Source organism: Schistocerca nitens, chromosome 12, assembly GCF_023898315.1.
Source record: "Schistocerca nitens isolate TAMUIC-IGC-003100 chromosome 12, iqSchNite1.1, whole genome shotgun sequence".
Taxonomy (NCBI): Eukaryota; Metazoa; Arthropoda; class Insecta; order Orthoptera; family Acrididae; genus Schistocerca; species Schistocerca nitens.
Genome location: NC_064625.1, coordinates 110,466,195 through 110,709,987, shown reverse-complemented (window position 1 = coordinate 110,709,987; position 243,793 = coordinate 110,466,195). Strand labels below are relative to the sequence as shown.

Genomic DNA, 243,793 nt, shown 5'->3' with positions numbered 1-243,793 from the left:
GGCCTTCCTTGAAACATGCTTAAGTTTGCTTCTTTCAAAGTTTCCTTGTGGCTTTAAAAATGTAATTACAACAGCTCGGCTCCACCATCTGTGTGTGCAGAGGATGACGGAGAGCTGTCACCCAAATCCTCAAGTCAGTAGGTATAATACTATGGAAACAATGTTCTGGCGCATAATAAGGTGCGTAAGTAGATTCAGAAATTTAAAAATTACTGATTAAGTCTTAATATTGGAGGGAGGCTGCATAGTAAAATGAGTTATGTATGGAACACCTGTTCTTTTTCACAATATATTTAAAAAAGAAAATGCATATAAATTATTGATTTGTCCTTGTAAAGTATTTGACTTGGTGTGACAAAAAAATAAAGAAAGATGATACACACATATATGTAACATACAGTTAGTTTATTTTTGTATTTATAATAAAAAAGACACTGATTTATCTCACTCTTTTAGAAGTTTACAGCACTCTGAATGAAACACTAAAAAATAGTTTTTAATTATAAAAACATTAATGACAACTTTCTTTTTCCAAAATTATTGCAGTGTTTCATTCTTCAGGTATAAACAATTAGGGAACCCACACATCACTCATTTGGCACTCAACATACTCACAAACATAACTCTGCATTTTTCATTCAAAAAACAAAAAGGATGAGTATTCAGGTTTCTCCATCAGTTAAACAACATTTTCAAACTCTCCCCAAAACAATGAACAGCAAGATATTTACACAGGAAGCTGCTCTGCTTTTATTTAACAAAAGCTGTATTGAAATATACAAATATATAAATTATTTAAAACATCTAATATAGTTATTTACAAGCATGTGTTCACCTCTGTTTTGAAGGAAATAATGAATAGTATGTGGCACGTACTAATATGTCATCATACTGAGAACTGCTATAGGGTAAGATAATTAAGTTATGTACTGCTATTGTGGTGACAGTTCAAGACCTTACATTCAGGAAACAAGGCTTCTCTTTCATAATCTGATAGTCAACTATAATAGTAAAAATAAACGTCACAACCATAAATGAGAAGCAACACACTTCTTAAGTGAAATTTTTAAGATACGTTCATCTTGTGTGTGTTACAAACACTGAAGATGGTAGTGTCTAAGTTACATTTGATGAGCACAACATATCTGACAGTTTATAATCATCCCATTAGACAAGTGATGCACAGTTACGTTGTTGTCATTTAATTCCTTGGGTGTAGAGCCTTAAAAAAAATAAGTCATATGCACAGCAGTCACAAAATAATTCTATCACCAGTTTTTCTGCTGTTGTGTATTTTGATATGGCTTTTATGTAGATGCTAGCAGTGTTCTATATTTGATAAAAATGACCTCAGGAATCTAAGAAGCTATCTTGTTTCTTAGCAGGCGGCAAACTACCCCAAGAACATGCAGTGGCAGATTAAAGGAAGTCCTGAAAGCATGATGACACTTTAGTCTTACGAAATCTACTGTGACTATGGCACAGTACAACGTATTTAAAATAAATGTCTACATAAAACTGCTCCTTCAGTGGGCACACAGAGAGCTTGAACATAATGTTGTTCAAATTATGGATATACATTTAGTTACTCCAAGTTAACATAACAGTATTCAGTCCTTCACTATATTAAATACGATAACACACTTATTATGTCCCTGAAATGCAGCCTGTAACAGTCACATTCTTTTCACAATTTCCTTCGTTTCAAGTCGACACACAATGGCTCCGTTTGGAAGTGTCGGATCTTCACTCTCGAAAGCCTCGCAGTGCAAGTGATGTAACAACCTTCTGCAGTTGCACTGAAGGCTTCTCTCACAGTGAGTCAAAATTTGAAATGTCACTTCCCTGCAAGCAATTAAAACATATTTCTTGAGTACCTCAATGAGAATTTTTATCACAAGAGTTTTATCCCTGATGTTATATTCTAAAAGTTAATGAAAGGAGGACTAGTAAAAATGAATAGTGAAATCCAAAAACAGGGCACCATTACCATTTTGAATTAAATACCAGTAAGGTACAAATATTCTAAATTAAAAGTAACCTTCCATTTTCTTATCTAGTTACATTTCTGTCTGCCAGAAGGTTTAAGACAGTCTGCTGGACGTAAAATGATACAGTGCGTTATACCTGAGTTAGTGATAAAGCTTGGAGGCACTGTACACTGTAGTAGGGAACACTCCCAAAGACCACAGACTGTTTGCACTGCTTAATGTGTACAGTTTCATAATGTAATGTAGTATTTTATTATATTCTTGGGAGATTCTACACATAGCTCAGACATTCCCCTCATCCAGAAGAAGAAGAAGACGACGACGTCAACAGACCGCTAAGCTGAATCTGGGGTAAGTGCCAGAGCACATTTTGGATAACTAAGCCAGAAAAATAGCATTTTAGAGGAAGTTTCGAATTAAACTACTATAGCACCACATTTAAGATATATTTTTTTATGGTATAAAATGTTATTGTTGAACTTAAGATTTAATAAATTTAAATATAAAAAAAAAGAACGAATCATTACAGTACTCAAAATGATTTATTAATATCAACAACCTGACACCTGCAAAAATGCGTTTAGTGCTTCTCTGACATTTGCACTACACAATAAAATTGATAATGCTGGACACGGACACACCCATTTCTGCAAAATTTCTCAGCTGCTGAACTCTTACAATCTTGCCCTATTTTCTTTGGATTAATTTTGACAGAAAATGTGCTAATGATGATGGTGCACTGTGTACAATTATGTGCCTTCTGCTAGAGAGCCTGATGTCATATACAATATTCAGCAACCTGGCTCGCTTTTCTGTTTCGGCCGCTCAGTCGGCATCAAATGCTGGGTGATCTGAAGAGGGAGTGAACTTACCCTGTCCGGTGTGTACAAGTGCGACTGTGGCATCACAAAAGTAGAGCCGATGTCCCTCTCTGCCATTGTGTGCCCCTCCTGTCAACATAAGGCAATCAAAATAGTAATATTCCACATACTATTACCTTGTAACCATTAAGACTTCCAATTTTATACAGATGCTAAAACAAAGACAGCCATGCAAACTTAATTTAGAACCCATAACCTTTCACCAGACTACGTTAATAAATTTGTTCACATATGGTTTTGTGACAGACAACTACATCATATGCAGACTTCGAGGCTATGCTCAGTGTTATCTACTAATATATTCAGATTGGTACCACATCAATGATTATTAACAAAATTACTGTTAAATCAGGTACTGAACAAAATTTCTTATAAGATTAAGGATTTGTGATAGGCATGACACAGAAAACTATCTTGTATGGAGAGTCAGTATTGAAAGAAATAGAATAACTTCAGGCATGTCCCAAGGGAGTCTGTTGGGACCATTGTTGGTGATAATATAACAGTGGCTCGGCTGATAATAGTAATAGTAATCTCAGACTTTTTCAGGTGATGTCATTATCTGTAATGAAGTAATATTTGAAAAAAGTCACACAGATATCCAGTCAGATCTTTTTAACATTTCAGAGTGGTAAAATGTCGACAACTTGCTTTAATTGTTTAGATATGTACAGTTGTGCACTTCACAAAGCACAGAAATTAAAATCCTATGTCTAAAATATAAACAAGTCACAACCGGAATCAGCTGACTTGTACAAATACGTATATGGGTTTGACAAAAATATTGAAACACCATGAGACATGCGTGTTTGAATGTAAATGCATATACTCTGCAGTGTCCTCAATATGTAGCAAGTGACAGTCGTGTTCAGAAAAGTGTTCCATGTAGTTGTGAGTGCATTGTGTCAGAGTTAAGTGAATTCAGATGTGGGAAAATTGTTGGTACTCATATGGTGGGTGCTCCATAACTATGGTAGCTACAAGTCTTGGGTGTTTCAGGAGGCACTATATTGAAGTTTTATAATGCGTGCAGGGAAATTGTGTAAACAACATCCTTTAAGTCACAAGTGAACATGACAGATTGTCACTGAAGAGGATCGTAATGAAAAATAAGATGACGACAGCTGCAAAACTCACTGCAGAACCGAATATCTCATGTGCGAACCTTGTCACCACCAGGACAAGATGAAGGGAGCTCTCCAGAAGCAAGGAATGTCAGGGTGAGGTGCAATTCGAAAACCACAAATAAGTGATGAAAATGTCACTAAAAGGGACATACGGTGCCGATACCATAAAACCTGGACTGTGGACCAACGTAAGAATGTCATTTTGTTGGACGAGTCTCGTTTCACGCTGTTTCCAACTTCCAGCTGAATTTACGTCTCGAGACTGAAACACGATGGGGGTTTTGTGATGATTTGGGCAACCATACTGGGGTATTCTATTGGTGCCATGGCTACTTTGCAAAGTTACATTATTGCCAAGGATTATGATAACATTTTGGCTGATCCACTGTTTGTTTCCCAATGGTGATGCTGTGTTCCAAGATGACAGGGCTCCTGTTTACACAATCTGCATCATCCAGGAGTGGTTTTGTGAGCACAAGGGTGGACTGCCCCATCTCCAGTGGCTGTCACAGTCTACAGATCTCAATATTTGTGGCTTACATTGGAGAGAAGGATATGTGATCACTATCCACCTCCAATCATTGTTACCTAAACTTGCCACTATTTTGTAGGAAGAATGGTGTAAGATTCCGCTTAAAACCATACAGGACTTGTATTTATGCATTCAGAGAAGACTGTAAGCTGTTTTGAATGTCAAGTGTTACCCTAAAATGTATTAGGCACGGTAATGTGTTGTGTATGTGGTGTTTCCATATCCCCGTCCACCTGCTGTAAGTGTAACAATTTGTAGGTATTTGAAATCCAATGACGACATAGGCTCAGTCGTAGTAAAGTAGATGTCATACTTCAGTTCATTGGCAGCGTACTGGAAAAATGCTGCCAGTCTACAAAAAAGCCTTCTTACAAAATGCTTGTGTGTTCTGTGATGAAGGGCAGCACAAATGGTGACAGATGTGGTTGATGGAATGGAAGACCCTTGAACACAAATGAGAATTATCCTGCTAGAAAATTTTCAAGAACCAGTATTAAGTGAAGAATTGTTTCAGTGCAGGAGTCCTGTTACAAATATGTCTGAAAAGGCTGCACACAGAATCACATTTTGGTGCTCAGGTCCCATTTGAGCTAGGAACAGGAGGGGAAAGTCTTTTGTTTATCCTAGGCCAGCAGCGTTTTGTACAGCCATTCGAACATCTGTCTTACTGTAGCTATGTAGCAGATTTGAAAGACAAACTGGAGCTGGCACCCAGGCAAATTATGTGAATCAATTAATTCCTTTTGCAAAAGATGTTAACTGGGCTGCAATTAATACTCAAGCTAATGACACCATTTGTAAGTGCACTATTCAGATTTTATGTGCAGAAACAGCCACCCTTAAATAACTCCAGACTGGAGTGAGACTGATGGTCAAATTTGGTCCACAGGTTTATCAGACCTTGATTGAAGACTACTTTTAACAGTCTAGAAAAAAGAACTTGTTTCATTTGGATTTTATGTGTAAAAAACAAATTTTTCTTGATGGTTTTCGAAGTGCACCACTTCTATACTTTAAACTTCTATGAATCAGTTCAAACTTTGCACAGAGGTGATAAATAGTTAAAGTCAAAACAAAATTTGTTTCATCCAATTATCTTTATTCATTGTTGAAATATGATAGTTTAAAGTTGAGGTGCATGTAGCACGTAAAATTAGATCTTATCTGAAGTCAATGTACAAATATTGTTTAGTGGAAAAAAAGTAAATAAAAATGCATTCTTGCAATAAAATTGGAAAGTTTGCTTTCAAAAATCTACCTCCATTCAGATTTTGCACGCAAAAAAGGTTTCTTTCATGTGCCTTTTCTATGTTTCAAGCTTGTGCTAATCTGGTAGGACTTTCTAAGAAGGTAGGCAAATACAAGTAATTAATGCTCATCCTGTTGTTTTCAGAAAGCTTTATTTGTTGTATGCTACAGGCAACATGGTTCAAAGGACAATAAAAACCCCATACTACAGGATGGTTTGTTGCCCGAGTCAACCAATATCTGCACCAGTTGCCAAGCTATGGCGGTCTACTGTCAAAATTATTGTAGAATAAAAGTTGTGAACCAGAATGAAAAATGCTCGTATTGTAGCACAAAAAAGGTGAACCTGGGCATCTTAGGGATGTGGAAGAAGGGAGCTAGCTTTCCAGCTAACCTAACAGCTTCAGCAACATTTAAATCAAGACATCTTGACATGTAAGCACTTTTTTCAGCTCAGTGGGCTTTCTTAGACCCGCACCTTATTTCGTGTGTGGTGATGAGTGAAAGAGTGTGGTGTGGATACATGTATAATACAGGGTATCCCAGAGTGGGGATGCATGCATTTAAATTTTAGTGACATGTTGTGTCATATTGCACGACAAGACAAAAGCCACATTGGATGACATGATAGCATGTGTCATGTTGCATTACTTGACATGATGCATTGTATTACATGACATGGCTACTGACACTAACAAGTAAAAAAATGTGAATATGTCAGGACGTTTTGCTTTAAATGTCTTTGAAGCTCCCATATAAGTTAGAAAGCTAGTTCCCTTCTTTTATATCCCTTCTTCTACCCATGACTCTTTTGTGCTACAATAGGAGGATTTATCATTTTGGGCCAGAAATATTCTTCATCCGCCTTTGTATCATCCCCTTAGCAACTGCTAAGGCAGCATTACACTAATTACAACTCATACAGAGGAATTGAAGCAGTCATTCTTCTCACACTTAATACATGTCTGGAATCGGAAGAAATCCTAATGTGTACCTTCTGCCATGCACTTTACAGTGATCTGCAGAATATGCATTTAGATATAGAATAGCAGCAGCTCTGTGACTGTATCTTCCAGCACACTTCAGTGGATGATCAGGCTGTGGGCACTCACCAGAAAAGTCTTTAAGCTGGTGAAGATATTCTTTGCAGATCTAAGGACTTCAAAAAGTGCAGATAACATCAAATCCTATGACAACTGAAGTTAGTTGCTTTCATTTTACCAATAGAATGGCCAATGTCCACCTAATGTCACCTCTAATGGTCAAGTCCTCCACCAACAAGACTCCCCGAAACATTTTGGAGTAACTCTCCACAGAAACGTATCCTACAAAAAACATGCAAAAAATGCTGCAGTAAAGCTGAGACAGTGAAAATAACATTGCACAGAAGCTGAGTGATACTTCACGGGTCACAAGAGCTACAACACTATAATTTTCTTCCATAGGTCATCTAATCTGGTAATTCCTAATTCCCCTGTACTGTACTCCAGTGTGGCTTAACAGTTCACATGTGAGAAAAGTAAAAATTGAGCTAAAAGCAGCAATGAGGACAATAAAAGGTTGCAGCACATCTGCTCCTCTTCACTATTTACCACCTGTAAGCCACATTGTGCCACCAGGTCTTTAAAGACAGGATTCCCCTCTCAAAGAATAGAAAATGTGAATTGAAATTCCCCAGCAGCTGAAGTGCCTGCACTTAGAATAAGCTGATTAAAATCCAGGCAGAAATGCTGTAAGCAGTGGATTTAAGCATGAAAAGGAATTGGCTGGAAATGAGGACTAGCATTGCCATGAGGAATGTCAAACCCACGTAAGACCTGGTATGAGGTACGAGACTAGATGGCACCAAGTTAGTGAAACATGCTTAGAGACAATTAAGAGAATCCCTACAGGCCACACCGTATGTGTGAAAAGCCCCCACTGATGGAGACAGGCTCTCTTCTCAGTGTTAGTGTGGCAGTGAACATCAAACACGTTGTAACAACATCAGATGCATTCACAGTTACAAATACAAACAACCGTCAGCTATACAATGAAATGACGACAATGACAATTTGTGCCAGACTGGGACTCGAACCTCGATTTCCTGCTGTATGTGAGTGGTCGCCTTAACTGCTTTGGCTATCCATGCATGACTCAGGGCCAGACAGGAATTACATATAATGTGTGTACCAGTACAGGCTGTGGTGCAGGAATGATGACATCTGTCCGTGAGTCGTGCATGAGCCAAAGCAGTTACGGCAACTGCTCGCATAAAGTGGGCAATCCAGGTTAGAGTCCCAGTCCACAAATCTCGATTGTCATCATTCCCTTAAACAGCTGATGGTTATTTTTATTTGCAAATGTGAATACATTTCATGTATTTCATAATGGCTGTAATTGCTGCATTGGCCGTTCTGTGCATGCATGTCTCAAGAAACATTGCATCGCTCTTCTTAACTACACAGGCAGTGCAATATTGTATCAGATTGTAAAAAGTTGTAGCAGATAAGCGACCCTGGAAATTTAGAATATTTCTTTGAAGTGACAGAGATAGCCTTTAAATTGATTAGAAACTTGGATATTAATCTGTAGATTTAGTGTTTTAGTTTTATGTATTTTGTGGAGTTCATGTGTGTTAGCTACACTTCAGTATATTGGTATATGGTAAATAAATAACTGTGATAATATTTATATACAGGGTTATTACAAATGATTGAAGTGATTTCACAGCTCTACAATAACTTTATTATTTGAGATATTTTCACAATGCTTTGCACACACATACAAAAACTCAAAAAGTTTTTTTAGGCATTCACAAATGTTTGATATGTGCCCCTTTAGTGATTCGGCAGACATCAAGCCGATAATCAAATTCCTCCCACACTCGGCGCAGCATGTCCCCATCAATGAGTTCGAAAGCATCGTTGATGCGAGCTCGCAGTTCTGGCACGTTTCTTGGTAGAGGAGGTTTAAACACTGAATCTTTCACATAACCCCACAGAAAGAAATCACATGGGGTTAAGTCGGGAGAGCGTGGAGGCCATGACATGAATTGCTTATCATGATCTCCACCACAACTGATCCATCAGTTTTCCAATCTCCTGTTTAAGAAATGCCAAACATCATGATGGAAGTGCAGTGGAGCACCATCCTGTTGAAAGATGAAGTCGGCGCTGTCGGTCTCCAGTTGTGGCATGAGCCAATTTTCCAGCATGTCCAGATACACGTGTCCTGTAATGTTTTTTTGCAGAAGAAAAAGGGGCCATAAACTTTAAACCGTGAGATTGCACAAAACACATTAACTTTTGGTGAATTGCGAATTTGCTGCACGAATGCATGAGGATTCTCTACCGCCCAGATTCGCACATTGTGTCTGTTCACTTCACCATTAAGAAAAAATGTTGCTTCATCACTGAAAACAAGTTTCGCACTGAACGCATCCTCTTCCATGAGCTGTTGCAACCGCGCCGAAAATTCAAAGCGTTTGACTTTGTCATCGGGTGTCAGGGATTGTAGCAATTGTAAACAGTAAGGCTTCTGCTTTAGCCTTTTCCGTAAGATTTTCCAAACAGTCGGCTGTGGTATGTTTAGCTCCCTGCTTGCTTTATTCGTCGACTTCCGCGGGCTACGCGTGAAACTTGCCTGCACGCGTTCAACCGTTTCTTCACTCACTGCAGGCCGACCCATTGATTTCCCCTTACATAGGCATCCAGAAGCTTTAAACTGTGCATACCATCACCGAATGGAGTTAGCAGTTGGTGGATATTTGTTTAACTTCGTCCTGAAGTGTCGTTTCACTGTTATGACTGACTGATGTCAGTGCATTTCAAGCACGACATACGCTTTCTCGGCTCCTGTCGCCATTTTGTCTCACTGTGTTCTCGAGCACTCTCGCGGCAGAAACCTGAAGTGCGGCTTCAGCCGAACAAAACTTTGAGTTTTTCTACGTATCGGTAGTGTGTCATGACCATATGTCAATGATTGGAACTACAGTGAATTTATGAAATCACTTCAATCATTTGTAATAGCTATATATATATATATATATATATATAAGATGATGTGACTTACCAAATGAAAGTCCTGGCAGGTCGACAGACACACAAACAAACACAAACATACACACAAAATTCAAGCTTTCGCAACAAACTGTTGCCTCATCAGGAAAGAGGGAAGGAGAGGGAAAGATGAAAGGATGTGGGTTTTAAGGGAGAGGGTAAGGAGTCATTCCAATCCCGGGAGCGGAAAGACTTACCTTAGGGGGAAAAGGACGGGTATACACTCGCGCACACACACACATATCCATCCACACATATACAGACACAAGCAGACACATTTAAAGACAAAGAGTTTGGGCAGAGATGTCAGTCGAGGCAGAAGTGCAGAGGCAAAGATGTTGTTGAATGATGGGTGAGGTGTGAGTGGCGGCAACTTGAAATTAGCGGAGATTGAGGCCTGGTGGATAACGGGAAGAGAGGATATATTGAAGAGCAAGTTCCCATCTCCGGAGTTCAGATAGGTTGGTGTTAGTGGGAAGTATCCAGATAACTCGGACGGTGTAACACTGTGCCAAGATGTGCTGGCCGTGCACCAAGGCATGTTTAGCCACAGCATGATCCTCATTACCAACAAACACTGTCTGCCTGTGTCCATTCATGCGAATGGACAGTTTGTTGCTGGTCATTCCCATATAGAATGCGTCACAGTGTAGGCAGGTCAGTTGGTAGATCACGTGGGTGCTTTCACACGTGGCTCTGCCTTCCCGTTATCCACCAGGCCTCAATCTCCGCTAATTTCAAGTTGCCGCCACTCACACCTCACCCGTCATTCAACAACATCTTTGCCTCTGCACTTCTGCCTCGACTGACATCTCTGCCCAGACTCTTTGTCTTTAAATGTGTCTGCTTGTGTCTGTATATGTGTGGATGGATATGCACACACACACACACACACACACACACACACACACACACACACACACACACACACACACACACAGAGAGAGAGAGAGAGAGAGAGAGAGAGAGAGAGAGAGAGAGAGAGAGAGAGAGAGAGACACACAAACAACACAAAATTCAAGCTTTCGCAACAAACTGTTGCCTCATCAGGAAAGAGGGAAGGAGAGGGAAAGACGAAAGGATGTGGGTTTTAAGGGAGAGGGTAAGGAGTCATTCCAATCCCGGGAGCGGAAAGACTTACCTTATACACAAATATTCCGCACGTCCAGGGCCTCGCTGCGATGGAGCACTTCCTTTCACGCCAATCACCTGCCACCCTACCTAAAACCTCTTTCCTCATTACCTTAGCCAGCTTCATCCTGACCCACAACTTCTTCACTTTTGAAGGCCAGACATACCAACAATTAAAGGGAACAGCCATGGGTACCAGGATGGCCCCTTCGTGGGTCGCTTAGAGGAAGCCTTCTTGGTTACCCAGGCCTGCCAACCCGAAGTTTGGTACAGATTTATTGATGACATCTTCATGATCTGGACTCACAGTGAAGAAGAACTCCAGAATTTCCTCTCCAACCTCAACTCCTTTGGTTCCATCAGATTCACCTGGTCCTACTCCAAATCCCATGATGTTGACCTCCACCTGTCCAATGGCCAGCTTCACACGTCCATCCACATCAAACCCACCAACAAGCAACAGTACCTCCATTACGACAGCTGCCACCCATTCCACATCAAACGGTCCCTTCCCTACAGCCTAGATCTTCGTGGCAAACGAATCTGCTCCAGTCCGGAATCCCTGAAGCATTACACCAACAACCTGACAACAGCTTTCACATCCCGCAACTACCCTCCCGACCTGGTAGAGAAACAAATAACCAGAGCCACTTCCTCATCCTCTCAAACCCAGAACTTCCCACAGAAGAACCACAAAAGTGCCCCACTTGTGACAGGATACTTTCCGGGACTGGATCAGATTCTGAATGTGGCTCTCCAGCAGGGATACGACTTCCTCAAATCCTGCCCTGAAATGAGATCCATCCTTCATGAAATCCTCCCCACTCCACCAAGAGTGTCTTTCCGCCGTCCACCTAACCTTCGTAACCTCTTAGTTCATCCCTATGAAATCCCCAAACCACCTTCCCTACCCTCTGGCTCCTACCCTTGTAACCGCCCCCAGTGTAAAACCTGTCCCATGCACCCTCCCACCACCACCTACTCCAGTCCTGTAACCCGGAAGGTGTACACGATCAAAGGCAGAGCCACGTGTGAAAGCACCCACGTGATCTACCAGCTGACCTGCCTACACTGTGACGCATTCTATGTGGGAATGACCAGCAACAAACTGTCCATTCGCATGAATGGACACAGGCAGACAGTGTTTGTTGGTAATGAGGATCACCCTGTGGCTAAACATGCCTTGGTGCACGGCCAGCACATCTTGGCACAGTGTTACACCGTCCGGGTTATCTGGATACTTCCCACTAACACCAACCTATCCGAACTCCGGAGATGGGAACTTGCTCTTCAATATATCCTCTCTTCCCGTTATCCACCAGGCCTCACTCTCCGCTAATTTCAAGTTGCCGCCACTCACACCTCACCTGTCATTCAACAACATCTTTGCCTCTGCACTTCTGCCTCGACTGACATCTCTGCCCAAACTCTTTGTCTTTAAATATGTCTGCTTGTGTCTGTATATGTGTGGATGGATATGTGTGTGTGTGCGAGTGTATACCCGTCCTTTTCCCCCTAAGGTAAGTCTTTCCGCTCCCGGGATTGGAATGACTCCTTACCCTCTCCCTTAAAACCCACATCCTTTCGTCTTTCCCTCTCCTTCCCTCTTTCCTGATGAGGCAACAGTTTGCTGTGAAAGCTTGAATTTTGTGTGTATGTTTGTGTTTGTTTGTGTGTCTGTCGACCTGCCAGCACTTTCATTTGGTAAGTCACATCATCTATGTTTTTAGATATATTTTTCCTACGTGGAATGTATATATATATATGACACACACACACACACACAAGAAAAAGGCAGTGACAGAAGAATTTAGAGAAAATGGTTTTTTTTTCTTTTGAGGGGGAGGGGGGGGGGGGGGGGGGAGAGTGTGAATCAAAGTATTTTATACAAATTGTAAACAAATTTGAAGACGAAGGTGGGAAGCTATAGCAAATAAGAATAGTAACACTCATGAGAAAGAATCGGTGAACTTAATAACAAAATGTATAGGGGGAAGTGAATGAAAATGAAAGAAAGTTTAAAAGTCTTTGAACAAGCATTTTCCAAAACTGTCAGCAGATGCTGTAGTATAAAGAACAATTGAGATTCCAGGTAGGGTGTCAGAGAGGCATGTGTCAAATACTCACAATATGTTGGCTTCCCAGTTGGTTCAAAAACAATCTGTTCAGCAGCACTTTGTTTTAGATTTGTCTGTTCTTAAGCTTCATTTTTAAAAAGGCGGGCAATAAGTTATGTGTTCTGTGACACTTCTGCTTTGCACAGTAATACTCACATCATTGTTGAGGTTGTTCGACGAGTGTTTTGAGCTGTAATTGCTGTGGAGTGACTTCGTCGGTGGATGTATCGTCGTCTCGTCACAGGATCGAGCTTCAGACACGGTCCTGTATGAGAAATTTCTGTAGCAGATTTCAGGTACTTATAGTATCATTAGAAGCACATGCAAAATATAAACACCAGCGTTAGAAATTGACTTAATGGTATTTATGTCAAGAGGACTATATGACAAAACCTTGCTATTGTAAACATACTAATTTATATTCAGAAATCTTATTTAAATCAGACATCGCTTTCATCTGGATTCTAACTTTCACTTATGAGTAATCAAACACAAATGCTGGGTGTACACAATAAATGTGTTCAATACACTGTAAACAGTAAGTAAATTATTTTCTAAAAGACTGCAAACAACCAACACACACTTTGAATAAGTTATTGCAAAGCAGAATAGTACGGTAACCTTGTTAATACTGGTTTCACAAACAAAATGGTTATTGGCTCACATTTGTCAGAAGATTTCTGTGGTGGTTTTAGGAGAGATGTAATACTGATGTTGAATTGAGTGCTCTAGGTTTCTTTGAATTGTGAAGCTGTTTAGAGGGAAAAACACTTTCATTTTTTAGATGACCTGATTTTTCTGCATCTGGTGATGCGGATCTTGGTAAAATTTTAAAACACATCTTTCCTTCACTCCATCTCAGGCGATTGTCTTAAAACAATGCCATTTCAGAATCTATATTTTGGAAAGCCTCTGCCATTGTCTTTATCAGCTACCTTGCAGGTTTGAATTCCCAATTTTGGTTGCTTCCTTCTTATTACTCTCTGTGATAACCATCAGGTCTTCATTACTAAGGATGAGAGTTCAAAACCTCATACTCAATCTCTCCATCACTATCAGTGAAACTCTTTTCAGTTGCATCATTCATACATTCAGCACTGACATCATTCATGCCAATTTAATTGTATAAATAACCATCTTAATGCTAATCTGTCACCAGAACATCTTAACAGTGAGCTTATCATGTGAGTCACGTTTGTCAGCAAACTTCAGCAAAGTTCAGTGCAGGCTGCACACCTTAAATGTGGCAATAACCCCTGGTCCCTGGAATGCAGTGTGCAATGTGATGTTACATAATTTAACATAACATTAGGGTTTTTGCTTGATTTAATAATGCAAGGTTTGTGGCCAAGAACATTGTCAAATAAGATAATTCCGACAGCAATCTGTTGTTTTCTCACAGCTTGTGTTCAACTGACTGCTCTGTTTCTTGGTAAAAAAAGCCACTGAAAATGGAAAGGTCATCTAATGTGCTTCATTCCACCTCTGCTGAACAAGCAACTTATTTTTATCAAACACTTCCAGTGGCTTCTGACTTAATAGTTGTGACAACATATTATAAACTTAAACTTCTGAAGCATTTCCTCAAAAAAGGAGAGTACATTAATCAGAATTTGTGGTACATTGAAACAACAACAAAATGAGTGCAAAGTTGTTACATGAAAAATGTAATTAAAAGAAGAGAAAAGTTAAAACAGAAGCATACATCATTTTTCTATGTTTATTAGCACTGACTTCTCCTTTTTGATTTTCATCTAACCTACTACTTTGTGCCAATTATGTTGTTATTTTAATGTGACACAGATTCTGATGGAGAACACAATGCAATGCATATAATGAGTTTTAAAATATAATGTCATTAGATTCCTGTATAAACAACGAGCACAACAAAAGTACATACACAAAGGTTTGCCTGTATCACATTTCCGGAAGTTTTAACAAATACTACATCTTGTGCATATAAATGATTTAAAAAAGCCACTCATTCTGTGATACCTCGATGCTGAAAAGATTTCATACACAATATGTACTCTCAGGAAGATGAATAAATTTAAGATTAAGCTTATCTCTTTGGGAATTGTATTCAAACAACTAGAGTCAAAACTATACAAATCCATGTCCATAAATGTTACTGCTCATGAGTGTATAAGTTTCATGGAATTTGGTGGTTGAAATTTACATTCTGAATCATGTCATGTTCTTATCAATAAAATTTTGTGCCACAGTCATTAATTTCATTGTCTTTTTAAAATTCAATTTTTCTTCCTGTGCATACTTACCAGGTCATCCACAGTTCTCTTTTAAGTAAAATCAGTCACTAACTTCAACCACAATGAACATCAACTGACAGTTGCATAAACCAAAACTAGACAGAGAATTACTGACTTTGAGTACTTTTAAGCTGGTTCTCCACCAGCAAGAAGGGAACTACAGGAAACAGTACAAAGGAAAAGAATGAGTATAGTTTAAGGTGTACTGTGTCAGAATAGAAATAAACATCAATACAAGCAATGTTCAGTTACAGAATCATACACAGGAGAAGCTGCACAAAAGGTTTTATGACAGATAAGACTCTAAGAACAACCCTTCCAGGTTATTTTACTCTTGTTTCATCAGTTGGTAAGTGGACGTTTCTCTTCCATCTCACATACTGTTACTCCTCAGATAAATCTTAGTGATATGGAGTCAACCAGTTTACATTCACATCACACATTCATTTGTAAATATGTCTACATGTTGATCATTTACAAATTCTTTTTATTTTTTATATATACAGGAGTGAATTAGTAATTCCTGCCCACCACCTTTTACATATTACCGAAATAGAAAGTCTACTATGGAATAGAAGACTGTTTAAAATGGTGTACAGAAAGCCATGCACTCATTGAACTTTTCAAAACTTCGTTTATATTTTTAAACTGCTGTAATTCCTCAATAATTTCACGGTACATGCAAGATTTTTCTCTAGTTACATCAAATTTTATTATTTATTATGAACTTATTTGTTATTATCTTCACTCTTTTGCTTTGCTTTAAAGACGGAATGAATTAACAATTTAGCAATTTTCGATGTTGTGAAACTTCTTGTCGTCTTCAGTCATCCTCTGTTACTAAATACGAGACTTTTTGGAAGTATCACATTTCACATGAAGAGTAAAATATTTTTATTTGATTGATTTTATGAAGTACTTAAACACTTCAAACTGTACCAGATATTTGCTGATAAGATGTGACTAAAATTACAGGGGGTTTCACAGTACATGTACAGGGTGTTTCAAAAATGACTGGTATATTTGAAACGTCAATAAAAACTAAACGAGCAGCGATAGAAATACACCGTTTGTTGCAATATGCTTGGGACAACAGTACATTTTCAGGCAGACAAACTTTCGAAATTACAGTAGTTACAATTTTCAACAACAGATGGCGCTGCGGTCTGGGAAACTCTATAGTACGATATTTTCCACATATCCACCATGCGTAGCAATAATATGGCGTAGTCTCTGAATGAAATTACCCGAAACCTTTGACAACGTGTCTGGCGGAATGGCTTCACATGCAGATGAGATGTACTGCTTCAGCTGTTCAATTGTTTCTGGATTCTGGCGGTACACCTGGTCTTTCAAGTGTCCCCACAGAAAGAAGTCACAGGGGTTCATGTCTGGCGAATAGGAAGGCCAATCCACGCCACCTCCTGTATGTTTCGGATAGCCCAAAGCAATCACACGATCATCGAAATATTCATTCAGGAAATTAAAGACGTCGGCCGTGCGATGTGGCCGGGCACCATCTTGCATAAACCACGAGGTGTTCGCAGTGTCGTCTAAGGCAGTTTGTACCGCCACAAATTCACGAAGAATGTCCAGATAGCGTGATGCAGTAATCGTTTCGGATCTGAAAAATGGGTCAATGATTCCTTTGGAAGAAATGGCGGCCCAGACCAGTACTTTTTGAGGATGCAGGGACGATGGGACTGCAACATGGGGCTTTTCGGTTCCCCATATGCGCCAGTTCTGTTTATTGACGAAGCCGTCAAGGTAAAAATAAACTTCGTCAGTAAACCAAATGCTGCCCACATGCATATCGCCGTCATCAATCCTGTGCACTATATCGTTAGCGAATGTCTCTCGTGCAGCAATGGTAGCGGCGCTGAGGGGTTGCCGCATTTGAATTTTGTATGGATAGAGGTGTAAACTCTGGCGCATGAGACGATACGTGGACGTTGGCGTCATTTAGACCGCAGCTGCAACACGGCGAACGGAAACCCGAGGCCGCTGTTGGATCACCTGCTGCACTAGCTGCGCGTTGCCCTCTGTGGTTGCCGTACGCGGTCGCCCTACCTTTCCAGCACGTTCATCCGTCACGTTCCCAGTCCGTTGAAATTTTTCAAACAGATCCTTTATTGTATCGCTTTTCGGTCCTTTGGTTACATTAAACCTCCATTGAAAACTTCGTCTTGTTGCAACAACACTGTGTTCTAGGCGGTGGAATTCCAACACCAGAAAAATCCTCTGTTCTAAGGAATAAACCATGTTGTCTACAGCACACTTGCACGTTGTGAACAGCACACGCTTACAGCAGAAAGACGACGTACAGAATGGCGCACCCACAGACTGCGTTGTCTTCTATATCTTTCACATCACTTGCAGCACCATCTGTTGTTGAAAATTGTAACTACTGTAATTTCGAAAGTTTGTCCGCCTGAAAATGTACTGTTGTCCCAAGCATATTGCAACAAATGGTGTATTTCTATCACTGCTCGTTTAGTTTTTATTGCCGTTTCAAATATACCGGTCATTTTTGAAACACCCTGTAGGTACATAGCATAAATTGGAAAGAAACCTTACAGGACTAGTATGTCAGTCATGCAGAGATCCACAGATGCAAAAACTGTACATGCATGCACAAAGCTGTACTGAGAAGCGAGGGAACAGTGTGAGGAAACAGTAACTGTCATTCAGTGAAAAATGATGCATACGTTTCTTACAGCAGAACTCCGTTAAGTAAAAGTTATGAATTGGTCATTTGCTAAACAGGACAGTTAGGTATACTGTTTATTCATTACTGCCTCAGAATAAGTAAATGAAGGAATCTCAAATAGAGTGATAAAACGTCCGGGATGATATGAATAGGAAGTGCCTCTCATGGACATTGCATTTCCAGCACAAATGACCTGTCTAACAATATGCTGTAAATGTTTCCGAAGCCTCCACAGTCACTACCATCCATCACATGCCAGGAATATAGTTCCCACATCTGCTTTCCATCTTTACCAACACTCACTGAACATCTGATAACCGCCTGAAAACTTCCACAATACTGCCGACGGCTGGAACAACAACACTGCATTTTCTTACAGGGATCTGACTACCTTTCACTGTGCCTTTCCACTGCTCCTAATGCCTTATTCTACAAACTACATAATTTCTATAATATCCTTATCTGTCACTATGCCACTTCTGCTCTCAGCACCCACACCTCTACCCAATGGTATATCTTGTGACATAATTATGCACATCTATATTAAATTATGTACATGTCAGTTACCAAATCTTTGTGGTGTCAAAATTTATGTACATCTCACAGTACACAGGTCGTCATGCATAAATATTACAGCTGCCCAACACACGACAACCTGTTTACTGTGGGATCCACACCAATTTTGACATCACAGAGATTTTATAATTGTCACATACATTTTTTGATATAGACGTACATAATATATGCCACTAACAATGGGCTTTATATCTCGATACCAATGTGATAACTAAATATTTTACATACATCTCATGGTGTACAGCAAGATGACTTTTACAAATACTTGCAAGCTGTGAAGCTCCAAACACTCAAGATTTTCATCACAAACTTGACTGCAACCACAGTTCTCCAGTACACTTCTATATCTTCTTCACAAGGTCACACTGATGAGGAATACCTGCCCACTTAACTTTTCTCTTCTATGCCCTTCCAAGAATTGCCTTTAATGACAAGGCACCATCTGCTTGCTACTGACATGCTAACCATAAACGTACAAAAAAGGGATGAAGCTTAAATCTAATGACCGCTGTACTCAAACTGTTATCATTTGCTACCATACAGTGAAGACATGTGAACAATTGGGAGATGTCAGCTGTTATATACATATTTAGAATCTCTTAAATATGTGCACTTGCTTTTCTCTGTATATGGCCTGCCTCCTATGTGCGGAATGAGGAACTTGCTTTCTTAATGACTTTTAATTGTAAAAAGAAATGGGTCAATACCAGAAATCTAAAGTGTTGTACCTCTTTAAAAAAATACATGCATCATTGTTCCCTCAGTTTCTGGTACATCATTTAGTGTTTATCAGAAATTGTTAGAAACCTAGAAGGGTGTTAGAAGAAAGCTTACTGAAGAAATGATGTGAAGACAGAACAGAATAAGATGGACAGGACATGAAGAATGCTTACAGCGTTTCCACAGCAGACCCTGCTTTTACCGACGGCTCCGACATCTCTTCGACGGTGATTTGTACACTGCAAATAATAATTTATTCAAGAAATTTCTGACTACGTTGAGTCATGTTATACTATTATCTAAAATGCCAGAAACTAATATGAAGAGATAGTTCTCTTCCTAATACCTACAAAATGCACATAAGATAATGTCTGTCTTAATAATCCTTTTGTACTTGTACCTGTATATTTAAGACTTTTACTTTGGTTTTAAAAATATTTACTGTTTTCTTTTTTCGTTGATATACCTGCATATTTTTGATAAAATTTTCTCACTGATAAAAATTTTTCAGTCCTCATGAGGAACCAAGGATTCTGATGACTTCAGTTGCTGTTATTGGGGGCACAAAAATGACTGCCAGTCTGTACATAGGTAGATGACAGGTGGCTGACAGTTTTTTTCTGTAGACACAGACACAGAAAGATGCAACAGAGCCCTGTGTGGGAGTATATTTAGTGGGCTAATAGTAATAAGGGCACAATCCTCCATATGACCATTCCTGTCTTTATTTGTTGCTTATTTAGCCTGACAAGATTATGTCCCTAAGGCCCTCTTACATCTGACCAAGAACAATACATGAAAAATATATTACATAACAATCACAATAATAATAATTTGCATTATTATTAAAAATAATAATTTGTAATAATTCCGACAGTTGACTTTTGTCACAAGTTGTCATTCTGTGACCTGTCTCTACATCTTCATACATCTTCCCTGTTCTCTCTACTGCACTGCAGAAACTTCCTATCTTCCAGCTGTGTGTAAAGAATGGCAAAACAGTCCTGATAGTCTGACAGGAATTTAATTTCAGTTGATATTTTGTGTTCTGCCTCAGGAAGTCAACTTTGTAAACCATGAAATATTGCTTGAAAAACTGGTTTTTATGGAAGTAGTATTTTATCACATAGCAGACCCACTTCATACTTAACAAAAATGAAAGACAGCAAATTCTGGTTAATAACTCAATTAAAGGAGCTGAGGACAGTTTTGTCAGTGGAGAAACTGATACAGGTAATAGGTTTCTACAAGGCTTCATCTTAGATTCATTACTGCTCTGATGTTCTGCTTCATGTGCTACAAGCAGAACTGGCCCTCTTTGCATGTGGAATAAGTATTATAATAACTGAAAGTGTATGGTTTTAAAATTATTATTAAGCATTTTTCTTCCACTGCTCACTTCCTTAAGTTTTTGACTACATTATTAACTCAGTTTGATTCATCATTGGGCACAAGAGCAGTCATATTGGAAAAACATGTTGTGGCACTTATTTCAAGAATGTGGAAGATCTGCAGAACAGTGCCACAATAGCATTAATCATGAAGAGAAGATGGTCACACGATCAAAACTAATTGGCTGTGAATAAATATTCATCACAGCAGCTGTAGGTGGTTCCATGCTGCCACTCTATAATTACATCTGTTATCTATCAAAATCTTGTTGAATGTCTCTCAAGCCCAGAAAATGCTGACTAGTAGGGAAAAGGACAACTGTTCAGCATTTCCTTCTCTCATCAGTTAAAACCACTTACTCCCATACTTTATCTTTTATGTTTAATAACAAACTACTGTCTATTTGCTACATGCAACAGAAATCCACATGTAAATATCTATGCTTGGCAAACACTGTACTATTTACAAGTTGTGTATCATGCAAGTAGCCGCCCAAAAGTAAATAAATGAAAAGAAGAAAAATTGAAAGTAAAAGAAAAGAGAAATTCCCTTACATTTGGACCCAATACTAGTGTGTTTCAACATTGAATGATTGTGACAAAACTGAACATGTGTGCCATACATTTTTTTGAGACTAATTAGAGTTAAGTCTAAAATTCTGTGTTGTGAAATAGCTGTAATGAATATTCACAACTGTAATTTCAAGGCAAGAATTATAAAAGAAATTATTTATTTCATGGCACATCTTGAAAGTTTTTACATGTACTTACTGATAATGGAAACCATACATCTACATTTAATTCCATAGATCTAAGAAAACTCTGCTGTCAGTGAAGTGCAAAATTTGAATTGTAAATGAAAATGACATAACACAACCAGTCTGGCTGCAGGTTGGATGGTGGCACATACAAGGACTTAACAACTCAAAAAATCTCTCTCTCTCTCTCTCTCTCTCTCTCTCTCTCTCTCTCTGTGCAAGAAGTGACTGAGAGGCTCCTCAGGCTAATGGGTAAGGGGTGAGATAACTGTGAGACTTGTAGATTGAAGGAGTGGCAAGAAGGGGTGGGGAAGCATTAGGTGGCAAGAGTTGGACAGACAGATGGTGCCCTTTGGTGGCAGCAAAATGAAGTTTGGGTAAGCACAAAACTTGGGGCAGAGACAAGAGGCGTGTGATTACTCTAGGAAAGCTCAGAAGCTAGTACAAATTTGTGATCTGCTAAGTATGTGCTACCAGCCAACCAGCTGCAGGTGAATAACTGCATTTGTACATTTTTAAAGGATTTTCCATTATCAAAAAGTTTAAATTTTAGTGGTCAAAAGGCAAACATTGTTTCAAACTATGTTATCACTTCTCTCTGGAAGTTAGTAGTAACTATACTTGACTCAGTACACTATGTAATAGAGTAAAGGGATATCTAGGAAACATGCAACAGCTGTTGCTGAATTAATACAGTAATTATTTTGCTTACAAATGTTGCCTCACCTGCCACATATGAAGAAAGGTATAAAATAAAAATCTACAGGTTATTGAAGTGTAAGTGGAAGAAGAAAAAACACACTGTACTGTGAAAAAAAATCTGTAAGTGATGTCAATGTGCAGCCGACCTGTCTGTCGTCCTCAGTGTGGAGCCATTGTGGACGACTGCCGACGCCTCCGTGTCGGAATCCGGCTGAGGCTTGCCGACTGTTGCCGATACCTCAAAGCCTGCTGACACGAGGGCTCCGGGCGCTGGAGGTGGAATGTTTCCTGCAAAGAAAGCCAACTGTGTCACGTGTGTCGCACTTTGCACTGCATTTTGTCGACATAGATGTTGACTTGTCAATACCGAGCAATGGTTGTCCCCAATCCCATTAGCAACTGACAGCAATACAGCCAGTAAAACAGCTCATACTTCCTGGAGTGTGGAACCATATTCATTTGAACAATTAAATTTTGAGTGGACATGTGTAAGTAGACAACTTGTTGACAATAAAGGTTAGGTTTTTAGCTGACATTTTTCGTATTGAGACAGCTTTCCTGGAAGTGAAAGTAATTTTAAGTACCAGAAAAATCTTCTTATTACAAGTACTGAAATTAGTTTTTGTTATTTATGCAGCTTACTGAACAGTTAAGATTTTTTTCGTAGCTGGAATTTTACAGGGTTTGATACCATCACCTCTAGTCGCCTAGTACCCCCTGCCAGGTAAGGGCAACCTTTGGTGACCTGTTAGTCTGATTCACATACTTAAGTTTGTGGGACACCTTGTCACATGATGTGAGAGCAGCAATGCCTTAAAACATGAATTTTATAGAGTACATTCATTTTACGTTCACCCCATCTTTAGATGTTTACATTTATTTACCTGTAGTGAAAATTGTTTATTTACTTCTGGCATTTCATAGTAGCTCTCCTAACAACTTCCACTGCAAAATTCTACAATGCCCCGTGTAAAGAAACAATGTTCACGTCATATAAATAAATGTAAACATACGAAGATGGGATGCCAAGTGTCTTGAAATCCCACAGAAAAATTAATGCATTTTCAAGAGTTACAGTGTCCTAATATGTCCACAAAGGCCAAGAATTATTTGGTAATTTTAATATGAGAAACAAAATAGAGCAATGAGATAGGCAATCCCAGTCAACAAGCAATTAGGAGTAACTTTGCTATTTTGGGCCACAAGCAGGTCATTCGAGTTTCTGAAATTTAATATCCGAATATCCACAAACACTATTAACAAGTTTTAAAATATCTGTCCAAAAATACCTTTGATGACTGATCACATAGCCATGTGTTGTTACTGCAACACTAAATAAATTAAGCCACCATTTCTTTATTCCTTTTAAAAACTTGAAAAGTTTAGATCACATGACCTTAGCATATGTTTGCTGTAATGTGCAGTAGCCAAACTGGAGAAATGTGAATAACAGAAAGGCGAACTGTCAAGCTGACAATATTCAGCCTCACAAGTTCAGTACTGATTGGTAATACTGAGTGAGAATATTTTGGTCACCATCATTACTGTTCCTCAATATTTCCAGTATTGACAGTGAGACAATACTCACCCTTAGTCAGTCATTATAGTGATGTATTGACAATAATACTGAACATATGAGGGCCCTGGAAGTAACTGGAAATACATAAAGGGTGGAGTACAATGCAAGTGCCATGTTCTTTCTCCTATGAATGCCTTCTGCTGGCCAATTTCAAACCAATCGCAGGATGGACCTGACCTGTGAACTACTGGTTGCCCACTGATGCACTATGTTATACATTTGCATGAAATCAAATCTGCCTTCCATTTGAACAACAAAATGGCCAACAGAGAACTACAAGTCTATCTAGACGGGAAATTACTAAATCACAACAAACACCCAAAGTACCTTGGGGTTACCCTAGATAGGACACTAACATTCAAAGAACACCTGACGAGAACTGCAGCGAAACTTAAAACACGCAACAACATATTGCAGAAGCTCTGTGGCACCACTTGGGGCTCCACAGCATCTACCTTAAGAACATCCGCACTTGGCTTGGTGTATCCAGTGGCAGAATACTGTGCCCCAGTGTGGCTCAACAGCAAACACACATACATGGTAGATAGCCAACTTAATGCAACAATGCGTATTATATCAGGCACAATCAGGCCAACTCCTACAGTGTGGCTGCCCGTTCTCAGTAACATAGCCCCTCCTAACCTGCGCCATGAACACGTTCTGGTTAGAGAATTTCAAAAAATCATGGCCAACCCTCAATTACAAATCCATGAAGATACTCACGACATCCGAGGAAACCGACTCTGATCTAGGCATCCTCCACTAAAGACCGCACAGGCTCTGCACCAAACCAACTTTAAAATAAATGACCGATGGAAAGAGGAATGGGAGAGCAGCACAGCAGTAAACTGCCACAGTATGCCATGCATCTTTACTAAACCAAAAGGATTTGATTGCCTTCGCAAAGTTTGGTCAACTCTTAATCGCATCAGAACCAACTGTGGGAGATGCGCCAACTCCTTACACAGATGGGGTAAACTTCCTTCAGCTGCTTGCGACTGTGGCACTGAGAGACAGACGGTCAAACACATCGTGCAGGAATGCCCACTAAGGGCATACGAGGGTGACCCACAGGATTTCCTAATGGCGACCCAAGAGGCAATCCACTATTTATTATCTAAGCTGGACGTCTGCTTCTGATTGCTCTTCTGTGAGTGTAAATTTACAATTGGCGGTGTCCTTATGTACAAACTGTTATTTATTGCTCTGTTTATACATATGTGATTTTTTTTTAAATAGTGTTGTTTCTGTAATTTTTACTGTGATGTTATGAGCCATATACTAAATAAATAAATTAAATCATTCAACACAAATATTCATTGTGGCGGACACTGTATGATGGTATTTGTGTTCCAAATGAAAACAAACAATATTCTAATTCTGTGTTCTATTAAGTATGTCCTTGTGCCACACAAAAGTCTGCTGTAGGCGAGTGGTTGCCTTTCGATTATTTTATGTCATATTCTAATGGTGATTCTTGAGTACACTTAGATAATAATGTAAATTTTACTTTTAAAACAGCAGTCTAGATATTTTTACCAGTTGAGGGTTTCCTCGGAGATGAATTCTTCCTCGGAGTGGATGACTCCGTCGCTTGGCTTGATGTGTTGCTAGGCTTTTGTTTTGACGTCTGCTGCTGGTGTTGATGTTGATGCTGATGATGCTGCTGCTGATGATGGTGATGTTGCTGACCATCCTAAAACAATCATTCCTACATTAGCAGTATTCAAAGACTCCAAATTTAGAATGGACAGGTGAATATACTGGACTTTTATGGGACTGTTGAGACTGTCAACTCAGGATAGAAAATTTAAGCAGTGGATGGTGATGATGTCTGCAGTAATGTGGAATGTTGTAATTCTCATGATCAGCTCATGGTTATGTTGATAGGCAGATATATGGCTGCTTGGCATGGGATGTTATGTGGGTAAAGAAGTATCAGGAGCTTTACGGGAATTGTACCGGACAGTTTATGAGAAAATGTGTTGTGAACCTTATGGGAACTAGACTTTTTTTTAAAATTTGGGTGTAATGGAACAAAAATAAAATGTCATGTGACAAGGGCCTCCCATCGGGTAGACTGTTCACCGGGTGCAAGTTTTTTGATTTGACGCCACTTCAGTGACTTGCACGTAGGGGGATGAAATGACGATGATTAGGACAACACAACACCCAGTCCCTGAGCAGAGAAAATCTCCGACCCAGCCGGGAATTGAACCCAGGCCATTAGGATTGACATGCTGTCATGCTGAACACAGCTACTGTGGATGGGCATAATGGAACTGTGGTTTTAGAAAATATGATTTGGCCCCAACATCCAAACAACTATGATGTCATAGGAGACAGAACATACGGGTAGTGAGGAAATTAAGAGCATTATATTCAAAGGAAGCACACCAGCATTCACTTTAAGTAATAGAGAGATAATACAGAAATTGTAAATTTGGGTAGTTGGCTATTCAGTCATCCTGAATGTGAGTGCAGTGCCTTAACCACTGACCTCTGTAGTTTTGTTTGATTTCCTTAGGGGACAGGAAGGGAATGGGCTACAGCTGGTAAGAAGGAGAAATTGGAGCATAATTTTCTGGATGAGGAAGTTGAAATAGGCTGGACTCGGTTGGGCCCAGTGGTGGTGTGTACAAAGCTGAAGGTGAGAAGGTGTACAAGGCTGAAGATGAGAAGGTATAGAAACTTGGCAATGGACAATGTATGGTCAAGAGTGGGGACTGAGGACATAGTGGCATTTGGCTGCTCAAGTGAGCAAGACAGTGTTAAATCAGGTACACAATGTCAGATGGATGTAAAACTGTAAGTTATTTAAAAAAGTCCATTGAGGAATGTATTAAATTCCTGAAGAGATTGATGTATAGCCTTACTTACCTTCAGGTGGTGCAGCCTCTAGGACTTCTGGCAAATTTTTCTTCAAAATTATTAATTGATTTTCTGTGAATAGCAAGTTGCTGAACTAGGTAAAATACACTATATGCAATTCTGTACCACAGGAGGTCTGACTAGACCACTAGCTATAATAGAATATTGTAAATTCTTAGATATTTAGACTGAAAGCATACTGAACTGGAAATTACATGTGACACATGAAGAGCTCTACAATACTCCCTATAACCAGATAACTTGTCAGAACATAACATTCACTGTTCTCAAGTTATTTCATTCCAAAGGTAGAGCCCTTTGTAAAACACATTGTAGAAGAAAATATATGTCAATAAGCATGTTGTGTGTTTTGGAAGCATAGCCGCACATATTTATAATTATTTTTTGAGTGGTGGTGGTGGCTACTGACCTGCTTGGAGGCGCCCTCTAGCAACGCGAGCAGCTTGCTCTCGTGTGCGATGGCACGTTTCTCTGCGTCACCGAATGTCGACATGGAGACCAGAGTGGGCAGTGGTTGGTGGGGTGGCACCATGGGTGACGGACGGTACTTCGCCCGAGGAATCATTACCGTCAGCGAACGGTCACGCTGCTCCGGGGGTGGTGGCGGCTGCAGCGGGGGTGGTACAGGTGTGGGCACCGGAGCGAAGCCGGCAGGGGGCGGGGGCACTACTGCCACCACCGTCGCCATCGGTGCCGGTGCCGGACGCACCTTCTTGCCGAACACCGCTGCTGGGGTCTGCAAGAAATGTGAATACACTTCATGAGAGAGACTGTGCAGGTAGTAAACTGATGTTGAACACTTTGGTTAAGAAGAGAGGGATTACAGTTGCAACATCAATGAGTACCGAGGTAGATTAGAAGTACTGAATGATGAGGACAGTCTAAATGCATTTGTAGAGAGAGAAGTGAAGATGATAAACTAGGACGAGGGAGAATAAGATGAACGGAGACAAAACTGAAGATAATAATTGACAACGGGTAAAAAAAAAAAAAAAAAAAAAAAAAAGAAGGCTGGAAGATCTCCAAAGGGGCAAAACTGATTGGCAAAGGCATAGATTAGACAATTTATAGGGATGTGATTCTTGAGTTTCTCCCGGCGTATTTGATAATCAAAATATCCACGGGTATGCTGCCGGTCTATAGTGTCCAACGGGCACAATATTTCGGCGATCATACATGTCGCCATCATCAGGTGAACTGACGGACTGAGCTCAGTCCGTCAGTTCACCTGATGATGGCGACATGTATGATCGCCGAAATATTGTGCCCGTTGGACACTATAGACCGGCAGCATACCCGTGGATATTTTGATAATTTATAGGGATGATGATAATGAAACAGAGGTGCAAGAGGAAGAGCAAATGTGTGGAAGGTAAGAATGAAAGTAAGGGAAGAAAGAAAGGAGGGATATGAAGGAAGAGAACACAGAAACAAGGGTGGAATCTAGGAAAATTGGGGTAGGGAAAAAAGGAGCAAGGAAGGAAGGCAAGAGAAAAGAGAGAGAATGAATGAAAGGAAGGAAAGCATGCAGAGGAACTGAAGAGAGAAATAAAAGAAGATGGAAAAGGGAGAAAGAGAAGAAATAAATAAATGAAGGAAGCTAGGATAAGGCAAGGGTAGTAAGAAGGAAGTGAGGAAAAGGGAGGAAGGGACCAAAGGAAGGAGGCAACTAGGAAAGAAAGAAATAGACAGAAAGCAAAGAATGGAAAGGAAAGGGTGGAAGAAATATAAGTATGGGAAAAAGAAGGAAATAACAAAGTCCAAGAAGAGAGTTAAGAGGCAGTGAAAAAGTGTACAAGTCAACAGATTGAAATAGTATTCAAAGACCAAAAACAAGACTGGGGAAATGTTAGCTAGAATGCTATAGGTGGAAACACGGATAAATTCAGTGGAGAGTAGAACATTTTTGTGAAGTGAGTACTGGAGAAATCCAAAAGTAATGACTGTAGTGCAAGACAGAATAGGTCATAAGGTGTATTATTTAAAAGCAACTGCAATCAGTGAATAAGAAAAGATGAAAAGACTCGAGAGGCAAAGAAGAAATTTGCCGGCCGAAGTGGCCGTGCGGTTAAAGGCGCTGCAGTCTGGAACCGCAAGACCGCTACGGTCGCAGGTTCGAATCCTGCCTAGGGCATGGATGTTTGTGATGTCCTTAGGTTAGTTAGGTTTAACTAGTTCTAAGTTCTAGGGGACTAATGACCTCAGCAGTTGAGTCCCATAGTGCTCAGAGCCATTTGAACCAAAGAAGAAATTTGTTGACCATACCAACCAGGTAGCCAGACTCATAGTGAGAGACTCCAAAGAGCCCCACTATGTCAGGTGAAAATTCTTTCGTAGATGTGATGACAAAGAAGAAAGTGGAAACAGAATTGGACACGAAAAGAAAAAATGTTGGGGAATACAGGAGACAGTTGGGGGTCGGAGTGCTCGTATGGTGAGAGTCGAGAGGAGAGGCTGTTGTTTGTCTACAACCAGTATACACACCTGGCTCCTGGGCAGCGTCTGGTCCCCACTGGCCTCGCTGGCCGAGTCGTGGATCATGGCGCGACGCTCCAGAGGTCCCTCGCGGCGGGCCCGACCGCAGCCGCGTCCGCCCCCACTGCTCCCACGTGCGCAGGTCATCAGGACGCACACCAGCAGCAGTGCCACCAGCACGCAGCCGATTGTCACCAGTGCGATGAGCAGCGCTGCGACACAGATGCAAACTGCCCTCAGCGACACACCCGCACTTCGTTCGATGACAAATAACTGTGCTAGCGCTACTACAGGAACAGAGTTCCAGCCACCACACCAAATGAACCGGCTCGACACGCCACGTGACTGTGACATCACCCGTCTTAGTGACCGGTCAGAGTGACAGTTGTAGACAAGGAGCCTACCTGACTTTGTGGTCACCACTGTCAAATGAACAGTTCAAAATTTGTTCGTGGCATTTGACGGTTGTTACACACGAGGTTATTTTGAGTGATTGAAATGATTTCATAAATTCATTGTAGCTACATTAGTTGACGTATTGTTATAAAGCTCAACCCACATATAGAAAATCTCAAAAAGTTTTGTACTCTAGCAACCGCACTTTAGATTTCCGCCACAAAAATAGAGCAGTGAGTAGTTAGGCAAGATGGTTACACACTCCAAGAAAGCATATGTTGTGATCGAAATGCATTCATGTCGGTCTACTGTTAACAGGGCGATAACAGTTTAGAACAAAGGTCGACAAAGGCCCACCGACAGCCAACTCTATTCGGTGGTGGTATACGCAGTTTAAAGCTTCAGGATGTGTCTGCAAGGGGAAATTAGTGAGTCAGCCTGGAGTGAGTGAAGAAACGGTTGACCATTGCAGGACATGTGTATCTGGACGTGCTGGAAAATTAGCTCGTGCAACAATTGGAGACTGATAGTGTGGACTTCATCTACGAACAAAATGGTGCTCCACCCCAGTGCCATCACGACGTTCGTGAATTCTTGTACAGAAAATTGAGAAATTGATGGATCAGATTTGGTAGGACTAATGAGCAGTAATTTGTGTCACGACCTCCACGCTCTCCCAACCTAACCGTATATGATTTTCTTGTGTGGAGTTATGTGAAAGATTCTGTGTTCAAGCCTCCTCTACCAACAGAATTGTGAGTTCACAGTTGGAAAGAACTCTGTTATCAACTTGATATCTGCAAGATCAGTAGGGAGGCACATGTGGAGCACTTGTAATATGTATATAAACTTTTAGAGTTTTTCTATGTGTGTGCAAAGGCCTGTGACAATGTGTCACATAATATACCTACAGCAGAACTGTGAAATCACTTGAATTATTTATAATAACCTTGTACTTATGAGGATGACAAGGCCACATCCATTGGTGCACCTGAGAATGGGCACTGGCCAGCAGTGCTTAATAAGGTAATCATTTAACTAATAGCCTTGTAGGAATGATTCCGTTCCTTGACTTTCAAGAAAGGTGGTCATGTGACGCGAACACTGACTGAGAAAAAAGTAAGAAAGAGAATGTCACGATCATTCAATAACAGCTGTATGCCCTCGGAGAAAAAACAACAGACATATCTTCCCAATCGCTTTCAGCTGTTCGCAGTACCAGCACGGCAAGGCCGTGTTGACTACTGTTACAAAGCCACATCAGTCAATTATGCAGGCTGTTGCCCCTGTATCAACTGAAAAGGCTGCTGTCCCTTTTCAGGAACCACAGATTAGTCTGGTCTCTCCACAAATACCGCTCCACTGTTGTGTCTACGGTACGACTATCTGTAGGATCGAGTCACCACACCTTGACAAGGCCTGTGCTCTGTGACATTTTTGCATCATCCAGAAATCATTACATTTAGTTAAAATGAAAAATAAAATTTTATGTGGACATTGTTGCATTAATAATAGATGAAAAATAAAGTTGCGTTTACAATTTAATCAAATTTTTGTGTAACTGAAACTTTATGTAACTATTTTGTTTTTCCCCCTCTATGTTAATTTAAGTTTCACTTGTGCATATACAATTGTAAATTCAACTTTATTTTTCATCTGTTGTTAAATGTTGTAATATCCACTTATGTAAAGATTTCTGTGTAATATAACAAAAGTAATACTTTTCTTTGTAATCATTCTGCTTCTCATTCCTGTATGTATCACCTGCATAAGTAGTATCTGTGTAAGTCTTACGTCACTTTATCTACATTTGTAACATTCAGTTGTCATCTCACAAAGGCATAAGACACCAAAAGCAAAAGTGACCAAACAAATATTTTGCAGAACATCAGGAATGTGTGTTCTATTTAAAATAGTATTTTTTCATTCATGGTTCCTGCAAACAGGTCACTCATTTACTTAAGCAAAAATATCTCTGTTGCTTTGTCATTGATGGAAAAAAAAAAGAAAAAAAAATGTTATTCATCACTCTGTCTTATTGTGCAGACCCAACTCTGGAGTGTGCTCACATTCTTACATGAGTTTGCCAAAAATAAATGTAAGTACACAGAGAAGACAGATGTAACAAAATAAAACTTCATTCAGCTAACTGAATGATAGGCCTCTCATCTGGTGCCTAATGTAAACACAGCAGTCACCCGGGATTCCAACCCCAGCTGATGCTGGAATTTTCAGAGTATCCAGCCCTAGCCTCTACCTTTGCTTCTGCCCTGGCATGTGGAGCATGCCAAACACTCCCATGGGGTCTGTGCTGCAGATCCCACAAGGAGCCTACTCTCTCACAACACAATATTACATCTCTAGGATTACAGAAATGAAACAAAACTTTCTAAAAAGGTGGTTTTTAGTGTTCTGAATCTAAATTGATAAAAAATATCATTTATAGCATTTTTACAGTTAATGCTAATATAAAAAAAGAAATGAATTTCTCAGCGATTTTACTATCCAGCTTATATATTTCATATACTCATTTGGTCTGATTACTAAATTCCATAAATACTACGACAAGCTCTTGAGATGTTGTGGATCCAGAAAAAACTATATGACCACCTCTGCATTTTTTAAGTTGGGTGTTGCAAAACTATTTGTGAAAGCCTTACCCAAAGATGGAGAATGTTTCAAGTACCTCTGCTAGAATTTGCTAATCTACAGGGTGTACATAAAGTCCAGGAACACTTTCAATTATCTATTGCACAGTAACCAAACAGTGTACAGATATCATACGTATGTCACTTTGAAGAGAAACCCTGAAAGTTTTTTTTCATGTATACCGCCACAGCGTAGTTTGGTAATTTGCCGATAGTCAGGGCTAGTTGCAAACATGGCCATCCTTCTTCGCCGAGAGCACTGTCACTGGATATTCCTACTTGGGCATGTTGCAGCAATGGCTGATGCCTCAAATGCGATCAGACTCTCTGTTCATCTTTCAGCAGGATGGGGCTCCACCCCATTTTCATTGTGAAGTTCATGGGTACCTCAACACGGAGCTCCCACATCGATGGATTGGCTGCGCTACAGAAGGGGACAGCTGTTTCATGAGAGGCCTCCCCAATCACCAGATCTCACTCCGTGTGACTTTTTTTCTGTGGGGACACATTAAGAGCTGATGTATGTACCACCTCTACCACTTGATGTAGCAGAGCTCCGGGACAGAATACGGGAAGCAACTGCCACAGTCGACAATGTCATGCTGGGACGGGTATGGCAAGAATTCGATTACCGTATTGACATCCGCTGGGTCACTCATGGTTCGCATATCAAATGTTTGTAAAAAAAACTTTCAGAGTTTCTCTTCAAATTGTGATATGTATGATATCTGTACAATGTTTAGTTCTTGTGCAATAAATAACTGAAAGTGTTCCCAGACTATGTACACCCTGTATAATAAGTGAAACTGACAACTTAGAAATAGGAATGATGGAAGTCTATATTGCTATTTACCATTCTCTTTGCTGTTTAAAATTTTGGAACCCACAATAAAGTGCAGTTATTTTGATACTGTATTATGTACAAATAATCCCTTCCACTCCCCCCACCTCCCAACTGTGCAGATGAAACTGAACTAACACTTGTATATCTGGAATGAGAAGAAACTTCTGCTTTTAAATTCAGTAGTATACTTCCACTTAAAAGTGTGTATAAATTATTTTATTTCTATTAATTTACCTGAAAGCAATGTTAAATGTAACATTCTATATGCAATACGGCCACTAGGGAAATGGTTTGCATTAAATCTCGTGATAATAGAATTACTTGTCACATGTAAAGTACACAAAAATTTGGTAATTGACAAACGGAGCAATGATGGCGCAGTTTGTTTTGTAATAATTGTATAAATTAAGTTACTCAATTTTTTGCAGCCATACTGTTGTTCAACACACTGTTAGTAGTGATCTTTACTAGTCCCTCTCTAGTCAGTCAGCCATCTACAGTATAGGAAATTAAGTTGTGAGGGTGTGATTCAGACCTGGATAACTCAGCTGGTTGAGACTGAGTCAATGAGTAATGGAGGTTCCATGTTACTGGTCCCCCACACAGTTTTAATGTGCCAGGAAATTTCAAAGGCTTTCTTTACTGGTAACACTGTAATGCTATCAAAGATGGTGACAGACTTGGAAGATTAGCAGCTGAAGGGAATCAATAAGCCTTGAAGCAGTGTAAGTCAACAATTGGGCAGCCATCTTTGCACTAACACAGCTTCCTCTCCTGTGATGCAACAACTGGCCATTTGTCAAAAAATAAGGAACAAGGATAACTCTTGCAAATTGCCAAATTGATAGTACAACTTTAAGCTCTTTTATTTCACTTTTGAGGTATTCACTTCACCCTTATAGGTACTGGTAGTTACGGAGGGAGTTAGTCAGCAGAGCTCGAGACCTCAAGGTGCAAGTGGCGTGGCATACTTACCCTTGAGGTTGATGTGGCAAGTGTCCCCAGCGTACCACTGGAAGCATTCGCACTGCACCTGGTCGTCCCCACGTGCGTGGCACGTGCCGTGGAAGTGACACCGCTCACAACCGATCAGCTCAGCTGTAACACAAGCCAAACACCTCAGCTCACTGTAACAAGCATTTAATGTTGTTATTGTTGTTGACTCTATAGTAAGCCTCTATATCTCTGCATAGCTACTGCAACTGACAGCCACTTGGAACTCCTTGCTTTATTAATCCCCTGGTTCCCCAATAAAATTTTTGACCCATACATTTTTCTCCATTACCTAATTGATGATTCCTTGATGCTTCAGGATGTGGCTTACCAACAAATCCCTTTGTTCAGTTAAGTTGTGCCGTAAATTTCTCTTTCCCAACTCAGGTCAGTACCACCTCATTAATTATTCACTTTACCCCTCTTATCTTCAGCATTATTCTGTAGCACCACATTTCCAAAGCTTCTATCTCTCTTCTTGTCTGAACTGCTTATTGTCCACATTTCACTTCTGTACAAAGCTACACTCCAGACAAATACCTTTAGAAAAGATTTCCTAACACTTAAATTGATATTAGATGTTAACAAATTCCTCTTATCAAGAATTTTTGTTTGTTTGCCATTGTCAGTGTATATTTTATATCCTCTGTACTTTGATCGTAATCAGTTACTTTACTGCCCAAAGAGCAAAACCCAGCTACTAATATGTGTCTCATTTCCAAATCTAATTCTCCCAGCATTACCTGATTTTATTCAACTTCATTCCATTAGTCTTGTTTTACTTCTGTTGATTTTCATTTTATAGTCTCTTTTCTGACCATTATCCATTACTGTTCAACTGCTCATTCAAGTACTTTGGCATCTGTGACAGAATTAAACTGTTGTTGTCCAACCTCACAGTTTTTATTTGTTTTGAATTCTTCTGTAAATGCAATACAATGTGGCACTGTTGAAGAAAACGTTAGGAGTGTATCCATGCAATCGTTACTTAGTGTATGGCAGACTCGGATACAGAATTCAATTCTGTCAAGAGGACAGAGCACAGTTTCTCAGAGAATTCCTGCACCTCCCCCCCCACCACCACCACCCCACCCTCCTTCCCCCCCTCCCACCCCACAAAATTTAATTTGCCTTCTCCCACACATTTAACATACCACAGATTTTAATAATAAACTGCCCCTTCTCCACTCGCCTATCCATCTCCCCTTTCATCTGCAACCACTTTATGGGCTGCTGTGAGTGGAGATGGTGGGAATGGAGGGATGGGGAGAGATGTAAGGAAAAATAGCCCTGCCTCTTTCTTACAGTGCAAGCACCACACTGTAATCAACTCTGCATTCATTATGCCTAATGCTGTGCTCTGTTGTATTGTATTATTTAATTTTTAAGTCACATTCTATACTGGCCTGAGGTCATACAAGTTCCAACAACTCCTTCACTCCCAGGAAAATACCAAGTTCATTGTGCATCCAGTATAGATTTAAACTCTTACTGACCTGAACAGAGCCTGCCCGGGAACAGCGGGTTCTCGGAGAGGTCGGCAAAGCCCTCACGGCAGCTGCACGTGTACGTGCCCCGCAGGTTGAAGCAGTGTGCATTCTCCGAGCAGTCGTGGTACTGCCGGCTCGTGCACTCGTCGAAATCTGAAAACATCCACTTGGGTCATTTGATGTACAGCACCAGAACAGCCTACACACAAGATAGAACTCTTCCTTGCTATGACTATAATCTAATAATAGTCTTAGATTTCATATAGGAGTAGACGATATACAATGATTAGTGATTTACTTGATACATTCTATCTTATTGTACATTTGTGATTGTGTTTATTCCTTTCACATTTATTAATCATTAACTAACACTGTTCGGAATAACAGAATGCCCTCTAAATAATGAAGGTGGATGTATTTCATTTGCAAGATTATACAACTGGATAATTTGTGTATACACATCTGCATTCTGTTGACACTGTAATTTCAAATCCAGATAGATAATAATTTACTCCTGTAATACAGTTTTTCTGTGAAAGATACAAAAATTACCAAATAGAAAGTTCCAGAAAGACACTGCATAAAACTGAAATCAATTATTAAAAGTGTTTGTACATTAGTAGTTAAAAACTTTTAACATAATTTACAAGATTCATATCAAATGAAGTACCTTTAGCACTGAAACCTCTGTAAGCATTAGTAATCAGAACAACTAAGGACCTTGGCAGGAACTTGCATATTTCAAAGGCAACTGTTCAAAATTTTATGAAATTCTGTGCAAAAAAGAAACTGTGTAAGAAAATCAACAGTGTTAAACATTTACTTCATTACTATAAAACTTACTGTTACACTTAAGTTTTTGTGAACATATAATTTTTCATTATAACTTTTCAAAAGTATTAATACAAATAATGAACTGATCATGACTGACTGTTACTTTCCCAATACAAGGACAGAATGCCAAGTACTTAGCTGGCATGTCAGTTGTTAAAGTATAAAGTATAGGGTACACAAGTTGTTGTAATGTTTCAAACAAAGGAATGTACAAATTATTTAACCAGTCTGTGGAAAGTGAATGAATATTTCTTTGAAGACTGGGACAATAAAAGATAACATTGACTAAAAGGCAGTGTTTCATTCTGTGGTTTGAAAATATGACATGGACCTCTCACTAAAAATAGACATTAAGCCAATTTCAACAATTATGTATGCTTTAAAATTAAACATTTATCTCTTGTCATAGCATAATATCATTACTTCAGTTACCCTGCAGCACTGTTGCAGTTAAGTATGTGACTGTAGGCAGGAGGAGCTATATTTGATCAGTTAGAAGAGAAACAAAAAGTGGTATATCCACCACAATAGAGGAATACTTAAATGTGAAGGATGTAAACTGCAACTTGTAAATATATCTTTTGAAGTATCAACCACATAAAATGTAGTGTAAGCTCATAATTTAACATAGCACAGGAGGGCATATTTATTTGTATCAAGAATATAGTCAGTAACTGGTATCGTTCAAAAAGCAGGAATATAAGCGTGGCAACTAGCTGTGTGCTCCAGGAACAGTTCTGACCCAACTTCATTCTGACTGCTATTCAGGCTCTTTTGCCGACCGTTGTCACAGTCTGACACATGTTTGGTTTAATGCTTTAATTTCTCTCTGTAGTATGTTTAATATGATACTCATAAGAAAGTTGCTTTGCTTTTAAATAGTTCTTAAGCACCTCTTAAGTTGCACAAGGATATGAAACTATGTAATGAAAAGTGTTACTAAAAATTGCAAATGTTATTGTATCACTGTGTTTCTATTCTTAATCAACTTTTGAGTCCTTAATATCTAACTGATAAATACTAGAAGTCCTCTTGCTGTGACACCTTCTAAAATCAGTCTACATATTATAAAGGAAAAGGTATGTATTTTATGTATGTACGTATAGATGTATTAAACCGGGGACCTAGAAATGATGGACAGGCTTCGTCCCACCCAGCCCTCAGTGGTTCACAACCCCACAGTAGGTCACAGCAGTCCACCACCCACCCCACCGCCACTCTGAACCCAGGGTTATTGTGTGGTTCGGACCCCAGTAGACCCCCCAGGAACATCTAATACCAGACGAGTGTAACCCCAAATGTTTGCACGGTAGAATAATTATAGTGTATGCATACATGGAAACGGTGTTTGCGCAGCAATTGCCGACACAGTAAGGGAAAAGGTTGTGTTACAATATTAACAACATAAAATGCCAAACTCTCCATACAATAGAGTACTTTGCTCGGAAATAAAACTTACCTTCTGCCTCAATGTGCTGTATGCGCTCCTTGTCAGCATAGACGTCGGTGCCTCCCAGGCTGTAGTTGGTGGCCCTTAGCGACTTGCGGAACACCTCCTTCAGTCGCTCCTCGTCAGTATTGTCTGACAGCTGCAACACAATGAACACCACTAGTATCCCACTTCACATATGTGAGTGACATACATTCTGTTACACTGGTACCTGCAGAGCAATCACTTATCTCTGGAGTCCTAACATTTTTTTACCCCAGTGGTCATGTAAAAATAGGCTGTATGACCATCCCTGAAAATCACTGTGCGTACCTGGAGGAAACTAACACTTAAGCATGCCCCAGTTTTAATTATATTGTGTCTGTGGGTCATACAGAGCATCATATACAGTAGGTTCAATATATTCCGTGACTACCTCAAAATAAAATACAAAATAATTTACTTTTCCACACCTTGGCTGCATTGATTGTATAGGCTCTGGAATACCTTGGCACAGCTGTTCAGAATCATCCTCACATGCCGATTAATGTGTTCAGCATCCACAGTATGCTTCCACTTCAGAGTATATGAGTCCAGGGAAGAGCATGAACTCCACTGGGACCAAGCGAGGTATTCGAGGACTCTTACCCCTTGTTTTTGGCCAAATGCTAATGCAGAAGTACGCTATTGTGCGCTGGAAAACGAAGTCACAGAACGAATCCACCCCATTGCAAGATTCGTGCACTTGAAACACATTGGCAAATAAATAAATTAATTAATTTTCCTACCCTTGTGCAATAGTTGACAGAAGAGACAACTTTTCACAAGTGTAGTGTTATCAGCATGCAGCTTCAGCTGACTGCCTTTAGTGACCTCTAGCAGCACTCCTGAGATCAGTTATATAGCATACAAGGGATGCTGGTGAGTTTATGTTAGTTAAATATGTGGCCAATAGTAACTGGAAATGGAAACTGCCACAGGTGTACAAGCACAATACTGCCACAAGCCAGTACCCAGTATCATACTGTGGATACACATGACATGTTTCAAGTAAAATTTTTTCCTCTACAACTTACAAATTAATAAGAGAAAGGAATATTTATTTAGAGGTAAATGTATGAAACATTACTATTTGTGTGAAGTTATGAACACAGTTTATTTAGTTATTTACCAGGGAGCTACAGCAATGAGTTACAGTTTTTTAAATGCAAGATTTTCTTCCATAGTGCACAACACAGTGTGCCTTCCAAAAACCTGCAGATGACATGTAAAGTTGCTGAGATTCACAGAGTGACAAGTTCCTCAGTGTGCTGTTTGAAGTCATTTGGGATTGTTCACTCCCTGGCACCTGCACGGGTCTTTAGATCACCTGCAAAAAGAAATCTGCTGTTATAGGTTTCATGTGGACTATCCCTGAGGACCACAGTATCCACACCATCTTTCAGGAAACCTGTTGCTCCGTTCTAGCACATCATCGCACACAGAATGTACGTCTGAACACCTCACTTAAATAACCATTCCTCCATCTGAACATCCATCTCAATACAACCAATCGTGTGCAGTATGTTCCATCCACCCCTAAAACTTTGAATATTGTTAGCTCAGTAGCTAAAATTGACAGATGTTTGATTTAAATTGATTTGTACACGGCTACAGGCTAGGAAATAATAATGCTCTAGTTTAAAAAATATCACTCATAGCTTTAAATATCTGGAAAATAACTAAATAAACAATGGTCATAACCCCACAAAAGAAGTAATCTTTCTTATGTTTATCTATCTAATTAAATATTCCTTTCACATTTTATTCTGTAAGTCACAGAGGAAAAAAGACTTATTTGGAACTCCTTGTATATCTTCAGCATGAACCGTCTAAATACTGACTGATTGGTTGCTTTATTAATATGTGAAACAATTGATCTTGTATGAATTTTCTCGTGTAAAACAATGAATTTTTATGGCTTAAAATTAATTTCTTACACAGTAATGATTTTTTAAAAATCTAATTACATTTATTTTCTATAGTCTTAGCTACTTATTACTTCTATAAAGACACACCATAAACTTTACTTCATATAATGGATAATGTTTTAATTTAGGTACTCCATTACCACATAAAAACTTTTATTTTCTAAATAATCTTTCAGTTTTGTTGGGAAAGAGTAGATAGTCTCTGTGTCTTTTATATGCTGTGGTAATTTGTTATGTAATATGATGGCATAGTATAATAAACTCTGCTGAGTTCTAACTTTATTGTTTTTATCCAGATGCGAATTGTATCAATTTCTGGTTTTATAATCATGTACAAAACAATTTTCAGCATAGTGGTCAGTATTCTTTTAACATACAGATGAGCCTGAAAAGGCTCAAAAACTAGTTTATGAAAAATACATGTATTTCAAAAAGTTACTAGAAACAGATATCAGTACCTGCATTAAATTAATATAGAGTCACACATCCTACAATATCCATAATGGACAATATTAATTCATCACATCTTTGGAGGCGTAAATTTTAATTTTTGTCTGCTGTAAGACTGGATGGTGGCTGTAGTGTAGGTGACATGTACTAACTGATCAGGTGGACGGAACATAGCTCACCCTGACTTGGAAGGTGACGATGATGCCAGCGCCTGCACTCTCGTCGGGTGGCAGGAAGGCTTCCACGGAGACACCGTGGAAGACGTCACGCAGGTCGGACTGCATGACCAGCCGGTCGAGACCCTCAGCGGCGGCACGAGATGTTTCGGCAAAGGTGTCGCTGCCCGTGTCTCCCAGGCCGGGCGAGAAGGTGAGCGGACGGTCACCGCGCCGGGCCAGCACCAGCCGCAGCGTGTAAGTATATGTTGCTGCAGGAAGGGAGGCCACTCTTTGGTATCACATCACACACCATGTATTGCAACTAGTCTTTCAGCCCCCCCCCCCTCTTCCACCCACTCTCTCTCTCTCTCTCTCTCTCTCTCTCTCTCTCTCTCTCCCCCCCCCCTCCCTCTCTCCAACCTACACTCCCCCCACCCCTCCTCCCGCAGACGCGCGCGCGCCCCCCCCCCCCCCCACACACACACACACACACACAGAGAGAGAGAGAGAGAGAGAGAGAGAGAGAGAGAGAGAGAGAGAGAGAGAGAGAGAGAGAGAGGGAGGGAGGGAGGGAGGGGGGGGAGGGGGCAGTGAAAGAAAAGAATGAGAGATGCACAAACAGACAAAGATCATGCTACAATCCTTTTCTGAGTGTGGGTATCTATCATATATTTAGTGAAACAACTTGCCCAAGTGACATAAGGCAGTATTGGCTTAGCCTAAAAGCACATCATCATTTATACACCACTCACTAATAAAATGTATGATCATTCAAGCAAACTCCAGGCATTTCTGTGGGTAATTCTGTTGCTAGCACTCTACAGTGTTAATATCCAAACGCACTCCCTACTTTATAGAGCAGTGCATGATGGCTATGAACCAGACTGCTGGATGTGCTCAGTTACTGAAATGGAGTACTTGGCCTCAACATTTTCCATAACTGGTTTCAGTGCATTACTTTGCTCGTTATGCTCACATCACTCCCTGGAGTCATGTTAGATAGTGGCTGCTGTTTGTAGTAGTGTTGGACAATCTAAGAATTATTAACTGAAAAATCGATTCAAACAAATCCTCGAGAGCTGATGTCGAGTATTTGAGTACCAAATCTCAGAATGAGACATCCCGTTTTACGTAGTGATTCAGCTCTTGTCAGCAGCATGTGAGGCCAGAACAAGAACACTGTAATATTGTTGGCTAAATGGTACCTACATAGAAACTTGTCGAATCTGAAGCATGATGTAGGTGTTTTGGAAGACAGTCTTTTCAGATAAATATTGTTGTATGTGGAAACTGTAATGTCATGCATTATGGGAGAAACTCAGCTGGACAGTAACTAGTTGTGAGTCTAATTATGTTTTGCTTCAATTATGAATGATTAGTATTCAAAGTAAGTGTATTGTCTTGCCTAAAAAAATATCTTAATACCCACTGACAACAGCTAAACATCCTATTAATCATTTGTAGTGATCCCCATTGTAGTCCAGGTGAACTGCTATCAATGGAGCTACAACTGTGCAATATCTTCTGTGTGAGGGGCTCAGTTGTAGAGGTGACGAGGTGAGTGAAAGAACATTCATGAGGTGTGGCAGAAGAGTATATGTCCACCTGCAATACACATGTGAAATGTCTGGCTGTTATGAACAGCACACATACTCATGTTTTCCACAGTGCCATGAGGTATGAATATGGTGTGGGTGTGTGTTTCTTTTGTACTCTAGCTTGACAAAGGATTTATTCTGGAAGCCAGCAAATTTTCTCTCTCCTTTGTGTGTGCATGTTGACGACTCAATGCTTCTGCTATTTGGGAAGAAGTGTCCTTTGTTCCTAAATTATTTAAATCAAAAGATATATTTAAGAAATCAATTTTGGAATATGCATATTTTATAATTCTGTTTATACAACCCTGTATATTTTTTTACCAAATAATTTTCTTAAAACAGAATAAGAAATATTGCCTAGCAAAGAATATACACTAATCCAAAAATGTGTTTTTTATGCAAAATGTAAGATTTGTTTGAGAAACTAACTTCAGAAAGTGGACGTATTTTCCTTCAGTTAGATGAAATTGTTTTCTTTGGAGGTGCATGATACAACATGAAATCCTACATTTCTGATGAAAACATACTAGATAAACATTCAAGAATGGAGGACTTTACAACTGCAGCCACCTATATGGTTTGAATCCTTTCCATTCTCGGAAACAGATGTGATTTAATTCTGTTTAACTCACTGATGTTTTCATGTATCTGAGATCAATCATGACCACTAGATCTATTCCTAATCAAATGTTTTGGATGATAATTCCTTCATAAAGTATAACATAAACTTTGGTTCTCATAACAGACGCTTTTGGCCACTACATAAAACTGCTGGAAATGATCTTCCGATTTCCGTATTCTTTCAGTAATTATCCCTAGCTTTATTAACATGTATTGGAAATCAGAACCATCCATATCTACATGGATACTATGCAAATCACATTTAAGTGCCTGGCAGAGGGTTCATTGAACCAGTTTCACAATTCTCTATTATTCCAATGTCGTATAGTGTGTGGAAAGAACGAATACCTATATATTTCCATACGAGCTCTGGTTTCCCTTATTTTATCATAGTGACCGTTTCTCCCTATGTAGGTCGGTGTCAAGAAAATATTTTCACATTTGGAGGAGAAAGTTGATAATTGGAATTTCGTGAGAAGATTCCATCGCAACGAAAAATGCCTTTCTTTTAATGATGTTCAGCCCAAATTCTGTATCATTTCTGTGACACTCTCTCCCATATTTCACGATAATACAAAATGTGCTGCCCTTCTTTGAACTTTTTTGATGTACTCCGTCAGTCCTACCTGGTAAGGATCCCACACCACGCAGTAGTATTCTAAAAGAGGACGTACAAGCGTAGTGCAGGCAGTCTCCTTAGTAGATCTGTTACATTTTCTAAGTGTCCTGCCAATAAAATGCAGTCTTTGGTTAGCCTTCCCAACAACATTTTTGATGTGTTCCTTCCAATTTAAGTTGTTTGTGATTGTAATACCTAGGTATTTAGTTGAATTTACAGCTTTTAGATTAGACTGATTTATCATGTAACCACAGTATAATTAATTTCTTTTAGCACTCATGTGGATGACCTCACACTTTTCGTTATTTAGGGTCAACTGCCAATTTTCACTCCATTCGGATATCTTTTCTAAATCGTTTTGCATTCACAGTGTCATAACAGGTTTTACAGGGGATATCTTTCATGAAATAACTGAGCAAAAACTGCCATGAGAGAACTGGTAATATTAACTTTGACACTTTCTTTAGAAAGGCAGTTTGAAGCAATTGAGGGATTTCATACAAAGCACGAGGTCAAAATAGCTCATTTCCAATAACCAAGTTACTTAAAAGATGATGTTTTAATTACAATTAACTAATTATCAATAAAGATATGTTGATAACTCATGTAATAATTTGCCTGGACAAAATCCAATTTCAGACTTCCAATCATACAATCATTTGCTATACACTGATCAGCCAGAACATTACGACCACCGGCCTACTATAGGTCTGAGTTTGACTGAGGGCAGATTGTGATGGCCTGGAAGCTCAGCACGAGCATTTTGGAAACTGCATGATTTGTCAGGTATTCAAAGAGTGCTGTAGCGAGTGTGTTCAACACAGTGTGAAACCACCTCCTGGCATCATGGGGTTGGGCAGCCACCCATCATTACAGATATTGGATGTCGTAGGCTGGACGTACTGGTAAAACAGGACAGACAGGGAACCGTGGCGGAACTAACATCAGACTCACTGGGCAGAGTACAAGTGTGCCTGAACACCCAATGCACCAAACACTCATAAAAATGGGCCTCCACAGTTGACAACTTACGCATGTGGCGATGTTAACACCACAAAATTGGCAATGAAGACTGAAATAACTGTCGGCATTGGACTTTGGCCCTTCATGATACTGATGGGAGGGCACAAATCCATCATCTTCCAGGCAAACACCTCCTTGATATCAGTACTACAGGATAGAGACAAGCTAGAAGTGGCTCCATTATGTTCTGGGGAAGACTCGCTTGGGTACCCATGAGTCCAGTGGACCTCTCGCAAGGCAACATGATGGCCAAGGAGTATGGTACACTAGTTGCAGACCGTGTACACCCCTTCATGATGATAATGTTTCCCAGTGGCAGTGGCATTTTTCAACAATATAATGCACTGTGTCACACGGAGTGTGATGGAGTGGTCCAAGGAACACAGTGGTGAGTTCCAATTGATGTACTGGCCCCACTCCTATTTGCCAGAGATAAACCCAAATGAACACATCTGGGATGTGATTGAATATGATGTCAGAGCTCATCACCCTCGTCACCAGAATTTATGGGAATTAGGTGACTCGTGTGTGCAGATGTGGTGTCAACTCCCTCCAGTGACCTACCCAAAGCCTCATTGTTCCCCTGGCATGATGGATCACTACTGTTATCCGTGCCAAAGGTGGAGATACCAGGTCTTAGCTAGAAGGTCATAATGTTCTGGCTGATCAGTGTACATCACAATGTTGTTGTTGTTGTGGTCTTCAGTCGTGAGACTGGTTTGATGCAGCTCTCCATGCTACCCTATCGTGTGCAAGTTTCTTCATCTCCCAGTACCTACTGCAACCTACATCCTTCTGAATCTGCTTAGTGTATTCATCTCTTGGTCTCCCTCTACGATTTTTACCTTCCACGCTGCCCTCCAATACTAAATTGGTGATCCCTTGATGCCTCAGAACATGTCCTACCAACCGATCCCTTCTTCTAGTCAAGTTGTGCCACAAACTTCTCTTCTCCCCAATCCTATTCAATACCTCCTCATTAGTTGTGTGATCTACCCATCTAATCTTCAGCATTCTTCTGTAGCACCACATTTCAAAAGCTCCTATTCTGTTCTTATCCAAACTATTTATCATCCATGTTTCACTTCCATAAATGTCTACACTCCATACAAATACTTTCAGAAACGACTTCCTGAAGCTTAAATCCATACTCGATGTTAACAAATTTCTCTTCTTCAGAAACGCTTTCCTTGCCATTGCCAGTCTACATTTTATATCCTCTCTACATCGACCATCATCAGTTATTTTGCTTCCCAAATAGCAAAACTCCTTTACTATTTTAAGTGTCTCATTTCCTAATCTAATTCCCTCAGCATCACCTGACTTAATTCGACTACATTCCATTATCCTCGTTTTGCTTTTGTTGATGTTCATCTCATATCCTCCTTTCAAGACATTGTCCATTCCACTCAACTGCTCTTCCAAGTCCTTTGCTGTCTCTGACAGAATTACAATGTCATCGGCGAACCTCAAAGTTTTTATTTCTTCTCCATGGATTTTAATACCTACTCCGAACTTTTCTTTTGTTTCCTTTACTGCTTGCTCACTACACAGATTGAATAACATTGGGGAGAGGCTACAACCCTGTCTCACTCCCTTCCCAACCACTGCTTCCCTTTCATGTCCCTCGACTCTTATAACTGCCATCTGGTTTGTGTACAAATTGTAAATAGCCTTTCGCTCCCTGTATTTTACCCCTGCCACCTTCAGAATTTGAAAGAGAGTATTCCAGTCAACATTGTCAAAAGCTTTCTCTAAGTCTACAAATGCTAGAAACGTAGGTTTGCCTTTTCTTAATCTCTCTTCTAAGATAAGCCGTAAGGTCAGTATTGCCTCACATGTTCCAATATTTCTATGGAATCCAAACTGATCTTCCCCGAGGTCGGCTTCTACCAGTTTTTCCATTCGTCTGTAAAGAATTCGTGTTAGTATTTTGCATCACAATAACATTCAGTTTAATTTTTAATTCGGAATTTTTGTATTGGTGTTTGTTTTTGTATGTTTCTAGCTCTGTCAGCCCCATTTTAACTTGGCTCAATTCATAAATTATGAACAACTTGCACGCAAGCAGGCCTGAAATCTGAGGGACTCCAAATGTCATCTGGTCATTACCATAACTTAAAAGTATACGAAACTTGATTTTATTTGTAAGACATGACATAATTCTAATATAGGGCTTGTCTGATGTCATTAAAATGATATCACAAACCACCAAAATAAAAAGAGTTGCATCAGCTGAAGGGGGACAGTTGTCAAGAGTCTTGGGAGAATATCAATGGGGTGTAGCAAGCAGGAGCTCTGACAGTTAAGGTGTGCATGTTTTTCAAGACGGCACTGCACTGTTCTTGCCAAGTGTTAGTGTGGCAACGATAATGCAATGACATATTTTGGTGCATTTCACTTATGTTTTTTTTTACCATTCAATAATCAACAAACATTGCTCAAAGTTTTGTAAAGTTAAGACTGTGTCAAACAAAAAATTGACAAGTGGTCCGCCGAGTCTGGGCACCTAATGACCTCGGGATAAGATATTCCACAGGAGCTGTGCATTTGGGATTCTGAATTATTAGTGGGAGCTCATACTAATGTAATTTGAAATAAACACAGTTGGATCTCACATAGTCCTCCTCAAAGCTCTCGGTGCTAGCCATCTCTAGTCAGTGGTACTCACGCTTGCAGGGTCGGTCCGGGAAGATCCTGGCGAACCCGGGCCGGCAGAGGCAGCGTGGGCGGCCATCTGCAGCCCTCTGGCACACCTCGTTGCGTGCCGCACTGCACTCGGGCCGGCAAGACGAGGACGTCGAAGTGCTGCCACCGCCCACACCAGCCGTTAGCAGCACGTTGCCGCTCGCACCGTCTGCATCCTGCCGCGAGCCCTGCTCGTCCTCCTTGTCCACCTGTCCGTATCCACACATTGGAGTTGTACATCACCCAAGGTGATCACAAGTCAGCTTGAAAGTCACCAAACAGTAGGTCAGAAGTTGGTATGATAGGCAGTTTCCATCCTGTCGAAGTCTGATATTACAGTGTAGCCTTTGCAGAGTCTGAGAAATTGTGCTTTGGATTGAATTTCTCTATCTGAAAGTATTTCTTAATTTGCTAGAAATAGTCACTATCAGCATTTATAATGTGCGCCTAGTGATGTCTGCTGCCAATGGATGGACAGCAAAAGAAATATACAGAGAAATGAAAGTTGCACTGAGTGCACATAGTAAGTAAAAAAGTTTTTAAAATGAAGGATTTCGATTTGTGGCAGAGAGACATGGTCTTTAACAAAAGAAAATTTGAAAATTAAGGGTTGTGTTGCAACCTGTGGAGAGATACATGTTGGAAATTATTAAGAGAAATGGGAAAACTAATGCATCAGGTAAAGACTGGAATGGAAGACATAGTTATGATTGAAAAAAAAGTAGATGGTCACAGGAATTTCTTGGCAGGTTTCCAAGAACCTACTGGAAGCTGAGTAAATGACGCTAGAAAATGTGGAAGACTAGCGTGAATGCATTTAGCTGCAGACTGCAATGCACATTGTAGTTTAGACAAGGTCTTCGGCCAGTATGGGGTGTCAAAAAGCTGATTGTGATGATGGTGACCTATCAAATATTGGAGTCTACTGACAGTGTGATGATAGTGCTTAATCTCAGTCAGGGTGACAGCCTACAATCATCACAACCAAAGGCTTCACTGACCACTGTGAGAGGGTGTAAGGAGCCATGAGATGGGAGGAACCCCAGACATCATGAAGCTACTTGGCTATCAATCAGCATTCTATATGTAATTGTTTCTGACACTTTTTTTGGTAGTGCTTGGACTCTAGCATGACTTCTTTGGTAGATCTTCTGGCTGGTCATACATATCTTTTACAATGTCAAGGCCCTGATTATCTTTGGACGCTCGCTCTTACCATATTTTGCTGTTGTGCAAAGAAGTGAAATAAATCACTTCTGTTTCAACTTCCAGTTGTTATACATATAAATTGTTATTTTAAAATAATTTATATGTTATACATATAAATTACTATTTTAAAATAATTTATATGTTGATTAATTGCAACAGAGCCCCTTTTATTTCTACTCCTCAGGAGTAATTACTGCCACATTGGGAATCACTACGCTGTGGCGACATGAACAGCAGGGACCAACAGCTACCTACACATCAGTGGCAGTACTGTGGCCCGTGCACCAACAGACCAGAAACTGCAGTAACTCAAACAGGTGAGCTGCACAGTCAGACCGACAGCACACTGAGACACACGCCCAGCTATGATTGGCATGCGCAGACCAGAAATTGACTGGAGCTAATCACATGTGGGTTATCACACCACGGGGCTGTTATTTAGCCTCACACTCCAGCTCCAGAAGTCACTTCCGGTGCAACAAGCAACCTTTGAATGACTCTTGCCATGACATCACTCACTACAATGGGATGCCTCTCCCCTCTGCAGGTTGCCCAGGGACCAGACGTAGTCCACTTAATGGTGCCGTGCTGGGATGCCTCGGTATACTCTACTTCACTACTTCTTCACCACTCTGACAGTGCCAGACATAGTACTGGTAGTATTTCTACAAATTTAGAAAATTCATACAGTTCTGTCCTCAGGACTTCATCAGCAAAGTACGAACCAGAGAAATTCCGAGGGTGGCGATTCTGTTACAAGTTTCTGTACTTTAACATCTGCCTGAGACTCCAGACTTTAACTTTTGCTTGCTATTTCAGAACTTAACTTGTTCAAATAACTGGGAAACTTTATGTTACACTCCAGAATTTAATTTGGTCAAACGTATGAACTTTCAAGTTTGTGGAACTCTTTAAGTTATTTTTGTTGTGGATCACTCACTTCAAGAAACCCAAATTCGTTTGTGTGACATTTCTGTTGCAATGGGACATACTATACCACTACAGTGAGTATCTATTTTTATGTGCCACATGAATCATTTATGTGCTGCATTCTCCTTTTGGGACAGGATGTAAGACTTACTGCTAACAATGCTTTTTCTCTTGTCATTTTGAGGGACTTAATAGTGATGAGCCAAAACGTGATAAGCACTGCCCACCGTGAGAGTGAATGCTGCCCCTTGGCATTGCAGCCAAGTAATGGAGTAAAGCCAAAGACGAATGCAGAATCATTGCAGTAATGATATGAGCCAAAAATGTGAAATATACTGACAGAAGTGATTTTGACAAAGGGCAAATTGTTATGGCTCAGCGCCTGGAAAAAGAGCATCTCTGAAGGGCAGAGCTGGTCAGCTGTCGGTGTGCTACTGTCATGAATATCTACGGGAAGTGGTCGAAGGATGGTGAAACCACCAGTAGGCACTAAGGTGTCTAACATCCTCCCTCCATCACAGAATGAGGAGGTCACAGGCTTGCCCACTCTGCAACACAGAATGGGGACGATCTGCAGATCTGATGATAGAGTGCAAGTGTTTCATTGCACACCATTCTGTGCACATTGTTGAACATGCTGCTATGCAGCAGATGACCCCTACGTATTCCACTGTCGAACTAGTGACATTGTCACTTACAACACTAGTGGGCAAGGGATCATAGAAACTGAGCCACAGACCAGTGGAAATGTGTAGCTTTGCCAAGTGAATCGAGATTCTCGTTAAACCAGATCAACAGTGATGTCCAGGTACGCTGTCATCCAGCTAACAGCTGCTCGAAATGTGCACTGTGCCACAGATGCAGACTGGTGGGGGACATTTACGTAGGCTTCCACGAGATCCATGGTGGTAATCAAAGGCACTGTGACAGATGTGGCCTGTATGATCACTATTGTGGAACACCTGCATCCCTTTACGTTTGATACCTTCCCTGAAGGCAAATTTGGTACTGACGTCTGCACCACCAAAACTGCCCAATCTGAACCCAATGGAACACATCAGGGGATGCTGTCAGGCACTAGCTCTGTGTCCACAACCCAGTATCGTGTACAGTGAAACCCCACTTTTACACTTTACAAGGGACTTAAAAAAAAATTGGTGTAAACCGCGGGAAAATGTGGGAAATAATGCTTTAAGCCGTAAAAGTTGCATATAGGATACCCTCTTGCACTTTATGTACGATATATGTACGTAACAGGCATCAACAGACTTCTCAGGGACTTTTTTCTGTCTAACAAAGGTTTATTACCTAATAAAAATTGCTGATGTAATTGGAACTGATAACTGTCTGGTAAGTACGAACGTTTGACTCAATTTCATGTCATAATCGATGTTTTTGAAAGCCTGCAGATGTCATTCATTATTTAAATAATGAAATACTGCACTAGTTACGTATGTTTTCATGCTTACCATGACATGTTTCGAGCATTTTTTCTCATTGTCAAGTGTAAATATGTATTTTGTATGGTGTTTGAATATGTGTTACTCTGTGTCTCTTGCACTGTAGTCGTCTTTTTGAGGTTACCAGGTACTGTCCCTCATCGGTTATGTAGAAAAACACACACACACAAAAACATTTGAGTTTTGAGCAACGCAAAGCAAATGAAGGTGTCAACTAGCGCTCAATGTGGTCATACGCCAAAACATGCTAAATATGGTTCGACAAAGCTGTCACGATGATCACAACAATTACGAAGCTGCATTTGCACAGTAGAGACGGTTTGGAAACAATTGTGATTGGTCACGACATCTTCATTCGAAGTTTCGAACAAACCTAGTTACTCCCATCAGCCACCACACCATAGAGCTTGGCAGTGGCAGGAGATACGGCACGAATTGTTACAACTTTTACTCGTTTATCGGTTAAAATCAGCTGAGTAGAGTGCCCTGGTGTCAAAGAAACTTAACCACTTAATATTTGTAAATACTACTGGGCGGCCAACATCATGCCAGCATCATATTTTATCCACAAACATTTTTTTGTAATGCATAAATTGCGGGAAAATTATAAATATGTTGACACAAAATCAGGTGCAAATTAACATTGTGGGCATAGGAAATTTGACGGGACCGATAAAAAATGTCGTAAACGGTGGGAAAACGTTAATTCCGGGAACATAAAAGCGGGGTTACACTGTAATTTACAAGAATTACGTGACCTGTGCATAGACATATACCTCAAGAAGACTACAGAGAACTTATCTGCTGCCCAGAATCGCTGCTGTATTGCATTTCATAGATAGACCAACTGGTTGTAAAGCAGTTGCTCATAAAATTTTGGCTCGTCAATTTATGTTATACTTATGCTTAACATTGTGGAATGGAAAGTGCCTTAATACAGTGTCTACACAGCAGGCAGCCTTACCTCATACTCAATGATGCCAGGTGGCAGTGGGGCTCCACTGGGAGGAGGCAGCTTGTGGTGCGGATCGGTCACCACCACGAAGAAGGTGTCTCCCGTGCCCTCCGTGCGATCCCCGGGCCTGTCCCCGGCCCCCGCCAGTGGTGGGGGCGGTGAGCCCGCGGTGGTCACTGGTGTCGTCACCGTGGAGACGGCACTGGTGCTGGACACTCCCACTGGGAAGGGCTGCGTAGCACTCACCTGGGTAAACACACGGCCACTCCGTAAGCTTTGATCTCACACACACTCTTCTCTCATACACTATGCTTGCGTGGGGCTCTTGAACCTGGTTTTCACAATACCACCTTTAGCTGGCTGTATAAGTGCCCTAATACAAAATTTGTAGATTTGGTTCTAGCTGCCATATATCCCCTTTTATAGTCAATAGTTCTGTACTGTTTCCTAATGAATCAAATACGAGTGTACAGAATATAGGACCATCTTTGTGACTGGACTGAAGAGCTGCTGTCAAATAGGACCAGTATGTCATTCTTAACAGGGAGAAATCATGTCATAAAAGTCGCTTCAGGTGCACTGCAAGAGAGTGTCATAGGGTAATTACTTTTCACAGTACTTACATATAACCCAGTGGATAAAGTCGGAAGCTCCGTGAGACTGTCAGCTTCTGACTTTGTACACTGGGTTATATGTAAGTATTGTGAAAAATATTACGCTATCACTCTCTTGCAGTACACCTGAAGCAACTTTAATGACTGAAGATTTTTCTCTGTTACGAATGACGTACTGGTTTTATCTGATAGCAGCTCTTGAGTTCAGTCACAAAGGTGGTCCAACATTTCATACACTTGTATTTGGTTCACTAGAAAACAGTATAGAACCATTGATTGTAGAAGAGGAAATATGGCAGATAGAACCAAATTTGGTCATTGGGAATCGAGGTGTGCCCACAAAACTGCAGGTACCTGATCTTATAATTATCCTCAGTCATTGTCACCTACTTAGCATCCCATTCCTTTCCAGTTACTGGATACCAGAGTGTTGTTTAAATAGAGGAAAGAAAAGTATTAAAAGCCTATCACCATCAGTTTTGTTTGTTTGCTAAAATAACTGAAATTAATTAACACCAAAGCCTCAATAAGTTAAGTGTTCTTCAATAATATTTAGAGGGAAAGTCAGTCTTGTAAATTGATTGCAGACAAAGTAAAATAAAGTAACTGAAATTAAAGTCATTCTACTAATCTCAAATCAAAGAGAAAAATAAATTAAGTTCACACATTTCATATCTGTTTCTATTGTAATAATGCTATTGTGTACTGGCATGGTTTGTATTTTGGCATCGTAAATCTGTTGGAAGCCAATAGCTGCTTATTTAAGCCAGTAAATGTTAATAGTAACTACAGTATAAATATCTTTCCCAAATTAACATATCTGAGTATTACTGAGATAAGACAATTGCTTTTGCAATTCACCTTGTGTTGTGAGAAACATGTCAACTTTCTGTTGCCACACTTAGAGCCAAACTGTTAGGTATTCTTTGCTGTCCATATTATCGATCAGATATTGGACAAACAGTGCCCAATTGGGCTGGTAACTGTATTGATTAATTTCTGTATTATTTCCATTACTTTTGTCATGGACTCTTTGAGTCATACGGTACCATTCTTTTTTTTTTCATGTGAGTGATGGCATTTTTTAAGAACCAAACAAAATTCAAATAAATAGAAACTGCGGAGCAGAATAGGTTACTATTTAGAATGACTTGTACATTTCCCTCCACAGACCAGTCAGATTTTCTTTGGAGGCAATAGCCTCATCCAAAATCAAGCACATTAGGTAAATATGATCACAATCATATTGTTGCATTAATTAATGAGTAATGGGGGAGATTACAATGGAAAGGCATCTGGACATGATGAGATGCCAAAGTACCTGCCTCCAAATCATCTAATGTAGTCCCCTGCAATGTTCACTTGTAAGCTGGTTGAGATGAAGCTGCATTCACTGGCAGCAGCAATTCCAACTGGTTTTGAAACTGACTGTCATTGATGAGATATGACGCTCATCTGCAGACCCTGTAAGTTAGGGTCTCTTCATGACCACTGAACTAACTCTGTATTACATGGCTGTGAGCGATACACCATTCCTTACGGACACATTATACAGTCCACATTCAGGCACCAACAAATCAGGTAAGTTAATTCACATAATGGGCACATCCAAACACAATATCTCCTTTTTGTCGTATCTCTATGTTGACCATATTAGTGCAATGATTCAATGTAACACATGTGACTTTCAAATTTTCTTTTCATCTTGTTGATACACATGTTCCTGACATATGTTTGCACTTTCTGCTGCTTTAAATATTTACTTTATTGTTGACAGCCAAAAAGGTTATATGTGTTTTGAAGTGCTCAGCAAGTTTTTGATTCTGAATGCAGCAAAGAATTTGCATAAATATTTCCTGAAAAGTGGAATAAAGTGCAGCATCACATTCAGCATGTTGACTGTGGCTTTTGGGGAACCTACTATAAGTAACATTAGAGTTTACGAGTGGTAAAAATGTCCAGAAGACATTGAAAACAGTGACCACTTTGGAGAGCCAAGTACAGCAGTTACTGACATCTGTGTAAAACAAGTAAAGAAAATGCTTTAGGGAGGTTGCTGATGATGTCACCATATGCTGTGGCTCATGCCAAGCAATTTTTTCAGGTGTTTTGGGCGGGAAATGTGTAGCAGCAAAGTTTGTTCCAAATTTGTTGAATTTCGACCAAAAACAACTTGCTAATAGACATTGCTCAGTAATGGCTGAATGAAGTTGACAATGATCCAGAACTTCTGAAGAAGGTTATAACAGATGAGAAAACATGAGTATATGGGTGTGATGTTGAAACAAAGGCCCAATCATCCCAATGGAAACTGCCTGAAGAGCCAAGACCAAAACAAAAATTGACAAGTTCCAACATACATGACGGTTCTTCTTACTGTTGTCTTTGATCATAATGGGCAGTGCATCATGAGTTTCTGCCTCTCAGTCATATGGTCAATAAGCAATACTACCTGGGAGTTATGCACCATTTGCATGAAGCAGTCCAAAGAAAATGTCCAGAATTGTGACAAAACCACTGCATCACGATAATGCTGTGGCTTACATCTCAATGCTTCTTCATGATTTTTTTTGGCAAAAAAAATAGTTATGTTACCTCAGCCACCGTATTCAATGGACATGGCCACTGTGACTTCTTTCTATTCCCGAGGCTGAAGAGAACCGTGAAAGGATGTCATTTTGCCACCACTGATGGGATGAAACGGAATTGCTGAAGGAGCTGAACACCCTAACTAGGCATAACATGGGGACAAATGTATTACATCTGAGGGGGATTACTTTGAAGTGGACAAAGTTGATGCTAATAAATAAATAAAGATTCTTTAATTAAACCAGAAATTCCCATTACTTTTTGATCACATCTCATACAACCCACTTCACTGCCTTGACTTACATCACTGGTAGAATGTCAGAAGGCCACCTGCTAACAGTTCTGTACTATTTATAGCACTCCAAAACAACCAGCACACTCTTTAAAGGAGACTGACTAATATTTTGCACGGTGAGCTTATTACATTTCGAGCCTGACCTGTATAGCTGCATCGACAAATGTTGTGTATTACAGCCCACTGTACACTGAAGACCTGCAAAGTCCACATCTCTATACATTACTCCTGTTTGTACACGAACCAACTGATTGGCTATTAAGTTCAGAACCGAGACCCCTGAGAAAGACACAGTGAACGCGAAGGAACAATTAGCAAAGGGTCGGCGAAGGTGGTGGAGTCCCTTACCGTGGTGGTGACGGTGGCGAAGACGCTGGTCGGCCGGAGCAGCGTCTGGGTCTCGGTGACCGTGTCCACGACAGTCGACGTCTGCGTCTTGGTGAGCACGACGGTGCGCGTCACTGGCGGCCGTCCTGCCGTGCTCACCACCTGTGTCTCCGTAGTTGTCACCTGCGGAGCATCATCGAATCACTGTCAGCCTCAGCCTCATTACTTCTTCCTGGCTCTGTTGTCTCTATCATTTACAAGCAAAGGGTGTCCCAAACATCTGGGGCCAGACGCTAGAGAACCTTAAGTTTTGTTTGCATTCCTATGTTATTCTAGTGGCTGAGAGGCATAACTGGAGATACTATTTTTAAAGCACATTGTAACAATTTTTCTAAAGGATAGAAGCTGAAGAAATGAATTAAAATTTGTGCCAAGGCTGGGACTTGAACCCAGGTGTCCTGCTTACTAGGCAGATGTGCTATACATTACACCACCCTGGCACTGTGGCGAACACAGCTGCATAGATTACCCTAGTCTGACTCCCTCCCTAATGGGAAATTCAATTCACGCCTCAGCCCATCTTGATTTTCCCCTTCTTAAATCATCAGTATTGGCCAGCAGACAGATCACAGTCCTGGAACACCTGCCATATTCACTGGATTTGGTCCCAGCCAAATTCTGGTTGTTCACCAAATTGCAGTTGGCAATGAACGGACACTGTTATGACGCAAAAAGTACATCCGAGAAAACTGTACTGCAGTACTAAATGCAGTTCCAAAAATGGACTACAGTGACTTTTTCAAAACACTTTTATAATGATTTCACCTGTATATTTATTCAGGGGAATACTGTTTTGAATAAATACAGTGATTTTGTGAACATAATCCATGCCTTTTATCTTTCATACTGGACAATCCTAACAGCACTGAGACACATTGTGTATCTCTTAACACTTTACAGAGTGAGCAGTGGAACACTCAGATCCAAAACTGCCTGGAGATACTACAATGTACACCTATGCCTGGATAATTTGGATCAGTGGGGGAGAGTATTTTGCACACCGACCTTAGAGCACTGATCTCACACCTAATGGCTGCCTCCTCTTTTACACCCCAGGAAATAAATGGTTTTCAAATTATACATTTTCCAATTTTCATTACTGGAGTGACTGGATAATGGTACGAAGAGAGTATGAAGATGCTTACTACGCAGTACCATAGTTAGTATGTAGAAAAATGATCCTACTTTTTGTGGTGTACACTGGCCAAGGGCTCTGAACTTGAGATGCATCTGGTGGCAGGAAGCTAAGCACTACAACCCCAAACTTGTAGCTACAGATTCTTACCGTGAGTGTGTGCGTGTGGGTGACAAAGAGGGTAGACGCGGGTGATGAGCCGAGCACGACCTTCTCCTGGTTGGAGCTGGCCACGCCCAGGTCCACTTTGCCACGTGACCCACCGGTCTCGCCCGTCTCCACTTCCTCCTCGTCATCCTCATCGGCGATGTCATCGAAGTCGTCAAACAGCCCTCCAGTCCCAGTTGTAGGTCTGGGTCTGGGTCTGGGTCTCGGTCTCGGCACGGGTCGCGGTGTCGGAGTTGCTTTAGTCGTCTGCGGTGTCGTCGGCAGCCGGGCAGCTGTCGGCTTGACGAACAACACCGTCTTGGAGCCCGATGTCACCACCACAGACTGCAATAAGACAGCCTGCATTGGTATGCTGGTGACACTAGTCTAGATCCTTCAGATGAAAAAGTGGTGGGGAGGGGGGTGAGGAGCAAGAGATTGGCACTAGGCTACACAGTGACACCACATCAGCTACAAGTGAGAGAGCTATAGTGGGAGTTCGATGGTGTTCCACTGCGTGCCCATCACTGGACACACTTGCTACACTTATTACTTGGGTAATTGTTGATGTGTTTGCATAACAGTTTTTTATGTTGACATAAATGTTTGCTGGCTGTAGAATTGTGTTCTTTTGTAAAATACCTGCCACTGTATGACAGTTCATTTAGTAAGCCCATGACTGAGTGGTGTGTATGAACTCAGTAAATGTAATGGAATGGTTGAAGTCTGTTGAGGGAATCTGGTATCGATGGCACTGTGTCTCACCCACGAGTTGAAGAACATCTCCAAGGTAATGATCCCCAGTGAAAAAGAATGACCAGCATATTGTTCAGTAATTTGGAGAGGCCGGAAAGTACATTTACCTAAGCATTCAAGTACAATAGAATAGGGAACTCCAGACACAGAAAAGTTAACAGACACAATAATGTTCATTACAATGCTTCTGTAGTACTGGGAGTAGTTATGGAGCTGTAGTGACTGGGGACTCAAATTAGGCTATTAGCGGTGCTGAAAAGTATTACTTTTCTTTTGAAAAGAAATATTTATGGTTCTGGATGTTAGGTGAATCAAGAGAGTCATCTGGAAGACCTACCACAGCTCCAGGATAGAAGGAAGTCATGTAGCTGAGTTTGTTGTTATTATTGTTTACAAGATAGCCATTTAAAAGACTAAGAAAATAGAAATTGGCTGTCAGGGTACAGGACTATGTTGGGGACCCTGGCAGTCGGTGTTAGGTTGGGATGCATATGGGGAATACGGAGTATGAGCAACAGATTATAGAGGCAGTGCTTAAGCAAGAAGAAGGAATAGGCTGGCAATTCTATGTGGAGCAGCCAAAAAGATGACTGACACAGACAACACAGCTTAAAATAAACTGCCAAAGGGAGCACACTGTAATTAGTTCATGAGTGGGGTGAAGGTATTTTGTCAGAAGAAGACTGAAGAACACAAAGTTTTCTTTTACTGAGACTAGAGGCTAGAAGTTACTAGGTGTGCTACTGAGACTTAGATAAGCCTTACACAACAATGTGAGTGAAGGTACAGAGTCAGGAATTGGATTCAGTAATAAACATATTAAGTTGTTGCTACAGATTAATTGAAGGGGCTCTCATTTGAATTAGATTGGCATTTCCTTTTTAGTAGTTATTCTTTTCCTTTTTTAATGTGTTCTCGTGGCAATGTGTGTTGTTACTGTGGTCCAGTGTTGACAGTTATCTCTGTGCTGCAAGCTTAATAGAACTGAAGAGATCAAATTTTCTACTCCATGTTTCCATGTTGGCTAATAACCACACTAGTTTTACTGTCAGCCTTACACACTGTCAGTATCCTTGTAGCTTGCAAATCCTAGGGGAGAGAGAGAGAGAGAGAGAGAGAGAGAGAGAGAGAGAGAGAGAGAGAGAGAGAGAGAGAGAGGAAGAGAAAAAAAATAGCGTCTGAAGGGTCTTGATGATCTTTCAATGAGCATTTTATAATCAGGCTGGCAATTGTATTCATCTCAGTTAGCTGTATTGGTTGGTGGCAACTGAATGTGAATACCTTGTTTACATGATGAAAAATACATCACCACTAACATCATACCATGACCAATACATCCACCAAACTGTCCACTTTGGGACTCTACAGTAAGTAGTGGCGTGGATGACTCACAGCAACTTTGCTGGTGCTCGTTGTGACTGAGGAGTCTGTGGAGGAGGGGATGACGGCAGGTGTCGCGGCAGGCCGGCGTCGGTCCGGGAGGTGCGTCTGCGACCCCTCCAGGTCCACCGCCATTGTCGTCCACGTGCGGTCCAGCGTCGTGGGCGGTGTTGCCACAGCCGCAGATGGTGGAGGCGTCTTCACCTGTGCAGGAGGAAAGCTCCAGATGTAACACACGCTCTATCGTCCCATCGGTGAGCACACACTTACCGTCTGTCAGTTACGTGTCTGATGGCACAGTACCCAGCTGTGTGAGCTCAGAGGAGAGGCACACCAAGTATACAGGTCTGATTGGAAGAATGATGAAAGGGGAGTACCGATCAAAATATACTTTGGGTGGTGGGCATAGCTTACACTGTAACAAGGAACAAATATTACACTAACATATTGCACATATTGCAGTGTTACACCCCAAGGAAGTAACTGTATGGCAAAAATTCAACGGCAGTAGTTTAAGTTGGTGTGTACCATTCAGGGGTCAATTTTTTTACTTTTAAGTCATCAGTCTTCTGACTGCTTTGGTGTGGGGCTCCATGACTCCCTTTCCTGTCCCAACCTCTTCACCCCAGACTACCAATAATGACAGTATAATCAAGAGGATAGTTTCTTCTCATCACGTAACAAAGATGCTGAGTTGCAGATGAGCAAAGTTTTTGACCAATCAGGCCTTTGTCAGAATAGACAACATACGTGAGTTGCATTTGTGTGTGTGTGTGTGTGTGTGTGTGTGTGTGTGTGTGTGTGTGTGTGTGCGCGCGCGCGTGCGCATGCATGTGTGTTGTCTATTCTTATGAACGCCTATTCGGCAAATAGCTTTCTTAGACAATTTTTTATTGTGCCTCTCTGCGACCCAGCATCTCTGCTGATCTTCAATTCTTTGTCAGATATAGTTCAGTCTTTGTCTTCCTTCATAAGTTTTGTCATGTACAGCTCCCTCTAGTGGCATGCAAGTTATTCTCTGATGATGTCTTAACCCATATTTGTCATCTTGTCCCTTCTTCTTGTTGATTCTTTTTCCCATCATTCCTTTCCCTGCCAATTCTGTGGAACATCTCTGGGCTTTCTTCCTCGTCATTCCACATAATTTTCAATTTTCTCCTATATCACCACATCTCAAATACTTTGATTCTCTCCTGTTCTGTTTTTCCAACAGACAACAATTCACTTCTATAGAATACTGTACTTCTAATTTACATTCTCATAAATCTCTTCTTCAAATTTAGGTGTCTACTTTATTGTAGCATCCATTCCAAGTTTACAAACAGCGCCATAATTGCCATTGCTTCTTTGCATAAAGGGCTGAAGTGTAGGGGCAAAACTAACATTCTTATCTTACACTTTCTCTAACCCAAGCTCTTCATTCTTGGTCTTTCATTCTTATTTCTTGCTCCTCGATCTTGTGCATACTGTATATTACCTGTCTTCCCCTATTGCTTATACCTACTTGTCTGAGGATTTCAAATATCTTGCACCATTTTACTTTGTCAAATGCTCTTTCTGAGTCAATGAATCATATGAAGGGGTGTTGATTTCTTTTATGTCTTGCCTCCATTATTATAAGGGGAGGGGTAGAGGGAGAGGGAGAGGGAGACAGAAGGGTGGGGGGGTTGGAAGGAGAGATGTAGTGGGAAGGGCAATTTGATCATATTATGGTAATTACGGAAGTATTTTTGGATGATTTTAATTCTGATGTTGCATCTTCTCTTTTACAATTATTAATTTTCACTGAGATGATAATGCCTTTCTATACTGAAAACATTTACGCAGAATCCAAGATATCACTACATATCTCTGTGAAGTAGTCCAGATTGTAGCCCGTGATAAGCACTTTCAGCAACTTATTGCACTCCAGATCTTGATATGTTTTGATCTTGTTTTATTTTTTAAATTTTGGTTCATGATATTAAACTCAAGTTTCATCACAAGTTAAAATTTTGTTGAGGAAGTGCTCACCTTCTCTTTCATAATGTTCCTTTAGCTCTGTGCACACTCTCAACCTTTTTTCCTTGTGTAGTCGCATCAACTCCTTTGGGACCCATCTCGCACATGTTTTGCGGTACTTCAGCTTGTTACAGATAATGTTATGAACTGTACCAGTAATAACTTGAACGTCATCAACTATTATTTCCACAGTCACATAATATTGTCATCAATTCAACTTTCAAGTGAGGGAGTTGGAAATGCAACTGTTTGGCCAGAACAGTGTTTGTCAGTCACTGAGTCGTGACCATTTTTGAACGGCTCTACCCAAGTGTAAAAAATTTGCACAATTCATACAACCTTCACCATAAACTTAACGACATTCTACAGTATATATTCACTGGTTCCTCACCTTCAGCAAGTAAAAAACGAATAACAGAACGTTCTTCAACTAATGTGGACGTTTCAAGCTGACTCGCCATCTTGTAACATATTTTTGTGCTTATAAACAAAACAATGTTGATATATCAGCTGATCAGGGCTCATCCCAGTGATGCCAACTTAAAGCCATAAAAGTCCCAAACTTGCCCTACAAACAGTTTTTTTCCCAGACCAATTTGTCTCTTTAATGTTTGAATGACCCTTGTACAATGAATTTAGCATACACCCCTTGATTGCACAACCTCTTTAGTCCACCTGGAATATGTTACTGTGACAGATGGCATCCCATTTCAGATGTGGAGCAAACAGCAATGAGGCCCCTTTTTCAGACCCTTATTCAAAAAGGGATGCAACTTATAGAAAAATGTTTACTTTTTGTTGCAAGTATGATCCTTATTTTGTTGAGGAAGAAATTGATTCCACATTACACAAAAGAGTGTTAATTATCACCTGTTACATCAGATGTGTGACGAATACTGAGACTCTTCCTTAGCAAACATGTCTTGCAATAAGAGGCTGAGCCAATAACATGAGATAAGTTGACAGAAATGCAAGGTGCATATTCTCTGAGTCCCAAGAAGATGGTGAAATGCATACTGAATCTGCCTGGTCACTCCATTGGTAGTGCCCTCACAGAATTGTGCAAGTGTTTAAAGACACATCCTTATAGAATTCATGCTATTCACGAATTGGTAGTGGAATACAATGAAAAATGTGTAGCTGTCCGTCAGTGATTCAAGTCATTTGTAACAACATGAAAGGTAGGAACGAAGATTGGATTTAACATCCCATCGACATCAGGGTCATTAGAGATGGAGCACGAGCTCGGATGATGTCATGGGTGGGGAAGGAAATGAGCCGTCAAAGGAACCATACTGGTGTTTTCTTGGAGCATCTTAAGGAAATCACAGAAAACCAAATTTTGGTTGGCCAGATGCAGATTTGAATCGTCATCCTCCTGGATGTGATTGTAACAACAGGTGGGCAGGAATGCTACAGTTGTTGGCTTTGGTCCTACTAGGCATGATTCCACATTGGTGGATATGTAAATACACAAATTTCACACATTTGAGCTACAGAAAATTAACATAAGCTCTGAAAGTCCTTTCTGCAGGCACAATGAGTGAGTGTTTGGTGTGCAATGTCTTGTTTGCTAATCTTCATCGTATTGTTTCATAGTGTACCGAACACTGAGTCCTATGCACAAAAGGTGCAACTGTTTGTAAACACTATACCTGAATAAGGTAAAAGTATGGTTTCAAGGGGACAATGCTATGGCCCATGGAACCAAGAACAGAGTGACTTTCCTACATCTACATCTACATGGTTACTCTGCAATTCACACTTAAGTGCCTGGCAGAGGGTCCACCGAGCTATTTTCATACTACTTCTCCTCCATTCCAATCTTTAATGGTGCGTGGGAAAAAGGAACACCTAAATCTTTCCGTTCGAGCTCTGATTTCTGCTATTTTATTATGATGATCATTTCTCCCTATGTAGGTGGGAGTCAACAAAATATTTTCGCATTCGGAAGAGAAAGTTGGTGATTGAAATTTCGTAAATAGATCTCGCCGCAAAGAAAACCGCCTTTGTTTCACTGACTGCCACCCCAACTGGCATATCATATCAGGACACTGTCACCCCTATTGTGCTATAAAACTAAATCAGCTGCCCTTCTTTGCACTTTTTTGATGTTCTCCGTCAATCCCACCTGGTAAGGATCCCACACCGCGCAGCAATACTTCAGCAGACGATGGACAAGCGTAATGTAGGCTGTCTCTTTAGTGGGTTTGTCGCATCTTCTAAGTGTTCTGCCAACAAAGCGCAGTCTTTGTTTCGCCTTCCCCACAATATTATCTATGCAGCCTTTCGAATTTAAGTTGCTTGTAATTGTAATTCCTAGGCATTTAGTCGGATTGACAGCCCTTAGATTTGTGTGATTTTTCACATACCCAAAATTTATCGGATTTCTTTTAGATCAGTGTCTTTATGGGTGAGTGGTTGCAAGTAACTGTTGCCTCCTAAGTCTGCTAATTTATATGCACCTGACTTTTACTTGTGGGAGTACCTTATCAACGCTGCTTAAAAAGCTCACCCTCATGTTATCCTCGAACTGCAGAATGAAACAGAATGACTTATTGCTAGAATTCATCTAGAAACATAACAACATGTGTTTAAGGACATGCAACAGTGTATTCAATTATGTGAACTCCATAATGGAGGCCACTTCCAACAAATTTTATAGCTTAATCATTTCCCCATAAAGTTGTGTCACTATTTGAACATCCCAAATTGAAAGTTCCCAATCCTGTTAATTGCACTCAAAAATGCAGTGATGGAAAAAAAGTCTCAGTACCAAGAAGGAGTTGTGCAAGATAAACGTAAGTTGAGGGCTTGTTTCTACATCTGAAGGATGACATCTATTCAGATTTTGCACCAGTCCCATACAACTGGTACTGGTAGTGTCACCATGAGGATGCAAATCAGGTTTGCTTTAAATACGTGCTATGATGGTCATGAACATTCGTTACACTATGTGATCAAAAGTATCTTTCATATTAGGTGCATTGTGCTGCCACCTGCCGCCAGGTACTCCACATCAGCGACCTCAGTAGTCATTAGACATTATGAGAGAGCAGAATGGGACACTCCGTGGAACTCATGAACTTTGAACTTGGTCAGGTGATTGGGTGTCACTTGTGTCGTATGTCCGTACATGACATTTCCACACTCCTAAACATCCCTAGATCTACTGTTCCGGATATGATAGTGAACTGGAAATGTGAAGGGACACGTACAGCACAAAAGCATACACACCAACCTCATCTGTTGACTGACAGAGACCACCGACAGCTGAAGAGGGTTGTAATGTGTAATAGGCAGAAATCTGTCCAGACCATCATACAGGGATCCCAAACTGCATCAGGACTGCAAGTACTTGACAGTTAGGCGGGAGGTGAGAAAACTTGGATTTCATGGTCGAGCGGCTGCTCATAAGCCACACATCGTGTCGGTAAATGCCAAACGACACCTTGCTTGGTGTAAGGAGTGTAAACATTGGACGATTGAACAGTGGAAAAACATTGTGTGGAGTGATGAATCACGGTACATAATACGGCAGTACGATGGCAGGGTGTGGGAATAGCAAATGGCTGGTGAACGTCATCTGCTAGTGTCCGTAGTGCCAACAGTAAAATTTGGAGGCAGTGGCGTTATGGTGCGGTCATTTTTTTCATGGAGGGGCTTGCACTCTTTGTTGTTTTGCATGGCACTATCACAGCACAGGCCTACATTGATGTTTTAAGCACCTTCTTGCTTCCCACTGTTGAAGAGCAATTCAGGGATTGCAATTGCATCTTTGGACACGATCGAGCACTTGTATATAACCTGTGGTGGGCTGGTTACCCGACAATAACACCCCTATAAGGGACTGGCCTGCACAGAATGTTGACCTGAATCCTATAGCTGACATCAATCTCTCTCCTCAGTGCAGCATTCCATGAAGAATGGGCTGCCTTTCCCCAAGAAACCTTCCAGCACCTGACTAAATGTATACCTGCGAGAGTGGAAGCAATCATCAAGGGTAGGGGTGGGCCAACACCAAATTGAATTCCAGCATTACCGGTGGAAGGCACCACAAACTTTTAAGTCATTTTTAGCCAGGTGTCCAGATACTTTTGATCATATAATGTACCTTTTAGATTGGACATGCTGAGGCAGACATCATTGTCAGCATCTCACTGAGTTTGAATGAGGTTGTGTAATAGAGCTACAAGAAGCTGGATGTTCCTTCTGTGATGTTGCAAGAAGACTTGGCAGGAATGTAGTCATTATACATACTTGCTGGTAGAATGTATGGTCACAAGAGGACCAGCTCTGGACAGACACGTGACACTACCATACGTGGCGTATGGCTCTGGCACATCATACTGTATCTGCAGCAGCAATATGAACAGTTGATACAGAGACACAAAGAGCTGTTACAAATCGGTTACTGACAGGTCCAAGCCAGACTTCCTTTAGTGTGCATTCTACTGACCTCAAACCACCACCATTGGTGACTTCAGTGTTGTCAGGTGAGAGCTCCTTGGAGCGCAGAGTGGAGATGTGTTGTATTTTCTGAATGAAACTGGTTTTGCCGCCAGTGACAGTGATGGCAGTGTGTTTGTTAGGACAGATGAGGGCCTGGTCTAGAGTGTAATTTTGTATGACAGCAGGAACACTGTTATTGTTATCCCATGCACCCTGACTGCAAATCTGTATGTCCGTCTCGTGATTCAACCTGGTATGCTACCATGTGTGAATGGTATTCTGGGGAGGGGAGAGGGGGATGTTTTCCTACAGTGTATCGCTTGCCCACATACCGTTGTTGTAATTTAATATGTTGTACAGAGTGTCGACATATTCCCTTGTCCTGCTCGATCTCCAGATATGTCTCCCAATCGAGCACATACGGGATATCATCAGACGACAAGTCTAGCATCATCCTCAAGCAGCATTAATCGTCGCTGTATTGACTGACCAAGAGCAACAGGATGGAACTCCATTCTTCAAACTGGCATCTGGCACCTGTGCAACACAATGTGTGCACGTTTGCATGCTCGCATTCAACATTCTCGCAGTTAGACCAATTACTAATGTACCAGCATATCACATTTGCAATAGCTTATCTTGTGCTTAAATTAACCTGTGATCTTGAAATGTTAATCACATAAATATGTTACCTAATCAAATGTATTCCCAAAATTTCATTACTCTACATTAATTATTTTTTGGTATTGCTATTTTTTTCTGCCAGTGTAGCTTTGACAATGATATTCTATTTCAAGATTTGAATTCCCCCACTATAAATTTGCTTAGAATCACTCTAATTCTTACCAGAAATGGGACTAGTATAAAACATTGTTGTCAATGCTGAATGGATCTATGATCTCACCTTGGTGGAGACTGGTTCCCTGACAGGAGTTGGGGCCACTGGAGGTGGCGACGCCTCAGGAGGCGGAGGCAGGGGCGGCAGGGGTGGCAGCGGCTGTGACACTGGCCGGCCCACGCTCACCGTCTCCAGCATGTCCGCCTCCACACGACTGGGATTGACCCCGTCTGGCGGCCTCCTGTAGGCAAGTGCCAAGTCAGTTCCTTTCGTGTGAAGTAGCCACATCACCTGGGTCTTTGTATGGTCTCTTGCTGTCTCAACACCCACGTTAGCAGCATGATATATTACTTTATCTAAACACTTGTAGAGGCCATTAACATTGTAAGAAAAAGATAATAATTATAGCATAAAGAACCAGAACTCTTCACTTCTAGGACCTTTAACCTAAAAACTACAAAAGGGGAATTCATTAAACTAAAACACCAGAATAACTATGACAAACCTACTGTCAGAAACTGTGGAATCCTGTCTAAAAGAAAGCCAAAGTGACTACCAAATCTACTTACTGGCTAATCGAGATGATTAAATACTGTAGCACTTCACTAGAAATATAAAACTCAGCTTCAACACTATAAATGTTGCACAAACCTCTACTCCTCCCACATATTAGAACTACCTCCAACTCCTTGATGCAAAGACATTCACGCCTCCAAAATTTTTAACTCCCTCTAAATCCTAAATTCACAAACCTGCACTCCTCCCATTTTTTTTAAATCCCTCCAAATCTTTGATGCAAAAACACACATCCCGCAAATTTTTATCACTGTCCAATCCATTGATGCACAAACTTCCATCCCTTCCAGATTTTATCACCATCTCTAAATCCTTGCACTCCCTCCAAATTCTCTATTCACAGACCTGAACTATTCCTAAATTTTTTAATCCCTCCAATTCCTTCATGCAAAAACATCCACTCCTTCTGCATTTCTAACTCCTTCCTATCCCTTGATGCACAAATCTTCACTCCTCCAAAATTTTATCAACAACTGCAAAGCCTTGATGTGAACAAACCTCCCCCCCCCCCCCCCCAAATTTTATAACTTCCTCCAATTCTGTGATGCATAATTCTCCCCTTCTCCCAACTTTTATCACTCCCTCAAAACCCTTGCTCCTCAAACCCCCAAAAATTAATCCCCTTCAAATTCTTGATGCACAAACCTTAACCTGTCCCAATGTTTACTACTATTCCCTTGAAATTCTCAACATGCACTTCTCCATAATTAAAGTGTCTGATACTACCATTCCTGTCACTCTGTATCATTTTCCACTTTATAAAATATCATTCATCTTTTCAAACCTAAAACACCTTTGTCTGTTCTAACTTCCTCATAAATGTGTAACTCCCCATTATCTACTCCATCCTTGAGAATCTCATACATATATCAACAAACTTTTCCTCACAATATTGCAGTGTTTCTGTTCTGTGATGACACTACTTCCACCTCCACATGCAGCGCAGTGGTTGGGGGATCTCACCTGGTGGTATCCAGAGGCCGGACTGGCCTCGGTCGCTGTGTGGTGTAGACGGGTGGTCTGTACGTCACATCCACCACCTCTGGAGTCCCTCCCAACGTCACTGAGGGTGAGAGCGGTGATAGTGGAGGTGGAGGTGGTTTATTGCCGGAGGATGTCTCTGCCAGCTCCTGATCCTCATCTGGAAAGAAAAACTTCTGTCACCAATGTATCAGTGTGGTCATCCACATACTGACATGCCAACAAGTACATCTCATCTGTAGATTAGATATCACCTTACTGTATTTACTCGAATCTAAGCCGCACTTTTTTTCCGGTTTTTGTAATCCAAAAAACCGCCTGCGGCTTAGAATCGAGTGCAAAGTAAGCGGAAGTTCTGAAAAATGTTGGTAGGTGCCGCCACAACTAACTTCTGTCGTCGAATATATGTAGCGCTACGCAGACATTCTTCACAGGCACAAAGCCAAATACTGGCACCAAAACCTCTGCGTCAGTAAATAAATAAAAAAAAGGTGGAAGACGAGCTTTTTTTCCTCCGCCCCGAGTTTCGACCACTGCATTTTCATACATTATCCAACGAAGTAAATACAAATTCCGTATTGTTCCTCTTCAAACGTAGCAGCATTTCAATGTACTATGAAAATCCGACTGGCAAGACTGTTTGGGATATTTGTCAATATGGCCAACTCTGCTTTCTGAATTTTTTCCTAACTGTGAGAAGAAATGGTTGCTAATAGGAACTTTTATGAATTGTGAATCACATGCAGTATTCTCTTCACCATAAGAATAATACGAATATAAACATTTTGCCATGTATTCTTTCATGTTTGCTGCTATCTCATTTAAATCCTGTCTGCCTAATAAACTACGAAACTAGAGTGAGACAACAGCAGACGCGGAAGAATATACATACCATGTCATGTTTATATTCGTATTATTCTTATGCCTAATAGTGATACAGTCAGAAATGAAGCATGGCAATTGACTAGATTTTTAAATCTAAGATGACTCTAATTTCTGTGCATAATGTAATGTACTAAAGAGGCGTCTGCAAAGATTTTCAAACGGAAAAAATTTTCGCTAAATTCTCGTTCAGAACATCTTCTATCATACGCAGTCTATTATTTGGTTCTTGTTGATGATTATAAAAGAAAGCAGCAGTGTAAGTAGCAACGAACAGCAGTCTCTTGCCATTGTTTTGCTAATGAGACGATTTCTCACTTTGTTTTTTTTTTTTAATTGTAAGTGGCAGTAGCGTGCACAAAAGCAAGCCATGCCGCAAGCGGCGACAGGCCATAAACCCTCATTTTCAGAATGCAACAAACAATGCATGACACAGTACAGTAATGCATTTTCAGCTTTGAGTGACAGAAACACCTATAACAAAGAGAACTGCACTTGTCAGATCAAAGAAAAATAAGCAATCAATTCAAACCAGACGAAGCATGTGAAAAAGGAAGGGTACCTGTATAAATACGGACGGAGCGCCTGACGCATAACAACGGCTACCTGGTAAAGCTTAACTGCTAAGCTTACGACTCGAACCAAACTACTACAGCTGTATCGTCATTCATTCAACCTAAATTGTGTCTCATATTGCAATGGACCAACTTTGTTTCGATTTGGAAGTGCGGCCTAAAACTTTTCTCTCCCCATGAATTTCGAGTCTCAGATTTCAGGTGCGGCTTAGATTCAGGAAAATTTTTTTTCCTCGATTTCGAGTCTCATTTTTCAGGTGCGGCTTAGATTCGAGTGCAGCTTAAATTCGAGTAAATACAGTAAATACCAAGTCAAAAACTACCTTTCCCTCTATCCTACATAAAGATACATTTCATTTATGGGTGAAGTTAGGGAAGAGACTTTTGGTTCACCTCCAAGTGGTGAGCTACTTACTAATCTGATTTCATCTTCAGGGGAACAATACTTACGAGATTTAAAATTATTTGGTGCTCTGTCCGCAATATCGGTTCATGGAATTTTCTAAGTGGGTTTCTTTGAGATTTCGGGTGTCAATATTTCATTGTGCTAACTCAGGTTGTCCGGCATTTATTTTACATTCCCTCATGTGACAATTTGCACTACTACTCACGCATCAAAACCCATAGATGAATCATACATATACATGTCATGTTTAGTGGTCTAGCACTAAAGGTCATGTCTGGAAACTGCAAGGTTGAGGGGTCGGACCTCTGTTGTACCACGGATTTTTCAGTCTTCATTTTAACCTAGCCTTCATATCTCAACAATGGCTGAAAACTCAGTAAGAGCACCTACTATCTCATAACCATCCAAGAACATTATGACATTTTGTAATTTTAGTGTGTCTGGTGACTGCATCGTAATAATGTCACCCAATCATTCATCAGTCCAGTACCAACCCACTATACCCACCTGCAAATAAGGCGCTAAAATATGAAATTCTTCCCAGAAAATTAATAAGCCAAATTTAAATGTAGGCTGGAGAAATGACTGTTGAGTGCCTGCCACTATGTGGCAGAAAAGAAATGATCAATAAGGAACAAGGAAACCTACCTTCCAGTTTGTCGTCAGCATCATCGCTGGAGGAGGTACTTGAAGGCTTTGGTTTGGTTGTGGGGGCAGGGCTGTAGGCAGGGGTGGGAGGTGTCACCACGAAGGGTGGGCGCCTGGGGGTGGTCGGTGCCGGTGGTGGCGGACGCTCGAACTCGGACGGTGGGGGTGGCAGTGTCTGTAGGGGTGGCTTCCTGTAACAATGAAAAAAACAAAGCCAGTAGAGAGCCTTCAAGTACCATGTAGTTAAAGTACAGCTTAGCTATACATTTTAAATAATTGTGCTGCACCTTTCTCATTTCTGAATATTAGGTACCTGTACCCTGGTTTTGTAAATAATACATAAAAAATTGTAGAAATTGATCATAATGACTATTTCTGCCAGTAGACACACTTGTGCAAACAACAGATACACTTAAAGGGAAGGTGATTACCTTGATTAGTAAGTAGGTGGCATAGTGTGTACATAAATTATTAAAAGTAGTGTTATGGTAGTGATAAGGGAATTAAACGGGAAAATATTGTTCTATCAAAACAGGTATTAATTAAAGCTATATAATAATATTTATTATAAATAATTTTAAAACAATTCTCGACACTACAGCTAACTGTTTTCTCACCAATAAAAAAATGAGATGCCTAATGCACTTTCAGTGAAGGGCGATTACAAATTAGTGGACAGTTCCCTAATATTACATTTTTTCTAATAAAATCTACCTTCTCTTATTATAATAATGGGGTTGCTACACAATTTTTGAGATACATAGAAATGATTTAGTGGTCACTACAGTCACCTGACCTCGCACCACTGAACTACTACTATGAAGTTTGGTAAAGAACCAGGTATATTGAATCAAAGTTAAAGACCTAAAGGACTAGAAGACATGCATTCGTAACATATTTAAACATGTTGCTGTGGAGTTCCTGGAGCAAACATGAAGAAGGACTGAATATAGACTAGACATTATTTGTGCCACTAGAAGTGGACACACATTGACATGTTGATTGTAGGTTGGGTGTCGACATTTGCATTGCTATCAACAACCTGTGTTGTTGACAATTTTTGGTCATGTGACTCCATTATGTGTACCACCCTGATACTTGGGCATGATGGCACATTTTATATGTAATAAGTCGCCAACTATACTGAAAGAAAGTTTCTCAATTACAGGTGCTGTGTTCTGTGTTGACCACCATTTCTGATGTATAAGAGCCAGGGCCTTCCACAACGCAGACTCTACAGCACCTGCAGGGCAAATGGACAGAAACGTGTGAGAAAGTGTAGTGACATCTGTCGTGGGATCAAGTTCTCTTCCAGAACTTGGATAAGATGTGTGTTTGCAAGACTGTGCACAAGAAGAAAATGCGTGCAATGGTTGTGGTAACTAGAGACATAGAAACACAATATGATAATGATTTAGTTAAAGGCCTTTTACAAAATTTATCTTTCAAATAAAGTTTACATGTAATATATTCTATGGGTAAAAATGATAAAATTATACCTGTTATTTTAGCCCAATGATAGGCTCGAATGGCAAGAGTATGGTAAGAAAGAAAAAAATATTTATAAACACGCTAACTGAAGTGTTATTTTTGTGTGCAGAAATTTCATTCCTAAATACCTCCCTGAATAACATCCTTCTGCTGGAAACACAAAAATATGACAATTGTAACCAAAACTTTGATAACAGTAAAATGTAAGGCATCTTCTCCCAATCCACTCTTCCAAAGAGGCAACAAAAGTTTATGAGTTATCTTATCACACACTGAAAATCATTTGTTGTTATACAGTATAGTTTTAAAAGTATTAAGATGGAAGGTTGTAGACTTAAAAACTTAAACAGCCAAGATCATTAATTATAATTTTATTTCTGATAACTGGTTTTGACAAATCTAAGTTGCCATAATCAGATCTTATGCAAATACATCTCAATACATCTCCATTATATGTACAATATACCACATCAAGTTGTGGCATGTCATTCCAGGAACACTAAGAAAGTGATACCTCGGCATGTCAGTAATAAATCAAGATTTACATAAAATATCATGCATATTGTTCTGACAGCATAAGCTCATATGCACACAACAGATGAAAGGTGAGTTTTCTGTCTCCTTTCATCTGTTGTGTGAGTATGAGGTTGTGCAGTAAATGCAACATGCAAGTTATTTTATGTAATCTTTCTTTATTGTTGACAAATTGATGTATCACTTTCTTCACATTCCTGGAATGACATGTCATAAACTTGACATGATATATTATACCCTAATTCAGTAGTTAACCTTTCCTCCAAACCTCTCTCCCAATCCGAAACCTCTGTCCTATCCAAAGGCCTCACCTTCAGCCCCACTCCCAGATTCAACCAAACAGCCCTCGTCAAAGATTTACTGTCCTACACTTGTACTCTGTGCTGGAAGTATCACTTTGCCACGAAGAAAAATGATCCTAATCCTACCCCTAATGATCCAACTCCCCAAGACACTATCCAAATTGAACCCTGCCTGGAACAGTTCCGTCCTCCGTCACAGCGGGACCCACCTCCTCTTCCTCAAAATCACCCTCTCCAAACCTTCCAGGAATTTCTGACTTCCAGCCTTGCCTCTCAATCCTTCTTAAAAAACCTTAATCCTACTCCCAACATCACCACTGCTGAAGCCCAGGCTATCTGTGATCTGAAGGCTGACCGGTCCATCGTCATTCTTCTGGCGGACAAGGGTTCCACGACCGTGGTACTTGATCGTCGGGAGTATGTGGCTGAGGGACTGCGTCAGCTTTCAGACAACACCACATACGAAGTTTACCAAGGTAATCCCATTCGTGATGTCCAGATGGAGCTTCAAGGAATCCTCAGAACCTTAGGCCCCCTACAAAACCTTTCACCTGACTCCATCAACCTCCTGACCCCACCAACACCCCACACCCCTACCTTCTACCTTCTTCCTAAAATTCACAAACCCAATCATCCCGGCCGCCCCATTGTAGCTGGTTACCAAGCCCCCACAGAACGTATCTCTGCCTACGTAGATCAACACCTTCAACCCATTACTTGCAGTCTCCCATCCTTCATCAAAGACACCAACCACTTTCTCGAACGCCTGCAATCCTTACCCAATCCATTACCCCCAGAAACCATCCTTGTAACCATTGATGCCACTTCCTTATACACAAATATCCCGCACATCCAGGGCCTCGCTGCGATGGAGCACTTCCTTTCACGCCGATCACCTGCCACCCTACCTAAAACCGCTTTCTTCATTACCTTAGCCAGCTTCATCCTGACCCACAACTTCTTCACTTTTGAAGACCAGACATACCAACAATTAAAGGGAACAACCATGGGTACCAGGATGGCCCCTTCATACGCCAACCTATTCATGGGTCGCTTAGAGGAAGCCTTCTTGGTTACCCAGGCCTGCCAACCCAAAGTTTGGTACAGATTTATTGATGACATCTTCATGATCTGGACTCACAGTGAAGAAGAACTGCAGATTTCCTCTCCAACCTCAACTCCTCTGGTTCCATCAGATTCACCTGGTCCTACTCCAAATCCCATGCCACTTTCCTTGATGTTGACCTCCACCTGTCCAATGGCCAGCTTCACACGTCCGTCCACATCAAACCCACCAACAAGCAACAGTACCTCCATTACGACAGCTGCCACCCATTCCACATCAAACGGTCCCTTCCCTACAGCCTAGGTCTTCGTGGCAAACGAATCTGCTCCAGTCCGGAATCCCTGAAGCATTACACCAACAACCTGACAACAGCTTTCGCATGCCGCAACTACCCTCCCGACCTGGTACAGAAGCAAATAACCAGAGCCACTTCCTCATCCTCTCAAACCCAGAACCTCCCACAGAAGAACCACAAAAGTGCCCCACTTGTGACACGATACTTTCCGGGACTGGATCAGATTCTGAATGTGGTTCTCCAGCAGGGATACGACTTCCTCAAATCCTGCCCTGAAATGAGATCCATCCTTCATGAAATCCTCCCCACTCCACCAAGAGTGTCTTTCCGCCATCCACCTAACCTTCGTAACCTCTTAGTTCATCCCTATGAAATCCCCAAACCACGTTCCCTACCCTCTGGCTCCTACCCTTGTAATCGCCCCCGGTGTAAAACCTGTCCCATGCACCCTCCCACCACCACCTACTCCAGTCCTGTAACCAGGAAGGTGTACACGATCAAAGGCAGAGCCACGTGTGAAAGCACCCACGTGATCTACCAACTGACCTGCCTACACTGTGACGCATTCTATGTGGGAATGACCAGCAACAAACTGTCCATTCACATGAATGGACACAGGCAGACAGTGTTTGTTGGTAATGAGGATCACCCTGTGGCTAAACATGCCTTGGTGCACGGCCAGCACATCTTGGCACAGTGTTACACCGTCCGGGTTATCTGGATACTTCCCACTAACACCAACCTATCCGAACTCCAGAGATGGGAACTCGCTCTTCAATATATCCTCTCTTCCCGTTATCCACCAGGCCTCAATCTCCGCTAATTTCAAGTTGCCACCACTCATACCTCACCTGTCATTCAACATCTTTGCCTCTGCACTTCTGCCTCGACTGACATCTCTGCCCAAACTCTTTGTCTTTAAATATGTCTGCTTGTGTCTGTATATGTGTGGATGGATATGTGTGTGCGTGCGAGTGTATACCCGTCATTTTTTCCCCCTAAGGTAAGTCTTTCCGCTCCCGGGATTGGAATGACTCCTTACCCTCTCCCTTAAAACCCACATCCTTTCGTCTTTCCCTCTCCTTCCCTCTTTCCTGATGAGGCAACAGTTTGTTGCAAAAGCTTGAATTCTGTGTGTATGTTTGTGTTTGTTTGTGTGTCTGTCGACCTGCCAGCACTTTCATTTGGTAAGTCACATCATCTTTGTTTTTAGATATATTATACATATTTAGACGTATTTGCATAAGATCTTCTGATAGCACCTTAGATTAGCGAAAACTGGCCATGGAAAATAAAATTATATTTAGCGATCATGGCTGTTGAAGTTTTTACTTCTATATTTCATATTATTTTAGATTGGCCCCATACTTCAGTGATGTCAAGCATATGTAGTTGTAAAGATGTTTAATGGGCACCCTGTACTTCTACAGTTACAGGACAGTGTTGCATTAAAGAGTTCCCTATTCAGTCTATTCCTAACGTATGGATGGGTTTCACGATAAAGTTGTATCTGATCAACGTTGTAGGAGCAGAGGCACTCACCTGCCACCTCCGATGAGGACTGGTCGGTGTGTGGAATCCCCTTCTTGTGGGGGCGGTCTGCCCCCAGCACCCACCACGGTCACCCTGGGTGGGGGCGGAGCCAGCCCCACCACCGAGTCGTCTGCCGGTCTCAGCTTGAAGGGCCGTGCGGTGCTCGCTGCTGCCTCCAGGTCCGAGCCGGCTGGGTGAGGTGGCGGGGGTGGCTTGTCCACCTCCGTCATGTCCACCGGCAGCTGCCCATCTCCCAGCAGACTGGGTCTGGGTCTGCCCTCCTCTGTTGCTCCCGGCCTCTGGAGACACAAGCATTCGTTGCAAAATGACAGTACAACTCTCGATAACTGATCACCGGCCAATGATTCATTATGAGCATGTGCAACAAAAGAAGTGTTACCCCAAGATACATTTTGCTAATACAGTGTAAAGGTCTCAAATCAGTTAGAAAGAGAACCAACAAGTTTCTTGAGATATGCGGTATCCAGATGGATCCACCCATTTTTGGGATTTGACTGTATGAATCGCAATAGTCTCCTAGCTAAAGACAACTTTTGTGGAAGTACCCCATAGACAATGTCATAAGCAAAAAAGAAAAAAAAAAAAAATGCAGAAAGTTGTATTTAATAAGTTATGCAATGTAACCATGGGGAGATTGTCTTGATTAGGTAGAAATCATTTATAGGGCTCAACAAGGCTAAACCTTAGGTCCATTATTGATTCTCATATACGTAAATGATCTTTGGCCCAATATGCCACAAACAGAAGCAGTTCTTTTTTTAAATTTTTAGCTGACTGTAGTATTGTAATCAATCCAAATATACATACCGTAACATAATAAATGGTAAAAACTGTTCTCAGAAGTATTATTGAGTGGTTGTCTGCAAACAGACTCACTCTCAATTTCAAAAAGACACAACATGTTCAGTTCTGCACATCTAGAGGTACTACACCGGTGATGAAGGTCACATGGTGATGGTACACATGAGGGTGAAAACTTCAAAATTCTTAGGGTTCCCTGTTAATGAGAATTTTAAAAAATCGTTTTTGAACTCCTATAACAACTCTATTTGGCCACATTGCACTTTGCATCACTACAAACTGTTAGCAGAGGTAAATCTGTAAGTTAACATAATATGCGGCTTTAGTTTCAGAAATATAATATGGAATGATGTACTGGGGTAACTAATTTTTAGGAAATAAAGTTTTCTAAAGTTTTGAAAACTTAGTTTTAACAGTCCCCCTGCAGGCGAAGCTTGCTCCTGCTAAGAAAGGATTCATGTTTCAAAAATGTGCTGTAAGGATAATACGGGGTGCACAACCACTACATCTGTTTAAGGATTTAGGAATTTTGACTATTGCTTCACAGTGTATTTATTCCCTCAGGTAGTTTATTGTAGATGACCCGCTACAGTTTTCAGAAGGACCAATGATGTACACAATTATTATACCCAAACAAAAATTGACATTCATTATTCCACATTAAGGTCATCATCAACAGGAAAAGAGATGCACAATGCTGTCGCCAAACTATTTGATTACTTACCCAATGATATAAAATGACTGATAGGCAGCAAACTTGAAAACAAACTGAAATCGATTTCTCAAAAACTCCTTATATTCTGTAGAGTAATTTCTATATATGTAATATCTCAAAGTGGCAGACAGGAATTACTAATTCACATCTGTATTTTAAAAAAATCCTTGCAAATGATCAGCATGTCGTTATATTTATGTATGAATGTGCGATATGAATATAAAGTGACTCAATCCACATCACTGCGATTAATCATACAAATGATACATGCAAAACATGTACCTGGATTGAGGACTTCTTGGTGGGAAGGACTGCTGCCAATGTACAGTTCAGATAAGGAGCATGAAGCCAAGATATGAGAAATCAGGGATCATTCAGAGGCACACAGACAGTCATTTTTGTCTTGCTCTGTCTGTGAGTGGAACAGGAAAGGAAATGACTAATTGTGATACAGGATACTCTGCATTACACAATGTAAGATCGCTTGGAAAGTATGTATGTAGATGTAGTTGTAGGCATCAAAGGGTACAGCAGTGTATGACTGACAACACTTCCCTCTGGTTGTTGTTCAGGCAGTGGTTACGCATAACAGCACAACTCGCAGCATGTGAAGAAGATGGCTGCATCACTCATCCAAATATTATGCACAAAATGGAATCAACGACTCTGCTGAACATGCAGATGCATACCATTCATCATCAACATTGGCTTACATAATCCCTGCATCCTTTTGCCTGGATATGCAGCTTTGAAACTGATACAAAACTGGTAAACCACAAATATACACTCCTGGAAATTGAAATAAGAACACCGTGAATTCATTGTCCCAGGAAGGGGAAACTTTATTGACACATTCCTGGGGTCAGATACATCACATGATCACACTGACAGAACCACAGGCACATAGACACAGGCAACAGAGCATGCACAATGTCGGCACTAGTACAGTGTATATCCACCTTTCGCAGCAATGCAGGCTGCTATTCTCCCATGGAGACGATCGTAGAGATGCTGGATGTAGTCCTGTGGAACGGCTTGCCATGCCATTTCCACCTGGCGCCTCAGTTGGACCAGCATTCGTGCTGGACGTGCAGACCGCGTGAGACGATGCTGCATCCAGTCCCAAACATGCTCAATGGGGGACAGATCCGGAGATCTTGCTGGCCAGGGTAGTTGACTTACACCTTCTAGAGCACGTTGGGTGGCACGGGATACATGCGGACGTGCATTGTCCTGTTGGAACAGCAAGTTCCCTTGCCGGTCTAGGAATGGTAGAACGATGGGTTCGATGACGGTTTGGATGTACCGTGCACTATTCAGTGTCCCCTCGACGATCACCAGTGGTGTACGGCCAGTGTAGGAGATCGCTCCCCACACCATGATGCCGGGTGTTGGCCCTGTGTGCCTCGGTCGTATGCAGTCCTGATTGTGGCGCTCACCTGCACGGTGCCAAACACGCATACGACCATCATTGGCACCAAGGCAGAAGCGACTCTCATCGCTGAAGACGACACGTCTCCATTCGTCCCTCCATTCACGCCTGTCGCGACACCACTGGAGGCGGGCTGCACGATGTTGGGGCGTGAGCGGAAGACGGCCTAACTGTGTGCGGGACCGTAGCCCAGCTTCATGGAGACGGTTGCGAATGGTCCTCGCCGATACCCCAGGAGCAACAGTGTCCCTAATTTGCTGGGAAGTGGCGGTGCGGTCCCCTACGGCACTGCGTAGGATCCTACGGTCTTGGCGTGCATCCGTGCGTTGCTGGTGGTCCGGTCCCAGGTCGACGGGCACGTGCACCTTCCGCCGACCACTGGCGACAACATCGATGTACTGTGGAGACCTCACGCCCCACGTGTTGAGCAATTCGGCGGTACGGCCACCCGGCCTCCCACATGCCCACTATACGCCCTCGCTCAAAGTCCGTCAACTGCACATACGGTTCACGTCCACGCTGTCGCGGCATGCTACCAGTGTTAAAGACTGCGATGGAGCTCCGTATGCCACGGCAAACTGGCTGACACTGACGGCGGCGGTGCACAAATGCTGCGCAGCTAGCGCCATTCGACGGCCAACACCGCGGTTCCTGGTGTGTCCGCTGTGCCGTGCGTGTGATCATTGCTTGTACAGCCCTCTCGCAGTGTCCGGAGCAAGTATGGTGGGTCTGACACACCGGTGTCAATGTGTTCTTTTTTCATTTCCAGGAGTGTAGTTTTATGCAGATAAAGGAATAGAAGTGAAGAGGGGAACAAAAAGTATTTATTTTCTTCCATGAAGCATAAGGGTTGGCTACAATGGTGGCCCTGGTGCCAACAGTACAAAAAACACACATCTTTTGTCAATTTGATGCTGTCACATCTGCATCTACTGGGTGGCTATAATCATAGAGCAGCTACTCACAGAGGTCCAATGTGATCTGTAATTATCATATGGTAGTGAAACTTGGCAGATATTCTAATGTGTTAATGCAGAACTGATATATGCTGGAAATCCAATTCCAATTTTGTACACCAAGTGCAAATCTGGCACTGTGAATGCAAGAGAGATGTATATAAATGTTTCCATTTACAACTGATTGGGAATGGAACATGGGCAGAAAAGGACAAACAAGTCAGAAAGGCATAATTTGATTTTATTATAAACAGCCACTCATACAGACTGTTCAATATGAGCACCAGAGACATCTGTGAGATGCTGTACAGCACCACTTTTGCACCTGGTGACCAAAATTGGATCTAATTTTTTTCCTGTGTAAATTGGTTCTGCATTAATGCATTATCTTATCTACCAAGTTTCACCATGTGATAATTACTGCCCACTGGACCTCCGTGAGTATCTGAACTTTTAATTAAAACCACCTGCTACATCCTTATACCGCAAACCACTGGGAGAGGGTACTTAGCATTGTACAACATGTTAGGTTTTCTTCCTGTTCCATTAACATATGGAATGTGACAAGAACAACTACTTAAAGTCCTCAGTGCTTGCTTTAATTAGTCGAACCTTGTTTTCAAGGTCCCCATGGGAGTGACACATAGGGGCTGAAAAGTACCTTAAGATTATTCACGTAATACTGGTTATTTTGCATGTTACCTTCAAGAGACGGTGAATTCAAGTTCTTCAGCATTTCTGTAATGCTCTCTCATGAGTCAAACAAACATGTGAGCATTTGTAGTGCCCTTCTTTATATTCATTCAAAATCCCCTGGTTAGTCCTCTTTGGAATGGGTCTCATGCAGTTGAGCAATATTCTAAGATGGGTCACACAAGTGGTTTGGAAGCAGTCCGATTTGTAGACTGACTGCATTGTCCCAGTATCCTGAGAGTGAAGAAAACTCTGCCACTTGCTTTACGTACGACCAAGCCTATGTGATCGTTCCATTTTGTATCCCTACAGTGTGGGACCCCTCTATTTGTATGAGTTGAAAGATTTCAGTTGTGTGTTACTGATATTGTAGTCATAGTATACTATGTTTTTTGTTTCATTTTGTGAAGTGCACAATTTTCCATTTCTGAACATTTAAAGCAAGTGGGCAGTATTTGCACCACTTTGAAATCTTATCACGATCATACTGAATATTTGTCCAGCGTTTTCAGAAAGTACTTCACTAAAAAGAGGTGCATCACTGGCGAAAAATCTGAGGTGGTTATTAATATTGTCTGCAAGGCCATTAATGTACAACATAGACAGCAAGGGTCCCAACATACTTCCTTGTGACATACCTGAAGTTGCTCCTATTTCTGTCAATGGCTCCCCATTCGACATAACATGCTGGATGCTCCATACCAAAATCTCTTCAATACAATCGCAATTTTCACTCCATATACCATAGGCTATGCTTTTGATAATAAGCATAGATGTGGTATGGAGCCAAATGCTTTTTAGAAGTCAAGAAATATAGCATGCACCTTACTCATTTGAAATACAGTTTGGGAAAGCTGTGAGAGAAAATTACAACTTGCATTTCAAATTATGGATGTTTTTGGGAAACGTGCCAGTTAGCAAAGAGGAGGTCGTTCTGTCAGAGACGTTACACGGCAGATGCTTTAAGTGAACACTAACCTGTGTCGGCCGACGGGTGACGACATCGCCCGGGAACTCGGCCGGTCGGCCCAGAACGATGACAGGTGGCCGGTGGGGTTTGTTGTTGTGCTGGTGGTCTGTGAGCACCGTCACCCTCGGGGGTGGCGGGGGCGGAGGAGGTGGCGGCTGCGTGGGGCGGACTGCGGTCGCCGGCGGCAGGTTCAGCGACGGCGGTTTCAGTACCGAGTCCACCACGGAAGACACGTCCTCACCCATAGCCTTGAACGGAGGCACCTCCTGTACGAAGTCTCCCTCTCCGGTGCCCTCGAAGCCCGGCGGCTGCCGGTTGCCGACGACAGGAGTCTCAGCCGGTGGCCTCAGGGTGTCACCGGGCCAGTGTGGTCTCGCACCCTCCAGTGTCCCGCCGGAAGAGATGTGAGGTCGCCCGTAGTGGATGTCCGACTCGTCTCCGGGCGGGTGGTCCCGGCCCGGACCACTCTCGTCGCCGGAAGATACTACCAGGTGGCCCGATCCTCCGGTGTGCCAACCCGGAGGGCGATATCCGGCTGCCTGGTACGGTGGACCGACACTGGGCACCACAACCTCACCATCGGGACCGTCACTGCCAGTCCCGTGGTGAACATTGGGATGATTTTCCTGGGAACCGACAATCTGCCAGCCAGAGCTTCCTACGTGTGGATGTGAAGGCCTCTCTTCTCTGACTCCCAGTACAGGTATCTCATTTCGAGACGGTTTCTCGTCCCGGTGGTCCGATTCCAGTGTCTCAGTGCCAGTGTGGCTATCGTCACGGTAACCGGGTTCGTTATCTGGCGACACTATCACCAGTGGCCGTTCAGTCTGGGTTCCACCATGCAGATTGCCGTCCGGTTCAACTTCGTCTCCATCTGAGCCGTCTGCTGGTGGATCTGGGCTCCCATCGGTGCCAGACGCTGCTCCAGTGCTGTCTGGATCGCTATTAGAAACAGATAAATGACATTTCTCTCACCGTGTTGATACACACTTTTTATCAGAAACAGAATTTATGAATATTAATACTATTACAAAAATTAACAAACATTCTTTTTGTAACATCACTAAAGTATTCTATAATAACAAATGAACAATGAATGAAACAGGCAACAAGTTTTAAATATTTGTTGATGGAAAGAGACTTGTATGATTCTAATGTAAGTTATGTGAGGTTGCCAATAGTGCAGCCATTTCCAGAAATTTCTGGGTTGCTTTGTAGCACAGAACTTATAGCTGACAAGCAGATGGAACAAGAACTGAGAAGTAAAAATCTTGGAATAAATAAGATAGGAACAGACATACACAGCTGATGACCAATGAGCAATTTTGTCATCCATATCATCCCAAATACTCTTGGAGAGAGAGGGGAGTGGGGCAGGGGAGGGGGTGAGAGCAGACTGGGAAGGAGGTCGATTAATGGAAACAAAATCCATTCTAGTTCATTGACCAATACTGCCAATACTGGAGGAAAGTGCAGACTGCAGTGGGCCTAATAATATTCAAATTTGTCTATGGTGGCATTAAATTGTTCTCTTGTAGGTCAAACCAGTGACAGATACTGACAGTCATTTAAACTGGACATTTGGACATAACCAGCTTAGAATATCCATTTGTCTGCAGGGAACAATGCCTGTCAATTGAACCTAGCCTGGAAGGTGAGGAATCTCTTTATGAGTGGTGGCATGTAGATTGGAGGCACCTGCCACAATGCCAAGTCTTCCAACATTCTGCTGCTGATCACAATGAATGAAACCACATTCCCACCAAAGTATGGCCACAGCACAGTATAGAGGAGAGCAGCTATCAGTGGCTGTCAATACTCATGACTGTATCCCTAAATGTGATTATTTCTCATTGGTTGGAGACAGTGTTGGGTATGGGGCAGATCCATAGAACAGTGAGTCACCTTCTAATGTCTCACATATTGTAGCCATTGGTATAAAGGAAACAACCTGCCCGTGTGACACACCTTTTCTCGTCCAGTGCAGCATCCTCTCCCACATCGAAGTGGTCAGCAGCACCGGGGAAATGTATTCCACCCTGTGGAGGCCGTCCGTCTGGACGGACACTGACATTCGGCCCACTGTCTGTGCTGGAGACCTCACCAGCTGTGTGGTGATGATGGTGCTCACGGTGATGCACGGTTCCCGAAGGCTCGTCCACCTCGTTTGCAGGCTCACCCACGGTGACTATGTGTGGCCGCAAGTCCTCCGGAGGCACGGGGCTGTGCAGCTCGTTGAAGTGTGGCACGTGTCCGACAATGATGTTGTTGTCAGCATCCGTCACGGGCGGTGGCCGCTGCTGGTGGGGCTGGCCGTGGAAGTCCAGAGGTGGTTTGGGATGGCCACTCAGGGAACCTGGAACTGAAGATTATTTCCTAATCAGCTGATTCATTTGACAACATTAATCATTCTAGTATCATGTGAGTAGCAACTGGTTCAACTCTAAAGCAGTTAGATGTGATGTGCTAAAGGTAGAAATCTGATGGATGTTACAGTGGCTTTCAGTTTACGTTTTTACTCGGTACATTGCAAATGTACTGCCCTTCTTTGAATACATTGTCATGAATATGTTCAAGTAACAACTGCAGGTTATTCTTATTTGGAGTCATCCACATTATCTCTGAGTTTGGTAGAGGGTACTTTATGGAGCTTCCACTATGTATCCACTTGGCAGTGGCACCAATGAAAATGATTCTTGTGACATACAGCCCCAGTGAAACTTCTCAAACGCACTGCCAATACATGTGGTGCCCTACCATCATGCCCTAATTCTAGATCTTCATTTCTCTTAGTTGACTCATTCTTCCACAAAACATGGGGTACACAATTATGAGTTATAATGCTAATGAGCAAGGTGTGTGCAGATACTGTAGATCCATGACATTTTCCCTTCACATTTTCTCACATTTCTTACCTGTAGCAGAGAGTAAAAGTAGCTGCCAATGGTTATGTTAAACATATTTCATATGATCTGTGCATATAAAAATTTCTTTCCAGGGTCTCAGAATAGTGCTGCTGCCATCAGCAAGTGCACACTTGCACCTGGACAGACTATACACACCATCAGATATGTAACCTTACCACACCCAACTGCAAAATGTTGCAGAGATCACCATTTGTTTATCTGAATCTTAGAAGCCTGCATTCCAATTCATTCTTCTAATATGTTGACGGCACCACCTTTAGTGCTATCCATCCCCCACCCACTATCCATTCATCAAAATGATCCCTTCAGCTCCACGTAAACAATTTCACCACTACGTAATGGAGCCTCTCCATCAACATGACAAAATCCCAGGCAGCAAACACAAGAAAAATGTCTGTCCTTGTAACTGATGGTACCTCTCCACTAACCTGCCAAATCCTGGAAATAATTATAGGGAAAAACCACCTAAGCAGTCTGTTCCAGAAACATTTACATCACAATTCACAAATATCCAAACCACATAACTAAAACATGAAATATCTCAGACTAACACTTGGTCAAAAAGTAAGTTGGAGACTCCATCTACTGTCCACAACGTATTAAAACTTGTAACCTCCTGAACACGTTGATCACACCCCTTGATAATCATTCATACATACAATATCCGCCCCCCCCCCCCCCCCAAAATCGCCCTATTCCACGGCTCCTCATCTTCACCTCTCCAAATGTTGTATGAACATGTATTTCTACATCTGTTTATCCTCCCTTATTCATTTCCTCTATCAGCTATTAAACTTTTCTCACCTCCTCAAGCACCTGAAACATCTCTCCTAATGCTCTCCTAAATTTGCATCACAATCTATCTTTTCCTACAATGTTGATCTACCTATCCTATTAATTGTAACCTACCTCACCAAGACCAACCCATATTAAGGCTCGAACCCTCCCTCTTCCTGCCTCCCTGAACTCTACTGTCTCCCAACTACTGATTCCTTCCTCCATATACATCAGACTTTTTTTAAAATACATATAACTTGCTCCTCCATTATTACCATCACAGAGATGAAAAATGCCCATCACTAACATCAAATTATGCATATCCTCACTGTTTTTAGCATTTTAAATTTTACTTTTGACCACTATCTTATAAGGTCACTTTCTTGTTTGTCTGTCTGTTCAGTACAAGTTTGCAGTTGATTTTAAACTAACTTTCTGCTGGAACAGACTTGACTTTCTTCACTAGTGTATGTTGGAGGGTACTTTGTTTACTGCTGTCATTTGCAGATGACCTAGATACTTGAAACTTTTAGCATTCCTTAGAAGTGGATAACAATTCAACATTAGCTCACTTTCTTGTCTGGTGTGTAGAGAAGAGTATTTTGTCTACCACTGGTTTGCGGGGAGTACAATTGCTGGTAAGCATCCACATGAGCTCGAATCTCAATAATTTTTACCTTTACAGTCTTTTTTCATATATTCATAGAAGGAATCGAAATATTGGTTGAATAAGGTGAAGGTATACTGAAATAAACATGAAATTTACTGCACATCTCTGTTGAAACCCCATCACAATGTTTGAAATCGGTTGAAATATTCCACACAGATGAGACTGAATAGCAAAAGCCAATTATTTAAATAAAAATCAACTTTTAATATACCACATTTCTAAATCAGATGAAAAAGTATGATATAATTTCTCTTAGTCCCACACAGACAGTCCTGAAAATTGTGAGTGTGAATTTTTAATAACTATGAAGATTTGTATGGAGTGTAGCCGTGTATGGAAGTGAAACATGGACGATAAATAGTTTGGACAAGAAGCTTTCAAAATGTGGTGCTACAGAAGAATGCTGAAAATTAGATGGGTAGATCACATAACTAATGATGAAGTATTGAATAGAATTGGGGAGGAGTTTGTGGCACAACTTGACAAAAAGAAGGGTCCGGTTAGTAGGACATGTTCTGAGGCATCAAGGGATCACAAATTTAGCATTGGAGGGCAGCGTGGAGGGTAAAAATCGTAGAGGGAGACCAAGAGATGAATACACTAAGCAGATTCAGAAGGATGTAGGTTGCAGTAAGTACTGGGAGATGAAGAAGCTTGCACAGGATAGGGTAGCATGGAGAGCTGCATCAAACCAGTCTCAGGACTGAAGACCACAACAACAACAACAACAACATGAAAATACTTGTAAAATTTAAAGCTAAAAATGTGGGGTACATGTAATACATAATGGATGCATGAATAGTTCACTTCCTTACTATTATCTATTGCATGCAGCCTGTGTTTTTCATTGTGAATCTTAACAAGCATGTTCACAGCTATATAAATTCATACTCACAAAGTTTATGGATTATCTGTATGGGTTTAGGAATCTGAAGGGGCAAGGAGAAATTATTTTATACTTTTTTGTCCGGTTTAAAAATTTAGGGTATTAAAATTGATTTTTATTTCAGTAATTTGATTTTCCTCTCAAGCATAAACAAATACTGAAGAGAAGTTCCTTGACTGCTGACAGCACTTGCCTAATAAGGGGAAACCAAATATTGTAATAGCGGGATGGGGGTAAGGAGCGTGCCTACGATCATATCTAGAACCCTTCAGGCACATACTAGTTAATGCTCCCACAGTGGCCCATAGCTTACCTGTTGGTGTGTCTCTGATGCCGGGCACCAGGTGCACCTCGTGGAAGCCGTGCTGCAGCGGCGGCTGCTGAGGCAGACCGTCTCCGGGTCGAGGCCTGGCCCCCAGCTGTGGGGGCGGAAGCCTGGATCCCTGCTGTGGGGGTGGAGGCCTGGCTCCCTGCTGTGGGGGCGGAGGCCACGCTCCCTGCTGTGGGGGCGGAGGCCACGCTCCCTGCTGTGGGGGCGGAGGCCTGGATCCCTGCTGTGGGGGCGGAGGCCTGGATCCCTGCTGTGGGGGTGGAGGCCTGGCTCCCTGCTGTGGGGGTGGAGGCCAGGTTCCCTGCTGTGGCCGGCTGCTGTTGTACCTGTGGGGGCAGCACAGTCTCTTGTAAACTCAGTCCTCTTACAACATAGTCTGAGAACAAATAAAAAACTTTCAATATGCCACACATTTCTCCATTCTGCAGCTACTTCAACATCTACATCTGTAATCCTCCAGTGTGTGACAGCGGATACTTATCATAGAATTGAATGGGGCTCTGATCATCAAAATGACAGAGAAAATGATGACCTTATCTTGTCTCTCTGGTAACTACTTGAGAATGGTTAAAGTTGACTGAAGAGAATGAGCAGCCTCTGAATAAGAATCCTTCCAATGTTTATTGATCTTTGATAGCTCACAACATATAAAAATGCACATGTTATAGTTTTAGGCCTAAAATAGCAACCAAAAAGAACTTTGTATTATATTTATTATATTTCTATATAAATAACTCTACACCAACAGAAGATGACGTGTGAGTAAAGAAAGGAAACAGAAAATACCTTGTGCTTTGCAGAAGGCAGAGTTTAAAAACACAGTTTTAATTCAGAAATGTTAACAAGAGCTCCGAATAGCAAGATGATTGTATATTCACTAATGTCCTTTGTCACTACTAATACTGCTCTATTCTCAAAATATAAGGTAAAGAACAAATATAACAACAGTACCAATCTCTACAAATATATCGAAGGATTGGCACTATTACAAAAAGGAATCAGATACCTGGATGCATATGTATTCCACAACCTGCCAGACCACATAAAATGTTGTATAGATAATATGATGGGGTTTAAGACTGAACTGAAGAACTTCTTGTCGAGCAACTCTTTTTTTATTCCTCTGAAGAGTTTCTTCACAGAAACTCTTGAAATTAATATTGTAGGTTATTTTACTACTAAACCTAGTGCTGTAATATAGTACACCTTTGTATTGCTAAGTCTAAGTCTACATCTGTATATGGATCTACACTTCACAAGCCACATTAAGGTGTTTTGCAGAGAGTATCCACTACCACTATCTGATCCCTTCTTCGCTGTTCCTTTCACATATGACATATGGAGCGTTACCAATGGTCACTTTTCCCATGTGACATCTAAATTCTCTAATTTTCTAGACACAAAGGAAATAAAGACATTAGCTGCCAGTGGGCATTGATTTATATCAATGGAGAAATTTGAAAATTTGTGCTGACTGGGGTTTGAACCCAGATCTTCTGCTCACACTGCAGACTACTACCACTGAAGACTACAGACTACTACATAATCTGGGCACAGTGGTCAACAAAACTGAACGGACCACCTGAGCACGTCTCCCATCAGACCCAAATTCTCAAATGACCCACACTCCTGATGTCGTGCCCTTCCTCATTATCAGCAGCATTCACATAAGGATTTGTGCTTGGTGTGCATCTGTAATGGAGGGATCATTGGTTGTTATCACTTTAATTAATTACGTATGTAGTGTCTGTTCTTTCAGTACATTCAAATGAACAGACACTATTTTGGTCCTGCAGCTGCTATGAATCAAGACACCAAGGAATTAAAGACATTAGATGCTAGTGGGCATTGATTTACATCAAAGGAAGGCTGAAAGTATGTGCCTGATGGCTTTGTGGTCGGTGCATCTGCCTAATGAGCAGAGGACCTGGGTTCGAATCCTGGTCTGGCACAAAGTCGTCTCAGAGTTTGACAAATTCTAAATGAGTGAAATGACATACAAGGCAGAAGTTCAACAATTTCAAAATCCAAAATTTAAGAGAGAGGGAGAGAGAGAGAGAGAGAGAGAGAGAGAGAGAGAGAGAGAGAGAGAGAGAGAGAGAGAGAGAGAGAGGTGGGGGGGGGGGGGGTAGAGAGAGAGAGAGAGAGGTGGGGGTGGGGGGGAAGAAGAAGAGGAGACATAAGACAGTGGTAACTCTTGCACGATAAGAGGACTATGAGCTTCAATGAAAGCTGTGAATATTTTGAAATCTGTGTGGGAGGTTGTGTAGAGTGTGAATGTAGCTGAATTAATCAGCTGACACAGTCGATGTCTGGTGGTGGTCTGCAGAATACAGACCTGTGTGTGTCTTTTTTCAATCAGATCAGAACCAAAAGTGAAAGCCGCATCGCAGGTTGCATCAGAGAAGTGCCGTGGGAACGTAAACATATAAATGAGACAGTAATTAATGGTGGTAGATTCTCAAAGGACCATGCAATTTGCTACAGGGTATTGATTATTAGAAAATCGATACAGAATACATAAAGACATGCAGTATATCAACACTTTGTGCAATGACAGAATACATAAAGACATGCAGTATATCAGCACTTTGTGCAATGACTTCCAGCTGATCTTCCACGTAGACAAATGTATTACAATGTACATAAGTAGGCAAATTAGTGTAATGTCATTTCCTTATCATCTGGTCAAGCAACCAAAGAAATAATTCACTATGGGAAACTACACGAGAATGTCTGTCTGGAGTGCTTTAATGTGGGAACGTTCCGGAGAAACACATGCATTAGAATGTAATAAATAAAGGGGTAAAAAATGTACTCACTGTTTGTAATTTAATAATTGCAAAACAAAGTGAGTTAAGAGTTACTAATCTCATGTGGAAGTGTGGTGTGGCTACAAGGTTGGTCACTGGTAGACCAGACTGACAAATTGTGATACGGATGAGCAGGTGCTGAGAGCTTCAAGATGAGTCAGTACAGTGAAAGACAGTCAGATAGCGACAGTGGCCGAGGTGAAGCAGAAGACTGTACTGGGCTGATATCAGAAGTCTGAGGACATTCACGAGCTACACTGCCAGTGGCAGATTAAGATTAGGAACACAATATGTCAAACAGTTACCAATGAAATGAAATGTCACGTGGCTACGGCCTCCCATCAGATAGACCGATCACCTGGTGCAAGTCTTCTTAGTCGACAACACTTCAGCGATTCGTGTGTTGACGAGAATCGTACAGTGACAGAGATGACAGGACATCCAGTCCCCTAGCAGAGAAAATCTCCGACCCAACCGGGAATTGAACCAGGCCTGAAGAAGAGGAATTTTCAGCAAAACTCTTATGGTCTGAAGAGGCGCAATTTGAGCTCGGTGTTAGTATGAACCACCACAATTACATCTACTGGTTTCAGTTCAAAGACTGGATCGATACAGCTCTTCACATTAGTCTAATTTGTGCAAGCCTCTTAATCTCTGCATAACTACTGAACCTGCTTACTGTATTCATCCTTTGGTCTCCTCCCGCAATTTTTACCCACTACACTTTCCTCCAATACCACACTGACAATTCTTTGACACCTGAGAATGTGTCTTGTCAACCAGTCATGCTTTTTCTTTTTCTCCTCATCTTGATTCAGTACCTCCTCATTAGTTACGTGATCTACCCATGTAACTGTCAGCACTCTTCTACAGCACAACACTTCAGAAGATTCTGTTCTCTTCTTGTTTAAACTGTTTATCATCCATGTTTCACTTCTATACAAAGCTACACTCCAGACAAATGACTTCAGAAGAAGACTTCCAGAAACTTAAATTTGTATTAGATGATAATAAATTCCTCTTTTTCAGAAATGCTTTCTTTCAAAGCCAGTCTGCATTTTATTCCCTCTACATTGGCCATTATCAGTTATTCTGCTGCCCAAATAGCAAAGCTCATCTACAACTTTAAGTGCCTCATTTCCTGACCTAATGTCCTCAGCAGCATCTCATTTAATTTAACTACATTCCATTACCCTTGTTTCACTTTCTTTTATGCTTAAGCTCTAGCCTCTTTTCAAGACAGTATCCATTCCATTCAATGGGTCTTCGATAAAGGATAACATTTACACAGAGAAACCATCTACAATAAATAATTTATAGCAAAAGTCATGACCCCAGTGTAACTACATCCACCTAACAAAAGTACCCCCAATGAAGGTACTGTTGTTTGCAATGAGGCCTCACCTGTTGCCCGGCCAGATGGCAAAAAGGTTGGTCGTCGGTGGCCTTCTCGAGGGCTTCGGCGAAAGTGACGGTGGCCGTGGCAGCGGTCTGGAGGAACCGGCAACACCTAGGTCGTCCTTGGCTGCTACGAGCTCACCGTCAGGCTTGACAAACACGTCGACGGGCCCGGGGCCGGGTCGGACGACGATGCCACTGCCACCAGTTCTCACCGGTTGCAGCCTCGTCGTATGGTCGTGCTCCGGCTCGAGGCCGTGAACGTGAAGTTCGTGGTCGTTGCCGTGGATATGGAGGTCGTGGTCGTGATCGTGTTCGTGGAGGAAATGGTCGTGCCCGGGAGGCGGGGGCAGTCCAGCCTCGGGCCTGAGTGGAATGACTAGTGGCCCGCCTTGCTGGTGGTGATGGTGGTGCTGGTGCACGTGGTGCACACCTCCAGGGGTCGGAGGCGGCGCCGGTGGTCGTGACGGCAGGTGAGGAGGTGGTGGGGGTGGCGTCATGAAGTCTGACGGTCGCAGTGGATGTACTGGTGCTGGAAACCTGTAGATAGAGCGTGCAGAGGTCAGACTGGTCTTGAAACTCTAGAAAATGTACCTGGTTTCCATTAAGTGGCTCTCCTGGCTGACCTCATGATAAGGAATTCTAGAGAACAGACACTCTACTTACCTTTCCAAACGTAATTAACTGATACACAACATATCTCACAAAAATAATACAGAAACATGTGCCAAATACAAGGGCATGTGGAAAGTAATGTTTCGGAGTTTTTTATGAATAAATTCTTAAAGCTTTTTAAATAAAACAAACTTTATTAAATATCTACATCTTTATTCTTCATTTCTACATAGTCACCCTGGTGACAAACACATTTCTCCCAATGAGGGCCTAGTTTCTTTATACCAACACTGTAGAATGTTTGACTTTTTTGACAGAGCCACACCACCGCCACCTCTGTTTGCACAGCTTCATCACTATCAAAGTGAAGCCCTTGAAGATGTACTTTATGTTTTGGAAACAGATAAAAATTTAGTGGGGTCTAGTCGTGACTGTATTCAATGACAGTGAACCCAAGGTGCCGGGTTGTTGCTGGTATAATGGCACTTATGTGTGGTGTGGCATTGTCAAGCAGAAGGAGAGAGGGATCTAAGTGTCAAAGAAATCTTTGAATTTACACTTTCAGGTTTTCTGAAGGGTTTCTCATGCAGCAGCATAGTTATGTTACACCTTACAATTCAGAGCCCTCTAACAACAGAGGGTTGCAACTTGCATCAGTGATGTGGAAAAGTTGACTGACTAATACTGAGAAAAGAGTAAAAAATTTGGAGGCACTACTTTCCAGCACATCCTCATAGCACAACGAACTGTGACTGAAGTGACATTTATGACTCTGGAGGAAATCATTTATGCCATTCCACAAGGTTTGATATTAGCATCACTACTTTTCCCATTGTACTTGTATATGAATGTGTTTTCGTTTTTGAAACTCGTGAGAAATAAATCATCACGAATAGTGTTTCATGCTTTGAGTATACTATTCATGTGTTTGTGATTGAACCAACCGTGGATAATACATCAATATTATACTGTTGACATATCAACTATGTTGATACAATTTTCTGACAAATCAGAGATTCAAAGTTCAATTTTCCATACAAATTTCTATACTTTTGTTATGATGTATACATAGATTAATTGTAATTAATTAGCTCTACAAATTTTATTTAATTGTTTTTATCAAAGTTAAACAAATTTCTTGACAAACATGTTTGAAAATTGACAATGATACTTGTGTCACAGAACTGACCATTTAGAACTTAACGACTTTTTCAAATATAACTGTTTCTGACAATATTATAAAATCCGAAAAATAGAAAATGTTGACATTTTATGTCCAGTGTATAACCAGCAATATGACACATGTGGTTTTTCAAAGAGACAGTGCATCAAAACTGGATAAAATTTTGCCACATCTATGTATACAGCATGTCCCATAGTGGCAAGATTTTCATATTAAAAAATATGACGTTTATGGTGACAGCCAATGCTTGTAGTGTGTGTGTTAACTCATGTGGTAACCACTGGCTAGTCAATTTCAGTTGCAGCACAGTGAAATGTCTTTGTGATGGTGTCACAGAAAAACAGAAGTGGTTTAAGCATTAGTGTTTGTAATGGTACTTGAATTATGTAACCATTACGGCACCTCACCTCAACCTCTCGATACCAGCAATATTCTACTGTGTTTCTGTAAAATAATTAACATATTTCTGTGACAACACTCATATTTGATTTCATTAATGTAGAGGTACTTTGATACATCGATATGTATATATTGCAATGATATTATTCTTATGTGTATTCTTTCTTTTGTCACTATGATCACTGACGTACTTGTAACTCTGATTTTTGAGCGCGTAAGCAGTTATTAGAGAGTCAAGCTTTGGTCGTCATGTTAAAAAGATGAAAATTGTAGTCAGTTTATAAAATGTGAACTTCAACAGTGAGGAAGATATTTTCAAGTATGTTTTATATTGTGAAGTGATGTTTTGGAACGAGTTACGTGATATTGCAACAAAATTAATAAAAAAGAAGTGTAACTTAAATTCAGAGTGCTGATTACTTTTTTACATCACCATTGTCCTAACTTGCAAAAGTTTAATCTTCAAGAATGGTTTATGAAACACATCTATAAAACTTTTGAATATCACAGAATAACACCTAGGCCTCTTTGCTTCCGAGTTTGGAATCGTCACCACCTAGATTTTCTGCGATTGAGCCATGAGTTCACAATGAGACCAGCGTGGGAAACACGAAAAGATGAGTGCCTAGTTTATCCATTATTTAAAGAAATGACTTTATTAACTGCCCTCTAATGACACCTGCCACATAATATAACTTTGTTGTTGCCCAAGAATGCCATATTTAGCAGCGTGAGCAACACTACAATAATAATTTTTGACCTTTGTTGTGGTAGGGTTGTTAGTTGTTGTATGCCCAGAATAAATTTTTACTTTATAGCAGACTCCAGACTGACTTCAAACTTTCTGGCAGAAAACAACTGTGTGGCAGACTAGGACTCAAACTGGAATCTTTTGCTATTTGCAGGAAAATGCTCCACCAACTGAGCTATCCAGATATGACATACAACTTGCCTTCAAGCCTTAATTAAGCTAGTACGTCTTTTTACTTTCATACTTCACAGACGTTCTCCTGCTTACGTGTGACAGTGACGGGTTGATGAAAAGTGTCCACGGATGAGTGTGTGATGTGACTGGGGCCTGGGGATGTCCAGCACTCGTGGAAGAAATGATATTGTGGAGAAATGCCTTATACACGGACTGTGAAAATGGCTTATTTGTCGCGACAGATAAATCGGTCGGTAGAGCAGTTGTTCACGAAAAGCAAAGATTCTAGGTGTGAATCCCAGTCCGCCACACAGGTTCACTCAGCTAGGTGGTTTGGTATCACAGAGTTTGGTGCATTTGGCAGTGCAGACTTAGGTACGAGGTCAGGGTTAGCGAGGAGGTAGTGGAGACAGTGGTTACCTGTACTGGTGTGGCCTGCCACCTGCCACAGAGCCGCCCGTCCCAGTGGAGGGACGGTACAGAGTGACGGGTGGCCTCCTCAAGGGAGACGGCTGCGACGACGGTGCAGGCGGTGGGGGCGGAGGCGGCGGTGGTGGGTGGATCAGAGGAGACTCCGGGTGAGCGTGGTGGTGCGGCTGTGGCCTGGGGGCGTCCAGCACGACTCCACTCGGCTGAATGCGGTGTGTCTCCTTGCCACCCCCGGGGGCGGATTCCGGCCTGGTGTGCACCGTCGACCCACCGGGGCCCACGTCCACGCTGATGCCCTGTGTGGGAATGAAGTCCATATACTGTATTCAAACATTACGAATCACCTCGAAGGGAACGATCTATTGATACGTAATCAGCACGGTTTCAGAAAACATCGTTCTTGTGCAACGCAGCTAGCTCTTTATTCGCACGAAGTAATGGCCGCTATCGACAGGGGATCTCAAGTTGATTCCGTATTTTTAGATTTCCGGAAAGCTTTTGACACCATTCCTCACAAGCGACTTCTAATCAAGCGTCTCAGTTGTGTGAGTGGATTTGTGATTTCCTGTCAGGAAGGTCGCAGTTCGTAGTAATAAATGGCAAATCATCGAGTAAAACTGAAGTGATATCAGGTGTTCCCCAGGGAAGCGTCCTGGGGCCTCTGCTGTTCCTGATCTATATAAATGACCTGGGTGACAATCTGAGCAGTTCTCTTAGGCTGTTCGCAGATGATGCTGTAATTTACCGTCTAGTAAGGTCATCCGAAGACCAGTATGAGTTGCAAAGCGATTTAGAAAAGATTGCTGAATGGTGTGGCATGTGGCAGTTGACGCTAAATAACGAAAAGTGTGAGGTGATTCACATGAGTTCCAAAAGAAATCCGTTGGAAATCGATTACTCGATAAATAGTACAATTCTCAAGGCTGTCTATTCAACTAAGTACCTCGGTGTTAAAATTACGAACAACTTCAGTTGGAAAGACCGCATAGATAATATTGTGGAGAAAGTGAGCCAAAGGTTGCATTTCATTGGCAGGACACTTAGAAGATGCAACAAGTCCACTAAAGAGACAGCTTACACTACACTCGTTTGTCCTCTGTTAGAATATTGCTGCGCGGTGTGGGATCCTTACCAGGTGGGATTGACGGAGGACATCGAAAGGGTGCAAAAACAGGCAGCTCGTTTTGTATTATCACATAATAGGGGAGAGAGTGTGGCAGATATGATACGTGAGTTGGGATGGAAGTCATTAAAGCAAAGACGTTTTTCGTCACCACGAGATCTATTTACGAAATTTCAGTCACCAACTTTCTCTTCCGAATGCGAAAATATTTTGTTGAGCCCAACCTACATAGCTAGGAATGATCATCAAAATAAAATAAGAGAAATCAGAGCTCGAACAGAAAGGTTTAAGTGTTCGTTTTTCCTGCGCACTGTTCGGGAGTGGAATGGTAGAGAGATAGTATGATTGTGGTTCGATGAACCCTCTGCCAAGCACTTAAATGTGGATTGCAGAGTAGTCATGTGGATGTAGATGTAGACCTGTCTGCTGCCTAAACTACAGCAGTGCCACTGACAGTCTGCAAAGAATACCCATAGTTCATTAGTTCAGTGTGTTTGCCAACTGCCAGACAGAGTTGTAGGGAATCGAGGAAGTGAGCCCAGCCACCAGATACTCTCTTGAGGTGTGGATATACATTTGGGGAAAAAGCTTTGCAAGCTTCCCATAGTGCAAGCACTTAACCTGCAATTCACTTCTGCAGTAGCAGACATCACACACACAGGTAAAAATTTCTTAAATGTTGTTCCTAATCCGACCTGAAATCATCTTACCTATTGATATGACAGAGAAGTACAAGACAGTAACAAAGCTGACAGCAATGACTACCTCACACAATTCTGTTAGCTAGGCAATGTTGGTTACAACCATAAACAAATGACTGCCAACCAAAACCTCCGGACTTCTACTGATTCGAGACTAGGGAGCTGACTGGCTAGTTTATAGTTAACACACTGTACTGAGTTCTAGAATTACAAATGGACCAGTTAGTGAGTATACTGTAATGTGATTCAAACTGGCTACATAATTACCAAATAGACACACCAAAGAAGTGGTATTTGATATGGAGACAATCACTGTGAGTATCATGTGATTGGACACTGTCATAGGGAATATGTCAGTAATATGGATGGTAACATGTTGTCCTTTTGTTTTTGAGGCCTGTCTTCCACATTTCGTGTGACAGTAACAAAAGTCATCTGAGCCAACAAGTGGCATCACTGTGGTAAAAAATTTATATCCTGGGGTTGAAGAATACATGGAAATAATGTAGGAGCCAAAAAACTGACCACTGCAGAAGGTTTAAACAAAGAAAAATACATCTGTTCATATAAGATTTTCCTATAGTTGCACAAAACTGGAATAAGTCTGATACTGCTTAAGTATGGTTGCCTTTTGTGTTGTTGGAGTTTATGAATAAGATGTTTGGGTGTTATCTTGTTGGAATATGTCTGGATAGGAATTTTATTGCTGGCTGGGTCACTTTGGATCCTCATCCTGTGGCACTAAATCTTCTTGCACAGTGAAACCCTCGCACTTCATAAGTATCATGACGAATACCTCAATTCAACTTTTGTTTATCTTTTTCCAGTAGAGGACACACTGCCAGGAAAGCAGACTCAATAGTTGATGAGACAAAGAGCAATCTCAGACGTACCTGTCCTGGAGCAATGTCGACGTTGATGTCGCTGCCTGGCGACCCAGCCACAATGCCGCCTGTCTCTGCAGGGGAGTCCCCGGGATGGACCTCGATGACGGTGCCCACCCCGTGCTCCAGCTGCGGTGCCGAGTCCAGTCCCACAAAGTCCGCAGATACCTATGGACAATCAGATTCAGTCAACTAGTTGCCCAAGTTTAGGAAAGGTAAAGGCACCAGAGAGACAGTTACGATTTTGTGCTCGATAATGGAGGTGAGACTTGAGAAAAATCGAAGCACCTTCAAAGGACTTGATGATCTAAAATGATCGTCCAACAATGTCAAATAGTGCAAGGTGTTTCAAAATCCTGAGGAAAATAGGTGTAAGCTATAGGGAAAGATGTGTAATGTACAATATGTACAAAAAATGAGAGGGGAAATATAATAATTGAGGACCAACAATGAAGTGTTCAGATGAGAAAGGGTATCAGGCAAGGATGGAGTTATCCTCTACTGTCAACCTCTACAACAAGAGGCAACAATTGAAATAAAACATAGGTTCAAGAGCGGGATAAATTAAGGGTAAAGAATACCAGAAATGTATATATTTGAGTGATGTCTGCTATGTCTGACATGTCCAATAGAACATACAGTGCTCATGATGATGTGGCTGGTGCAGGCAAGTATATGAAATAGAGAATGGGGGAAGAAAGGGGAGGGATGGATGGGAATCTGTCACTTCCAGCTGCACAGGGCATTGTGATAATGCAATGGTGAAGTTCAAAAATTGTGCTGAACTGGGCTTTGAATCTGGATTTACAGCTTCACAAAAGCAGTTGGCTTAACAACTTCAGCTGTCCAAACACGGTCCCTGACTGACTGAAATTTCACTTTGTAGTAAGTTGAAAATTTGAGTCAGTCCACATTACTGTGATGCCCTGCACAGTTGGAAGTCACAGATTCCCACCCGTTCCCTTTCTTTCCCCATTATGTATTTCATACACGTAAAAGATATTAACAATAAGAGTCACTGACGATGTTGCTAGCCTCTGTGAAAATGAGGAAGAACTGCAGAATGGTATGAATGGAATGGGCAGCCTATTGCACACAAACACTATGAATAAACTGAAGAAAGATGAAAGTAAAAAGCAATGGCAGAAACTAGATTAGTGATGAACTTAACATCAAAGTTGAGGGTGACAAAGTAGATCAAGTGAAATGAGTCTGCTACCTCAGATGCAAAATGATGTGTGGCAGGTGAAGTGGATAGAAGAAGCACACTAGTGCAGGCAAAGGGGGCATTGCTTGATAAAGTGTCTGTCAGTATCAGATATAGAATGATAATAATTACGAAAAGAAAGAATGAACTGTGCAGGTGGTAAGTTCGGCACACTGTACGGTACCTCCGGGACGGGGAAGGGCGAGTTGTCCCGGAAGACGTCGTCGGCGACGAGTGGCGAGGGCGCGGGTGCGCTGAAGACGTGTGCGGTGTGGCTGCCCCTGGGGATGAGCACGTTTGCCACCTGCGAGGGCCGGATGTCCACCAGCAGTGAGGCAGCCTCAGCCGGCACCAGTGCGTGGCGGTGTGGCACCGGAGAGCCGTGAACCACCTCACCGGCGCCACCCTCTGCCACCAGCACAGCCTGTGAGCCCGTCACTACGGACTCCAACTGCAACAGACAACACTCACTAATGGAGCTGTCCTCTGCCACCAGCAACACCTCTGCTAGCCAATCACCATAGACAACAGCTGCTACAACATACAGCACTCATTACAGGAACAGTGCACTGCCTCATAGGCACCGTCCTGTCATCAGTATCACCAGCTAGCCTGTCACTGCAGACTGAGACAATTAACAACACTCACGGCTGGAGGAATACACCTCCACACTAGTCCTGCCCTTTACCCTCTCCCACTAGCTACAGCCTCTTCTCCTACGTCCGTCAGGCCATTTATAATGTGCACTGTACCCCGGAGTTCAATTGAAACAAACTAACTAACTAACTATCTCTCTCTCTCTCTCTCTCTCTCTCTCTCTCTCTCTTACACACACACACACACACACACACACACACACACACACACACTCACACACAGATATATAATATCAAAAGATATTTATTAGTTGAATTTCAAAAACATTCATTTCCATTTGTCCAAGAAAATAGCTTTGAAATTATGAAAGAAATATGCATAATGTAAAAAGTGCATAAGTACAGCTGCTTCAAGTACTTATAATGTGATTTTGTAAATGTCTCTATGGCAACACACTTCATAGCTATACAGGTGGGTATTTTTTCACCTACCACTCTTTGTGCTTCACAGTTGAAAGCTGTCAAAAGAGCTACCACATGTCAAGGATTTCCTTAACATGACTTGATGGCAGGAGTCTCTTAATAGGATAAATGTATCAAAACTTCAGGCATGATGCGGCATTTTTTCATGCATCTCAGTGTTTATGAGGTCATATCTCTTGAACTATATGTCATACAATGGTGTATTTGTGTAGGTATGTTCAGTGACATATGTGCATACTGCCTGAAAAATAATATGCAAATAGACTTAATAGCAAAGAAGTAATGAATTTAAGTGGCATGCACAGGGCAGCAGTTTTCGAACATCTCAGTGTTTATGATGTCGTATCTCCTGAACAATAGGTAAGTGGTTCTTCCCCAACATCAATTGTTGCTGGGTAGCAAGAGATATGTGTACCAAGTACCCCCCCCCCCCCCCAACACACACACATTTTATATATATATATTTTTTATATACAGAGTCCACCAGAAATATGTATACATTCTTTGTCAGGCTCTATTGAGATACTGATATTGTAGTTCAATTTGAGCTACAAGTGTGTTGCATTGTGGTTTTTGGCTCAAATGATGTTAGTACTTTCATCTCGGTATTGAAAAAACAATATGAATGGAGCACACTTGACATTTGAGCAGCGAAAATGTATTGTGAAGTGGTTTTTCATGTTTGATAATGCCATTGACGTGCAGTGTCAGTGGAGGTGGGAATTTGAAATAGAACTGTCAACCCGCCTAACAATTAACCCTTTAACTTCTCTGGACGTGTTAATGCGTGCACCTTTGTACCTGTCCCTGTGTGCTCTGAACGTGTTTATGCGCATCACCAGTCCTTCTACCTGGTACTCTGAAAGTGTCTACACATAGACACGTTCAGAGTACCAGGTAGAAGGACTGGTGGTGTGCGTAAACACGTTCAGAGCACACAGGGACAGGTACAAAGGTGCACGCATTAACACGTCCAGAGAAGTTAAAGGGTTAAATGCATCACTGACAAGTTTGAATTGCATGGAACGGTTTGTGACATTCACAAAGGAAGGCAGTGTACAGCTAGAAGCCCTGCTTTGTCGGCTCTCGTGTTGAAAACGTTTGTTAATTCTCCACAGAAGTCTGTTACGCAGTGTGCATCTGAAGTGGGGGTTAGCAGTACAAGTATATGAAGACTTCTGAAAGCCGCAAAGTGAAAAGTTTACCCTTCACAATTACTGCACGCAATTAATGATCACGATGCCGATTGCCGAATACAGTTGTGCGAATGGTACCAGCAAATGGTAACTGATGATGAACATTTTTGTGACGAAGGTAGTGTGGAGTGACAAGGCACAATTTAAGTTTAATGCAACTGAATCGGCATAACAGTGTGTACTGTGTATAAAGCGGTCAATCTACAAGGGGTTCATGTGAGGTGCGGACTATCATCTAGGGGCTTAGTAGGATCCTTTTTCTTTGATGCTACTGTCACTGGAGAAGTGTACCTGGAAATGTTTTACACATCAATTTTGCCAGTTATATGTGCACTTTATGAAGCTGATGAAGAGGTCTTCTACCAACAGGACAGGGTGCCACCACACTATCACCAGCTTTCCTGGATGACAATTTGCCAAGGCATCAGATCAGACAAAGATGGTCCATTGAGTTCCCTCCACATTTGACACATCTAACACCTATGGACTTTTACTTGTGGGGAACTGTGAAAGATAAAGTCTATTGACGTAAGCCACGCACACTGGAGGAACTCCGCCAGGAGATTCCAGTGACACATGCAGCAATCTCCACTGGAACAGTGACTGACGTCGTTGCGGTGACCGCTCATCATTCTGTCATGTGCATAGCCAACAATGGTGAACATTTCGAACATTTAAAGTAACCATGTGCTAAACTGAAGGTTGCACAAAATATGTGATCAATTATTAAATGTAAAATAAACACGTAAGTAATAAAACTTCCTGGCAGATTAAAACTGTGTGCCCGACCGAGACTCGAACTCGGGACCTTTGCCTTTCGCGGGCAAGTGCTCTACCATCTGAGCTACCGAAGCACGACTCACGCCCGGTCCTCACAGCTTTACTTCTGCCAGTATCTCGTCTCCTACCTTCCAAACTTAACAGAAGCTCTCCTGCGAACCTTGCAGAACTAGCACTCCTGAAAGAAAGGATATTGCGGAGACGTGCTTCGGTGCTTCGGTAGCTCAGATGGTAGAGCACTTGCCCGCAAAAGGCAAAGGTCCCGAGTTCGAGTCTCGGTCGGGCACACAGTTTTAATCTGCCAGGAAGTTTCATATCAGCGCACACTCCGCTGCAGAGTGAAAATCTCATTCTGGAAACATCCCCCAGGCTGTGGCTAAGCCAGGTCTCCGCAATATCCTTTCTTTCAGGAGTGCTAGTTCTGCAAGGTTCACAGGAGAGCTTCTGTTAAGTTTGGAAGGTAGGAGACGAGATACTGGCAGAAGTAAAGCTGTGAGGACCGGGCGTGAGTTGTGCTTCGGTAGCTCAGATGGTAGAGCACTTGCCCGCGAAAGGCAAAGGTCCCGAGTTCGAGTCTCGGTCGGGCACACAGTTTTAATCTGCCAGGAAGTTTCATATCAGCGCACACTCCGCTGCAGAGTGAAAATCTCATTCTGGAAACATCCCCCAGGCTGTGGCTAAGCCAGGTCTCCGCAATATCCTTTCTTTCAGGAGTGCTAGTTCTGCAAGGTTCGCAGGAGAGCTTCTGTTAAGTTTGGAAGGTAGGAGACGAGATACTGGCAGAAGTAAAGCTGTGAGGACCGGGCGTGAGTCGTGCTTCGGTAGCTCAGATGGTAGAGCACTTGCCCGCGAAAGGCAAAGGTCCCGAGTTCCAGTCTCGGTCGGGCACACAGTTTTAATCTGCCAGGAAGTTTCATATCAGCGCACACTCCGCTGCAGAGTGAAAATCTCATTCTGGAAACGTAAGTAATACTTTTCAGTCCTTAAAGTGTATATACATTTTTCTGGCGGACTCTGTACATTGACGAGCCACAATATTATGACAACTCCACACTGCGAGAATGAATTCTGCCCGGTGATGTTACAGGCATATGATGTGGTAAAGAAAGAAGAGCAATGGTATGGGTCACAAATTCAGATATCCACTGATGTAAGCCACTTTGACAAAGTGTAAATTGTTATGGCCTGATGCCTGAGAATGAGCATCTCAGAAAAAACAAAAATGGTGTGCTGTCAGGTTGCTAGTGCTGTGAGTGTCCACAGAAAGTAATCAATGAATGGTGAAACTACACATAGGTGACAAAGTGTCAGATGCCTATGTCTCACCACAGAATATGCAAGTCAGAGGCTCACCCCGTCTTGCCAGGGTAGGTGGAGATCTGTGGCATATATGATGCTGGTGCAGCCACAACTGTTTTGGAGCACAGTGTTCAGTGCACATTGTCAAACACGGCACTCTGCAGCAGATGAGCTCCACGAGTTGCCATGATGACCGAATACTATCTTCGGTTACAGCTGCAGTGGGTGTGGCATCTAAATTTGACAGTGCATCAATTGAATGATGTTGCCCAGTCAAATGAATCATGTTTCGTTTTACATCAGATGGATGGTCTTGTGCAAATATGCTGTTATCCAGGTGAATGGCTTCTCAAAACATGCACTCCGCCTTGGACACAGGCCGATATTAGCTGTATTATGCTATGGGGACATTCACCTGGTGGTAATCAAAGGCAGCACAAGAGCTGTGGACTGTGTGTCATGCTTGATGTCTTCTTCTCCTAAGATGACATCTTCTGACAGGGAAACTGTCCATTTCACCTAATCTGTACGTGATGGAACATATGTGGAACACTATTGAGTGTGCCAACAAATCACCAACCTGTAACTGACTGGAATTACATTACTTGTGAGTAGACATTTCTGCAACGTACCTCTGAAAACCTACCGAGCTCTTTTCAAATCCCTACTGAGCAGAATTGTGAATGTATTGCATTCCAAATATGGACTAAGATGCTATTAAACAGACGACCAAAAGTTTTGGCTCCTCCGTGTATCTCTAGCCTGCCAATTTTTTATGCTAAAATGTGCTCCAGTGATAATGAAACATAGTGACAGTTAAAAATATTCCTTTTTAGGCATTTCAAAATGGATACTGAATATAAACAAATATATTTTCAAGTGATAGAAATTTGTTTGGAGCTCCCATTTTCTATTACAAGCCATTCAAACAACCATAAAATTCAGCTTGATGTTCCATTCAAGACGAGCATAGGACTTTTACAGTTTGACATACATTCTTGGTGGACAATTACAGTTTAAACTAGTCACAAATGACATACAGTGAATACATTGACAGTGGGTTCCCACTCTCTTTGAATATTTAGGTCAGCCCTGGAGGTCTCAAGAAGTCTTATTTGTGGTCCCACAGTGAATAACACCAGTTTTTTAACTTGGTCAATTTATACTACCTTACAGCAATAATAGTTCCAGAGTTACAATATATGACTTAAGCAATATTTTCACCAACTTCATGGCATTCCATTATTCACAAGAAATGGCCAAATCTGCTATGTTTGATGTAGAGAACCTCTGATTTATGATATGTGAAAACACAAGCATGTAAACTCCAAAAACTGGTCAATGACTCTGAGACAATAACAATGTTTGTTTTCATTGGTTTTTCACTGTGGAATTGTTACACTTTTTAAAAAATTTAATATAAATAGTTACAACCACAATAAACCTTTTTTTTTAAAAATATAAGGTTACGGTCTGTTTTAGATCATCTTCAGACCCACACTGAAATATTTACACACAACAGAATTAAAGGGATGTAGTAATATACAAAATACATCTTAGATAACAAATAATAAAAGAAGAAATTATACCCATGATGTAGATGGTGGCTGTGAACAGAGCACGTGCTACACCTCCACGAATGCTAACTGCTAGGGAGAGGGAAGCAGCTGTTGCTTAAATACATCATGCTCCACCCACTGCACACCAGTTACATCAGCGATAGCAACTCAGGCATGCAGGATGTCAAACAGTTTTTACAATAAGGTTATAATAGAGGGAAACATTCCACGTAGGAAAAATATATACATATATATATATTGGTCTTTAAATATGTCTGCTTGTGTCTGTACATGTGTGGATGGATATGTGTGTGTGTGCGAGTGTATACCCATCCTTTTTTCCCCCTAAGTTAAGTCTTTCCGCTCCCGGGATTGGAATGACTCCTTACCCTCTCCCTTAAAACCCACATCCTTTCATCTTTCCCTCTCCTTCCCTCTTTCCTGATGAGGCAACAGTTTGTTGTGAAAGCTTGAATTTTGTGTGTATGTTTGTGTTTGTTTGTGTGTCTGTCGACCTGCCAGCACTTTCATTTAGTAAGTCACATCGATATATAGTTTTTACAATAAATTATATATAAAGTGGTCACACGAAAGCTAACAACAGATGAAGAAATAAGTGCTTTATATTATATAAAGTAACTGCTATACACAACATTATATCAATCTGTGATAAAAATATACATAAAAGAGATATTCAATCATAATTTGTTGTGAGAGCATTGACAGCCATCTGTGGGCATTTATCATAAAGTTGTAGACTATATAGCAGCAAAGGCGGCAGTTAGGTGAAGTTAAAGGTTGTTGTGGAGACCTCTTTATATATACTTTATTGTAAAAACCATATGACATCATGTGTGCCGTTGGCTATCGCTGATGTAATCAGTGTGCAATGGCTGGAGCATCATGTATTTAAGCAACAGCAGTTAGCTGTTTAAGCAACAGCAGTTAGCATCCATGGAGGTGTGGCAGCTGCTCTGTTCACAGCGACCATCTATATCATGGGTATGAGTTCTTCTTTTATTATTTGTTATCTAAGATATATTTGTTATATTACTACATCCCTCTAATTCTGTTGTATGCAAATATTTCAGTGTGGATCTGAAGATGATCTAAGATAGACCAAAATGGTAACCTCATATATATAAAAGAGTTTATTGTGGTTGTGACTGTTTATATTCACTTTTAAATAATAAATAAACTGCTATACTCCAGAGAGACATTTTCTCAAAAATTACAGTTACACTTTTATTTTTTATACACATTTTTGAATTAGATTTGTGAAATAAGTAAAGCTGTCACCAATCTGTAAATTGTTTTGAACACCACAGTGCTTTGATAGACAAGTGCCCTCTCAGGAAGTTGTATCCTTTCTCATAAAAACCGTAAGACAAATAATGGACCACTGAGGCTCTCTCCCTTCTGACTCAATACACACAACATGTTTGAAACCTCTGCCCCGAAAGGCCCGCAACTCCCATCCTAATCCGGCAAGGACTATCTAATGATTCCTAACTTTGAGAGTTGTCAAAAATCACACCACAAAATTATTTCAACATGCAGACCTTTCAGTCAGTCAGCATCCAGAGCAGAATGCAGGTACTTCAATTAGCCATTTGCTGCTAATGCTCATAGTACTTGTCACTATTTAGCCTGATTAAGGGAAAGCTTGCTCATTAGCTCCAGGCTGGAGAACAGATCCCATCCTTCAAAACCTGGAAAACCAGTGCCACTGTCCACAATAGTGACCTCTACTAACTGGTGGGTATGGCCAGAAACATATATGTTACACATTTTCCAAATGTTTTTCTAGCAATGACGTTGCTTACCTATGACTGGAAAGCAATACAGGAACCACCTTTGTGTTGAGTACAATTCCACAATTTCCATATTTGTACAAATTGTACACTCACCTTGTAGGGCAGGCCTTCTACGACATGTGGTCGCAACTTTAGTGCTGGAGGCTTCTGGTTATTGTTGAAGTTAAGGTTGAGATTGTTGTGGTGGTTGTAGTTGAGGCCGGGATGCGGCCTGTCGTTGTGGATCCGATAGTGGTTGGCGGAGCCCGGAGGCCGGGCCTGGATTTCTCCTCCCACCTGGTTGCCTTGAGGTGACGGGGGCAGTGGCGGTGGCGGTGGTGGTCCCAGGAACTCGTCCCTGGTGAACAAGGTGCAGATACCGTCACATTTCACATTGTGGATCTCCGTGATCACCCCTGTCGGCTACTGTGTGACCACCAGAAGTACGAAACTGTGACCATGTTTTAGAAAAGTACTAATCTGCAATATTACCAGTGCCATCTTCCATAGATGAGATTGTTAATCTAAGGTAGTACAGTGACCCTAAGATGCAGTAATTACCTATTCTAATTTGGTCGGTGCAAGAAATTTCAGTAACTAAAGTTTTGTTGTCAAGAAGAGGAAGGGGAGTAGGGTGTGTGTGTGTAGTTGCAGGCCTGCACAGTAATTTCACCAACGAAGTATTGGCCTAGCTCCACAATTTCATTATTCTATATTGATATAAGCTATAAGGGAGTTATAAGAATCTGACTGCAAAACACAATAAAAATACAGTAGATTTAAAAGCTGTTGAATATATGGGAGGAAACTTACAGAAGAATGTACACTGCTCCATCTGGAAATACATAAAAAAGAGGGTTTATTATTTGGGGGCCTGGGAGGAGAGTTGGTGTTGAACATAGGAAAAATATAAAAGAGGGAACAAAGAAAAAAAATTAGTTCCATAATGCGAATCTAGGAGGAGCCATTTGTTTACATTTTTTGACATGGATCACTCCTTGGACTATCTGCACTTATGACTTCTGCCACACTACGGACTTTGCTACTGGCTACCTGTGAACTCTGTTCACATTGACCACAGGGGCTGCCTGTTTGTACACCCTGTCTCTGCGTCAGCACCAGTGTAAGTCGTCATAAACTGTGTTCCATCTATGCTGAGTAAAATAAAAAGCCTTGCAGCATCTAATACAGTTTTATCTCTGGTTGACTGTCTATAGTACATCTGAATGAAGTGACCAACAATACTCTGCCGATGTACTGATATTCCAATGGCCCCAATATCGTCATAACGCCATTTTGGTGTACTGATGAAAGTGTTCACCAAACAGTTGGAATGAAAAATCATTTCCTGAATGTCAGGTCCAATGAACATGCCTTCTTTAAGTTTCACATTTGATGTATGAGGAAACATCTCACAGATAAGTTGAAACATTTCCCATCTTTCGGTAAAGCTTTCACAATCTGTTTTGCCAGTCCAAAATTGATTTGTTGAGGTTCAATAGGTATTTTTCAGGCCTATGTGATTCTTGCACAAAAAGAGGAGCCAGAGAGTTCATCACAGCAATTGTGATATATGCTTACCAGTGCAACCATCGGCACAGAAATTATGTTTGACGTCAATGAGCAATAACCACTCACAGACGGCAGATGACATGACTAGCAGTGGAGGCTATGTAAAGCATGTCAGTGGCAGGTGAAAAACAATGCAGTCATTGCTGTAATATGGAAACGGAGTGATTCATACGATGTCCAAAAGGGCAAGGTCATTGGCTTTCAGGCCAAGGGCAGAAGCATTTCTGAAACTGCAAAGTCTGTAAACCATTTGCATGTCACTGCAGTTAAAGTATACCGTGCATGGCAAAATGGTGCCATCCAAAACTGGCACCGAGGCAAGAGGCAACTATGGTGCACCACGGGCCATAGATGAAAGGAGTGAATGATGGCTGCGGAGATGTGTTTGATGGTATAGAAGTGCAACTGTTGAGTAATGGACCACCAAAATAAACCAAAGGACTACCAACAATGTCTCCTCAATGACCATTCAGCAAACGTTGCTGCGTATGGGCCTTCGCGGCATATGCCTAGCTCACACACCCGTTGTGAGTGCTGTTCGTCAGTGATGAAGGGTGGAATTTACATGCCAATAGTGCAGCCAGGTGTCCACTGAGAGGTAACAGGTTATCTTTTCAGAGGAATCATATTTTCTGCTACACAAGACTGATGGCTGTTGGCATGTATCGTCCTGCAACAATTGTCATAAGGGTCCGAGACAGAGGAGGGAGTGTTATGGTCTGGGAAACGTTTTTGTGGCATTCCCTAGGTAATTTCATCATTCTGGAAGGCATAATGGATCAACAAAAATATGCATCTATCCTTGGGGGCCATGTGCCTCTACATGCAATCTTTCCTCAGCTCGATGACATCTACCAGCAGGACAATGCAACACGTCACACAGCTCGCAGTGTACATCCACGGTTTGAAGACTATCACACTTCCAAGATTTAAACCCAGTCAAGAACATGTGGGACCACTTCAATATGGCTTTTAGCACCCTGGATCTCCAACCAAGAAACACAACACAGCTGGCCACGCCACTGCTGTCGATATCTTCCAGAGCCTCATTGACTCGCTTCCTGCATGTCTGTGCTGCGACAGGTGGTTGTTTGGGCTTTTGACCGCTGGTCACATTAATGTAACTGGACCGTGTAGCATGTGAAATATTAGGTTGAAGCATAAGTTCAGGGCGTTTTTGTTTTGCTTATTGGTATTCCAATTTCTACGGGTCTATTTATCGACTGTCATTTTTCTTCAGTTCACTGTTGCTATTTGAATTTACATATTATCATTTTGTCATATGGAGAGAGTGAGTGGAATTGTGGACATTAGAAAATGGACTTCCAAGTGGAGAGTTCAATAGAGGGGTGATAGCAGCGGAGAAGCCAGAAGCATTTGTGGCATGTATGGGTACAACGGCACTGGACACAGCACAGCAAGAAAATGGTTTACTCATTTTAAGGATGCTCATTTTGACATTAATGACCCTCCACATTCAGGGAGAACTTCGCTAATTGATGAAGACTGTTTATACGCATTAGTCCACAATGATCCACGTCATTGTACTCGAGAACTGGCAGATGTGAGGCACTGTGATCATTGCACCATCGTGTGACATTTACATGTGATGGGGAAGTTTCAAAAATTGGGTGTATGGGTACCACATGCTCTAAGCCAATATCACATAAATCAGTGGGTGGCAATACGTGCATCTCATCTTGCTCATCACCAGTTGGCTCATGAATAACGCTGTCCATTCATTATTACTGATGAATATAAATAGTACCTTTATGCTAACACAGGGAAAGGAAAGGAATAGTTTATTTCAACAAAGCAGCAATTCCCTATACAAAGACTTGTGCACACCCACCAAAAAATAGTGTCGGGCATCTACTAGAACAGCAGTGGTGCAGTGTAGTACAAATTGTTTCCTGAGGTGTAACCATCACTATTGATGTTTTTGGTTGACAACTGAGACATCTTGCAGACACAATCCAAGAACAACAACCAGGAAGACTGTGTGAAGTGATGCTACTCCACAAAAATGTCCGCTCACATTCTGCTGGACTGACAAAAAACACAATACAGGAGTTGGGTTGGAAAGTCATTCTGCGCCAATCTTATTCACCTTATCTTGCACCCACAGATTTTCACCTTTCCTACTCTCTATCAAACAATCTTCAAGGACATTGCTTTCAAAATGAAAATGAGCTCCAAGCATGGCTTCATGAGTTCTTCACCTCAAAACCACACGATTTCTACAGTTGCAGAACCGAAATGTTACCACAGCTTTGGCAGACTGTTGGAAATAGTGAAGGAGAATATATTATTGATGACTAAAGTCTCTGTTACATCTGTGTGTTATGTTTATTAAACCTACAGAAAAACACTATGAACTTGTGCTCCAACCCAATATATATCATTACAACTGCGTTCATGTCAAAAATTGAGTGTTGATCATAAAAACTAGGTGCGGACAAGCTTTTCATTACTATATTAGAATTCAGCACACTAAAACTACAAGAAGAAGCTGCTTTATTAAAAAAGTTTTTTTAACATTTAGTCATGTTGACTTGAAAATGGAGGAGAAATAAATGACATAAACCAGGGGAAAGGTGTGTGAAGGGTATAAAAGCTGCTATAGTGAGAACAAACATGGAGGCCAAGGCTGGGGTACAGTAAGCATGTTAAAATGGGTGTAAACTGCAGTAGTTTTGGAGAAATGAAGAGGCTTGCATAGAATAAAAATAGTGTGGAGAGCTGCACCAAACCTGTCTTACGACTGAATACTGCAGCAACAACAAGTGTATATTCCCTGTGTGACATTGATATTTGTAGCAGCTGAAATTGCTAAACTCTGGGGGCATGATGGAATCCCAGTCAGTTTATATAAGGAATTTATGACTGAGATAACAAAAATACATGGCAGATTCCTCTAACAAAAGGAACTGCACCCAACATTTGGAAGAGAGCACAGTTCATATCCATCTGCTTGGAGAATAGCTGCATGATCCATAACAGTACCTTCCAGTATCTTTGACAATCATCTGTTGTAGAATGCTAGAACATATTCCCATTTTAAACATGATGGGGTGTGTCTGGAACAGAATGACCTTCTCCATGCCAGCCTACATGGATTTCAAAAATAGGTTAGTGGTGAGAAACATATCTCCTACTTTTTCCACATGAAATCCTGAAAGGCATAGTTTACGGCAATCAGGTAGCTGCATTATTTATTGACTTCTGAAAGTTATTTGACTCAGTACCAACCCAACTATTATCCACAAAAAATTCCAGTTATATGGGATACATAACAAAAATGCTAACATCAACAACAAAACAACAACATAGCAAAAAATGGCTCTGAGCACTATGGGACATAACATCTGAGGTCATCAGTCCCCTAGAACTTACAAGGGAACCTCCCCATCGCACCCCCCTCAGATTTAGTTATAAGTTGGCACAGTGGATAGGCCTTGATAAACTGAACACAGATCAATTGAGAAAATAGGAAGAAGTTGTGTGGAACTGTGAAAAAATAAGCAAAATATACAAACTGAGTAGTCCACGGGTCGCATAGGCAACATCATGGACAAAGTGAGCACAGGAGCGTCATGGTCCCGTGGTAGTGTGAGCAGCTGCTGAACGAGAGGTCCTTGGTTCAAAGCTTCCCTCGAGTGAAAATTTTATTTTCTTTATTTTTGCATAGTTATTATCTGTCCGTTCGTTCATTGACATCTTTGTTCACTGTAATAAGTTTAGTGTCTGTGTTTTGCGACCGCATCGCAAAACCGTGTGATTAGTAGACGAAAGGACGTGCCTCTCCAATTGGAACTGAAAACATTTGATCGTAAGGTCATAGGTCAACTGATTCCTCCACAGGAAAACACATCTGATATATTATATATGACACTGGTGACGGCATGTGCGTCACATGACAGGAATATGTTGTCGACCCACCTAACTTGTACACTTGGCGAAGGGGTAAAAAGATTCTTCTACCTTGCCCGATTTAGGTTTTCTTGTGGATGTGATAATCACTCCCAAAAAAGTGATGAAAACATAAGAGTTTGTCACATAAACTGAAAATAAAAAATTAAACTTTTCACTCGATGGAAGATTTGAACCAAGGACCTTTCGTTCCGCAGCTGCTCACGTTACCACGAGACCACGGCGCTCCTGCGTTCCTAGTGTCCTTGACGTTGCCTATCTTCCCATGAACTACTCAGTTTGTATATTTTGCTTATTTTTTTCACAGTTCCACACAACTTCTTCCTGTTTTCTCAATTGATCTGTTTTCAGTTTTTCAAGGCCTATCCACTGTGCCAACTTATAACTAAATCTGAGGGGGGTGCGATGGGGAGTTTCCCTTGTTAGAACTACTTAAACCTAACTAACCTAAGGACAATACACACATCCGTGCCCGAGGCAGGATTCAAACCTGCGACCGTAGTGGTTGTGCGGTTCCAGACCAAAGCGCCTAGAACCGCTTTGCCACACCGGCCGGCAACAACATAGCAAGAAGCAACTTACATGACGATGAGTGGCAAAATATGTAGTTGTGCTGCATAGGGTATGACGAACGGCCACTGATGCCTTAAAGAAAGTAGCCTCATAGATAAACAGATAGGTACAGGAACAGAGAGACACCCGAGGTTTCAAGCAGGGCGTGCCCACAGTGCTTTGGTACTCACCTCCTGGGTGGTTGTTGATGGTGGTTGTGGTGGTGCAGCCACGGCTTCTGATGAGGTAGTGGCGGCCTCATGCCCACGGGGACAGCGTCGAGGTCGGAGTCGACTTCGTGGTCGATGTCGTGGTCGTGCCCGGCGGCTGCGATCTTGGGCGGACGCGGTCCCATGACGGCAGGCTTGCCCACGATGACGTCACTGTTGGCGGTAATGACCTCACCCGGGCTGATGGGGATGCCGTCTCCCAGCGGCTTCTCCAGAGTGGGCCGGCCGATCACGACGGCGCCCACCGGCTCGGCAGCATTTCCCCACTTGCCGGACCCTGGGACAGTGTGAGGTCAGCATTAGTTTGCAGTTCAAGTGCACCACAGACTAGGACTGCTTGAGGATTGGTGTTAGAGAGTAGCAAATATTGTTAAATCCTGCCTAGTCATGAAATGTGGCGTGTCTAGGAAACCTGCTTTCTTGGATCGCTAGACAGCATTCAGACCAATTGTATTAATGAGTTTGATTACAAAATGGGTAATTACAATAGTTAACTTAGTGTTACACAGATGTGTTGCAAGCAAAGGGTGACATACAAAATAATCAAGTTTCTTCAGTGTAGCAACTCCAAAGTTTGATACATAGAGGGTTCAAGCAAAGTAATGAGCTTTGACACTTCTATGCAAGTCACTAATCTTGAGGCTGCGACTGATTGGGGGTCGGCGCTTGTGTCCTATTCGCATAAAGGCTGCTGCTGTCGCATTGTTGTCCTGGAGAGGGCCATTGTCAAGTGGTTCATTTTCCATGATAAGAACTATGCAATAGGACTGAAGAAGATGGATCAACATTGACATGTTGAGATATGAATGGTGATTATGTGAAGAAGTCAAGCATGTATAAAGGGCAGTGAAATGAAAATTCAACAGATGAAAAAAAAGGTAAGTAAACTGTTTATCATTTTAAAACTAATCACCATAACTGTTAACACATTTGCCCTATTGTGAGACAAGATGGTCAGTGCCTTCATGGAAAAACATTGGCGTTTGCCTACAGAACCGTGATTGTACCAAGACGTGCACCTTATCCACAGCTAGTCGACAGCTGCAAATGTCTTTCTTCTCGGTTCCAAAAATATGGAAATCAATGGGGAGATATCGGGACTGTACAGAGAATGTGGGCCCACCCACATTTCCCTTGTCATTTCACATTTTCCATACAGGCCCAATCTCTCCCCACACAATTTCCATGTTTTTTGGAGTCGTGAAGGAAGACATTTGTGGCTGTCGATTTGCTTCGGACAAAGAGATGCATGTCTGGCTACAATCGCAGTACCATAAGCAATATTTTTCATTAAGACACTGACCATCTTGTCTCACAGTGGGATAAATGTATTGACAACTATGGTGATTACTTTTGAAACAATAATCAGTTTACTTTGGTTGTAGCCATCTTTCTCATTTTCATTTGACTGCACTTTATATGCAGAAAACTAAAACTGCGGCTAGATGTCTTTCAACAAATGCATCTATTTCATTTCAAGATGGAGCAACACGTACTTTTGGAATATGCCTCATACCTACAGAAATGTGATTAGATAACATAAACACTCTGGTATAAACTTCTCATTTTCAGAGCTTAGTATAAACTTCTCTTTTTCAGAGCTTGTTCCCTGACTCATCTTGATATACTGACAGACATTACTGTTTGTGAAAATTGCAGCACAAAAGAGGACACATGAGATTACAGTGAAATGTATTCCACGTATTAGGGACATGACAGAACATATGTGATTATAAATACAGAACACTACATGCACTTTGATCACAAGAGTTCAGTACAGAATGAAGCAGCCACATGCTGCAATCAAAGCCTCTAGATGTCAAGGCATGGAATCAGAGAGTGTCTGGATGTGCTGCTGGGGAACATACTGCCACTAGATTTGCAGGCACATCTACAAAGCACCAACAGTCGTTGCAAAAGGAACAGAATGAACAAGCTGCTGACTGACCATATGCCAGACATTTTAGATGTAGGGCAAATACTTCATATTTCTTAAGTCTTCTTCCATTATCAAGCACAATGTCAGAACTGCCTCTCTGGTGCCTTTACCTTTCATAAGGCAATACTGATCATCATCTGACAGATTTTCAGTTTTCTTTTCCATCCTTCTGTATATTATTATTGGCAGCACCTTGAATGCATGAGCATTCCAGCTGACTGTGTGACAACTCTCGCACTTACCTGCCCTTGCCATTGTCGGTCTCAGTACAGTTCTATTTTTCCAGAAATTTGATGGTATGTCTGCAGACTCAGAGATTCTACAAACCAACCTGAATAAGCATTTGCTTGCCACATCTCCCAATGATTTTAGAAATTCCAACAGAATATTACCTATTCCATCTATCTCATTTGATCACAAGTCTTCCAAAGCTGTTACTCTCTGAATCTAATATGGATCACATGGGTTTTCCTATATGACTCCTAATCCTTATTCTGTCATTGTAGAAACAATTATCCCATGGTCTTCCACACCTCTAGACTGATTTATTCTCCACATCAATATGGAAGACTCGTACCACACCACACCAGGTCCCTTACTCATCAGTTGCATAGACACCCTCTTTAACTCATTCTTGCACCATCCTTCCTATCCTCTTAACTTGCTTCACAAATGAGAATTAATTATTTTTACTAAACAAAGTATTACTGTGATGATTGTACGTAACACATTAATACTGCATACCAGAGCAGGATTTGAGTCTGAACCTCTGCCTCTGGTGGGCAGATAAATCTTCACACTCTCACTGACCTCAGCCAACTCCATCCCTCTAGCGAAATAACCTCTAGTAGTAGTGCTAGAAAATCACAGGTGAAAACAACAGTAACAATGACAGTTTCACGCATCCCTAGAGATGTGCTCAGACTCCCAAAAATCAAGAAATGAGTCATGACACACTCTTCACACTTTCGATATAGTGCATGCAGCAAGTAACAGTGTGTGTCTTGTGATGGGGACTGACCTGGCAGGGCATTGACCTTGATGCGTGCCTCGTAGTTCTGACTCTCCGCAGCTTCGATGTCGTGGTCGGCGGCGGCAAGTCCGCCCACAGGGATGTAGATAGGTGACCTCGACGGTGGCTCCGTGTCTGCCTGTGGCCGGTACACGGGGTGCGGGTAATCCTCACGGTCACTTGGCGCTAGGTCTGGGGCTCTGCGGGCACCGACATGCCAGTTATTGTCCACACAGTCACGAAGTTCCACAAGGTTAAGTGTTAGGTCCGCTACTGTTTCTCAAACATGTAAATCACCTTTGATTTAATACACAACAAGCAGAATTAATACAGAGGCATTCGATGGCTGGGCAATATTCACAAATAACAAGCAGATGTAACAAAAGTGGAACATTAAGAAAAACAAATTATTGTTAAGAGGGATACAACATAGGATCATAGATTACATTGCCATAGCAGAGTAGGGAAATCATAAGATTAAAATGACAGAAAATAAAAGTGAGTGATAGAATTGCTAGGTGATCAGACACCTATAGACAGGTGGTGTTGAAACAGTCTTTCTTGGCCAAAGTGTGGAAGAGTTGTAATAACTGCCAAATGAAATGTTGTTGTTGTGGTCTTCAGTCGTGAGACTGGTTTGATGCAGCTCTCCATGCTAATCTATCCTGTGCAAGCTCCTTCATCTCCCAGTACCTAATGCTACCTACATCCTTCTGAATCTGCTTAGTGTATTCATCTCTTGGTCTCCCTCTACGATTTTTACCCTCAATTAGCAGATAATTGGGCCTAAGATAAATGGAGTCAAGCTAAAACTGTTGAAAATAGTAGAAGAGTAGCACCAGAACTGGCAATGGAATAGAAGACTAATGGAAGAAATACTGCTGTCTGCAACACACCAATCCAAAAAATGCACAAATGGAGGAGATTATCAGAAACAGAATGGGGAAGGGTGAAGGAGATTATCATAAAAAGGTTTGTGAAGGGTACCGTACCTCTCTTCAACAGTAATGTTATGTAGATGTTACATACTGAGATGGAGTTTTGGAAGGAGGCATGAAAGTGTAGGGTTAGAGCACTGAGTTATGTGAAAGTGAAACATGGAGCTTGGGGAAATTGGAGGAGAATATGTTGCAAGAATGTGAAATGTATGAGAGATAGTCACAAAGCTTTAATTATAATGTCAAAAAATAAAATTGTGTTCATAATTTTTTATTTGTTTGCAGGTTCTTATCTGCAGTCCTGATACACCCTGAAATCAGTGCACCACAATAACGTAGCACACTGCCGGAGGAGCAAAAACCAAATTTCGCAACTCATTGTTAAAGTGGAGTATTGTGTAGTAATTTGTTTCTCTCAGTAGTGTAAATATGGCAGCTGCATCAGTGCAAACTTGATGACTTCTTCAGACATACCAGTTCACCTGATATCTCCAAATGCTTCTTCAGCCATCTGGCTCGACACAGCTGCAACACTTCTGCTGCTGACAAAATCGAATTACCATGAAATACTCCATTTTATATACTCCTCCACAGCCAATGATGGTAACACACACCTGTGTGCAGGCACTAAACTAAGAGGTACACTGGTACAAATCCTGGAGGTGGAAAATTTTCAGTGCTGTTTTTGGCCAGCAAGGGGAGGGGAGGTGGTGGTATAAAGTTTCCGACCACCAGTCTTTGTGCTAATGGCCTGGATCAAATTTCAAATCTCTCCACAGTGCACAATGAAGTAAGGACACGTGACACTGTCAACGGTGATTCGTCCATCAGATGGGGACGTTAAGTGCAGTAGCCCCCTCAGTGCTATTCGAGACAAATAGGCTACATCTCAACACTGGGTTTCACTCTCTCCCTTCCCTTCATCCATAAAAATAAAAACCCAACACTACACAGTACAAACACTCATAACAGCCATCCACATGACACAGATGCACTTGACACTTCATAATACATTGGAGGAAGTCAACGGCAAACTGCCTCCACGAGGCTGCTGCCGACAGTGGCAATCGGGATTCCTAAATCTGCTCCCATTATATTTGTTCCCTCAGTATGGGACTATTTTGACTTCAGACTCCATGTTATCAATGGGCTACACAATTTAGTTGTGCTTCTTCAGTAGCATCCTACAGTACTATGGCACAGGGATTTCAATTCATACCAGGACTGCAGACATATACCTGAAAACAAACAAAAAATTACTTACATAGCTATATTTTTTTGACCTGTAGTTAAAGCTCGATGACCAGCAGTCATAGTTTGCCAAGAACCTTTCGGCAAGAGAGCTTATCTCACTCTGATACGTGGCATAGCTACTCTACAGCTATAATGCAGGTGTCAGTCGGATAGGGGAAACCAGTACAGTGTCATTGTTGACCACAATAGCTTACTTGTTATGTTGCCAGAAATGATCTTCAGGAAGAATTGCCAGTTTGTTAATAATAAAACTCACACAGACTTCACAAATAGTTTATGAGTACCTCTTATTACAATGTTCCATCAAGATCACAATTTTAATTTGATTAATAACTAATTTCAGCTATTGAAATTATCACATTCTTTCAAGACATGATATGGAATCAAAACAGTAGAAACAAAATAAATATCTTTAAAAAATCAAAAAAGGGAGCGTCTAGGATGGAATAATGACAATGTTATAAAAGGATAGATTGCTACTGATTATATAGTGGAGATATTTAGCTGCAAACAGGTATAACAAAAAGACTGCTGAACTAGGAAGCTTTTGGCCAGTATGTCCTCTGCTGAAATAGACAACATACACACACACACACACACACACACATACATTCATGCAGACTCGACTCTCACACACATGGCTACTGTCTCAGGCAGAGACAGTGGTCATGTTGTGTGAGAGCTTGAGTCTGTGTGAATGTGTGCATATGTGTATGTTGTCTATTTCAGGAGAAGACCTACTGGCCAAACACTTGCTAGTTTAGCAATCTTTTTTTATGCCTGTCTGCAGTTCAACATATCCACTACATGGTGAGTAGCAGTCTACCCTTTTCATAACATTGTAGGTGCAATAGCTGACTGCAGGGCAGCACCACAGCTCAGCTTGAGGTAGGATCTAACATATGTGTTGCTGTACACTTTCCCACAGTTTAAGAGCCGGCAGAATTTTGTTCTCACCTGTTGTTGGTGACGGCAGAGTCATTGCGCCTCTTGGCTGCATCCGGTTGCTGCTGCAGATTGCCTTGGATGAGACCGGCCATCGCATTGAATACCGGACCCAAAGCGTTGAGCCCATTGATGCCCAGTGAGCCCAAGCTCAACAGGTCACTCACCTGCAAACAACATACAGGGCAATGTAGATAAGTGGTAAGTTTCAGATCTACCTATACTTATTGGAAATGCCATTAATATGAGCCTCCACTAATATTGTAGCATTCCAATTGCAATATCTTTGCTGATAGAATTTTCATCTGGGGTGCATTTTTATGTGCAAGTTCTATTTAATATTACACATTACCAAATTTTGCAAAGTATTTATTTGGCATCCATGTACAAACAACAAAATAAGTGAGATGCTCTACACAATATCTTTGCATCAATGTTGCCATCTTCACACTATGCCGAAAGAACACACTACAACCTTGAAAATGTGCAGACTTATAGCTATCAAAGTGTTTTCTTGCTACACATGTCGATAATGTGCCATGATTCTCACATTAACCCAGCTTCAGCTCAGGATGCTGCTTTTATTCTGGTGGCTTGTGATGCCATTCTCATGGCATTGAGCAAACACTAAGAATTAGGATGTGTCTTATGAATTGAATTTTGTTTCATATAATAATAAGTTATGCTAAGGCAAATTATATGTCTAATTTGGTGCACCTGGATGACATTTGAAGTCCTTTGCAAACCGTTGACTCTGAATGCATGAAAATTGTGCAGCAATCTCTATACAACTTGGATGTAGAAGTCTGGTCTCTGAGTGTAGAACTGCAGTGTGCCTGCAAATTCATGTGCTTTGCATTGTCTGCCTTGTTGTTGTGTGGCAAACAAATTTCTATCAGTCTGTACGTGACAAAGAACTGCAGACTGATTTCTTGTTTTGAACTTTATGTGATGTAATAGGCTGATGTGATAGTGAAACAGATCAGACAATTACAAAAATTAAATGGTACTTAGTCTACACAAAGTGTTATGAGAATTATTGATGTATCTTTATCAACGTTTTAACCAACTGATTGTGTTAAAAAACATCTTCTAGGTAAAATTACTTACCAGAACTGCGGTATTTTGACCTCCTGATTCAATTCAAATATGTTAATTGCAACAAAATGCTTAAAAAAAAGTGGGAAAATTAAGAGTACTATTGTCGTATCGGTCTTTGCACAGTTAGTTCATAGAAGTTACACCCTCCTCCCCCTCCATGAAACCTGTTATGTTACTGCAGAAAGAGGTGCTTCTGCATTCCATTACCTGTTAGTAATGTCAAAAAAGATACCAAAAGTGAAAATTTGAATTATTCAGTGAGAAACTACATGATAAATATAACTAAAATGACTAGCATGAACAGAGACATAGAGTTTGAAGCAATCTTATGTAGTAGCCAAAAGTGTGTTATGTCACATCAGAAACAACAGTTATTACATAAAATTTTAGATTACAATGCAGAAGAGTTTTCATCCTAAACAGTCAAATAGCACTAGGTCAGGTGGTTACACTCAGTATCGGACAGTGTGGCAAGTTCAGCAGAATTATATCATAAATCTGAGTTTGGAGTTCAATGACCAGCCTGTCTTCAGATTTTTTTCCATCAGTCCCCACGTGCTTCACTCCTAGCTACTGCCAAGTTTCACCATGGTTTGGGAGTCCTACTTAAATTTTACAATTCTGTATAACTGTCTGGGTAATTCAAATCAGAGGTAGAGGAAGGAAACAGCATAGGAACTCCAGCAGGAGTATTCAGACTGATTTTTGCGTCTAGGACAGAATTAATGTCCAATATATGAGAGTGCAGTGGACATCTGTACTGTTCTTCATCAGCTCCTTTGAGAAATAGGGAGTCCACGTCTAGAGCTAGCTGCTGCAGGAATGTGTTGTGACATAACAGCACATTTTTAGGATTCCGTAATAGAGAGGTTTGGCAACGCACCTTCAACAAGTTACTGGTGATGTGGCACTTGCTAAAAGCACACATAAAGCAACAGTTTCAAAGCTATTATGGGACTATGCCTTCAGAAGGTGTAGACACTGAGAAGATCTCATATGGAATTTGTCAAGTGGGTTCTTCATCAGACTACTAAAGATAATTCCTTACCCTCACACATATTATTCTCTGATGAGGCCTCTTTTAAACATGTCATATATATTAACAAACATAAGAGTCACATCTGAGGTCCCTGTGCGTTTACTGTTAAGTTTAAGATTAACTTTCCTGTCATGGTAGTAACAGCACCAGAGTATGATGATTTACAAAAAGGCATTAGTTGCAGAGGCACACAATATTGATTACAAAGCTAAACTGTCTGAAGATGAAGCCTTACAGCTTTGAAATCAGCTGAAAGTACACAAAAAGCAATATACACATCTGACTGGAGATAAAGTAAGAGATTAAACATTTTTATTGTCCACAGTAAAATAAAAAACAGTTTTAAGATTACTTTTTCCTAAACAACTGGCTATAAAGCACTGCCTGTCTTAAAGAATGATCACTGTATCTCCTGTACCATTCACCAAGGTCCAGGACATCAAGTATTTCCCATTTTGGAGTTGTCTTCAACTTTTTACACCATCCTTTATGTGGCAACTATCGGTCACAGGAAAAATCATCTTCAAGTTTGACTTGTAGACTCTTTGATCGAGGATCTTTGATATGAAATGATAGTTAAATAGACACCCTAGCTGCAAGTAGGCGTTGATATACTTCATTGGGGACATGTTGAAAATGTGTGCCCCGACCGGGACTCGAACCCGGGATCTCCTGCTTACATGGCAGACGCTCTATCCATTTGAGCCACCGTGGGCACAGAGGATAGTGCCTCTACAGGGACTTATCCCTTGCACGCTCCCCGTGAGATCCACATTCCCAACATGTCCACAACACTACATTCATAGTGCGCCTAATAGATGTTTGCCCATCATACTCATTACTCGTGGCAGATTAATCTACCAAGTCCCGTACGAGTTAGGGCATAGCGTGTGCGTTCTTTGATATGTTTGTCTTTGTGTGATTCTTCACTTCAATGTTCAGTATTTGTGCATAGGTGCTACAGTTATTTAATAATTATTTAATAAAAGTGTTCTAACACATTGTCTAATGTCTTTTTTTCATTTATCAGGATCTGTAGGATGATGTGAGACACAGTGACATGGTCATGGAATGAGTCAGTACAAAATTTACACAATGCTTGTTACAAAATTTATAAATGAAAAAAATTATGAAACACACAGAAATTATAAGAGATTATATGAATAAATAAGACATTACAGAGAAAAATTCTCAACTACTGCAAGGAACTCTTGTACAGAATGGCAGAAATGTGCCACAAGGAAATATTCGAGCTTGGGTTTGAATACTTGGGGTTTAGCATTCAATTTTTTTTTTCAGTTGTCCTGGAAACCTAGTGAAAATGAGATATGCTGAATAGTGCACACCATTCCATATGATGCTTAACGAAATGTTATCCAGGTACTTATTGTTTTCATTTGGTGTTCACTGACTGAATGTTGCAGTTTCCTCTGTATGGATTCACAGTGTCAACAACAAATCCCATGATGGAATGCATATGTAAGTAGGGTAGGGTCAGAATTCCAAGATACCTGAACAATGGCCTACATGAAATCTGGAAACTGATAGAGCATAGCAGTCTGACTGCCCTTTTCTGGGTTGTCCCAAATATAACACCATACGAGTAACAGAGTGATGGTAAGCAAAGTGAACAGGGGTTCGCACTTCAGTGTCAGAGACAGTGATTACTTTTATAGTGAAGACACCAGCATTCAGTTTCTGCACATCATCTTGTACACGATACTTGCAAGACAGTGTTCCTCATTACTAAAGATTTAAAATGGTCAACTTCACCAACTGTGTGACCAACTTAGGACAATAAAATTTCATTTTTATAAGAGTTCTGTGCCAGAAACTCCATGCATTGCATTTTGTTACAGTTATGTACCCATTTATTCACCAAATGGTTATGTTACTAACTGTGGTATTAACTATGTTATGTATATTAAGTTTCACATCTTCCATAACATATGTGTCATCTGCAAAGCCAAAAAGTTTGAGTCATCTGTGATGCGTAGCAGCCGATCACAGCACATAAATTGGATACTTTCCTGTAATCTATAATTTTGATGCAGTTACTATATAACATTAATCTAGATACAAATGACCATCATTAGATGCATGTCTCATAATTAGTCTTGTTCTTTTTGCCTATGGATGGCCTGTCTTACTGAAACTGGTAGTTTTCATAAAGAGACTCACACCTACTGTTACAAATCGTTATTTTTCAAAAGCATTTAATGTTGTTTCCTTAAAATAATGTCTTCTTAGTAACAGACAGTAGCAACCACACAGAGCTATCCAACAACAACTTATTTTGATTCTGCAGTGACGGGTGGTTACCTTCTCGGAGCCAGGATTTGACGGTACTGGCCAGCTCACCTGTATCTCGCTGCCCCCGGGCCCTATGGTGGCCGGCTGCTGGGGCTTCTTGGTGACCGGCACAGAGACCGTGGTGGTGACTGGTGATGCCGTGACCGTCACCACAGATGTGGACACTTCTCCCGCCTCACTCGTTGGCGCCTGGTCGTCTTCGTCATCACCGACGTTGTAGTCGTCATCGCCAGTGGTGACTGTGCTGCTCTCCTACAAGGGGCAGACACCAAACACACACTCTGTAACATTAATTGTGCTCTCCTCTGTGTTGTGTCTGTGCTCATGAAATGTGGAAGTGTTACCAAAGCTGTTTGAGAATACAGATTTATCGGGTTTGGCCAAATGGGGAAAATCACTGACTTAAGCAACTTAGGCAAAGGGTAGATTGATATTTGCATCTACATTCTGAAAATTACTGAAGTGCATGGTAGAGGATATGTTCCATCATACCTGTTATCAGGGCTTCTCCCCTTCCATTCACGTATGGAGCATGCAAAGTATTATTGTTTAAATGCCTCTGTGCATGATGTAATTAATCTAATCCTGTCCTCGAGATCCTTAAGGGAGCATTATGTAGGGAGTCGTAGCATATTCCCACAATAACCAGTTAAAGCTGGGTCCTTAAACTTTGTTAATAGACATTTTTTTTGGGTTGTTTCCATCTCTGTGACACTCTCTCACGTGTCAAATAAAGCTGTGACCATTTGTTCTGCCCTTCTCTGTTTTTATTCATTATCCCATGTTAGTCCCATTTGGTATGGTTCCCACACACTTGAGCAATATTCTTTTTTTTTTTTTTTTTTAACGTGCTCAATTTTACATTTCCGAACATTTAAAGCAAGTTGCCAACCTTTGCACCACTTTGAACTCTTATCAAGGTATGGCTGAATATTTGTGCAGCTTCATTCAGACTGTTCTTTGAGACTGATACTTTCATCATCTGAAAAAAGGCTGAGGTTACTATTTCTACTGTCTGCAATGTCATTAGTATACAACAGGAACAGCAAGGGACCCAACATACTTCCTGGGAGTACACCTAAAATTACTGTTATATCTATCAATGACTCTCCATCCAAGATAACATGCTGCATCCTCACTACTGAAAAATCTTCAATCCTATCACAAATCTCACTCAATACGCCGTATCATTATACTTCCGATAATAAGTGTATGTTTGGTACTGAGTCAAATGCTTTTCAGAAATGGGACTGATGACCTCAGCAGTTAAGTCCCATAGTGCTCAGAGCCTTTTCAGAAATCATTAAATGCTGCATCTACCTGACTGTCTTGATACATATAGGCTACTGCCTGGGATTACCTGTCAGCTACAAGTGGGGAAGTAATAGCTCCAGTTTGATAAGAGACACCAACAGTCGGGTGATTATTTTGCTGAACATGTGCCACCCAATATTGAATCCACTGACAGAGGATGCATCTGCTGCTTACATTGTGCTTGTGATGGTGGCTTTGTTGGGAGGTTGCACATCAGAAACACTACATACTCTCAGGCCAAAGTGACAAGTAGGCTAATCTACAGCTACATCTGCATACGCACAGTGCATTAGCTCTTCCCTGTCCTTTCCTATTCTCAAAGGGAGTGAGGTAAAAACTACAGTCTATATGCCTCTGTACGAGCCCTTATTTCTCTTATCTTGTCTTCACAGTTCTTAAGCGAGATAGTGTTTCACAAAAAGAATGTCTTCTTCCCTCCAGTGATTCCCATTTGAGACCACTATACTATCACACTCAAAAAGTACTCCAGAAACTTTCTTTAGACAGTCTACTTTATGGATAAGCTATACTTCATGAGAATTCTCCTAATAAACTGAGGTCAACAATGCACCTTCTCTGCAGTGTATCTTATGTGGTTGTTGTATTTCATGTCAAATTGCAACATTATGCCAGAATATTTAACAGACATGGCTGTGTCAAGTAGCACACCACCAATACTGTATTTGAACATGACAAGATTGTTCTTTCTACTAATCTGCATTAGCTCACATTTCCGCACACTTATAGGAAGCTGTCTTTCATCACACAAAATAGTAAGTCATACTGTATCCTTCAACCATTCGCTCAATGATGACACTTTCCTTTCAGTAGAGCTTTATCAGCAAACAGTCACAGATTATGCTTCTCACCCTATCAGTTAGGTCATTCATGTTTATAGAGAACAACGCTGGTCCTGCCACCCTTCCCTGTGGCACTCCTGATGCTACTTTGTCTGCGATGAACAGGATGATGTACTGGGTTGTATTACTCAAAAAGCCTTTGAGCCATTCATATATGGAAGAACCTATCCCATATACTCAGAATTCGTTAATAGTCTGCAATATAGCACTGTGTCCGACACTTTACAGAAATCTAGAATCTGGCTGTTGTCCTTCCTCCATTGTCCACAGGATACTGTGTGAGAAAAGCGCAAGCTTATGTTGGCACGAGCAATGCTTCGGTGGTAAGACTTACCTGTGGGGAGTCAACTGGTTCTGCAGCAGTAGGCACCGGGTCTGGGAAGATGACGGTGGCCGCCCCAGCATTCACCACAGTGGTGCGCGAATCACTGAGGGCGGCAGCCGTGGATGAGTCCAGTGCCGGTGTTGCAGTCGACGTCGACCCGGAGTCACCATCGATGCCATCTTCCTCGTCGAAGAAGATGATTGTCGACCCCGTCACAATGTTCTCGACATTAGCCCTGATACACACACGTACAGACCCTGAGGCTAACTGGCACATACACAGTCTACACACTTTTGCTACTATTTGATGTAGAGGCACAGTGTCCAGGTAAGAAAACATGCATACTCTTGATCCTAGAGCTCATTTTCTGATTTACGTGTTTAGAAAATCATTGCAACAGGAACTGCTTAGATAAAACTTCCATCGCATGGCTTCAACTTTCAAACAAGTTGCAAATCATATAAGATACAATAAGAATATATTGTAGAAAAAATCTCAAACAGCTCTTGATCGATTTCCTTTAAATTTTTACACAATACTCTATTAAACATTCATACGGGCATAGGCTATGTACCGGGTGATCAAAAAGTCAGTATAAATTTGAAAACTTAATAAACCATGGAATAATGTAGATAGAGAGGTAAAAATTGTCACACATGCTTGGAATTACATGGGGTTTTATTAGGAAAAAAAAATCCATATTGCTAGACGCGTGAAAGATCTCTTGCGCGCGTCGTTTGGTGAGGATCATGTGCTCAGCCGCCACTTTCAGTCAGGCTTGGCCTCCCAGGTCCCCAGACCTCAGTCCGTGCGATTATTGGCTTCGGGGTTACCTGAAGTTGCAAGTGTATCGTGACCGACCGACATCTCTAGGGATGCTGAAAGACAAGATCCAACGCCAATGCCTCACCATAACTCCGGACATGCTTTACAGTGCTGTTCACAACATTATTCCTCGACTACAGCTGTTGTTGAGGAATGATGGTGGACATATTGAGCATTTCCTGTAAAGAAATTGTCTTACTTCGTTATGCTATTCTGATCAGATGAAGCGCCACCTGTCGGACTTTTTTGAAATTTTGTATTTTTTGGTTCTAATAAAAGCCCATGTCATTCAAAGCATGCATGTCAATTTGTACCTCTCTATCTACATTATTCTGTGATTTATTCATTTTTCAAATTTATACTGACTTTTTGATCACCTGGTACCTTTTTTAAACAATACTGAACAATTTTTTTTGTCAATACCTACTGTGAGATAAAAAATGCTGTGCTGTGAAAATGTGTGGTTTAGTTTTCTTTCTTGCAGTCAATTTTAATTACAATATCAAGGCATCAAAATCATTAGACAAATTGTTTCTTGTACGTATATTCTTTCTTCTTATGTATAATTTTAAACAAAATTTGTATACACAACAATGAGCTGTTTTATTTTGTTCCTTGCAGTCAGTTTTAATAGAAAACAGAATAGCTTATTGGCTTATGATTTGGATACTATTAAGGAATCTGAATCATCCAAAAATTTTTAATCTATCTGATCACAGATTAAAATCATGCAGAATACTGTGGCTGAAGCTACCATCCTCACAGATCCAGCAGCTGGAGAGGGCTCTCTCTCATACCCCACATACTAATTATCCCAACCGATTTACCCATTCGTTTTAAGTGACTTCAATTTCCAATCAAGATTTCCTTTGCAACACCAATAAATAAGGCTCAAAGTCATAGAGATGAGGGAAGAGGAAATGGAGGTGATTGTGGTTGGGAGGAGGGGGATGGGGAGGGGGGGAATGAACAAGGTGAAGGACAGAGGGGGAGGAGAAGATGAACAGAGAGAGGAGGGAGGAGGTGATGCATAGAGAAAAGGTGGGGGGGGGGGAGAGGATGGAGAAAGAGAGGGGGATGAGGAGATGAACAGAGAGACAGGGGAGGCAGAGATTAGAGCGCAAATCAAATTTTCATACATATTTAGCAATTGTGAAACATTGCCGGGTTCACTAGTTTTGTGTAAAATGGCTCAGAGAATCTGTACTAAATTTTTCTTTATAAAAATGTAATAAAATGCAGCAATTTTTAGAAATGCTAAACATTGCTTTTGGTGAGTCTGATATGAGAAAAACAAGGGTTTACAAGGGGGGTAAGTATTTCTAAAAAGGTCATGAAGACGTTGTAGGCAAAGAGCGCTCTGGACACCCCAGAATATCATCAACATATGAAATCGTTGGAAATGTGAAAGAATTTATTATGAACTACCACCGAATCATGGTTGTGGAAGTCACTGATAATGTTGCCCTGTCATCTGTCTCACATTATGAAATGGTTTTGGGTGACAGTAAAATTTATTTGTAAATATTTGAATACTGACAAAAACAGTGGTGAATCCAAGCTGCTCAAGATTCGCTAGATGAAGTAAACAACAGTGCAGAACTACTGATACGTGTCACAACAGGTGATAAACATTGACTTATGGACATGATACTGAGACTAAGGCTCATCCCAGTGGAAGCATTTCAGATCGAGACTGAGGAGGGGGGGGGAATAAATAAAGTAAAAAAAAATAAAAAATTCAGTCAAATGTGAAGGTTATGCTCAGAAGGAGAAGACATAACAATTGATGGTTTTTGCATCATGCTAATGCACCTGGTCACACTTCATTGTTGGTCCATAATTTTTTGGCCAAAATCAATTACCCAAGCCTCCATATTCACCAGACATGGCCCCACGTGACACTTACTTGTTCCAAAAAAAAGTAAAAACTTAAAATGCCATCAACTACAGGCACAGATATGATTAAACAAGCATCACCACGAGAGATCTAGAAGCCACCATGAAGATCGAGTTCCAGATGTGTTTTGTGCTTTACGAAAAGTACTGCCATAAGTATATATTACCTTTGGGGACCATTTTGAAGGGAATAACACAGTTGTAGATGATTAAATTAATTCACTCTTAGAAATAAAAATTCACTAAATATTTGGAACACACATAGCAGGTCTGACTTTGGGGCTCCAACAAGACACATGCACACCTGAATTGGAAGAGGCCATGCTGCATCATGTTGAAGAGAAGCTGTCAACAAGTACAAGTGCAATTTCTTTGGCTATTAAAGAGCGGAACTGTAAAACAAGTGATATATTGGGTCACGCCTAATCAGTTACTTGTAAAAGTGGTTGCGTCACCAGCATGTTTTGAAATGGTTGTACCACAGAAATGGTATGTTTCTGGACATGGCTTCCAATTCAAAACATTATCTACTCAGTCTGCTCTGTAAGTCCTAGAAGTCTGTAATGCGAATTTTCAAACACCCTGTATAAAGTTTGGGAAAACAGTTGCTTAAATGCTTCTGTGCACTCTGTGATTAGTCTATTCTAGTAGTCGCAATCCCTAGATTCATCACATAAAGCTACTTCTTGAAACTTCAAGACAAGATTTCCAAGGGGTAGTTTGTGTTTATCTTCAAGCATCTGTTAGTTTAGTTTTTTCATCTTAGTGACGCTTGCCCATGTGTCAAAGAAACCTGTGACCATTTGTGCTGTGTCTTTTTTGCATGTGATGATCTTTTAGGTAAATATTATTTTGAAATAAAAATAAAACAAGTAAACTTTTCTTAGCAGTTTTATTTTTATATGAAAGCCTGTACTTTAATCTACTTTTCTGCATAATTCCCACCAATAATTGGCACATTTATGTTTGTTGTGAGTATTTGAAATGCCTCTTCCAACTAAGAATCCTGCGAACTGTGAAATGTGTGCTGGGATTCATTTTCTTAGTGCTAAAGATGTGAAAGTGGCTGAAATTCATCATCAGATCAGTGATGCGTATGGAGAAAACATTATGGTACAGGAATGGGTGAGAGCTGTCAAAGATGGCTGTACGAATGTAGATGATAGGGAACGGAGTGAGCAACTTCCAGTCATTACTAACAATTTGGAACAGAAAATTGATGAAAAAGTGAGAGAAAATAGATGCTTTACCATTCTGACGTTACGTGACGAGTTTTCTTAAGTATCAAAGAAATGTGCTTTATGCAGTTGCCCAATCAGGTGACAAATTTCTATGAGGACTGTATTCAAAAGATTGATGTACTACATGGCCAGTGTCTTAATATTTGAGGGAACTATGTAGAAAAGTAAATTCAAGTACAGGCTTTCATGTAAAAATAAAATTGCTAAGTAAAGTCTACTTGTTTTATTTTTATTTCAAAATGATACTTAAAAAAGACATCTTGTATATGTTCAATATCCCCTGTTATATCTGCCTGGTATGGGTCTCACACACTTAGACAGTAGTAGATTAGACTAGATTTAGTTCTAGGATAGGATACAGAAGGGTTTTGTTAGCAGCCTCCTCTGTAGACTGACTCCATTTTCCCAGAGTCCTACTAAAGAACTGAAGTCTGACACCTGATTTATCTACAACTATGTGATGGTTCGACTTCATCTCTCTATAAATTGTTACACCCAGGTATTTGTACAAGTTGACCAATTCCAACTGTCACTTGTTGATACTGCAGTGATAGAATACTATGTCTTTTTCATTTTGTGAAGTGCGCAGTTTGATATTTCTAAACATTTAAAGTAGTTACCAAATCTTTGGACTACACTGATGTCTTATCAAAATCTGACTGAATATTTGAGCAGTTTTTTCTTCAGACAGTACTTCATTCTCAATAAACGCACCATGTGTGAAAAGTCTGAGGTTGATATTGAAACTGACTGCACAGTCATTAATACACAACATGAACAGCAAGGGTCCCAACAGACTTAACTGGTGCAAACACCTGAATATATTGATAGCTATCCATCCAAAATAACATGCTGCATCCTTCTTACCAAGACAGCATACTACCAGTCCCAAATTTTGCTCGATATCCCATGAAATCATACTTTTTACAATAAGCATAGCTGTGGTACTCAGTCAAAAACTTTTCAGAAATCAAGAAATATTGCATCTACCTGACTGCCTCGATCCACAGCTTTCAGGATATCACATAAGAAAAGAGCAAGTCAGATTTCATATGATCGATTTTTTCGGAACTGATGCTGTATGGCACAGACAGGATCATTCTGTTTGATATAACTCATTACGTTTGAGCTCAGAATATGTTCTAAGTTTCTACAACAGGCACGGAAGGCGAGACTCACGGCTGTAGTGTGTCTACAGAGGGCTCCAGCTGCACAACGTCCGGAGCCGTAGTGGGTGCGACGACCTGCGGCTCGAGCGTCCTCGTGGGCTGCACAGCAGGTGTCTGTGACTGCTGGCTCATGGCCATGACCTGCACCTGCTGACCTCCCGGCAGGGTCGCCGTGGCGACCACGCCGGGACCGTCAGCCTCCGGAGCCGCTGTTGCCGTCGCCCGGAGGGAGTTCCTCAAGGCCTCTAGCTGGTCTGCGCCCAGCAGGCTGGGAGGAATTGTCTCCGTCACAATGTTCTGCACCACCTACACGTACACACACAAACATGCCATCTAGTATCACCTCCTGGTATGGTACAGAAAGGAACTCTCACATCCAAAGGCAATTACACTACTGGGCAACAGAGTGTAGCATCATGAAACATAATTTACAACAAAATTTAATTTATTGTGCATATACAGTATAGTAGGAGTACTAAGACTGATATCCTTGCCAGTGAGCTACCTAACAGCTAGCCTTAGCATCTAGAACTTTTAGCAGACTGTCCCATTTTCCAGTGGACATGGCATTGTCCTGTCACAGTACCCACATGTAAGCTATTCCCCCCTCCCCACCCCCTTCCAATTTTAAGTAAACTGACCATGTTGCTAAGGATGCTTGTCATATATCAAATTTGTGTGGTACATAAAAAATTAAGAAATAGTAGATGCCAGAGGTGAGAGGGTATTGTGTTCCCAATGCCAGGTGCTGGCCTTGGCCTATACGATGATGACAAATGCAATCTGGCAATACTGTTTCTCCGCAAAGCAGCCGCACACAGATACGTCCACTGTGATGCTGTCGCAGAACTGCGACTTGTCTGCAAAAGACTATGGGATGCCCTTCCTGATTGAGTGTCGGTGCACCTCTCTCTGCTGCTGCGTCAATCGAAGCTACAACAATGGTTGCTGTACTGACAATCTGTGGTGCTCCAGACTTCATCACACTGTCCATGTTAATACTGTAGTCTGATTAAAATAACTTGATAGTCGATGCCTGTCACTTGCTGCCACGTATGCTGCTAGCTACCACTGGTTTATAGGCAATACACAAACATGGCGGGTCATTTCACTAATGCTGTTAATGTGTAATATGGAGAAATGTTGAGGTGATCACTGTTAGAGATGCTCTGTGGAGAGCCGAATTTATGTGACCAGTGCCTCAACTGTGGGAGATGAAGTGTTTAGTAGCCCTGAATTTAAAATCATGTCCTAACCTAACCACAACCTCATGATGTGCAATGTATCTGAGAATATGGCTATCAAAAATCTGTTGCAGACAAAAAATTGTGATCACTTTGTTCATTGCATTTAATGTTAACCTCTACAAACAAACTCAAGACAGAAAATTTCAGTTTCTGCAATAAAAGCACACTGTAATTTCTTGCTGTCATTGGTTGCCCGAAACTATGATGACACTGGCTACACAATCTGCTGCGTTATCAACTGATGAGCAGTCCTGGTTGGCACTTGGGTGCAGATTATAAGACACAAGCAGATTCCAGACAAAAAATAAGAGCAAATAAAAAAGTTAATACAATGATGAAAATTACTAGAAAGGAATTAAAATTTAAAAAAAATTACATTTAAACCAATTGAATAAAACAATAATCAAACTCTTTTGATTATATTTAGAAAGAAAAAAAAAAGAAAGATTGGCACCTATGATCTTCCACACATCAGGTGTATAAGCTAACCATTATGCTATGCCATGACACTGCTGAAGGTCGTTATATTTATGACTCTAGTGATCCAGTCACAACAATTACCTGCAGGCTCCAAAAATTTGGCTTCACACAATGTCATGTGAAGCTTATCTAATGTAAGCTCATCTATTTTATTATAATAACTGTATATATGACACTGAATCATTTATTTTGTAGAAGGATCCAGTAGTGTTGAGTTAGTGCTGTCTGAAACGTGTATTTTTCTTGTGTGGGAGGGGGAGGGGTGGGGCTGTGGGTGGGGGCGAGAAGAGGGAGGTTGGTTATTACATGTGATGAAATATGAAATAAAAGGGCCAGACCCAGGATTTGGGATCCAAACTCACCAAGAAATACAAAGGAGCTGGAAGTGAAGTAATTGTTGTTGTAGTTTGGCAACAGTGAATGGTTCAGGCATGATGTTGAGTGCTCTGATTGGAGAAAACCAGCTACAATGCATAAAGTTCAACACTCAAGTAATTTTAATCAGCCTATAATCTTGCTGCAAACATCCTTGTTTCCCGACTTAAGTAATGCATGTGGCTGTAATAGCGTACGCAGTTGAGAAAATGACACATCTGTCCTCTCAGGTGCTAATTGTGTGGCAGTGTTGAGGTCTGTAGTGTTCAAGACATCGTCACACTGGCCTTGCGAATATTACTCTTGCTTCAAACAAGTCCATTTCCCGACCTGAATAATGTATACGGGTATACAATTGTGCATGGCCAAGCAAATGATATCTCTGTCCCCTCGGGTGCTAGCTGTGAGCGGCACTGAATTCCTGCATGGCATTTAGCACAGCTTTATTGAACTCATCACTTACATATTCACATAATAGTGACAGGGCACTGTCAAGTGCGAGCGGCAAGATTGTGAAACAATAAACTACCATCTCGATTGGCCACACTCCTGCCACAGTCTAATTGCAACACGTAGTGGTAGGCACTTACCCTCCTCGCATGAGGCATAATGCGACCTTCTCACAAACAAATGTCATTTATGAATGAGAAACCCAGTGCATACTCTTTCCTTATATCCAGAATATTCAATGATTTCACTTTGTTATAGGCATTATCTTGTGTGTAACCACACTAGAAAAGAGCTCTTACTCCACTGTGTGGAAATTTTGTCCAAGCCTTTCTGCATCTCATTACAATCACCTGATGCCAATAATTTTGTGTCGACAACAGCACTGTTAGCGAACAATCTGACTGTCTTGCTGACCCAATCTGATAAACTGTTTATGTCTACTGAAAATATTAGAGGTCCTATTAAGCTGCCTTGGGACAACTCTCGTTTCTGTAGGCCAGCACGAGTGCACGTTTGGAGTTTATGAATGCTCAACGGCGAGGTTATCAGTGCACTTCCTTTCAACCATTTGCACTTTACTACAACACACTATGTTCTGCACAGTGTAGTCACATTAAGGGGGGAAGCATTTCCGAAGTGGCTAAGCCTGGAAACTGTTCGCGTGATGCCGTGTTCAATATATACTGTGCATGGTAAAATGGCACTATCCGAAACTGGTGCCAAGCAAATGTGGTGCAGCATGAGCCATACACAGATGGCAGATGTGAACTATAGCTACACACATTTCCGTGTATTAATAAACTTGCAACTGTTGAGCAATTGGCCACCTAGATGGATTGAGGGCCTATCAACAGTGTCTTCTCAATGACTGATCAGCAAACATTGCTGCACATGGGGCCCACACCACCAGGCAGCTATTAGTGTGTTGGAGGGGGTTATGGGTTGGACTGGGTTGTTGGGGGGAAGAAACCAAACAGTGAGGTCATCGGTCTCATCGGATTAGGGGAGGATGGGGAAGGAAGTCGGCTGTGCCCTTTCACAGGAACCATCCCGGCATATGCCTGGAGCAATTTAGGGAAATCACGGAAGGGTTATGGTCTAGGGGATGTTATCATGGAATTTACTGGGTGATCTCATCATTCTGGAAGGCACAATGGATCAACACACGTATGCATCTATCCTCGGGAACCATGTCTACCCCAACATGCAGCTTGCTTTTCATCAGCACTACGGCATCTGAAAGCAGGACACTGCAACGCATCACACAGCTCACAGTGCGCAGTCTGATGAGCTGAAAGATGAGTTTACTGTACTCCCCTGGCCACTAAACTCCACAGATTTAAACCAAATCAAAAAGCTGTGGGACCACCTGAATCAAGTTGTTTGCATCATGGATCCTCACCTGAGAAACCTAGTGCAGATGGCCCCAGCACTGCAGTCGGTGTAGGACGACATCCCTGGCAGTACCTTCCAGAACCTCATCGATTTTCTTTCCGCATGTCTTGTGGTGGTCTGTGCTGCGGAAGATCGTTATTCAGGCTTTTGATAGGTGGTCACATAAATGTGACTGGCTGGTGTACTAGTCAAATGTTAATTGATCCAGTCGTGTGCCTACAAAAGTACTCCATATGATCTCACCATGAATAATAGATGATGATACGGTACAGTACGGAATGCCTTTCGGAAATCTAGGAAGGCAGAATCTGTGTGTTCACTTGCGTTTACCATTAGCAAGTAATCTACTACACTGAAACACACAGCTCTGATGATTGCTTGGGCCCTAGCTTGTTGCCTAATTTTTCACAAACAGCTACAATATCTTCATAATTCAAGGTGTTCCAAAAAGGACTTAAGACTTTAAAGATTCATATAAATTTATTGAAAGAAAATATAGAGTCGGGTTTAGTGTCATTTTGTAGGGAATCACATCACGTTTTAAACTAAAGGTGTTGTATGTGGCTTCTGTTGGTTATCCTGCGCACATCCCACAAAGTTAATTTCTTCCCAAACTCGCTGCAGCATTGCAGGTGTAACTTGCTCAGTGGTGGCATAAATTCTAGCTCTAAATTCAGGTAGAGAGGTACAAACATGATATCCTTGATGAATCCCCATAGAAAAAGATCGAGTCTGGGGAACGTGGGGGGCCATGCAATTGGCACATCACAGCCAATCCACTGACCTGGAAAGCGGTCACTGAGAAAATCCACGGACTTCAGCCAGGTAGTGGGGTGGTGCACCATCTTGCATGAAGTAAACATTTCTTACTTATTCATCCTCATCAATCTGTGGTATCAAAAATTGTTGTAACATATCCAGGTACACTATCCTGTGATGGTTGTGTCATGGGAAAAAAAGGGCCGTACACTTCCTTCTTGCTCAACGCAAAAAAAAAAAAAAAAACAGTTTGGGGCTATCAGGAACAAGTTGCAATGTTTGTTGTGAATTTTCACTGCCCCAAATCCTACAGTTGTATGTATTAACCTTGCCACTTGATTGAAATGTTGAATTGACAGAAAAGATGATTTTCTCCAAGAAATGTAGGGGTGTTGACGAAACGTCGTCTCACTCACTCAACGACATTGTCAGATGTGCTTGGATGACCTGACGATTTCCTGGGTCTTACCAAGCACCCTGTTTCTACAAAGCATGTATGCCACTCATAAATTGTAGGCCTACTTAGGAGGATGTTCAGCATACTTGGTAGAGGAATTACACTGACCTGTTGTCACTGACATCAATTCTTCAAACGAAAACACACAGCTAGCACACTTGGATCCAGTGAAGGCAGTCATCTTTAATGCAGCTGCCAATAGCACTCCTTATGGTTTGATTCAGCACTAGTGAGCTATGTGAGAGAACACTTGATGAATTTCCCTACAAATTGACACTACAATCTCCTCTGTAGGAACTCTGAATTAATTTATATGAATTTTCAAAGTTGTAAAGTTCTTTTTGAAACACCCTGTAGAACTTACAGCTATGGGACAGCTCTGAGTGAGGTACTGCTGGAGACAGTATGGGCAAATATGGCAGTGTTAGAGAGTGACAGGTTGCAGAGCTGACCTTGGTGTGCGAGTTGATGACGGTGGAGGTGCGGTCTCCTGGTGCGGCCTGCAGCAGCGTCGTCAGGTAGGTGAACGTGGTCAGGTAGGTCTTGGTGGCAAACACCAGGAACGGCAGCGGGACGTCCACCGGATCGGGCTTCGCTGTTGCCTGTGAACAGAACAGCCACACTCAAAACTTGACTCTCCATCCTGCTGAACCTGCAGCCACTGGATATCAAAACATAAATGCCATGGTACAAACATGTTACTCTAGCAACTTGTTTTTGGGCTTATATATAATGGACTGATATCCTTGGCACTGTCCTATCACAACAATCATACAGTGCCAGAAAAAAAAAACACAACATCCTCAGAGACAGTGCCCAGTGTCACCATGGTATAGGTTCTAGTGCTAGTTATTCATGTGCCATGGTCATTGGTGATCAGACGGTGCTCAGGAGGCCTGTCTGTACGCCCTCTGTTTTGACTCTTCAGGCAGTAACTGTGCTAAGGTGAACAGCGATTGCAATCTTTACTACGGGATACAACCGTACTCACTGACAAGTACATATTCATCTTGAAAAGCTTCAGCTATTTGAATAGGGTTGCATTGTGGGCTTGTGGGAAGCTGGATCGACAAATTGCTGCACATGTCGGACACAATGCTTTCAACAGCGGTCTGTGGAAAATTTCCAGAGCCATAGTAACAAAACACTTCAAGATTGACCCACTGAGCGAGCTGTGTCAGGGGCCACTGGGAACCACCTGCTTGCAGCAGGATTAAGACTACTTGTGTCTTTTCCAAGCTACCACTGACACCATGACACTACCAAGCATGGCTACTCCAGAGTTTTAAGAGAGCTGACTGGAGAGTGGAATAGAACCGTGTTGTCTTCAATGAAGAGAGTAGGTTCTGTCTGTATGCGAGTTCAGGTGTACATGTGTATGGAGCAGAGCTAGTGAGGTGCCTATTCCAGACTGCATTCACGCACACCACACTGCTCCTAGCCCAGGCTTTATGGGTCACCAGTTACAACTTGCGCTCACATATGGGGTTTCTGCAGGGTAAAGCAACAAGTGTCCACTACATTACACAGAATGTCATCCCCATGCTACTGCTATTTCTTTGACAGGAAGGTGATGTGTATTTTCAGCAGGACAGTGAACACCCACATATGGCTTGTACTATGACTGCCCTCGCCAGAAAGATCAACTGATATTTCGCCAATCAAACATGTACAGGACGTGATGAAGTGAGAACTTAGTCGTTCTCCAGAGCTTTCAAGAACCACTGCCAAAATGCAACAAAAGGCCCAAGATGCTTGGGATGGTCTATTGCAGGATTCCATTTGGCAACTTTACGATCATTTGCATGTGAGAATATGTGCCCATCTTGACACCAGAGGGAGATATACTGTGTATTGGGTTCCCTTTACTGTGACATGTGTTTCAGTCTGTCTGAATTTGTTATCATATACTCCTACAATGATGAACCTCACTTGTCAGTAAAATTACCTTGTCTTTGACTATTTTGCACTTTTCTTCCAGCAGAGTATTTGTTGATCTAAGACCATGGCAGAACTTCTTAAGCACATGAGAGAAAAAAATTAGTTATCCACAGGAGACAGAGACAAAGCACTAATACTGTGAAACACAGTGACTAGTTTTGCTGATGGCCACTGTTTGATGATGAACAGAGTCCACAAGTTTAATCACGAATGTCATATCTAGCCAGTCATTGGAGATAAGATCACGTAGAGCTACCAGACTTCGAGGATGTTGATTGCTACATTTCACCACTTCTTCCAGATCATCCCAGAAATTTTCTACCAGATTAGAATCAGGTGATTTTGGGGGCCAGTCGAGGTGCCACGAAGTTACCGAATGCTTGACAATCTAGGAACATGTATGTCAGCAGTCCAGTGAAAACAGCTATTGTCATCTTGGAAGACAGAATTGTGCACAGTATATTTATTGAGAAGAAGTAGAATCAGGGCAACACTTGGTCATTGCAGAAGTTGAAATAAACATTCTAAACTGTATCCACTATAAACAGAGTGAGTGGACTCACATTATGGGATGAAAAACACCCCAAAAATATCACAGAATAATTTCCGGCCTGAACAACACACACCACATCCTACAGGTCGAATGACTCACTGGATCATTCATGCACCTGACACCTGGTTTCACTTGAAAACAGGCATTATCATGACTTGTAAGGTCATGCAACGTGACTCCACACAGCTAATGCACTGTTCCATATTGTTTGGGCTATTTAAGATGTGCAGCAGCTGTACGTGCCATTGTGAGCAATGACCAGCGAAGAACCCAACTCCACATTTCCAATGCAAACAGCTCTTTTGCAATGTTCACTAAGAAACTCATTACAATGGACCCGGATTCAGTGTCAGCAGTAACTTCTGTCGTATTTGAAATCGATTCTAATTGAGAAAGTGTGACACTCATCTCCAATCCCTGTCGGTTAATATCTTTTTACGAGCTCTGTTCTTATGCCATGTTACATGCTGTGGGCAGTACACCATTCCTGGTAGACACAATGGACAATCCACTTTCATACTCCAAGAAATCAGGCAACTTTACTCAGGGTGTAGTCAGGATAGGAGCGGTGCCACTATTCGACGATGTTGGCACGAATGGGTGAACCGTGGCCTAACACAGTATCAAGAAGGAACAGGTCGACTAGGGAGATGACAGAACGTGAGGACCGAGCAGTTGTTAGAGAAGCACTCACGACCGCAGATTCCTTATTATCATCGATCCGACGTGCAAGTGGTGCTTCAGTGATCACAAAGACCGTTAAATAGGTGACTCACAGAAGGGGTGGATGAACTCACGGTGCCCCCTTCTCTGACTACCATTGGCCTCTGTACACCAGCAAGCACATTTGCAGAGATGTCTGGCACATTCGGCCTGGAATCTCATTGACAGCTCCTTTCTGGCATTCTGCACTTCTCCACATTGACCCATCTTACAATGCTCATTCCATACAATTTTCCCAGAAAAACACACCACTTCACTAGCGTGGGTTACAAAGTAGTGGTAGTGAATCACACAACCACTTTCTAGCAGTTTTGCACCAATCCACAGTGCTGCAAAGTGATGAGATGAGAGTGCTCTTTTAATGGGTGACTAATATTTTGTCTGGTGACATTAGCTCCAAACTGTGAACGGCTGCTCGGAGGGATGTGTGACATTGGTCTCGAAATTACTGAGGAAGTCCAGGATTACCAAACTATACGTAGTGACAAGAAAGCATGCAGAGTTAAGAAAAGGTATAAATCCACCATAATGTCCTCCATCTCCCCAGTACTGTGTTTAGGAGACAAAGTTTTACAAGTATCCAGTATATTGTCATGACACTAGACACTGTAGCTCTAAATTCCCCAATAACATTTGTGACTGCTGTTACAGCAACAGCCGGCCGAAGTGGCCGTGCGGTTAAAGGCGCTGCAGTCTGGAACCGCAAGACCGCTACGGTCGCAGGTTCGAATCCTGCCTCGGGCATGGATGTTTGTGATGTCCTTAGGTTAGTTAGGTTTATCTAGTTCTAAGTTCTAGGGGACTAATGACCTCAGCAGTTGAGTCCCATAGTGCTCAGAGCCATTTGAACCATTTGAACCATTTTGTTACAGCAACAGGAACTGATAAATAACCTTTGTTGGAAACAGTTTAAGGCCCAAACAGGTTGCCATTTGTAGTGGCAAGCTGGGAGGGGCACTAGAGGTGCCACAACTGTAAACTTTCTATATAGGGCATATCATAATTAGTAGCAGCTGCTTGGTGCAGCAATCTGAGAGTGGTGTGAGAGACCCCAGGTGCAAAATTTTTGTACAGTGCACATAACAACTAGTAGCAAAACCAGCCACGAATTGAAGAATATGAGCATAAAGGGGGAAGAGAGGCAGGTGACAATGACAGATTACTTGTATTGAACCAGTTTTGGTCAGAACTCAGTAAGTTTGGACTTTGTGGTCAGTAAACACAACACCACAACAGTCTAAGACATACAAGCTCTGACTCTTCAGGACAGATACAGAGGTATACAATTTTTGAGGCTTTCGTGATCACTTCTTGATGTGTTGCCTATTGTCACTCATCTCGGGATCTTTGGTTGATGGTCATCCACTGATTTTTCTGAAGCTTCACAGGCATTGTCAAAGACTCGCCCTCCACTGCCAGTGGCGGAGTGGTGTCGAGCCCGTGGTCAGAGGTTATAATGCGTACTTGTCACACCAATGACTGAGGGCCACTCCCCAGTCATTACTGCTGGAGTTCTCCCCTTTTTACCTCATTACCCAATCCTTGATACCTGTAGCACTGTAAACCAGGTTCCATTTATTTTAAGACTTTCCTCTTTCTTGTCAAAATTATTGTTATGCTAACAAATTCTGACGGTTTTCAGAACACAGCATCCACTACAGTTTCAACGAAAGGAAAGCCACAAGACAAATGGAGATTGGATTCCTCGACTCCAGATAATGAGCAGCAGGTCACAATATAACGAAAAGAGAACCATTGCAGTAATCGTGAGAGATAAACCATGAAATGTTAACACAGCAAGTTCATATAAGCCCCAATCACAGGCTCGGCTCAAGTCTGTCACAAGCAGTGGGGGAGCGGGACTAGGGTGAATCTGTGACAACGCCATCCATATTTGCTGACAGGTTGACAGAATGTCACAAAAACCAGATAAGATACTGACACGAGCGCCAACAGGCAACACGGTGGCTCCAGAAGTGTTCTAGTAATGTGGGGATCAAAAGATGTATTCATTGAAGATAAATGCGAAAATGAGCTCTGCAACTGAAGTGCTCCTATTATTTTGTCCAAACACAGTGTGGGAACCTGTCCTTCAGGGAACGGATCGAACAGTCCCGGACCTGTGACCAAAGAGAGTAGGAGTGCAAGTGCTCACCGTGACAGATGCCTCATCCACTGTGACCGGGGTCGGAACGGCCGTCGATGTCTCTGTCTGCTCGGTCGCCGTGGTGGTCGCGGTGGCGGGCAGCTGCGGTCTCTTGGTGGCAGGCAGGTAGAAGCGGTCAGTCACCACCTCGGTGGAGGTGACGACCTGTGTCGTCAACGAGGGGCTGCCGCGCTCGTCGGCCACGGTTCGCACGTACAAATATGTGGCCAGGTACGTCTTCACCACGTCCGTCATCGAAGGCTGGGTCGGCAGTGACGGTGCGGGCACACCCGGTGGTCCACCTGTCTCGGAGACCACTACGCGTGTCAGCAGGTCTCCGGCCGACAGCACCTGTACACACACCGGCGGCTGCACTGTAGACTGCAGGGTGAATTGTGTTAACAATTAGGAAACCTTAAGCATTTTAACGGGCACTGGTGCCATACACTGGCTATATACAGTTTTCTGCTCCTACCTTTGTACTGTGGTATTTTTTTCACCAGACTGTCCACATGTACACCATAACTGTGAGTAGTTATGTATGTGATTTTTTTATAATTTGATCTTGAATTAGGGAAGATCTTCGTGCAGGCATTGTAAATTCACTATTATAAAATACATACACAAATGCTTCCATTGATTACATAAAAATAAAGTAACATTTCTAGTTTGATGATTGTTCTCTCTTGAGTTATTACTGTTTTGGCTTCACTTATTTACAGAAACAGCCAACAACCTTGTGAAGTGGTAACGCTGATTCCCGACAGATCACCCAAAGATAAGTGCTGTTTGGCTTGGCTTGCACTTAGATGAGTAACTGTCCAGGTGTGCCAAGTACTATTGGCAAGCACGCTGCACTCAGCCTTGTGAGACCAAGTGGGGAGCTACTCGACTGGCAAGTAATGGCTCCACTCACCGAAAGTGACAAGAGCCGGGAGAGTGGTGTGCTGACTACGTGTGCCTCCATATCCGCATCCAGTCAAGCCTCTGCACTGTGGATGCTACATTGGTTGGTTGGTACCACTGGGCTTTCAGAGCATGTTCGGGTAGAGTATTTTCAGAAATACAATCTGACAATAAGTGAAGCCAAAACAGAAGTAATGGCAGTGAATAAGAGTGACCAGTGCAGCGCCCCTTTTTTCTATCCTGACTTCCGTATCTTGCATGAAAGTAGGAATGTTAATTTATATATACATTGACTGGTATTGAGGGGTTTTGTTTTATCCCGGCTAGTTCTTAAATTAACCCCAGAGAGTCACTACACGTATTGTCTTCCCAGTTCGGAAGGAAAAAAACCATAAGTAAATTAATACTAGTATTTTCAATAGATTCTCGTTCACTTGTTTCAGTTACGTTCAGTTACTAGTCTGCAGTTTATTCTTGGTGAAAATCACATAACCTAATTATTTATGAACCTAAATCGAAGTAAAGTTCAAGACAAATAGTCAGTTTCAAATTAACAACTTATTTTATTTAACAATAATTATTAATAAATCAGTTCATTCACACGATCGCATTCAAAGGGGTTCTTTGAATAAGTACCTAATCTGGAATCCCGTCAATATCAGAGATACTAAACAATGTCCTGTCACTTTCGATAAAAATATTGTTCCCGTTTAATATCCATAAACTGTCACGAACTATGATTACTAGTCGCGGGAAGTAAAGCTTTTCCACTATCACAATATAAAGTCCGAATCTGTCCAAAAATCGTTAATTCCGTAAAATATTTAAATCTTCACACAAAATGACGTTAAAGTCAGAGAGATTATTGATCACCTCTCCGTTCCTCTAATATGACAAAAGTTCTAATTCTGATCTGAAATTAATGCTTCCCAAAAAACAATCTCATCACGATTTATTCTTGTGCCCTGGTTTAATAAAGGTCCTATTGTTGCTTCCTAAAGCTGTACGTCCTAATTGACTTCGAACAGACTAGAGGATAGAGACTGGAGTATCATAATTGCATTGTATGTCTATTTACACTTTAGTAAACGCTATCTTTGGTGTTCAAGACCTACGTTCTGTGACTATAATATTGATTTTCTCATATAGAAGAATAACTAATAATTTAACCATTTCTATCATTCCCCCCCCAATGCTTCCAAAATTTATGATTAAAATTCTTTTCTTTTCTATTATTTTTCTACTATAGATTTCCCTCTATTTGTCTCTTATTTCTATTTCATAAATTACTGCTTGTGGAGGAGCTTGGAACATTTTCTGAATTTATATTTCGAGGGCATGGGAGCTAATTTTGGAGCTATTTTGGTTTATTAACACTGAGAGGCATTGTAGGTGTTACACCAGCAAACACCAAGTTACATAATTAAACCCTGGAAAATATAGAATATTCTGCCAACATTGGAAGTGTAATTTCTCCAGACAATCTACTCGTGAAAGGGTTCAAAAGTACTTCTGCTTTTACCGACATGTTAAGACTGCTTATGTGGCTTCCAGGCTGCATAGAGAAGCAAAGTCAGTTACTTACAGCAGCTACTTTAAACCAGTCCTAACATAAGCACCCTCACTGAGAGTGATGTACAGCAGCTACATGAACCGGAGATGAAGTTCTGGAGGTTCACGAGACACAAAAGAAATCGATGGATTAAGAAATGAAGAGGTGAAAGAGATGGCTGCTGAATAAATACACTCCTGGAAATTGAAATAAGAAAACCGTGAATTCATTGTCCCAGGAAGGGGAAACTTTATTGACACATTCCTGGGGTCAGATACATCACATGGTCACACTGACAGAACCACAGGCACATAGACACAGGCAACAGAGCATGCACAATGTCGGCACTAGTACAGTGTATATCCACCTTTCGCAGCAATGCAGGCTGCTATTCTCCCATGGAGACGATCGTAGAGATGCTGGATGTAGTCCTGTGGAACGGCTTGCCATGCCATTTCCACCTGGCGCCTCAGTTGGACCAGCGTTCGTGCTGGACGTGCAGACCGCGTGAGACGACGCTTCATCCAGTCCCAAACATGCTCAATGGGGGACAGATCCGGAGATCTTGCTGGCCAGGGTAGTTGACTTACACCTTCTAGAGCACGTTGGGTGGCACGGGATACATGCGGACGTGCATTGTCCTGTTGGAACAGCAAGTTCCCTTGCCGGTCTAGGAATGGTAGAACGATGGGTTCGATGACGGTTTGGATGTACCGTGCACTATTCAGTGTCCCCTCGACGATCACCAGTGGTGTACGGCCAGTGTAGGAGATCGCTCCCCACACCATGATGCCGGGTGTTGGCCCTGTGTGCCTCGGTCGTATGCAGTCCTGATTGTGGCGCTCACCTGCACGGCGCCAAACACGCATATGACCATCATTGGCACCAAGGCAGAAGCGACTCTCATCGCTGAAGACGACACGTCTCCATTCGTCCCTCCATTCACGCCTGTCGCGACACCACTGGAGGCGGGCTGCACGATGTTGGGGCGTGAGCGGAAGACGGCCTAACGGTGTGTGGGACCGTAGCCCAGCTTCATGGAGACGGTTGCGAATGGTCCTCGCCGATACCCCAGGAGCAACAGTGTCCCTAATTTGCTGGGAAGTGGCGGTGCGGTCCCCTACGGCACTGCGTAGGATCCTGGGGTCTTGGCGTGCATCCGTGCGTCGCTGCGGTCCGGTCCCAGGTCGACGGGCACGTGCACCTTCCGCCGACCACTGGCGACAACATCGATGTACTGTGGAAACCTCACGCCCCACGTGTTGAGCAATTCGGCGGTACGTCCACCCGGCCTCCCGCATGCCCACTATACGCCCTCGCTCAAAGTCCGTCAACTGCACATACAGTTCACGTCCACGCTGTCGCGGCATGCTACCAGTGTTGAAGACTGCGATGGAGCTCCGTATGCCATGGCAAACTGGCTGACACTGATGGCGGCGGTGCACAAATGCTGCGCAGCTAGCGCCATTCGACGGCCAACACCGCGGTTCCTGGTGTGTCCGCTGTGCCGTGCGTGTGATCATTGCTTGTACAGCCCTCTCGCAGTGTCCGGAGCAAGTATGGTGGGTCTGACACACCGGTGTCAATGTGTTCTTTTTTCCATTTCCAGGAGTGTATATACAATAAGCGGATGCTATGGACCTACAGAAATTGAATAAATCAGCTAGGACCATCAATGGAGAATCAGATCACAGTTCTTAGCATGCAAATCCCTAGCACTGAGTGCCAACTACCTATGTGCAATGACCACAGGGTAAACCTGGAAATCTGTACTGTGACTACCAACACGGTTGTCATGTACTACGCAGTGCCTAGTAAAATAGCAGCAGGGAGACACAAATCTGCAGCAGAGGATCTCACGAGCGTTCTCTGTGGTTACTCATCACATGTTGCTAAAAATCTAACAAACATGAGTAGTATCACTTCATGTCACAATATGAAAAGAGGGGTTACACAGGGACGGTAGTTTGAAGATGGCACAGAATACGCTACTGTTTGAGACCCTTTCTTGGTCACAATGAAGCCCCTTGGCAAACTGCATGATGTTTATTTACAAAACTATTGGGAACTACCTACTCAAAAATGGTTCAAATGGCTCTGAGCACTATGGGACTCAACTGCTGTGGTCATAAGTCCCCTAGAACTTAGAACTACTTAAACCTAACTAACCTAAGGACAGCACACAACACCCAGCCATCACGAGGCAGAGAAAATCCCTGACCCCGCCGGGAATCGAACCCGGGAACCCGGGCGTGGGAAGCGAGAACGCTACCGCACGACCACGAGATGCGGGCGAACTACCTACTCCCAGATCCTTGGGCAAGGGGTAGTCTACTGCATGTAGCAACAAGTGTGCTCGACTCGTGCAGAAACACCCTCGACAGTGATTCGTAAATGTGGCTCAGGAATTTTACCGACACAAGGAAAGGAAATTGGGGGGGGGGGGGGGGGGGGGTAACTGCTGGGGAAATCATCTGAGATGTCAGACCATGTGTAGAAATAACTAGTACCTGAGTTCTCTTTGAGGGATAGGATACAACTCCTTGGCAGATCACACAATGGTTACCCATAAAACTTCCTGAAACTGCATTATCCCCAGTGTTCAGTATAACAGGTTTTTTCAGACAGTATGAGATGTATGGTGGAGGTTGCATCTTAGCACCCTCAACAGTTACTCGTTTAATTTGCTGGGTACAAAAATACTGACAGGAGCAGTAATGCTTCAACACCAGACTGTCTAGGACCTGGTATGTGGCCAAAAAGCACGTTGTTAACTTGGGTGTAGCTGGGCGAAACCCACTGAGCGTGAGGGTACCTGGGGCTCTGCAGTGGCCGATCTGCAGCCTTCTACACTTTACAATATTGACACAATGGTCACTGTACAGATACTGACACTGAGTGATTCAGCTGAGGTGTTGCACCTCCCCCACAAGGCAGCTCGTGAACACCCATCAGTGGTCTGTCCTCCAGAAAGGGGGTAGTTTTTCTAGGTCCTGACTTGTGGATCCTGGTGGAGATAGAGTGGTGCAGTCATTTTATTCTGGTATTGTGGAAGCAAACACTTCCGCTGTGTGTCTGACTGTAAAGAATGCCAGATCCCGATGCTGTGTAGTGATCGACACAGGACTAAAACTTAAAGATGACACAAACGAATAACCGGCAAGGCAGTGCAGTGGGTTGAGTGCGTGTGGTGGTGTAGGTGGGGGTGCTAGCTTACCTGTCCCCCTGGTAGCGTGGTGGGCCGGGTGAGTGTGGTGACGTAGGTGCTGGTGGTGGCCGGCTGCGGCGCGAACGCCTCAGTGGCGGCAGTCAGCGTGTTGGTCACCGTCCGGTCTGAGCTCCAGGAGCTGCCCTCGCCTCCCTGAAACCGATTATTATTATTATTATTATTATTATTATTATTATTATTATTATTATTATTAGTCCATGTCACAGTGCTACTCACTGTAAACTGCAAAATCTGGAAGCTTACAAAACTACAGGGTGATTCAAAAAGAATACCACAACTTTAGGAATTTAAAACTCTGCAACGACAAAAGGCAGAGCTAAGCACTATCTGTCGGCAAATTAAGGGAGCTACAAAGTTTCATTTAGTTGTACATTTGTTCGCTTGAGGCGCTGTTGACTAGGCGTCAGCGTCAGTTGATGCTAAGATGGCGACCGCTCAACAGAAAGCTTTTTGTGTTATTGAGTACGGCAGAAGTGAATCGACGACATTTGTTCAGCGTGCATTTCGAACGAAGTATGGTGTTAAACCTCCTGATAGGTGGTGTATTAAACGTTGGTATAAACAGTTTACAGAGAATGGGTGTTTGTGCAAAGGGAAAAGTTCTGGATGGCCGAGAACGAGTGAGTCCCTTTTTCTTCGAAGGTGCTACTGTAACTGGACTACAGTATCTGGAGATGTTAGAGAATTGGCTGTTCCCCCAGCTCGAACAAGAAGCACAACAATTCATATTTCAGCAGGATGGAGCGCCACCACATTGGCACTTATCTGTCCATAACTACCTGAACGTCAACTACCCGAGGCGATGGATCGGCCGCCAGGCAGCCCGTGACAGAGCACTTCATCACTGGCCTCCAAGAAGCCCTGATCTTACCCCCTGCGATTTTTTCTTATGGGGCTATGTTAAGGATATGGTGTTTCGGCCACCTCTCCCAGCCACCACTGATGATTTGAAACGAGAAATAACAGCAGCTATCCAAAGTGTTACGCCTAGATATGCTACAGAGAGTGTGGAACGAGTTGGAGTATCGGGTTGATATTGCTCGAGTGTCTGGAGGGGGCCATATTGAACATCTCTGAACTTGTTTTTGAGTGAAAAAAAAACCTTTTTAAATACTCTTTGTAATGATGTACAACAGAAGGTTATATTATGTTTCTTTCATTAAATACACATTTTTAAAGTTGTGGTATTCTTTTTGAATCACCCTGTATAATAATTCATGTCTCAAACATAGCTTGGACAGAAAACGTGTCTGCCCAGAAACAGAGCACAGCAGTATCCTCATCAGCATTTTCTACAAGGACTTAAATTATTCATTGAACAGGGCACAGTTGACAATGGTACACATGTGACTTACTTCATAATTGTTTAATTAGATAGATATCTATCCAATTAAATAATTTTATCAATAATTGATTGTTTACTTAATAATTGGCTGCTTGATGTTTCACATGATATGGTGAGTGCTGAGGAACAAAAGTAAATATGGAACGGTCAGGGATAGGAGGGTATTATCTCTCAGGTTTCTGCAGAGTGATGGAGTAATCGTGTGCTTCTGTGTGTTCATCTGCGTTGTTATTTCCATTTACTGTAAGTAAAAAGATGATTTTATTGATCTTAAAAATATTGTGCGTACAATGGAATCGACAGTCATCTGACTGTGAATCCTTGACATCACCTGTACGAGGTGCCTATTAATGATGGCCAAGATTTGAACCCGGATTAGCCACTTATCACAAGTGATCTCCTTAATGACTTCAGCTATCGGTGTCTACAGTCTCATATCATAGTTCACTGAACTCGTCACCTAATGCTCGCGACATTACGCGGATTCTCGCAATAGGGAGAATGGGGATACGAGCAATCGAGACCGATGTTTTTGTCACGTGCCTTCCTAGACTTGTAGTAGTTACTTGCATGTCTGAAAGTGGACTATGATATAAGGATGTAGGCAGCGTCACATATGGAGGTTTGGGTCACCTGGGAAGTGTGCGGCGATAGCTGAAGTACTTCGAGTCCCACTCCAGCTCAAAATTTCACATGTCACGAATGGATAGTAGGACTGAATTAATACCTAATATTAGTTAATGTCAAGGAATTTACAGTCAGCAAATTCATTTTTTATCGCTATTTCTCTGGGTACTTTGTATTTCACATGAAGTACTTAATGCTGTTTCCTTTGTTGTAATATTCTTTACCTTTTACAGTCCATAAGCATGGATGCATTTCACAGGTACAAATGAACTATCCCAAGAATATGGAATTGATATTTCTGAGACCAGACATGGTGGGTACAGGAGCTAACAAATGCTCGCACAAGCCTCTTTGTTCGTGGTACTTATTCTTTAGCAGGCACATGCTTGAACACTTCCAGAAGCATGCATAATCTAAATTCCAGCAAGCATTAAGCTGTTTGTGCAGCTTTAATATTTCCGCAAATATGTCTTTGACACACTCAAGCTTACTTGCATATGTGCTTTTGTCAAGCATGCTGTTACGTGTGTAGTCACCTTTAGCTGCATCAATGTGGCCGGTACAGATATGGATGGAGAAGCACACTGTTTATCTGCAGGTAGCACATGTAGGTGGTCTTTTCTTTGCCATGGTATTCTTTACTTTTTACAATCCATAAGCATGTGTGCCTTTCATAGGTACGAATAAACTCCTCCATCACTTCAGGATTAATGTTTCTGTGGTCTGACATGGGAGCTACGGAAACGCATTATGGAAGCTAGCTCAGAACTGATGAACTCTTGCACAAGCCTCCCTGTTCTTGATACACATGTTTGAATGTCTGCACAAGAAAGAATAATCAAAATTCGATCACACTGCTTTCGCAGAAGCATCACACACAGTTTGTGCTTTGTGGTGCCAGCTAAGGATGGCAGTTACTGCTGAAACAATCAGTTTTTGGTTGTACCAGTTTTTTCCCACGCCAGTTTAAACCTGACTGTCAAAATTGCTCAAAAGGCTGGTTTCTGAAACAACTGATCTTCGGTTTTTTTTATTCCTATTATTTCCTGCAGTACTGAGGAACTCAAACAAACATTAATATCTTTTAACTCTCTCAGTTTCAAGATACATAGAGTCAATATATAGGCAAATAAAAGAAAACTGCTTTTCTTGAAAAAAGTGATAAGTGGTTGAATACTACAAATAACCACCAGTACTATCCTACTGATTCTAATTTTTTGAAACTCTGCTAAAAAATGGTGTTGTAATCGGGGATTATGCCATTATTTGGCCGTTATAAATAGTCAGTGCTAAATGGTGAAAACTGAGATTGAAGAAGTCTCTTTTTCAGATTAATTTGTCCATTATCAAGGGCTCCAAGCAGATAAAGCCATATTATGTAGCCACAGATGTCAGATTTGGTTCTTTCTATTTTTAGGATATACTATGAATGAATTGTTAAGATTTTAGTTTATTACTGTTACCATAAATTTACTCTTCTTTTAATGTTTCAGAGAAATGGCAGACAATTATATAATCTTTTAAGCAAATGAAGCATTCTATTTCACTGCTACATCACTTCGTAAAAATATTTCCAGACTAGGGTTGGGGTGCCATTCAGCAATGCCACGGATGTCTGGTGATGAGAAACTACTGTACAGACCAAGTAGGGGCAAGTCTTTTAGACTGGACTGGACGTACATTCATGCCACGACACACTGCAACAGGGACATTATTGTCTCAGCAGTGCTGTACCAGTTCTTATTCCAGGTGTTTATTTCTGTCAGAATTGTTATTAATATAGTACTGATTGCTTTTCCCCATCTTCTATAACAATGTTATATTTCAAAGCAAACCAAATTTTATGAATAAAAATTGTTCCTCTTTCAAAACCAGTTTATTTAAAAATGAAAAGTTTTAGCACTGCTGTTATGGCTAATTGATATTTCTGGATTTTTACTTGGGTGTTAATAAAAAAAATAAAAAAAATAAAATAAAAGAAAGATCTGTCATAATCGAGACCAAATAAATACCAAAAGTACCAGTAATTCAGAACTAAAATATTGGTATCAGTTTTAAATGATCAGTTTTTCCCGTCCCTGGAGCCAGCATGCCTCCCATGCCTCTTCACGCTCCACGGCCTATGTGATGAATGCACTGGATTTCCTCTGCTTTTCACTCCCCTGCCACTCTCTCTGAACTCTGCCATCTCGGGGTGCCTTCACACTACTCATGTACTTGTGGAACTCGTGAATGTTATGAGTAATATGGACGGAGGTAGGCATTGAGGACTCTCTGCAAGATGAGCTCGTGAGCTGCCGGAGCCTGTGGCTCATTTGGCTCCACCTGTTGTCGGTGCATTAATGGGATGCACGGTGAGGGATGTGAGTGGTGTGAATGGTGACAAGTCCAGATCGGTCGGCACACTGCACTCGTCCAGTTCAGTCCCAGCTTCTTTCTTATTCTGTGTTGTGGACTTTTTTTTTTTAACGGGCTGGATCGACAATTTTACTATTAAATTCGTACATATTTGTGAACAATATTCTTTGTTGTGGGATGCCACAAACTCCCATTATAAAATCAAATCCGAAAACAGTGAAGCATTGGATTCCATCATGACAGAATTCTGTATGGATGTGGCCAAGCTGAAATGAAAGAACGATGACTAGCTTATTAGCCATTTACAGGAAAGCCCGCCAGAAGAAAAATGAGCCTGGGAAGTCTGGCGCTGGCGTCAAGTCATCCAACAAATCACTCTCACTATATATTTTTCTGCTTCTGACAAACTGTGGTCATCCACAACCTGAGTTTTCTTAGTTTTTTTGCGTCTTCTTCTATCTTGTTTCTGAGCTAACAGGCGCATCACAAGGAAGCTGACACTTGCTACAACCACTTCATCTGCACTGTACGTGACTGCAAGTGGAACGGATCCTCACGAGTCAAAGACTGGCAAGCAACTGGGGTAGTTTGGACAAAGACAGAACCAGCACGAGCGTGAGTCAGACAAGTTTGACAAGTCTCCTGACATACAGTCTGTCGAGCACAAGTCTGGTGAGCACCAACAGTGTGGACGCCCCTTTAGAGTTAACACAGTTTCCGGACCCGCTACTAACGCAAATTTATCCTACATGCGCGCGAGCATGCTTGTGCAAGAGGTTGCGCGTGTGTGGATGTCAATTGTGCTAGAAAAGATAAGTTGCGCAAGCATCCTAACAAGCATGAATACGCATGTATGATTGCGACAAAGACCTTGTAAAAAATAACTAGACTCACTGATGGCGCTGCAGTCGCGGGATAATTTGAACCTTCGGCTGGACGCCATTATAGTGGTTGTAGTCTGATGTGTTGTGTAGTATTGTTGCTTATGAAGACCCTGATTCAACGTTGTATATTTGTTGGGGCGTACATACAGTATTTGTTACTCGTAATTCTACTGTCTGTATGTTCCAATCAAAAGAAGTACAATGGTGAAGAGTTGTGCAGCGATTAATTGTACAAATAAATTCGAGAAAGGAACGAATATTACATATCACAGATATGTGAATATTTTAAGTTGTTTGTATGTCAGTGCACTTGATTAATAAATGTTTTTGTAACAGGGTATTAGCATAATGTCTGTGCATCTATTTTCAGGTTTCCTTTCTCAAAACCACAGCTGTTACAAAAATGGTTACACGCTGTCAGGAGGCAAGATTTCCGACCGACAGAATACCATTTTATATGTTCTGATCATTTTGAAGAAAGTTGGATGAACGGTACTGTTTTCATGGTCTAGATTAGGTTGAAACTTGATAATTTGGTCGTGAGTTGCCGAAGCACTATGTCATATATAACGCACTTCTCGTCATAAAATCTAAAGCAAGGTAGAGTCAGAAAATATCTATTAATATAGTGGGGAAATCTTCGAGTATTTTGATGCATTTTGCGTATATCTATCGTAAATAAACTACGAAAAATGCTAGGGGTCCCGTACATAACTTTTAGCTACGGCGGATTCCATGTAGTACGTAAGATAAATTCATAAACAGTGACTAGTTGCTGTTTGTTAATAAATTAAAAAGTATATTGTAGTAACGTATTTAAACGAGGCATTATGTTTGTGACCTAACTCAAGGGAAGGCATTTTATAACCAAAAGCGATGTATAAACATTCGAACTCTGCGCGTCAGTTTACCACTCTAATGGCCGCCGCCCAGCTATTCAATTTGTCCGCTCTTCACAGTCGACCACTCGCGCGGTTGTGGGGGCCTGGATTGCGAGGGTGTTTGCGCATGCTTGCTTCTACAGATGTTTGCACATGCATGCTTGTCAGAGATACATGCACAAGCATTCTTGCACATGTATGCTTGTTAAACATGCTTGTCAAGCATACTTGCGCAAGATGCTTGCGAATGTGTGCTTGTCAAGCACAGAGTTGTGCGTGTAACCACATCCAGCAGCTAGCTCAGTGTGGTTGGTGCAGGCTTACCTGCAGGTGGTAGCTGTATGTGGTGTAGAGCAGGCCCGTGGAGAGCGGCGCATCCTGGACGCCATGCAGCGTGATGCCGTGGCCCGGTTCGAGCCCCGGCAGCGGTGGCTCCGGCGCGTACTCGGTGGCCACGTTGCTGACGACGCGCTCGCTGCTCGTCACGACGGTGGAGCCGCCCTCGCCCAGCAGCGTCGTCAGGTATGTGTACGTCGTCAGGTACGTCTTGGTGACAAACACGCCCCCGCCGCCCGTCGGAGGCAGTGTCGGCTCCACCTGCTGACCGGCCTCGTCTTCCTCGCCGTCATCCTGCGACATGTGCAAGAAACGTGCGGTTTTTTTTTTTTTTTTTTCAGGGTCCTTGATAGATATCCCGTAGTTCTCGAGTTCTCTGTTCAAAATTTGGATAGGTCCGCAGAATTTCGCGAAAAAAAGTTATGATCAACTGAGAACCGTTTTTTCCTTTCAGAAGTCGACTTCTGCAAAAATGGCCAAAATAGGGTTTTTTATGGCATATACTATTTGCGACAGCCGCCTTTCTTATTCAGAAAGAAGTTTTTATAGGGCTGCGTACCTCAACCTGCAAAAACAGAATCCTTACAGGGTTGCTTTGTTCTACATCTGTTTGTCGGTCCGACTGTTAAGGACCCTTATCCTCAGGAACATGTAGGTGTCTCAAGTGCAAATTTATGTCACGTCTGTGGTCTCTTGGTGGTGTAAAAATATAAGCTTCTAAGGTAATTTATCCAAAAGATACGGCCATTTATGTCATATGATGATACTCGAAATCTCACTCATCAAAACCTACAGTGTACTTCCCATTGACCCAGAATCATGAAATTTGCAGAGGCGCATTGTTTCACGCTACAAGTAACGGTAAAATCTGAAAATTGTTAATTTGTAATAATATAGCATGTAACATATCTTTCTGCCGTCAGAACATACATTACATTCATCATCCTACGAACGCATAACAGACGAACTTTACTGCATGAAAACGTAAAATTTACGTTGTATTCATGTTTCAGTAAGTAAATAAAATATATTTTCTTAAATCTTCTGTACCTATACATGTTGTTATTGTGGTCTTCAGTCCAGAGACTGGTTTGGTGCAGCTTTTCATGACATACAGTAAAGCTGCATGCCCTCGGGAAAAATTACGGTTGTAGTTTCACCTTGCTTTCAGCCGTTCGCAGTACCAGCACAGCACAGCAAGGCCGTTTTGGTTAGTGTTACAAGGCCAGATCAGTCAGTCATCCAGACTGTTGCCCCTGCAACTACAGAAAAGGCTGCTGCCCCTCTTCAGGAACCACACGTTTGTCTGGCCTCTCAACAGATACCCCTCCGTTGTGGTTGCACCTAAGCTTCCCCACCAACGGCATGGTGCTAGGTTCAGGGGGGTCGCTTGTTTTTGTGTGGCTGGACAAGTCTGGGGAACTACTGTAGAGAATTTCATACGGTCTTATTGTTCTCGCAACCAGTAACATGTGTGTATGTATATCAGGTTAAAATATTTGAGATTTCCGATTCCCAGGATGCATGAATTATATATTTATTCATAATTAAGTTTGCTCTGAACCCTCAGCGCGCAAGTCCTTCTCGCACTCAGACAATTTTTGTTTCAAAATCTAATTACTTCCATGATTAGAAGCTACCAAATAACCTCCGTTACTCCAATACTAGCTTTATGCCACGAAACTGACACTACAAAACTCGCTGTCTGCAGCTAATTTTTGTAGGATGGTCAGTCTTTTGATTTTCATAATGCCAATTTCAATGATCGTGTTGGTAACATTTGCGAAAGTAAAAATACGGTCTCGAGGTTTTTGTTTTCTATCCATCTGAATTATTGTCTGGTCGTTGTCAGTTGCAAAACTGCCTGTCTGAGACGACAATGGTATTGTTTGTATTCTTAGTCTGTTTAAAAGGTCATTTTAAATAAAATGGCGGAATAATACTCTAACCTTGTAACAGAAGTTGAAAGGGGGAGAAAGAGAAGTGCCTTATAAAAGAGCCACTTTATCAAGATTGCATGAAAAGTGTAAGGTTTCACAAGTATTGACTGTTACTTTCCAATGGGGGGCGCAGTTATAATTCAATCTCCTTATCGGGTATTCGGTAACCTGGGAAAAATGTACAGAGAGAAAGAAGAAATTACGTAACCTAAGCAATATCATAAAATCCTGCGAAACGTGGTGGCGTGTAAGTTTTACAAGATGACTGGTATGCGTGTAATCTCAAACAGAAGTCTAGTAGTAGTTAAAGTCCATATTTCCTCTCAGCATTGCCAAAACCCCACGTTACTCACGAGAAAAAGCGTTCCAACTTACAGAGTCTCTGTTTCTTCTAGACAGTGTGGAGAGTTAACTGTAATAGGCATCCTCAAGAAAGGACAGAAATCCTTCAGCGCCATGGATGGAGTTCCAAAAATGAAAACGGTTTATCGTGTCAGTAAAAACAAAAGAGTCGAGATATGGTAAAGCTGGTGAAATTCATGAAAACACCCAGTGAGACCAGGGAATTCCATGAAAATATACGGAAGGGGTCCCGGGTTCGATTCCCGGCGGGGTCAGGGATTTTCTCTGCCTCGTGATGACTGGGTGTTGTGTGATGTCCCTAGGTTAGTTGGGTTTAAGTAGTTCTAAGTTCTAGGGGACTGATGACCATAGATGTTAAGTCCCATAGTGCTCAGAGCCATTTGAACCATACGGAAGGGGAATAGCGCTGCCGGTAGTGCAAATATAAGCGAAGCGATGGAAAATGTAGATATTGGGGAAACAGATTAAGACACTGTACTATAAAACATTTTGATTGAATTGACGTCAAATATTTAAGTGTTTGTCGTAACGTAATTACTGCATCCTACATCAGCAATACTTAAAAAATCGTATGTAATATACTTTTTTTGTGTTTGCTTGGAAATTGGGTGATAAGAAAGAAAGCTTTACATCAATAAATTATGCCGAAAGCAAGTTTTGAAATAATTTCATATTTTCATAGTTTTTTAAACATATGTTTGCATATTGTTTGTTCGATTTATGGATGCATCAACTGCTGCTTAGAAATTAATACAGTACATGTGAAGTGCGCAACATTTTCATCCATATACAAATCCCTAAACAGTCTTTCGCGTTTCCTGAAAAATTACAATTTTGCAGAAAGCGAATTTTGAAAAAAAAAAAAAACTGCGCTCAGTTCTGAATAGCTCGAGAAAGCCTCTATCAACGGACACTTTAAATTCTTCTAAGCCGAAAAGACGTTTCATTTCTTGTAGATTGGACGTTTTTATGGTCGTTATACCAGAATGACGACTGCACAAGGCCACCGACTGAACATGCGTAACCGTACTGTTCAAACGGCAGTGTGTGGTATTGTTGCGTATACTCGTCACACCGTTCTTATCTAACGTACTCTTTGTTGTCTGATTGTTACCTACTTATTTACCAGTAAGGTCTAAAGACAAACCATCCAAACATTCGCCTTTTCTTTTAAAAGAATTTCATGATGTTCTTCTGGTTAATAAATATTCTGAAGTTGGTGTATGCTCATGATCTTCTTCAAAACGTAAACATAAGTTTTCGCTGTCTGCCACCAGTAAATAACTTCAAATTCTCTTTAATTATTTGCAGTCAGCTTAAGACAGAGAAACCAATAGTACAGTGGTTCCTACCACAGCATCTCCATATTACATCAGATTCTGCAACGTTTCGCAATGCAAATAAATGTACGTTAACGCGACCATTAAAATGCTACAAAAAATTGTTTTTTGAACGTAAGATCCGAATGAAGCTAGATTTTTGAAAGCGAGATTTCAATTTTGTCGTAAGAATGCTTTTTTTATTATTTGGTTCTCTTTAAACCATTTCCGCGCATTGAATTCACCTAAGAACGAATTTTACGTGTTACATTTAGTTCGATTTTAAACCATCGTATCTCGACAACAGACAAAGAATTCGTTTTGACTTCATCCATATACCTACCTTCGTGCAAAGTTTGAAACGATTCGTACAAGTTCAAAGCATAGAAGTGGCATGTATTTGTAAGTAAAATCCGAACGCTCCACATACAAATGGTGCCATTAGCTGAGCATTAATTTCAGCCCTTCTAAAATCTTTTGCAAAAATAATTAACCGATTCGTACAATCTGCCTGGGTGTCAGCACCGGTTCGTCCTTCAAAGCCTACAGAGAATGTAAAATTTTTAGAGTTCAGAATTTCGATCGTTGCGCCAGTGCAGTGAATCGGGACTCGCCACAAGCGCGGTGATGCACAAGTGCAAAGTTCCGTTTCGTAGGTGAAAATGGTAGATCCCGTCCAGGAAGCTACTGTGTGTATCAGAAACTAACAACTGGGGTTCTGTCATCACAATACAGAGAAGACTCCATCAACAATACAATCAAGCATCTCCAAATGCCAACAACATACGCAGATAGTAACGGTAGTTTGACTAAATACGACATTTGTGCAAAATAAAAAATACTAGCCGACTACGTGAACCCGCCCAAAACGGTCGAAGAATTGGCCTTTCGTGTAAAGATAGTCCACAGAAATATATGTACGAAGCCTGTAGGCAGCTACAAATGCTACAAATTAAGGGTTAGCTAGCTGTGCAGAAACGAAACAGAAAATGAAACTGCACGTCATTTATATTTTACGGGAACTGAAACAGGAAGACCACGTCAAACGTAGTACAAAAATGAATGAAGCCACAGAGGAATAAACATTTGTTGTATGTCTCACTTTTAGCGACGAGGTAACTTTCCACATAAGCGGCTGGTTGAACTGAGCGCAACATTTGAACATAGGTTGACAAAAAGCTACCCGTCAGCTTGACTCACTGGAAGTCAATGTGTTCTGTTCGATGTCGCTACAAAAATTGTATGGTCCACTTTTCTTAGAGAAGTTTTCCAACAGACATTTACCTGGTGGTGTCTCAGCAATGATTGACACCACAGCTTGGTATGGATTACATTGTTCAGCAAGATGGATCACCACACTGAAGTACAGAGAGTTTCGCATTGTCTTGCTTACGTGTAAGCTCAGGATGGCTCGCCATGAAGGGGCAACAAAATGGGGCGTATAGTTGACGAACCACTGTGTTGTAAAGGGTGGCGCGGATGACGACCAAACACATCCTGCAATGAAAAGAATGCCACGCCAGACCTAGTTTCGGGCCGTGTGGCGGACCAGTCAAGTTGGTACCGTACCACTGTTCTGGACGTCTCCAGACACGTCTTCGCAGGTAACTGGGACTCAGTTCGAAGCGGGACTCATCAATGAAGACAATTCTGCTCCAGTCAATGAGATTCCGCGACGAAGCCATGTCTGGTGACACCCCAGACGGCGGTGAGACATCAACCTGAGTGTTACCCACCACGTGACTTGACAACCAGGAGTGATGGTGTAGGATCCCAGGACCAATATCTACATCTACATCCATACTCCGCATGCCACCTGACGGTGTGTGGCGGAGGGTACTCTGAGTACCTCTATCGGTTCTCCCTTCTATTCCAGTCTCGTATTGTTCGTGGAAAGAAAGATTGTCGGTATGCCTCTGTGTGGGCACTAATCTCTCTGATTTTATCCTCATGGCTGTCTTCGCGAGATATACGTAGGAGGGAGCAATATATTGCTTGACTCCTCGGCGAAGGTATGTTCTCGAAACTTCAACAAAAGCCCGTACCGAGCTACTGAGCGCCTCTCCTGCAGAGTCTTCCACTGGAGTTTATCTATCATCTCCGTAACGCTTTCGCGATTACTAAATGATCCTGTAACGAAGCGCGCTGCTCTCCGTTGGATCTTCTCTACCTCTTCTATCAGCCCTATCTGGTACGGATCCCACACCGGTGAGCAGTATTCAAGCAGTGGGCGAACAAGTTAGGATTCTTCCAATGAATCTCAGTCTGGCATCTGCTTTACAGACGATTAATTTTATGTGGTCATTCCATTTCAAATCACTCCTAATGCCTACTCCTAGATAATTTATGGAATTAACTGCTTCCAGTTGCTGACCTGCTATATTGTAACCAAATGATAAAGGATCTTTCTTTCTATGTATTCCCAGCACATTACACTTGTCTACGTTGCGATTCAATTGCCATTCCCTGCACCATGCTTCAATTCGTTGCAGATGTTCCTGCATTTCACTACAATTTTCCGTTGTTACAACCTCTCGATATACTACAGCATCATCCGCAAAAAGCCTCAGTGAACTTCCAATGATATCCACAAGGTCATTTATGTATATTTTGAATAGCATCGGTCCTACGACACTCCTCTGCGGCACACCCGAAATCATTCTTACTTCGGAAGACCTCTCTCCATTGAGAATGACATGCTGCGTTCTGTTATCTAGGAACTCTTCAATCCATATGGTTTATCATCTACGGCACACAGCGATATGTCGACGATATCCTATGCCCCATTATGTTGCCCATCACGGCAAGCCATCATGTACATACATTTCAGCAAGATAAAGCCCGTCCGCACAAAGCGAGAGATTCTATTGCTTGTCTTCGTGTTTGCCAAACCCTGTAAGGTCGCCAGTTGTCTCCCCAACTGAGAACGTTTGAAGGATGATGGGCAGGGCCCTCCAACCAGCTTGCGATTTTAACGATCTAACGCGCCAGTTGGATAAAATTTGGCACGAGTTCTCTCAGGACGACTTCCAATAACTCTTTGGATCAGTGTCAACTCGAATAAGTACTTGCTTAAGGACCAGAGGTGAACCAATGCGCCGGCCGCTATGGCCGAGCGGTTCTAGGCGCTTCAGTCCGGAACCGCGTTGCTGCTACGGTCGCTAAGTTCTAGGGGACTGATGACCTCAGATGTTAAGTCCCATAGTGCTCAGAGACATTTGAACCATTTTGAACCAACTCGTTGTTGTTGTTGTTGTTGTTGTTGTTGTGGTCTTCAGTCCTGAGACTGGTTTGATGCAGCTCTCCATGCTACTCTATCCTGTGCAATCTTCTTCATCTCCCAGTACCTACTGCAGCCTACATCCTTCTGAATCTGCTTAGTGTATTCATCTCTTGGTCTCCCTCTACGATTTTTACCCTCCACACTGCCCTCCAATGCTAAATTTGTGATCCCTTGATGCCTCAAAACATGTCCTATCAACCGACCCCTTCTTCTAGTCAAGTTGTGCCACAAACTCCTCTTCTCCCCAATCCTATTCAATACCTCATAATTAGTTACGTGATCTACCCACCTTATCTTCAGCATTCTTCTGTAGCACCACATTTCAAAAGCTTCTATTCTCTTCTTGTCCAAACTGGTTATCATCCATGTTTCACTTCCATATATGACTACAATCCATACAAATACTTTCAGAAACGACTTCCTGACACTTAAATCTATACCCGATGTTAACAAATTTCTCTTCTTCAGAAACGATTTCCTTGCCATTGCCAGTCTACATTTTATATCATCTCTACTTCGACCATCATTAGTTATTTTACTCCCTAAATAGCAAAACTCCTTTACTACTTTAAGTGTCTCATTTCCTAATCTAATTCCCTCAGCATCACCCGATTTAATTTGGCTACATTCCATTATCCTCATTTTGCTTTTGTTGATGTTCATCTTATATCCTCCTTTCAAGACACTGTCCATTCCGTTCAACTGCTCTTCCAAGTCCTTTGCTGTCTCTGGCAGAATTACAATTCATCGGCAAACCTCAAAGTTTTTACTTCTTCTCCATGAATTTTAATACCTACTCCGAATTTTTCTTTTGTTTCCTTTACTGCTTGCTCAATATACAGATTGAATAACATCGGGGAGAGGCTACAACCCTGTCTCACTCCTTTCCCAACCACTGCTTCCCTTTCATGCCCCTCGACTCTTATAACTGCCATCTGGTTTCTGTACAAATTGTAAATAGCCTTTCGCTCCCAGTATTTTACCCCTGCCACCTTCAGAATTTGAAAGAGAGTATTCCAGTTAACATTGTCAAAAGCTTTCTCTAAGTCTACAAATGCTAGAAACGTAGGTTTGCCTTTTCTTAATCTTTCTTCTAAGATAAGTCGTAAGGTTAGTATTGCCTCACGTGTTCCAACATTTCTATGGAATCCAAACTGATCTTCCCCAAGGTCCGCTTCTACCAGTTTTTCCATTCGTCTGTAAAGAATTCGCGTTAGTATTTTGCAGCTGTGACTTATTAAACATGATAGTTCGGTAATTTTCACATCTGTCAACACCTGCTTTCTTTGGGATTGGAATTATTATATTCTTCTTGAAGTCTGAGGGTATTTCGCCTGTCTCGTACATCTTGCTCACCAGATGGTAGAGTTTTGTCATGACTGGCTCTCCCAAGGCCATCAGTAGTTCTAATGGAATGTTGTCTACTCCCGGGGCCTTGTTTCGACTCAGGTCTTTCAGTGCTCTGTCAAACTCTTCACGCAGTATCTTATCTCTCATTTCGTCTTCGTCTACATCCTCTTCCATTTCCATAATATTGTCCTCAAGTACATCGCCCTTGTATAAACCCTCTGTATACTCCTTCCACCTTTCTGCCTTCCCTTCTTTGCTTAGAACTGGGTTGCCATCTGAGCTCTTGATATTCATACAAGTGGTTCTCTTCTCTCCAAAGGTCTCTTTAATTTTCCTGTAGGCAGTATCTATCTTACCCCTAGTGAGACAAGCCTCTATATCCTTACATTTGTCCTCTAGCCATCCCTGCTTAGCCATTATGCACTTCCTGTCGATCTCATTTTTGAGACGTTTGTATTCCTTTTTGCCTGCTTCATTCACTGCATTTTTATATTTTCTTCTGTTACCCAAGGATTTCTAGTAGCCCTCGCCTTGTTACCTACTTGATCGTCTGCTGCCTTCACTACTTAATCCCTCAGAGCTACCCATTCTTCTTCTACTGTATTTCTTTCCCCCATTCCTGTCAATTGTTCCCTTATGCTCTCCCTGAAACTCTCTACAACCTCTGGTTCTTTCAGTTTATCCAGGTCCCATCTCCTTAAATTCCCACCTTTTTTCAGTTTCTTCAGTTTCAATCTGCAGTTCATAACCAATAGATTGTGGTCAGAATCCACATCTGCCCCTGGAAATGTCTTACAATTTAAAACCTGGTTCCTAAATCTCTGTCTTACCATTATATAATCTATCTGATGCCTTTTAGTGTCCCCAGGATTCTTCCAGGTATACAACCTTCTTTTATGATTCTTGAACCAAGTGTTAGCTATGATTAAGTTATGCTCTGTGCAAAATTCTACAAGGCGGCTTCCTCTTCCATTTCTTCCCCCCAATCCATATTCACCTACTATGTTTCCTTCTCTCTCTTTTCCTACTGACGAATTCCAGTCACACGTGACTATTAAATTTTCGTCTCCCTTCACTACCTGAATAATTTCTTTTATCTCGTCATACATTTCTTCAATTTCTTCATCATCTGCAGAGCTAGTTGGCATATAAACTTGTACTACTGTAGTAGGCATGGGCTTTGTGTCTATCTTGGCCACAATAATGCGTTCACTATGCTGCTTGTAGTAGCTAACCCGCACTCCTATTTTTTTATTCATTATGAAACCTACTCCTGCATTACCCCTATTTGATTTTGTATTTATAACCCTGTATTCACCTGACCAAAAGTCTTGTTCCTCCTGCCACCGAACTTGACTAATTCCCACTATATCTAACTTTAACCTATCAATTTCCCTTTTTAAATTTTCTAACCTACCTGCCCGATTAAGGGATCTGACATTCCACGCTCCGATCCGTAGAACGCCAGTTTTCTTTCTCCTGATAATGACGTCCCTTTGAGTAGTCCCCACCCGGAGATCCGAATGGGGGACTATTTTACCTCCGGAATATTTTACCCAAGAGGACACCATCATCATTTAATCATACAGTAAAGCTGCATGTCCTCGGGAAAAATTACGGCTGTAGTTTCCCCTTGCTTTCAGCCGTTCGCAGTACCAGCACAGCAAGGCCGTTTTGGTTAATGTTACGAGGCCAGATCAGTCAATCATCCAGACTGTTGCCCCTGCAACTATTGAAAAGGCTGCTGCCCCTCTTCAGGAACCACATGTTTGTCTGGCCTCTCAACAGATACCCCTCCGTTGTGGTTGCACCTACGGTACGGCCATCTGTATTGCTGAGGCACGCAATCTTCCCCACCGACGGCAAGGTCCATGGTTCATGGGGGGTGTTATTGACTTACCCTAATTCGTGAAGGTCTTTCTCATGAAAATATCATCCGATTTTTCTGAAGTTGTAATCATTTCAAATCAAATGGCTGTAAGCACTATGGGACTTAACATCTGAGGCCATCAGTCCCCTAGAATTAGAACCTAACTAACCTAAAGACATTACACACATTCATGCCCGAAGCAGGATCTGAACCTGCGACCGTAGCAGCAGTTCAGTTCCGGACTGAAGCGCCTGGAACCGCTCGGCCACAGCAGCCGGCTGTAATCATTTGTTTGTCTGTACATGTGCATTATATCTAGCGATTTCCATCCCGTTGGGTGGTGCATCGCTTCTTTTTGTCTTAGAGTGTATTAGAATGTATTCAATAAATAACTGAGGAAGTGGGGCTAAGCCATACAGTGAGATGCAGTGGTTGGTCCAACCACTTCAAGCCAGTCAGAGAGCTGATGATCCTAAAAACAGCTGAAACGGCGTCCACTGACCTCAGGCAGGCGGAGGATGACGTGCTCGGAGAGCGTGGTGGGCGGCAGCGTGGTGGGCGGCGCGGGCGACGCGGGGGCGGCGCCGGGCGGCTGCTTGGAGCCGGCCACGATAACCTCGACGCCGTTGCTCATGACGCGCGTCGCCACATTGATGCGCCGGCCCTCGTCCACGGCCACGGCAGCCACCATGGCACGTCCCTCCTCGCCGGTGGCGGCGGGGGCGGCGGTGGGCGGCGGCAGTGGCGGCGTCGGCGTTGGGGCCAGCTCTGCACGGGGCGGCGAGCAGAGCGCAAAGAAGTGTCGCGTTAGCCGTGTACACACAGTAACTCGAAAACACATGTATCCTCATGTCCCAAATAAGTGAGATGGACCACTCTAGTTCTCCGACAAAACAAACATAGAGAAGCACCCAAAAGACATAGTTGGATGTCAACGTAACTGCCTACATCTACACACCATCGGCGGGTATGTAAACGATAAGAGTAAAAAGTCTCTCTGGCTGTTTAGTGTTATTACCAGGTCTGGCAGAACATACTCGTACAATGAGGTGGCAAAATAGAGATATGCACATCTACAGATAGCGGTAATATCTCGTACACACGTACAATGGCTGATCTGTCATTTGCACTCAGATGTTTCATGAGAAAAGGTTTCCGATACGATTGTGTCCGCACGTCGGAGATCAAGACTTTGAACGCGAAAAGGCAGTTGGAGTTAGACGCATGGGACAGTACATTAGGGAAACCTTTAGAGAATTCATCATTACGAGATCGACAGTGCTAAGAATACCAAATTCCAGGGATTACCTCTCACCACGGACACCACAGTTGCTGATGGCCTTCACTTAACGACCGAGAGCAGCGGCGTTTGCGTAGAGGTGTCAGTGCTAACAGACAAGCAACAATGCGTGCAATAACTGCAGAAATGAATGTCAGGAGTATGCCGAATGTATCTGTCAGGGCAGTTACAGATGATACCCGATTTCAGTTGGTAAGAGCTGATGGCAAGTTTTGAGTGTGGCGCAGACCCTTCGAAGCCATGGACTTTAGTTGTCAACAAGACACTGCGCAAGCTGGTGGTGGCGCCATAACGGTATGGGCTGTGTTTATAAGGAATGGACTTGGTCTTCTGGCCCAAAAGAACCGATCATTGACTGGAAATGATTATGTTCAGCTTCTTGGAGATTATTTTCAGCCATTCATGAACTTCATGTTCCCAAAGAACGCTGTGCACCATGGTCTGGTCAGATTGTCCCACGTGAATCCTATCGAACATTTATGGGACATAATCGAGAGGTCAGTTCGTGCTCAAAATCCTCAACCGACAGCACTTTCGCAATTATGGACAGCTATAGAGGCAGCGTGGCACAATATTTCTGCAGGGGACTTCCAAAGACTTGTGGAGTTCATGCCACGTCGAGTTGCTACACTATGCTGGGCAAACGTAGGCCCCACTCTTTATTAGGAGGTGTCCCATGACTTTTGTCACCTCAGTGCATATGTGGCATAAGCGGCGTCAGGTGTTGAGAGACCACTGTGAAGGACACGGAGATGTCACATACACATTCGAGACAGCATTATCAGCATCTGGCAGAGTTTGAAAATGGCCTCATTTGCGTTTCTTCATTTGGCCAACTGGCCGAACATCCAGATTTGTGGGGGATTCAGATGTGACAGTTTGACTCCATGTGAATGTGAGAGTCAACATACTAGTCGTCAAGGTTCTGGCTGACCACCATAAGAGAGGATTGTCGTACTGTGCACCAGGCACATTGTATACTCTTCACATCGGCGTCTGTGGTCCGAGGACAAGTAATGGAGCTTTTTGCAACATAGTGTGTCATCCCGAACCATTGGTCAGAGTCGAGCAGGAGCCCGACTTGGCGATTACTGTCCCATGCATAGGCTATTGTTGAACTACACCACACAAACACCATAACTGAGAAGCATAGACTGCTGATTAATGGCGATGCATTCAGTGACGAACTGCCATTCTGCTCGACTCCAGATGACCACCGTCGGCGATTGTGGTGGAGGGGGACAGGTCCCGTTGTTCCAATACTTAGGGGAGGCTGAGCAGTGTTACTCCTGTCATCACGGTGTGGGTATTTGTCGGGTATGACTGAGGGAGCTCTGACAGCACAACAACAAGTTACAGATACCCTGTGTCCTCAGATGTTACTTCTCATGCCATGGTATAGTGGAGACAGTCTTTAACAGCACAGTGCTCTTCCAGTCATAACACTTGTCTTTGTGATGGTGAGATACTCTTGTAGCCACCAAACGCCCTGGATCTGTCACTGATGAAACATGTGTGGGGCCAGACCGGATGTCAACTCCATCCCATTGGCAGTATTCAGGACATCAAGGATCAGTTACAACAGTTGTGGACCAGCTCGCTCAGGAGAGGATACTATGGCTTTATGATACCTGACCTTCCGCAGCTACAGAGGATTGGCTTAGACATGGCATGGGTTTTTTTCCCACTGAATTTGTGAAGTTTAGGGTATTGGAAATAGCGTGACACCTACTGAGTCAAGTAACTGGCTGTAATTGAAGTGAGGAGGTAGCTGAGGAAGAACTGGTGTGGCAAGCTTGAGTCAGAGAACATGCCAGCGAGAGAGCTGTATTTGGGGGTCTATAGACCCCTGGTGTCAGCAGTACCAGGGAAAATTTTGAGGAAACTAATTAACAGAAAATAAAATTTTAGAGCAGTTTTGGAATTAAAAGTTTATAAAGTACGAGTCGAAGTAGTTCCTATCTGCACGTACACACAGGTCCCAGCGTTTCTACCACTGGTCAAACGTTTTCTGGGTGTCCTGTTCTTTGAGGGTGTTTATCACCGCCAGTGATGCTTCTCGAATCCTCTCTAGAGTGTCGAACCGACGGCCTTTCAACTTGAGTTTCAGTTTTGGGAATAGCACGAAGTCGCAAGGTGCCAAATCTGGCAAGTACGGTGGGTGGGGTACAACCGCCATGTTGTTTTTTGCCAAAAAGGTCCTGGAGAGCAAGGATGTGTGGCAGGGCGCATTGTCGTGATGCAGCAACCAGTTCCCTTGGCGCCAAAGTTTGGGCTGTCGTCGCCTCATGTTTTCACGGAGCTGTCGCAAAGCATCACAGTAGTACGTGTAATTCGCTGTTTGGTTGGGTACACAATTCCCTTGGTATCAAAGAAAACGATGATCATGCTCTTCACTTTGCTCTTCACCTGTCTCGCTTTTTTGGGTATTGGACAGCCCGGGTTCTTCCACTGGGATGACTGTTGCTTTGTCTCTGGGTCCCCCCAAACACTTGTTCGATCATTGCAAGGGTCTCTGTAGCACTTTTCGCAGAGAATTTGATACACACGCGCTTTTCTGTTCGCGGTTCTATCGTAAAATCGCCACACACCAACACAGAGTATTACGGAAATCACTGTGGACACGCAACACGTCCTCCCAGCTGTATGCCACTCTGCACACTGACTCATCAGATACGCAGCTCTCGCCACCTAGCGGTGCAAAGATCTACAACTCCTACTTTCCAGATGACAGCACCAGTCCGGAAAATTTTGGATTCCACCTCGTAGCATTTAAGGTTTACTGCTAAACTGTATAATACTGCTTAACTGTATAATATTTTATTTTTCTGTACAGTTGGATGACTTAAGGAATCTATGAAATTCAAAAAAAGAATCGGAATCATTAAAGTACTCGATTTATTAATGTCGCTATGACACAACTATTCACCATCTGATGAAAAGTATCTGAACTCCTGTTAGTGGACATTGTATGGGTGGCGTCCACCTTTCGCCTTTATTACCGCATGAACTCTGCTGGTGACTGTTTCAGTGGGCTGTACTTGTGGAGGAAAGGCAGCGAACCAGAGGAGGTAGCGACGTCAGTCTCAGAGGTAAGCAAACCTGTTTTGCATCCTCATAGGGGCGCTACTAATGCCACTCTTATACGGCTGGCGCGAAATTAGAATAGACATCATGTTTCAGATGTAGAAACACGTCAAACAACTTTCGTTTACGTTGCACAATTCCTTCCTTGTGTTGCATTTTTTCCCCATCAGTGTATATGCTTTAAAATCAAAATGGATAAACTTAAGCAACTTACGAATTAATATGAACTGAAGTTAAAGATTTTACAATTTAATGATGCCAGTCACATTGTAGGACAGTGTTGCAAATATACAGGGTTATTACAAATGATTGAAGCGATTTCACAGCTCTACAATAACTTTATTCTTTGAAATATTTTCACAATGCTTTGCACACACATACAAAAACTCAAAAAGTTTTTTTTAGGCATTCACAAATGTTCGATATGTGCCCCTTTAGTGATTCGGCAGACACCAAGCCGATAATCAAGTTCCTCCCACACTCGGCGCAGCATGTCCCCATCAATGAGTTCGAAAGCATCGTTGATGCAAGCTCGCAGTTCTGGCACTGGTAGAGGAGGTTTAAACACTGAATCTTTCACATAACCCCACAGAAAGAAATCGCATGGGGTTAAGTCGGGAGAGCGTGGAGGCCGTGACATGAATTGCTGATCATGATCTCCACCACGAACGATCCGTCGGTTTTCCAATCTCCTGTTTAAGAAATGCCGAACTTCATGATGGAAGTGCGGTGGAGCACCATCCTGTTGAAAGATGAAGTCGGCGCTGTCGGTCTCCAGTTGTGGCATGAGCCAATTTTCCAGCATGTCCAGATACACGTGTCCTGTAACGTTTTTTTCGCAGAAGAAAAAGGGGCTGTAAACTTTAAACCGTGAGATTGCACAAAACACGTTAACTTTTGGTGAATTGCGGATTTTCTGCACGAATGCGTGAGGATTCTCTACCGCCCAGATTCGCACATTGTGTCTGTTCACTTCACCATTAAGAAGAAATGTTGCTTCATCACTGAAAACAGGTTTCGCACTGAACGCATCCTCTTCCATGAGCTATTGCAACCGCGCCGAAAATTCAAAGCGTTTGACTTTATCATCAGGTGTCAGGGCTTGTAGCAATTGTAAACGGTAAGGCGTCTGCTTTAGCCTTTTCCGTAAGATTTTCCAAACCGTCGGCTGTGGTACGCTTAGCTCCCTGCTTGCTTTATTCGTCGACTTCCGCGGGCTACGCGTGAAACTTGCCGGCACGCGTTCAACCGTTTCTTCGCTCACTGCAGGCCGACCCGTTGCTTTCCCCTTACAGAGGCATCCAGAAGCTTTAAACTGCGCATACCATCGCCGAATGGAGTTAGCAGTTGGTGGATCTTTGTTGAACTTCGTCCTGAAGTGTCGTTGCACTGTTATGACTGACTGATGTGAGTGCATTTCAAGCACGACATACGCTTTCTCGGCTCCTGTCGCCATTTTGTCTCACTGTGCTCTCGAGCGCTCTGGCGGCAGAAACCTGAAGTGCGGCTTCAGCCGAACAAAACTTTATGAGTTTTTCTACATATCTGTAGTGTGTCGTGCCCATATGTCAATGAATGGAGCTATAGTGAATTTATGAAATCGCTTCAATCATTTGTAATAGCCCTGTACTTTACTGTAACAGTGCCAGCTTGGAAATATGAGGCATGTTTTTTAAGTAAGGTCCATTTGAACATAAGTACACAACGAAAGGTTATTTCAAAAAAGTGAATTTATTTTCACTCTATTTTTCGACATCGTTGCCAAGTTTGTTGAAACATGTATCATACCTCTCAACCAATTTTAAAATACCCTCTTCATAAAAACTTGCCTCCTGCTCCAATAACCAAGAGTTCACTGCCATTTTCACGTCGTCGTCTTCGTTGTAACGGTTGCCACTGGGGTGTTGTTTGAGGTGGAGGAACAGATGGTAATCACTCGCCGCAAGATCAGGACTGTAGGGGGCGTGGTCTAAAACTTCCCAGCCAAAACTGTCCAATGAATCACGGGTCTGACCTGCAGTGTGAGGTCTTGCATTGTCATGGAGAAGGACAATTCCCTTTGTCAGCATGCCGCGACTTTTGTTTTGAATCGCTCTGCATAGCTTTCTCGGGGTTTGGCTGTATGCTTCTGCATTGATGATAGTGGTTCCTCATTGCATGAAGTCGACCAACAAAACACCGTGCCTATCCCAAAACACCAAAGCCATGATTTTGCTCTGGGACGGAGTCTGTTCGGTCTTCACCTTTACAGGTGAGAGTTGTGTTTCCATTCCATGCTCTGTTGCTTCGATTCTGGCGTGATGTGCGAAACCCATGTTTCGTCTCCAGTTACAATCTGACTCAAGAAGCCATCACCTTCTTCGTGATAACGAGTCAAGAACTTCATTGCACACTCAAATCTTTGGTTTTTGTGGTCCTCTGTTAGGAGTTTTGGGACCCAACGGGAGCACAGTTTCCTAAACTTTTGGTGTTCAGAAACAGTGTTGAAAAGCACTGATCTCGACACGTCAGGAAATTCGTTTGAGAGACCTGTTACTGTAGAGCGCCTGTTCTCACGAATCCTCGCTTCAACTGAAGCCACCAAATCGTCTGTAATCAAAGAAGGGCGACCGGAGCGGTCCTCATCATGGACGTTGTCACGGCCGTCTTTGAATTCTCGTACCCACTTATGCACTTTACTTTCACTCATAACAGTATCACCGTACACTTTGCAAATCTGTCGACGAATTTCTGCAGTAGACAGGCTCCTTGCTGACAAATACCGTATCACTGAGCGAATCTCACACGCGGCGGGCGAGTTGATAGCCTTAAACATTTTGAAAGCACAAACAGAACCGTACAGTTTAGCTGCAGAGCCGAAACTGAGCGAAGTTGTTCCCGAGGCATGCCAGTACACGACACCTGCGCTCGTTGCGGTATGCGCGCGAACTACTAGTGTCTACAACAAAACGGACCTTACTTAAAAAACACGCCCCCTATAAAGAAAATAACGCGCAACTGCGATGTTAATAACTGAATAGAGCACACTGTTTTTTTAATTGAGATAGTCATTTGTTTCATTCATTTACCCGGAATTTGGGGACTGCAACATGAAAATGTTCAAAGGAGAGCAACCTCTGGTACCGGCTACAGGTTAGAAACCGCACACTTTGACGTAATGAACAAAGCATGTTACCAACGTAAAAAAAAAAAAAAAAAAAAAAAAATGTTTCAAATGGATCTGAGCACTATGGGACTTAACTTCTGAGGTCATCAGTCCCCTAGAACTTAAAACTACTTAAACCTAACTAACCTAAGGACATCACACACATCCATGCCCGAGGCAGGATTCGAACCTGCGACCGTAGCGGTCGCGCGGTTCCAGACTGTAGCGCCTAGAACCGCTCGGCCATTCCGGCCGGCTACCAATGTCAAAATAGCATTTCATAAACCTCTCACTTCTTTCACTGCAAAGCATTTCCCTCTCGGGCATTAGGCGGCAACAGCGGAGTGAAGCGACTGGCTACAGTCGGTGCGTGCGAAAGTTTAAAAGGCTGTACTTCCAGGGGTCATAATTGCGTACTGACAGAGTTATGGCCTAAATTTTCGCGAGGGATCGACATCTGATATCTCGTAAATGGGCTTTTCTTCCTTAAAATATGAGGTCAAGATGGTGGTGTTGCCTTATCAGGCCAATTAAACTGGATTTATACGCCAGACCCAGGTTCGGGAGGACGCCGACTCAAACCCGCGACCGGCCATGCAGATTTTTCCGTAATTTCCCTAAATGGTTCCAGGAGAATGCCGGGATGGTTCCTTTGAAAGGTTATGGGCGATTTCCTTCCCTATCCTTGACACAATCCGAGCTTGTGCTCCGTCTCTAATGACCTCGATGTCGTCGGGATGTTAAACCTAGTCTTTCTCCCTTCTGGATTTATACAGCGGCTGACAAACAGATGAAGTACCTAGAAGGCATGGACGAATGTCAATGTATTTTCGTTTACGTTTATTCCATTGGCGGGTATGTAAATGAACATATCTGCAGTTCTCTTGGCATACACAACAGCCAATGCAGTGCATTAGTGTTCTTCGTGTTTAGTATTGTTACCAAATTCCTTCCACAGGGACAATTTTACATCCAAAAAAGCTATGTCTTTTAGGTGGTTGTGACAAATAACATTCATTTTTTTCTTTAAGAATCAAAGGAAATTTTCTCTCTATAAGAACTCTGAAGTGAACTTACAATTATTCCAAATTTATACATTATATTTCTTAACTTACCGTTTGCACAGAGTTACCTATTAAGTGCTACACAATCACATCTCTCCTTCCATTGCCAGTGCTCTGAAAAAATTGTAAATAAAATTGAGATTGCGCGCGAAAAATTTAGACTCCTCTAACAGACACCGCACCAGTTGCAGAGAGTAAATTCTGTAGTGAAATATGTACAAAAGATGACAGAGGAGGCGTCGTGTCCATTCGAACGCCTGGAAGTCAAGTTTTGGGGAGGTCAGAAACAGTCTCTAAGAAGACGCACCGCTTCTCTGTTTCGGGAGCAGGTGCTTTCGCTTACTAAGTGCAGAAAACAGACAAGGAAGGCGAGAAAAACTGTACCGTATATACACAGAGACACTGTAATGGTAAAGAGAAGTGTTAAGAGAAAGATGGGAAACCGTGAAACTGAAACAGGGGCAAATAAACACAAAAAAAGATAAATAAAATGAATCGTACCTCTGCTGCTGCTGAAACAGATGGCAAAAACAATTAGTGACTTCTACTAAAATTAATAATGTCACAAGTATCTTGATAATTTTTAAGAAACCTAATACTATCTCGAGATATTCAAAATAAAGCCCATAGAAATTTCCACAATTAGATACGAGTTTGAAATTTTTAAGAGACATCATCATCCTCTTTAGCTCTCAAAATTACATTTTTTTTTAAAGTTCCACCATTGTGTTGACTGGGAGCTGGCGATTTTACTAAATTTCTTAAAGCGGTTAATAACGATTCTGTCAACAGTTGCAGTATTTATATTAGGCGATTAGTTTCGAGCCTCACAGTTTCATTTTTTTGCTTGGCCTACCGAGGCTGCACTGAAAACGCCTGAACTTAATAATAAACATCAAAGTGGTAACATATGCTTTATAAATGTCTGCAGAGTGAATGCCATAGTCCATACGTGCCTCTTGCTAAGACTGTGGCATAGTAAGATCAGGAGCTTTCAGTCGAGCCTCAGCACACCAAGTTCGAAAATGAAACTGTGAGGCTTGAAACTAATCGCCTAATATAAATACTGCAACTGTTGACAGAATCGTTAATAAACGTTTTAAAAAAATTACTAACTGATAAAAGTCCGCCATTGCAACTTCGGCCTTTAGCCATTTTCAAATCGAACAGAGCGAAAATTTTGTGCCTATGTACAGGTCAGAATTTACAAAGTATTGAACACGTTTGGAGTTTTGGGGTATTGTTTTAATCCGAGACCTGTGTGACTAAGAGAAAAGGGACTGACAAGATTGTAGTTTAGTCCCTTTAATCTCCAAACCAATCAACCAACCACTCTCCGAGGACCGAATTTTTTGCTGTGTTCCATTTCAAAATGGCTAGAGGCTGAAACTGCAGTCACGGATTTTATAAGAAAACAATTTTAACTGTCAAAGGAGACGATGCGGCCATTTAGAAAGTTTTATTTAACTATGAACCAGAAGCAAGGAAATTAGGAAAATTTACAGATAAATTTGAGTCCTCATTAGTGGTGCAAAATCAGTGCACCAAATATTCTTGGTTACATGACTGGGGATACTAGAGGCGACACCCACGCTTAAAACGTTCTCAGTGGGCAAGTCACAACATGTCTTGCGTTTAAACCCGAGCTTTCGAAGATTGTCGTCATCTTCATCGTCAGAAGCTGGCGAAGGAGATGGTGAATGAGGTCAAAAGCTCAAGTGTTGAGTTTGCAAGATGTTTACTTGGCTCGTAGACGGGCAGCATTGTATATATTCGATATTAAAGTTTTCGGCATTACTGGACTAATATTACACTAACCAAACGGCGAAATATTTGTCCCTTTGAAGTAAAAGAATTTCTCGAAAACCTTATTTCAATGCTAATTTTATTAATCAACAGCTTCAGTTGCACCGCTTACCTAGAATTTACCTAGGTTTCAGTCGGGATAACCCAACCTTCTTCAGAATAACAGTAACTAGCTTACCGTTTGTCCATGGTGGACATCGTCAAGCTAATACTACAAATGCATCAATTATCGTCAGACTGTAAAACTTATCTGGAACTGGAGTTCCAGTACAGCACTCGTGGCTGCCGCATCGCGGTCGCGAAGTGGGGCCGAGGAAGTTCCAGGTAAGTTTTATAGTCAGACGATAATTGATGGAGTTGTAGTTTTAGCTTCGCGCTGTCCACTATGGACAAACGATAGTTACTGTTTTCTGGAGAAGGTTGGGTTATCCCGACTGAAACCTAGGTAAATTCTAGGTAAACGGTGCAACTGTGGCTGTTGATTATTAAAATTAATATTTATACAGTTGCTGACAGTTGCGACATATGGCTTCTGGGTTTTAATCAATGATTTTAGGCCCAATTTTCTATCTAATATCTTAAATACTACTGAAGGAAATTATCGTCAGCAGCCATAATAATAGTTTTTTCTTAAACTTCCTATATTAATTTAAACATATATTGTTGCTGATGATATCACTCCCAGCAGAAGACGAAACGGTTAGCATAAAATTGCCTAAACCGCAAAAATATTCGTCACCAAAGAAGTGGATGACAGCATTATATGATAAACTGAACAGTTCCAGACATATTTAAGGTTAACAGCTATCGTGATACACTCTGTAGACAAAATATTATTATCTCATCTTACACTGGATGTAGCAGGTACTCACCAGTTGCAGCAGCAGGAGGCAGTGTAATGGTGACGGTGGTGACGTGAGGCTTTACCTCAGTGGTGGAGGTGACCACCTGCTCAGTACCGGCGACCCGCGTCACGATGAACGTGTACGTGCGGAGCCGCGTGCTAGTCACCACGGTGGTGATGGGCTGCACCGGCAGTAGCGGCGTAGCGGTCACCACGTGGGCATCACCGTGGTCCACTGTAGCAGAGGCTTCGACACCCAGCTTTGTCAAGATCTCCGCCCCTCCGTCATACGTCACCAGCACAGCACTGTTCAACTGGTCAGCCCCAGTAGCGCTGACTGTTGCCGGTGTTTCTTTCGCAATCTCCTCTCCTTGCAGCAGCACCTCGGTAGGTACGACCACCCCGTCCAACTGGGACGAAATCTCCGGTCGCACATCTGCCGTGGTCTCTCGTACCAGGTCTCCGCTGACAACTGTCGGACCCACTTCGGTCACTTCAGTCGGAACCACAGCTCGGTCTCCATCCGACACTTCGCTCGAGCCCTGCAGTACTTCCGCCAGGATAGTAGGTTCCAATTCCAGATCGGCAGTGCTAGTTGGGACAACAGAAGTGACGCCAAACCTTGGTCTAGCTCTAGTAGTCGCAGCTCGGCCGAAAGAACTCTTGGTGGGTGATGTCTTTCTGTAACGGTACCCTGTGGAAGGTGGTCTGGTCGTTCGTGCAGTGGCTCCCTCCTGGGACCTGCTCTTGGTGGCGGTCGGCGCCACACCTTTAGCAGCGGTCGAAGTCCGACGACGTTGACCAGGAAAGCCGAGACGTGTCTTAGTTGGGCGCCGCGTGATGCTGAAACGTGTCGGACGTATGAAGCGCGGTCCGTCAAAAGTACTGCTCTCCGTGGTGGTTGGCGTCTCTATTGTTGTGATGGTACCGTTACCATCACTTTCACCGTCGGGACTGACCAGAACGTCGTCAGGCAGCGGCGTTGTGGTTGTCGTCGTCGTTGTTGCAGCTGTATCTTCCTCTGACGATATATTCTGACTGCCTTCGGCAGGACGTAGACTCGAAGTTTCTGTGCTAGCTTCTACAAGATCTGGAGGTTTCTCAGACGAGGCCTCTGCTGTGGAGCTGGTCTGGGGAGCAGTTGATGTAACTCCTACAATTTCCTCCCTAACATCAGAGGGAGTCAACCCGTTAGACTCGACCTGATGGGCAGGGACATCTGGATCCTTGACGGGTGAACCTGTATCGATCTCATTATCCTGTGTGGTGAGACCTAACTCGTCGATTGGAGATGAGAGTGGAGATGTCGCCACGAAACTGATGGTGTGGACTGACTCTTCAGTGGTGAGGAGGGAGTCACGACTCTGAGCTGTCGTCCTTTCCTCGACAGTCGATCCTCTGGCTGATGGCTTGGTCACGATCTCCTCTGAGCTCGATGGTGCTTTCACCTCTTCCACACTCTCTAGGCTGGGTGGTGCTTCATAACTGGCTTCCCCTTGACTGACTGGTACACTTTCTCCCTCTATTTCACCATTTTCTTTCGATACATCTTCTTGTTCCTCCTCATCATACTCTTTTGATTTATTTTGACCAGACTCTTGATCTTCTGCCTCATCCTCCTCAAGAGACTCCTCTGACGAAGTTTCTGGTGTCGAATACCTTTCCGTGGAAGGCCTGTCACTGGAGCCGAACAATTCCTTCGAGCTGTCCCCCGTAGTGCCCTTGGTACTCTGCGTCGGTAAGAAACGTCCATTGAAATTCAGAGTCGTCTTCACGTGAGGTTCCTCTTCACCTTCTGTTGACGTGATGCTGTTAATATTCGTTGTAAACTCACTTACCCTGCTAATGAGGTTTTCAGTAGTGGTCCTACCATACTGGCTGAACTTGAAAATATCTCGTATATGCGACACTGCCTGCGGTTTTGCAGAGATTATGCTCGTTGGTCTGTCGGTTGGCTCACCAATCGTGCTGATGGCACCAGTAGTGGTTCTGCCATACTGATATGGTTTCAAAGAATCTCTCGGCAATAGTGCAGTCTGTGGTTTCAGTGAAGGTACACTCTTTGGCGTCGTAGATACGTCTCTTCCATTGCTTCCTTTGGATGGTTGCCTCTCTCTGGATGACTGAATCACTTCGTCGTAGTCCTCCTCCTCTTCTTCATCCTGGTCGTCCCCCTCCTCCTCGTCATCTCTCTCTTCTTCTGAATCGTTATCTTCTTCAATGTCTGATGATGGGTAACCGCTCGTAGAAACGCCGTTTTCGCTAGACGTTACTTTATTCTCCCTTGCTAGCGTCGAATACGTGACAGCTTTGGTGCCCTGAGTCGAAACCACAATACTAGTCGGCCTGACTGGGATCTCAGTGTCCTTGTGAAGCACTGGTCTCCTCCGAGTGACAACGATCCTCCTCCTCTGGCTTGACATCAGTGTCGGTACTGCCGCTGCAGTGACTGCAGATTTTGGGCGTTCAAACTCAGCTGCAGTGGTGGTAACTGGAGAGTCTGTCTTCTGACGTGTGGACACTGGACGCTTTTTCGTCACTATGATCCTCCGTCTGGCTGACGATTTAGTCGGCTTTATGTCACGGCTGGTGGTCGCTTCCAGGACTGGAGCTACTGGTGTAGAGACCTCCTCCTCCTCCTCATCATCATCATCTTCAGACAGATGTCTCAGTGCTTCCACGTAACGAGCTTTTACTACAGCTGGTCTCCCCTGCGCTGGAGGATCGTCGTCGTCTTCAAATGAGCGTCCAGGTTTCTTTCTCCTGGCCACAATAACTCGCTTCCTCTGCGGCTCCGTGCCACTGTCATTCGAAGGTTTCCGTATTATCTTAATCGTCCGCAAGCCGTAATCACCTAAGTTTATGTACTTGTGCTTGTGCTTGACGGCTGGCGTCGCGAGGTTCATCTCAGTCACGTGGTCAGTCTGCTGTGCCTCTGACAGGTGTAGGACCTCTCCTCTCTTACGAGTGACGTTCTGGAGATCGTCGTTAGCTGACGGTCTGTTAAGAGGCCGGCGCAGACGCACTACTCTTGTCCTACCTCGGTGGGCCGGCCTTCTCGTCGTCGGCTCGTCCTGTGCATCGTCAAACACATCCGGACTCCTCTTGTGCCGTGAGAGAATTTGGCCAGACTGAGATGCTGATGGTAGAAACATTACTGCAGTGTCATCTGCGGCAGTTTCAGTTTCTGAAATGATTTCGCTTTCGTCGTCACCATTGTTGTCTTTGCCCCTGATGTAATCACCTACGACCTTCCGCTTGAGTGGGGCAGACTCAGCGGGGCCTTCGGATAAAAAATGACCGGTGGCGTTGTTGTTGTTCACAGAGGAAGACGACTCCTCAACTGCTGCTTTTCTAGTATTCATTAGAGGTCTCGTAGTGTATCCAGATCTCCTCGATATCGTTGTGGTAAGCCCACTAGAAACGTATTTGCTAACATCACCTACTATGCTCTCTAAGCTCTGAGTCTCCACCTCGCTGCTTTCCAGTACACCAACATCTCCCATCGCCGACATGACATAGTTGTCCAAATAGTTTAGCTTGTGTGTTGGGACATCTTGCTCTTCGTCGTCATTACCAAAAGAGCTGCCAATCTGTGGCAGCCTCGATGGCTCCAATTTTGGTACAAAGCGGATCTCACGCTTCCTGATGCTGCTGTCTCCAGTTACTGTAGATACCACTGTGCTAAACTCGCCTGGTCGTCGTCCAGAGACGTACAGTGTTACAACGCTCGTCTCCACTGGAGGCGCTGGGTCTGGAGGTCTGTTATTGTTTCCGTTCCGCGTTTTCTTCCTTGGAGGTTTCCACGTGCGGACTACCTCGTCGTCGCGGCCCTGGGACCCCTGCTGTTGGACATCATCATCATCTGGTACTGTCTCGTCTGCCTCTGATTCACGCGCTAGACGATCAGCGTCGTCAGGTCGCTGCTGCTGCTGTTGTCGGCGCCTCGAATTCCTACCTCGTTGCTCAGAAGGCTGCACCTGCTCGAGTGGCACTTCAGCGTTGTCTGGCTCTTGGAAGAGGAGTCCTTTTCCAGTGGGCAAGAAGTCTGGTTGTCCCAGAGACGCCAGTATGTTTGGCTGAGGAGGACTCTGCATGGGTCCTGTGGGCCCTAAAAGCTGAGCCTGCAGCAATGCTGGGAGGAGGAGTGAGTTAAGTTGGTTGTTGACAGCAGTGGGGGTCGGTGTCACCACCACTGTGTCAGTAAAGAATTCAGTGGCCGTGATGACTTCTTCTGACTGGTCCACAATAGTCGTGTAAATTTTCTTGCCTCGCAGAGTTATTGGCAGGACTGTCGATTTTCCAGTGGTGAGAGTGGTGACGTACGTGCTGGTGCGCGTCTTAAATTCGGTTGTAGGAGTGGGTGGAGGTGCCGGTGGTTGGTTCTGCAGGGCCAGAAGAGGGTTGAGGCCTCCCGGAAGACCACCTCCGAGATTACCGAGCAGAAGTTGTGAGAGTAACAAGTTGGCCAACGGTGCATTGGCGGCTATGGCTGGCTGTATGGTGCTTACTGTCGACTCGACGTCGTACACTGTGCTCGGAATGATGTGCGAGTAAGATGTGAGGCGGCCACGGATTGTGGTAGGCGTAAATATCACACTCGTCGTTGGCGTCTCACGCAAGTAGAACTGTGTTATCTCTGTAGCTCCTCCGGCCACTGCTGCCGTTACTTCACTCGTCAAGAACAAGATTGTGCCACCGTCTTTGACTGTGGACGTGACATACTGGTTTGGCGATAGCACCTCGGTGCTGTGTCGCGCTGTCAGCACATTTCGGTATTCAGTATTCTTACCGTTAATCACAGGTATGGTGGCTTCCTCTGGTATGTGATGAGTGACTGTGATGGTGCCATCGAAGGTTGGCAGTGAGAATGTGAACTTGTCCAGCTCGGGCTCCTTGCTGAATCGCGTCCTACTGCTGGCACTGTTGCGCCTCGGGCTCGTGTTCGTGTTGCCGTTGTTCCGGCGGGTGGCACGTTGAGACGAGAAGCTAGTGTCTGTCTGTTTGCTGTTGGAGTTGCTGGTGGTACGCAGCCTCGGCGGTTTTGGCCTCGAAGGGACGGACGAAGTCGTCTCGTCACTCCTGCTGTTGCCTCCTCTCCTCCTGCCACTCTTGTTGGTCCGTCTGTCACTTGTCGCGGTGGCCGTCTCTGTATTCTGTGGCCGGCGATAACGAGAGGTACCACTACTTGTGTCCTTCTCCCTCAAGGTAAATTGCGCTCTACCCGAGGTCGCAGATGACGGCGAAGGCTTGATCCGCCCCTGTGGCGTCGGTTGCTGTTGCTGCTGGTTCTGTGTTCGTCCTCGGCCCGAGTACCGGCCGCTCGATTTGCTCTTCTGCTGTGGTGGGGGTGGTGGTGGAGGTGGCTCCGGAGTTGCCGGTTCTTCGGGTGGTGCTTGTGGCTGTGCCACCCTGGCACCAGGTCTTCTGAACCTCGACGAGTACGTCCGTGTGGCTCCACTCGGCTTGTCCACCTGGCGCTTCGTACGTCTCCTGAAGCTGAACGGTCTGATCTGCACTGGTTTGTATGGGACTCCTTTGCTGCGTGGTGGTGCTGCCTTTTTTGACTCCTTATGCTCGCTTCCTTCATAATCATTGTCTCTCAGCTCGTCTTCATCCTCTACATCCTCCTCTTGGATGTCTTCTTCATCCTGTGGCTCGTCTTGCGCCTCATCCTCATTGTTCTGCTCTTCTTGCTGCTGGGGCTCCTCTTCCTGACCTGGACGCTTGAACAGGCTGCGTGGAGGGAACAAACTGTTTCCTGGGCGTGGTCTGTTGACAGCTGGCTGGTATCTCAGAGGTAACCGTGCCCTCGGCCTACTGGTGGTAGTGGATGCTGCGGAGCCTACTGGTCTATTTGACGTCCTACGTGTGGTCGAACTTCCTCTGGAAGGAGTTGTCAGTGATGTCTGCGATCTGGGTGTTGTGGTGGTGCTCGCCCTCACCAGTGGAGGGCGCCTCAGGCGATTCAGTAGCGGGTTCCGGCGCGCAGACTCTGTCGTTGAAGGAAGTGGTTGTGTCTCGTACTGGCCATCGTTGTCTGTAAACTGTGGTGTCTCCTCAGTGACGAGTGTGGTGATAAAGTCGTCAGTCTCTAGAGTCTCGTCGGTAGGTGTCGTCGCTGGGAAATAGTTGGCTGTCGCACCACCGCGAGAGATTGTCGAGGTCGGATTGACGCGGCCCCTGTACCTCGAGGAGCTTCCAAAGTATCCAGCTGAAGATGAGCGTCCAGGTGCAGCACTTGAGCCTCTGAAGTACAATCCTCTGCGACTGGATCCTTGAGGGCCTCCAACTGCTGTTGGGCTAATGGCCCCAGCTCGTGTCGAGCTCCGTCCTCTGCCTCCAGTGGGGAACGCAGAAGATTGCCCTCCGGGCACAGGAGATGAGCCTCTTGGTCTAGAGAAACGGCGTCCACTGCTGGCAGATGGGCGAATCTCGTTAGCGGCTGACGACGATGATAAGCCTCCTCTTCGGCTTCCAGAGAACCTTCCAGTGGCGGCAGCCTTACCCACGGCAGCAGGTGTTGCTGTGATGGTTGGAGTTACAACAGTCCGTGTCACTGTGGCTGGTCGCTTGTTCTGAGGCCTATATGGTGGTCGCGTAGCCCCTTGCGTGCCAAAAGGGCGAATTGATGGTGTGAAAGTATTCTTCTTAGACTGGTATGTTAGGCGTGTCCTGTTGCGTCCTGAACCTGACCCTTTACCAAGTAAGAACTTGGCGCCGTCGTTGTCTGACTCATTCTCACTGCTATCGTCATCCTGCTGCTCTGAAGACGTCTGTGGTGTCGTCGACGTTGAGGTTTCATCACTGCCCAGAGAGCTCTCGACCACAGCTGGTGTTGGCGCTGTAGTTGTCACAACTGCTGCGGTTTGAGCCACCACAGGGACGCCACTCACTGCTGTCGGAGCAACTACAGCTACAGGTGGTGCTGTTGTGCTTGGAACATCCACTTTGAAAGACGATGTGCTTTCAATTACTTGCGCATACCTTCCACCCACCAATGTACCTGAGACTTTGGACTCATAGAATGTTGTCGTACCATCTTTGGCCATTGTGCCATCAATCAGTCGCACCAGCCCTGTCCTGTATGTCTTGCCAGCAATCTCCACTGTTGGAGAAGGTGCTAGAGCCAGATGTAGAGCACTTTGACGTTCTTCATTCACCTTTATGGAGGAAGTGCTCTCCACTATCTGTGAGTACTGCCCATTGATGTACGTGCCAATGGCTTCTGTGGTGAAGAACGTAGTGCTGACGCCATCAGCATCGACAATTCGGCCCTTGTTGAGGGAAACCACCCCCACTGGCAGTTTTGGTGTTGGAGTAGGCTCCACTGGTACTGAAGCTGGAGCAGGTGGTATGATACGGGTTTTCCTCTCTAGTATCTGGGCATACAGGCCATCAATGTACGTTCCGGAGACATCAGTCGAGAAGAGTGTGGTGGTTCCGGCCTCATCAACTATGCTACTGACAACAGTGGAAAGGAATCCCGTTGGCAGCTCCACTTTTGTTGGGGCTGATGTAGCTTCCTTTGCTGCTGGTGTTGGAGTAGTGTCCACAACTGATGCCGATACCACTGGTTTAACTGTTGGCACACCTTCCCCCAGTTCTTGTGCTTTGGCCGACGTCGCCACAGCCCTCCCCGCCAATACAGCTGCTGCTTCATCTGCAGCTACCGTACCGTTCACAACCTCTGTTACAGTCTGCAGCCTGCTGTTGACAATAGTGCTGTTGCCAATATACGACGTCGTCAGGAACGTGAAAGTGGTGAAGTAGGTAGTAGGCTCATAGATGACCTCACTAGGATTAATGACGGCGACAACTGATGTAGCTAAAGGATCGATGTCCTTTGGTGTAGTAGTGGGGACGATCTCAGCTTTGGTCTCTGTAGAGGACGACACTGTCGGCGTTACTACCTCAGATACAGTCTCCTCGCGACTGGTCACTGTGGATGTGCCATCTTTGAAAAGTGTCGTCCAATAGGTGAATGTGGTGAAGTAGGTCGTAGGCAAGGAAGGATCGTCCTCAGTGGGGACAAGGTCGTCAGTGAGCAGAGCAGTCCTTTGCGGCGTCAGAGTCTCAGTGACGACATTTGTGACCGTCTCCAAACGGCTCTTCACATCCGTGGAAGTTCCCTTGTATATGGTTGTGAAGTAGGTATATGTTGTATAGCTAGTCTGGAGGAGCAGCGTTGGAGACGGCTCTAAAGATTCGGTATTGCTCTCTGAACTGACCTGGTCGTCCAGTGCTGGCAGGAAAGGCAATGCATTGTGGCGTTCTGGAGGGGCAATGATTGTGCGCTCTCCACTGGAGCTGCTGATCATTGTCTCCACCACGGACGATGTGAGCTCCGGCTCTGAGGTGGCCAGTATTGCAGGTGGTCTTGTGATGGTGGCATACACGTTCTTAGTTCCAACAGCAACTCCCAGCTTGCTCTTGGCAGGCACTATAATGCTGTTCTCAATGTCATCGAAGAAGTCATTTGCCGGTGTAGCCGTGGTGCCCTCACTGTCAACTTCATTCAGCGACGACCGCGGCTGGCTGTGCTCACGCGTTATGGTGCTGCTGTAGAGGTACTGACGACGGGGAGCGTTCTTTAGAAGTGGCTGGTTCTTCAGAGGATTGTCCAAGTCGTCTTCCTCCACCTGCGACAACTGACTGGTCGGGCGAATGTCTTGGGCAGCACTTAGAGTTGGTGTTGCTTCCAACAGTGCTGTCGGTGTTACGATGTTGGTGTAGACCTCTGTGCGGCTGCTCACTGTCGTTTCACCATCTACGAAGATGGTAGTGAAGTATGTGTACGTCGTGTAGAAGGTCTTAATGACATCCTGGTCCAGGGCAGGCGTCGCTTCCGTGGCCATCTCGCGCTCGATATCTACCGAGTCCACAACAGCTGAGAAGAGTTCCTCGTCTGGGAAGAACTTGGTGGTCGGACGTCCGATGCCAACGCTGGTGGGTGCCACCTCTGGCGTCGGCTCTACAATGTTATCGGTACGTGCTAAGAGCCCAGCAACAGCAGGATCTGTCACACGGCGGAAGTAGTCCTTGTCCACAGTTTCCGTGACGACATTAGTCACCACTTCAATGTTGCTCGCAACGGTGGTCGTGCTATCCTGGAAATAGGTCGTTAGGAATGTGTAGGTAGTAAACACAGACTTGACAAGCAGCTCCAGTTCGCTCTCCTCCTCTCCTTCGTCTTCGCCTGCCGGCGGCGAGGCAACTGTGGTCGGTTGTAGGACGACGGCTGGAGGATTTTCTGGCGTTGCAGCAGTTGACGGTTCAGTCGCAGCGTGGGTTTCCTGCTCTTTGTCGCTTCCATCTGTGATTTCGGGTGTTACCGAGACCTGAGGTGGCGGTGGAGTCGGTTGCTGGTGTACTGTCTCTGGTGGAGTGGTGACGGCAGCAGGAGCTTCTGGAAGGGCAGTGGATTGAATATTTGCTACAGCGACTGGCACTACTTGCGTGGCTAGTATGACCTGTGATGTCACCACTTCTCTTGTTTTGATCGATGTCGAAGTGCCACCGTCGACAGGAATGAAAAAGGCAGTCAGATGCGTGAATGTCTCATAGATTGTACTAGCAACAATCTGTGTAATCAACGTAGGTGTCACTCCATCCTGCAACTGACTGGCAGGTGTACCTTCCTCTTGTCCGACACCGGCATCCTTAGCGGGACTGGGTTCTGTCGGTGATGGTTCGACGTCTGTTTTCGGTGTGGTCACTTGTGCGACAGTAGTTCCGGGAGTTTCTTTTCCAGCACTGCCTTCAACAATATTCTGGTCCTGAACACCGCCACTTGTCTTACGACCAGTCTCGACCTCATTCGACAAGTCTCCCTCTGGCAAAGTAGTGGATTCTTGTGGTAGGGTACTGAGCGTGCCGTCGCCATCTTCGATAGTTGTCACACCGTCTGTGTCAGTAGTGAGGCCTGGCTGCTCTGCAGGGATTGTCGCAGGAGATGTAGTGACCTCTTCCTCACCCTCCTGTTCCTGAGATCCCTCCGAAGATGGTGGCTGGGAGGCTGCCGTGTGAGTAGTCTCCAGGTCAACTGTGGAAGTCGGCGCTATTGCACTCCCTGTTGGCACGATAACTTTTGTGTCTCCTTCATAATAAAATATACTCGAGGCCGAATAGATAATTTGTGCATAGTGACCGTCGACGGAGCTGCCGTGAATCAGAGAAGTGAAGAGGGTAGTTGTGTCATTGATGACCTCAGTGCCTGCAATAGCTTTTATTAGACCGAGTGGGTATTCCTCATCACCGTGATCAAATAACTGTGTCATCGCCGTGCGATAAGATGTTAGTGGTGCTGTAGATGTCACCTCTAATTCTACTGTAGAGTGCACTTCTTGTTCTCCTTCCTGTTCCTCCTCGTTGCTTTCCGGTATTGGTGCTTCCGTGATCACTTCCGTTGCATGCAGCTGCAGTTCTGGTGTTTCGACGACGACAGGCGACGGTTCTATCAAGTCGTCAGTTCCATCATCCAGCACAGATGACGGTTCGATGGCCCCATCAACAACTGACGTCACTGTCGCCACCTGGACTTCTGTCAAAGATGGTTGTATCACTTCTGGTGCAGCAGAAGACGACTGGTCATAGTCTTCATAGTCGATCACGACACTCGTTACGGGCACTTGCACGGCTACGTCATCATCCAGGTAAGTGGAGGTCGCTGGAGAGTCAAATATGTCCTGTTCACGGGAAAGCACTTCCAATTTGGCACCCTCATCCGGTGTCGTTTCCTGAGTTGGCGGTGGGGGTGTCGTTTCCCTCGGTGGCGGGTCAGTTTCCTTGGGCACTGTAGGTGGAGGGTTTGTGGTCGGAGGTGGCGGTGTGGTTGGCGGTTCTGGTGGGGCAGCTTCGACTACATACACTGACGATGCGACATCTTGATGCTGCGCTTTCTGACGCCTGCTGGCAAACGTCTCCGGCAGCACCACCATAGTGGGCAGTGTCGTGTGTGTCGTGATGGAGTGGCCAGTAACAGTGCGAGTCACCATTCCGGGTGTATGCGACAAGAACGTTTTTACTTTTGTGACGACGCCCGGTTGGAAAACTGTAGCGTCGCCTGCAGCACTGGTCACTGCCCGTGTCGGCTGTGCTGGTGGCTGCTTCTTGGCAGTGCTGGGCGTGAAGACAACAACAGTGTCACCAATGGTGGTGGTGAAGTCGGCAAATCCAGTGTAGGTGACCGTCTCGCGCAGCTTGCTGAGGCGCGGCGGGTCGGGTCTGCCGCCCCTGAAGATGGCCTTCCCAGATCTGAAGCTGGAGAGGTAGTCCTTCTTGGGCTGCTGGGGAGGAGGAGCATCACCGTAATCTGGACTACCTAGATCGTCACCCTCGTCACCCGACTGGGAAAAGCCACTGGGGGAGAAGTCGTGCCGTACGGTGAAGGTCGGCAGGTCGTTGATGGGCCGGACGGTGACGACCTTGTCGGGACGGATTGTCGTGGTGGTCTCGTCCCTCTGATGACCCTCCAGCTGATGACCCCCCAGCTGCTGACCGTCAGGCTGCTGCCGGTCGGTGTCCCTCTTGCGGAACGGGTCACCGGCATCTACGTCCTTTACCCGCAGGCGCTCCGTCGACCTGTTGATGAGATTCTCCGACAGCTGGGCTCCGCCGAAGTCGGCCGCCGGGCGGTCGTCCTCGCTGTCTAGAAGCAAGAAGTCCGCACCGCCACGGTCTTTGACGGCCTCACTGGAGAGGCGGTACCTGTCCAGGACGCCGACAGTCGAGACCCGGCGAGGGTCTGGAGGCGGCTCGTAGGGCCCCAGGATGGGTGTGGCTGCCACCACCGAAGGCGGCGCCTTGGAGGCCAGCTGCAGTTGCGGGGGCGGTGGCAGCACCGTCGTGGGGAAGACGAGCATCAGTGGCTTGGTGGGCCGGTCGAAGGACACCCGCGAGCTGGTCGTGGCCACGACCTGCGCCCTGCCGCGCCCCACGCGGCCCGTTGCGAACTCCGTGGTGGTGCCCTCGCGGACGAACGTCGCCGCGGCCAGCACCACGTCGGCCGCTGCGGCGCGACCAGCAAGCCCCGGGGTTAGACGGGCAGGCGTGGCCGAGGAGTGGGGGAGACAGAGTGCCAAGAGCGGGAACCAGGGAACAGTGAGTGCAAGGGTACGTCTGGCAGTGACTGCCGTGGCCACAGGGGGGCTGCTTCCCTGGTGTTACACTATATACAGACCTGTACTGCGCAGACCGGGACTCGAACCTGGAACCTATACCTTTTGCAGCCACTGCTGTTACGTTTTTGGTAAACATTTTTGGAATACAGTGATCAATAGATTATTATATTTTAACTAAAGTTCAGTCTTGATCACAACATTTATGTCTCAATAACATAGGTGACCGGTTTCGGTTATATTTATATAACCATCTTCAGACCCATGGCTTCCTTGGAGGATGGTGGGCGGAGCTCTCCTCAGCTGCTACAAAGTCATCAGCTGATGAGAGCTCCGCCTACCATCCTCCAAGGAAGCCATGGGTCTGAAGATGGTTATATAAATATAACCGAAACCGGTCACCTATGTTATTGAGACATAAGTGTTGTGATCACGACTAAACTTTAGTTAAAATATAATGCTGTTACTGACTAAGGTATCCAGACTCAACTAATAACCCGCCGTCACTACCTGATTTCAACCAGTACCTCTCCTATCCTCCAAACTTTACAAAAGTTCTTGAGAATTACTACACTACTGGCCATTAAAATTGATACACCACATTAAAATTGCTACAACACGAAGATGACGTGCTACAGACGCGAAATTTAACCGACAGGAAGAAGATGCTGTGATATGCAAATGATTAGCTTTAAAGAGCATTCACACAAGGGTGGCGCCGGTGGCGACACCTACAACGTGCTGACATGAGAAAAGTTTCCAACCGATTTCTCATACACAAACAGCAGTTGCCTGGTGAAACGTTGTTGTGATGTCTCCTGTAAGCAGGAGAAATGCGTACCACCACGTTTCCGACTTTGATAAAGGTCGGATTGTAGCCTATCGCGATTGCGGTTTATCGTATCGAGACATTGCTGCTCGAGTTGGTCGAGATCTAATGACTGTTAGCAGAATATGGAATCGGTGGGTTCAGTAGAGTAATACGGAACGCCGTGCTGGATCCCAACGGCCTCGTATCACTAGCAATCGAGTTGACATGGATCTTATCCGCATGGCTGTAACGGATCGTGCAGCCACGTCTCGATCCCTGAGTTAACAGATGGGGACTTTTGTAAGACAACAACCATCTGCACGAACAGTTCGACGACGTTTGCAGCAGCATGGACTATCATCTCGGAGACCGTGGCTGCGGTTACCCTTGACGCTGCATCACAGACAGGAGCGACTGCGATGGTGTACTCAGCGACGAACCTGGGTTCACGAATGTCAAAACGTCATTTTTTCGGATGAATCCAGGTTCTGTTTACAGAATCGTGATGGTCGCATCCGTGTTTGGCGACATCGCGGTGAACGCACATTGGAAGCGTCTATTCGTCATCGCCATACTGGCGTATCACCCGGCGTGATGGTATGGGGTTACACGTCTCGGTCACCTCTTGTTCGCATTGACGGCACTTTGAACAGTGGACGTTACATTTCAGATGTGTTACGACCAGTGGCTCTACCCTTCATTCGATCCCTGCAAAACCTTGCATTTCAGCAGGATAATGCACGACCGCATGTTGCAGGTCCTCTACGGGTCTTTCTGGATACAGAAAATGTTCGACTGCTGTCCTGGCCAGCACAGTCTCCAGACCTTTCACCAATTGAAAACGTCTGGTCAGTGGTGGCCGAGCAACTGGCTCGTCACAATACGCCAGTCACTACTCTTGATGAACTGTGGTATCTTGTTGAAGCTGCACGGGCAGCTGTACGTGTACACGCCATCAAAGCTCTGTTTGACTAAATGCCCGGGCGTATCAAGGCCGTTATTACGGCCAGAGGTGGTTGTTCTGGGTACTGATTTCTCAGGATTTATGCACCCAAATTGCGTGAAAATGTAATCACATGTCAGTTCTAGTATAATATATTTGTCCAATGAATACCCGTTCATCATCTGCATTTCTTCTTGGTGTAGCAATTTTAATGGCCAGTAGTGTATTAATTTTCCGCCTTGTTGGTGCATTGGCTATTATAAGTTTTATAGCGATTCACTGTAACCACCGGTCTAGCCTGCTATATATTGAGGGTAATCTGAACAGCCACCTCGTTAATAGGGCGGCAGATGGAGGGGAGTTGTAGCTGAATGTATTGCCCCTCCTGCAGGCAGCTCCACATGCCATATTTCAGCAGAATAATGCCTGGCCACATGTGGCAACGAATATGCAAATCTTTTTGAAGAATTACGGGTACAAGTGCTTCCCTATGTCGCACGTTTGCCTGACATAACGCCCGTTGAATATGTCTGGGATCTGGTTGGGAGGCAACTTGTTCATTGCTCCTATAAGCTGCATGTAATTTACCTGAACACCATACGCGGGCACTCTTTGATTCCATGCTGCGAAGTCTAGAGGTTTTGATTGCAGCACGTGGCAGCTTCACACCGTACTGAATTCTCACCGTCAGGGTGCATATATAGTTGTGTAATCCTAATCATTTGTTAGCTGTCATGTCCCTAATCCGTATACTGAATTTTACTGAAACTACATGTCTCCTGCACATGTTTGACAGTTTTTACAAATAGTAGTGTCGGTTGTAACTCGGTAACTCAGTCGGTAAGTCTCTGAGTGACAATTTGTACCATATTTTGAAGTACACTTTAAACTGTACATCCCTCTACAACTACCTGGATTAAGTCGCTTCAGAAGTCGCAAGATGGGAAACATATACCACCTTGTAAACTCACAATGCCTATAGAAGCACTGTGGTATTTACACCAACACTCGGCTCGAGGATAGCTTCACCTTATGATGACAAACCATCAGTACATATACATATTCGGCAAGCCACCATGCACTGTGTGGCGGACGGTGCTTTGTGACCATCTGTCACTCTCCTTCATTCTTGTTCCAATCACAAATGATTCTTGGTAAGAACTATTGCTGGTAGGTCTAGGTGTGGGCTTCAATCTCACTAGTTTTATCTTCATGGTCTTTTCGCGAGATATACGTAGGAGGAAATTATATATTCGTTAAGTCGCCTGGGAACGTATTCTCTCGGAACTTTCACCAATAGACCACGCCGTGATACAGAATGCCTTTGTTGCACCATCTGTCATTGGACCTGGTTCATCATATATGTGACGCTTTCGTGTCAACTAAATGATCCTGTAACGTAACGCACTGCTCTTCTTTTGGTCGTGTCTATTTACTGTGGTCGTGTCTATTTACTGCATCAATCCAATCTGGCACGGTTCCCAGACTGACGATCAGTACTCAAGTATTGGTCGAACCAGGGTTTTGTTGACGGACTACATTTCCCGAAGATTTTTCCAGTGAATCACAGTCTGCCATCTGCCTTTCGTACGATAATTTTTATGTGATCAACCCACTTAAATAGTCACTTACAGCAAAATTTCGGTAACACTCGCGAGAAAGGTTTAAGTACAGTGGCCGTTTCGACACTTACACCTTGTTCAGGCCGGAAAAAAATCATAACTACAGCAAAATACAAAATTTACATAGTAAACAGTATATTTGCCAAAAGAACCCGAAATAACTATACATTTCACATATTCATATTTGTTTCGCAGTCGTCACGTCTAGCGAATGCGCGATCTCCTCTTCCCCCTACCTCTCCCGCAGCTCCACCCGCAAACATGCGACATGTTATTGTGTGCAGTTTAATCACTGGAAGTAGTCATATTCGTAGAACTACGTATTAAAACTAATCGTGGCTAGGGCGGACCTCAGACTGAGATTCACTGGAAAAATACTCACAAGATGTAGTCCAGATCCATACGAGACACAACTAATAGAGGAAACAGAGAAGGTACAGAAAGAGCAGCGCATTTCGTTACAAGTTCCTTTAGTAAGCGCGAACGCGTCACGGAGATGCTCGGCCAATTTCAGTAGCAGTCGTTGCAAGAGAGCCGTTCTGAAACACGTGTGGGTTACTATCAAAATCACGAGGGTGTACGTCCCTGAAAGTATTAACCAATATATTGCTTCTTCGTATGTACATCACGTGAAAAGACCGTGATGATAAGATTAGAGATTCCAGCTCAGAAGGTTGCTCGCCAGTAATCGTTCTTCTCGTGAACCTTTTGAAATGGGAACAAGAAAAGGAGGGAGTGACAGTGGTCCACAAACTACCCTCCGCCACACACCGTAAGGTCACTTACGTAGATGTAGATGTAGTCTGCGACTAAGTGCAAGCCTTCCCTTTGCCCCTACCACCATGTCACACGCTACCAGACGCGCGGCGCTGTAGAGTAAGTTGCCTGCGTGGCAGGGGCACCCAGATGTTGCCGTTTGTCAATTTGAGTCGGACAAAGCGGGGCAGTAGTAAAAAATATAATGCGAGAAGCATCCTCAGCCATGTACATGGTAGTGAATACTGGCTTGAAGAATACAGGTGGAGATGTATATGATTTACGATCAAACGTTTCTTTCGATACAAACTTTTGGATCGTGGACTAGGATTGTCACATATTAAAACTGTAGCCAGGTCTTTTACGGTTAGCGAAGTGCATATTCTTACATGTATTCTGCGTTGACAGCTTGCAGCAAGTCGTTACATTGGGATCAATCTTCTCAAAGTATTAATAGATCTTTTCGCAGTTTTCCACAGATGGTACTGTTATACGATGGTGTGCAAAGCTTGAGGAGGAGAGTAATTTCCGCATAATGCGTCAGTGCCAAGTAACATAGCTCGATGAAATTGCTACAGTATAGTACAGCAGATAACTGTAAGAAATACACAGTGTGTCGAATAGAAATGACAGTTTTATTGAAAGACAATATATGCGAGGGTTGGAATTTTTTGCACTGTACGTGCTTGAGCATTGTCCTACAAAATGATGGTCAGGTCCTGCACAAAGTGTCATCACTTCTGTCTCTAAGCTGGTCGTAGGTTGTGTTCCAAAAATGAACAGCATAGAGAATTCATAGCACGTCTTTTGGAATGTTGCGAACGTACATCTATACTCTGTAAGGGGTACTTTATGTTGCACGAAATTTAGATCTCCGTCCTTTGCCATTTGCGGATACAGCTTGGGAAGAATGCTCACACACCGCTGTGGAAGCTGTTATTTTCGCCTAATCTCGTCTTCTCCGTCTCCACCGTGCAGCTTAAAATTTTTTGACATTTCTGCTACACATTCTCGACTATTCGCAGCGTCCTTCCTTGCATACGCCTCAAACCCCTTGTTAGTTGAGGCTTCTATGGGTCGCATTCACTTGAGGACTGGGCGGTAGAAACATTTTGTAAGCCGTTTTTCTTGTAGACAGACTGCATTCTTTTACTACCGCCGTTCACTTACTTACAAATGAACCTACACTGTCAGTCCAAAAAGGTTAGACACTGATTTTATTCCGGGTGTATGAGTGGTATCAGTGCTGTAACAGCAGTGGCGGCTTGAACCAACAACAGCAAAGAACAGACATGGCTATTTGATCAGTCAGTTGTGAGCGGTCATTGTTAGGTAGTGGATGTGTGGCGGTAGTGTGCCTACCTTGCACGTCACAGATAGCAATAGAGAAACTTCTCCTAATATAGTGCCCAAGACATTCTCGAGAACGTTTTGGAGACGAGAAAGGTGTGTGTAAAATTTGTCCCGAAAACCTTGACTCCCAAAATAGGAGATAATTAACAAAACAACGTGTGGACGTCTGGCGCGAGTTGATTGAAATGAAGGGATAATTAGTTCTGCAAAGAACCATCACGTGGCGGGACTTCGTTTTATTAATACGAACCTACCAAAAAGCGACGAAGTGCCGTACGTGTGTGTGGTGGTTCACCAAGACGGAAGAAGGTGCGAACGTGATGCGAGAACTGAACAACATACCAGAGAAGGATTTTTATGACTGTTTCACCTGGTTATATGAACGTTCTTAGTACTCATCTAGGGTTTGGGAGGGGGTGGAGGGGGGATGGGGGGAAGATAATGTAGAACATCTGAAGCCTTAAAACCACCACATCAACTTTTGTAAGTTGTAATTAATCCAGTTTGGACTGACGCGGTGTGTGGTTGTTCCGCTTCCATCATCTCCGCACTGCTACTCCCTAATATCTGTATAACGTGGCTCATTACTCCTACAGTCAAATGAAATCACGCTTTCAGGTTTTGTGAAGTGCACAAGCTTACAGTTCCCTACGTTAAGAACCAGATGTTTACATTACACTGATATTTAATCGAGTTCTACGGGATTTTACTGAAATATGAACCGGATATAAGTTAATATCACAGGTAAATGTAAGATCAGGGCAGAATCTGAGGTTGTATCTAATATTACCCTCCCCGCTGCCTTAGTCACAAGAACAATGCGATCTGAATCTGACACAAACAATGTTTCCCGACGCGTCGGTGATTTCTGTAGATGAAACAGTTTTATTCTGATTTGAGATTAAAATAAACTGTACTGTTTGCGGGATGTTTGGGCCAATTCCACTGCGCTGCTTGCAGGTGGGTGGCGGCTTAACGCTCTTCTGCAAGACTCCTGAGCCACTGTTCACTGAAATCACCTCGTAACCACAACAGCCACTTTCCAGACGTAACAGAGAAGTAGGATTTGTATAGGAACATAAAAACACACAAGTCATATAGAATACATAAATTTTCCAACCACCACCGTAAAGTAAGGATAGTGTTATAAAAGATGTGTAATTACCCTTTTTTGCACGAAGAAAAATACACTGCCACACATTTCCACGCAATACCTAAGAATACTCGTAGGGAATATTCGCTAGATGTCTTTGTCTAGTAAGAGCAGACCTGACTGAATTGGTGTTAACGGTACCTCTAAGTGTAAGCGATGCACAATGAAATTATAAAAATTACAACTTAGCTTTAATTGTGTGCATACTTATATGCCTACTACGTATTCTCTCGAGCAACAGACTACGTTAATGAATGTGACTTTGCGAAACAGTGACTGTAAACTTTTGTGATGAGTAGTTTGGACGACTAAGTGAGGCATGTTTTTCAACTGAGCCGTCTCGGAATAACAATATAAGTACTTGCGTCCCAGAGCACCTCGGTAATTTTGTATTCCTACACAATAACGGCTGACCCTTCACAGCACTGGTGCGCTGCCGGGCATCTTGAGCAACAAGACGTGACGCCCTCAGCGCTGCAGGGACACCGCTGCGCTACGATGACACCATTACAGCTGGCGGTCTCTACCGGTGTGGTCGTGTTCGATGCTGTCTAAAGGTGGCTGCACGTATTACTGCATGCTTGGCAAACACACATGATTACGCTTTTTGCACCAGGATGTGCATATCCCTCATGCCTCTATAAGGCTCAAGTATGTTTGTACAAGCATCAGTTCGTACCTGAAACATGCCGAGCTCAAATGAAGATGGTCTCACGTAGCTGGTCCAGAATAAATAATGATTTTGTTAAGGTACGGAATTTTCCGCAATTAAAGGAAAATATCTTTAACAGCGCTAATGTAACTAATTACCAGTCTAACCTTATCCATTACGAATGTTTAAGAACCCGTGACTGTTTATTCAATGCAGATTTCAGAAAGCGGCAAGCAGTCACTTTTTTGAAATAGTTATCTATTCCACGAACCGGTTTTCTAACCTTTTCAGGCTCATCTTTAGATGATGTACAGCTGTGTAACATACCGTACACCATCTGAAGATGAGCCTGAAAACGTTTCAAAACCGGTTCATGGAATAGATAACTATTTCAAAAAAGTCACTGGTTACAGTTTTCTGTACCTATATTGAAATACCAGTTTTCTTGAAAACCTATGTCACTTCTCTTCCTTCGAAATTAGATGCTAAACTGATGAAAATATCACACCAACAGCTTGCATACCTCATATGCAGCAGTCCCTAATTTATTACTAATTTCAGTTTTTTCTTTTCCCTATATAATTTGATCTCAGTGAATTTATGTTTTTTGTTACGACGTCTTTCTCTGCTGCAGAATAAACTACTCTATATTTAGCCAGATGAATATCATAAGCAGCATCGCTGTTTGCTTTATCATGATATCCGTTCGATCTGATATTCCACAGGAAAATCTGACTTTTATAAAAGCATATAAAATTTTCCAAGTATTCGTAGTTCGTATGTTTCATATCGCTCGACGTGATTCGCAAACATGCTTAACTGAAATTCGATCAAGCATCAAGCAGCAGTACGGTGGTCACGCTCTGTTGTACATCCGCAACGTCTGCGTGCCCAGCTACATTGCTCAACGAAAGGCAATGCAAGATTTGGCGCCTGTGGATATTTTTGTTTCCCCGCCTTAAATCAGCCCTGAAAAAGGCTTAACGCTGCGTAGGCGTTGCGCGTGACCACGGTGCTTCGAATTCCGCAACAACCGATACGAAATAGCAGTGCCTGTGTTATTAAGAAGTACGACGCAGTGCCCTTTCGGATGTTGCATGGCAGTTCTTAATAACACAGGCTCTGCTATATCTTATTTATTTGCCAATGCGACGTCCTCAACTCCCAATAAATATGTGTTTCCTGGACGGGAATATACGTAACCTACTAGTACAGTTTGCGATACAAGGATGACAGCATATGCAAGCTTTGAGTCTCGCCGTGATTCGTGCTCGGATGGCCGAAGCGGCTAAGGCGACCGTTCGCAGAAAGCGGAAAATCGGATTTCGAGTCCCGATCCGACACAAATTTTCATTGTCGTCGTTCCAGTATACAGCCGAAGGTGGTTCACATTCGCAACTACGAATACATTTCCTGTACACCCACAAGAAACGTTTGCTGACAGTTTCCAACTACAACCAAAGTCTGAAGTGTGTTGCAGCTAATGGTGACTGCTTTGAAGGCAAGAAAAATTACTTTGTAACTCTTGTTTCTTTTATTTAATGAGACCATTCGCCGAATTTTTAGACGTATCTTGTGTGTAGGAACGAAAAGACAATGAAACATGCGAATATCCTAATAAACATATATCCGCAAGCCAATGCTTTCCCCAGTATGACATGTACGAGGAAGTACGTTGACGCCTCATAACAGAGTACCCGAGGTTCTAGGCTGCAGACATGCACTTGGGTACAAACACATTACAACCAGTATTCCAAATAGTCATCGTTTATGGAAGGCTGACTTCGATACGTCCCCTCATCGATGCCCGTACACGTTCAGAACTCTCAGGCGTGTGCCGAATGCACTGACAACCACCCACAATGCGTTCCCGGAGTTCACCGACAGAGTTGGAATGCATCAAAGCTTCCAAATATCCCCACACAAAAAGTGACCACCGGGCTCAAATAGGGCGACCTAGAAGGCCACGGTGTAGCCGAGCCAAGAGCAATACACTAGCTGTCGACTATTCGTGCTAAGTATTCCTGAGCAGCCACGTAGAACTGTGCCGGTGCACCATCATGCATGTAGCACAAAGAACATCATCCAAACACACATTAACAATTCTTAAAAAACAAAAACGACATTTCTTTCATTAAGTTTTGTTTATTTCTTGACACAACCATTTTCTACGACACAATCACAACCGGTTTCGGCCACAATGCGGCCACCTTCAGAAGCTACAAACCTTCAAGCAAGTAACAACATTTTTACTAGATTTGCTTGCAAGCTAAGTAAAATGCTGCCGAAAAATACACTCCTGGAAATTGAAATAAGAACACCGTGAATTCATTGTCCCAGGAAGGGGAAACTTTATTGACACATTCCTGGGGTCAGATACATCACATGATCACACTGACAGAACCACAGGCACATAGACACAGGCAACAGAGCATGCACAATGTCGGCACTAGTACAGTGTATATCCACCTTTCGCAGCAATGCAGGCTGCTATTCTCCCATGGAGACGATCGTAGAGATGCTGGATGTAGTCCTGTGGAACGGCTTGCCATGCCATTTCCACCTGGCGCCTCAGTTGGACCAGCGTTCGTGCTGGACGTGCAGACCGCGTGAGACGACGCTTCATCCAGTCCCAAACATGCTCAATGGGGGACAGATCCGGAGATCTTGCTGGCCAGGGTAGTTGACTTACACCTTCTAGAGCACGTTGGGTGGCACGGGATACATGCGGACGTGCATTGTCCTGTTGGAACAGCAAGTTCCCTTGCCGGTCTAGGAATGGTAGAACGATGGGTTCGATGACGGTTTGGATGTACCGTGCACTATTCAGTGTCCCCTCGACGATCACCAGTGGTGTACGGCCAGTGTAGGAGATCGCTCCCCACACCATGATGCCGGGTGTTGGCCCTGTGTGCCTCGGTCGTATGCAGTCCTGATTGTGGCGCTCATCTGCACGGCGCCAAACACGCATACGACCATCATTGGCACCAAGGCAGAAGCGACTCTCATCGCTGAAGACGACACGTCTCCATTCGTCCCTCCATTCACGCCTGTCGCGACACCACTGGAGGCGGGCTGCACGATGTTGGGGCGTGAGCGGAAGACGGCCTAACGGTGTGCGGGACCGTAGCCCAGCTTCATGGAGACGGTTGCGAATGGTCCTCGCCGATACCCCAGGAGCAACAGTGTCCCTAATTTGCTGGGAAGTGGCGGTGCGGTCCCCTACGGCACTGCGTAGGATCCTACGGTCTTGGCGTGCATCCGTGCGTCGCTGCGGTCCGGTCCCAGGTCGACGGGCACGTGCACCTTCCGCCGACCACTGGCGACAACATCGATGTACTGTGGAGACCTCACGCCCCACGTGTTGACCAATTCGGCGGTACGTCCACCCGGCCTCCCGCATGCCCACTATACGCCCTCGCTCAAAGTCCGTCAACTGCACATACGGTTCACGTCCACGCTGTCGCGGCATGCTACCAGTGTTAAAGACTGCGATGGAGCTCCGTATGCCACGGCAAACTGGCTGACACTGACGGCGGCGGTGCACAAATGCTGCGCAGCTAGCGCCATTCGACGGCCAACACCGCGGTTCCTGGTGTGTCCGCTGTGCCGTGCGTGTGATCATTGCTTGTACAGCCCTCTCGCAGTGTCCGGAGCAAGTATGGTGGGTCTGACACACCGGTGTCAATGTGTTCTTTTTTCCATTTCCAGGAGTGTATATAGAGCATACCTAAAAGATGCATTTCGTGCACACGTGGTCATACGTTATCGTACTGAACGCAAAAGCAAAAATCAGGGAAGTATACACGGTGATCCAAAAATAGACGGCAAAACTTCAGAAATGGATTCCTCATATAGCAAGAAGAAAAAGTAAAATAAACACGGCGTCTAAAATGCGTACCCTAAGAGATATGACTACTTCTTCGATACTGTGAAACACATCTCTACATCTGCAAGTTCCTAGCTTCCCATATTTTGGGAGGAGTTAGTATGGACCAAAAAAAGAAAAAAAATGTCCAGTAAACATAGGTTGTAAAACGCATACCTTAAGAACTATGAGAACTTGTTGATCTTCGCTGCTGCCACCCATGTCTCTTATTGAACACGTGCTGTAGCTCCTAAAGTATACATTCTAGAGTCTGTGTGTAATGGACACTTTTTCTTGTTTTGGTCCGTACTAACTTCTCCCAAAATACGGGAAGCTAGGAACTTGCAGTTGTAGAGATGTGTTTTACGGTAAATAAGATGAACAAGTACTCAAAGCTTTTAAGGTACGTATTTTGGAGTCCATGTTTACTAGACTATTTTTCTTCTTATCATATGTGGAATCCATTCCTGAAATTCTGCCGTAGACTTTTGGAACACACTGTGTGGGTACAGCTAAGAATATTCTTAGTTGTACCTATATAGTCCCCGCCTTTTTTGCTTTTATGTACAGTTTGACAAAGCACGAACATGTGTTCACCAAATGCCTTTCTTTTTATGTATGATCCACATGTATTTCAACAGCACTTTACTTAGCTCACAAGTATATACAGTTATCTTCTTTGAAGTTGGAAAATAACCTTTTTTATCTTTATCCATTGCAGCCGAAACCGGTGATGATTATGTCATAAGTATAAACAAAACTTTATGACATTGGCACGACTACAGTAGCGCATATGTCGTATCGGGGGAACGGTTGGTTTCTAGACCGATGTTTATTGGGATTATTTGCTTGTTTTATTGTCTTCTGCTCGCCCCTTTCGCTTGTACTTATAATAGACACCTATATACAGGGAGAGGCGCTAACTTTTCTCCTGTTACTTTTGACCTGTTAAAGGTATTTGTAATCTTTCTTCACCCAGACGAACAGTGACTGGGGGCTCGTGAAACAATGAGGAGTGCGTTCTTGCAACTTCCTTTCCTGTGTGTGTGTATGTGTGTGTGTGTGAGAGAGAGAGAGAGAGAGAGAGAGAGAGAGAGAGACCTCATCACAATCATACAGGGAGTACACTGAGTATTTTGAGATGAAAATAGTCGGAACTGAATAATTTAGAAGCCCTGAACGAAAGTGCATTTAGGGAACATGTTTTAAAAATGCGTAGGACTTTGGTGGATGTACTTTTAAAAAACGACACATTATCATCTGTGGCATATCCTTTGTGTTTTACGTGAAGTGGTTTGGTACGGTCCCACCTGCCTGCCAAGCTGTAGAGGGAGTTGTTATCTTAATTTTTAAAAAAAAAAAACTGCAATTCATTTCCAACCTTAGTTCTTTATCTCAAAGTAATCACTTCAGGTTCGTCTGCTATCTTCATAGAGATTTGCGACCGTCAGTTCTGTTGGCGAAAAATCCACAAAATCGCTAACTATAATTATTCAGCAGGAATGACAAAAGACTTTTCGCAGCCGCTTACACTTAGAGTTGGTTCAATAGTTCCCAGGATGACTCTCTGGAAGAATGCAATTGTCCTTGAAATTGACACACGCGAATCTTTCAGAAATTTGTGTGCCCAGCGTGGAAATAGTGTGGCTTAATTATTTGTATAACATGCCTGAGAGAAAGAGCATGTCAATTGACATACAACAACTAAAAGACAGCGACAAAAGAGAAGTTGACACAGAATCCTTAAACTGCATGCTGGAGTATAAATAGAACGACCTCAAGTAGCGTTCCGTCGTTTTCTTTATGTACAGCAAGCATTCCAGTGCGACATTTCTCCACAGTTGCAACATCGGTGTGCACTCGAAACGTAAGCCGGAGAGACTGGTTTAAGAATAGTCGCGTAGTTCAAGAACGACACTTTCCTGAAGACGGAAGTTGGAGGCGTGGTGCAGAAAGACCTACCGATCACAGCTTGCTGGCGAATTGTGGAACAACGGGTTTTTATCAGGCAGTCCAAGATCCAAATATTTTCCATTGGGACTCTCTCTATCCCAATACCACATCTCCTGGTAATTTTTACCGCATTTGTCCATTTCCAGCTCTTAGTTTGACTATGAAATTTCGGACAAAAATCCAGTGCGTAAATTGTAGGTCAAACTGTGGCTCGCTGTTCTCATCCGTATTTTGTAATAACATGCACCTAACAACAAACAGCCGAATCCAAAAATGTCAATAAATGCTTCGAGCTTTTAGTTTTCCTGCACAGTAATAAACGAAAATATTTACAGAGACAGTAATATTTTAAGATGTTAATTGAATTTTCCGTCGGTGGTTGGCAGAACATAATAATAATAATATTAAAGAAGGAGAACACTTCCTAATATTCTGTACGAACAGGCTTTCGGCTTCTCAGACCATCTTCAGGTGACACTGAATGTCGCAAGCACAGATAAACATAATGTGCGACATACACGGATGATATTTGTACAGAAGATGAGAGTTTACGTAGGTGAACATTACATTTTTTGTCACATAAAAATAATTACACTAATTAACTAAGGAGTTAAACAAAGCTTTTATGTGGAGATATATTTAACAACTCATGAGCGATCAGATTCATTTACATTCTGAGTCTAGTTTTTGTAAGGGAAAAACGGAAAAGGAGTCTGATCATTTAATACTAGGTTGGCATTCTGTGTTGATATCCAGTAGCGTCGTCTTTCTGCTTTTCTTGACACAATGTAAAACTTTACATTCTACATCATATGAATGATTTTCTGCTAAAAGATGATCAGCAAAGATTGGACCTTTCTTCCTTCATCTCCAGCTTCTCTCATGTTCACGTAGCCTAATTGCCACAGCTCTCTCTGCCGACTGACCAATATACACTTCTTCACACTGCTTGCAAATGATTTGTTATACACTATTCCATGCCAAGGTTTGTAATTTGTCTTTACTATTGAATAATATTTTTTATATGCTATTGTTATTACAAACTGCAGGTCTGTATTTGCGAGACTAACTTTTTTACAACGCTGTCTGAAATGTTGCCAGTACATGGAATTTTGCACCAAGCTTTGTCGCTACTGAGTGACTGTTGTTGACCAGCGTAGACAAGTGGTGTAATTTTCTGCATTTTCTTTTTTCGTCTTATGTTATAAATCAGAGCAGAGCTATGCCATTGCTGGAAGCCACACACCACTGAATGAAAAGCTGCATGTTTGTGGTTGTGTTGATGCTGGGAGATTGCAGGCATTACCGTATCAGTAGCTTTTACTAACATCTATATTAAGGACTAAGATATTTATAGAAGGGGCTCCCAACTCAATTGTTAGCTTAATTTCCTTATGTCATGAGTTCGAATGCCGCAATAATGTATCTAATTGTCTAGTGCTAATGGTCCACAAATACAGCACATCAAAGACATACGTGAACCAGCACTTAATTTTGCATATTTGCTCGAAACTGTCCATGAAACTTTCAGATAGTGTAGGACTAAAAGGTGAACCCGTAGCTGGCCATCAGACTGACTATAATACTTGTTTTGAAACTCGAAGTAATTCTGTTTTACACACATTAGAACAGCATCGACTATGTAATGAAATTCTACTGGATTTACTTTGGATTTGTGCAAAAGATCAGTTAATATGTTTTCAGATTCATCAGTAGGAACATTTGTAAATAAGCTAGCGACATCGAACGATACTAGTTTACAACTGGGTGGGATTTCAACGAACTGATGAAAACCATCATCACGTCAGGTAAGCTATTATGTCTGAAACCAACAGTTTCATTTGTGTACCTCCACATAAAACCTTTGTTTGTCCTCCCCACCTTCTTTAGTTAATGTGATTATTTGTACGTGACAAAAATGTAATGTTTACATAAATAAACACTGTCATTCTTGTATCTTCTATAAAGGTTATATCATGTTTATCTGTATTTGCGCCATTGTCACCTCAATATGGCCTAAGCAGCTGAAAGCTGATCAGTTAGCGAATAAATATAATCATGCAGAAAATTAGGAAGTGTTTTCCTTTTTAATATTTTAAGACGTGCTTACTATTAATTGAAGTCGGTAGCTCAGCCACTGCAGGATTGGCGGATGTGAGAGGGGGAATGTTTTGTTGTTTGTCGCCCAGTACTGACAGCTAACGGGAATGCGCGATTCGTAACGATCAGCTGCTATGGTATAAATTTTGACACAGAAGTGACATGGAGTTGTGAACGCGCGTTATCGAGATGGACATTTTCATAAGTGGTACATATTTGTAGCAAAGAATATTAACTTGAGGCTACTGTAATGCAGTTCAATGAGTAGAATAAACATTCGTGATCGTGCTTCATAATGTATACTACTTATCTGTAAGTAAAATTATTGTTAATAATCAGTTACTCATCCGCTCACGTGACCAACACAACAACAGTTGGTCAAACAATTATGGTGTCACAACTTTGGGTGACAGAGGGTCTGAAACACAGAACACTCCACACGAAGTGATCCGAACTTTATTGACTAGTGCTTTGGGGCCAGCAACCAAGATATAGCGCCCTTTCTATAGCTGCTCTGAGGGGGGGGGGGGGGGGGGCTCATGACATACTAATTTTTGTACGTTGCCAATTAATACACTCCTGGAAATGGAAAAAAGAACACATTGACACCGGTGTGTCAGACCCACCATACTTGCTCCGGACACTGCGAGAGGGCTGTACAAGCAATGATCACACGCACGGCACAGCGGACACACCAGGAACCACGGTGTTGGCCGTCGAATGGCGCTAGCTGCGCAGCATTTGTGCACCGCCGCCGTCAGTGTCAGCCAGTTTGCCGTGGCATACGGAGCTCCATCGCAGTCTTTAACACTGGTAGCATGCCGCGACAGCGTGGACGTGAACCGTATGTGCAGTTGACGGACTTTGAGCGAGGGCGTATAGTGGGCATGCGGGAGGCCGGGTGGACGTACCGCCGAATTGCTCAACACGTGTGGCGTGAGGTCTCCACAGTACATCGATGTTGTCGCCAGTGGTCGGCGGAAGGTGCACGTGCCCGTCGACCTGGGACCGGACCGCAGCGACGCACGGATGCACGCCAAGACCGTAGGATCCTACGCAGTGCCGTAGGGGACCGCACCGCCACTTTCCAGCAAATTAGGGACACTGTTGCTCCTGGGGTATCGGCGAGGACCATTCGCAACCGTCTCCATGAAGCTGGGCTACGGTCCCGCACACCGTTAGGCCGTCTTCCGCTCACGCCCCAACATCGTGCAGCCCGCCTCCAGTGGTGTCGCGACAGGCGTGAATGGAGGGACGAATGGAGACGTGTCGTCTTCAGCGATGAGAGTCGCTTCTGCCTTGGTGCCAATGATGGTCGTATGCGTGTTTGGCGCCGTGCAGGTGAGCGCCACAATCAGGACTGCATACGACCGAGGCACACAGGGCCAACACCCGGCATCATGGTGTGGGGAGCGATCTCCTACACTGGCCGTACACCACTGGTGATCGTCGAGGGGACACTGAATAGTGCACGGTACATCCAAACCGTCATCGAACCCATCGTTCTACCATTCCTAGACCGGCAAGGGAACTTGCTGTTCCAACAGGACAATGCACGTCCGTATGTATCCCGTGCCACCCAACGTGCTCTAGAAGGTGTAAGTCAACTACCCTGGCCAGCAAGATCTCCGGATCTGTCCCCCATTGAGCATGTTTGGGACTGGATGAAGCGTCGTCTCACGCGGTCTGCACGTCCAGCACGAACGCTGGTCCAACTGAGGCGCCAGGTGGAAATGGCATGGCAAGCCGTTCCACAGGACTACATCCAGCATCTCTACGATCGTCTCCATGGGAGAATAGCAGCCTGCATTGCTGCGAAAGGTGGATATACACTGTACTAGTGCCGACATTGTGCATGCTCTGTTGCCTGTGTCTATGTGCCTGTGGTTCTGTCAGTGTTATCATGTGATGTATCTGACCCCAGGAATGTGTCAATAAAGTTTCCCCTTCCTGGGACAATGAATTCACGGTGTTCTTATTTCAATTTCCAGGAGTGTAATACGTAAGATCGGTACATACGAGGTGTGGCTAGAAAAAAACCGGACTAGTACTGGTGAAACAATAAAACGAATGCAATAAGGCTGAAAGTCGCCGTTTAACAATCAGAGCAGTGTCTGAGTTAACAGGAGTTGACAAGGAAAGTGTTAGGCAGATTCTTCATGAAAGTTTCAACATGAACAAAGTGTGTTCAAAAATGGTTCCAAAGTGTCTCACAATTGAACAGAAGGAACGCCGAAGAATGATTTGTTCTGACATCCTGGAAAACATTGAAAGTGATCCCACCCCGGCGATCTTGTCGAACAAGTTTACCGATTTTTTCAATGTTTGCATCAGTTTTTGCTGACAATGGTCTGCCAGTGCGAGTGTCATCACTGGTGTCTTCGCGGCCATCTTTAAATCGTTTAAACCACTCAAACACTTGTGTTCGCGATAAACAATCATCGCCGTACACTTGTTGTAACATTACAAACGTTTCACTTGCAGGTTTTCCTAGTTTGAAACAAAATTTGATGTTAACACGCTGTTCTTTCTGTACGCTCAACATTTTCCGACGCACAGACAAAACGTCAACTACTTAAAACAGACGCCACGGGCAGACTGAGTGCAGGAGGCAGATGAAACTCGAGCAGTAGGCGGAGCGAGAGTCACGTGACAGGCCACGCGACTTTCGGCCTTATTGCATTCGTTTTATTGTTTCACCAGTACTAGTCCGGTTTTTTTCTAGCCACACCTCGTATGCAGTCCGAGGTGCCAGTCCACACTATTGGTCCCTGAGCGAAAACGTTTGACGGCTACTGTTCTAGGTACTCTTGTTTTCGTTCTGCTCAAACATTTTCGACCAAAAAGAAAGAAAAGAGGGAGAAAAAAATGGGAAACTAAATTACAAATCACATTCACTTCTATACGCAACAAGTCTGGAGAACGGCTTATTTTGTTAGGCGTTCACCATGTTAACATTGTCTACGTCGTAAGCAGCTCTCCGCGCCCATTCAGACGACGTGTTCTGTGCAACACATTCAGATCGCCTGATGATGACTTGATAATATGTCGAAACTTGTGTCACCTCGGAATGAAATACGTTGCTGATACCTTACAGCAGTATCTGCAGCGAGGGGGGTACGTAACAGAGATACGTTATTTATACAGAAACCAGTTTCTCAGGTTGGCGAGTGCACACAGGTTGTAACGGGGCTCGGTAAGATACACACACACACATACGGCTGTCCTCGGTTAGCTCGGCTTTCTCCCTAAGCGCGGAGCAATTATGATCCTCCAGATGGACATTTCAGCAGCTTCGCTTCTCTCTGTCACTTACCGGCGTCTCTCGTTTGCCGCACAGCGCCTACATCTGCAAAAGAAAGAGAAAATAAAAGATGTTAGAGATCGTATCACAGAGATGAGCTAAGCTTCAAAAATAACAATTTCTGCAAAAAGCACATAAGTATTATTCACAAACACATCGTGTGGACATAAAGAAAATTGGGAATCTACAGGGCGGCCGGAAAGTAACTCCCGATTTTCAATTTCTATTGGTGTTATGTGTACATATCAATGAAATTTATCCTGTTCTATAGATCAAAGTTTGTAATTATTCATATTTTTCCAGATCCAGTGAAGTTTTTGATGCTTCTTTGAAACCGCAGATATGTCACGACGATTAAGCATTGGGGAGAGAGTCAAAATAACAGCAAGATTTGAGGAGTGGCAGTTTATAATTCAGGTGCGGCGAAGACGGTGGAACCAAGATGGGAGAAAAGCTGTTCTGGGTGCGAAAACAGTCAAAAACTGCCAAAGAATATTTAGACTACCGGAAGCGTCGTGGATATCAAGGGAACAGGGAGGCCTTTGACTTCAGAATCAGAGGGAAAGGTAGCTACAGCAAAAGCATAGAGAAAGAAGCGAAAAATTTGAAAGCAAGTAAGTAATCCCAATTCTGTTTTACAAAGAGTACTCTACGCCACTGGCCTCTTACCTATCTTGCATTTATAGCAAATCTGTTGCCCAGCGCAAAGTCCCAAACGATTGGAAAAAGTGCAGGTGACTCATATACGAGGGCAGTTCAATAAGTAATGCAACACATTTTTTTTCTGAAACAGGGGTTGTTTTATTCAGCATTGAAATACACCAGGTTATTCCCCAATCTTTTAGCTACACAACACTATTTTTCAACGTAATCTCCATTCAATGCTACGGCCTTACGCCACCTTGAAATGAGGGCCTGTATGCCTGCACGGTACCATTCCACTGGTCGATGTCGGAGCCAACGTCGTACTGCATCAATAACTTCTTCATCATCCGCGTAGTGCGTCCCACGGATTGCGTCCTTCATTGGGCCAAACATATGGAAATCCGACGGTGCGAGATCGGGGCTGTAGGGTGCATGAGGAAGAACAGTCCACTGAAGTTTTGTGAGCTCCTCTCGGGTGCGAAGACTTGTGTGAGGTCTTGCGTTGTCATGAAGAAGGAGAAGTTCGTTCAGATTTTTGTGCCTACGAACACGCTGAAGTCGTTTCTTCAGTTTCTGAAGAGTGGCACAATACACTTCAGAGTTGATCGTTTGACCATGGGGAAGGACATCGAACAGAATAACCCCTTCAGCGTCCCAGAAGACTGTAACCGTGACTTTACCAGCTGAGGGTATGGCTTTAAACTTTTTCTTGGTAGGGGAGTGGGTGTGGCGCCACTCCATTGATTGCCGTTTTGTTTCAGGTTCGAAGTGATGAACCCATGTTTCATCGCCTGTAACAATCTTTGACAAGAAATTGTCACCCTCAGCCACATGACGAGCAAGCAATTCCACACAGATGGTTCTCCTTTGCTCTTTATGGTGTTCGGTTAGACAACGAGGGACCCAGCGGGAACAAACCTTTGAATATCCCAACTGGTGAGCAATTGTGACAGCACTACCAACAGAGATGTCAAGTTGAGCACTGAGTTGTTTGATGGTGATCCGTCGATCATCTCGAACGAGTGTGTTCGCACGCTCCGCCATTGCAGGAGTCACAGCTGTGCACGGCCGGCCCGCACGCGGGAGATCAGACAGTCTTGCTTGACCTTGCGGCGATGATGACACACGCTTTGCCCAACGACTCACCGTGCTTTTGTCCACTGCCAGATCACCGTAGACATTCTGCAAGCGCCTATGAATATCTGAGATGCCCTGGTTTTCCGCCAAAAGAAACTCGATCACTGCCCGTTGTTTGCAACGCACATCCGTTACAGACGCCATTTTAACAGCTCCGTACAGCGCTGCCACCTGTCGGAAGTCAATGAAACTATACGAGACGAAGCGGGAATGTTTGCAAATATTCCACAAGAAATTTCCGGTTTTTTCAACCAAAATTGGCCGAGAAAAAAAATGTGTTGCATTACTTATTGAACTACCCGCGTACATAAGAAGAGCGAAATAACGGACCCGCAAAATTACTCACCAATATCCGTAAATCCGGTTTGCTGCACAATCCTTGAATATATTCTCAGTCCTAATACAATCAATTTTCTTGAGGACGAGAAGCTTATGTCCACGAATCAGCATGGTTTTAAAAAGAATCGCTCGTGCGAAACTCAGCTTGCCCTTCTCTCACATGTTGTACTACGAACTATGGATGAAGGACAACAGGCAGATTCCATATCTCTAGATTTCCGGAAATCATTTGACACAGTGCCACATTGCAGGCAGCTAACAAAGGTACGAGCTTTTGGAATAAGTTCACAGATACGTGAGTGGCTCGAAGACTTCTTAAATAATAGAACCCAGTATGTTGTCTTCGGCGGCGAACGTTCACCAGAGACAAGTGTCTCGTCAGGAGTGCCCCAGGGAAGTGTCATAGGATCTCTGTTGTTCCCTATACACACAAAGAATCTGGCGGACAGGGTGGGTACCAATTTGCAGTTGTTTGCTGACGAGACTATGGTGTACGACAAGGTGTCGCAGTTGAGTGCCTGTAGGAGGATGCAAGATGACCAACACAAACTTTACAGTTGGTGTTATGACTGGCAGCTAGCTCTAAATGTAGAAAATTATAAGTCAATGCGGATGTGTAGCAAGGACAAACCCGTAATATTCGGATACAGTATTAGTAGTATTCTGCTTGACAATGTCACGTCGTTTAAATATCTATCCGTAACGTTGCAGAGAGATGTGCAATGCAAGGTGCATGTGAGAACCGTGGTAGGGAAGGCTATTTGGTAGACTTCGGTTTGTTGGGAGAATTTCAGGAAAGTGTGGATGATTTGTAAAGAAGACAGTATGTCGGACGCAAGTGCGACCTATTTTTGAGTACCGCTCGAGTGTTTGGGATCCGTACCAGTCGGATTGAAGAAATACACTACTGGAAATTGAAATAAGAACACCGTGAACTCATTGTCCCAGGAAGGGGAAACTTTATTGACACATTCCTGGGGTCAGATACATCACATGATCACACTGACAGAACCACAGGCACATAGACACAGGCAACAGAGCATGCACAATGTCGGAACTAGTACAGTGTATATCCACCTTTCGCAGCAATGCAGGCTGCTATTCTCCCATGGAGACGATCGTAGAGATGCTGGATGTAGTCCTGTGGAACGGCTTGCCATGCCATTTCCACCTGGCGCCTCAGTTGGACCAGCGTTCGTGCTGGACGTGCTGACCGCGTGAGACGACGCATCATCCAGTCCCAAACATGCTCAATGGGGGACAGATCCGGAGATCTTGCTGGCCAGGGTAGTTGACTTACACCTTCTAGAGCACGTTGGGTGGCACGGGATACATACGGACGTGCATTGTCCTGTTGGAACAGCAAGTTCCCTTGCCGGTCTAGGAATGGTAGAACGATGGGTTCGATGACGGTTTGGATGTACCGTGCACTATTCAGTGTCCCCTCGACGATCACCAGTGGTGTACGGCCAGTGTAGGAGATCGCTCCCCACACCATGATGCCGGGTGTTGGCCCTGTGTGCCTCGGTCGTATGCAGTCCTGATTGTGGCGCTCACCTGCACGGCCTCAAACGCGCATACGACCATCATTGGCACCAAGGCAGAAGCGACTCTCATCGCTGAAGACGACACGTCTCCATTCGTCCCTCCATTCACGCCTGTCGCGACACCACTGGAGGCGGGCTGCACGATGTTGGGGCGTGAGCGGAAGACGGCCTAACGGTGTGCGGGACCGTAGCCCAGCTTCATGGAGACGGTTGCGAATGGTCCTCGCCGATACCCCAGGAGCAACAGTGTCCCTAATTTGCTGGGAAGTGGCGGTGCGGTCCCCTACGGCACTGCGTGGGATCCTACGGTCTTGGCGTGCACCCGTGCGTCGCTGCGGTCCGGTCCCAGGTCGACGGGCACGTGCACCTTCCGCCGACCACTGGCGACAACATCGATGTACTGTGGAGACCTCACGCCCCACGTGTTGAGCAATTCGGCGGTACGTCCACCCGGCCTCCCGCATGCCCACTATACGCCCTCGCTCAAAGTCCGTCAACTGCACATACGGTTCACGTCCACGCTGTCGCGGCATGCTACCAGTGTTAAAGACTGCGATGGAGCTCCGTATGCCACGGCAAACTGGCTGACACTGACGGCGGCGGTGCACAAATGCTGCGCAGCTAGCGCCATTCGACGGCCAACACCGCGGTTCCTGGTGTGTCCGCAGTGCCGTGCGTGTGATCATTGCTTGTACAGCCCTCTCGCAGTGTCCGGAGCAAGTATGGTGGGTCTGACACACCGGTGTCAATGTGTTCTTTTTTCCATTCCCAGGAGTGTATATCGAAGCAGTTGAGAGGTGGATTGCTACATTCGTTACCAGTACGATCGAACAACACGTAAGTCTTATAGCGATGCTTCGGGAGCTCAAAATGGGAATCCCTGGAGTGAAAGCGACGTTCTTTTCGAGGAATGCTATTGAGAAAATGTACAAAACCGCCATTTGAAGCTGACTGCCGGACGATTGTACTGGCGCCAACATACATATTGCGTAAGGACGACGAAGATACGAGAAATCAGCGCTCATACGAGGGCATATTTGCAAGTGGAACAGTAAAAATTGTTCAAATGGCTCTGAGCACTATGGGACTTAATTTCTGAGGTCATTAGAACTTAGAACTACTTAAATCTAACTAACCTAAGGACATCACACTCATCCAAGCCCGAGGCAGGATTCGAACTTGCGACCGTAGCGGTCGCGCGGTTCCAGACTGTAGCGCCTAAAACCGCTCGGCCACTCCGGCAAGCGGAACAGGAAAACAAATGACTACTAGTGGTGCAGGGTACCCTCCGCTACGCAGCCTATGGTGGCTCCCGGAATATTCATGTAGATGCAGATGTGGGAGATTCTCGAGTGAAGCCCTTTGAAATCAGCAAGCCAAGCTGTAAGAGACTCACTCTATTCTGTGCGTGGAATTCTCCACAAAGAATTTCATTACAGACTGTGGAACCCTCATTGTGTCCACAAGTTGAGACCGGATTATTGCAATAGGCGTGTCCAGTTCTGTGAAGTGATGCTCGCATGGTATGAAGGTTATCCAAAACTCTGTGGAGTGATGAAGCTGTGTGTTTTCGCGTGGAGGGGGGACAGACCTGGTGGTTGGGATCTGTTAACAGTCACAACAGCCATTGAAATGATAGTTAATCGACAAGCAGGCGTTGATATACATCATTGGAGACATGTTGCAGCTAGGGTGTCGATTTAATTATCATTTCATTCTAGAGAAGCTGTACGGTCATCAATGGTATCCGTTCTTTCGGGAACAGATACTACCTTCATATATAGTTAGCCATTATTGGGCAGAAAGTCATCCCAAAGAGACCACAAGAAAAAATGCCCAAAGTGAAAGTGTAGTATGGTGTGAATTAACGTCCTCCCAAATTATTGGTCCTATCTGTTGAGAGACACAGTGAATGCTGCAAGATTCCTGGAAATGTTAGAAAATTTTGTGTGGCCTACAGTTTCTAAATGGGACGAGTCACCTGAACTTTCAGGGGCAACGAGCATTTGATTTTCAATATTTCGCGTAATTACTGACCGAATTTAAAAATTTAAAATGCTGTCGTTACCTAATCATGGGCAACGACCTTGCCGCATTGGATACACCAGTTTCCGTGAGATCACCGAAGTTAAGCGCTGTTGGGCGTGGCCGGCACTTGGAGGGGTGACCATCCAGGTCGCCATGCGCTGTTGGCACTTTTCAGGGTCCACTCAGCCTCTTGATGTCAATTAAGGAGCTACTCGACCGAATAGTAGCGGCTCCGGTCAAAGAAAACCTTCATGACGACCGGGAAAGCGATGTGCTGACCACACGCCCCTCCTATCCGCATCCTCAGTTGAGGATGACACGACGGTCGGATGGTCCCGATGGCCCACTTGTGGCCTGAAGACGGAATGCTGCTGCTATTACCTAATCATTAAGAGTTACAATTATACGTAAAATGTTTAACACAGTAAGACAAGCATTGCAGTTGGAAACTGCGTGTATTTCTTCAGACAGAGTAACTCAAGATGTGTATGCATGTAACATACAGGAGCGGCCAAGAATTCGGCCTTGCTGCACATTTCTCACAGCGCCTCCAGCACGTTGTCTGAGTGTGATAAGGGACAAATGACAAAAAAAAGGTTCGAACACGCCTTGAAGGCCCAACGGTACGAACCAGCTCAACCCCCAGGCGACATTGGATGCGGACATGCAGGGACCGCTATCTCGGCCGTTGTCACTTCTCGTGACAGGTGCCGCTACTCCTATCACGTAACTCCTCAATTGTCTTCACAAGCGCTGAGTGTAGCCCGCTTGCCGACAGCACTCGGCAGAACGGGACGGTGACCCATCCGAGTCCTTGCCAAGTCCGACAGCGCTTAACTTCGGTGATCTAATGGGAACCGGTGTTATCAAAGTGGCACGGCCGTTAGTGAAGATGATCAAAATCACCTAGAAAATGATTTAGACAAGATATATGTATGGTGCGAAATGTGGTAATTGACTAAGTAATGAAAAGCGTGAGCACTAAATGGAAAACTGTGAGTACTATATGGAATCCACTAAATGTCAGTTACACGATAAATCACATAAATCTGAAGGCTGTGAATTGAACTAAATAGTTAGGGATTACAATAACGAATAACTTAAACTGGCGCGAACTCACAGTTAATGTTGTGGGAAAGCTAACGAAAGAACGCGATTTATTCACTTAGAAGAGGCAACAGGTCTTTTACACTGAGGTGAAAGTCCTGAAATATGGATATGCACATATCGTGTACACAAGGTATAAAAGGGCAGTTACTCGGGTGACTCACGTGAAAAGGTTCCGACGTGACTATCGTCACAAGACGGGAATTAATAGACTTCGAACTGGAATGGTAGCTGGAGTTAGACGTTTACGGCATTCCATTTCGGAAATCGTTAGGGAATTCAATATTCCGAGATTCACAGTGTCAACATTGTGCCGAGAGTAGCAGATTTCAGGCATTACCTCTCACCACGGACAACGCAGTAGCTGATGGTCTTCACTTAACGACCGAGAACAGCGGCTTTTGCGTAGATGGTTCAGATGGCTCTGAGCACTATGGGACTTAACATCTGAGGTCATCAGTCCCCTAGAACTTAGAACTACTTAAACCTAACTGACCTAAGGACATCACACACATCCATGCCTGAGGCCGGATTCGAACCTGCGACCGGAGTGGTCGCGCGGTTCCAGACTGTAGCGCCTAGAACCGCTCGGCCATCCCGGCCGCCTTTTGCATATAGTTGTCAGTGCTAAGAGACACGCAACACTGCGTGAAATAACCGCAGAAATCAATGTGGGGCGTACGAGGACCGTATCCGATAGGACTGTGCGGTGAGAATTGGCGTTCATGGGCTAAGGCAGCAGACGAGCAACGCGAGTGTCTTTGCTAACAGCACGACATCGTTTGCGGCGCCTGTTCTGGGCTCGTGACCATATCAGTTGGACACTAGACGATAGGAAAACTGTAGTCTGGTCAGATGAGTCCTCACTTCATTTCCTAAGAGCTGATGACAGCGTTCGAGTGTAGCGCAGACCCCATGAAGCCATGGACTCAGGTTGTCAACAAGGCACTGTGCAAACTAGTGCTAGCTCCATAATGGAGTGGGCCCTGTTTACATGGAATGAACCGATCATTGAATTAAATGGTTATGTTCGGCTATCGGGAGACCATCTGCAGCCATTCATGGACTTCATGTTCCCAAACAACGATGGAATTTTTACGGATGACAATGCGCCATGTCACCAGGCCGCTATCGTTCTTGATCTGTATGAAGAACTTTGTGGACAATTCGAGCGAATGATCTGGCTAACCAAATCGCCTGACACGAATCCCATCGAATATTTATGGGACATTATCGAGAAGTCGGTTCGTGCCCGAAATACTGCACCGGCAACACTTTCAAAGTCTTGTTGAGTCCATGCCATGTCGAGCTGCTGCACTATATTGGGTAAAAGGAGTACGACACGATATTAGGAGGTACCCCATGACTTTTGTCAACTTAGTGTAAAAAGACTGCCCACAGTACGCCTGTCCGTCCATTTTTGGAGTTTTGCTGCATGGTTTGGTGTCCAGATCAGGACATGGGAGAAGTTCAACGACGGGCAGGTGGTGGTGGGGCAGGGGAGGAGGGAGGGACGGAGGGAGGGAGGGGGAGAGAGAGAGAGAATTTGGGCGGCAGTCATTAGAACAAAGGCGTTTTTCGTTGCTGCGATATCTGTTCAAGAAGTTTCAATCATCAACTTTCTCCTCCGAATGCGAAAATATCTTACTGACGCCCACTTACAGCGGGTGAAATGATCATCGTAATAAAATAAGAGACACCAGAGCTCTCACCGAAAGATTTCAGTATTCCTTTTTCCCACTCGCTATTGAAGAGTGGATGATGATGATGAAGTCCCATACTCCTTGACAGAGCGTAGAGGAATGATGTGGGAGACCCCCGCTGCCATACTAGGCAAAGTCCTAGTAGAGGTGGTTAGCCATTGCCTTCCTCCAACCGTTATGAGGATGAATGATGATGATGACACAACAACACCTAGTCATCTCTAAGCAGGTGAAAAGCCCTGACCTCTTAACAGAGCGTAGGGGAACGGTGCAGGAGATCCGCACGGCCATACGAGGCAAGAACCTAGCGGAGGTGGTTTGCCATTGCCTTCCTCCGACCGTAATGAGGATGAGTGATGGTGATGATGATGATGATGACGACGCAACAACACCCAGTCATCTCGAGGTAGGTGAAAATCCCTGACCCCGCCGGGTATCGAACCCGGGACCCAGTGCTCGGCAAGCGAGAACGCTACCGCGAGAGCACGAGCTGAGGATGGAAGGCATTCTCACTGGACAGAGCCTCGTAGCTCCCCGTCACATCCCGCTGTCCCTGGAACGTCTTCTTAGTAGCCTTTCAATGCGCGCCGCAACTGACCTTATCGGAGGATTTATAATGTCTGTATTTATTCTCTCGCTTGGACGAGCAAAATGTGGTAGTTTTGTACTCGGCCGAGCGTTCGCGGTACTTCGGGCATAAATCACCACCGGCAGGCTTAATTACGGAGATACAGTATTTCCCGTTATATAAGTTAATTGATGCCCAATTCTGCACAACCCAGCGCGCGAACGGCGTAGTAACGTCGAGGTGACCTCCGTCTGTAAACGCTTTCAAACTGAAAGGCGCTTGTCGAAGAAATCGGCTGTTGCCTGACGAATTCATTAAAACAGAGCCTGCAGCGACACACTACATTACTATCACTGCACAGGGACACATTTTCAAAATAATCATCGCAAAATTTACACATCAGGGTGTGAAAACGACATTTTAGAATTTCGTATACTACTTATTCCGAACAGTACATTCACTTTTCTGTAAATATTTTGATCCTTGCAACACTACGATTGTACGAAGGGCTTTCAATAAGTAATGCAACACTTTTTTCTCAGCCAATTTCGGCTGAAAACACACGGAATTTGTTGTGGGACATATCGAAATATTCCCGCTTCAAAGCCTAGAGTTTCATTAAGTTCCAACAGTTGGCGCCTGTAGCGGAGATACGTTCCAACCAGAGAGTTTCTTTTGACGGAAAACAAGAGCATCGCAGGCATCCATAGGCGCTTGGGGAATGTCTTCGGATAGCTGTCAGTGAAAAAAAAAGCACGCTGAGTCGTTGGGCGAGGTGTGTCGTCATCGCAACAAGGTTGCGAAAACCTGTTCTATCTTCCGCGTGCCGCCCAGCCGCACACAGCTGTGAATCCTGCATGGCTGGAACGTGCGGACACTCTCATTCGACGTGATCGACTTTTTACCATCAAACCCATCGTTGCATAAGTGGATGTCTCTGTTGGTACTACCGACGTACTCGTCCACCAGCTGACCGAGCGAGCTGGCGCAGTGGTTAGCACACTGGACTCGCATTCGGGAGGGCGACGGTTCAATCCCGCGTCCGGCCATCCTGATTTAGGTTTTCTGTGATTTTCCTAAATCACTCCAGGCAAATGCCGGGATGGTTCCTTTGAAAGGGCACGGTCGGCTTCCTTCCTCGTCCTTCCCTAATCCGATGAGACCAATGACCTCGCAGTTTGGTCTCTTCCCCCAAAAAACGCAACCCCAACCTAGGGTTCCTCGCCGCCTGATAGAAAACCATAAAGAGCAACGAAGAACCAACTTTGCTGAATTGCTTGCGTGTTACGACGCTGATCGTGACGTTTTTGATGAGCATCGGCACAGCCGATGAAACATGGGTTCATCACTTCGATCGGAAACAAAACGACAGTCCATAGACTGGTGCCACACCACCTCTGCTCCGAAGAAAAAATTCAAAGCCGCACACTCAGGTGGTAAAGTCAGGGCCAAGTGTCTTCTGGGACTCTGAAGGTGTTATTCTGCTGGATGTCTTGCGGGAAGCAGTACTTGGATGATGGGGTGTTGCAGCAAGACATTGGCTCCGATGTCGATCAGTAGAGTGGTACCATGCGGAGGTTCAGGCACTCCCAGTAAAGTGTACGCCTTGAACGAAGATAATGTTGAAAAATAGGGTTTTGTAGCCAAAAGAGTGATGCGGTGTATTGGAATACTGAATAAACGCAACATGCTTTCAAAAAATATGTCTTGCATTACTTAGTCAACCCTCCTCGTATCATTCATTTCCAGTGCAGTACGTACGACAGCGTAAACAAGAAATATTGTTAAAATACGTAGCTACATTAGCAAAGAGAGTTTATCTAGAGTTTGTTGTTGTGGTGGTGGTCTTCAGTCCGAACTCGTTTGATGCAGCTCTCCATGGAACTCAATTTTCTGCAAGCCTCTTCATCTACAAATAACATCGCAACCTACATCCGTTTCACCGTGATCTACATCTCCTTGGATTATTGGATCATCGAGATTGGACCATGGATTGGATTCATGGAAACGTGTAACGTAGGTGAATGAATCACGTTTCTTGTTACACCAGTTCGACGGTCGCGTCTGAATATGCTGCCATCGAGCCCAACGGCTCCTGGAAACTTGCGCTGATCCACGAAAGCAGGCCGGTGGAGCTCGCACGATGCTGCAGCGAACATTCTCGTGGGCTGGCATGGGACAGCTGTAGACTATTTTAATATTATTGGGGGCCACCAGTATACTGCCGGCCGCTGTGGCCGAGCGGTTCTAGGCGCTTCAGTCCGAACCGCGCTGCTGCTACGGTCGTAGGTTCGAATGCTGCCTCGCGCATGGATGTGTGTGATGTCCTTAGGTTAGTTCTAAGGGACTGATGACCTCAGATGTTAACTGCCATAGTGCCGTTTGAACCATTTTTGAACCAGTATACCTTCGTATGTGATGTCTTCCCCTTTGGAGATGGAATTTTCCAGCAGGATAACTTCCCGTGTCACAAGGCCAGAATCGTGCTACAGTGGCCTGAGCAGCTTGATAGCGTGTCTTGAACTCCACCCGATCTGAACCCAATAGAGCACATTTGGGACTCTACCAGTCCGTAACATACGGGAACTACAAGACCTGTGTGTAGACATCTGGTGTAACATACCTTTGGAATCCTACCGAGGACTTTTCGAACGGCTGCTCTACTACGTCCTAAACGTTGTCCAACCCGGTATTAAGTAGGTGGTCATATTGCTTTAGTTCATTAGTGTATATCTTCACGCAGCAAGAGTGCATACAGTAGGTCATCAGGAAACGTCGTTTATGGGGCAGTGGATGTCACATGGCTGATGGTGACAATGACTACTGAGTGGTCCTGAACTCCTGCGCCACACCACGCGACTTTCCCGGCCACGTGAGACTCGCCTACTGTGCCCCGGGACGTGGGAACTACGGAGAACACCTAACTGATGGCTTCCACGTCTCGGGCTCTGCAGACAGCGGCCGCTGCTGGGAACCGGGAGGAGGCGCAACGCGGCGCGCACAATGGGCCTAGCTGTTCCCCGACTGCGTATCCAGCGAGAGTCCTTTGTCTGAGTTAGTGCGACGCTGATGACACGGCACATGGCCACTACGCCCAGACACCACTACCAAGGACCGCGTGCTCCCACAGCAACGGGTTTCACGAACGAGCTTCTGGCAATTAACAGACCAATATACATTGACGATAAAAATCCCAACACCAAGGATAATTAGTGTAGAGTAATGACATTTCGGGAATATTTTCTACACTACTGACCATTAAAATTGCTACACCAAGAAGAAATGCAGATGATACACGTGTATTCATTGGACAAATATATTATACTAGAACTGACATGTGATTACATTTTCACGCAATTTGGGTGCATAGATCTTGAGAAAGCAGTACCAGAACAACCATCTCTGGCCGTAATAACGGGCTTGGTACGCCTGGGCATTGAGTCAAACAGAGCTAGGATGGCGTGTACAGGTACAGCTGCCCATACAGCTTCAACACGATACCACAGTTCATCGAGAGTAGTGACTGACGAGCCAGTTGCTCGGCCACCATTGACCAGACGTTTTCAATTGGTGAGAGATCTGGAGAATGTGCTGGCCAGGACAGCAGTCGAACATTTTCTGTTTCCAGAAAGACCCGTACAGGGCCTGCAACATGCGGTCGTGCGTTATCCTGCTGAAATGTAGGGTTTCGCAGGGATCGAATGAAGGGTAGAGCCACGGGTCGTAACACATCTGAAATGTAACGTCCACTGTTCAAAGTGCCGTCAATGGGAACAAGAGGTGACCAAGACGTGTAACCAATGGCACCCCATAACATCACGCCGGGTGATACGCCAGTATGGCGATGACGAATACACGCTACCAATGTGCGTTCACCTCGATGTCGCCAAACACGGATGCGAACATCATGATGCCATGGTCTCCGAGCTGATGGTCCATGCTGCTGCAAACATCATCGAACTGTTCGTGCAGATGGTTGTTGTCTTGCAAACGTCCCCATCTGTTGACTCAGGGATCGAGACGTGGCTGCAGGATACGTTACAGCCATGCGGATAAGATGCCTGTCATCTCGACTGCTAGTGATACGAGGCCGTTTGGATCCAGCAAGGCGTTCCCTATTACCCTCCTGAACCCACCGATTCCATATTCTGCTAACAGTCATTGGATCTCGACCAACGCGAGCGGCAGTGTCGCGATACGATAAACCGCAATCGCGATAGGCTACAATCCGACCTTTATGAAAGTCGGAAACGTCATGGTACGCATTTCTGCTCCTTACACGTGGCATCAGAACAACGTTTCACCAGGCAACGCCGGTCAACTGCTGTTTGTGTATGAGAAATCGGTTGAAAACTTTCCTCATGTCAGCATCCAAGATCAATACCCAGACGTATCAAGGCCGTTATTGCGGCCAGAGGTGGTTGTTCTGGGTACTGATTTCTCAGGATCTATGCACCAAAATTGCGCGGAAATGTAATCGCATGTCACTTCTAGTATAATATATTTGTCCAATGAATACCCGTTTATTATCTGCATTTCTTCTTGGTGTACCACTTTTAATGGCCAGTAGTGTAGTTGTCAGGTCAGATTCTTTCTGGTACTTCGGGAGATACAAGCAATTTCGCTTTTGCAATGTGTACATGGAATCGGCCCAAACAAATATTGCTCATTACATGTGCGATGCACAGTGTCAACGGAAAGCGTCGGTTTGTATCCCGTTAGAAATAAAATTAGTTTTAAAGCGGAATTTTACATGCCTATTTCATAGAGTGGTTCCAAAATATTCTAGAGGGATATTTATTTTATCGATGTGTACTAACAGGGACAGTAAAACACGAGGGACAGTACCACCCTGGTCCACCCTGCAGCAGCGCTGCTTTGTCGCTGTTGGAGTAAAGGTTGTTTTTCACGATTTACTGTCCCTGTTAGTACACATCGATAAAATGAATATGTCTCTGCACTGATTTGGGCCGCTCTGTCTAATGTGCGCGTAAAATTCCATTTTAAAAGTAATTCTGTTTCTAAAGGGAAACACACTGAAGCTTCCCATCGAAAACGTGCGTCGCATGAGACACGTGATGAGCAGAATTTGTTTAGGCTGACCCCACCTACACATCGGAAAAATTAAACTGCAAATATCTGCCGCAACACCAGAGGAAATGCACCTCTCTTAGGAGACAACCAGGATATATGTGAGGGTATTTTTCATCAAATGGAAAGAGAGACTGTTGTGTCTAGAAAAGACAGCCTAGACACAATGAGAGGAAGCCGAAAAGGCACGCGCTTAAACTCACGCAGGCTGGCGTGAGGTCTGAAACAGGATACGTAATGAATGCTATAAAGAAAAGTACGTAGCTTCTGGAATACTTAACTTTAATCCACATTTGTAGAACATCGCTCTTGATGATACATGCTTCACACTATTAATTACCGAGCGGGGTGGCGCAGTGGTTAGCCACTGGACTCGCATTCGGGAGGACGACGGTTCAATCCCGCGTCCGGCCATCCAGATTTAGGTTTTCCGTGATTTCCCTAAATCTCTCCAGGCAAATGCCGGGATGGTTCCTCTGAAAGGGCACGGCCGACTTCCTTCCCAATCCTTCCCTAATCCGATGAGACCGATGACCACGCTGTCTGGTCTCCTTCCTGAAACCAACCAACCAACCAACCACTATTAATTATTAAAGCTATGACGCCTTGCTAGGTCGTAGCAATTGTAGCTGAAGGCTATGCTAACTATCGTCTCGGCAAATGAGAGCGTATTTGTCAGTGAACCGTTCCTTGCAAAGTCGGCTGTACAACTGGGGCGAGTGCCAGGACGTCTCTCTAGACCTGCCGTGTGGTGGCGCTCGGTCTGCTATCACTGACAGTGGCGACACGCGGGTCCGCCGTATACTAACGGACCGCGGCCGATTTAAAGGCTACCACCTAGCAAGTGTGGTGTCCGGCGGTGACACCACAGAGACCACATTCAAAAACAGTTATATAATTAGGTTAAATTCATTATTTACACGGATTCATGGAGGTATGTTCCATATTTGTATTTCGATGCTTTTATTTATGAAGCATCTACCGTGACGATTTGCGATGCTAATCAACGTGTGTCGCTTGGGAGAAGCGTTTGCTCGGTCTCAGTACTCCAGATGGCCGATTTCCTTTTTTGAAGCAACTGAGCAACGACAGAAAATGGGAAAAAATGACTATCATGATTTAAAAACTGTTCAAATGTTTGTGAAATCTTATGGGACTTAACTGCTAAGGTCATCAGTCCCTAAGCTTACACACTACTTAACCTAAATTATCCTGAGGACAAACACACACCCATGCCCCAGGGAGGACTCGAGCCTCCTCCGGGACCAGCCGCACAGTCCACGACTGCAGCGCATAAGACCGCTCGGCTAATCCCGCGCGGCACTATCATGATTTACAATTTACTCTGTTTCTGTATATGTGCCTATTTTTAATTTCTCTTACATATACAAGAAACAACAGTAGACGATAATTAAATCAAGACCCTACGCTGTCGACAGGCGTTAACATACATCAACGGAGACAGTTGAAAATGTGTGCCCGATCGGAACTCGAACCTGGGATCTCCTGCTCACAACGCAGACGCTCTACCCATCTGAGCCACCGAAGACACAGAGGATTGTGCGACTGCAGGGATTTATCCCTTGCACGCTCCCCGTGAGACCGACATTCCCAACTTAATGTCCACACACTGCATTGGTAGTGTTCCTGCCCATTACACTCATTACTTGCGGCAGACAGTCTTACCGAGTCCCGTAAGAGTTCGAGCAATGCGTGTGCATCCGCACAGAAGGAGGTCATGGCCGGTTAGTCTGAACTACACTCCTGGAAATTGAAATAAGAACACCGTGAATTCATTGTCCCAGGAAGGGGAAACTTTATTGACACATTCCTGGGGTCAGATACATCACATGATCACACTGACAGAACCACAGGCACATAGACACAGGCAACAGAGCATGCACAATGTCGACACTAGTACAGTGTATATCCACCTTTCGCAGCAATGCAGGCTGCTATTCTACCATGGAGACGATCGTAGAGATGCTGGATGTAGTCCTGTGGAACGGCTTGCCATGCCATTTCCACCTGGCGCCTCAGTTGGACCAGCGTTCGTGCTGGACGTGCAGACCGCGTGAGACGACGCTTCATCCAGTCCCAAACATGCTCAATGGCGGACAGATCCGGAGATCTTGCTGGCCAGGGTAGTTGACTTACACCTTCTAGAGCTCGTTGGGTGGCACGGGATACATGCGGACGTGCATTGTCCTGTTGGTACAGCAAGTTCCCTTGCCGGTCTAGGAATGGTAGAACGATGGATTCGATGACGGTTTGGATGTACCGTGCACTATTCAGTGTACCCTCGACGATCACCAGTGGTGTACGGCCAATGTAGGAGATCGCTCCCCACACCATGATGCCGGGTGTTGGCCCTGTGTGCCTCGGTCGTATGCAGTCCTGATTGTGGCGCTCACCTGCACGGCGCCAAACACGCACACGACCATCATTGGCACCAAGGCAGAAGCGACTCTCATCGCTGAAGACGACACGTCTCCATTCGTCCCTCCATTCACGCCTGTCGCGACACCACTGGAGGCGGGCTGCACGATGTTGGAGCGTGAGCGGAAGACGGCCTAACGGTGTGCGGGACCGTAGCCCAGCTTCATGGAGACGGTTGTGAACGGTCCTCGCCGATACCCCAGGAAGTGGCGCTGCGGTCCCCTACGGCACTGCACTGCGTAGGATCCTACGGTCTTGGCGTGCATCCGTGCGTCGCTGCGGTCCGGTCCCAGGTCGACGGGCACGTGCACCTTCCGCCGACCACTGGCGACAACATCGATGTACTGTGGAGACCTCACGCCCCACGTGTTGAGCAATTCGGCGGTACGTCCACCCGGCCTCCCGCATGCCCACTATACGCCCTCGCTCAAAGTACGTCAACTGCACATACGGTTCACGTCCACGCTGTCGCGGCATGCTACCAGTGTTAAAGACTGCGATGGAGCTCCGTATGCCACGGCAAACTGGCTGACACTGACGGCGGCGGTGCACAAATGCTGCGCAGCTAGCGCCATTCGACGGCCAACACCGCGGTTCCTGGTGTGTCCGCTGTGCCGCGCGTGTGATCATTGCTTGTACAGCCCTCTCGCAGTGTCCGGAGCAAGTATGGTGGGTCTGACACACCGGTGTCAATGTGTTCTTTTTTCCATTTCCAGGAGTGTATATATGGAGATGGTATCTGTTCTTTCGGACATCTCCATATACGGGGTGAGTCACCTAACATTACCGCTGGATATATTTCGTAAACCACATCAAATACTGACGAATCGATTCCACAAACCGAACGTGATGAGAGGGGCTATTGTAATTGGTTAATACAAACCATAAAAAAATACACGGAAGTATGTTTTTTAACACAAACCTACGTTTTTTTAAATGGAACCCCGTTAGTTTTGTTAGCACATCTGAACATATAAACAAATACGTAATCAGTGCCGTTTGTTGCATTGTAAAATGTTAATTACATCCGGAGATATTGTAACCTAAAGTTGACGCTTGAGTACCACTCCTCCGCTGTTCGATCGTGTGTATCGGAGAGCACCGAATTACGTAGGTATCCAAAGGGAACGGTGATGGGCCTTAGGTACAGAAGAAACTGGAACAGCACATTACGTCCACATGCTAACACCTTTTTATCGGTCTTTTCACTGACGCACATGTACATTACCATGAGGGGTGAGGTACACGTACACACGTGGTTTCCGTTTTCAATTACGGAGTGGAATAGTGTCCCAACATGTCAGGCCAATAGATGTTCAATGTGGTGGCCATCATTTCCTGCACACAATTGCAATCTCTGGCGTAATGAATGTCGTACACGCCGCAGTACATCTGGTGTAATGTCGCGGCAGGCTGCCACAATACGTTGTTTCATATCCTCTGGGGTTTTAGGCACATCACGGTACACAGTCTCCTTTAACGTACCCCACAGAAAGAAGTCCAGAGGTGTAGTAAGATCAGGAGAACGGGCTGGCCAATTTATGCGTCCTCCACGTCCTATGAAACGCCCGTCGAACATCCTGTCAAGGATCAGCCTAGTGTTAATTGCGGAATGTGCAGGTGCACCATCATGCTGATACCACATACGTCGACGCGTTTCCAGTGGGACATTTTCGAGCAACGTTGGCAGATCATTCTGTAGAAACGCGATGTATGTTGCAGCTGTTTGTTACAACACGCAACTGAACGTCGGAGGTTTCAAGCATCAACTTTAGGTTACAATATCTCCGGATGTAATTAACATTTTACAATGCAACAAACGGCACTGATTACGTATTTGTTTATATGTTCAGATGTGCTAACAAAACGAACGGGGTTCCATTTAAAAAAACGTAGGTTTATGTTAAAAAACATACTTCCGTGTATTTTTTTATGGTTTGTATTAACCAATTACACTAGCCCCTCTCCTCACGTTCGGTCTGTGGAATCGGTTCGTCAGTATTTGATGTGGTTTACGAAATATATCCAGCGGTAACGTTAGGTGACTCACCCTGTATACCATCTCCATATACGGGGTGTTACAAAAAGGTACGGCCAAACTTTCAGGAAACATTCCTCACACACAAATAAAGAAAAGATGTTATGTGGACATGTGTCCGGAAACGCTTAATTTCCATGTTAGAGCTCATTTTAGTTTCGTCAGTATGTACTGTACTTCCTCGATTCACCGCCATGATTTCATACGGGATACTCTACCTGTGCTGCCAGAACATGTGCCTTTACAAGTACGACACAACATGAGGTTCATGCACGATGGAGCTCCTGCACATTTCAGTCCAAGTGTTCGTACGCTTCTCAACAACAGATTCGGTGACCGATGGATTGGTAGAGGCGGACCAATTCCATGACCTCCACGCTCTCCTGACCTCAACCCTCTTTGACTTTCATTTATGGGGGCATTTGAAAGCTCCTGTCTACGCAACCCCGGTACCAAATGTAGAGACTCTTCGTGCTCGTATTGTGGACGGCTGTGATACAATACGCCATTCTCCAGGGCTGCATCAGCGCATCAGGGATTCCATGCGACGGAGGGTGGATGCATGTATCCTCGCTAACCGAGGACATTTTGAACATTTTCTGTAACAAAGTGTTTGAAGTCACGCTGGTACTTTCTGTTGCTGTGTGTTTTCATTCCATGATTAACGTGATTTGAAGAGAAGTAATAAAATGAGCTCTAACATGGAAAGTAAGCGTTTCCGGACACATGTCCACATATTTTCTTTCTTTGTGTGTGAGGAATGTTTCCTGAAAGTCTGGCCGTTCCTTTTTGTAACACCCTGTATACAACAGTAGACCTCCGGCAGAAACTTGTGGAACTTCACTGATGGTATCGCGTTAGCTGGTGGCTACAGAGTTGCCCACGGCAAGACCGTAAGGGCGTACACATTCATGAATTGACGAAATAATTTTAATACTAGTAAATAGTTGTGCAGACACTTGGTACTAGTGAAGTGTCCTTTACATGTTCTGGCACTCATCAAAATGACAGAGAACTGTTTACAGGGCAGGTAGCGAGTCCTATTTGCGTAGAGGTTTTTTTCTTTTTTTTCCCTTTTTTTAAGCAGGTGAGGGTTGTATGGAGTGGGTCCCCTACCACGCCCCGCTTCTCAGTGGGTGGGCCCTTGCGTCGCACTATTAGACTCTTGTGACATTTACGGATGTTGGCTCGCATGCTTTCGGGTTCGCACCAGTTGGGCAGCGTGGGAACAGGACCCTTCTCCCAGACCGTTAGTTCATCTCGTGGCGGCTGCTTTCATCCTCGGCGGGGAGATTAATTTCTCGGTGGCGCACCGCGAGGACGCAACTGCACTTTCGCCAGCGCGGCCTCTGCCTGCTAATTGACGAGCTGTGCGAACACGCAACGGCTGGAGAGCAGACTGACGAGATGGCGGCCGTGGGAGGTCGTTAGAGTCGCAGGCGAGTCCCGAGGGTGAAAAACTTCGTCTTTCTCACCGGAAACTGGCATACGGGGAGGGAGACAGAACTTTCATCATCATCTACACACGATGTTATAGGCAGAGCGCCTGCCACTGCGTCTCCCAAAGAGTTGACTCACTCTCTTCCAGGGTGTCGCAACGTTTCTCCCCCGTTTTGTACAGGACACAGAAAATAGCTACAACTTGCAAGAACGCATTACGATTTCTCCATGCCCAAAGGAAATTCGAGGGTCGTTTAATAAGCAACACATTTTTTTCTCGGCTAATTTAGGTTGAAAAATGCGGAATTTGTTGTGTGACATCGTGCAAAAGGGTTCACCCTGTTTGCCTGCCTCGTTCGGTGGACGTACTGGATCGACTGACGCCCCACTCTTGTCTGGTTCAAAAATGGTTCAAATGGCTCTGAGCACTATGGGACTTAACATCTGAGGTCATCAGTCGCCTAGAACATAGAACTACTTAAACCTAACTAACCTAAGGACATCACACACATCCATGCCCGAGGCAGGATTCGAACCTGCGACTGTAGCGGTCGCGCGGTTCCAGACTGAAGCGCCTAGAACCGCACGGCCACACCGGCCGGCCTCTTGTCTGGTCGTCCGGGCAGTTGCTTCGCTTGCGGTCGTCCGTGTTTACAAATTTTTGCCAGTCTTATAGGGCCCGTTCATCTTTTCCGCATGGTTCTTCCAATTTCTTTTCCTTTTCTTGATCCATTCGTTTATAATTTATATTCCACACTGTCTACCCGTCTATACATTTGTTCTCTTGTCCTACATGGTTACTTCTTGGATCTGTGTTTGTACTTTCATCTGCACTGCCATTATCCTTTGTTTCATCTTTTTCGTTCCCGCACTAGTTTCTGCTCCACATATCATACCGTGACGAATCATTGTTTTGTATATTTTCATTTTCCCCTCAGTTCTCATAAATTTAATAACTTTTTCATAATGCGGGGCCACAGTCATAATATATTCCTTTGAAGTCAGTACCGCCATTAGACAGTTGTTTATTTCCAGTGTTACATTTACACTTACACGATCATAGTTTCGGCTTCAAAGTGCCATTATCAAGAGTTTTAAGTATTATGCAGTGCCTAAGATGGCATACTCTCGTATTTAAAATACACCATGTGTCTAACAGTGTATTTGCCGGCCGGAGTGGCCGAGCGGTTCTAGGCGCTAAAGTCTGGAACCGCGCGCCCACTACGGTCGCAGGTTCGAATCCTGCCTCGGGCATGGTAGTGTGTGATGTCCTCAGGTTAGTTGGGTTTAAGTAGTTCTAAGTTCTAGGGGACTGATGACCTCAGCAGTTAAGTCCCATAGTGCTTAGAGCCATTTGAACCATTTAATAGTGTATTTTACATACGAGAGTATGTAATCTTAGGCATTGCATAACACTTAAAACACTTAAACACTTGAGAATGGCACTTTGAAGGCGAAATCATGATCGTGTAAGTGTAAATGTAGCACTGCAAATAAACAACAGCCTAATGGCGGTACTGACTTTAAGGGTCTCATACATTTGTTTCTCAGTACAGTGTTTTGCAGGAATCCGGCTATCCGTACTGCCTTTTTCACTTGGTTTTCCATTTCCATGGTTAAGACTTCATAGCCGGTGATAACAGTCCATAGATAATTAAGGCTCATCACTTGTTCAGTCGACATACTGTCCACTTCTAATTTACAAATGACAGATATTTTTGTTATTACCATAACTGATTTTTTTGGACGAGATTTACATGTTATATTGCTTAGCTATTTTACTGAATTGGTGTTTGTAAATTATCCTCATTATTGCTATCAGTGCAGCCTCATCAGCATATTTATCACTGTATTTCCCATTTTGAATCCTGGTTACTTTCTAGCTGCATCAGTGACGTGGCCCGTTATTGAACAAGAGTGCGCTTAATAAATCTCCTTGTCTAATTCCTTTATGTATTATAATGTCCGCCCCCGACAGCTGAGTGCTTCCGGCACGGTGGCTCAGCGTGTTCGGTCACAGAGCTGGTTGGCCTCTGCAGTAAGAAACTGAGTGAAAGAATCAACAACGAACTTGAACGTAAGTCATGTGACGTCCGAAACGACCAAACACAACGATCAACAAAAAAAGTGGTCAGCGCGACAGAATGTCAATCCTAAGGATCCGGGTTCGATTCCCGGTTGGGTCGGAGATTTACTCCGCTCAGGGACTGGGTGTTGTGTTGTCCTAATCACCATCATTTCATCCCCATCTACGCTCAAGTCGCCGAAGTGGCGTCAAATCGAAAGACTTGCACCCGGCGAACGGTCTACACGACGGGATGCCCTACTCACACGTCAGGCAGGATCTGTTATAATTTCATCTGTCAATCCTCGTTTGACATTGTTTAATTACGTGTAAATATATCTTCTATTATTCTGACTAAACCCATTCGCACTGGTCGATTAAGTTTTGAATTATATCATTTTTTGTAATTGTGTCAAGGGCTTCTGAAGTCCTTAACAATAGCAAGGACACGACTCTTAAATGACCTCTCTTATTAGAAAAATGATTAACGTTTGATGCTTCGAGAGACGGGTACAGACTTGATCTATCATGTGTGGGTTCTAAAAATTTCCCCATTATTAGTCTTGTAGGTATTAACTGATTCAAATTTGGCGGTATTTTGTCACAAAAGGTTCAAATAGCTCTAACAAGGGAACCTCCCCATCGCACGCCCCTCAGATTTAGTTATAAGTTGGCACAGTGGATAGGACTTGAAAAACTGAACACAGATCAATCGAGAAAACAGGAAGAAGTTGTGTGGAACTATGAAAAAAATAAGCTAAATATACAAACTGAGGAGTCCATGTGTAAGATAGGCAACATAAAGGACAGCATGAGCTCAGGAGCGCCGTGGTCCCGTGGTTAGCGTGAGCAGCTGCGGAACGAGAGGTTCTTGGTTCAAGTCTTCCCTCGAATTTTTTATTTTCAGACAATTATCAAAGTTCAAGCACTCACACATAATCAACTTCGCTCTCCAAAATTCCAGGACATGTTGAGATTTGCTTGGACATATGCAGGATTTGACGGTCTACACAGGGAAAAAATTTGAAAATGTTAAAAACATGTGTTTTGACAGAGCACAAGGAAAACTGTGCGACTGTGAAACTGTTGCATTCATTTGTTGCAGTTTATGTGACAAACTCTTATGTTTTCATCACTTTTCTGGGAGTGATTATTACGTTCACAAGAAAACCTAAATCGGGCAAGGTAGAAGAATCTTTTTACCCATTCGCCAAGTGTACAAGTTAGGTGGGTCGACAACATATTCCTGTCATGTGACGCACATGCCGTCACCAGTGTCGTATAGAATATATCAGACATGTCTTCCTGTGGAGGACTCGGTTGACCTATGACCTTGCAATCAAATGTTTTCGGTTCCCATTTGAGAGGCACGTCCTTTCGTCTACTAATGGAACGGTTTTGCGGTGCGGTCGCAAAACACAGGCACTAAACTTATTACAGTGAACAGAGACGTCAATGAACGAACGGACAGATCATAACTTTGCGAAAATAAAGACAGTAAATTTTGCACTCGAGGGAAGATTTGAACCAAGGACCTCTCATTCCGCAGCTGCTCACGCTAACCACGGGACCACGGCGCTGCTGTGCTCACACTCTCCTTGATGTTGCATATCTTGCGCATGGACTACTCAGCTTGTATATTTTGCTTATTTTTTTATAGTTCCACATAACTTTTTTCTGTTCTCTCGATTGATCTGTGTTCAGTTTTTCAAGGCCTATCCACTGTGCCAACTTATACCTAAATCTGAGGGGGGTTCCCTTGTACGCACTATGGGACTTAACATCTGAGGTCATCAGTCCCCTAGAACTTAGAACTACTTAAACCTAACTAACCTAATGACATCACACACATTCATGCCCGAGGCAGGATTCGAACCTGCGACCGTAGCAGCAGCGCGGGTCCGGACTGAACTGCCTAGAACTGCTCGGCCAGTCACACAAGGAATTTCGGCCGACCACCAGTGTAACGAGCGTATAGACGTTTTCAAGTAAAAGTTGGCCAGTTTAGACAACCTTGGCAGAAGCGCCCCCCTCCGCGTACAGCAGGCTGAGCGGCGGCGGATGCACCCCGCCCACCGGCCGTCGCCCGCGCAACAATCTGGAAGGACGCGCGGAACAATGCGGCGACCCACGCGACACGCCGACTCCCCATTGTCCGCCGCTGTCGCAAACGGCGCGTCCTGCTATTGCAGCAGGAGTGCCTCAGAAACACAAGAGGCACGTCACCTCTGGCACACCGCGCTACAGGGAGCACCTAGCAGCAAGTGGGCACGAGGCAGCCGGGCGTCATTCAATACGCCAGCCGCCTGCGTGCCGTAATTGGAGATCGGAAACGAGCTCCGTATACTCTTCATAACGTCGCCTGCGGATTCTATGACGTCAGCAGCGAACTCCACGTCTTCGTACGTTCGGAGACTCGATTCACCAGTCTGTGCCGCTGCCCATTAAACGGCAAGCTCGTCCCTTGAGTCTGTAGTCGTTCGATACAGTTCCCCACAGTCGTTTAATGAACAAAGTAAGAGCATATGGACTATCAGACCAATTGTGTGATTGAATTGAAGAGTTCCTAGATAACAGAACGCAGCATGTCGTTCTCAATGGAGAGAAGTCTTCCGAAGTAAGAGGGATTTCAGGTGTGCTGCAGGGAAGTGTCGTAGGACCCTTGCTATTCACAATATACATAAATGACCTTGTGGATGACATCGGAAGTTCACTGAGGCTTTTTGCGGATGATGCTGTGGTGTAACAATGGAAAATTGTACTGAAATGCAGGAGGATCTGCAACGAATCGACGCGTGGTGCAGGGAATGGCAATTGAATCTCAATGTTGTTGTTGTTGCCTTCAGTCCTGAGACTGGTTTGATGCAGCTCTCCATGCCACTCTATCCTGTGCAAGCTTCGTCATCTCCCATTACCTACTGCAACCTACATCCTTTTGAATTTGTTTAGTGTATTCATCTCTTGGTCTCCCTCTACGGTTTTTACCCTCCACGCTGCCCTCCAATGCTAAATTTGTGACCTCTTGATGCCTCAGAACATGTCCTACCAACCGGTCCCTTCTTCTTGTCAAGTTGTGCCACAAACTCCTCTTCTCCCCAATTCTATTCAATACCTCCTCATTAGTTATGTGATCTACCCATCTAATCTTCAGTGTTCTGTAGCACCACATTTTGAAAGCTTCTATTCTCTTCTTGTCCAAACTATTTATCGTCCATGTTTCACTTCCATACATGGCTACACTCCATGCAAATACTTTTAGAAACGACTTTCTGACACTTAAATCTATACTCGATGTTAAAAAATTTCTCTTCTTCAGAAACGTTTTTATTTCTTCTCCATGAACTTTAATACCTACTCAGAACTTTTCTTTTGTTTCCTTTACTGCTTGCTCAATATACAGATTGAATAACATCGGGGAGAGGCTACAACCCTGTCTCACTCCCTTCCCAACCGCTGCTTCCCTTTCATGCCCCTCGACTCTTATAACTGCCATCTGGTTTCTGTACAAATTGTAAATAGCCTTTCGCTCCTTGTATTTTACCCCTGCCACCTTTAGAATTCGAAACACAGTATTCCAGTCAAAACCTCAATGTAGACAAGTGTAATGTGCTACGAATACATAGGAGGAAAGATCCCTTATCATTTAGCTACAATATAGCAGGTGAGCAACTGGAAGCAGTTAATTCCATAAATTATCAGGGAGTAGGCATTGGGAGTGATTTAAAATGGAATGATCATATAAAGTTGATCGTTGGTAAAGCAAATGCCAGACAGATTCATTGGAAGAATCCTAAGGAAATGCAATCCGGAAACAAAGGAAGTAGGTTACAGTACGCTTATTCGCCCAGTGCTTGAATACTGCTCAGCAGTGTGGGATCCGTACCAGATAGGGTTGATAGAAGAGATAGAGAAGATCCAACGGAGAGCAGCGCGCTTCGTTACAGGATCATTTAGTAATCGCGAAAGCGTTGCGGTGATGATAGATAAACTCCAGTGGAAGACTCTGCAGGAGAGACGCTCAGTAGCTCGGTACGGGCTTTTGTTGAAGTTTCGAGAACATACCTTCACCGAACAGTCAAGCAGTATATTGCTCCCTCCTACGTATATCTCGCGAAGAGACCATGAGGATAAAATCAGAGAGATTAGAGCCCACACAGAGGCATACCGACAATCCTTCTTTCCACGAACAATACGAGACTGGAATAGAAGGGAGAACCGATAGAGGTACTCAAGGTACCCTCCGCCTCACACCGTCAGGTGGCTTGCGGAGTATGGATGTAGATGTAGATGTAGTCAGGGAGAAGATGACTATACCAGAGTAGAACTGGGAACTAGTTCACAATTACACTCTAAGGCAAAAATAAAGTAATTAATTACTAAGCAAAACAAAAACGACGCACCACGATGGAATTATCCAAACGGGACGGAAATCGACAGATGTGATGAACATGTACAGACAAACAGAAAAAAATAAATGATTTACTGAAGAGAAAGAGCTTAAAAAATTGAGCACTTCAATAACGCGTTGTTCCACCTCTGGCCCTCATTCGGCTAGGCACTGACTGTTATTTGTTGCATGTTCTCCTGGGGGATATCGTACCGGAGCGTGTCCAACACACCAAATGATGCAGGAAGCCAACGGTGATGAGCGCTTAAGCCGTACCCGATGTTACGAATGGCTCACACGGTTTAAAAATGGCCGGACGGAAGTTAAGGATGATCCTAGTTCAGGACTCTCATCGATGTCTACCGACGACGCTCATGTCAACGAAATTGTGCGTTCCAATCGAAGACTGACTGCAGAAGATTGTAACATTTCAGTTGGATCGTGTTTTGAAATGCTGGCACAGCATCCTGGAATGCATCGTTTGGTACCAAGTTCGTCCCACGGTTCATGAGTAAAGACCTCAAAGACCTTCGTCTCGAAACCTGTGAAGCGCTTCTGGATCGCCCAAATGAGAACGAGATGTCCCTTAAGAGAATCATAAATGGTGATGAGACATGGATCTACGGTAATGATGTTGAGATCAACGTTCAGTCTTCAAAATGAGTCGGGAAAGGTTCTCCAAGACCAAGAAAAGCTCGTCAGAACAGGTCAAATGCCAAAGCCATGCTGATAGGTTTCTTTGACTTTGAAATGGTTCAAATGGCTCTAAGCACTGACACTTAACATCTGAGGTCATCAGTCCCCTAGAACTTAGAACTACTTAAACCTAACTAATCTAAGGACATCACACACATCCATGCCCGAGACAGGATTCGAACCTGCGACCGCAGCAGCAGCGCGGTTCCGGACTGAAGCGCCTAGAACCGCTCGGCCACACGGCCGGCTTTCTTTGACATTCAAGGATTAGCTCATCATGAATTCGTGCCACAGGGATAAACTGTTAATCGATAGTACTATAGGGACGTGTTGCGACGCCTACGAGAAGGGAACGGTCCTGTTCGTGCGTGACAATTGCACAAGAAACGAAATCACTGCGCTGTCTCATCCTTCTGGTCCCTGTGATGTTTTTTTTTTCCGAGTTGGAAAACCCCATTGAATGGACGAAGATTTGCAACGACAGGCGAGATCAAAGAAAATTCGCAGACAGTGCTTCGCACGAAGCAGCTACAGGCGTACCAACACTGCTTCCGGAAGTGGAAACAGGTTGCGAACAGTGTATCAATAGTGGAGGAGAATATTTCGAAGAAGACCATGCACAACAAATAAAAGGTAAGTGTAGAAAAAGTTTGTGGACAAAGTTCAGGAATTTTTTGGAAGGACTTCGTATGACAACTTTCTCTTAATGGAGAAAAGGATTTTTTTTTTTTTCCACTTCACGAAACATAAAACGTGGTACGCCTTGGCTGCGGAATTGATGAGTCAGTCACTTGGCGTCCTGAAGCGAAGTGTTACTTTTCATCAAAGTAGCCACGAGTGTGTCAGCTACAGCGGCAGAGCTGTGTAGGCGGCGTCGCCTGGAGCCTGGAGACTGGAATCCTCGTTGCCGGCCACGTGAGGCCGCGCCTGGACGCCGTTCCGCTTTGCCCACTGGAGCTGGAAGCCCAAGGCCGCGCGTTCCTTTCCGCGCCTAATCTCGCTCTCACCGACTGCCCGCCAGCACAGAGATCGAGCCACTCAGCTCCCCAGAACAGTGCACGCTCTCGCAGGTTTCCTCTGTACTTCTGACTGGTGCATCAAACCAAAGCGACCTTAATACCCACAACAAGGTGTGCACCAGGTCGGACGCGAAAAGTCAAGTGTGGTTCGACGTCCCAAAAAGCGCACGTCTGTGCTATAGATATTCCAATGTCGTCAACGTATGGATACCTATTCAAATTACTAGTACTGAAATCGTTCTGCGATATTACTCACATGACTCCTCCTAAAGTATCTATACTTAATGATGTCACAGGATTTTGGGACTATACTGTATTCGAACATTATGAATTACCCCGGAGAAAACGATTTATTCACAAATAGCCAGCAAGGGCTTAGAAAATATCGTCCATGTGAAACACAAGTAGCCCTTTATTCGCACGAAGTAATGAGTGCTATCGACGATGATCTGAAATTTATTCCATATTTCTAGATTGCCGGAAGACTTCTGACACCGTTCCTATCAAGCGACGTCTAATCAAATTGCATGCCTATGGAGTATCTTCTCATTCGTGAGTCTGATTTCGTGATTTCCCATGGTAAAGGTCAGATTACGTAGTTATCGACGGAAAACCATCCAGTAAAACAAATGCGATATTTGGCGTTTAGCAAGGAAGTTTCATAGGCACTGTACTGTTCCTGATCTCCGTAAATGGCGCTGGTGTTTGCGGATGCTGTCATTTAAAGTGTTGTTCATCAGATGATTAAAACCAATTGCATAATGATTTGGACACGATATCTCAATGTTGCAAAAAGTGGCAGTTGATTTCAAATAATGAAGTGTGAAGCCATCCACATGAGTAATAAAACGCGATAAATTTCGGTTACAAGGTAAATCACACAAATATAAAGAATGTAGATTCAGTTAAATACTTAGGGATTACAATTACGAGCAGCTTAAATTGGAACGATCACATATGCCGGAGTGGCCGAGCGGTTCTAGGCGCTACAGTCTCGAACCGCGCGACCGCTACGGTCGCAGGTTCGAATCCTGCATCTGGCATGGATGTGTGTGATGTCTTTAGGTTAGTTAGGTTTAAGCAGTCCTTAGTTCTAGGGGACTGATGACCTCAGATAGTGCCCAGAGCCATTTGAATCATTTTTAATCTCCATTCTTTCGAAAAGCGCAAAACATCCCCACCAACACCTGAGGTTTTGTGGACCTCCTACCCCGCCGTACGTCAGCGCCGGCACGGAGACCTGCCTCTGAACTAACAGAGCGCTCCATTGATTCGGGCTGAAACACGCCTCCTCTCTCTAGGACGGGTTCAGGACCCACCCGGGGCAGGCGATAAGTCGTACGGAGGTGAAGGTGTGGATGTTTTACCAAATAGACGCGCCGCCACTGACGGAACAGTTTCTGTCAACCTGCAGACTATGGGGCCCCTCATCGTGCAAGATATTTCCAGTCAGCGTTTGGTGGGGGAAAACCTTCACCACCTAGTATATATGTTAACAGCTCGCGTCTAAAACTACATTCGAGAACATTTCTTATACCTATTTAATAAATTCTTGTAAGACGACGGAAATGTTAACATTATTTCAAGAAGCGATTTTCGCACCAAACTGAAGAAAGATATTGATAGAATTCTATATATTTTAAGAAAAGTGAGTTGGTTACAGGTCTAGCTAAACAGCGCTCCTTCCTAGCGCTCTGAGCGACAAGCGAGGTTGCGGCAGGAGGCCGCTACAGGGAAGCAGGTGGCTTTGACAGTTGGCCGACACTGCTAAATTAGATTTACTTTCTGAATTAGGAACACCACTGCGTCTACACACCTTTAAAAAAAAAAAAACTTGGAGCAGTCCCATCATTCAATGCTGAACAATGCTGAATAGGAATTGCTTTTTGAACGCCATGCAAAGTGCTTAATACACCATGGATGGCACTATTATGAACTGGAAAAACATTCACTGGAACATCGTTACAACAGCAGCCACAAAAACGATGTGAGTAGAGGGAAAAACTAAGGAGAAATAGAGCAGTGACAAACTCTTTTACGGTCGGCATCACCAATTATTTGATTTCATCTAGCCCTTTAATGCGAGGGCAGAATGATGTGGTAACACATATAGTGCACAAGATTGATGGTATAAAACAAAAATTAATCCTATGGAAAAGTCAGTTCATGACATGGAACATTTCTCAAGCTCAAGGCAATCATTTCTCGACCAGACATGACTATCTTCGTTTCAGTAATTGCAAAATATCATTACGAGTTCTCGAAGACTTTCCACGTCGAAGGTTGATTTCGATTTATTTGTCCGACCGTTCTCGCTTGCTGTTGCCGACGTAGCTCCTCATTACCTCCGACTTCAGCTGACACACGTGTAGTGTAGCGCCCAGCTCAACGACCTGTTAGTCCAATCCAGGAATTTACAACAATCTTATAAAATGTTAACCGAAGAGCCAAATCGTCTACTGCACGGACAGTTCGGTAGAGTTAGTTCAATGTTCGGTTCAACGTATGGTTGCGAACGGTTTTTTTCTGTTATGTAAGTGAGAAACTCCCCCCTACGTTCGGATTTAACAGATTTTAATCTGCCTAACACCATGTGTTCCGATCAGGAACCTATTCCAAATATATTACGTATTCGCTTAGCGACCGGTGCTTCGCTCACGTAGTCTCTATGGTCAGCACAGATTTTTTTGTATTTTTTTCTTTTAATCAAATGTGTTCGCAAATGTTGTTCACAAATTTCAACACCTAAACTATTCACGTTAATTAAGACCCCAGAAGCATGGCCTTTTCCGAATGTAATTCTGACCAAAATGCGAATCTCGTAGCTGGAGTCCAAGATTTTTGTTACTCATGCCTTTTGTGTTCTTGTGATATTTCCGTAGAAACTTTCAACCCCTTACACATTTTTCTTTATATCTAAGCGAGAAGTACAGTACCAAAATATTTAAGAGATAACTCATTTCTATTCTGAGTCATATTTGCACCAAATTTTCAAAATCCTCACTCACTAGTACAAACGTTGAAACGATCATAGGAGAATAGTGAGCCATGTTTCGCTAAAGAATAATTTACTTTCGTCAGTTGATGTTTACGGTTCACAATCTGAAAATGAAGTGACGTCTGATCGCATTGCACCGACTTTTATATTGAGCCATAATTCCCAGTTTGGCCACGGTAGCGCCACAGTCGGGTGAGTAATGTAATTGTGAAGAGTTCCCTAACGAGATTCTATTACCATTCCGCCTCCCTCCATCAAATACTGTGGCGGGTAGGATACATTTTGTAGAAAAATAGCTTAATTTCGCGTAATGAAAGAATTGGTTCTCATTTTGTATCGATTTGATGCGACCTTCTCGGATCATTCTAAAGAAATCGGAGTTCTTTCCCAATTTTAATTTTTCTTGATTTCAGCGCCATCTGTCAATGGTTTAAAAAATTGTTTCAGACAAAACTTAATTACTTTTTTACAGAGAATCCGAATCTTCATCAGGTTATCCTCCATTCAGAGGCTGATGCACGTAGCGACCGTTATTTTGATTTGTAAAAATAGATTTCAGCAATTTTCATTGGCATATCTAGATTCCAATCAACTGTGGACAAAGCCCGACCAACAGACATTACATGCATTGACCAAAAATGATAGTGCATTGAGAATGGCTAGTTTCTAGCTGAAATATAGATTTGCCAATAAAAATTCCAAAGGATGACTGATAGCTGAAATCTATTATTTACGAATCCGAATGTACAATAAAAATGGGGGTTTCCATTTGATATTTAAAAATTGCGTCCCCATCCCCCCCCCCCCCCACCCAAGGGGGCGGGGGATGGAGGTCACGTGTAGTATCATTTGATATCCCCCTTTGAGCTTGCGAACTTGTTTTACTCACTATTTTTACCCGATGTATAGTTTTCGAGATAATCTCATCCGAAACTTCAAAAATGGTTCAAATGGCTTTGAGCACTATGGGACTTAACTTCTAAGGTCATCAGTCCCCTAGAACTTAGAAGTACTTAAACCTAACCAACCTAAGGACATCACACACATCCATGCCCGAGACAGGATTCGAACCTGCGACCGTAGCGGTCGCGCGGTTCCAGACTGTAGCGCCTAGAACCGCTCGGCCACCCCGGCCGGCCCGAAAATTCAGATGGACCACCCTGTATATTCCTGTCTTATGAGGGCTTCAGAACACTAGTGTCCCCAGGGATATGAATAAAAACTATTGCTAACATGGCGGTATTATCCGACATTTGACTATACTAAAATGTTATTATTATTTCTGCGTCGGGCACATTTGGCCTGGAATCTCACTGACTGCAGTAGAACTGTCATCCGTGATCAGTCCCGCTTCGAAATGAGTCTCGGTGACCAGCGAAGACGTGCCTGGAGACACCTACGACGGTGGTGTGATACCAACCTACCTGCCACGCACCGAAAGATCCAACAACCAGGAGTGATGACCCCAGTATCACTTCATTCCATAGCAGAACCCCTTTGATTGTCATTCGCGGCATCCTTAACGGAACAGCGGTACGTCGGCGATATAGTACGCCTCGTTTTGTTGCCCTTCATGGCAAGTCACCCTGGTCTTACATTTCAGCACGATAATACCCGCCCTCGGGCGGCGAGAGCGTCTCCTGCTTGTCTGCGTTGTTGTCAAACCCTACCTTGGCCAGCAAGGTCGCCAGATCTCTCCCCCAACTGAAAACATTCGGACCACTATGGGCACGGCCCTCGAACCAACTTGGGATTGTGTCGATCTAATCCGCCCGGGTTCCCGGGTTCGATTCCCGGCGGGGTCAGGGATTTTCTCTGCCTCGTGATGGCTGGGTGTTGTGTGCTATCCTTAGGTTAGTTAGGTTTAAGTAGTTCTAAGTTCTAGGGGACTGATGACCATAGCTGTTAAGTCCCATAGTGCTCAGAGCCATTTGAACCATTTTTGATCTAATCCGCAAATAGAATTTGGCACACTGTCCCTCAGGCGGACATCCAACAACTGTATCAATCTATGCTGAGCCGAATACCTGCTTACGTATCGGCCAAAGGTGGACCAATGCTTTACTGACTTCCTCAATGTGTGAAGCTCTTTCTGTTGAATAAATCTTTCAGAAGTTGTTCAAATGGCTCTCAGCACTATGGGACTTAACATCCGAGGTCATCAGTCCCCTTAGAACTACTTAAACCTAACTACCCTAAGGACATCACGCACATCCACGCCGCCGGCCGCTGTGGCCGAACGGTTCTAGGCGCTTCAGTCGCAGGTTCGAATCCTGCCTCGGGCATGGATGTGTGTGATGTCCTTAGGTTAGTTAGGTTTAAGTAGATCTAAGTTCTAGGGGACTGATGACCTTAGAAGTTAAGTCCCATAGTGCTCAGAGCCATTTGAACCATTTTTGGACATCCATGCCCGAGGCATGGCGACCATAGCAGCACTGCGGTTCCGGACTGAAGCTCCTACAATCGCTCGGTCACAGCGGCCGGTTCAGAAGTTGTGATCATTTGTTTGTCTGTACATGTGCACCAAATCTACCGATGTTCGCCCCAATCGAATAACGCCTTCGTGGTGCGTCTTTTTTTTTATTGAGCAAGCAGTAAAGGAAACAAAAGAAAAATTCGGAGTAGGTATTAAAATCCATGGAGAAGAAATAAAAACTTTGAGGTTCGCCGATGACATTGTAATTCTGTCAGAGACAGCAAAGGAAGAGCAGTTGAACGGAATGGGCTGTGTCTTGAAAGGAGGATATAAGATGAACATCAACAAAAGCATAACGAGGATAATGGAATGTAGTCGAATTAAGTCGGGTAATGCTCAGGGAATTAGATTAGGAAATGAGACACTTAAAGTAGTATATGAGTTTTGCTACTTGGGGAGTAAAATAACTGGTGATGGTGGAGGAAGAGAGGATATAAAATGTAGACTGGCAATGGCAAGGAAAGCGTATCTGAAGAAGAGAAATTTGTTAACATCGACTAGAGATTTAAGTGTCAGGAAGTGGTTTCTGAAAGTATTTGTATGGAGTGTGGCCATGTATGGATGTGAAACATGGACGATAAATAGTTTGGACAAGAAGAGAATAGAAGCTTTCGAAATGTGGTGCTAAAGAACAATGCTGAAGATTAGATGGGTAGATCACATAACTAATGAGGAGGTATTGAATAGAATTGGGGAGAAGAGGAGTTTGTGGCACAACTTGACTTCAAGAAGGCATCGGTTGGTAGGACATGTTCTGAGGCATCAAGGGATCACCAATTTAGTATTGGAGGGCAGCGTGGAGGGTAAAAATCGTAGAGGGAGGCCAAGAGATGAATACACTAAGCACATTCAGAGGGATGTAGGTTGCAGTACGTACTGGGAGATCAACAAGCTTGCACAGGATAGAGTAGCATGGAGAGCTGCATCAAACCTGTCTCAGGACTGAAGACCACAACAACAACATTTTTGTTTTTAGTAGACTTTATAACGCTTGTGCAACATTAACACAGGCTCAAAGTACTAAAGAATAAACGGAACAAAAAATAAATGTGTCAGCGCGACGTGCTCACCAGCTGCATTCAAGTGCTCAATCAACATCTTAAACTGGGAAATGAGCACGACACGTATCGAGAAGAAGCGGAATTCACAGTGCACAGCTTTGCTCCCTGCATTCAAAATGGATGTGAAGGCTGGAGACGTGCACTGTTGACGTGTGGGGCTGGCGACCTCTGGAGAGGCGTCGCTTCCCGTTGCTGGGACCGGACGGCTAACAGTACCGCGCGCTCCAGACTCCAGCCAGCCGGCAGCCACTTCCAGCCGCACGAAAAAGGACGCCGGTACCGCAGGCGGGGTAAAGCCGGTCGCCGCTGGAAAAACAGCGCCGATCGAGCGGAGAGTTGGATCTGTGGCGCCGGCACTGCGCAGACCTACCGGCTACGAGAGGGGACGCAGTTCGCTGAGATCCAGAAGGCGGAGATACCCCCGTGTCCAGGCTGCCGCCGCGGTCCTTCACCTCCGGAACGTGTTCGATACAGTTCCGCACTGTTGTCCAATAAACAACAGCATTTCCACCTCCAGCAGGCCTTTTTAAACTGCGACACGACACTTTGGACACACTCATTACTGTGGCCGCTGTAGTGACGTTTAGGCCGGCTTCGAGCTCTCAAAACTGCTCGTCCACGATCGTAAGCACTCAAACAAAGTCTTCCAGACACGGTGCCGAACCACACGGAATGTCGCGCTAATCAGTTCCACAACAACCTTCACCAAACACCGCACTGCACGAACTGTCGAATGCATATAGAGCGTTCGTGCACAGGCTTGAGTGCAGTTAACAAACCGCGCCCTCTAAGTTTCCTTGTGCTATCATAGGTCGGGTGTTTTGCAGCAACTGTCAGTTGCTCTATAGCAACTGGCAACTGTTCCTCAGCAAGTGTCTGTTGTTCCGTAGCAAGCGTCAGTTGTTCCTTGGCAAGTTCAGTTGTTTCTTAGCACGTGTCAAGCAGTGTGCTTTCAAAGTGGCTTCACTGTGGGCCTGCATTTGGTCGGTTGGTCGAATCGTGCAATACCCATACTTGTGGGGCACTCAGATGTGGCTGTGGTTGGTTGGTTTTTACTTTTAAGTGGTTGTATAACCATGTTTATGGTTAGATTGGGGGGCTAATTTTGAATTTGATTTAAAGAAAATTATTGCTCTTTCTAATTTGAGACAACTTGGTTCGATAATAAGAATTTTGGCTATAGAATGGTATTCGTGCTGATCTTTTCCGATCGAATGCGCATTCAAATTGTGATCTTTTGTCCCGGCCATTAATTAATCTTTTTTTTTGATAGGTGCTGGGAAGCCTGGAAACGTTTGGCCACGCATAGTCATCGAGGCTCCAGTCGACCACTTCCGAAAATCTTCAAATGTGTGTGAAATCTTATGGGACTTGACTGCTAAGGTCATCAGTCCCTAAACTTACACACTACTTAACCTAAATTATCCTAAAGACAAACACACACGCCGGCCGGGCGGTTCTAGGCGCTACAATCTGGAGCCGCGCGACCGCTGCGGTCGCAGGTTCGAATCCTGCCTCGGGCATGGATGCGTGTGATGTGCTTAGATTAGTTAGGTTTAAGTAGTTCTAAGTTCTAGTGGACTGATGACCTCAGAAGTTAAGTCCCATAGTGCTCAGAGCCATTTGAGCCATAAACACCACCATATCTACGCCTACCGTTCGAGAACAGCTGACAGAGTTCATGCAACATTCTTTGTTCAAATAGCTCTGAGCACTGTGAGACTTAACATCTGAGGTCATCAATCCACTATAACTTAGAACTACTTAAACCTAACTAACCTATCACACACATCCATGCCCGAGGCAGGATTCGAACCTGCGAACATAGCGGGCGCGCGGTTCCAGACTGGAGCGCCTAGAACTGCTCGGCCACACCGGCCGGCGACACATTCTTTGTCACCCCGCACTACTGGTAATGTCGAGAGTCATCAGTATACACTTCAACGAAGCGTGACCAATAAATATTAATACGATAATTCAGTGCCTGTGTTACTGTGAATTACGATACAAAATTCCTTTGGACTACAGCCGTTAAGAAATACATGAAATGTATTCGTAATTGCGAATATGGACACCCACCAGCTGTGTAATGGAATGACGACAGAGAAAATTTGTGCCGGCCCGGGACTCGAACTCAGATTTCCCGCTTATCGCGATCGGTCGCCTTACCTTTTTTTTTTTTTTTTTTTTTTCGTTCGTTGTATGTGCTCGGGGCGGACGTCGTAACACACCCGTTTAAGTTCGTCTTTGATCGGTTAACTCAGGTCTTTCATTACAGAGGGCTGCTAACCCTCTGTCCAAACACGCTGAGCTACCGTGCCGGCATACCATTCGGCTATCCGTGCACGACTTACGGCCAGACCCCAAACTTCCATATGTCGTCAACCATGCGTCTACAGCCTCTACCCGTATGTCCATTATGTATATTCACGTACTTTGAAGTCGCTTGCTCGGTGTCGGCGGACAAATACGATTGAAACTTTCTGGCAGATTAAACCTGTATGCCGGACCGAGACTCGAACTCGGGACCTTTGCCTTTCGCGGGCAAGTGCTCTACCGTCTGAGCTACCCAAGCACGACTCACGCCCCGTCCTCACAGCTTTACTTCTGCCAGTACCTCGTCTCCTACCTTCCAAACTTTACAAAAGCTCTCCTGCGAACCATGCAGAACTAGCGGTCCTGAAAGAAAGAATATTGCGGAGACATGGTTTAGCCACAGCCTGGGGGATGTTTCTAGAATGAGACCAAAGCTGTGAGGACGGGGCGTGAGTCACACTTGGGTAGCTCAGATGGTAGAGCACTTGCCCGCGAAAGGCAAAGGTCCCGAGTTCGAGTCTCGGTCCGGCACACTGTTTTAAGCTGGCAGGAAGTTTCATATCAGCGCACATTCCGCTGCAGAGTGAAATTGTCATCCTGGAAATAAAATATTGCAGGGCAATCGCGAGAAGCGGGAAACCCGGGTTCGAGTCCCGCTAAGCACTGAAATTTGTATTGATTGTGCCCAAGCATTTTTTCGAAAAACTGTAATAGTGAATATTGAGGTTTCCGAGGTGATATCTCCGTGAAATTCGAAATGGGAGTCCGTACCTATCCGACTGAGTCCACATGGTCAAATGGTTCAAATGGCTCTGAGCACTATGCGACTTAACTTCTTAGGTCATCAGTCGCCTAGAACTTAGAACTACTTAAATCTAACTAACCTAAGGACATCACACACACCCATGCCCGCGGCAGGATTCGAACCTGCGACCGCAGCGGTCGCGCAGTTCCAGACTGTAGCGCCTAGAACCGCTCGGACACTCCGGCCGGCCCCACAGGGTCAGTTGTACCCACTAATGCTGCCATTAATTCAGGTCAAACATCCCACATTTCCTGACGTAGACTTTATGAACAGTGAACTGTCTCTCATTTCGCGTAGGAAGGCGATTAATAATGGGAGGCTGGCTCTTGAGCCAAATAAATTTTCTCGAACGTCAGTCGGGCTGTAGTTATCGTCGTAAGTATCGAGACGACACGAGAACGGTGTTTATCGCGCGCGGTGAACGGCGGTCACAGAGCGAATGCTCGCCTTAGCCGACGGTCCAGTCCTTTCACTCCCCAAGAACAATGCCTTTCTTACCTCTCCATCGTAGTAGGAAAAAAGTAGGGCGTGCTTTGGCAACTTCCTACAGAGTTTTTGGTCTCCATTCCGAGCAATTCGTAATGAAACGTGCCCTGTCGGAAGTGTTACACCAGCCATTTCCTCGACGGCCGTTGGAAACGTGCGGCGCTCAGCGGAAGTGACTGTGACATCCAAAACTTCGAGAACGAATCGGCTGAGCGATGGAACTGATCTATTAGGCAGGCAACGTGTGTTAAACATTGAAAAATAACTGTTTTATTTGCCGGCATTTTCCTAACACAAACCGTACCAAAAAGGTCGCGTTTTTGAGAGATATTCAATAAGCCGTAATTCCGAAAAAGAGTTTTCTTCTTTTTTTTTTTTTTCACAACACA

At 43.5% G+C, this 243,793-nt stretch overlaps 1 protein-coding gene and 1 non-coding gene across 2 annotated transcripts; both read right to left on the bottom strand.

Moving 5' to 3' along the window:
* Positions 1-386: 386 nt before the first annotated feature.
* On the bottom strand, positions 387-205,037 carry LOC126214938 (uncharacterized). The gene is made up of 42 exons (XM_049941576.1): positions 205,026-205,037; positions 174,408-186,389; positions 163,636-163,901; positions 152,997-153,302; positions 146,566-146,709; positions 140,900-141,241; positions 135,980-136,129; positions 130,375-130,670; positions 125,240-125,465; positions 122,780-122,983; positions 118,291-118,445; positions 115,151-115,341; positions 112,152-112,467; positions 106,018-106,261; positions 98,379-98,645; positions 96,997-97,155; positions 94,271-94,575; positions 90,735-91,268; positions 86,500-86,843; positions 82,895-83,288; positions 80,935-81,868; positions 75,348-75,637; positions 70,118-70,308; positions 67,589-67,766; positions 66,116-66,290; positions 58,771-58,962; positions 56,626-56,967; positions 55,302-55,463; positions 51,465-51,701; positions 46,885-47,110; positions 40,374-40,621; positions 37,805-37,934; positions 35,518-35,664; positions 34,004-34,126; positions 29,150-29,352; positions 27,075-27,401; positions 25,313-25,469; positions 22,341-22,482; positions 19,517-19,582; positions 13,224-13,332; positions 2,864-2,941; positions 387-1,845 (listed from the first exon to the last, which is right to left on the bottom strand). The coding sequence occupies exons 2-42, from the start codon at positions 186,241-186,243 to the stop codon at positions 1,813-1,815; spliced, it is 21,369 nt and encodes a 7,122-aa protein (XP_049797533.1). The 5' UTR covers positions 186,244-186,389; positions 205,026-205,037; the 3' UTR covers positions 387-1,812.
* Positions 55,709-55,780, bottom strand: Trnat-agu (transfer RNA threonine (anticodon AGU)). Its single transcript has one exon. It is a non-coding gene; the product is annotated as a tRNA-Thr (tRNA).
* Positions 205,038-243,793: the final 38,756 nt, after the last annotated feature.

Coding starts and splice junctions, on each gene's coding strand:
- LOC126214938 (XM_049941576.1), bottom strand. CDS start 186,243: ATGCTCGTCTTCCCCACGACGGTGCTGCCACCGCCCCCGCAACTGCAG. Junction 86,844..90,734: donor GCCATCTGGCCGGGCAACAG/GTGAGGCCTCAT, acceptor CTGCCCCCACAG/GTACAACAGCAGCCGGCCAC. Junction 70,309..75,347: donor GTCCTCATCGGAGGTGGCAG/GTGAGTGCCTCT, acceptor TCATTGTTACAG/GAAGCCACCCCTACAGACAC.